This window comes from Rhinopithecus roxellana, chromosome 2 (assembly GCF_007565055.1).
Source record: "Rhinopithecus roxellana isolate Shanxi Qingling chromosome 2, ASM756505v1, whole genome shotgun sequence".
Taxonomy (NCBI): Eukaryota; Metazoa; Chordata; class Mammalia; order Primates; family Cercopithecidae; genus Rhinopithecus; species Rhinopithecus roxellana.
This window is the reverse complement of record NC_044550.1, coordinates 77,423,650-77,703,604: the sequence shown is the minus strand read 5'-3', so window position 1 is coordinate 77,703,604 and position 279,955 is coordinate 77,423,650. Positions and strand designations below refer to the sequence as shown.

The following is a 279,955-nucleotide window of genomic DNA, read 5'->3' as shown; positions in this document are numbered from 1 at the left end:
CACTTTGGCTGCTATGCAGAGAATAAGCTGAAGAAACCTAGAGCAGAAGCAGGGAGATCAGTGAGGAAATTATCACAATAATCTCGGTGAGAAGCAGTGATGGTGAGGAGGCCGTGGAGGCAGTGAGAAGTGTTTGGAGCTGGGATCTAAGTTGAGGGTAGAAAACAGGATTCCCTGACAGGTTGGGCAGGAGTGAGAAAAGGAGAGAAGTGAAAGGTGACCCTAAGCTTTTACTCTGAGAGATTGGAAGACTAGAGGTGCCATTCATTGAAATAAAGAAGACTGCAAGAATAACAGATTGAAGGAAGGTGGGAGGAAGATCAGGGCTCATTTTTGAAAGTTTTTGGCAAATTTGAGGAAGTTTATAGACAGCCAAGTGGATATGTCAAGTTGGAAATTGGTTATCACAGCTTGGAGTTCAGAAGAGAAGTCCATGGGCTAGGCATTAGGGCTCATGCCTATAATCCCAGCACTTTGGGAGGCTGAGGCAGAAAGACTGCTTGAGGCCAGGAGTTTAAGACAAGACTGGGCAGCATAGCGAGACCCCCATCTCTACAAAAAGTAAAATAATTAGCTGGGTGTAGTGGCACACAGGTGCAGTTTCAGGTACTTAGGAGGCTGAGGCAGGAGAATTGCTTGAGCCCAGGAATTCAAGGCTGCAGTGAGCCATGATTGAGCCATAGCCTAGGCAACAGAGCGAGACCTTATCTCTAAAAGAAGAAGAAAAAAAAAGAGGTCCAGGCCAAAATAAACAGCTGCTAAACTAAAAGGAAAAATGAGGCAGGCTGCTGGAGATAAAGATCAATAAGGGCTAAGGATGCCATTCTAGATAGGAGAGTTAAAGACCTCACTGAAAAAGGATATTTGAACAGAGACCTGTCTAAGGGTTGAAGGGAAGGAGAAACCCACACAGTAATCAGAGGGAAGGGGAGCCCAACAGAGGAAAGAGCGCACTCAGGACTAGCGGAGAGCATGCTTGGCTTTGAGAGGAAGAGCCAGAAGTTCAATGGGATCACCAAGAGATGGCCTGGTAAGGATATCAAACCAGAGAAGTAGCAAGGGATTACATCACGCATTCCAGTCGTCACTCTGCTACTTGCTAAGAGTACACCCTGGTTGGATGCAGTGGCTCATGCCTGTAATCCCAACACTTTGGGAGGCCGAGGCAGGCAGATGGCTTGAGGCTAGGTGTTTGAGATGAGACCAACGTAGTGAAACCCTGGCTCTACTAAAGATACAAAAATTAGCCAGGTGTGATGACATACACCTGTAGTCCCAACTACTCGGGAGGCTGAGACAGGAGAATCACTTCAACCCGGAAGGTGGAGTTTGTGCCACTGCACTCCAGCCGAAATCGTGCCACTGCACTCCAGCCTGGGTGACAGAGTGAGACCCTGTCTCAAAAAAAAAAAAAAAAAAGACTACACCCTTAGGTAAATTACGTACCTTCTCTCGGCTCCATTTTCTTTATAACTGGGTAGTAATGGAACTTACCCACTTAGGATATTGAGAGAATCAGATGAGATCATGTTCACAAAGCATTTAACACAGTGCCTACAGCATAGGTGAAATTTCCTGGGTATTCACTAAGGACTTTTAAAAGTGTCCTACAGTATCTCCTGTATGGTTTCTGGATGAAGAATTTCATCTTTCTGGGAAGTTTGGGTTTTGTGGTTGGTATTAGGCTCCTCAGCTCCTCAGTTTCCATTTTGCTGGTCCTACTGGCACAGTCACCCATCTGGTAGTTTGTCCTTGATAACCACAGCTCCTCATGGGTACTTTAGGATGGGCAGGGGAGTCTGGGAGATCCACAGTCACTGACTTGAATTGCAGATGGTATGACTCGGTGCTCACCCACACCCCCCAGCTCGTCGGTTCTAACACTGGGTTTCCCCTCCACAGGGGTTTCTCCAGGGTTGGCAAGACATCCAGTCAAATCATCCCACTTCCAGATAGGCTCTCACCAACCTCTTGGCAGGAAACCCAGTCACCTCTGGCCTTGACTAATGATATTAGTCTTCACCCTGAATCCCAAGGGAGCAATGACCCAGAGGCTTCTACCCTGGATGTTCCTTCTACTCTCCTAAACTGTCATGGAAAGGGGAGGGTTAGAACACAGAAGTTTGCCCAACTTAAGCATAGCTATGTTGGGAAAATGCATTTCATTTCATACATCAAATATAAGTTAAGACCCCCCACACAATATCCTGGGAACACCCTGATGCAAAGTTAAGGGGGAAAAACAGTAAAGATTGAGGGAAAGAGAGGAAAAAGGAAAGCAGATAAAATGGATTTTTATTAAGTCTTACCCAACATTGAGTCAACCATTCAGAAAAAAAAAAATCAGATAATATGTTAATGACTATAACCTAGCCAGATGCTAACTACACACCCTCTGTTGTGCTTCAGAGTGAACCAGGTTCATCCTTTCTCAGGAGAGTCTGACCATTACTCTTCCAATTTTCAGTATGCAAATGTGATAAGGAATGAGACCAAGTCAAGGGCTACGGAGATTAGGAAAAGCTGAATGCAAGCAGCAATCTGACTGTCAAAGACGAACTAAGTTGGACACTAGCTAAAGCCAGAAGGATAGATTTTATTCAGTAATGACTATCGCTATAGGGAAGGAGTCCAACAGGAACTGAACTTAGCTTCACCGAAACAGAAGGAAGAGACTTTTTTTTTTTTTTTTTTGACAGAGTATTATTGCTTTGTTGCCCAGGCTGGAGTGCAATGGCGCAACCTCGGCTCACTGCAACCTCTGCCTCCCAGGTTCAAGCGAGTCTCCTGCCTCAGCCTCCCGAGTAGCTGGGATTACAAGCATGCACCACCATGCCCAGCTAATTTTTATATTTTTAATAGAGATGGGGTTTCGCCATGTTGGCAAGGCTGGTCTTGAACTCCTGACCTCAGGTGATCTGCCCACCTCAGCCTCCCAAAGTGCTGGGATTACAGGCTTGAGCCACCATGCCTGGCCTTCAACCTGAAGAAATCTTGTCATATGTATCCATATATGATCTCATGTTCTCATCCTTTAATTCCTTTTCTTTCATTTGAAACAATGTCCTAATTTACTGCAGTGTAGAAAAATGGCCTCCTGAAAAAAAAGATTGTAAAACATGCTGAGAAACCTACTAAGAAAAAGATTGTAAAACATTTCATCAATAAATTGTCCCTTGTATATTAATTAGGATATGGGATAAGTTGCTGTAATTGGAGCTCAGCATAAACTAGGAGTTCATTTCCCTTCCATGTAACAGTCTGGGGCTGGCATGGCAGGCACCCAGGCTCCTTCTACCTGGTTACTCAGTTGTCTCTAGGATAGTGCATGCATATTGTCTAGGGTGGATCTTATGACCACGTTCCATAGAGCAGGTTGGAGGACGAAGGGGAAAAGAGATTTAAGAACATGTCTGGGAAGTAAGACACACCATTGCTCCTAATATCCCATCAGCCAGTACTTGGTCTCTTTGAAGAGAGACCAAGTATTGCTGTAGAAGAAGGGCATATTTCAGTTATTTATTTCTATGTAACAAACTATCCCAACACTTAGTGGCTTCAAATATATCAACTTTTTATTATCACTCATAACTATGTGAATTGAACGGGCAGTCCCTCTACTGACCTTGCTTAGCGTTTCCCAGGTAATTAAAGTCAGATGATGGTTGCAGCTATCATGGCCAACATGCTCACTTGCATCTACAATGCCTTGGTAGGGACGGCTAGAAGACTGACCTCAGCTGGCATGTGTGGAGTGTTGGGCCTTTCCATGTAGAAAGGTCTCTCCATAAAGACTCAGGTCTCTCCCTTTCCATAAGACCTTTCTGCATGATCTCTCTTGAAGGGTAGTCTGACTTCTTAAATGGCAGTTTAGGGTTCCCCAAAGTGCAAAACTTTAAGTGCCAGACCTTCCTAATGCTGAGGGCCAGAACTGGCACAGCCTCACTTCAGCCACATTTTATGAGTTAAAACAAGCCTCAGGCCCAGCACAGATTCAAGGGGAGGAGACTGATCAGGTGTAGGTCCTGGGGGGCATGGCACATTGGAGGCCACCGCTGGAGCTAATTATGATAAGATGTATGTATACTGAGTATATGTATTTGTTCACTAGGGCTGCCATACAAAATACCATAAACTGGGTGGCCGTAAACAAAAGAAACTTACTATCTCAAGCCAGGTGCAGTGGCTCATGTCTGTAATCCCAGCACTTTGGGAGGCCGAGGTGGATGGATCACGAGGCAAGGAGCTCGAGACCAGCCTGTCCAATATTCGTGAAACCACGCCTCTACTAAAAATAAATAAATAAATAAAACATAAAAATTAGCCAGGCGTGGTGGCGGGTGCCTGTAGTCCCAGCTACTCGGGAGACTGAGGCAGGAGAATTGCTTGAACCCAGGAGGCAGAGCTTGCAGTGAGCCAAGATCACGCCACTACACTACAGCCTGGGCGGCAAAAAAAAAAAAAAAAAAAAAAAAAAAAAAAAAAAAAGAAAAGAAATTTACTATCTCTGGAGACTAGAAATCCAAGATCAAGGTGTCTGCAGGCTTGATTCCTTGAAAGCTCTGAGAAAAAAAAATCTGTTCCAGGCCTCTCCCCTTGGTTTGTGGACTGCCATCTTCTCCCTTTGTCTCTTCATGTTGTCATCTCTCTGTGTGTATCTCTGACCAGATTTGCCCCTTCTTACAAGCACACCAGTTATACTGGATTAGGTTCTACCCTAACGGCCTCCTCACTTCAACTTGATTACCTCTGTAAACATCCCATCACCAAATAAAGTCACATTCTCAGGTATTGGGGGTTAGGACTTCAACACAGGAATTTTCAGGGTGCATGATTAGACCCATAACACTGAGGAACAACTAACAGTCTTTGATAAGCTTTGCAATACATTAAACTTTTACTTCCTTAGAAATCCGTTGATAATCATTTCCTCCTTGCATTGTACTTTTTACTATTTCTTGAAAAAAATTGGACATTTAAAATATCTTTTCTACTTTTTGCCTGCGTATGTTATCTTATAAATCAAGATTGCCATTGGCAACATAAAGTTAATGTCACGAAAAGGCAGAAATATTCAGTTCCAATGTTGTTCTGTTAAAGAGCCTCATATTCAGTTTAGAAAGAAATAACAGGAAACTTTAGCCTAAAAACAAGTGAGACAATTTAAAAGAAAACCTTAAGACCTCTAAATCAATATCAGGGCCCAAAGGAATTAAGCTTAATCATTCTAAGAAAACATGAAAAATAAAGCATCCTGTTGCTATAGAGTTACCTGATTATATCAGGTCCTCCTGAGTCTGTCACAGCAGATGATGTACCGCAAAACAACATAGGCCAGGCGCGGTGGCTCACGGCTGTAATCCCTGCACTCGGGGAGGCAAGGCAGGAGGATTACTTGAGCCCAGGAGTTCCAGACCAGCCTGGGCAACAAAGGGAGACCCCATCTCTACAAATAATGATTTTTAAAAAATTAGCCAGCATGGTGCACATGTCTGTAGTCCCTTGGACTACTTGGGAGGCTGAGGAAGGAAGATTGCCTGAGCCCAGGAGGTTGAGGCTGCAGTGAGCCATGATTGTGCCACTGTATTCCAGCCTGGGTGACAGAGTGAGACCCTGTCTCAGAAAACAAAAACAAAAGCAACATAAATCCAACTCTAAAAAGTGAAGATGCTACACTGTGGTGTTAGAGTCATTGGTGTGATGCTTTTGAAAGCAAATCAACAAAAGTCAGTTTATACATTTTTATAACATGAATTAGCTCTTACATGATTGATAAATAGGAGAATGAGGTCAGTAGAATGCATGAATTATGTTGGATCATACTTTTTGCTAGGCAAAGAAACCTGGAAGAGTGGAAGTAGCATTAATATTCTTCTATAAGAAAAATGCAAGTTCTCAGATCAGCTGTTGCACATAGATCAGAGTCCTCTCAGCTTTATTCAAATAAATAACATGAGCCCCTGTTCCTCCCTTCTTCCCTAGAGAGGTGCATCCCACCTTTGCATGACTCTGGGCTTGTGGCAGTTTGCATGCCCTCCTTGTTTACCCCAAAGACAGCCCCATTGGCTCAGAGCTTCATTTCCTTATGTACTGTCTCAGTGCTTAGAGTCCAGCATTTCTAGTGTTTTTGTGCATTTTTAATATCCCCTTTAGGCATCCTCTGGCTTGATGAGCTGCATTCCTGTGCTAAGTTACCTCTGTTTAGAGTTGGTTCTGAGTAGCCAGGCTAAACTTACATCATAACAGGCTGAAGGTCAGGCCTGGAGCAGGAATGGCTGAAGAAAGAAAATTGTTTTTGTTAGTGCTCTGATTACAAAGCAGCATAGATTTGTAAGGTGTTTGCCCCAGGTCATTTTTTCTCCATAAGTGGTATTACTTGGGGAGTATGATTTTTCAGAAGATAAGAAGTCTCAGCAATGTGTATGTCTACTATTGTGCACAAACTGGCAGCTCTACAAAAATTTTAAGTAAATACTGTATATGACCAAGCATGCTACTTCTTGTAGTCTATCCCTGTAATACTCATCTGCACACACAGGAGATGTGTACAAAGACAGTCACTGCTGCTGCATTGTTTGAAAGAGTATAAAATAGGGGGGAAAGCCCTACATGTTCCATTCTCACTAGGAATTTGCTTATATGAGACATAGTATCTCATATAAGACGTGCACCATGAAATAACATGCAACAATTTTTTTAAATGCAGCTGTATTATATGTAGACTAGGAAGATCTCCAAGACACATTGTTGAGTAATACAAAATAAAAAACTAAACACACAATATGTATTTTCTACAATTATATATGCTGCATATATATATACATGTGCACATATATGTATGTGGATATATATTTGTACTTATATATGTGTGTGTATATGTGTATGCATAGACACATGTGTATACATATGCATGAAAGTATGTAGGAGATAAAGGCTGTGCGAAAATATGATTCTCTCTAAAAGAAAAAGAGCCAGAATTGAGGATGGAGAACAGTCCAGAAATGACTTTGTTTATTTATAATGACTTAATTTTTTGCCAGGATATTATATTCATTTTTACATGTTTAATAAAGATCTAATATAAAAATGTAAGAGAAGCAACACAGTGCAGTGGCTAAAAGCATAGACTCAAAAGCCAGACTATGAATTTGAAGCCCAGATTTTTCACTTTCTACCCATGTGACCTTCAGCTATTTATCTTCTCTGCCTCAGTTTCCTCAATAATCAAGTAAGAATAATGTTTCTACTTCAGAGTGTTATTATGAGGGTTCAAGTATTTTTAAATAACCTAGAAAACCCCTGATGCACAGTAAGCATATTTGTTAGTTTTTAAGTGTTTAAAATTACAGATTAAAAATATTTTCTGAACTAGAAAGAACGATAATATGGGATTTGCTGAATAAGTGTGATTAGGATATGGCCATTGGGAGAAGGGATAGGAAATTGTAACACAATACACCACCAGATTATCTAAAAACCCTCTTCACATTTGACTTTTTTTGTTGTTGTTGTTCTCCCCAGCCCCCGTTTCCTTGCTGAATTTTTCTTCCTGTTCCTTTTCCTATGTAGAGGGATCTACCCCCACTGGGATTCCTTCAGTTTGGCATCTCCGTTCAGTATTGCAAGGGCCTGGCCACCTTGCAAGGAACAAAGGATTCCTTGCAGGGAACAAAGGATCTCAAGTAGAATCAAAGGGTAAGAGAAAAGGGAATGTTGCAGATATACTTTAATTTCTTTCTTTCACCTTGACATATTGATCATCTTTTTGCCTTTTCCAAGAACGGATGGCAGTTGCCTCAATGCCAAAGGTGACAGAGCAGGTACTGAAGCTTCTGTAAATGCTCAAGGCGGCTACAAAATTAAGCCCTGTCCAGGTCCTACCTACCTGCTAGTGGAGTCCCCTAGGACACACAGGGAAGGGTGTGGGAAGGGGCAGAGCTTTCACCTGAGCAGCATACACACATCACAGCCTGATTCTGGGAGGAACAAGGCCACTCTCTGCCCCTCTTCTACCTCTCAAGTCTCCAACAGCCTGGTGGGGAGACGGGGCACCATGGGGGCCTCCTCTGCATGTTGCTGATCTCACAGAACAGGACAATCCCTCTCCTGTCTTACTCTGCTTGGCAAGTCAGGCTGATGCTCCCCAAATCTCTCCTATCTGTTGCAGAGGGGGCTATAAGGAAGGCAGGACGGGGATAATGAGACTTGGGGAAGACCCAGTTCTAACCCCTTCCCTTACTCTTCATCTCTTTGCAGGGTACCCATACACTAAAGAGAAACTAGCCATTGACAGCAGTGGCCAGAAGTCATTTAGTTTAGTCTTCTATGTTTTAATCATATATATAACTTTTAAGGAATAACTTTTCCCTATTTTACAAATTTAATTTTATAATTTTATATTTATAGGATTTTAAAGCTAATTTCTTATATCAGAAAATACTATTAAGGTTATCTTAAGAATTATTTATGGTTTATCTTATTGGATAACAGTCATTCTTTAAGTATTGCATACACTATTTTGTTTTTTCGAGAACGGAGCCTTGCTCTGTCACCCAGGCCGGAGTGCAATGGCTCTATCTCAGCTCACTGCAACCTCCGCCTCCCGGGCTCAAGCGATTCTACTGCCTCAGCCTCCTGAGCAGCTGGGATTACAGGTGCCCACCACCACGCCCGGCTAATTTTTATATTTTTGGTAGAGATGGTGTGTCACCATGTTGGCCAGGATGGTCTCGAACTCCTGACCTTGTGATCTGCCCACCTCTGCCTCCCAAAGTGCTGGGACTGCAGGCATGAGCCACCGCGCTCAGCCTGCATACTCTATTTTATTATCCTTACAAGCTCATTCAAAATTTCTGTTTATCTCTTTTCACATTGGAAACAGAAGGTGGTGTCTTTAGAGAGAAGCAGATACCAGCGTGTGCCTCAAACCTGGAGATATACGTTCTCTCTGCTAGTTAGCCTTAAACAGGTCCTTTTTCATACTTTAAAACAGATTACCATGGTGATCTCAATTAAGACCTAACTGTGGTCAGACAGGAAAAACTGAAGGCTGCATTTTGAACCATTCAGGTTACTTAGGAGATGCTAAGATCAAATAACCCCAAATAAAATCCATGGAAACCATTCAAATGATGGTGCTATCTTGTTCTCAAGATCATTCTGTCTCTGTTTGGAGACTGTCTTATCTAGCCAGACCAAATGTCCATCATAATAGTCTGGAAATAAAACCTGGAGAAGGGATGAAATGAGGCAAAGAAAAGATAGCAAACAGAAACGGGAATTTCATCCTGGATAATGGACGGGTCTCTAGCCACTCACTGGCTTTGCGGCTGCCAAGCCAAGACCCTCACTCAGATTGTCAAAGTGGCAGGGAATCCAGGCTGGTCGTAGAAGAGGCCTCCAGCATCCATGGCCCATCTTGGCCAACAGAGCTCAGAGTGTTCCTTTAAAATTAAAGATGGCTGGGCGCGGTGGCTCACAGCTGTAATCCCAGCATTTTGGGAGGCTGAGGAGAGAGGACTGCTTGAGCCCAGGAGTCGGAGGCTGCAGTAAGCTGGGATAGCACCACTGCACTCCAGCCTTGGTGACAGAGGGAGGGAGACCCCATCTCTTAAAAAAAAAAAAAAAAAGAGCCTTAGAAAGAGTAGTGATTCATAAGGAGAAGCGTGAATGCATTTCTTCATGTTCCCTCTAAAAGAACAGACAACTGCCCTTATACTGGCTGCCTTCTGAGTCTTGGGGGGTTTGGCAATTAAAAGCAATTTTGCAAAGTCTGAGCACCCGTGTTGAAAATGAGCTTAAGCACAAACTAATCTATCACTTAGTGAGATAAATACATAACTCATGAATTTTTCATTACATGAGTGAGAGTTCCATGTTTTTAAACTAGCTTTTTGCCATGTTCACAAATCTTGATTAAAGAATCCTCTGAGTATTTTAACATAGAAACGTCTTTATTTTTTGAGTGGGCCTTACTACTGGCCTTCAAAGTTCTGGAGCACAAATAAAGAGTCCCCCAGATAGAATTCTGAGTTCATGAGGTTTATTTCTGTTGGGTGTGCTGCATGTCACAGATACTCCCCTTATCGGGAAGCTGGTGACCTTTTGGCTAGAGAATGTCTTGACACTTTAGGGTACTCATTACTGGCAGACTTGATTTGCTCTTGAAAGAAATCACAAAGGCATGACACCTCTTCCCTTTGCACTTCTCCCCACCCAGACCCCAAAGAGGAACTGAAAGAGGAACACGCGCTGTTGGAGTAGAGATGGACCAGTGAGCACGTGTGCAGGCCTCGATACCCGCCTACAACACCTGTGTGTACTCTACATTCTCTGGCCTCAAACCAGTGTCCTCAAGTCATGATATCTGTTCTCTGTCTTCATTACTCAAGACTAAGCAGTAAATGTACTTCACAAACAGGGATACCTGCCATTTCACTGAGTCACAATAGGAGTTGATATGACTGAGCTCTTCCTGTGTGCCAAACCCTATTCAAAGTATGCTCTAGCTGTCTCAAGAGAAGTTAATTTGCCAACAGTGACACAGCTAATAAGTGGTCTAGCTGTGACATGAAGACCAGCAGTATTACTCTAGAACCCAGATGCTTTTCATTTTTATGCCATTCCTTCTGCCTTAACTTTACCTCAATTTCTTCTACCTTATGTAAAAGGATGTTGTGAGGATTCAAAAAATAATAGGAGAATACTTGATACAGTGCCTTACACAGGGCAAACTCTCAATGCCCCGTTAGTTGCTATGGCTAGTTGAGAGTTTAGTTCAGTCACAGGGCTAAGTGGCTGAACTAGGACCCCTACCCTAGAGCCTGTTCCCAGAGTTCATTCTAATGCCAACCCCTCCTGCTGCTCTGTGTCAGTGACAGCACAGATAACACACCAGCACAGTTGCTGGCAATAATTGAGCACTCGGGAGATGTCAAGCTTGTTCCTCTCCCACATCTCCCTCCTTCTCACTGAAAGACAGAGGCACAGAAACATTCTTATATAAGGTAATGAGCAACTTCGAAAAGAGAAGCTTGATTCAATTGCATTTATACTTCCTTTCTCACTTTTCATGCAAGATGGAAAGTAAAGTCCATGAAATAGAAGACACGATTTTTAAAAATGTATTCATGTATTTGGGCAACAGAGTGAGACTCTGTCTCAAAATCTCTCTCTCTCTCTCTGTGTATTTGACTTCTTTTTCCTCCCCCATTGTTGTCATGCTTCATGCTATTGAAACTGCCAGGACAGAATGTATCCTTAGTCAGTCATGACGCCTCATGTGCCTCGTGTCAAACACAACGTATAGATTACTCACACACTGACAATTAAGCACACTGTGCGTTTAATTGTGCAATGACATTTGCTGTGAGCATGACCATTCAGGTTTCAGTTTTGAAGGAAGTTGGCAATTACTTGCTATGTCTTTAGCAATAGAATAGTGTACTTTTTGCTTTTTCTCCTTAAGAAATCTTGTACTGTACAAATTATGGAACACAGTCATCTGACTTTGTCCTCTGTTTTTCTCCTGTGTGAATGCTACGAAGTTATCTTTCTTTTCTTTCCTTTTTTTTTTTTTTTGAGACAGGGTCTCACTCCCATCACCCAGGCTGTAGTGCAGAGGTGCAATCATGGCTCACTGCAGCCTCAACTTCCCAGGCTCAGGTGATCCTCCCGCCTCAGCCTTCCACGTAGCTGGCACTACAGGTGCATGCCATTACACCCAGCTGATTTTTTATATTTTTAGTAGAGATGTGATTTTGCCATGTTTTCCAGGCTGATCTGCAACTCCTGATGCTTGAACTCAAGCAATCTGCCTGCCTTGGCCTCCCAAAGTGTTGGGGTTATAGGCATGAGCCACTGTGCCTGGCTCCCCAGAGTTATCTTTCAAATCATGAGGAGATCACGCTTCCCCTCTTGGCTTTTCTTGATTACAAATCAAACTTTCAATATTTCCAAAGAAAAATATAGGAGCTCAGTCTTTCCAGAAGGAAAACAGCACATGGTTCCATTCCTCACTACCCTTTGGTCTCTCTTCCCTCTTCCATTGCCACCTCCTGGGTCAGTCAGGAGCATCTCTGGAGTTGTGAGGATATTCCTGGTGTCCCCCATTCCCAGCAACTCTGAATATTCTTGCTTTTATGTTTTAAAAACATGCATCTGGTAGAAAACCTTTTATCTTGTACATCTCAGTACTTGAAACACTTCATTTAACTCATTACGTGTATATCTATCTCTACTGGAGATCATTTGACCTCTTGAGAGTGGAGGCCATCATGTTCGTCTTTGCCTACACAGATCCTCCACTGGCCTAGCATGTGGTAAAGAGATATGAAATGCTGTTGAATAATGAATTATATGCCCAGAACCCATGTGGCTCAGTACTGGTGGTATCATATTTAAGAAATACACTTCAACTGGCAGAAATAATTACAAATATTTTAAATTATTCTTTACTCAAATATCTTGTAGGACATTTTAAAAAATACAAACACGTGGTCCATAGCAGCTCTTGCTAAAACCCCCTTTCTTCTTTTATTTGTTTATTTTTTAAAAAGTTATTGTCATTATTTTTTAGAGACAGGGTCTTGCTACATGCCCAGGCTAGAGTGCAGTGGCTATTCACAGATGACCATGATAACGCACTACAGCCTCAAACTCCTGGGCTCAAGCAGTCTTCTTGCCTCTCAACCTCCTGAGTAGCTGGGACTATAAGCATGCGCTACAGCCCCTAGATCTTATTTCCTTTTTTCATACACACAACTGCTCCAGCTCAGCCTTCCTTACGACCTCCCTCCAGAAGAAAAATACTTTCCCCACCCTCAACGTACCAAACTTTTTTCCTTTTCCTGTCTTCCTCAATAATTTATGTAGATAGATTTTTTTCTTCTGGCTTAGCCAGAAGAAATTCTTCCTTTTCTTAAGGGTACAATGCTGAAACTGGGTTGAAAAGGATAAGATTTTTTCTAGGGCTTTGGAGAAGAGAGAAAACATGTCAACACTCTTACATTCATACTTTTATCCTATCGCAGCTATAATAAAAGGCCATCAATCCAATAGGAGGGGAAGCAGGGGTGAGTGGTTTGTCTCTAAAGCCAGTGAAGAAGATCTTGGCACGTGCTTGCCTGTGACTGTGTTCAATAGCTTCAAATACATGAGTTTGCCAAAACTTTTACCAATGCATATCTCTTTTACATGTCCTTGGAGGAAGAAGACATTTCTTAAATCTTCCTCATTGCAATGAGCCAAGATCATGCCACAGCACTCCAGTTGAGGTGACAGATTCATACCCTGTCTCAAGAAAAAAAAGCCCAGACTCTCCCGGAAGAGGACTTTTCTGAATGCAGGAAAGTTTACATTGGTTCTGATATGCTGTATTCTATATAAACATTATCAGCCAAAGGAAAATTCCTTTCACCAAGAAATTGGCCATTGTCTCCATTATCTCCCATTGCACACTCCACTTTCAGTATTTATTAAACTAGGTTAATTCCCACTGCATCATTGTCGGATATGTCTTTGACTAGAATAGAATAAGGAGCAGGGGATATCCTAAGAATTCAGAAGCAATTTCTTTGGCCCTGGTGGTAGATGAGGACAGGCAGTGTTAGGTCTCCATGTTTGAGAATTAATAGATAACAGTACATTGTGTTAGGTCATGTAGGTTCTAAAGACCGTGCAGGCTAAGTATGATCACTTTTATCCTTGTTCAAAATTTTTTTTTTGAGACAAGGTCTTGCTCTGTCACCCAATTACTTTTGGTGCAAAAGTAATTGCTGTTTGGCCATTAAAAGTAATGGCAAAAACCACAATTACTTTTGTATACATATATGTATACATGCAATGTATATGGATATTTGTATGATATCAATACATGTGGATGTAGTATATGATAGCAAGTTTTTATAAGTCTCTACTGCATACAAAGTTACTTCGTGTAGGCTTTTTTGTTGTTGTTGTTGAAACATTGTACAACATAAATTTAGCATTATTAGCCAGTTTTAGATATAAGGGAACAAAATCACAATTTAAGTTAACATGTCCAAAGTCATACCCTTAATTCAAATGTTTTTTCTTTTATACTGTGGACCTTGTGGTCTCCATTCTCCATTCACTAGTATGCTTGTCTTAACCCTCCCTGCTAAACTGAAACTAAGGGGGGTTACAGACTATCTTTGTTTTTATTTATTTGAAACAGGGTCTCACTGAGTCATCCAAGATGGAGTGCAGTGGCTCACTGCAGCCTCACTTCCTGGGCTCCATTGATCCTCCTGCCTCAGCCTCCCAAGTAGCTGGGACCACAGGGGTGTGCCACCACACCTGGCTAGTTTTTTTATTTTTATTTTTTGTCGAGATGAGGTTTTGCTATATTGTCCAGGCTGGGTTCGAACTCCTAGGCTCAAGTGATCCTCCCATCTCAGCTTCCCAAAGCGCTGGGATTACAGACTTGAGCCAACATGACCAGCAGGTTACAGACTCTTATCTTTTACACTATGAATGCTCAATAAATATTTCTCAGCTGGTCTGAAGGTAGGGAATTGTTACCATTGATTGTCCAAGATCAAGCTTCTTGTTCTACTCTTTCCCCCCATTCTTGCTACTACATTTGGCTAGTCTAAAAAATAAAAAATGAATCTTTAAAAAAATAAATATTTCTTGAATTCTTAGGTATATTTAGCCCTCCAGGATTTTGTGTGCTATTTTATGGTGTACCTGTCTATTTGAATACTGAATACACCCTTTTGCCCTTTAAAATAGACTAGCATCTCTTTAGAAACAGAATAATAGTGCCAGATATGAAAGAGATCATCTCAGTAAAGAGTTAGTTGTTCTCTCTTAACTAGTAGAAGAAAGTAGAAAAATCAGCCACAGTACACTAGATGAATAAACCTCCAAATGTGAAAATTTTAGTCAAATTAACCAACTTCCTGGTTGGTTAGAGGTGACTTCATCGTGCCTAGAAAGGTACTGATATTTAATAGACCCTTTAAAAATGTTGGCTTCATTAATTAATTAGTTGCAACTACTAAATACCAAAGAAAGAAGTCAATTTGGCCAAATGTTTTAAACAATAATTCAGTTAAATGAAAAGACATTTATATAAATTAATTTGTTGTTAGAGTGATAAGAATGAGTTTATCAGTCAAAACATCTGATCTACATGTAAACTCAAAAATGGTTTGAAAAAGATCATCTCATTCACAGCAAATACCCTTTCAAAAATTGTTGACATGGTTTCAAGGTAAATATGGGACTTGCTCACACGTACACTTCAAGCATCATTAAAAGGCATGAAGTTGACTTCACTAAGTTTTAGGAATACAATTTTACTTTATAAAGTATTAATTTTTAAAAAAACCAGATTTACCATTTGAATTATTTATGAAATCTGATTACCCAGACTACATTTCATTAGCTCACTCTGACCTTTAGATTCTGTTGAATGCAATGACTATTGACGGAGAAATTTTTTGAAGCCAGGGGAGCATGTTTGAGTGAACTTAGTACTTACTATTCAAGTTCACAGACTATTCTAGAAGGAAAACAGCTGTCTAAGTATAGGGCAGAATTGATCAAAGATGTTGCTGTCTTTTCTTAGTCTTTAACAAGGTGTGCAAGTGTGCCATTTCTCAAACACTTAAAATGTCACACGTTTTGAAAGTACACAAACTACATTTGTCAAAGGAAAGAAATCTAATTTCCATAATGTATGTAAGGTTTTCCAAATTTGCACAATGGAAACTCAATAGTCATTTTGCTATATGCTCACAAATTACCTAGTTGAAACTATTCAAAACAAAGTATTTTTACTATGCTCCTATGGCATAGTAGGTCAATGGCATTTATTATAGGGTAAAAAGGAATGTTCCTATCTGCACTTTATTTAAATGCTTATATTCTCATTTATGCTTTGCTTAAAGTGAGGCATGCCAATGAGGTAGGACTTGTCTGCCCTTGTGATGAAGAACCACGTTAAGCAGAGGAAAGACCTAGAGGCTTGGTGCAAGTATCTTTCCCCTAATCTCATCACCCTCAGGCAGGGATGCCAGCTGGCTTATATTCCCCTAGCTGCATCATGGAGCTTTCCAGAGATCAGAACCTGCTAGAATAGATAGGTGGGGTTACATTTTTTACTCTCTAGAATCAAGAATATATTTCTTGAAGAAGGTTTGGCCTATATTTTAGGGTTGGATGACTAGCCCTAAACTATACTTTGGGAGAAAAAGTCTCCTCTTTAGAAACAAATATTTGCATCTCTAAATCTGGTTAGGAGTCTGATCTTTTTCGACAGAACAGAAAATGCTTTCATGCTGAAAATGAAATCTTTGCTTTATTGCTGTTTTCCTCATAAAACCTCTCCTACATGTCTATCTCTTGCCCAGAAACAGCTTGATAATTTCTTTCATTTTAATTTTTATTTGTTAACATTTAATGTATTTATTAGAGATGAAGTCTTGCTCTGTTGCCCAGGCTGGAGTGTAGAAGTGCGATCATAGCCAGGAATAGCTTTAAGATATTAGAAATATACTTATCACAGCGTACAAAAATTACAGCGATATTGCAAATTTCCTTTGCATGTGTTCTCACAATTTACTGTGGAACATATTTTCCTTATAAAATATAGTACAGTAAAAATTTTAATTTACTACACTCAGGAATATATTAATATATTTCTCGATTATGAGAAAATAATAATAAAGGAAATTAAAGCCAAGATAGGCTTAGACATTGAGTTGTTGGTTAACCTCACTCACTAGCTCAGAGTTCATTCTCACACACAGGCCTCAGCACAAAAACAAACCACTGCCAATCCTGTGCCTTCTGGTCAAAACAGTAAACTTTAAATGCTTGAAGAGAAGGATCGGCTGTATTTGTTTACACGTCTATCAGCCAAACAAGATTGTGAGTTCCAGGAAATCAGGGTGTGTGTCTTGTTTCCTGCACCCAGCACAAGGCCTGCCTCAAAATGAGGCTGCAATTGAATGAATGAATGAATGAATGAATGAATGAATGAATGAATATTTACCTAGAGGCTAGAGTAAGCACTCTTGGCTCTTCCAACTGCCATTTCTTACTGCTGACATTGTGATGTGTTTCTCTAGTGTTACTTCCAGAAAGCAAGCAGACAGGCAAGCTGGCAGGCACCTTTGCGATCTCCTAGTGAGCAATAATGTCGTATGTAGAAAATCCACTGCAAGTCTCCGAACTAGTCTTTTCCAATCACAGGTTTAACTAGGAGAAAATTCTGAGTGCCGAGAACCAACACCAGACTCGTTAGGAGATGCACTGTTCAAGTTGCACTGTTCAATTCAACATGCATTTTGTTAATACCTGCTGTGTTCCAGGCAGTGTGCCAGCTGCTTGGGATACAAAGGTAAATTATACATGACAGAGAAAGAGAGGGAGAGGGAGAGAAAGAGAGAGACACAGACAGAGAAACAGAGAGAAGAAATGGATAAATAGCAAAGAGCTAGTACTTCACTGTGGATCTAAGGGAGGCCTCCCAGAGGTAAAGAGGCTTGCACTGAATATTTCAAGATAAGATAGATTTATCAGGACAAAGAAATGTGGAAATGAAATTGATTATTGATCACTGATCATTGAGTAGAGGCAAGGAACGGAGAGTCAGCATGAAGAGCAGGGGTTTTGGCAGGTAGAGCAGCTCCATATCATAAGATAATAGAGGATGAGGAGGGAATGTGGGAATGAGGCTTAGAGGAAGATGGGAGCCAGTTTGTGAGACCTTCATAGATGATGCTAAGACTTTACTGGGAAAGCTGTGGTTAAACACTAATGGATTACAAGTAGAGCCCATTGCACCTATCTCAATTTCCATGAGACCAATGACGACTCCTTTGACCTCTCTTTCCCTCTGTATGTTTCTTATGCATGCTGGGTGTCCTCTACCATGCTTTGGAAAGTACCATAAGCAAAATGATCGTCAGCTTAGACGATCTAGTCTTCTCCTGAAGAGACTTTGGAAATGATTATATGAGACAAGACCACTTCCAGCACATTATGGCAGAGTCTAGAATGCTTCAATAAAACCAAGGACATTCAGAGGGAGGATGCTGAAAGCATCCACAATGACATTCAAAATGTATGCCTAACAATTGACTTAATTCCACCAAGATCCAAAGTGGAGAAAAGAAAAGGAAGTTCACTGGAAAACCAAGACAATTAACTCTTTCAGGACACTGCTTTATTTCACGAATTATCTTATTTTAGATAATCTTGTACGGTCTGGAAGCTGTGAAATAAATGGGGATTTTTGATTAAGTGTCCTCAGGTGATTGTTTTGGGTCCTAGGATGGGAAGGGGCAAGGAGTGGTGATGATAAAAAAGGAAAGCCACAAGTAATATTAGTTCCGAGTTGATAGCAAACTTCTTCACCTCAACAGTCTCTTGTTCTAGTTCTTACTTCCTTACTTCCTTCTACGGGTGCTCCAAGGAGCACAACCTGAGAGCTGTCGGTGGATGAAAAGGCCAGGCTGATTCATGGTAGACTTGTGCTTTGAAGTTCACTTATGAGGTGTTATAAGCTCAACTGTGTTTCCCCCTAAATTCATATGCTGAAAGCTTAACACCCAATGTGACTGAATTTGAAGATAGGGCCTTTAAGGAGACAATTAAGGTTAAATGAGGCTGTAAGAGTGGGGCCTTAATCCAATAGGACTGGTACCCTCATAAGAAGAGAAAGAGACACCAGATCTCTCTGTGCCTCTGTTTTTCTCCTCTCTCTCTCTCTTTGCACATGCACAGAGGAAAGATCCTGTAAGGATACAGTAAGTAGTCACGATCTGTAAGCTAGGAAGAGAGGCCTCATCAGGAACCAACACTACTGGCACCTTGATGTTGGACTTCTAGCCTTCAAAACTGTGAGAAAATAAATTTCTGCTGTTCAAGCCACTTAGTTTGTTATATTTTGTTATGACAGCCCCAGCCGGCTAAGATACATGAGATTTGAGGAACTTTTAAATTCTTAATTAGCCGGGCAAAGTGGTGCATGCCTGTGGTCTCAGCTACATGGGAGGCTGAGGTGGGAGGATTGCTGGAGCCTGGGAAGTAGAGGCTGCAGTGAGTCATGATTGTGCCACTACATTCCAGCCTGAGTGACAGAATGAGACCGTGTCTCAATCAGTCAGTCAATCAATCAATCAATTCTTCTCACTCCAGATCATTGCTTCTGCAGTCTTCCTTTCCCAGTGGCAACCACTAGAAAATATTGCTATTAATATACTAGAATATAGACAGACAGATATAACTACCTTTTTATGTGAATGAGGATGTTCCACATATATTGTCCTGAACTTTGATTGTTTTTAACTTAACATTATTTCATATAAACTCATTTCATAGGAGATATATATAGGCCTCATGTTTTAAAAGTTGTGTCTAATACAATTGATAAGGATCAGCATGATTTATATAACTTGTGTTCTGTTGAAAGGACATTTAGATTTTTATTTTTATTTTTAGCTAACGTATGGGGTTTCTGTTGTTGTTGTTTGGTTTTTGTTTTGTTTTGTTTTTTTGAGACAGAGTTTTGCTCTTGTTGCCCAGGCTGGAGTGCAATGGCACGATCTCAGCTCACCACAACCTCCACCTCCTGGGTTCGAGTGATTCTCCTGCCTCAGCCTCCCGAGTAGCTGCAATTACAGGTGTGCACCACCACGCCTGACTGATTTTGTATTTTTAGTAGAGATGGGGTTTCTCCATGTTGGCAAGGCTGGTCTCAAACTCCTGACCTCAGGTGATCTGCCCACCTCAGTCTCCCAAAGTGCTGGGATTACAGGTGTGAGCCACCGTGCCTGGCCCCTGTATGGGTTTTTTTTTTTTTTTTTTTTTTTTTTTTTTTGAGCCAGAGTCTCACTCTGTCACCCAGGCTGGAATGCAGTGGTGTAATCTTGGCTCGCTGCAACCTCTTCCTCTGTAGTTCAAGAGATTCCCCTGCCTCAGCCTCCCAGGTAGCTGGGACTACAGGCACATGCCACCACACTTGGCTAATTTTTGTATTTTTAGTAGAGACAGAGTTTCACCATGTTGGTTAGCCTGGTCTTGAACTCCTGACCTTAAGTGATCTGCCTGCCTCAGCCTCCCAAAGTGATAGGATTACAGGTACGAGCCACTGCGCCCAGCTGAGGACATCTAGGTTTCTGCAATCTTTGTGCTTCAATACAAATGATTCCATAATAAAACATATGTGCAGTCATCTTTGGCACATACACAAGTATGTGTGTAAGATAAGTTCTTAGAAATGAGATTCTAACTCAAAAAATATTTTCATTTTTGAATGTTTTACTTTGTAGATATTACCAAATTCAGACACTCTTTCAATATTCATAAAGATCAGGAGGCATTTTGTTGGCTACATGGCTATACCTCTCCATAATGTCATTATCAAAGGTCTTTCCTAAATAACTCCATACATCTAATGCAATATAACAATACTCTTCCTAAATGTCCTTCTCACTTGACCTAGGGAATAATCCTAGAATGGTGGGTCACCAGCAAAGTCATCTAATATGCTGAACAAACAGGCCTTCCCTCTGTTACTACCCATGGCCCTGGGTCCTTTTCTTCTTCACTCTGCTGCCACGGATATTATTTTGACTCAACTTTTCAGATTCTTCTTGGTTTCTACTAGGAATAGAAAAGAAAGGAAACAGAAATAGAGGACTGTATTTTATTATCCCACACTAGAGAATATGTTTACATTTCTTGAATAAGCTTTGGAGAGAGGAGATTATTTTCTTGAGGAAATGTTCAGTGTCTCCATGGACACTTTGAATACGGCTAGACTGCGTCAGAGGATAACATCAGGTTTGCTCAAGTGAGTCGAAGGTATTTTAGCTCTTTCTTTATTCTCTTAGAGGAGGGATAGCATAAGAAACTTTTGCACTTGTAAACTCTACCAAAACACATTAAAGTGTAAGGATTTTCCCAACGTTAGCTGGATATTTTTCCTAACAGAAGTAGATCTGCTAGATAAGTGAGAAATAAACTCTAATCAATTCTCACTAGTGTCATATGATGTTTTAAACCACTAGAAATTTGGTATGGGGACCCAAAGTATAAAAATGTCAGAAGGCGGGCATGGTGGCTCATGCCTGTGATCCCAGCACTTTGGGAGGCCGAGGTAGGCGGATCACTTGAAGTCAAGTGTTCAAGATCAGCCTGGTTAACATAGGGAAACCCCATCTCTACTAAGAATACAAAAGTCAGCCTGGTGTGGTGATGAGTGCCTGCAATTCCAGCTACTTGGGAGGTTGAGGCAGGAGAATCGCTTGAACCCGGGAGACAGTGGTTGCTGTAAGCCGAGATCATGACACTGCACTTCAGCCTGGGCAACAGAGTGAGACTCTGTCTAAAAAAATAATAATAAAAATAAAATGAAAGTGTCAGGAGATTAGTTATTTATGAAAATACCATACTACACCATTTTTATTTCTATTTTTATATATTATTTTATTCCTAACCACTAGCCTACTGGGGACTACACCATTTTATATAAGGGACTTGAGCATCCACAAATTTGAGTATTCACAGGGTGTCCAGGGACCAGTACCTTACTGATATCAAGGGATGATTGTACCTACACACAAGTGTATACACACACACACACATACACACACCATCATGTTGAAGCAGCCATAACCCACAACTGGAGGTATGTTGTATCTGTCGTGAAAGAGCTAACCTCCTAACTGGGAGAGCAGAGAAAGATCTAGAAATTTATATTTTCCCTTCTACAGCACACCCATCACCAATAAAGAATAAAACTTGCTGGCAGGCTGGAAGCATTCTTTTGTCTTTGTTTTTTCATTTTTTAGAGATGAGATCTCACTGTGTTGCCCAGGTTATTCTCCAACTCCTGGCCTCAAAGCAATCCTCCTACCTCAGCCTCCCGAGTAGCTGAGATTACAGGCATGAACCACTATGCCCAGCTATGAAGAGGTTCTCTTGATTGGAAGAAGGGGAAGTCTCATCAGAAGGGTGTGGAGAGAGAACTCTAGGGCTATGTGGGGAGCTACCTGCATCTCAGTGGATCATCAGCTCCAAGAGCCAGGTAGGAGCTGAGATCATCCTGGCAGAGAAAGTCTGGCTGTCATTTGAGGGACAACCCTAAAGAGTAGAAGAATGTTCAGATGATGAGCAGCCAAAAAATCAAATATGCACTCTGAAAATCATGTACAGTACTCCCTTGGCAATGGAGGAAAATCAATTCCCCTAGCAGTACCACGGTTGACAAACCCATATTTGACAAGATAAAGCTATCACAGCAAGTAAATTAGGGGAAAAATATTTAAAATGACATTACATACCTATTTTTAACTGTACAAAGGAGTTCTAGAGGACCTCAGTTTTTCAAATATGTTGGATTCATGAAAACATTATGAAGCAGCTATTCTAGTAGGTGACCCTTCTGCTGTTTAGGAAACGTTGTTTGTGTTGGCAATTGCTGAATAGAGTTTACCACAGATTTTAGAAAGGAACCATGCACCTCTTTTGAAGGGGGAAATTTAGAATCATTTGCATTGTCCTCTACTTCAAGTTTGAGCAACATGCTGGGGTAATCACTGACCTTTCCACACACAGTTACGTTTCATCTCAGGGCCTGGTCTACAAATACATAAGCAAGTGGTACATAAACAGACCTCCCTCCGCCTGACCCCCTGGACCTGTCCATGTGCTCTAGGAGAAAGGCTGCATAATTGCAGTCCTGATCTTTAGTTTAACTCAGTATACATAAAGAGCATCAAAGATGTCCTTGGAATACAGATGGAAAGTCATGTTATCTCAGAATAGCACTTAGCCCAGGAATAAAGGATATCTCCTTGTCCATATATGTTAATATGCACAGATTGATATGTGGAAGGTCAGTTGTTAGTTCTAAGTGATGATATTTCGAGGAATTTTGCTTTCTCTTATGCTTTTCTCTTTTGCTCATTTTAATTATAAACATGATTTTTATAATCAGAAAACAGAACTATTTTAATCTTGGAAAATCGTATAACAATGTCACACATTGAAATTACTAAAATGCAATAAAAATACAGTCATATTATCATGTTCCACCCAAAAAAAAACAGTGACAGACATTTTCATGAAACATAGTATATGAGTCTGTAGAGAACCAGGTGCTGTCTTATTTCTTGGGGGAAATAATTGGTTACATTCCTTCTGGAGCAATGTATATCCTGTTTTATTTATTGGGGGAAATAATTGGTTTCATTCTTCCTGGAGCAATGTATGTCAATAACATTAAAAGGCATATTCTAGATGGCCCAGAAATTCCACTTTTAAAAGGAGTCTATACTAAGAAAATAATTCGGCCAGATGCAGTGACTCACCTCTGTAATCCCAGCCCTTTTGGAGGCCAAGGAAGGAGGATTGCTTGAGTTCAGGACTTCAAGACCAGCCTGGACAACAGTGCAAGACCCTGACAATATAAAAAAAAAATACAAAAAAATTAGCTGGGTGTGGTGGTATGTGCCTGTAGTCCCAGTTACTCAGAGGGCTGAGGTGGGAGAATCACTTGAGCCCAGGAGTTTGAGACTGCAGTGTGCTGTGTTCATATCACTGCATTCCAGCCTGGGGCAACAGAGACCCTGTCTCAAAAAAAAAAAAAAAAAAAAAAAAAAAAAAAAAAAGAAGAAGAAGAAAAAGAAAGAAAAGAAAAGAATTAGATAAATATACAAAGATACACAGTTAAATGTTCATCACAGATTTGTTTATAACATCTTAAAGATGAAAATAATTGTGGCAGATAAATGAAGGTATATCATGTAATTAAAAAATACGCAGCCAATGTAATGATATAAATGTATATTTTTTGAAAATCTGAAAATATGTTTACAATATTGTCATGTAATAAAAGCAGTTACAAAAGTTTTGTAGGTTTGTTTGTTTTATTCTGAGATAGGATCTTGTTCTGTCACCTGGGCTAAAGTGCACTGGTGCAATTATAGCTCACTGCAGTTTGAACTCCTGGGCTCAAGTGATCCTCCCACCTCAGCCCTCATAATTAGTATTACAGGTACATGAGACCACACCCAACTAATTTATTTTTATTTTTTGTAGAGACAGTGTCTTGCTATGTTGTCCAGGCTAAATTACAAAAGTTTAGGCGTAGCATGAACTCTTTTCCGTTTGAGAAGAAAAACACTACATACATATAGATTTGGTATCTTTCCTTTTTGTTTATCTGTATTTTCTAATTTTTCTACAGTGAACATTATTTAGTTGTATAATTAAAAATAAAACATCAGGAGGATTATTAATTGGAGATGTTTAAATTTGTAAAATAGTTCATGTGCTCCCCTTACAAAACACGCACATACACACACACACTTTTATATACAGGTGGTTACTTGTTCCTGGTTCTAAGAAAGCCTGTATATCATCTGGCACCAGCTTCAAGGGGTTCCACTGGAGACTTAAACATAGCTACATAGGGTTGATTTAATAAAATGTAGTCTTTTCGCCGGGCGCAGTGGCTCACGCCTGTAATCCCAGCGCTTTGGGAGGCCGAGTAGGGCGGATCACGAGGTCAGGAGATCGAGATCATCTTGGCTAACATGGTGAAACCCCATCTCTAATAAAAATACAAAAACTTAGCCAGGTGTGGTGGCGGGCACCTGTAGTCCCAGCTACTCGAGAGGCTGAGTCAGGAGAATGGCGTGAACCCGGGAGGCGGAGCTTGCAGTGAGCCGAGATTCGCGCCACTGCACTCCAGCCTGGGCGACAGAGCGAGACTCCGTCTGAAAAAAAAAAAAAAAAAAAAAAAAAAAAGTAGTCTTTTCATTTTTATCTTTCTGTTCTTATTCAAGTATGATTATTTTTCTCTTTTTACCCAAGTATGATTAAATTGTAATCTTTATTACAGCACTGTTTAACCACTAGTCAGCTATCTTTATCTAGAATTTTGTGATCTTCTATTGGCACATCTAAAAAGATTTTCTCATTTCTTTCAAAAGGCTTACTTGCAACTTGATATTAAAAATCTGAGGGCCACAGTTTGTAGAGAAGGATAAAGTCAGCAGGCATTTATTTTTGTTTTCATTATATGCCTTCCTCTTCAGTGTTCTTTAGGTGAATGATGGCTCCGTGTAAGAGAAGAAAGACGAAACTGTTTTAAAAAGTTTCATTCAGGCACAGAATGTCAAGCTTCCAATCTGATTGACTGAGTCATGCCCACTAAAAGCAAACTGTAATTTTCATTGGAATAGAAATCAGTGTGATTTAACACATTTCCTTTTTGTGGAAGATTACATTTCACAGCCTATAAGGGGATTGCAAGTGACAAAAAGAGCAAAATTCTCACCAGTACAATTTTATGATGAAAATGTTGATTTAGGTCTGTATTTTACAGAAGTAAACAACATCATTGAGGGCAAAGATTCTGCAAAAGAAAACTCAGCAGTAAATGCCTAGAGACAGGGTATTGAGAGCCTCAAGAACAAATGAAAACTGAGTCCTTTTTTTTTTTGCTGGTGTGGATGGGGGACGGAATCTCACTCTGTCACCCTGGCTGGAGTGCAGTGGCATGATCTTGGCTCACTGCAACCTACGCCTCCCAGGTTCAAGCAGTTCTCCTGCCTCAGCCTCCCAAGTAGCTGGGATTACAGGCATGCACCACCACACTCAGCTAATTTTTGTATTTTTAAAAGAGACAGGGTTGGCCGGGCGCGGTGGCTCAAGCCTGTAATCCCAGCACTTTGGGAGGCCAAGACAGGCGGATCACCAGGTCAGGAGATCAAGACCATCCTGGCTAACACGGTGAAACCCCGTCTCTACTAAAAAATACAAAAAAACTAGCCGGGCAAGGTGGCAGGCGCCTGTAGTCCCAGCTACTCGGGAGGCTGAGGCAGGAGAATGGCGTAAACTCGGGAGGCGGAGCTTGCAGTGAGCTGAGATCCGGCCACTGCACTCCAACCTGGGCCACTAAGCGAGACTCCGTCTCAAAAAAAAAAAAAAAAAAAAAAGAGACAGGGTTTCACCATGTTGGCCAGGCTGGTCTTGAACTCCTGACCTCAAGTGATCTGCCCACCTTGGCCTCCCAAAGTGCTGGAATTACAGGTGTGAGCCACCATGCCCGGCCTGAGTCCTTTTTGGGTTTTTTTTTTTTTTTTTGGACTTTTGATTAGTCCTGGTAAAGATAGCCTGAGAGCCAAGTCTCATGTTTAACCTTTGGGAGTTTCTCCTTTGGTGCAGTGAATACTTTTTTCTCCCCTTAATGTTTTACACTTAAGGTTTTTCAAATATTTGGGATCTTCAGATCAAATTCTGTTCTATGATTTGTAATCTTTTTTGGAAATCCTGAGGGGCTGGAAATCATGAGATAAGTGGTTTTATATATAGTTGATAAATTAGAAGGTTTGGGTGGTAAGGTGTTATTTTGTATTGGTATTGATGCCTAGATATTCTTCTTTCTTTTAAATCATTTAGTAAAACACACCATAAAAATGTTTTAAAGAGCCAGGAGTGGTAGCTTACGCCTGTAATGCCAGTACTTTGGTAAGCTGAGGTGGGTAGATAACCTGAGGTCAGCAGTTCAAGACCAGCCTGGCCAGCATGGTGAAACCCTGTCTCTACTAAAAATACAAAAATTAACTGGGTGTGGTGGTGCACACCTGTAATCCCAGCTACTTAGGAGGCTGAGGCAGGAGAAGCATTTGAACCTGGGAGGCGGAAGTTGCAGTGAGCCAAGATCATGCCACTGCGCTCCAGGCTGGGTGACAGAGCAAGACTCCAACTCAAAAGAAAAAAATGTTTTAAAGATCTGAGATTTATAAGATAAAATGTAGTATTTCTCTAATGAGAATGTTGTCAGTATAATAAAAATTATTATACTCTGTGATATTCTGTATATTATACTGCATACAGTATAACTAAAAATACACCACATTAAATAGCTGTTGTCTTTTTTTCCCCAGACTAGAATGCAGTGGCACAATCATGGCTTGCTGCAGCCTCAACCTTCTGGGCTCAAAGATCCTCCCACCTCAGCCCCACAGGTAGCTGGAATGACAGGTATGTGCCACCATGTCAGACTAATTTTTTCATTTTTTGTATAGACAGGATCTCACTATATTGCCCAGGGTGGTTTAAGAGCTTTAGTCTTTATTGGCATGGTTGACTGGCTTGTGTTAAACAAGAAATACTTCAGACATTTTTCAACTAGTATAGCATTTGAAGGCAAAGTGATGGGACACTTTTAGTGAGAATTTGTGAAGTACCAGTTGCACAAAATATGCATACTTACATAGATGCCATGTCTTGTTGATCTGACCAAATTGTTAGCAGATGGAAAGTCTTGACTGTGAGTTGTCCAGGTTTTTGGCAAGTTGAAAAAAAGAATTAAACAAAACTCACAAACAAAGCAACAAAAGAAGAAACTGGAGCAGATTTAGCAAAGCAAAAGTAGAGAGTGGGAGTGGACTCCAGCAACCAGCTCGAGAAACTGCATTACAATGGTTTTTAGGGTTTTTATTAGCTAAAACAATTTGGTAACACCCCCAGGTGCTCTTTAGAGGCCTCCAATTGGTTACACCCTATGAAGGATTGGCCCACAGCCAATCAGAGGCTGAAGTAGAGACTTGGCCCCCAACAAATCAGAGGCTGAAGTGGAGACTTGGTCCGGTGGTCAATCAGAGGCTGAAGTGGAAATGCCTGTGGCCTGTATGCTGTCGAATCTTGCCTAGAACTGTTTGCACCTGCTGTTCTTTTGCTTCTATCTTAACCCTTGGTTACCCTATTTCCCTATTCTTCTGCCTCAAAATGACAGCCAGTCATAAGCAATGCAACAGCCTTGACCTTGGACAAAACGATAAGCTGAACCAACTGATGTTCCTCATGAATTATAGCTAAGAAATACCTACCTAAAGTATTCAGAAAATAGCCAAGAAATGTTTCTTCTTTCCTTGAGAAAACTGAATGGTGGGAGTTATAGCTTGAAAGCAGTAACAGAGAGATGGAACTAGAGAGGCTATGATGGTTATTGTGTATGCTTAAATTACAAGGGATTAGATACCATTGTTAGCAAAGAGGCTGATCAGTGGAGAAAGACACTAGACCAAATGTACAGAGAGAAGCAGAGATTCAGAGAAGGGTTTAGGTAGGGAGAAAAGCACCGGGCCAGAACTTTTTTTTTTTTTTCCCCAGACAGGGCCTCCCTGTGTCATCCAGGCTGGAGTGCAGTGGCACAATCGTAGCTCACTGCACCCTCAGATTCCTGGGATCAAACGATCCTCCCATCTCAGCCTCCCAAGTAGCTGAAACTACAGGCATGTGCCACCATGCCTGGCTAACTTTAAATTTTTTTGTAGAGACAGGAGCTTGCTATGTTGCCCAGGCTGGTCTTGAACCCCTGGCCTCAAGCAATTCTCTCACCTTGGTCTTTCAAAGTGCTATGATTACAGATGTAAGCCACTGCACCTGTCCTGATCTGAGAGCTTGCTAAAGGTCTCTGGTACTAGTTTAGTCTATCTGAACCTTTGCAATCATTTCTTTGCTTTAAATATAAAAAAAAATTAAGTAACTCAAATGACTTCTGACCATAATTATCAAGAGTCAAACCACTAGGTTTGTTGGCAGAAAACAAAACATGTTATATTGTTTGATATTAACATGCAATATCAAATTATATTCAAGAAGATATAGTCACCAAAAAACAAGTTGTCAATAGTAGGTTGTGTAGTAGACCTCTGTCACATAGGCTTGCCCACGACCCTGTCTCCTTATTCTCATAGTTCTCTGATTTTTTCCTTGGGGACTATTCCTCACACACTGTCGCCTCTCCTCTGCCACCACCAACACCAGGGCAGGCATATGGTTTATATCTGGCCAAGCAGTGGATAGGTTTCAACATCCAGACCACACTGATAGGTAATGGCGTGAAAGCATTATATAAATATAAACTTAATTCTTGAGAGAAAAATGTGACAAATAATGTGTAACGAAAGAGGGAAAAGTTGCAATTTGTATTCAGGTTCTTCATAGTCTTCTAAATAAGACCAACTTCCAACTTTGCTATTAATTATCCAAGTGACCCTAGTCAAGTCTCTTCCTTATTCTGGGCTTTCATTCCTTGTATATAAAATGAAGAGTTCAATATAACTATGTTCAGGGTCTCCTAGGGCCTTTTTTCTTCTAAATCTGTAAACATAAGTTGAGAAATTCAGTCGTCATGTGAACACCAAAAGAACACCAACAAAGAGGGTCCTGGCCCTCAGGGAACTTGCAGTAGATAATTTTGAAGTAGGAAAAGTGTTTCACCACTTGCCCTTTGTTCTAAAGTCTCTTCCTTATTTATCATTCTTTCCCAACCATTAAAACTTGTCCTTAGGTTTGACTCTTTCATGAAAAGACAAAACAAAAACACAAAAACTTGCCCTGCTTGATGACAAATAGTCTGAAAATAAATCTCTGCTAATGTTTAGCTTTATTCTTCCCTCAGAGAGGCTAGGGTCTTCTTTCCTTCCTTCGTTCCAGGAATACAGATACATTTGACAGAGGTCATCGACCACAACGTCCCCAACATAGAAAGAAACGTTTTGGCTGAGTGCAGTGGCTCTTGCCTGTAATCTCAGCACTTTGAGAGGCTGAGGCAGGAAGATTGCTTGAGCCCAAGAGTTCAAGACCAGCCTGGACAACATAGGGAGACCCCATCTCTACAAAACAATTTAAAAATTAGCTGGATGTGGTGGCACACACCTGTATTCCCAATTACTCAGGAGGCTAAGGTGGGAGAATTGCTTGAACCCAGGAACTTAAGGCTACAGTGAGCCATGTTTGCACCATTGCACTCCAGCTTTGGTAACAGAGCAAGACCCCGTGGAAGGAAGGAAGGAAGGAAGGAAGGAAGGAAGGAAGGAAGGAAGGAAGGAAGGAAGGAAGGAAGGAAGGAAGGAAGGAAGGAAGGGAGTTTCATTTATTCTTTATTTCCAGAGCATCTCAGAATGTAATTGAAAGTGGAATGATTTAATGAATGGATGCAAGGTAGCACTGTTACAGTAAGAGCTATTTTGAGGAATCTTTTCCCTTCAATCATACTATAAGGATGGTCCTGGCTGTAGAATTGTTCATTCACTTAAAGCTAAAATAACCAAACTGTGGCTTCTGTATCAATTAGCTCTATTACTTGCAGAGTTGACAATGTGGTGACTGGTTGATCTAGTTTCTTCAGCTGGTTCAGCAACTCAGATCCACTGTGAAGGTCTCTATATTGTGATAGTTAATTTTAGGTAGCGACTTGACTGAATTAAGGAATACCAAGAGAGCTAGGAAAGCATTAATTTTAAGTGCATGTGTGACAGTGTTTCCAGAGGAGATTAGTGTGTGAGTCTAAGTGAACTAGGAGGAAGGATTCACTCTCATTTAGTTGGCTGAGGTCCTAGAGAGAACTAAAACGGAGAAAAGGTGAACGTGGATCTGATATACAGATCTTCTTTTCCTGTTCTTGGACATTTTGCTGACCACATACTCTTCTTCTCTATCCTTGGACATCAGAACTCCAGGCTGATTCTTCTAAAAATCCTCTCTCATAGTATATAGTGTATTGGTTCTGTCTCTTTAAAGAATCTTGACTAGCTGGGCGCGGTGGCTCAAGCCTGTAATCCCAGCACTTTGGGAGGCCGAGAAGGGCGGATCACGAGGTCAGCAGATCGAGACCATCCTGGCTAATACGATGAAACCCCGTCTCTACTAAAAAATACAAAAAACTAGCCGGGCGACTAGGCGGGCGCCTGTAGTCCCAGCTACTCGGGAGACTGAGACAGGAGAATGGCGTCAACCCGGGAGGCGGAGTTTGCAGTGAGCTGAGATCCGGCCACTGCACTCCAGCCTGGGCAGCAGAGCAAGACTCTGTCTCAAAAAAAAAAAAAAAAAAAAGAATCTTGACTAAAGCAGATTTCAAAGCAACTTCAAAGTATTGGATCTTCAAGCAATATTACTCTTTGCTATCCCAATTGGTCATCCTTCTTCTACCTCAGTGGGTATAAGAAATTCCCAATATCCTACTACAGCTACTGTCCCTCCAGGTTGAATATCAAAGATAGGTGAATTAATTATTTTTTTTAAAAAGCTCTTGTTAAAATGTTATCTTCAGATAGGAAGCCTAGGGGAGTTCTTCCAAGGAAGCATTAGCACTTTATTACTCTGCTGGGTGAATTCTCTGCTGAAACTGAAACTGAATTTTCTACTAGTTGACCACTCCTGGGACTGCTGGGCAGTGCAATGTTTTTTGTTGTTGTTGTTTGATTGTTTGTTTTGAGACAGAGTCTCTGTTGCCCAGGCTGGAGTGCAGTAGTGCAATCTTGGCTCACAGTAAACTTCGCCTCCTGAGTTCAAGCTATTCTCCTGCCTCAGCCTCCCAAGTAGCTGAGATTACAGGCATGTGCCACCATGCCTGGCTAATGTTTGTATTTTTAGTAGAGACAGGGTTTCACCATGTTGGCCAGGCTGGTCTTGAACTCCTGACCTCAAGTGATCCACTCACCTCGGCCTCCCAAAGTGCTGGGATTACAGGCGTGAGCCACCGCACCCGACCTGGAATGGTTGTTAACACCCATGTTCTGCAGCCTTTGTCCCGTTGCTTCTGGGAGAATTGAGCCATGAAGGAGCAGACACTGCAGTTGGGAGGCGAGATGTGTGGGCACAGTGCTTCTGAGACTCCATGCTATTTCCAAAGTGGGGCAAGTCCCAAGAAGACCAAGCAGAGGACTGAGTGGGAGAGGAGTGAGGATAAGGAGGAAAACACACCACTGTGAAGGTGAAAAAGCAGAAAAGGAGGGCATACTGCAGAAATGGGGGTGGAAATTGCCAAAGACTAACTAACTACACTTGGAATTTTGCATCAGTCAGATCTTCCCACTAAGCAATACACGGCTTAACTGCTCAAACGTCAAGCAGTCAGAACCCTATCAGGGTCAGCCGGGTGTGGTGGCTCATGCCTATAATCCCAGCATTTTGGGAGGCCAAGGCGGGCAGATCACCTGAGGTCAGGAGTTTGAGACCAGTCTAGTCAACATGGTAAAACACCATTTCTACTAAAAATACAAGAATTAGCTGGGCATGGTGGCTCACGCCTATAATCCCAGCTATTTGGGAGGCTGAGCTGGGAGAATCGCTTGAACCTGGGAGGCAGAGGTTGCAGTGAGCCGAGATGGCAGCACTGCACTCCAGGCTGGGTGACAGAGAGAGACTCCGTCTAAAAAAAAAAAAAAAAGAAAAGGGAAACCTATTAGGGTTGGAGGGGAGAGTGAGAGATCTGAGGGACAGAAAAACAAGGCTGGGCGCAGTGGCTCACGCCTGTAATCCCAGAACTTTGGGAGACCGAAGTGGGTGGATCATGAGGTCTGGAGTTCAAGACCAGCCTGGCAAAGATGATGAAACCCCATCTCTACTTAAAAAACACAAAAATTAGTCAGGCACAGTGGTGGGCACCTGTAATCCCAGCTGCTGGGAAGGCTGAGGCAGGAGAACTGCTTGAACCCGGGAGGCGGAGGTTGCAGTGAGCCAAGATCGTGCCACTGCACTGTAGATTGCATGACAGAGCAAGACTCTGCAAGAAGGAAAGAAGGAAGGAAGGAAGGAAGGAAGGAAGGAAGGAAGGAAGGAAGGAAGGAAGGAAGGAAGGAAGGAGGGAGGGAGGGAGGGAGGGAGGGAGGGAGAGAGGGAGGGAAAGACATCATCTACCTTTACCTTATCTAGCCATCTGTTGAATGCTTTTCCTCCTCAGGTGGTCTGAGACTATCCTAGGGCTTAAAACCTGTGAGAATAAATTGAAAGCTAAAAATAGTCATCTATTTCACAGAGGAACTAGTTAGATTAATTAGGTTCTCCTTGTGTCATTTCTTGTCTAGGTATATTTGATTGTCTTTCGTTTTTTCAAAGTCACATTTAATTGAGTAGGTAGCAGTATGGGACTGGAAAGCCACCATAAACTCCTTATAGTTTCTCTAGGTTTTTGCAATGTCCTTTTACTACAGGTTATCACAAGTCATGATAATAATGGCAGTCCTAATTTCCCGGAGAGAATGTGCTCTAAGTCTTCCAAGAAACTAGAAAATGGCTAAGGATTTTTTTTTTTTTTTTTTTTTTTTTTTTTTTTTTTTTGAGACGGAGTCTCGCTCTGTCGCCCAGGCTGGAGTGCAGTGGCCGGATCTCAGCTCAGTGCAAGCTCCGCCTCCCGGGTTCACGCTATTCTCCTGCCTCAGCCTCCAGAGTAGCTGGGACTACAGGCGCCCACCACCTCGCCCGGCTAGTTTTTTTTTTTTTTTTTGTATTTTTTAGTAGAGACGGGGTTTCACCGTGTTAGCCAGGATGGTCTCGATCTCCTGACCTCGTGATCCACCTGTCTCGGCCTCCCAAAGTGCTGGGATTACAGGCTTGAGCCACCGTGCCCGGCTCCGAAAATGGCTAAGGATTTTAAAATGTTTCTTCTTTCCTTTTGGTGTCCTATCTTGTTCTCAAAGCAAATTTTTATAGACTTGTTTTGGTTACACTTTAATCTTCACAAAAGCAGGGACTTGGTAGTTTTGTTCACTTTTTTTCATTCTGTCGTCCAGACTGGAGTGCAGTGGTGCGATCTCGGCTCACTGCAACCTCTGCCTCCCGGGTTCTAGCAATTCTCCTGCCTCAGCCTCCTGAGTAGCTGGGACTATACAGGTGCACAGTGCCATGCCGGCTAATTTTTTGTATTTTAGTAGAGATGGGGTTTAACTGTGTTGTCCAGGCTGGTCTCAAACTCCTGAGCTCAGGCAATCCACCCGCCTCGGCCTCCCAAAGTGCTAAGATTACAGGCATGAGCCACCACGCCTGGCCTTATTCACTTTTTATTCCAAGGCCTAGGGTATAGTAGGCATTCAATAATTATATGTTGAGTAAGTGAATGAATGAATGAATGCATAAATTGTATAAGTAAATAGCATTTGGTACCAGTATATAAAAAAGGTCAAAGTAACTTACATTTTGGGGCTAGGTTATAGGTTTTGGTGTGAAACCACAACTTTAAGCAGCATGCCAAGGACACGCCAAAAGATTGTTGTAGGCCAGGCATGGTGGCTTCCGGCACTTTGGGAGGCCCTGAGGCGGGCGGATCACTTGAGGTCAGGAGTTCAAGACCAGCCTGGCCAACATGGTAAAACCCCGTCTCTCCTAAAAATACAACAATCAGCTGGGCGTTGTGGCTCGCACTTGTAGTCCCAGCTACTCAGGAGGCTGAGGTGGGAGAATCGCTTGAACTGGGAGGTGAAGGTTGCAGTGAGTTGAGATCGTGCCACTGCACTCCAACCTAGGTGACAGAGTGAGACTTCGTCTCAAACAAAACAAAAAACAAAAGATTGTTGTAGGGGAAAAGGTGTGATATCTTTCCTTCCCATAAGGGTCATAGCCAACATACCTATAACAAAAGACAGGTTAATAGAAAAGCATAACACATTTGTTTAATCAAAGTTTTAGGTGACATGGGAACCTTCAGAAATGAAGACGGAAAGACCCAGGGAACCCTGTCTATTTTTAAAAATAGAGATGAGGTCTCTCTGGTTTAATAGAGATGGGGTTCTCCTGGCTCCGCCTACCAAAATGCTGGGGTTGCAGGCATGAGCCACTGTGCCCAGCCTGTTTATTTTTTCGAGACAGAGTCTCGCTCTGTCCATTTTTGTGCTTAGGTTCAACGAAGAGTGAGCAGCCATGTAGATATGGTTGGACAGAAGGGTAAGATCCAATGGTTCTGAGAACGGAGACCCAGCCTGTCTTTTCAGATTCTTCTTGGCCTCTCCATGTAACTTTCCCTCCTGCTGGGTTTAGAGCAGGACTCCTTTGGAAAGGAGACCTACTGTCAGACAAGGTAGGGTAGATAATTTCTTTATTTCTCTATTCTTTATGCCTATTCTTACACAGAAAAGTGAGGAATGTTAATATTTCTAGGTTTTGTAGCTTGCTTTGGGGAGAGGGATTTTAGTTTCTATGACTGGCCTTCAGTTTCCATGACTCACTTTGGGGGAGAAAGAGAGGTGGGAGACAGGAGGGCAGGAGAAGGTCAGAGAGAAACTGCTTCTGAGGCCTTTCAATCTCCTTCAGTTCAAAGTACTCAGCATGCCAAAGCACCATGCTTTGTGGTATCATTTTCCAAACCCTGACATGGTATAAAGGCACTTAGTTTTTTAAAATACCAATTATATCAAGTAAAAGAATACCTATGGAAACACTTCAAAAATATAAAAGTTACATGATATATTAATATAATTTTTACATATGTATGACTTGTAATCTTATTGTTTGCTTTTCATTTGCAGATTTTGTGACTGAAGGCACTGCACTGTGACCAAAAGTGCCAAATGACTTTTTTGAGTCTGTGTTAAATATATCAGGTTTCCACCGATGCCTGGAAGAGATGGATCAGTCTGTGTGGTAACATCAAGGGAAACTTCCATTCCTTGAGAGCCCAAGGGGTAGGAAGCGAACAGATGCAATGGCAGTCTCATTAGAATGGCTGGTGATTTGCTCATTCGACTATTTGAAGGAATTCAACAATTCAAGTCGGAGCTACAAAAGTCACAATTTTGAAGCCCACACAAGAAAGTCTCGTTTGAATCTTTACTCATTTGGAAAGGGAAAAGTCCCTAGGATCGCCCAGCATCCACAACAAAGCAGGGTCTGCTAAATTCCCATCATTTGGGAAGAGGAGTTTTTTTTTTTTTTTTTTTTTTTTTTTGCCTGAATTATCCTCCAGATCTCCTGGGCGGGATGGCAAAAAATAATAATAAAAAAAAAAGGTCATCAGATATGCAGGCAGATGGGCTGTGATCACCACAGGAAGCTCGAAGTATTGGGGGAAACTGAAACTGTCTAGGGATAAAGCTGGCCTGCTTTGTGTGTTTCGGGTTTCACTGATTAAAAAAAAAATCCATCTACCAAGCGTGGATAAATTTTAAAATTCTGCCATGCCCAGTTTTCGAAGCCCCAAACGCGATATAGGAACAGCTGTGGTGTGAATTAGTTGGTCTAAGCTTTTGGGCTGCTTCCAACTTCGCTATTGCTCATGCCCTACAGGTCAAGGAAAGAAGTGATGTAATGCACTTAGCTAGGCCACTTTAATTACAATGGAATGGAGAGGGGGAGGGGTCACAAGCGGTGACAAGTTTAGCGCATGACTTGCCCTGGGGATGCAGGAAACAAAAACATCGACGACCATTGGCTGCGTTGGCTTCCGACCCGGGTCTCTAACCGAGCTCCAGGTCTGGAACCTTGAAACACGTTTCCTGGGAAAAGGGGTGGCGCTATCCCATAGAGCGTCAACCTTAAACACAAACAGCACACACACACCCACGCAGGCTGGCGGCGTCCTCCCTGCTGGGATGGGCGTCGGGCCCAGTGCTTGGCACACGGTCCCCAGGAGCTCCCCCCGAAGGTTCCCCAGAAGCCAGCCACAGCTGCCCAGCTCGGCGCACAGAGCTCGCGGAGGTACCGAGTCCGCGGAAACCCGGACCCGCTCCAAGTGAGCCGCGTTGTCGTCATTCATTCGCAGTGTCCGGAGCGTCCTTCCAGCTGGTAGCTGGGTTTCGCTAGTGGCGCCAGCGGTCCCGACAGGGCGCATTAAGGCGCGGCCACTTCGCTAGCTCCAGCAGGTAGAGACGGCAGGGGCCCTGGAGCTCCGGTCGGCGCCGCGGGAGCAGCAGCGCCCCAGCCCAGCTTGGGCCTGACCGCGGGGCCGAATCCACTCGGGTGGCCCGGAGCCCTGCCCGCCGCCGAGCCGCATCCCGGGACTGAGCTATACCACTTCCTCCTCCTCCCGCTCCCTTCCTCCTCCTCTTCCTCCTCCTCCCGCTCCTCCCGCCGCTGTGGGCCGGAGCCGGGCTGCAGAGCGCCAGGCCCGGGCGTCTGCGGCCGCGGGCTCTTGCGGGGCGGCGGCGCTACGGGGAGGATGCTGCTCGCCGCGCCCGCGTCCTCGCCGTCCTCCCCGGCCTCCTCCTGGGGCTTTGTTGTGGCCCGGTCGCCGCAGGCCGCCCCCTGAAGTCGCCTGCGGCCGCCGCACCTAGCGGACGGGCGGGCGGTCGGGCGCGCGAGTGCCCAGGAGAGCGCGCCTGTCGCGGTGGTGGGTGCAGGACCCGACCCACGGGCCCATTGTGCGCCCGCCCGCGGCGGCCGGGACCATGTGGGTGAACCCCGAGGAGGTGTTGCTGGCCAACGCGCTGTGGATCACCGAGAGGGCCAACCCATACTTCATCCTACAGCGGAGGAAGGGCCACGCTGGCGATGGAGGCGGCGGCGGCGGACTGGCGGGTAAGGACCCTGGCAGATCCCTGCAGGAGGGGAGCCGGGAGCGCTGCGGCGCCGCCCGCGCCCTGGGCTGCAGGCTCCGGAGACGCCGCCCGGTCCCCTGGGGCTGGGCGACTCGCCCTGCCTCGTTGTGTGCGAGGCTTCGAAAGTCGTGCTGTTCAGGTTGGGCAGAGATGCTTCTTTTTTGACTCTGTCAGGCTTTGGGGCCCTTAGCGTACTGAGCGCTCTTTAAGTAGATGATGTTGAGGAGAATGGAAAAGAGTGAGTCTGGGGCGGAGGGAATGTATTATCCCCTATAAATTGAATGCAGCATTCCCTTCCCCTCCCCCCCTTAAAAATACTGTTTTCCAAATGGAGAAGAGGGAAGGAAGAAGGTTAATTTTTACTCCACTTTCTTTACTGGCAACAGCAGGATCAGGTGTAAAATGCTCTTTTGTTTCCAGGGAAGCGATCAGTAAGGAACTGATGTGGTCATTTCCTAGATGAGTTATGACCGAAGAGAATGAATAAGGAAACAGGAATTCTTTTGTTTCACCTGATTAGAAATAAAGCAAAGCAAGCTGTCTGGTTCTAGGTGTAAAAATAATTGGCTGTATAACTGCATTTTAACTATTTTGGCTCAATCACATCTTCCCTAAACCCCCTTCCTTCAAGGTATTATTGTAATTGTTGCTGAAGCCATATCATATCATTCAGGATAATAAGATCAGTCAGACCCATATCCAAAGTAATGCCATATTCGAAATAATCTTGAACTCATACCATACCAGAGAAATTGGATCTTCTCCCTCTCTGTGTTATTTAGAACGAACAGAACTGGAATACTTTGTACAGTGAAAAAGTTAGTAGAAGAAATAGTAGAAGTTTCACTAGGAAGGAGACTGCAAAAAAGATGAACTTTGACCTCCTCGGAGTTGAGCATTTATCAACCTCATATATCACCTGGGGTTTGCACACTAGGTAAATTGTTGCTTTCAAATGCTGTGCTATGAAATAAAGATTCTTGATATATGTATTTACTTATGATTATATTTATAACCTGATTTTCTCAAGATTAAAATTCAAGTGTCATGTGGTACAATATATACTGGTATGTTTGAAGGAACTTGCTTCTACCCGAGAAGATAAATATGCAGAGCTCCAGACCCCATTCTGGAAATACTGACTAGTGATCTGATACCAGGATTTTCCAGTTCACTTTGTAGAAGTTATCTAACTCTAAATGTTAATATGTAATTTACATGTCTAATATTGGAATCAGCCCACATTGTCCTTTTTTTTTTTTTTTTTTTTGAGACAGAGTCTTGCTCTGTTGCCCAGGCTGGAGTGCAGTGGTGCGATCTTGGCTCACTGCAACCTCCTCCTCCCGGGTTCAAGCGATTCTCCTGCCTCAGCCTCCTGAGTAGCTGGGACTACAGGCATGAACCACCATGCCCAGCTAATTTTTTTGTATTTTTAATAGAGATGAGGTTTCACCATGTTGGCCAGGCTGGTCTTGAACTCCTGATCTCAAATAATTTGCCCACCTTGGCCTCCTGAAGTGCTGGGATTACAGGCGTGAGCCACCTCGCCTGGCCCACATAGTCCTTTAAGCCTAGGACAACAACATAGAGTAGATAATTTACTGTAGTAAAAAAGAATATTTCCTTCTGCAGTTAACCCTCCTACACCTTGTAAACATTAAGTATTCATTTACCTGTATCATTTGCAATAGGATGTGAAAAATTCAGGGATTCAGAGCCTTCTTTTTTTGCTTAACATTTGTATTGTGTTCTTACTGGTTTTTAGAGCTATAACTGACTACAGTCCACTTGAAATCTCATCTTGTCATCAATGACTTATTTCACATAGGTAAAATTACATCTTGTGAATTGAGAAATCACAGCAATTACACTTATTGGAATCATTGAAATCATTGTCATGAGTAAAAATATTCACAACAAAGCCTATTTTCAAGCAACAGAGGTAAAATGTTTGGTCTAATACATTGGTGCCATGTTAAATGTAGCAGGAACATTTTAGAAATGTTATACATTGTGTAGTATATTCTGATTCTAATGTAAGTTCATTCATTCACTAACTTACTAAATCATTTAACAAATATTTGTTGGCAACTTCTAGAAGTGCTAATGTCATGAAGCTCAAGCCTAGTAGAAGACAGGTATTGATGAAATAATCACATAAATTAAAGTAAAATTGCCACTCTACAGAGTCCCAGCAGAAAACAGAATCCAAATGAAGAGAGATGAGTGAAAAGACAACTTCGAAAAATGGAGGTATGGTTATTTGAACTGGTGTAAGACAAACCAGAGGCAGGACTCTCAGGAGTCCATGAGAGCTGGAGCCAGGGAAGAGGAGCTTGAGCCTGGAGAGAAGCAGCCACTTGTAAAAATACAGACTATAGCAGAAAGGGAGTGGGAATACATGCCCTGACTTCTGTCTTCTCCCACCCTCCCAGCTTCTGCCACTGCCTCCCATCCTTGGAAGCCAACAGAAGCCAGCTAAGGAACAGGGCATGGGGGCGTATGCCTGTAGTCCCAGCTGCTAGAGAGGCTGGGGCTGGAGGATTGTTTTTGTCCAGGCATTCGAATCCAGACTGGGCAAAGTGGTGAGACCTTATCTCTAGAAAAGGGGAAAAAAAAAAAAAAAGAATCTAGCTGGAAAGAGAGTCCTGGTAATGTAGTCTGTTGGGATCAGCCTCCCAGGAATGGATAGGGGCAAACTGAGAATGATCAGAACAAATATCGTAAGAGGAGAACCATGATGTTGGTTAGTCCCGGTTAAGTGATGGGGTCTTGGAGGTGGAGGCAAAGGAAAGATCCCTTGAGGAAGTGACCCTTGAGCTTAGAACTGAAGAAAGAAAAAGATCCACCTGTGAGGAGAGGAGGGAAGAATAAGTGTTAGGTCTCAGTTGTTGGAGATTTTCTGGAAGATCTCAGTACTTTTACATAATATGCATTATCTGGATCAGTGCACATGTGTACACCCAGCAAATAGATGACAGATGAGTAGGGAAACTTGCTCAGTGTGAACTGGCCAGGAGTGCTCTCAAAGTGTGATCATCAGGGAGCTTGGAAAGATTAGCACAGAAAGCTGTAAAAGCAATGGGTCAAAGTTGAGGACACTTAACATTTTTTAAAAATTAAGATATTCTGGGTTCCTGATTCCAAGCAATATGTATAGGCATTGATGCAATGAAGTCCTTCTTCTATTGTGGATGCATTTGATTGATTTATTTAACTCCCTTTGACAGATTTCATACATATACATAAAATTACAGACATCAGATGCAAAGTGCAGTGATCTAGTACAAAGTGAACACTTGGCAACCAACACCAGGATTAAAAAAATACAATACTGCTATTGTGCCAAAAGCCCCTTTGTGATTCTCAGCCAATCATTGTCACCTCCCCCAAAGATAAAAACTGTCCTCATGTTTTTTTGTAAACACTTCCTTGATTTTCTTTATAGTTTTTCCAAAGAACATATCCCTAAACTCTATATTTTGGTTTTGCCTTTTTTTTTTTTTTTTTAGCAAGAAATGAAATGGAATTATAGAGTATGTATTCGTTTGTGTCTGGATTCTTTTGCTCAGCCTTGTGCATGTGATATTCATTTTGTTGCTGGTGGTTGTAATTCATTCATTTTTCTGTTCTGTGTAGAAAACTATGATATGAGTATACCACAATTTATTTATGTGTTTATCAACTATATTGTTGGTGGACCATTGGGTGGTCCATTTGGGGGCATTATGGATCATGTGGCTGTGGTCATTTTGGGACATGTTTCTTGGTGCCTGTGGGCATACATTTCTATTTGCTCTATAAACAGGAGAGGAATTGCTAGCTTATAATGTATTATCAACTTCAGTAGATGATACCAAACAGTTTTCCAGAGTAGTTGTACCAATATAATCCCACCAGCAGCTTATGGAAGTTTCCCTTGTTCCATCACGTATCCTTGTCAGCACTGTCGGTCTTTGTAATTTTAGCCATTGTTGTGGTTTTGGAGTAATGTCACATCGCAGGGTTAATTTGCTTTTTCCTGACTGATGAAGTTGAGCATTTTTCCGTATGTTTATTCACCATTTGGAATATTTTGAGATATGATTGTTCAAGTCTCTTGTCCATTTTTCAACTGGATTGTCTTTTTTGTTACTAACTTGTAGAAATTTAAAAAATATATTCTGGGTATGAACCCACTGTTACATGTGTGGCAAAATCTTCATTTGTTCCTTACCTATTTACTCTGTAAAGGATGAACAGAGATTCTTAATTTTTAAAATTTCTTAAGTCCTTTTTAGATACCATTTCCTTTTAGATACCATTTCCTTTATGGTTAATATTTTATTGTGTTCTGTTTAATAAGTCTTTTCCTGCTCTGTGGTTGTAAAGATATTCTTCTATATTCTAGAAATGTAACAGTTTTAACCCCCACCTTAACATGTATAGATCACTGGGAATTAATTTTTGCATATTGTGTGAAGTAGGGGTTAGGTATTGTATTTTAAATTTTTTGTGGACATTCATTTGCCCCAGCGTGATTTATTGGGAAGGCTATTCTGTCTTCACTGTTCTGTAGAGCTATCTTTATCATAAATCAGGTACCCATATGTGTGGGTCTGTTTTGGGTTTTCTAGTCTATTTCTTTTGTTTATTAGTATATTCTTGCACCAACACCACACTGTAGTTTTATTTTAATTTTCTTTTAGATTCAGGGGTTACATGCACAGTTACATGGGTAATTGTGTACTGTACTTTTATAGTAAGAGTTTATATGCAGTAGATAAAGTTCTATTATCTTGTTCTTTGTTCTCTACAGGTTTCTTGACTATTCCTTGAGTACAATACAGATGTTCCTCTACTTACAGTGGAGTTATGTTTCAATAAGTTGAAAATATTGATGCATTTTTTTAACTTAAAATATCCTCAATTTACAGTGAGTTTATCCAGATGTGACCTTATTGTATGTCAAGGAGCAAACCGAATTTGTATAGTTTCTGCATCATTATGATTAAAAAAAAATTTGTAAGTCGAACCATGTAAGTTGGGACCCATCTGTATTTTAGAATCAGCTTGCAAAGTCTCACCAAAACAAAACAGCAGCAGCAACAAAGATGTTAAAACTATTGAGATTTTGATTGACATTACATTGAGTCTGTAAATAAATTTGGGCAAAATTTTTACTTTTCTAGTATCAAGTCTTCTGGTCCATGAACATGGTATATTCCTTTATTTATTTAGATCTTTAAAATTTTTTCTCAGTGTTTTATAGTGTTCTTTGTAGAGGTTTTAAGCTTCATTTATTATATTTATTCATAGGTATTTCATTTTTTTTCGCTCTGTTGTATATTCTGTCTTTAAAATTTTATTTTCTGCTTCTTTTTTGCTGGGATGTAGAAATATAGTTGTTTTATATATTCACCTGTATCCAGAATGTCGCTAACTTAAGAAATGAATTCTAGTAATTTATCTGTAAATTCTTTTTTTTTATTTCGTACATGAACAACCATATCACCTGCTAATATTGACAGTTTATTTCTTTTTTAATTCCTATGGTTTTAAAAATTGTCTTTGCCTTTCTTGACAGGCCAGGACCTCATATACGATTATGAATTGATGTGGCAATTGTATGTACTCTTATCCCTTCCCAGGTCTTAAAAGAAAGACTTTCAACATTTGTTCATTGCTAAGTATGGTAATTTTTGTAAAATTTTTTGTTTCTTTTTTTTTATTTTTGTTCTCCCTGCCTGTTTTCATTTTATTTTATTTTGAGGAGTTCTTATTCCTAGTTTGCCAAGAGTTTTTGATTATATTTGGATGCTGAAGTTTTAAGAAATGCTTTTCCATTTTTATCAATGTAATCATGATTTTACCTTTATCCTGTTAGTGTGGTAACTTATAGTAACTGATTTTCAAGTGTTTACCTGAACTTGCATTTATAAAGCAATCCTAATAATATAGCATTATAGCATTATAATTGTAATATATTCCTGGTGAATTGAGCATTTTGTCATTATGAAATATTCACATATATTTCCAGAATTGCTTTTGTCTCATTCTTATGGTTAGAACAGATATATTTGGTTAGTATTTTTATGGTATCTCTTTTTCATACTTTTACTTTCAACTCTTCTCTATCCTTATGTTTTAGATGTGTCTTTTACAAATAGCGGATAGTTGATTTATTTCCTTTTTATAATGTTTAATAATTTAATTATTTTTTTATAAATAGAGATGGGGTCTCACTATATTGGCCAGGCTGGTCTCAAACTCCTGGCCTAAACCAATTCTCCTACCTTGACATCTCAAAGTGCTGGGAATTACAGGTATGAGCCCCAATACCCGGGCAGTTGACTTTTTCTTATTCAATTTTGAAATTTTTTGACCCTTAATTGTATTATTTAGTTAATGTCCATGTGACTTGGATTTAAATCTGCTCTTTTATTAAGTGCTTTATACTTTTTCTAGCTATCTTGTGTTCTTTTTATTTTGCCTTCCTTGCCTTTTGGTGGGATATGGGAATAATTTTTTTCAAGTTAAACTTTTTGAGACTCTATTAGCTAGAAGTTCTATATTCATTTTATTATTCTTTTAGTGGTTATTCTGGACATTACATATGCAGTTTTGACTCATCAAATTATATTGTCAACCAGTACTTTTTTTTTTTTACCTTTTTTTTTTTAAAGGAAAACCAGGGTCTCACTATGTTGCCCAGGCTGGTCTCAAACTCCTGGCTTCAAGTGATTCTCACACCTCAGCCTCCCAAATTGCTGGGATTAGAGGTGTCAGTCACTGCACCTGGCCATTATTTTTTATTTTTTAAATTGACATGTTAAATCTTTTCTCATATAATGCAAAGACCATGGAATACTTTAACTCCCCACCCGCAATTTACATACCATTTTTGTTGTAATAGTGTATTTTAATTCTTAACATATTTTCAACCCAAGGACGTGCAGTTATTACTGATTTTAAAGCCTATATTCAGTTGGATCTCCACATGTTTACCATTTTTGTTTTACTTTCTTCTTCCCTCTCTGATGGTTTTTCTGGAATCCGTTTTCCACTGCCAGGAAAAACATCCTTTACTCTTTCCATTAGTGAGGACCTGCTTGTGACAGCTTTTCTCAGTTTTTATATGTCTCCAAATGTCTTCATTATGCTTTCTTTCTTGAAGGATATTTTTATTTTGAATGGTTGGCACTTAATATGTTTTAAAAAAGCGTGGTTGAGACATCATTTCTTTTGAGTTAAACTGTCACTCTGAATTGTTGTTCTTTTGTGAGTAATATGTCTTTTTTCTCTAACTGCTTTTAGGGTTTTCTCTTTGACTTTGGTCGTCTGCAGTTTTAATATGATCTAGATAATTTGTGGATGTTTAAAAATCCTGCTTAGGGGTAGTAGGTGTTCTTTAATATGTCTTTCCTTGGGTTAGTAGACTTCTCATCCACTGTCTCTTCAAATATTGCCTTTCTTTCATTCCCTCATCTCTCTTTCTGGCACTCCAATTACATGTATGTTAGACATTCTCATCATGTCTTCTATGTCTGTTACCTTTTAAGTTTTACTTCATTTTGGCTACTTTTTTCTGATCTCTGTTCCAAGTTAATAACTATCTCCTTAACTGTATTTAATCTGTTCAGCCCAACCGCTTTTAATTATTTTTTAATCAAAAATTTCTATTTGATTCATTGTCTGATTTTCAGTTCTTAAATTCTCAATCTTATTTTTTTGTTATTTTTGAGCAAGTATGGTTCTTATAAGGCCTCAATTAACTTAAATATCTCCAGCTCTTATAAGCCTGTTCTATTGTCTGTTTTTTCTCCTGGTTTTCATTCATGCTCTGTTGTCATTTTTTATGTCTGGCTACTTTTGATTATGAACTGGACATTGTACTTCTACTTTGTGAAACTAATCTGAAGGAGAAGATAATGTTATTTTCTATGAGAAAATTTTTTTCTGTCAGTTGCAAACTAAAATCACTAATTTTTGGTACTGATATATTTTCGTTGTTGTTTTTTTTTAGACGGAGTCTCACTCTGTCGCCCAGGCTGGAGTGCAGTGGCGCGATCTCGGCTCACTGCAAGCTCCGCCTCCCGGGTTCATGCATTCTCCTGCCTCAGCCTCCCGAGTAGCTGGGACTACAGGCGCCTGCCACCACGCCTGGCTAATTTTTTTGTATTTTAATAGAGACGGGGTTTTACCATGTTAGCCAGGATGGTCTTGATCTCCGGACCTTGTGATCCGCCCTTCTCGGCCTCCCAAAGTGCTGGGATTACAGGCGTGAGCCACCGTGCCCGGCTGTACTGATATATTTTCAAGCTGAGCTCTAACTTGAGTGGATTTGCCTACTTAGGATTTACAGTTATGATTAGGTCATAGCCCTCCATTGTCCCAACCCAAAGAGGAGAAGGTGGCATCATTAGCTTCCCTACCTCTTTGGTGGTACTAACTCCTATCCTGGTCCCCCTAGTCCAGGATTCTGTTAAAAGCACATCCAGACTCTCAACTACTCAGCAGCCCCTTATGGAAGAGGCACATGCCTCCCAAAATAATTGTCACTCTAAAATACAGAGCTCTCCCCCTTGAGCCTGTCTTTTCTTCAGGTATGGTAATTTGTTGCTTTTTAATTTTTTGATATTTTAAAATATATTTTGTCCAGTTTGTATAGTTGTCCTGATTAGTTGATGTTGGTATAGATTATCTTATCTGACATTATAAGGTAGATGCTATTATTATCCTCAGTATGTAGAAAAGGAAACTAAGGCTTTAAAGAGATTGAGTGATTTACCCTAGGTCCCACACCTCATAAGTGCGAGCCTGTTTGATTTTGTGTTTATTTATTCTTTTTTTTTTTTTTTTTTTTTTTTTTTTTGACACAGAGTCTCTCTCTGTCATCCAGGCTGGAGTGCTGTGGCACACTCTTGGCTGACTGCACCCTCCACCTCCTGAGTTCAAGCAATTCTCCTACCTCAGCCTCCCAAGTAGCTAGGACTACAGGTGCATGCCACCATGCCCAGCTAATTTTTTTGTATTTTTTTAGTAGAGGAGGGGTTTCACCACATTGGCCAGGCTGGTCTCAAACTTCTAACCTCAGATGATCTGCCCACTTAGGCCTCACAAAGTGCTGGGATTACAGGCGTGAGCCACCACATCCAGCCTATTTAGTATTCTTCTTTATATGCATTTATTTATTTATTTATTTTTATTTAATAGAGATGGGGTTTCACTGTATTGCCCAGGCTGGTCTCAAAATCCTGAGCTTAGGTAGTTCTCCTGCCTCGGCCTCCCAAAGTGCTAGAATTATAGGCATGAGCCACTGCACCCGGCCTGTTTAGTATTCTTTACAAGACTGATATGGTTTGGCTGTGTCCCCACTCAAATCTCGTCTTGAGTTGTAGCTCCCATGGTTCCCACATGTTGTGGGATGGACCCAGTGGAAATAATTGAATCATGGGGGCAGTTTCCCCCATACTGTTCTCGTGGTAGTGAATAAGTCTCACGAGATCTGATGGCTTTATAGGGGGAAACCCCTTTTGCTTGACTCTTATTTCTCTCTTTGCTGGACGCCATGTGAGACGCCCCTTTGCTCTTCCTTCATCTTTCACCATAATTGTGAGGCCTCCTCAGCCATGTGGAACTGTGAGTCAATAAACCTCAGTCTTTTGTAAATTGTCCCCTCTCAGATATGTCTTTATCAGTAGTGTGAAAATGAACTAATAGATTAATTATAATGGTGTATGTTAATCTTATTTTCCTCTTATAACCACCCCCCATTTGAAAATCTAATAAAAGCTGTGGACTCTACCCTGAGAAAAATGAAAGCACTCCAAAAATTTGCCTGCAGTTTTAGGAGCTTAATGGATCCCAAGTGAATTAGAACATAAGGGCTTCAAGTTAAAAGATCTCAAGAGATGGAGACTGTTTCTCGTTACACAAAATAAAATGTGTGATTTGCTCAATAAACTGTTGTCTCAGAAATGTGTTTGTGTATCAACTATGTTTAGGGTGCTGAACTTTACAAAGATGTAAAAGAAAGAAAAAGCCAGTTTTTGCTGGGTTACATTATTAACCTTGAGATGAAACATGGGTGAACAAATTCAGGAGATTTAAGAAGATAGGCGTGGAGATGATAAGAGTGCAGATGAATTAAGTCCATATCAAATTGTTCCATCTGAGCTAGAGCATTGGACTGTCCAGGAATTCGACGTACTGCATTCAGTGGAGACCTCCACAACTAGGGAGACTTTCCATTTCGTAATCAAACAACCAGATAACTCCCAGAAATGTAGGAGAAATAACAAAGTGGTATTCATGAAGTTCTGACTGGTTAGGAGGTGTTTGTTTTTAGGATAAATGCTTTCATCTTGCCAGCTTGTAAGTACTGTATTAGTAAAGTTGCAACTAGTAGTGCTTGTGTATTTATTTATACAGTTGACCCTTGAACAGCTCAAGGGTTAGGGATGCCAATCCCCCATGCAGTCAAAAATCTGTGTATGATTTTTGACTCCCCCAAAACTTAACTACTAATAACCTACTGTTGACCGGAAGTCTTACTGATAACATTAACAGTAGATTACACATATTTTTTGTTATATGTATTATATACTGCATTCTTATTGTAAAGTAAGCTAGAAAAGCAAGTGTTATTAAGAAAATCCTAAGGAAAAGAAAGTATATTTACTGTTCATTAAATGGAAGTGGTTCATCTTTAAGGTTTTTGTCCTCATCGTCTTCACAAGGTTGAATAGACTGAGGAAGAGGAGGTGGAGGGGTTGGTATTGCTGTCTCAGGTGGCAGAGGCTGAATAGATCCAGGCAGTAGATCCAGGCAGTTCAAACCCATGTTGTTTAAAGGTCAACTGTAATATAAAAGCAGTTAAAATTTATGTTAGCTCCTAATGGAACTTAATGTTATAATTCGTATCAATGAAAAGAATCAAACTCTGTAAAACATTTAAAGAAGCTTATTCTGAACCAAATATGAGTGACTATGATCCAAGGCACATTCTCAAGAGGTCCTGAGAACATGTGTCCAAGGTGGCTGGGTTATAGCTTGGGTTTATACTTTTTAGGGGGATGGACATAAGACAACAGTATATGTAAGGTGTACATTGGTTTGGTCTGGGCAGGCAGGACTATTTGAAGAGGTGGGGCTTCCAGGTAACAGGTGGATTCAAAGATTTTCTGATGGGCAATTGGTTTTATTAAAGAATTATTATCTATAGACCTGGAATCAATAGAAGAGTGACTGGGTTAAGATAGGAGTTGTGAATAGAAAGGAGTGACTGGGTTAAGATAAGGGGTTGTGAAGACTGAGATTCTTTTTTTTCTTTTTTTTTTTAAAAAAAAAAAAACCAGTCTTGATCTGTCACCCAGGCTGGAGTACAGTGGTGAGATTTCGGCCTACTGCAATCTCCACCTCCCAGGTTCAAGCGACTCTCCTGTCTCAGCCTCCCAAGTACCTGGGACTACAGGCGTGTGCCACCACACCCAGCTAATTTTGTATTTTTAGTAGAGACGGGGTTTCACCATGTTGGTCAGGCTGGTCTCCTGACCTCAGGTGATCCACCCGCCTTGGTCTCCCAAAGTGCTGGGATTACAGGCGTGAACTATAGCTCCAGGGCCCCAAGGTTCTTAGGTAGTGAGGTCTCACAGGTGGATGCCATTAGTGGCAATAGATGGCAGATGTTTCCTACTCAAACCTTTAAAAGGTACTAGACACCTAACTAAACTCTTTAGGATCAGAAAAAAGACCTGATCTCTGTTTTAATGTTAATGCTGGTCAGTTGTGCCTGAATTCTAAAGGGAGAAGGGTATAATGAAGCATGTCTGAAAACCCCCCTTCCCATCATGGCCTGAACTAGTTTTTTGGTTTCTTTGAAGTCGCCTTGGCTCAGAGGAGGGGGTCCATTCAGTCAGTTGGGGGGTTAGAATTTTATTGTTGGTTTATATTGGTGATTTCTATGTGTTGGGGTGGGCAGTAGTCTGTAGCTGTGTGTGGAGCTGGCTCATAATACTTACATATTATTAATAGGAAAATGCTGCTGGCAGGAAGCATGACTAGACAAAAGCAGATTTGGCTTGCTTATTCCATGAACCCCCCCCCACCTCCACCGCATTATTATTATCAACTTTAAGATAATTGTGTTCACAGAATTCCATCATCCATACCAATTTGTCTTGAGACTGCCTTATTCTACAAAGAAACCGTGGGAATGAATGCATATAATTTGTGTGGGATTTGACATGACATTTGACAACTTCTGGGTGTTTATAAACTGGCCACAAAAACTAGGCAAGAAAATATTTACTCCAAGCTTCCCTCTAGAAATTTGAGGAATTTGAAAGGTTGAGGCAGACTTGCTGCTCTAGGGACACTGCATATCCTTTCTGCTTTGCCATCCTTATGCACAGAGAGGACCCACTTTATGAAGGGGTCAGATTGTGAATTGTGGTATGGTTCCCAGGCCTGACCACAAAAGCCTGTTTTGTAGTTACGTACAGACCAGGATTTGTAATTATTTGGATCTAGGCAGCTTATAATGCCAACAGCTGTGGTAGGTACCACCTTGAGTTCTGAGTCTTGGAGGTGGAAGCCCATGCCTGCTTCATGGCACAGCAGTGTGCAGGGAATGCCACAGACCAAAACTCTGAGGGTTGCTCTTTGCACAGAGTCTTTGTGTTCTCTACCTCTCTCACTGACTTCTACTCTTTAGTCCTTTACTTAGTAAGCCGACAACTGGATTCAAATCACAGCTCCACCTGTTGGACATGTGATTTGTAAAGTTTCTCTTCCTTTCTGAGCTTAATTTCCTTATTTAAAATGTGGCTTAATAACCTTTTAGCACCCGTTATGAAGAATCTGAGATAAGTTATGTAAAATATAGGAAACATAAAGAACCATTCATAGATGATTGTCCCATGATTGTCCTCCCTTGGTGATGATCTCATTTAGGTATTAGGAGGCAACTGGCTCTAATTCACAGCAAAGTGTGAGTAATGGAAGAGTTCTGCAGTTTACAGAGACATTACATTTTCTGAAGGATGCTGTTAAAGCAAATGGATATCTGTCTGATATTTAGGCAGCTTGACAACGTTGAGTCAAATACTCAGGCGTTTTGGAGAAGATAATTTTTGATCAGCAACCTTAAATTGTTTCTACATCATTCCTTCCATCTGTCCTTCCTTCTTTCTTTCTTCCTTCCTCCCTCCCTCCATCCCTTCCTTGCTTCCTCTCTCCTTCCTTCCCTTCCTTTTCCTCCCTTCCTGATACTGTGTGTACATTTTGAAAGCTCTACCAGTAAAAGGTAGTTTCTTTCTTTCTCTTTCTCCTCCTCCTCCTCTCTCCCCTGCCCCTGCACCTTCTTTCTTCTCTCTTTTCTCTTCTGTCTCCTTCTTGCACAAATGGTCCTCTCTGAGAATGGCAAACTGGAATCACCAGGGAGAGGACTGGAGTGGGAGAGAGAGGAGGAAGGGTTACCTTTTCTCTTTGCAGGTTTGTGGAGAGTGTGTGTATGTATAGTTATTATGAATTTGTAAGTTGAAAACATCCTCTACTAGTGAAACTAGAGAACTGTGAAGAAGTCAATAACCCACCTTCTGCTTTTTCTTTTTCTTTTCTTGTCAGATGTGCATTCTAAAAAGCCCAGTGGATGAGTCAGCTTTTTTTGTTTGTTTGTTTGTTTTTTTTTTGAGACAGAGACTCACTCTGTTACCCAGGCTGGAGTGCAGTGGTACAATCTCAGCTCACTGCAACCTCCACCTCCCATGTTCAAGCAAGTAGCCTGCCTCAGCCTCCTGAGTAGCTGGGACTACAGGTGCCTACCACCACGCCCGGCTAATTTTTGTATTTTTAGTAGAGATAGGGTTTCACCATATTGGCCAGGCTGGTCTCAAACTCCTGACCTCATGATCCACCTGCCTCAGCCTCCCAAAGTGCTGGGATTACAAGTGTGAGCCATTGTGCCCAGCGAGTCAGTAATTTTTTTAAGGTGTTCTACAATTGCCACTGGCTTGTAGTTGGTTTCAAATGGCATGTCACAGTTTTGCTGTTAGCTTTGTTGATGAAAAATCCAAACTCTGTAAAATATTTAAGGAGATTTATTGAGCCAAATGTGAGGACCATGACCCATGACACAGTCTCTGGAGGTCCTAAGAACATGTTCCCCAGGGTAATCGGGTTATAGCTTTATTTTGTACCTTTTAGAGGCACAAGTTATAGGCAGACATGAACCAGTACATGTAAGGTGTACATTGGTTTGGTCTGGAAAGATAGGACAACTCAAAAGGGAGGGGGCTTCCAGGTCATATGTGGATTCAAAGATTTTCTGATTGGCAATTGATTGGAAGAGTTAAGTTATTGTCTAAAGACTTGGAATCAATAGAAAGTTTCTGGGTTAAGATAAGGGGTTGCGGAGATCAAGGTTTTTATTATGTAGATGAAGCCTCCAGATGGCAGGCTTTAGAGAAAAAGAAGGTAAATGTCTCTGGTTTTTTCTTTTTTCTTTTTTCTTTTTTCCGGACAGGGACTGGCTCTGTAGCCTAGGCTAGAGTGCAGTGGCATGATCTCTGCTCACTGCAACCTCTGCCTCCTGGACTCAAGCCATACTCCCACCTCAGCCTCTCAAGTAGCTGGGGCTACAGGCTCATGCCACTACACCCAGCTAATTTTTGTATTTTTGTGTACAGATGGGGTTTTACCATGTTGCCCAGTCTGGTCTTGAATTCCTGAGCTCAAGCAATCCGCCTGTCTCAGCCTATCAAAGTGCTGGGATTAGAGGCGTGAGGCACCACCCTGGCCTGATAAATGCCTCTGATCAGACCTTAAAAGGTGCTAGATTCTTAATTAAATCTCTCCTGGATCCGGAGAACACTTGGAAAGGGAAAGGGATTCTCTACAAAACGTAAATTTTCCCCCAAAAGAGATAGCTTTGCAGGGCCGTTTTAAATAGGTCAAAGAAATGTATTTTGGGGTAAAATACTTCAATTTCTTTCTTTAGGGCCTGCTATTTGTCATGTGATGCTATGCTAGAGTCACATTGGAGTTTAGTATCTTCTTGCTACAAAGAATCTGTTTTGTAAGTCTTAAGATCTCTGTTTTAATGTTAATGCTGGTCAGTTTTTCTGGAATTCCAAAGGGAGGAGATTATAATGAGGTGTGACTGACAGCTCCCACCACCCCACCCCCACTACTCTTCCCACTATGGCCTGAACTAGTTTTTCAGTTTACTTTTGAAGTCCCTTGACTGAGAGGAGAGGTCCATTCAGTTGGTTGCAGGGCTTAGAATTTCATTTTTGGTTTATAGGTTATTTACATATTCTTTCAGGGAACATTGGATTGCTAGGTTTTCTAGCTGTGAGATCCACTCAGGAAATCCATTAAGATTTTCCTTCTAACTCTCCACTGGAGATCTAAGGAACTTTAATTTCGATGAAATTGACAACCAAAATGAGTGATTGAGGTGTAAGTCTCACTCCTCTATATATATTAAACCAGTTTTAGGGCATGTCTGGGAAAAACATTAGCGCAGACACATCTGTGGCTGTTTTTCCAAAGAGGTTTTTATATTTAATATTTATATTTAATATTTAATTATTTATATATTTATATAATATTTAATTATTAATATGGTTAATATTTATACATTTCCTTAAAGCAGGGGAAGGCATGTAGGAAGAGGGGAAGGTATGATGTAAGGCATTGGTTACATTCCTGGGACACTTTGGTTAGTGCCCAGTGAACCTACATTTTACATAAGATAAGGTGAATGTTTGAAGAGAAAAAGCAAGTAAAGGGGGAGTTCATTATGTAGACCCTTTCTAGGTAGGTGGAGGAAATGAACCTTGTCTTTCTCCTGCACCCAGGAAGATAAGATTGTAATTGAATATTATTGGTGTGGAAAACACTTTAGTTTTAGGAGCTAGACTCAGACTGTTGACCTCAAGTTAAAATTGTCTGTCCCTGTTTATGGAAGTCCAGAAAAGGATTTACTTATTGAAGATATTTTAGGGCAGTCCTTCAGCAGATGCCTGAGGCCTCTTACCTTTCCATGGGAACCTGGCTGATACATAGTGTTAGGAACAACTATTCATTTGGAAGAGGCCTGTTGTATGACTCAGCCTCTAGACTGAAGTTCAGGGATTATTTTTCCAAAGAGGTTTTCCAGAGGTTTAATCAGGGAAGATTATTATTCAGAGGCCTAAAATCAACTCTTCTACTTTATATCTGGGTCCAAGGAGCACAAAGCTAGATGAAGGTCCATGAGGTGATGTCAGAAATGCACACCCATGACTGTACCTCCACTCCTACCTTTTCAGCTCCATTATTCTAAGGCTTGCTGGGCAGATACTTGCTAGAGTGAAGATCAAGCAGAACATTAAGGATTTGATCTCCGTTTACACTGAACAAACAAAAGGGAACTCTTGTTTATCTAATTCTGTTTCTTGTAGATTACTTTTAATGCCTCTGTTAAAAAAAATTTCTTTTGGCCGGGCGCGGTGGCTCAAGCCTGTAATCCCAGCACTTTGGGAGGCCGAGACGGGCGGATCACGAGGTCAGGAGATCATAGACCACCCTGGCTAACACGGTGAAACCCCGTCTCTACTAAAAAAATACAAAAAACTAGCCGGGTGAGGTGGCGGTGCCTGTAGTCCCAGCTACTCGGGAGGCTGAGGCAGGAGAATGGCGTGAACCCGGGAGGCGGAGCTTGCAGTGAGCTGAGATCTGGCCACTGCACTCCAGCCTGGGTGACAGAGCGAGACTCCATCTCAAAAAAAAAAAAAAAAAAAAAAAAAAAAAAAAAAAAATTTCTTTTAATATGATAGGGTCTTGTTATTGCCTAGGCTGGTCTTGAACTCCTGGCCCCAAGTGATCCTCCTACCTCAGCTTCCCTAGTAGCTGGGACTATAAGCATGTACCGCTGTGCTCAGCTTTAATGCCTCTAAATAAGGACAATTCTACATTTTGGTAGTATGTACAAATGAATTTTTAAAAATTCATTTTATAATTAGCATAGACAATATATAGACAGAGGAGCTAAAATTTGCCAAAAATCTGTGATTCAGGCATCCTGCTGAGAACTTTTTCATTCTCTAATTTGATTGTCATAACAACCTTGTAGGTTAGCTATTATTCCCCTTTATATGTGAGGAAGCTGAGTTCTCATAGAAGTATTTACCTGAGGAAACCCTGGTAGCATAGGCAGAGCTTGGATTTGTACTCATTTTTGACTGAGTTTAGAAAGAGAAAAGGATTAAAAAGGGAGATTATTTTTACAAAAGGAGGGAGGAAGATGATCTTACAGTGCATCCTTTAGAAAGCTAAAGGAAACTGGGGCAAAGTCAGTTCCAGTCTTAAAAATTCAGTCTTGAGTCAGGTGCGGTGGCTGAGCCTGTAATCCCAGCACTTTGGGAGGCGGGCAAATCACCTGAGGTCGGGAGTTCGAGACCAGCCTGACCAACGTGGAGAAACTCTGTCTCTACTAATAATACAAAATTAGCTGGGCATGGTGGCACCTGCCTGTAATCCCAGTAGCTTGGGAGGCTGAGGTGGGAGATTCGCTTGAACCCAGAAGGCAGAGGTTGCGGTGAGCCAAGGTCATGCTGTTGCACTCCAGCCTGGGCAACAACAGCAAAACTCCGTCTCCAAAAAAAATTCAATCTTGAGTGTGGAAATGAGGAAGCTAGTAGAGTGAGGCTGTACCTTCTCCCGTGTTTTGATGTCATTGGCTATTGGTTGTCATGGATTATAGTTATATAACTTATGTCAGGGGGAAGTGTGAAAACCATGTGGATTTTCTCAAAAAAGTTTTCCAATCTTTCCCCATTTCAAGGCTTCTAAGTCCAGCTGTCTTTGGGACAACAATATAGAGCCATTCCGAGATATAAAATTAAGAGGGCATTGGGCATTTGACGGGAAGACTAGACAAGGGAAAGACTTGTTTGTATGAATGTTCAACAAAGACAAATATTCTTGTTTATTGTGAGGGTGGTCACTCTCAAAAAGTTTTGTAAACCAAAAAGTGTCTAAAGCAGGTCTCAATTTAGAGGTTTATTTTGCCAAGGTTGAGGATGTACCAGGGAAAAAGAAACGCAAGTCACAGTAGGATCTGTGTCTTGTGCTTTTTCCAAAGATGGTTTTGGGAATTCCAACATTTAAAGGGGAAAGAGCAAGAAGGAGGGGAGGAAAAAAGGAGTAAAAAGGGAGAGAGGGGTAGGCAATGAGGCCAGTGGTTACATTCTTATGAGGCTCTGATTAGTCCTTAGTGAATCTACATTTTACATGTGAAAAGAAAGTGGGAGGAGTGAATTATGCATTCATTTTATGCTTGGCAAATCTACATTTTACATAAGATAAAGTAAGCATGTGAAATTACGGCTATCTGCTTGAGAACAAAAGGAAGGCAGTTTTTGCATGACTCAGTTCCCAAGCCTAACTTCTTCCTTTCAGCGTAGTTTGCGGTCCCAAGATTTTCCTTTTATAGTTTCTAGAGAACAAGAGAGGAGAATTGCACATTTGACATACTGTATTGATTTTCATTAATGTAATTTGTGTTAAATGTCATAAAGATATTCTTTGTTTAATATTATTTGTTTAGTATTTATGTGGACGTAAAATTATTATTAAAGTTTTCATAGGATCGTTACAACCTTGGCTCACGAATCTATTTTTCCTTTTAGTAGTACTTGAAACTGGTAGCAATTTCAGGAGGTTCTTGAACAACATGAAATTATATACAAGATTGATGGAATTAAGTGTGAAGGTGTATTTTTCCGTAACTGAGGCTCCACTTTTTGTCAGCTTCTTAAATTAGATTGTGAATCAAAGAATTAAGAACCGGTTTCCTAATGTCTGACATTCCTCAACTCCAAATTTTCCACCAAAGCGATTTTCAGGGATTTAGTATTGTGCTTGCAGCAGGATTACTATAAATTGTAAGACATCTTATCTCATTTCCAGGAAATTCTTTTAGCCTTTCAATCAGTTGAAAATGTTCAGTTCACTATATATTGTTTAAGCAATAGGAATGTATCACTGTCTGTAACTACAAAATGGTAAACATGTTAGTGCTTATCTCTTACTCTTATCCTGGTACCCAGATGTGGAGCCCGTCAACCACAGCACTTAGTTTCTTATTGTGGGGAAGACCCTACGGATGTGAGTGTGAGTGTGTGTGTGTGTGTGTGTGGGAGAGAGAAAGAAGGGAGGGTGCAGGGAGAGAGAGAGATTCAGGCAGAGACAGACAGAGAGATAGAGAACAGAGGTAGAGAGGGAACAGGACATGGAATAAGAAAACGGAGGGTCTTTCCTTAATCTAGGAACTGATGTTGCCCTGGCTGTCCCTCTTCCTGCAGATGTTCTGCTCAGGGGCCCCTCACTAGGATTCTCTGTAATGTGGAGCAGGGGTCCCCAGACCCTAAGCCACAGTCCAGTACTCGGGAAGGCGAGCATTACTTCCTGAGCTCTGCCTCCTGTCAGATCAGTGGCAGCATTAGATTCGAATAGCTCCAGCCCTACTGTGCACTGCGCATGCAAGGGATCTAGGTTGTGGACTCCTTATGAGAATCTAATGCCTGATGATCAGAGGTGGAACAGTTTCATCCTGAAACCATCCCCACCCCTGCTGCCCCAACACCCCCGGCCATGGAAAAATTGCCTTCCACGAAACTGCTCCCTGGTGCCAAAAAGATTGGAGACTGCTGATGTGGAGCATGCAGTTCTGACAAGTGACTCCACTGGTTGCCTCTTGCTAATTCTGCTTCCCCACAGGGGAATGGAGAAAAGAGTGGGGTCCAGATACAGCACAGTGTGTTGGCATTTCCTTTCTGCACTCTGCAATTCAGCTCTCAGCGTAATCATTGTACAGTTCTGATTAAATAGTATGGCTAACCCTACAGATCATACTCTGCTCTACTTAACTGTCAGGAGGCTAATCTTAGTCATAAGAACTGCAAACCCTTCTTTCTTCCTGTTCTCTGTTTTGCAGTGGGGTCACCTCTAGTTTCCCAAATATGGCTCTGCTTGAGTGTAACCACTGATCTTCAGGAAGAGGGTGCCATTTACCCTTTGACTTTATTTATTTATTTATTTATTTTTTGAGACGTGGTCTCACTCTGTTGCCCAGGGTGGAGTGCAGTGGCATGATCTTGGCTCACTGCACCTCTGCCTCCCGGGTTCAAGCAATTCTCCTGTCTCAACCTCCCAAGTAGCTGTGATTACAGGCATGTACCAACATGCCCGGCTAATTTTTGTATTTTTAGTAGAGATGGGGTTTCGCCATGTTGACCAGGCTGGTCTCAAACTCCTGACCTCAAGTGATCCGCCCACCTTGGCCTCCCAAAGTGCTGGGATTACAGGTGTGAGCCATCGTGCCGGATGCCCTTTGATTTTAATCTGTTTATCTGCTCTCACCTGTTCCTCTGAACCTACTGTCTCCTTCCCCCTCACTCTCTCCCTAATAAAACCCAATTTTCCTTTCTGACAACCTCAGCTTCATGGCATATTCTAGGGAGGTATCAGGTAGCTTTCTTTTTGTAAATGATTTGTAAATTTGTGGGCCATTATTTTTCAGAAGCCTGCTAATCTTGTCAGTATCATTCCAGTTTCAGGGTGTGTTTACCCAGAAAAGCACTCAGTGTACAGTCGGATGTTATTGTACGCCACTGTAGGTCTTCCTATTTACTCTGTGTTAACTGTACTAAACTTTGACATGTGCACTTTTATTTTTATTTACTTATTTGTTTTAAGACAGGGTCTTGCTCTGTCATCTGGACTGGAGTGCAGTGGTGCAATTATAGCTCACTGCAGCCTTGAACTCCTGGGCTCGAGTGATTCTCCTGCCTCAGTCCCCAGGTAGCTGGGACTACAGACACATACATGATGCCTGGCTAATTTTTTGTGATATTTAGTAGAAATGGGTCTCACTATGTTGCCCAGGCTAATCTCCAACTCTTGGGCTCAAGTGATCCTCCTGCCTCGACGTCCCAAAGTATTGGAATTACAGGCGTGAGCTACCATGGCCAGCTGACATACGTGCTCTAAAAGTCACTTGCAGATTTTTATTTCCGATGTGCCTATAACCCATTTCATTAAAGTTTAGATGAGCACAGGATTTTATAAAGTCCTTAGATAAATACCTTTTTTTTTTCACTCTTATTCACCAGCCAGATCTTTGTCTTAGACCATAGTGGTTATACAGAATGGGCGATAGTATTTTCAAAAAGCTTAGCAAATGTAGGCAGTTTCTTTAGGGTTAATCATCTTTCAAAGGGCCTTAGGAATGTCCTTCAAACAGAATGTAAATGTCAAAGAGAATATCTCTTTCTGTTTGAAATCATTTAGGCAGGTTGAAAGAGTTTGATAAAAGGAAATTCTTTTTTTTTTTTTTTTTTTTTTTTGAGACAGAGTCTTGCTCTGTCGCCCAGGCTGGAGTGCAATGGCCAGATCTCAGCTCACTGCAAGCTCCGCCTCCCGGGTTTATGCCATTCTCCTGCCTCAGCCTCCCGAGTAGCTGGGACTACAGGCGCCCGCCACCTTGCCCGGCTAGTTTTTTGTATTTTTTAGTAGAGACGGGGTTTCACCGTGTTAGCCAGGATGGTCTCGATCTCCTGACCTCATGATCCGCCCGTCTCGGCCTCCCAAAGTGCCGGGATTACAGGCTTGAGCCACCGCGCCCGGCCGATAAAAGGAAATTCTATATTTAATCTTTCATTGTAAATTATGCGTGCAATGAAAGAGTTTAAACATTTTTGGAGTTTGCTATCTTAAAGGCCTTTCTGGAATATAAGGAAACCCAGCGGTGGTGTCTGCTAAATGTGTGACTGTAGTTCTTCTCTTCTTTGAGACTGCTTCTTATCTGAAATTGGGAATGGTTCCTCCTACCACCTCATGTGTTTATTGTGAGGGTCAAATGAGATACTGAAAGCAAAAAGCATTAATTAGGTTTTTCAAATTTGTATATATTATTTTTATTTTAGAGACAGGGTCTTGCTCTGTCACCTAGGCTGGAGTGCATTTGACTTGATCATAGCTCATTGCAGCCTCAAATTCCTTGACTCAAACGTTCCTCCCACCTCAGCCTCCAGAGTAACTGGGACTACAAGTACACCCCACCACATCCTGATAATTTAAAAAGCTTTTTTTTGTAGAGATGGGGGTCTCACTATGTTGCCCAGACTGGTCTTAAACTGCTGGCCTCAAACAATCTTCCGATCTCAGCCTTCCAAAGCGCTGGGATTACAGGAGTGAGCCACCGCACCTGGCCTGCGTTGTGTAGGGCCTAATGTGGTATTAGGATTCTGTGTTCCTCAGTGTAGTTTTCTCTTATCAAAGTATCCACCATCTGACTGGGTGTGGTGGCTCATGCCTGTAATCCCAGCACTTTGGGAGGCCAAGGTGGGTGAATAGCTGGAGCCCAGGAGTTCAAGACCAGCCTGGGATGCATGGCAAAACCCCATCTCTACAACAAATATGAAAAATTCGCTGAGTGTGGTGGCATGTGCCAGTGGTTCCAGCTACTAGGGAGACTGAGATGGGAGGATTGCTTGAGTCCTGGGAAGCACAGGTTGCAGTGAGCCATGATTTCAGTGAGGCAGAGGTTGCAGGGAAGTGCTACTGCACTCCAGCCTAGGTGACAGAGTGAGACTGTGTCTCAAAAAATTAAATACAAATCCAAAAGACAAAGTATCCTCCATCTACTCGACAAAATCAGGATCAGTGACAATGGCAGTATCAAAAATCTACAAAGTGGCCATCAGCTTGGTGACAGCATTTACCATGTAAGGATAGTATACTTAAAACAGCCTTGTCCACATGGAGCAGAGGTTCATTAGAAGGGAGGGAGGGAGGGAGAGAGGGAGGAAGGAAGGAAGGAAGGAAGGAAGGAAGGAAGGAAGGAAGGAAGGAAGGAAGGAAGGAAGGAAGGAAGGAGGGAGGGAGGAGGGAGGGAAGGAAGGAAGAAAGGAAGGAAGGAATGGGGAGGAAGAGTGAAGGAGGAAAGGGGGGAGGAAAGGAAGAAGAAGAAAATAAAAGAAAAATGTTGGTTACAGTAACTATTTGGAACGGTAAGTTGTCAGCCCATTTGTTTTTTTGAATCTAGGTGAAACGGAATGACTATTGCTTATTTATTTGGAAATGGTATAGTGCATTATTTTTATATCACATATAGAGTTAAACAGAAAGCACAGGCAGTTCCATGTACCTTGAGTTTTCATGAACCTTTAGATTCCATATACCCTATGAAGATTTTGTCAAGGACACTCAAACTAGAAACAGACAGAAAACCTACTTAATAGATATCTGGAGGCCATTTGTGCAGACTGCCCAGGTATAGTCAGTAAGATTATGATTTCATGGAAATAAGTATGTAAACACATATAATAAGAATATAATGTTTAGTTTAAAGTTGCAGGGGTGTTTGTTGAAATTAATAGGGAAAATGGAGGTCTAGGCATTAAAGAGAATCAAATTTTTGTCCCAGAAAAATCCTGAAGGGTGTAGAAAACATCTCTCAGATTTCTCTTCAAAGACTTTTTCTTTTCCTGGGCAAGTCTGGTCCTGACATCAGCTAAACAAAGGAGGGATTAATATCGGGACATTTAATAACTCTTGGCATTTTTTAAAAATCACATAATTATTTTCAAAGGGGAGTAAGGAAAGAGGTACATTGTCTGTATTGTAAAGGTCAAATTTTCAAGACTTTAAACAATTAGGAATATTCTTTATTGTGTAGATAGATACCTTTTCCTAAATATTTTAAAATATATAGTTCTCTTTATTTTTCCACGATGGAGGGAGATACAGCTTATGGTTATAGAGATGCATTTCTATGAACAATGCTTGTAGTTTTCATTTTAAGAGTACAAGGTGATAAATGGAAACTGACACTCAGCTCTAATGTCAAGGAGACGGTCTGGAGTGATGAGGACTGGGGAAATTGGAGAGTCCATGCTGTAACTGAAATCAGTAGTCAGAAGCTATTTTTATAGTGGCAATTGTATTGTACAGTGTCACCATTGATGTATATTATAATTTACATATATATGGTATCTGTTGGATTGTATCAATAGGAATTTTCATTTCATGATATTTATTAAGCATCCTTGACATTTGCCCCAAAGTGTTACTGATGCAAATAATCACCCTTTCCACCAAATAAAACCCTGGTTTCCTGTTAACAGTGAAGGAATTCTAGGACTTGGTGGGGTGTTGTGTTCCTTGGTACAGACAGCTGTGGAGGACTTGAGTTCTATGTTGAAACTGGTTTTAACTTGTAGTGCTGTGGCTGATGTTACCCGACCAACACCAGATTTCATTTCAGTTAATTAAATAAGTACTTAATGAGAGGAAGAAAGAACTGAGCAGTGTTTTATTTAGAACTTGGAGAACGTGGGCAAGTAAACAGTAACAATGTCCTAAATGGGAAAGGTGTTCTGATTTCCCAAAAGTCTTCTTGTAATTATATTTGAGACATCTTACAATAGTATATGGCTATTAAGGCAGAATGTATTTGCAGATTTAAATATTTTGCAACTGCACAAAGATATCTTTCTTTCTTTTTTTTTTTTTTGAGACGGAGTCTCGCTCTGCCACCCAGGCTGGAGTGCAGTGGCCAGATCTCAGCTCAATGCAAGCTCCGCCTCCCGGGTTTATGCCATTCTCCTGCCTCAGCCTCCGGAGTAGCTGGGACTACAGGCGCCCACCACCTCGCCCGGCTAGTTTTTTGTATTTTTTTAGTAGAGACGGGGTTTCACCGTGTTAGCCAGGATGGTCTCGATCTCCTGACCTCGTGATCCGCCCGCCTCGGCCTCCCAAAGTGCCGGGATTACAGGCTTGAGCCACCGCGCCCGGCCTAGGGTTTTCTTTCTAAACAAGACCTGTGACATGTCTCTGACAAAGACAAGCCACTGTCCATGGAGATTTGATGTGTTGGAGGTCAACTGGAGAAGATTAAGGTATAATATCTCCCATACCTCTAAGTCTCATTCCCATTTAATAAATTAAAACCACTGCATATTATATGTTATTCATGTGTTTATCAACACTCCTTTAAATTTGCATTTTCAACTGGTACTACTTCTAGAGACAGCAGACTGGTGAGCATAGACTTATGGTTAAGAGCCTGACTTTGGAGCCATTACCTGAGTAGGGTCTTTGTGGGCATTGTGCACTTAGAAAAAGGTATCCTTTCTGAGCTGTGTCACCAGAAAAGCACAGACTTCCAGGCAGGTCTGGGGCTAGATTTCAGCACCACCCATCCCTCTCATCCAGGTACCTTTATGCAATGTGCACATCACTCAGATGGAACACCAATATACCAGTTAAGGAACATTTTCTCTTATGGTATGGTGGAAAGAAGACAGGTTTTAGAATAAGAAGACTTCACTTTGAGACCAAATTCCACCAGCATGTTTTTTCATAGAGCTGTAAAGTAAGAAAAATTGTATCTGCTCCTCAGGATTTTTTGTGAAGATCAGATTTGTAGTGAGTGCACTGAAGTCCCTGCAAATGTTTGGTGTGTGTATATGTGTGTGTGTGTGCTTTAAACCTATGGTGCCATTGTGTAGAATTTTAGACTAGGTATTCATTCTATAAGACACGCAACAGCTTGGAAACCATTGACCCTTTTGTGAATCAATCATTTTGGTGGTTCTAGAAACCTTTATTTTTATAGAGACAGGTTTTCACTATGTTGGCCACGCTGGTCTCAAACTCCTGGCCTCAAGTAGTTCTACCACTTCAGCTTAACAAGTAGCTGGGATTATATGTGTGAGCCACCTCACCCAGCCCTTTTTCCTTCTTTAATGGGTAGTCAGGAGACAGTTTCTGGATTTGGGCAGTGAGACTCCACATAATAATTAGTGATCCTAATAATATGTAATATTAATTACTGAGAGCCTGGCACTGTGCTGAGTGCCTTATACATGCTCTCTTCTTGACCAACACAACAGCCAGTAAGTAGCACTTACCATCATCATTGTGCTGCAGAGGGTGGCACTGAGTGAGAAGCTCCTCAGCAATAAGCGCTTGAGCTGGTGGTATGTAAACCCAGGCAGTCTTCCTTGAGTCTACCTGCTTAAACACTCTGCAGCCTACCTGCCTTTCCCCCTTGCATTTCTAGAACCTTAAAAGCAAGTTTGAATGGTCCCATGGTCTGAGTAAGAATGTGGCTGACTGTCTTTGGGTAAAGGACGAGTATCATTTAACTTGAGTCCATTGATGACAAGCAATTACTGTCTGATTCTTCGGAATAGCAGCTCAAAGCATCTTCAGAATGGACAGTAGTAGTTCCAGTAGTAAGAAGGTGTATCTGCAGGATTCTCCATTTTAGAGTGCAAGTACTCACGCTTCACACTTGTTGCCTGTGGGCCTCAGCTCCATACCATTGTTGTGCATCAGGGGCTTCCAGGTGCAAGCAAATTCATGTCCTATTTCTTTTTTGTTGTTTGTTTTTGTTTTTGAGACAGACTCTTGCTTTGTTGCCCAGGCCGGAGTGCAGTGGTGAGATCTAGGCTCATTGCAACCCAGCTTCCCAGGTGCAAGCAATTCTCCTTGTCTCATCCTTTTGAGTAGCTGGGATTATAGGCACCTGCCACCACGCCTGGCTAATTTCTGTATTTTTCGTAGAGACGGGGTTTTGCCATGTTGGCCAGGCTGGTCTGGAACTCCTGACCTCAGGTGATCCGCCCACCCCGGCCTCCCAAAGTGCTGGGATTATTACAGGCATGAGTCACCATGCCTAGCCCTTGTCCTATTACTTGATGTCTCAGTTAGACAGTGCCATCAGATCCATTATTTGTCAGGGTATCTTTGAAAGTCTTAGACAACATCTGACGTCCCCTGGTACCAAGAATGTAAGGCAGAGGGATTTTTCCTGACCAGGGGCCCTTTGTTCTCAGAGTGGCCAGCTGACACACACCAGGCTATGGGATAGACATTAATGTCAGAGTGGCCTGATGAGGAAGAGCTACCCATGATGGTCCCATGCAGGCTTACTTATCATATCAAGGATTGAACTCTCAGAAAAAGCTTTTTAGTGCCTGGAATGAGAGTGGGACTCAAGGGTTTAAGCTTTATGAAGTTACACAAAGAGACACGTAAAGTGGATGAAGACTTTTTTCTGCCTGATTTTCGGGAGTCTATGTGGTGGAAGGCATAATCCCTGGCTATTGCTAAAATGGGGAATTTTGGCTCAGCAGAAACCACAACAAAATATCTGGAAAAGTAGGTGGTGATAATACATTCAAAACAGTGCTTTCTCAGTGCTGGGTACCCCCTGGGGGAAAAAAAGACAAAAAATAGTGCTTGCTCAGATGCAATGAAATAACCACTCAAGGGGATTTTTTCTTTTTATTTTTTTGAGACGGAGTCTTGCTCTGTCACCACGCTGGAGTGTAGTGGCGCAATCTTGGCTCCTTGCAACCTCCGCCTCCCGGATTCAAGCGATTCTCCTGTCTCAGCCTCCTGAGTAGCTGGAACTACAGGCACATGCCACCAGGCCTGGCCAATTTTTTTGTATTTTTATTAGAGATGGGGTTTCACCATGTTGACCAGAATGGTCTTGATCTCTTGACCTCATGCTCCTCCTGCCTTGGCCTCCCAAAAGGGGATTTTTACAAAGGAATATGGCAAGGGAGAAAACCCTGTCTTGTCATTATTTTTTATTCTATTTTGAAAACCAAAAGGAAGGGAAGTGCAGCCTATTATATGGAACTGAAATTATCATCTCCTTGGTGCCTCCATGGGGCCCTTTGCTGTTGTGATGGATAAGTTGCAGTTCGAGAATGTGTTTGAGTGCAATTTCATTTTCATATCATCAGAATCTTCTGGGATTAGTTAAATCTCGTTGAAACTGGGCATTTGTTTAAACTATGCCTATCTCTCATATCTTATGAAAAGTAAATTATCTAGTATACACATTATGTCTGTGTAATTTTACTTTTACATAGAGCTTCACATTCTGAGATCCAGTGAGGTGGTTTCACCCTGTTGTTACGGGAAACTTGAAATGTCAACCTTCAGCGAGGGTAACCAATTAATGGCTGTGGCAAATGAGGACTGCATGACAGAGAGAAAATCCAAAGAGGGGAAAGAGTAAGAAGTAAGAATAGAAAGATGTTAAAGCATTGCCAAGAGGATCTAGCATGGGCCCCAGAATTACACTGAGAATTTATTTACCTTCCATGTGTCTCAGTTTTCATCCAGAGAAGTAGATTTCAACCTGGTGCAGTGGCTCATGCCTGTAATCCCAGCACTTTGGGAGGCTGAGTCAGGTGGATCACTTGAGGCCAGGAGTTTGAGACCAGCCTGGCCAACATGGTGAAACCCCATCTCTGCTAAAAATACAAAAATTAGCCAGGTATGGGTGGCTCGCATCTGTAGTCCCAGCTACTTGGGAGGCTGAGGCAGGGGGATTGCTTGAACCTGAGAGGCAGAAGTCACTGTGAGCCGAGATCAAGCCACTGCACTCCAGCCTGGGCGATGGAGCCAGTCTCCTTCTCAAAAAAAAAAAAAAGAAAAAGAAAAAAAGCCGGGCGTGGTGGCATGCACCTATAATCCCAGCTTCCCAGCTACTCGGGAGGCTAAGGCACAAGAATCGCTTGAACCTGGGAGGTGAAGGTTTCAGTGAGCCGAGATTGCACCACTGCACTCTAGCCTGAGTGACAGAGTAAGACTGTCTCAAAAAAAAAAAAAAAAAAAAAAAAAAAAAAAGTAGATTTCTACTTTTCTAAGATGGCTAACTTAAATTAATTGAAAGCTTTGTTAAAATTGTTACTTTTTTTTTTTTTTTTTTTTTTTTTTTACCATTTAAAGTTAAAAATTTTTAAATATAACCCAGAAACACCTGACTTGGAGAGACAGAATTTTGTTTCTTTTCCCCTTACATTGGATTTTGGCCAGTATTCCTGACTGGTGAAGAATATGGTATCAAAAGAATGTCTGCAGTATGTAGCCAGTGACCTTTATAATGACTGTGTGCACTGCATTTGGTGGAACAGTGTTTACCATCTTACCTTCTTTATTAACTTTAGGCCGGTAGAACCTGCTCGTTTTAGCTTTAGCCATGGCAACAGGCCAGATATCAGAATGACTCCCTATACTACATCTGCAAATACTTTAAAAATAAATGTGTCCTTCCTGCTATAGAAGCTAGAGTTAAAAGTTAAAAAATAAAGTAAAATAAAATAAATGTGCATGGGAACTCTACTATATTTTTGTGGTAGACTATGATTCTTAAAGAGAATTTTGTCTGGAGAAAGAATTTAATTAGCAAAAGGTAATACTCCTTCTGTGCAATTAGAGAAATTATAGACAGCAAAGAAAGGCCAACTGACTGCTCAGGTGGAGTTGACCAGCGTGTAGTACTTTGATGGGTGCTTTGCCATTCCTTTTTTTTTTTCTTTTTTTAACTTCCTGGCTAATTCATCACTCATTCATTCATTCATTTATTCACTTATTCACTCATGGAACAGATATTAGGTGCTTATCACAGGTAGGCACCAAGGATGCAGAAATATATGACAAATTTCCATGCTTAAGAGACTGTATTCAGCAAGAATCTGCTGACTAGCACATTCTGAATCAGAAGAATAGATTTTTAATATGGAAATTCGTTTCTTGGTTTTTGATAAGACTTAATGAGGGGCTTTGAAATGCATACTGTAATATATGTGGCCTTTATGGAAAATAGTTATTTGTGCTAAATGGGGATTATAGCATCACAAAATATCCACCCTTCCATCCTAGGCCATAGGTGGTTTGGGACTCTGCCCCAGGCTGGGCTTTAAGAGCTTGAATGTGGGCACCAGAATGGGGCCTGGCCTGCCCCACTGCTGTGGGCAGTGATGCAAAGAGAGAATTAAAGGTGAAAGTAGATGCAGAAGCCAGGAGAGAGCCAGGTAGTCAGGAGTCTGACCCCTCAGAGGCTTGAGAATCAGATCCATGGCAGAGTCTTCCACTGGGGCAGTGAATAGAGGCAATCATTGCCTTTCAAACAAATTACAGATAATTAGATGGTAACTCATTACAGCTGTGTTTTGCACACTAGACTCTGTGAACTGCTGGGGATCTGTATACCACTCAGAGTCTAAGTTCTCTCTGTAATTTTTGCATTTGATATTTTCATTTTTGTTTTGATATTAAGAATGCTAACAAGATAACCTTGATACAAGTTTATTTGGGGTTATCGGAATGACCACCTTATGACTCACCACTGACACCCAACTTTAGTGTTTGAGTTGGCACTTGGATTTATGACTGGGTTGACCGCCTATCAGTTGTTATGAGATATTGAGTAAATGACAGTGGCAGCTTGACTATGTAACAGATGCTTTTGGGCAAAAGAAGGACAAATGATTTCGCAGCACACTAAGCAAAGAATAGAGAAAAGTTGTGGTAGAGTAACTGCTTTGCGTCACAAAAGATAATGTAGTATGCTGAATTCAGGAGAACTTGGGCCATGTTACTCTGTACAGCATTTCTGATCAAATCATGATTTAGTTTTAACAAAACAGTCTCATCTTGCACGTAAGTAAATGTGGTTATTTCAGACTTTCATTGGTTTTATAATTTTACCGTATTTACTTTGTAAATATTTTTTATTATTTTTTATAATTATATTATAAATGAGCTTTGAACATAAGAAGTTTATACTTGGTTTTATGTTTGTGTGTATTTAAGTAACACCATTTTAAGACAAGGTAGTACTGGGGTAGGGGTGTTGTGAGAATGTCTCTACCTTCAAGCCCCATAATTCACATTTAAGAAAAAATATAAGAGGAGAAAAGTTTGTGCATGTTGACCCTGAGCAGCTCTCCCTCAAGCATCCCCAAATTCTTGAGGTTAATAATTTATTAATGTTCTCAGCAAAAAATATATTTGACACAGGCACAAATATACTTTTTAAAATTTTTTTAATTTTTTTTTTTTCTGAGATAGAGTCTTACTCTGTCACCCAGGCTGGAGTGCAGTGACGCAGTCTTGGCTTACTGCAGCCTCCATCTCCAGGGTTTGATTGATTCTCCTGCCTCGGCTCCTGAATAGCTGGGATTACAGGTATGCACCACCACGCCCAGCTAATTTTTGTATTTTTAATTGAGATGGGGTTTCGCCATATTGGCCAGGCTGGTCTTGAACTCCTGACCTCAAGTGATCAGGAGTTTGAGGTGATCAGGACCTCAAGTGATCAAGAGACCTGCCTTGACTTCCCAAAGTGCTGGATTATAGGCATAAGCCACTGTGCCCAGCCAGTTTTTTAAAGTTTTGAGTAATAATATATTTATATGGTTCGAAGATCCAAAGATATTAAACAGCATACAGTGGAAAATTTCTCAGCCCTATTACTCAACTACCCCATTGTCACCCATTCTAGGTCGCCACTGTATTTATTTTTTCATGCTCTCCAGATTCTTTTTGCATGTACAAGCAAATTACAATATGTAATTTTATCCCACACTTCCCTGAAACCTTTGTACAAAAGGGTTTTTCCATACCGTGCTTTTTTCAGTGAACAATTTCCGTGCCTGACCCCTATTAACTCCAGGAGGGACAGCACCAGGCTTGAGAGGCCAAAGAAAAGATCTGCATCCAGCAAACGAGATATGGTGTTTTACTAGAGGGAACTTATTTCCAGAGTGGTCCAGTGTCAGTGGGCTGGACAGGAGAACTGCCACCAGTTGTAAAAAGCATGCACTTGATATAGCATTTTAACTTAGCACTCTCCCCATAACAACCTCCACCCGGCAACCTTCATTTAAACCAAAACAAAGGGCCCCCATCCTCTGAACAGCTCTTGTTCCACTGGACCTGACAGGGGTTCAGATGTTCCTCATAGATAAGAAATGAATCTCCAGGTTGGTTGCTCTTGGATTGCTTAGCTTGGAACTCTGAACACACAATCAGGTGCATAGGCCATACAGGGTCGTTCTCAGGGTATGCTTAAGTTATTGCTGTCAGGTTCATCTACCGTACAATGGTATATCTTTCTGTATCAAAACATAGCATGTCATCATTCTTTTGCTTTTTATTTTTATGGTTGCATATTCCATTATATGGCAATGCCATCATTTTATTTACTCCCCTGTTAAGGGACATTTATTCTATTTTCAGGCATATACTATAAAACTGATGCAATAAATAGCCTTGTACATACGTTATTGGGCTAAATGTGAAATATATTTGTGGAATAAATTTCAACAAGTGAAATTCTAGGGCCATTGGATATACGCATTTTCAGTTTTGATAGGTATTGCCAAATTGCCCTCCCTAGGGGTTTTACCAAGTTGCATGCTCACAAACCATTTGTGAGGAATGTCTGTTTTCCCAGTCTTGCAAAACAGAATGTGTTATCATATTATGGATTTTTGCCATTCTGACAAGTGAAAATGGTATTTCAGTGTACTTCTAATTTGCATTTTCTTTTAAGTGATGTTGAACATTTTCTCATGTTTATGAGCCATTTATAGATTTTTTTCCTATAAATTGTACTTGCTCTTTGCCCACTTTGTTTTTGGTTGCTCCTTTTCTTATTGACCAATTTAGGAACTTTGTATATTACATACATGAGCCTTTTGTGTGTGATCTGAGTGGCAAGTCTTCTTTTTTTTTTTTTTTTCCAATTTTTCTTAATTTAATGGTGTTTTTGACATGTAGAAGTTTGAATTTTTATGTAGAAGAATATATCAGGTTTTTCATGGCTTTGGGATTGTGAGTCACAGTTAGAAAGCCTTCACCACTCTAAAATTTAAAGATAATTTTGAAGAAAACTTTCAAAAATTTGTACGTATCGGTGTTGGTTAGGTTGCCATTGAGAAAATGGCCACTGTGTACCTGGGCCACATCACAGCTATGTGAGGCTGGAAATTTATGGCTCATTCTATATCATTCTAGTCTGTAGCATAGCTTCAGGGAGCTGGTGCTGGGCAAAGCTATTTCCAGTTGCCTATTGAACTATTAACAGACCAGCTCCATCCTTAGCTTGTATCCCATTTCTTTTTCTTGGTACTTTTGAGTGGATGGTAAGAAAGAAGAGGTAGAGTAGAAATGACCAGCTGGTCCGGGACACTGTGCCATGGCCTTGCATTAATCAGGCCTGTTTGGTCCAATTCACAAATATGCCATCATTTGTTATTCTTGTGACTTTTAGTATCTCAAATGTATTCAGAAAGTAATGCCACCTCAATAGTTGAGCTTTGATCTTTTAACTTGACATTTTTGGCTGGCTCACACCTGTAATCCCAGTGCTTTGCGAGGCTGAGGTGGGAGGATCACTTGAAGCAAGGAGTTTGAGACCAGCCTAGGCAAAATAGCCAGACCTTGTCTCTATAATATAAAAATAAATTAGCTAGGCATGGTGGCTCACACCCGTAGTCCTAGCTACTCAGGAGGCTAGGTAGAGTGTTTGAACCCAGGAGTTTGAGCTATGATCACACCATACACTCCAACCTGGGCAACAGAGCAGGACCTTGTTTCTAAAAATAAAATTGATAAATAAATACAAATTAAAAATAAATACGCGGCAGTTTGTGGGGCTTATATGTTAAAATTTTTCTCATTTCGGCAATTCTAAGAGCCTGTCCCAATTTGAAGGAATCTATGTTAAAGACTGGGAAGTAGGTCGGGCATGGTGGCTCACGTCTGGAATTTCAACACTTTGGGAGGCTGAGGCAGGTGGATCACTTGAGGTCAGAAGTTTGAGACCAGCCTGACCATTATGGTGAAACCCTGTCTCTACTAAAAATACAAAAATTAGCCGTGCGTGGTGGCGCACATCTGTAGTCCCAGCTACTTGGGAGGCTGAGACAGGAGACTCGCTTGAACCCAGGGGGCGGAGGTTTCAGTGAGCCCAGATCACGCCGTTGTACTCTAGTCTGGGCGACAGAGTGAGACCATGTCTCAAGAACAAAAAAAAATTCTGGGAATAAAGACCTGAAGCCAGATCTGTGACTGACACTTTCTTTTATTAAACCCTTCAAGGACACTGGTAACGCAAGTTGAAGCCATAATAATCGTAAGTTGTGAAACATGGACATCCTTTGTATTCATGCAGGCTACCCAGGGTCCTGAGAAGAGAAGCTGAGAGTACATAGCGTGTAACAGTAATTACTAAACATTATTAGAGTTTGTAATTCAAGAGGCCATAATCACTCAGCCACAGTAAGGCCTTTCTTATTTGGAAGAACTCTAATGAGTGGGTACTATGATTTCCATTATACAATGTAATTTGATAGCCTAAGAAAAGATTAAACATTTACTCCCTCACAAAGAGGTTGAATCAAATAAAGAGTGGGGAAGGGACAGAAAAGAAAAAGAGGGATTGAGAGATGAGAGAGAACCCCAAAGAGTAATAAGCTATAACTCAATGGGGAGGAGAACTCCTGGTGTAATCCATGTTCTGAGAAGGAAAGGACAGGGGAGAATCAGAGGTATGTCCAGGAGGGAGTGAGAGTGACATTTCAGACAAAGTAGTGATGAGAGTCTTTTCCGAGTAAAATTTAAAAAAGAAATAACACCAACCTGGAGCAGAAAATAATGTTTTAGTTGTTTTAATAATAATTGACGAGTAAAAAGATAGTTTACGAGGGTATCACTTTTAATAATTATCATTAGGTCAGAATTTTAGTGTTCTTTTTCATTATGTGATTTGCCAGCCTTGCTACTCCCTACCCATCCCAAGGTTCCTTAAGATTTAACATGGCATTACCAAGACTCAGCCCAGTGCCAGACACATGGTAAGTCAGTTAGCAAATGTTTCCCAGATGAACAAATGATTGAATGATAAATGAATTTGCTGTTAGAGTATATTTAGACCTCTGACCCAAGTGTAGGCTGAATAAAAATATTTATGGTGTTGGCTTTAAGACATTGATTTACCTATTTGTAGTACCAGATGGAAAGGTTAAGGGGAAGGATTTCAACAACCACCCTTGGATGCAGTTTACATTGCTGCTTCTTTTTATTTCTGAGCTTCCTCCCTGCCTTTCATTTATGGAAAATGAATGAGTGGAATTTAAAAGTGATCAGTGGAATTTCTCAGGCATGTTCCTTTCCTTGTTTTCATGCCATTTGAAGCTATTATGGTTGAAGCTTGGTCTGAGTAAACATTTTCTTACCCTCCACAGGCTCCCTGCACTTCAGTTGAATTGCACTTCAGTTACTACTTCTATTGATTAAAAAACAGACTCCTATAGGAGTCACAGGACAGGGGTGTAAAAATCCTGGTCTGGTGATGGGACAGGCCAGATCTGGGAGAATGGGCCAGGTATGTAAATTCACCGAGGCTAGGCATGGAATCTGGTAAGGGCTCAGCAGAAGGCAGTTGGTTGAGGTCTAGGCCGAGATGAGCAGATGTTAGCAGACAGAAGGACTACGTGCTCAGGAGATATGGGGTGTTGGGCAAGTTATCAAGATGGGCATTCAGTCGCAGGAGAACAATTCTAGACACTGGGTCAAAATGATCCTGTTATTAATAAAACCATCAGGAAGATGGGAGTTTGGAATCTATTAACATTCCAGAAGTTACACAAGTGGGGATTAAGGAGAATACTGAAATTGTTATAGATTATCAGCTAAAAATAATGAAAATGGGAAGGATGCTATGGAATCTGAAGTAGGTAGTGATTGAAATAAGGTTGAATTTTCTGGAAGCTAGAGAAAGTCCAATTATTCCTCTTTGTATTTGTGCAACTTCTCTCTGAGCATCCTCAACTCCCTTGAACTTATCCTAGAAGCTGATGCATCAACACTGCCACAGGTTCTGGGGTCCTGCCGCCCTGGCCCAATGACTGGAGCTGCCACTTAGCTGCCACCCGGTAACTGCATGCTCCAGTGTCCTCATCCATCAAATAGGGATAATAATTACATGTATGTTTTAGGATTGTGAGGATTAAATTAGAAAATGCATATAAAGTGGTTAGGAGCGTACCTGGCATAAGGTCACCACTGTTAGCTATTACTGGTGATATTTGGTTATTGTTTCAAGAGTTAATTGAAATAGTGTATGCGTAGCCTATCTAGTACATTTTTAGTTTCACTTCTGCCTTTTTGTAACAAAGCCAACCAGAATATAAATAAGATTTACAGTGCAAATGGGGACCATGTTCCCCAGACCCCGCTGCACCCTCAGAGAGGGGCCCCCAGGATCTCCAGTCTTCCCCACCCTTCTAGGTCCACTTATCTGCTGGCAGTCAGGTGCGGCACAAGTCTGGGAACCTTCAAAGGCTGGCTGAGCTGAGTGAGGGCTGTGACCTCAGAGAAAGAGCACTTTCCAGGAGCCAAGAAAGAAAGGAGCTGCATTTACTGATTGGGCCACAGTGGCTCCCGTCTGGGCGCACACACAAAGAGCTGGTCTGTGGTCTCACCTACAAGGGCCATGTTGTTCCCTTCCAGAGAACAAACAGAAAATATTAAACCTGCTGAGGCTGAAACTTGTCACCAAGGTTAGAAGCTTATGGGTCACCTTAGAAACCAGCTCTTCAAAGGTTAATCCTCCGGGAAGAGGGTAGATTGAGGAGCCTTTCCCCTAACAGAAATAATAACAGCAGAGAACTTGCCCCCTTCTCTGGGGTGGCCAATATTACCACCCAGGTAATATGCTGCTATCCTCACTCCTCTTGACGGGCCACAGCCCACATTTCCTGTGTGTGGGAAGCAGCAAAGTGGATTGACTTGGACAGTAGAGCAAATCATAGCTTTGCTCACTTAATGTCTCAGCTTCCATTTCCTCATCTGTGAAATGGAGATAATAATTAGCTGGGTTTTTGTGCAGATTAAAGAGATAATTCTGTATTAGGAAACCTCCTAGCCTAAAGGAAGGGGCCTAATCAATCTCCTCTTCCTCATAAGAAGTTTCCTAGCTGGTCTTCTGCTCCTGTTGTCTCTTTCCTAACTACCACACACTGTTGTTAGAGTGGTTTTTATACAACAACACATGTGACTCCTGAGCCCAGAAACTTTTTGTTTTATTGATAAAGTTTAAGCAGTTTAGCATGGGGCCGCCCGCCACAATCTGATGTCTACCCCAAGCCTTTGAAGCACTCCCTTGCTATTGAGCTGATGGACTTACTGCTCCCCACACATTCCCATGTGCCTTTCCACCTTGGGGGCTGCCTTGCCACACTTCAGCAACCGCAATCAGTGCTGTTTATTCAACACCTACCAAGTGCCAGGTGCTGTGCAAAATTGGTTTATGTGCAGTATCTCCTTTAATCCTCATTACAACCTCTCTGGAAGATACTATTATCTTCACTAAATGGGTGAAGAAATTGTGGTTTTTATCAATTATATATCTTGCCCCAAGGTCATGACCCTAGGAAGCAGTGGAACTGGGATTCCACCCAGGTTCTTAAATACAAAGCCTGTGGTTTTGAAAAGCTAACTTCTACCAAACCCAACTCCAGGAGCCAGTTCAAAACAGTCTCCTGCATGAGTACGCCAACCTTGGGTAAGTACCGTGTAACATCTTCTCTATTACTCTTGAGCTACGTACCCTAGAACTGACTGAGCAAATGACCACTTTAATGATTGCTATTTGTATGTGCTGCTTCTTTCTTTGCCGCCAGATTCTATTCTCAGAGACATCAGTGATAGATTATATTTCCAGTGCCCAGCAAAGCATCCTCTCCACAGGTGCTCAGTGTCTATTTCATGATGCTAAGGATGAAATCACATGCCTCCGGGACTAAGGCCATATTTTTCCTTCACCTCTTCTAGACATTAAAAATCATGGTGACTACTTCCTGGAATTCGGAACATAACTTTAGCAAGCACTTCCATCCAGTGACCAGCTTCCTTCTCTGTAGAAAAAGAAGATGCAAGTTTATGTCTTGAAGCTCCTTCCCTACTCCAAAATTAAGCATTAAAGAAAAATCCTAGTTAGATTACATGACCGAGAGACTCTACAGTTTTTGAAGCACTCCCATACACAGTATGTCATCTGTTTCTCAACAACCCTGGGAGACTGGCAGGGAAGATGAAATATCCCTGATACAGTTAGTGGCAGGAAACTGTGACTCAGAGAAGCTAAGTGACTTGTCTGAAGCCACACAGCTTGTGAGTGAGGAAATGAAGACTTGAATCCAATTTCTTTTTTTTTTTTTGAGATGGAGTATTGCTCTGTCACCCAGGCTGGAGTGCTGTGGCATGATTATTGTCACCTCCACCTCCTGGGTTCAAGTGATTCTCCTGCCTCAGCCTCCAAGCAGCTGGAATTACAGTCACCCACCACCACACCCAACTAATTTTTGTATTTTTAGTACAGACTAAAAATACAAATTTTTTTGTATTTTTACAAAAATAAAAACAGCCTCACCATGTTGGCCAGGCTGGTCTTGAACTCCTGACCTTAAGAGGTCCATCCACTTTGGCCTCCCAAAGTGCTGGGATTACAGGTGTGAGCCACCACGCCCAGACTGAATCCATTTTCTCTGATTACTTTACACAACACTAGGTAGGAATGTCAGGGACATTCTTATTGCTGTCATAGAAATAGGCCAGAACAAACATCTAAATGTTTTTCCTTAGACTGCGGGGTGCTCTTTTGGATTTAAGTTCCGTGAACTTAGTTTTTCTGGGGGTTTCCCTGGTCATCTTCTGGAAATTATTTGAAAATAGCCGTGTTGGTAATTTCCTAATCATGTGGCTTGTTCATTGTAAAGTGTTCAGTCATTGTTGTTGCTTATTCATTGGACTGTCTGGGAAGAGCTAAGGAGGTATGAGGCCCTGGATTTATGTGGGGTAATTATTACATGGAGGATTATATAGGGTAGCTCTGACTCTGTTTTCCTCAGGGTTCGTTCAGAGGAGAGAGGAATGAAGACCAGAGATGCTCACACTTTTGCAAAGAGGGGATTGTTCTGTCTAAATAAAAATGTTCCAAGAATTAGCATCAAGATCAGGCGAATGTCCTGTGAGTCACCTCCCAATGTGCATAGCTGAATGTACTTTTTTTTTCTTAAAAAAAGAACAGAAAAAAACTAGGTATATCACATTTAAATAAAGTAAAGCATATTTCAGTTAACTTTTTAAAAGCAAATTATGGGGAAACTATATACTATTAACTCAATTGAATCCCATCAGTATGCATTGAAATTAAATGTCTAGAAATATTGTAGTGTAAAGCAGTATTATCTAAAAGGCTTTTAATGCTTTATTTATTCTCATACAGAGCTTTCTACCTATTTTCATGTCATAGAATACTTAGAAAATGATAGTATTTTCAGGGCACAAAAGGTACCCTAAGAACCAATACAATAGGTATATTGCTAGCTTGTCATCATTTTCTGGGGTCCCACTGGGAAGTTGTGGCCTGTAGACTTAGAGAAATAAGTTGGGGGACTCCTGGGGATACCATGGCTTTCCAGTCTGTCTTTCATGACTGCACTGTGTTGTACCCAGTTGGGAACCTTGAGAACATGAAACACATACTTCTCCCAATCTCATAATCTTCACGCTGCAACTGAGCTGTAGAAAGAATCTGTTTCCCTGATCTGTGTCCTAGATTTCACAGATCACCCGGTCTTCGACCAGCAAAGGAAAAGTTTTGAAGCCAGCAAGTTCTGAGATGAGATGCCTAGTGCTGCCCTTGCTCATTTTCAGCTGAAAATGAAGGTTTATTGAACCCAGTATATGGTTATAGCTAACATGCTGTAGAGAAATTAATTTGATAGTCATAAATGAAATATTGTTCCAAGAGGAAAGCTGAGTCATGTCTAAAAGGATTATGGATGGTGAATTAGCCATCAACAAAGAATCATTGCCATTATTGAATCATTTATGTCATAGCTATTGAACAGGAAGCCCTGCACAGTTTGAAGAAGCAGCTTAAATATGGTTGTTTTTATAACTGGAAATTTTAAACAACAACAACTTGGGCTTTTTCCCTCTCCCTCTCTCTTTCCTGACCCCCCTCCCAACCCCGACTACAAAACAACACAGGAAAGTTGGGCAAAAGCTCCTGTCTGCATCTCCTGGTTCAGGGAACATATGTTGGTTCTCTACATAAGTCCTAATAAGGATTATGACTTATTTAGGGTGATATAACAGAATGTGAGGAAGAAACGGAAACCTTTGTTTATTCAAAGAGGATATTCTTTGAGAAACACTGGCATAAAGTACATTCTTGCAGGTGACTGTCTTTTTAAAAAGTTTAAAAATACTTATTTTGATATAACCCAAGTCTTTCATTGCATTATTGTTTTATTAAATGCAAAGCTAGATTGAGACCAAACCTGGAGGTGTTTTTTTTTTTTTTTGGTGGTGGTGTTGTTTGGTTTTTATTTTTAGAACCCCCATTACTCTAAACTCAGTTTAAATGAGCATGTTTTAAATCAGCATAGTGGATTGTAGAGGGTGTGGGTGTGGGTGTGATTTTTGCTTTGAGGAACTAGGTGTAGACAATATAATTAAGGGGGAAAGAAACGTAAGTTCTTCATTACTTTAAATTTCCCCATTAATCAATAATATAAAAAAATTTCTCCCACCTTGTGTTTTTGCTCATCAGTTTCTAACTGAGGATGTAAGGAGTGAGTGATATCGTTGGTATCGTACCCCTCTGTTGTGACAAGTTTATAGCATGAAAAGTGAATGGTTTCCTGGAAATGACTTTGTAATTACTTTGCAAAGAAGGGCCCCCCTACTCTAGTACACTACTTTTTTTTTTTTTTTTTTTTTTTTTTGAGTGCCAATGATGATTTCTTCTCATCCATTATTGATATACTTTTTTTCTTTTTTGAGACAGGGTCTTGCTTTGTCACCCAGGCTGGAGTACAGGGACACGATCATGGCTCTCTGCAACTTCCATCTCCAGGTTCGAGGGATTCTCTCACCTCAGCCTCCCAAGTAGCTGGGACTGTAGGCAAGCTCCACTACACCCAGCTGATTTTTTAAAAACTTTTCTAGGCATGGGAGTCTCACTGTGTTGCCCTTGCTGTTCTCCAACTCCTGGGCTGAAGCAATCCTCCTTCCTTAGCTTCCCTAAGTGTTGGGACTGTGGGCATGACCCACTGTGTCCAACCTGTTATCAATGTTTTTCAAAACAGGTTGCAAGGCTATCTTCAGGCCATGACTAAACTAATTCTCAGGAAATTTCAGTTGGGCCTAATGTATTCTGTAAGGGACTTATCTACATTTACAGCTTGTTTCATTTATTGAAAACACATCGTGTTACAATAGACATCTTGATAAAATAGGGGTGTTACTGGTTACTGTACCTATGGTTTTTACAGTCAAATCATCTGTGGTGAGCTTCTTCGTTTCATTTCTCTCCCTTGTTGGTGCCACAGTGTTTTCTTTATTTTCAGGTCCTCTAAGCTCAATTTTCTCTTTAAGGCTTTATCTAGACTTTAGCTGAAGATTGCTGTCACATTATCCATCACAAAATGAAATTTCTCTGTGAAGTCCCTCAGTCTTATCCAGGTGAATAAAGGCTAAGATAGAAGTGGAATGTGGCTGGGCATGGTGGCTCAAGCCTGTAATCCCAGCACTTTGGGAGGCCAAGACGGGCGGATCACAAGGTCAGGAGATCGAGACCATCCTGGCTAACGCGGTGAAACCCCGCGTTATTCTAAAAAAATACAAAAAACTAGCCGGGCGAGGTGGCGGGCGCCTGTAGTCCCAGCTACTCAGGAGGCTGAGGCAGGAGAATGGCATGGGCCCAGGAGGCGGAGCTTGCAGTGAGCTGAGATCCGGCCACTGCACTCCAGCCTGGGAAACAGAGCAAGACTCCGTCTCAAAAAAAAAAAAAAAAAAAAAAAAAAAGAAGTGGAATACAGGTGGAGTTGCGTGCCCTCAAAGTGGTGAGGTTCCATGAAACTCCCAGGAATCAAGCCAGGCTACTACTGTATCTCTCCCTTGCAAATAGCATGATTGTTTTAATTACAGTCTGTAGCCACTATTTTTATCTGTGTTAGAATATTTGAATGCAAGACTGGAAAACATTATTGCTATTAATGCCTGTGCACCTTCTTATGTAACTTGCTATAGTGTAGAAGGGAACATTTACTCAAAAAGTCTATCCAGATGGAGCCAAAGGAGTTAGTTAGGGTTTTAGTTGGGTACTTTGGGTTATAAGGAACAGGACTCATTCAAGGTACTGTGAATTCAACTTTCTGGGCTTTGTTACCAGATTGCATGCAAACTGCAGCCAGTCTGAAAGACCAGAAGCAAGATAACTGGAGGGTATAAACTGAAAATTCTAAGCCTCCCATCTGCCTGATTGGACCCCTCCTGCCAGCCAAGGGGATTCCAAAGTAAACCTGAAAAACTAGTTAAGGCCATGATGAGAAAGTGGGGTCGGATATGCCTCATTCAGAGAGAATTCAGGCACAACTGACCACTATTAATATTAAAACAGAGATCTTAAGACTGACAAAACAGACTTTTTGTTTGTTTGTTTGTTTGTTTGTTTTGAGACAGGGTCTCATTCTGTCACCCAGGTTGGAGTGCAGTGGTGGGGCTACTGCTTACTGCAGCCTCGATCTCTCCTGGGCTCAAAAAATCCTCCCACCTTAGCCTCCCTAGTAGCTAGGGCTGTAGGTGCACAACGCCACACCCGGCTAATTTTTAAATTTTTTTGAAGAGGCAGGATCTCACTATGTTGCCCGAGCTGGTCTTCTGGGCTCAAACGATCTTCCTGCTTCAGCCTCCCAAAATGCTGGGATTACAGGCATAGCCACTATGCCTGCTCCAAAACAGACTCTTTTTAGCAGTAAGATGCCAAATTCCAACTTGACTCTAGTATAGCATCACATGACAGCAGACTCTGAAAAAATTATTTTACCCCGAAATTTATTTCTTTAGCATGTTTTAAAATGGTCCTGGAAAGCTATCTCTTATGGGGGAAATGTACATTTTGTAGAAAGTCTTCCCTTTCCAGGTGTTTTTCTGATCCTGAAGAGATTAGCTGAGAGCCTAGCACCTTGTGAAGGTCGGAAGAGATAACATTTGCTATCTGTTGCCTCTCAGAGTGGCCACCTATGAGACATCATCTAAATAATAAGAATTTTGGTCTCCATAACCCCTTATCTTAACCCAACCACTTCTTTCTAATGATTAAAAGTCTTTAGATCATAACTTTCAATCAATTGCCATTAAGAAAATCCTTGAGGCCGGGCGCGGTGGCTCAAGCCTGTAATCCCAGCACTTTGGGAGGCCTAGACGGGCGAATCACGAGGTCAGGAGATCGAAACCGTCCTGGCTAACACGGTGAAACCCCGTCTCTACTAAAAATACAAAAAAATTAGCTGGGCGAGGTGGCGGGCGCCTGTAGTCCCAGATACTCGGGAGGCTGAGGCAGGAGAATGGCGTGAACCCGGGAGGCGGAGCTTGCAGTGAGCTGAGATCCGGCCACTGCACTCCAGCCTGGGGGCAGAGCGAGACTCTGTCTCAAAAAAAAAAAAAAAAAAAAAAAAAAAAAAGAAAATCCTTGAATCCACCTAGGACCCAGAAGTCCCCACTTTGAGTGGTTCCTCCTGTCCAGACCAAATTGAGGTACACCTTACGTGTGTTGATTGATGTCTTATGTCCCCGTAAAACATGTAAAACCAAGCTGTAACCCAGCCACCATGGGCATATGTTCTCAGGACCTCTTGAGATTGCCTCAGGCCTTGAACACTCATATTTGGCTCAGAATAAACCTCTTTAAATATTTTACAGAGCTTGACTCTTTTTTGCCAACAAGGGAAGTGGCTCATCTTTTCATCCTAGGCCATGTTTTAGCCTTGTGTGTTTGCACTAATCAAAGTCCCTGGTGAAAGGCTGCACAAGGCAGCTTTATTCTGTATCATGTTGCATTTGCCTCTTCAGCCCCCCAGGCATTATGCCAAGGGTTACCGATTCTGATTTTTGCCAGTGACCTTTACAGAAAGCAGTAGGAGCTGATTGGTTATGTGACTTCATCATTTATAAACTATTATAGTAGGAGCTTTAATGTTTCATTGTTCCTATAGTATTAAAAACTGCAATTACTTTTTTTTTTTTTTTGAGACGGAGTCTTGCTCTGTCGCCCAGGTCGCAGTGCAGGGGCGCAATCTCGGCTCACTGCAAGCTCCGCCTCCCGGGTTTACGCCGTTCTCCTGCCTCAGCCTCCCGAGTAGCTGGGACTACAGGCGCCCGCCACTACGCCCGGCTAGCTTTTTGTATTTTTAGTAGAGACAGTGTTTCACCGTGTTAGCCAGGATGGTCTCGATCTCCTGACCTCGTGATTCGCCCGCCTCGGCCTCCCAAAGTGCTGGGATTACAGGCGTGAGCCACCACGCCCGGCTGCAATTACTTTTACACCAACCTAGTGGTTCATTATTTGACTATAATACATGTGCATTGTAAAAATTATAAAGTACAATGTTTTATAGTGTATAGTTCTAATAGTATAAAAATTACTTCAAAAAATATAGTTCTTTTTTTTAAAAAATAATTCTTTTTCAGAGACAGGGTCTCGCTGTGTCTCCTAGGCTGAACTGCAGGGTGTGGTCTTAACTCACTGCAGCCTCTACCTTCTGGACTCAAGCGATCCTCCTGCCTCAGTCTCCCAAGTAGCTGGAACTACAGGCATGCACCACTATACCTTGCTTAATTTTTAATATTTTTTTGTAGAGACAAGGTCTTAATTATTGCCCAGGCTGTCTCAGAATCCTGGGCTCAAGCGGTCTTCCCACCTTGGCTTCCCAAAGTGCTGGGATTACAGTTCACTGTTCCTGGCCTAAAAATATAGTTCAAATAATAAAAAAAAGGTTTCTGATTTCTGCCATATCATTCTCATTCCCAAGAGGTAACCATTATTAAATTTAATATGCATCTTTCCTGGCATTTCCTTTGTTAGTATAAGCACAGATAGCATTTTTCTTTGTCTTGCTTATATATAGCTGAAGGCAACACCATGGGTACTTACAAATTTAATGGATACTCACTGGAAGGCCAATGAGGCGACTCACACCTGTAATCCCAGTGCTTTGGGAGGCCAAAGTGGGAGGGTCCCTTGAACCCAGGAGTTGTAGACCAGCCTGGGCAATATAGCAAGACCCCCATTTCTATAAAAAAAAGCTTAAAAATTAACCTCAAGACTCAGACCTTAGTTATAGATTTAAAGAAGTTAATCACTATGTCTTTAGATGAATGCACACTTACATGTAATCATATAGCTGAGAAGGTATATAAGCTCTGGAAAACTTTGTAATTTTGAGTCGGCCTGGTGATAATTTCCAGGCCTTCTCCCTGTAAACGGTTGCAGAAATAAAAACTCTCTTCCTCCCCAGTTCATCTGCATCTTGTTATTAGGGCATGAGAAATAGCAGCCCGACCCTCAATTTGGTCTGGAAACCATCATGCCACTGCATTCCAGCATGGGCAACAAAGCAAGGCCCCATGTATCTATCTATCTATCTATCTATCTATCTATCTATCTATCTATCTATCTATTTTTTGAGACGGAGTCTCACTCTGTTGCCCAGGCTGGAGTGCAATGGCACAATCTCGGCTCACTGCAACCTCCACCTCCCAGGTTCAAGTGATTCTCCTGCCTCAGCCTCCCGACAGCTGGGACAACAGGCGCCCACCACTACGAACAGCTAATTTTTTGTATTTTTAGTAGAGATGGAATTTCACCATGTTGGCTAGGCTGGTCTCAAACTCCTGACCTTGTGATTCGCCCACCTCGGCCTCCCAAAGTGCTGAGATTACAGGCGTGAGCCACCGCGCCCAGCGTGTATATATGTATATATATTTTAAAGAGCATACTCAGAGAATACTTGGTGATAAAAATGATGAAATCAATTGGATTCATTTTTGCACTGTAAACTTCCTGACTTGAGATAAACTAGTTATTAAACATCAGGTGTCTGCAACTGGAGTAAGGAATGTGGTTCAGTGTGTATGAATATGTACCAATTTGTAGCATTGATGAACTCTGTATACCAGAAGGAAAAAATGAACTTCAAAAAAAAATTTCTAAAATGTAAAAATCAGGTCCCTCTCCAAGGAAGTGTGTTTTTGAGGGAGCTTCTCATTTAGATATTGACTCTTAACTAGCATGTTGCAACCTAGCAACAAGATTTCTAACCTGTAGTTATCTGTTGTGAAGTAGCAGCTTTAGTATAACCATGGTAACTGTCTGTTTACTTGATGACATGAGCTCTCTTTGAATTAAAAAAAGCCCAAAATAAAAGGTTGGAGGTAATTATATATTTTTTGTTTTCTCATCATAAATGTATTGAATGCACATTTGAGAAATTTTTGAAAACACAGAAGACCATAAAATAGCAGAATTGTCATCTCACCTACTAATGTTAATATTCGTATTTAGTTTTGTATTCTTTAAAATTAATACATGTACTATAATTTGTAATATAGGTTATATTATACTTTTTTTGGACAAATTGGGATCATATAGAACAGTAAATAGTTTTGTGCTATTTTTCATATACTAGGTGCATTTCACCATGTCATTAAATAATTATTTGAGGATATGATTTTAAATGTCTAAATATTATATCAATGTACTATAATTTATTTAGACATTCTAGGTCATTACCTAAATGTAATTTTTAATTCAGAATTATTTCTATTTCATATTATTTCATTGTCAAGTTGTTCTTTAGCTTATAGATGCTCTCAATTATTTGCAGATGTACTACGTAAGAGGATACATGAATTAGAAAAAGGGTTGACAACTCAGGACAGTGAATGACTTCTGCAAATGTGGCCTTCCTGAGAGAAGGATCTGAGGGGCATTGCCCCCAGGTATCCAGGAGAGGACTGATATAGCTAATCTCTTAGAAACAGAGGTGGGCTTCATAGCGATCAGTTCTTCCTACTAGCACCAAAAAGGCCCCTGCTTCCTACCTCTCAAGGTTGACCTTGGTCAGCCTTGACCTTTGAGTTTTAGGTTTTTCAGACCCGCCTCTACAGCCAAGATTAGAATCAATATAACTTCCTGTTGCACATGGAAGCAGCTGTAAATCTAAGAAAATAGCATCCGCTTTCCTATTACGGGGCATGAGGGGAAATTAAATTAAGCCCCCTCCTGTTGAGGGGCTTCTTTGAGGAATTAGATCACACAAGGCTTGGGGTGATTTTTTAATAAGTTCAGCCCCATTGTCCTCATTGGTCTGTATCAGAGCAGACTTGGGTCCTGCACAAAAGTCTGAAAGCAGCAAGCTTGTTTGTGGGGAGAGAACGAGCCAACACACTGCTAGGGTCAAGGCCAGCTTCCTAGGTATGCTTGTACACAGGAACCTACACTTAGAAAAGCGCTGGGCTTGGCTTCATGTTCTACTGCTGCTGCCTTGAAATTCTGAAGAAGTTTTTAACAAGGGGACCTGAATATTCTTTTTGTACTGGGCCCCACAGATTATGTAGCTGGTCCTGATTAGGGTGTAGAGTAAGGTATTGCATTAATAAAGTATTTGAATCATTCCTTCCTCAGACCCCTGCCCCAAGGGGATGGAAAAATCCATTCCAGCTGTTCTGACTTTATGCAGGAGCAGGTGCTTGTGACTTTAAGAGATGGGCCTGCAGGGGAAATGGAACAGCTCCTGGAAGACATGGCCTTTTGAGGGTGCTTGGGAGATTTGAGCAGCACATACTAATTGGATACAGATAAAATGCTCTTCAGATTTCAGTTTTCTGCTCTGTTTGCTTAGTTATAACCCAGCGTGTGTTTTATCTTTTGAGGTGGAAAATATGAAAGTCACAGCTTCTCTCTCTCTCGTTGAGCATTTATTTCGTGAGTACTTACATAAGCATGTATATCAAAGACCCTGTGATCCAGAATTACTGTTTGAAATTCTACAGAGTGGGTGCTCCACCTCTCTTAGCTTTGTCATTCTTTCCCCTGTAGCTCACTCCCCTCTTGGTAAGAAATGAGGCAGGGGTCTCTCGGGGATCACCTAATACACTAGTTTATATTCCCAGCACTTTTTAACCAGTGCCCCTTGGGATAAACATACAACAAAACCCTCACGCCTCCTTCATTCACGTATGTTGAGTTTTATGTTAGTTTGCATTGTGAAAACAGTCACTTTTTCCCAAATGAAAGTTGTAGAATTGCATGTGCTCTGTAAAGCTATATAAATGATTCTAAGAAACAGTCTCAGGAACATGACTGCCCTAGAGCCTGCCCTTCCCTAATTTAATACTGTTTAAAGCAAGAGTTCCTAACTGTCAGGCTGCAGACAAGCACCTGTCAGTCTGTGGCCTTTTAGGAACTGGGCTGCACAGCACGGGGTGAGCGGCAGGTAAGGGAGAATTTGAGCTCCACCTCCTTTCAGATCAGCTGCAGCATTAGGTTCTCACAGGCACAAGAACCCTATTGCGAACTGCACATGCAAAGGATCTAGGTTGCATGCTCCTTAAGACAATCTGATGCCTGATGATCTGAGGTGGAACAGTTTCATCCTCAAACCATCCCCCGACCACCCCACCCCCCACCTCTGGTCCATGGAAAAATTATTTTCTATAAAACCAGTCCCTGGTGCCAAAAGGTTGGGGACTGCTGACTTAAAGTACCAAATTTTAAACTGTTACCAGTCTGCCTCCAGCTAAGAACAGATATTGAGATTAAGCATTTAGGAACCTAGAACAATTGTCTGTTAATTTTAATCAAAAAATTGGAAGCTTATATTTTTTATGTCATTTCTTTTTTTTTTAGTATTCCATATGCATCATATTTTTATGAAAGTGTCAGTCTGTAACAGATTGAAAACTAAAAAACAAAGAAAAACTGATTTTTTTCAGCCCTGTCCCCAAGTTGGCAAAACTGATTCTTAACCACAAATGTTTGAGAAGCACTCTCCTAATTAAGAGTCAACAGTATATTTCTTAGACTTCTTAATTCATCTTTCAACGAACAGTGATGAGTTGGGGTGTGTGTGCGTGTGTGTGTGTGTGTGTGTGTGTGAGAGAGAGAGAGAGAGAGAGAGAGAAAGACTGGAGAGAGAGAGAGAGAGAGAAAGACTGGTTCCTTCCCCCCAGGTAACGGTGTCATCCTTGAAGGCAGCATGATATAGGGGCAGCTAGAATGGGGTTATGAGAAGCAGCTATTGAAATTGAGAGGAAAGAGTTGTGGATGGCCTGTTTAAAACAACAACATTCCATAGTAGGCTTGTTGAGAACCATTTTTATCTAGAGATGCTGAACAGTGGAAGAATGTATGCTACTTATGAAAATAAAATTGCTCCCACCATTTGACACTGAAGGTAGCATCCAAGTATTGGGATTGGTTACATGTCTATCTATGCCCTTCTAATCTTTTCCCCTACTGCCAATAATACCTGTGCCTGAGAGTAACTATAATACTCTTTGAGGTTATGGAACAGAGAACAATGCGTTGTACCCATCTCCTGTCCCAGCCACCTTCCCTGACAAACCTCCCACATCCTCCCCCTCCTTACCCAGAGAACAGCCTCCGCCTGTATTCCCCTTTCATACATAATGTGACTGGCCAACATTAGCCCACGTGTACCTTCACATTGGTTATGGTACCTCTAGGAACTCTGGCGCATTTATAGTTATGGAGATGACCCTCACCTGGTCATTTCAGCATTCTTCACACTTGCACACGGAGCCATTTTCCTAATCCCTCCCTTGGTCCCCTGGCCAGTATGGTGTGCAAACCGTATTTACCAATCTGTGTGTTGGGCACAAGGGTTTCAATTGGTTAATTAAACCTTTGAATTTGCTTTGTTTTTTTTTTTTTTTGACAACTGCCAATCTCTGAACTTCTTTCCAAAAGTGGAATAGAGGCTTGTCTTTTCTCTGAATATCTCTGCTTTTGATCTAACTTAATTCCAGATAAATTTCAATACTGATTAAAAAGTGACAAATTACTTCTGAAACTGGAGAAATTGATTTCCCAAGGTAAGCAGTTCCAGATATGAGTTTGATTTGCATTATTACCTCACAGTCTTTGAAATGGGATTTTTTAGCTGCCTTCTCAAGTCTTGGTCTCCTTTGTAAGATTCATAGACAATTTTAATTATTTAAGGCAGATTTGCTAGAACTTGTAATGTTGGAAACTGTGGTACAAAGATGAATTGGTTCTTAAAATAATTCTTGGTTTCTCCCAATGTTCATCAAATTGAGAATTTTGTGGTCCACATTATAAATATTCAGCATAATGTGCTGAACATTATTGTAGGCTTTGAGACTCCCAAGATAAATAAGGCAGTGCTTGTCCTCAAATTGCCCAGGGTCTGGTGGGAAGAAACTGTACTTTTTTATTTTTGAAGTAGGAAACAATGTAGTAATTATCTTAGTGTAATATAAGTCAAGATGGTTGGCAAAACCCAAAAAAGCGAAGTTAATTGCCAGGAGATTTGGGGGCTTGAGTGTTGAGACCATTGGTTGGGAACATGCCGGAGAAAACAGGGACACATGCATTAGGTGACCTTGACTTGGATATTGAGGCAAATAGAAGTTTGCCAGAATGAGAAACACTTGTGCAAAGCCTTGGAGGCTTTAAAAAGTAACAAGCAGACAAACAAGGCTCATTAAAGAAGGGTAAAAGTTATGGTATTAGGGCTAGAGAGTTTATGGGCATGTCAGCAGCTGCTTCTGAATGTTTTCATTTAATTACTTTCTGCCCAGTATCATGTAAGTGTTAAGACTTCTAGAGAATGTATCACTTACATCTAAGGAGCAGCAGCCAGAAGAACAGGTGGCAGCAGGTGGCCTACAGAAACGTACCATCTTCCCAGATAGTAAGCCAGGCATGGAAGTGATGCACGGGAGAGCAAGTACTGAGCCAAAAGTCTTGCATGTGTATAGAAGATATATAAAGAAGTAAATCCAAGGATACTGCGTCTCTGGCTTTGGGGAGATCAGTGAATATTTGCTCAAATGAATGGAAATCCAGTATGTATATAGATGGAAGCTTCTAGATGGTGAATTCTGTCTAACTGTACCTCTTAGCAAATGTCACCACAATGGGAAAGGCACATAACTCACAGAAAAGGAAATTGGAATGGCCAACAAACAGGAAAATTAATCAATAATCAGAGGAATGCAAATTTAAATCACAAGTAGGTACCATTTCTCACTCTAGAAATTGGTGAAAATAAAAAAACCTGGTAATACTAAGTATTGCAGATATTATGGAGAAACAGGTATTCCCACACTTTCTTGAGCACTTTAGAGAGCAATTTTGTAATATCTAATGAGGTGTAGAAATGCACTGACCCTGGGACCTGACAATTCCGTTCTAAAGAAATATGCTCAGGTGCTTAAGGATTTATGCAAACAGAATATGATTACAGTTGCATAATAGAGCAAAAACTGTGGATAAATCCGATGTCCTTTACTAGGAAAACAGATAAGTTGTAATATAGTTACATAGTGGAATATTGCACAATATTTTAAAATGAATGCATCAGATTTACAAGTATATTCTGGATAAATTTTACAAACATATTAATTGAAAAAAATAAGCTGCAGTGTAACTTACAGCAAATTTGTAAAATACTCATCAGTTTTAAATGTTTTATATGAAAAACATATGGGTCAGTAAAAATATAAGGACCTGGATAGGAAGAATACAAAACCATTTAAGAATGGTTAATGGAGAGAGGGAAATGGGATTAAGGGAGTGCGAAGGGAACCTCACGGTGTCTGTTACCTTTTCTTTCTGTTAAAAAAAAAAAAAAAAAAAAAAAAAAAAGTAGATCTGAAGCAGGTAAGGCAAAATGTTAAAAACAAACAACAAACGAAACAGAGTAGTGGTACATGTATTTTGTAATTTCCTATACTTTTCTATTGTTTTGAATAATTCATCACACAATAGTGCTTAATGCATACTAGGCACTTTCTAGGGTAGATACTATTATTTCTTTATCAGGAAGCAGGGGCACAGAGAGATTAAGGGACTGACTGGTATGTAAGCTGAGGCTGAGCCCACTCCCCTGACCACTATGCCACGTACTTCCTGGATCTCTGCTTCATTTCAGACCGGCTTCAGGACTAATGGAGTAGGGGAAGCCAAGTGATCTTTAGGATCCTGTCCAGTTTACTTAGCCCTGATCATCAGTAGATGGATCGATCATTTCCATGAGCATATTTCTGCATGGCAACACTCTCCTGACACAGCCCTGCCTGCAGAGGGCTGATGGGGGTTTCTCTGCAGCACTGTGGACCTGCCACCTGTTCCAGCTTCCAGCCCGGCTGCAGCTGTGCAGTGGTGACTGTGCATCACACATCTTCCAGTGCCCACAACCAAATGGGAAGCGAATATGGAACAATTTTGCCAAGTGTTTTCTGAATCTCCTTGAAAACAGCACTTTTACATTATAAGATGCCACTGTACTAATGTAATAGGTAGATGCAGATAAGAGTTATTTTGAGGGCTGTAATTTGATTTCATTATCTTAGGCAATCAAGATTGTTTAACACCAGGAATAGCTGACTAGAACAGCTGCTAAAACAGCACTTTGTGTGGGAAATGAAGAAAAGGTTCAGTATTTTGACAGCCATTTCAAAGGTATGAGTAATAAGACTTTTAAGAAAATCCTAATTGTTGCTCCTTTTGTGGGGGGGTGGGGCAAGGGGATTCTCTAGACCAGATTTCCCATCTCCTAGTATTCTACATCGGTAGAGGACAAAGAAGGAGTATTTCCTTTTTCCCAGGGTCTTCACTTCATGCACCAATAGAGTTTAGATACCATGGTTATAATTTATTATTTGAGTTTTTTTTTTTTAAACATGCACACACACCTAACTTGTCCATTTATCATCAAACATGGGTTTAGTGCTTACTGGGCTCCAAAGTGCAGGGCCTGTGGATCCAAAATAATCAACTAGACCCTGCCCTCAAGGAACTCTCAGTCTGGAGAGAAGAGGAAAAAATGGGACAAGGCAAAATGTGCAAGTAAACTTAAACAAATGTAATAGGCATTATAGAGGCAGAACTGGGAGGAAGAGTACAGTAGGAAAAAGGTGGCATTCAAAGATTAGGAGCTTGCTGTTTGAGGTCGGTTGGGGGGACAAGAGCAGACAGACAAGCACAACATTTTGAGTGATCAGTGTTATCCAGGCGTGAAAGGACTCAGCACTTCTGGGTTAATATGGAAAGAGTCTATTTCTTGATTTAACTGGCCAACTGCATACCTCAGTTCACAATATTACTTTCTGTTTGGATATCCAGTGCCTTAAATGTCCAGGGAATTTGCACAGAAATTTTCTCATTTAAATGTACCTAATGTGAATATCCTGATATACTTTCTGTAATTTACTTGAAAATATTTCAGCATGTACCTGTGCTACGTACATGTATATCTGTTAGTTTTCATCCAAGTCTTAGTAGAAGTTGGTGGCGCCAGTCGTGAATGCAGAGGTAGGCTTGGTGAACTTGCATCTAATGAGAAACCCTCACTCCAGGGGGCCTTGCTTTAAGCAACTTGGTTTTCTTTATCTCTAATTGACACCAGAGGCTTTGTTAATTAGAATGGTTTATGATGAGGTTGGATTTTAATTGGGAAAATTGTGGTGATGGAGATACGTGGATTGGGTTGGACCTTTTCAGAAGTCTTCCTTCTTTTGTGTTACAGAGAACAAAAGTTCAGTGAGCCATTAAGGATGATAAAACTGAGGCTCCAGGAGGAAGTGGCAGAGCCAGGATTGAAGCATTCCAGAACCAGGACTGCCCCTGTCCACTGCTCTGCCTTGCCCAGTCAATTATGCTTGCCCTTGAAAGAGTCTTGGTCTATGATGACACTCAGAGGCTTATTAAACCACACAGGCTGATTCTTTTGTTTGTTTGTTTGTTTGTTTGAGACAGAGTCTTGCTCTGTTGCCCAGGCTGGAGTGTAGGGGCATGATCTCGGCTCACTGCAACCTCCGCCTCCCAGGTTCAAGCAATTCTCATGCCTCAGCCTCCCTAGAAGCTGGGATTACAGGTGCACACCATTGTGCCTGGCTAATTTTTTTTAGATTTTTAATAGAGAAGGGGTTTCACCATGTTGGCCAGGCTCTTCTTGAACTTCTGGCCTCCAGTGATCCACCCGCCCCGGCCTCCTGAAGTGCTGGGATTATAGGTGTGAGTCACCACGCCCAGCCCACAAGCTGATTCTTGATTGTAACCCTCTAAACCCAGACTAAAGTTTGTATGCCTTAGAACCAACATATATGACACTTGTAGTAGTTTCAGCATTTTATTTATTTTGATTCAAGATGTGAGAGGTATTACAAACACTCAATTATGAGTGATGCGTTTGTGTGTCTAGTTAACAGAGAAGGAAATTTAGTGTTCTCGGCTAGCACTATTTCACTCTTTTCTGCTTTTCCTATTATATTCTTCCATCTGTAGATAATTGAAGAGTCATTTAAGAAATTAGAGGTCTCTGTAGCAAATCCAAGTCACAGTAAAGCAAACAAAACTGCATATGTGTGTGATATAATGTAGAAATCTACCCCCTTGGAAGACTTTGCAGGCTGTAAAAATTTCATTTTTAATGTATTTCATACAGGCCAGAGCTAACAAGTTAATTTCTACTGAGCAAAAGTTTTTTTGTTTGTTTTCATCCTGGTATGTTGAGGTCAGCTAATGGTCACTGTGGTTTGGAGTGAATCTAAATGAATTTTTTGCCATTGGACAAAGACCAAGGACTTCTGCATGGTCTACCTCACTTAGGTTTCTTGATTAATAACCCTAGTTCAGGAAGGCAAGGGCGATTATGACCACTTTACAACTGAGGAAATCAAAGTAATGAGAAGTTAAATGGCCTGTCCCACTCCACAGAACTGGTTATAACAGAGTCAGAGACAGAATTGAGCTCTTCCGAACATGAGTTGACTAGATCATAGCTCCCTCCATGACACCAGGATGCCAGAGCAGAGGGAAGTGAATTTCAGTGGTATTGTGCATATCAGGGTCTTATTTGGTATGGCCAGAACCAAACCTCAAGACATTATTACAAAATAATACAACAAGAGGTACCGGTGGCAACCTTTTCAGAATTTGTGCCTCAGATTCAGCGAAACTTCAGGAAAAGCCTGCAGTCTGGCACTGAGCTTTGCTGCTTTCAGTATCAACTGTTGCAAAGCAAGGGAGGCTGGGGGCCTTCAGCCTCCATCTCCCAGCTTCAAATACCATTAGTTCTATCCCAGAGTCATCCTCTATAAACATGTGATCTAAATAGAGGTAAAATTAGATAAAAGTATCTTAGCAGGTTTTTTTCAGGTGGCTTAACCCCTCATTCCAAACAGCCTATTACCCCTAAGTCTTATTACCGTCAGTCTTCAAAAACAATCCTGGAGTAGTAATGGTGTCTCCATCTGGCAATTGAGAAAAGCGAGATTTTGGAAATAAAATGTCTTGGGCTAATATTGTCAACTGTTCTGGGTTCCTAATTGGTCCTTCTGAGTCCAAGCCCTGCTATATACTGGGTTCCATGTAGCTTTAGAATAACTATGGGCATTTACATTATGGGAATCTTTTGGATTCATCTTTCCAATTAAGGGATCTAGTTTATTATACCTTGGAGAATGTGTGTGTGTAATCCGTGTTATTTTAAAATACTGTAGAAAATGTTTGATGTCTAATCCCGCTTAAGTGTGGTTAAAAGGTGGTTAAAAGAGAAATTTGCACTGATGACAGGCTCCCTCCCAGTTTGAAGCTGTCAGAATCCTTGCACTGTCACCACCACACCTGACAAGTTGTCTGGGAACATTGGAAAAGGATTGCTGAGTGAGAAACAGGGTTGTGCATTCTCCGCATGGCTGGAGTGCCTCAGCCGGGTCATCTGGGCCGCCTTAACCTTCCACCTTTGCTCACTAAGCTGCCTTCTGCTCTTAATTTCCTTTTCCTTGTCAGTTTTCCTCCTAGAAAGAGAAGGTACAGCCTGTTCTTAAGTGAGCATTGGTATACTGGGCATTTGTATTCCTTACAAATAAATTGCTAAATTCATTTGCTGAACATTCAGGCTTGTCTGGACTTGACGATGTGAACAAGTTTTCACGTGGGCCTGGTAAACCCTGAATAAGCGGATCACTGGGGTTCTTGACTCAAAGAACTAAACTTTGTGCTAAAAATGCAGACCCTGATCCTCAACCTTATTCCTGCATCATTTCATAGCATAGACCAACTCTGGTTAGCCCTGGTTATCGTGACTGATGTCACAAATGGCAGAGGACTCTTCTGTTGAAATGGGAAGATCCCTCTGTTTCCCGGCGCTGGCTCACTCCTAAACACAGTGCCAAAGCACTGCCTGACCTTCTCCTCCACTCGATGATAAATGCCCTGGGGATGCTGTCTTATTCAGTTTTGTGCCCACAGGGTTTGTCTTGCACATAGTAGGAATTTAATTAGTGTTTGCTGAGCTGAATTGTACTAATTTTTTAAACATAAATGGAAAGTGGAGCAGATGAAAATAACATGTGGGGCAGCCTGGCAGACTGAATCGGATAAGCACGACTGGTTCTTGTGACCTTGTCAAGTTGTGCAACTTGTGCAGAGCCAGCATCATCTTAAATGAAATTTTTCAAGGCGTGGTGCAATGGGAGATGGGGTTGTTGGGAGAGCTCATGAAAGGGCATGTTCACGCTGCCCCTGGGAATTTGGGAAAGTACTAAGGCAATTCTTACCTGTTTCTCCCCATATTCCACCCTCAGGCCTGCTGGTGGGCACCCTTGATGTTGTGTTGGACTCCAGTGCCCGGGTCGCTCCTTACCGAATCTTGTACCAGACTCCAGACTCCCTGGTCTACTGGACCATCGCCTGTGGTAAGCAAATGCATCCTGAAATACGCAAGTTTTAAAAGAAATGTTAGGGTTAACAACTTTTTATCAGAAGGAAAGGAGTGTGTACTTGCTGAATGCAATCACTGGTATTTTAGGGTAATTAACCTTAGTCATTTCAACACATGAACCCAGAGGCTCAGTGGCTTAACACAACAAAAGTTTCTTTCTCACGGGTAGAGTCGTGTTGGGATTATGTGGCCTCCTCCATGTGTAGTGACTCTCTGGAACACAAGGCCTCCAAGGTCAGCATACAAGGGAAGAGTGTGAGGGTGGAGCACATCTGTGTTTAACTTCCTTGGCCCAGAAGTGGCACACTCCGCCTTCTGTTCCACTCATACTTAGTGGCCAAGACTAGTCATGTGGGTGCAACCTCACTGCAGAGGAAGCTGGGAAATGAAGAAGGATGTGTGGAATACTTGGGTGTACTAAGTAATATTTGGTATATCCTAGCATAGTACTTTCTACTGAGTAGGGATTCTTTAGTTCTCCTAATGATAATCAGTAATGCTGTGCTGTGCTTAAAATAGTAGTCAACAGTCTTGCTTTGGCTGGTCCGATGGTTGTGAGCTATTTCCATTCATCACAGTCAGTTGCAGATGGAACTCCTTTTCTACTCTGTCCCCACTTCTCACTACTGCACTTGACTAGTCTTAAATTTTTTTTTGTTGTGTTTCCAGATGAAATCTCACTCTGTCGCCCAGGCTGGAGTGCAGTGGCACGATCCCAGCTCACCACAATCTCTACCTCCCAGCTCACCACAATCTCTACCTCCCAGGTTCAAGCAATTCTCCTACCTCAGCCTCCCAAGTAGCTGAGATTACAGGCGCCTACCACCATGCCAGCTAATTTTTGTGTTTTTACTAGAGATGGGGTTTCACCATGTTGGCCAGGCTGGTCTCGAGCTCCTGACCTGAAACGATCTGCCCACCTCGGCCTCCCAAAGTGCTGGGATTACAGGTGTGAGCCAGTGTACCTAGCAAAAAAAAATTTTTAATCTTGCTTTTGTTGGATCTCTCATAAGAACTTCTAGTCCAAATCGGCCAAGTTTTTTGTTGTTGTTGTTTTTGAGACGGAGTCTTGCTCTGTTGCCCAGGCTAGAATGCAGTCGCGCAATCTTGGCTCACTGCAACCTTCACCTCCCAGGTTCAAGCGATTCTCCCGTCTCAGCCTCCCAAGTAGCTGGGATTACAGGCTCGTGCCACCACACCCAGCTAATTTTTGTATTTTTAGTAGAGATGAGGTTTCACCATGTTGGTCAGGCTGGTCTTGAACACCTGACCTCAGGTGATCCACCCCCCTCAACCTCCCAAAGGGCTGGGATTACAGGCATGAACCACTGTGCCCAGACTTTTTTTTTTTTTTTTTCTACAATTTCTTTTTTTGTAGAGATGGTGCCTCTCTGGGTTGCCCAGCCTGGTCTTGAACTCCTGCTTTGGCCTCCCAAAGTGCTGGGATTTCAAGCATGAGCCACTGCAATTGGCCCAAAATGGCCAAGTTTTTGTTTGCATGTGGCTTTTAAAACAGCCATAAGAAAAGTAAGGTCACTATATGAACACTTTTTTTAACTTTTATTTTTTCGCCTCTACTTGATTTACAGGAAAGTTGAGCAGATTGTTCAGAGAACTCTCATTTGTACCACCCCCCATACAGAGTTTCCACTATTGTTAACATCTTACCGTGGTGCGTTTGTTATAATTAATGAACCAGTGTTGATACATTATTTGTAAGTAAAGTCTGTTGTTCAGATTTCCCTTTTTCTTTTTCTGTTTCAGTATCCCATCTGGTATAACATTATAGTTAGTCGGTCATATCCCGTTAGGCTCCTCTTGGCTGTGGAAGTTTCTCCGATTTTCCTGGGCTTGGATGATCTTGACAGTTTTGAAAGATACTGATCCAGTATGTTTTGGCATGCTCCTCAATTGGAATTTGTTTGATATTTTTCTCATGATTAGACAGGGGCGTAGATTTAGATCACAGAGATAAAGGACCATTTTGTTTTACATTGCCAAGTGTACATTTTATCAACATGATTTATGACTGTGGGCCTCCTTGATCACCTCCCTGAAATAGTGTTTTTTTAGGTTTCTCCACTGTAAAGTTACTCTGTTCTTCCCCTTTTCAAACTATTCTCTTTGGAGGGAAATCACTATGTGCAGTCCATACTTAAGGAGCAGGGATTTTTCTCTCCTTTAGGGTAGACTGTCTACATAATTTGTGGAGAATTCTTTTGCACAGTAAATTTATCTCTTCTCCCTCATTTATTTATTTAATTATTTATGTCACTATAGACTCATGCCTATTTATTTCATCTTCTGGGTTATAATCCAACACTACTTTATTCTTGGCTCAAATTGTTCCGGCTTCAGCCATTGGGAGCTTTTTCAGTTGACTTCATTCATTTTTAAAATTGATGTTTACTTGGTAGGAAGTGCTGTGCTGGGATCTAAAAATATAAAGACAATTATATTTGGTCTCTGCTCTTGAGAAACGTACAGTCTAGTGAGGATACAAGTAAATAGTCAATTACAGCCCAGTGTGAACCAGTGCCTTATGGTTCCATTGAATTTCTGGGCATCCAACTAAACAGAGGAATATAGGCTGGCCTCCTACAGAATTAGAAGAGGTTATCTAGGTGTGATTTCAGGCTGCTGGCAAGCTCCATTGCCTGGGTAATTCTCCCTCAGGGATCTAGTAGTACCTGAAATTCTAACATTGTAATTATGTCTCTCCCGCTCCCCGCCAGAGACAGAGTCTTGCTCTGTTGCCCAGGCTGGAGTGCAGTGGCACAATCTCAGCTCACTGCAACATCTGCCTCCTGGGTTCAAGCGATTCTCTTGCCTCAGCCTCCTGAGTAGCTGGGATTACAGACACGCGCCACCATGCCCAGCCAATTTTTGTATTTTTAGTAGACACAGGGTTTTACTATGTTGGTCAGGCTGGTCTCAAACTCCTGACCTCATGATCCGCCCACCTTGGCCTCCCAAATGCTGGGATTACAGGCATGAGCCACCGTACCAGACCATAATTATGTCTTTTTAAATGTATTCTGAGATGCAAGCAGCCCAATGAGAGACAATTAACTGTAACCATTATTTACACATCCCATGAACGAAGGCATGGCTTCAAGGTTCAGAGCAGTGGGAAAACCTATCTAGAAGTGAAGAATGGGGATTGAGTGAGAGGAAGGTGATAAAGGATTAAGGAAGAGGAAGCTGGGACTCTGACCTGTACAGACTTACCAGTGTAACCCAGGGTCCTGGAAGACAGTGTTCCAGTCTTCTCTGCACGTTTACCCACCACAGACGGAGCCCGTAGAAGGGAAAGTACCATCTGGCCTGCCATAGTTGATTGGGTAAGCATCACATTTAGTTGGCAAACAATCTAGAATCATGTTTCGTAGCCAGCAGATGAAGAACTAAAAAGAAAGAAGTTAAAAGCCAGGGAAAGCCACCACCTCATGAGGGTGTGGAAAGGACGCCACCACCTCCTCGCTCAGTTTCCAGCAATCCTGCCGCAAGTGCCCAACTGCTTGCGAGATCCTTTGCAGGCAGGAGGTCTTCAGAGCCCTCAGATCTCTCCTTACAGTCCTCCAGCCTCCTGGTCTTCCCACCTCAATTTCTGGTGATGTAAGGAACTGGTTTGTGTCTCCTGTGACTTTTCCTCTGACCCTGAGCCATCACCTTTGTTGTCTCTGACATTTATAATGTCATTGCCTGACGTTACTACTCCTCAGTCTGATTCTGGGGCTTTGCCATGGTATTGCTATGACACAGATCTTCCTGTGAATACTCCTATGGGATAGAATTGGGTGTTACAAAGCTGAGTTATTCCTGAATTATTTGCTGAGCCAAGGCTAAGGAACACTAAGCTGTAAATACTGATGGCATAATTTATTGTCCAAAGTGATGTGTAGTTTTCTCTTCCCAGTGGTACCTGTCACAATGAAATCACTGCATGATTTCATAATAATAAACCCAGAATGATTTTAGTTTTTGTATATATTGATTATCCATAGAGATAGCTCCAGAATTTCTTTATGGAAGCCTGAGCAACAGAGAGAGACAAGTGTTGTGAAAGTGGTTTTGTGTTGTTGTTGTATTTTGTTGCATTTTGTATTGTTTTTTTGAGGCAGTGTCTTACTCTGTCCCCCAGGCTGGAGTTCAGTGGCGTGATCTCGGCTCACTGCAACCTCTGCCTCCCAGGCTCAAGTGATCCTCCCACCTCTGCCTCCCAAGTAGCTGGGACTACAGGCAGGCACCACCGTTCCCTGCTAATTTATTTATTTATTTATTTTTTGTAGAGACAGGGTTTTGCCATGTTGCCCAACCTGATCTTAAACTCCTGTGCTCAAGCCATCCACCTGCCTCAGCTTCCCAAAGTGCTAGGATTACAGGTGTGAGCCACCGTGACAGGCCACCATTAATTGTTCTTTCTTACTGATTTCCATTTCAAATCCAAGTTACTGGCTCCCTTTCATAAGATTTTAAGAGCAGAAGCTACTCCCTTAAGATTTTTAAAATGTATCTGTACCTTATTGTTTGTAAATTTAATGTTATTTTTCATAAACTACAAAGTTAGTATGGGGTAGGAAAATATATTAAAAACTTCTGATTTGCTAGGATTTTATGAAATATTGCTATAAAAGAAACATCTGCAGACAACTGGGTAAGTCTAACTCACTGCCTTGTGGAATCCATGGGATTATAAACCTTTTTCTATAAATCTTGATCTTGTCATGTGTTTTGTAAACCTTTAATAAGCATAAATTGAGTTAAAGGGAGCATCTGCCACCAATGTCTTGACATAGACCACATAGAGCAGTAGTAGTGTTATTGGTAAATCCTAGCTGTATGATTTGCCTTAGACTTGACCCACATGAAATCAGGCAGGAGGACTCTTTCGGACCATCTTACTGCCACTATAATAAGCACCTGGCCCTGGGCAATATGAATCATACAGAAAGCGGGGTGGAGGTACCTCGAATTATTTGATGAGACATTATTTTCATATGCCTCCTCTTTTTATTTTTTTTATTTTTTTGAGACGGACTCTTGCCCTGCCACCCAGGCTAGAGTACAGTGGCACAATCTCGGCTCATTGCAAACTCTGCCTCCTGGATTCAAGTGATTCTCCTGCCTCAGCCTCCCAAGTAGCTGGGATTACAGGTGCCTGCCACCACGCCTGGGTAATTTTTGTGTTTTTAACAGAGATGGAGTTTCACCATGTTGGCCAGGCTGATCTTGAACTTCTGACTCAGGTGATCCGCCCATCTCAGCCTCCCAAAGTGCTGGGATTACAGACGTAAGCCACCATGCCCAGCTCGCCTCATAATTACTAACAAATAATCTTCTGTTAGTTTATCCAGACTGGTCTGAAGAAGTTGATCATTTACATTTCCTTGACATGGAGAAATTTAATTGGGAAAGGGAGCCAAAAAACTTTCCTAAACAATGACCATTTCATTTCACTAGTACCCAAAATGCAGTTTTTGTTCTTTTTGGCTAATATGCCATTATGTCAACAATTCTAGCCTACAGAAGGGCATTTTGTTTAGTGGTTTGTACGGTAAATTCTACCTTTTATCCAGCCAGTTTTGTTGAGCTGGTTATACTGTACTCTGACAATTCTGTCTCTCATGGTTTACCAGTGAATTGACTATTTTGCACCTGGGGCTCACATGAGAATACTAAACAGGTACAGATATGCCCCCAGCAGCTCTTGTTTTGGATATGGTGTTCCAGAGGCCGGAGAGAGCCCAGTCCATTGTCTTCCTTGGCCTTTGGTTGGCAGAGGTAGAAAGCCATTTGGCTTTCTCCCCATTATAAGGACTAGAAGGTTCTAACAGTAAAAAGGGTTGGTTATGTGATCTCCATGGGAATATGGACACATAGGAATGTAGGTCATTCCAAGGATACAATCTAAAGAAAGGAGTTCTGGGACAGCTCAGGAGAATTAGAAACAAAGATACAGAAGAGCTGCTGGCAGTTCCTTCTGGATGCATCTGACCTTCAAAAAGGGCTAATAAAGTAAAGCGTGGAGGGGATGTGTTTGATGGACAGCTCACTGATAACAATACTGAACAGTGCCTTGATTTGGCTGTGTATTGATTTAGTATCCCTTCCATTCTAGAATGTCATCTGGGCCTAGATGGTCATTGTGTTTCAGAAATGAAAGATAGATCAGCCGCCGTCTTGCCTGCCCCTCTTATTGTAGTAGGATGCAGAGGCAAGGTGAACTGTCCAAGTTCACATTCCTGGTTGTAACTAGTTATGTGGTGCTCAGACCAAGTTCTCAGGTCTCCCCAGTCCCATCCCAGGACTTCTTAAGCGGCACCATGCTGGCTTTTATGATTAAATATTCTTTTAGTTAGCAAATGGTAAGACCCAGAGTTTAATTAAAGATTGCTAATTGGTTCTGCTCTTATTCTCTACTGTAAATAAAGAAAGTGTTGGGTAATTTAGTTGCCTTCTGCATGAGGCAGACGTAATGTGAAAGTTGATAGGTATTTTTGTAATTCTTTCTTGGTCTGTGTAACTCAAGGACTATTCTCATATCCTTAGAAACACAGTGAGTTAAGAAAGCAAACAAAAATAATTGCTTGTTTTTCTTCAAGCAATACATGTTTATTGCAAAAATTACAAAATAGAGATATATAAAATGAATAAAAAGAAAACAAAATACCATATCATAAATCATCACTTTCTAGAGTTTAAAAAATCTCCAATATACTTTATATACCTATATATACAAATACATAGCTGGGGCTACAGGTGCACGCCACCACTCCTGGCTAGTTTTTGTATTTTTAGTAAAGATGAGGTTTCATCATGCTGTCCAGGCTGATCTCAAACTCCTGACCTCAAGTGATACACCCACCTCGGCCTCCCCAAGTGCTAGGATTACAGGTGTGAGCCACTGTACCTGACCTATCAATTTTAATAAGTAGATATTTTATGTGAATATAACATAAATGATCTACTCAGTATGTTATTGGAAATCTAGGGTTTTTTCCCCGAATGTTACTGTATTTTGAACAATCTTAGTGAATATTCTCCTAACAAAATCTTTGCACATTCTCTTAATTATTACCTTAGGATAAATTTATGGAAGTAGATATGTTGAATCAAAGAATATACATATAATTAAAATAGCAAAAATTTAAAAGTTAAAAAGAGGATATGCATGTAATTAATATCTCTAGCCTGATTGCCCTCCAGAAAGATAGACATTTGTGTTCTCACTATCCAGTAAAATAAGGATGTTAATACTGATTCTTACTGCCAAGGCTGAATGAGTTACCTGGGACTCTCTGTTCTCAAAGTGATTATAAAGCTGTGAGCATATTATTATGCCCGTAAGAGATTATAAGCAGAGTTATGTCAGAATCTTATCATAGTTACACAAGGGCATCTAGGCATATAATATGTACCCTTTGCAGTCAAACATAAGAGTTCCAGGGCCTGAGAGGTTTGTGCTAAATGTATGTTAGTCGAGCAATAGTTAAGCAGCTAGTTTCTTTTCTTGACATCAGATGACAGAAATATTTTCTGAATCACATTTCAAGATGAGGTCTTTGTGTTCTGCTGCTTAAGATAATTCCAAAAGTAATTATTTGGTGTTTTCTGTGTTCTAGGCCTATGCTAAGGACTTGAAGTGTATTACCTGACTTAATCTGTAGCACAAACCAATGTATTAAATGTTGTTTTTTACATATTACAGACAAGAAATCTGAAGGACAAAGAGGTTAAAGTAACTTACCCATGGCCGCAGAGTTAGCATGTGGCATTGTAGAAGTTTGAAACCAGGTGTACTTTTTTGACGTGGTCTGAGGCATTAAGTAAAATTGCCTCACTCATAACCAGGCTTCTTCTTATTTCAGATAATTTAACCTTTATTCCTACTTGCTGCACTTGTGAAACATGTTAGAAGGCAGCAAAGTGTAGCAATTTAGAGTGTGGCCTTTGAACGTGCACAGTGGCTCATGCCTGTAATCCCCACACTTTGGGAAGCTGAGTTGGGAAGATCACTTGAGCCCAGGAGTTCAAGACCAGACTGGCTAACATAGTGAGACTCTGTCTCTATTAAAATAAATAAATAAATGAAAAAAATTTAAAAAAAAAAAAAAAAAAAAAAAAAGAATGTAGGCTTCAGAGCCAGAAAAATCTGGATATGTTTGACAGTTTTGTTGTTGTTTTTTTTGCAACAGGATCTCACTCTGTAATGGAGTGAGCAAGGCTGGAATGCAGTGGCACAGTCACAGCTCACTGCAGCCTTGATCTCCCGTTCTTAGGTGACCCCGTAACTCAGCCTCCTGAGTAGCTGGCACACACCATCACACCCTGGTAATTTTTGTAATTTTTGTAGAGATAGGGTTTCACCATGTTGCCCATGCTGGTCTCGAACTCCTAGGCTCAAGTGATCCACCTACCTTGGCCCCTCAAAGTGCTGGGATTACAGATGTGAGCCACCATGCCCGGCCTGTTTGACATTTCAGTAGTTAAGTGTGATGCCTATTCTTGGTAAGCACAATAATAGAGGGCATTATCATTATCATCTTACTTAACCTGATTATAATTATAACTTTAGTTAGATGTGGATTTTGAAAAAGTATATTTTCATTTGTTTCTAAAAATGTTTCAAATCACCATGTTATTTTTGGGTTTTGTCTTTTGCCCTCTCTGAATGTAAGTTTGCAATTTTTCTGGGTGTAGAAAGTACAAGGTGGCTTGGTAAATACAGGGACAAGTTAAATGTTGCTCCAGTGTGTGGAGTAATACTCTTGCCTTCATTTGGTATGGAAACTTCAAAATTATCATCTTTGTGGCTAAGATTATATTGGAAAAGGCCATAATACAGATGATTTCTTCATTTGGTTCCCTTTATTTAATTAGCTTCAAGTGCTATTCATGTGAGCTCAGTGATCCACATAGCCTGCTCTGAATCTGAAAATACTAGGTCAGTTGCTTTTTAATCCTTTGGAGGCTTATTGGGTTTTTTGTTTTGTTTTCTGCTATGTGATGAGTGGTTTTTATTTTTATATGCACATACAAGTGTACCTACACATGTGCGTACATACACTTATGATCAATGAGAATTTACCATTTTAGTTATTCTACAATACAGGTTTTTCTCAAGTTCTGCAGTCCCAGAAACAAAATGTATTATTCCTAGGAGATAGGAAGAAAAAAAATGTATTATGAATCATGCATCATGCAAGAAATGTCTGCCAAATATCTATCAATGGAGCCTTAAACCTTTGTTCTTAATCCTCAGAGGCCAGACATGATAGAATCATTTTGGAGGTTCATCTTCTATTTATTTCAAGTAGACTTCATGACTTTAAGATAGATTTCAAACTAGATGAATAATTAGACTATGATGATTTCATATTTTTCATCATTGCAGACAACATGAAAAAGTTTGTCCAGGTGTATATTTAGGGCCTCTGGCCATTACCCTAAAAAACTGCTCTAAATGATGAAGATTCTTATTTTTTAGAAATCAATGTCTAAACCTTAAGCCTATCAGGCGTTCTAGTTTTTAGCCACAGCAGAATGCTTTAACTTGCATTTCCTGAAGGATTCTCATACCCAGCCTCAGGGTTCTTTGTTATTCCAGCTGATTACACAGTCGGGTCAGCTTGTTTTTCCTGCTGCATCTCTGTAAATGGGGCCTGTCCAGAAAATCTACAGCCAAGCCATTCCTTTCTCTTCTGAGTGTCCTAACACAGTTTCTTCAAGCTGCTGGATAAACAGATTAGTTCCTTGTCAGGGTCATGACAAAGGAGCTTCATACTATCTCACTTTAACAACAAGTTCTTAGACTTGAATTATTGCAGCACTGTACTTACTTACTTGAGAAATGGAAGAGCCATTTATAAGCAACATTTGGGATTCAAACATATTTCCTTTGGAGTCTCACAGGTTGCTAAGGAGTGGTCCAGAAAAAGTGGCATTTGCTCTGATATGGCTGAGAGGTAACTTGGACCCTTTTCTCTGGGGTGAGAAGTGACAGAAGTGGCCATCTGCTTCCAGAAGTATTTTTACTGGATTGGCATCTTCAGACGATAGTGGTAAATTCAGTCCTGGCTTTAGGTATCCTCATAGTTTTAGTGACCAGAACCTGGAGCTGGAACACCTGTCCTCACTGCTTCTTTGTGCATTTAGGAAAGCATTCAGAGAATATGGTACATTTGTGCAGTAAATATAAATTTTAAAACATACTTTGACATTATTCTCCCCAGAAAGTATCTGTTAGGTCTAGACAGGAATCCACAGTTCAATTCCTAAAGCTGCTGTTTACTGATGGTGTTTGTCTTTTTTCATTTCTAAAATAGCATATGATGATAATGGGTTCATACTATGATACACAAAGTTCTTCTAACTCTTGAGTGGTGCTCTCACCATGCTCTGTCCTTTACCAAGTCATCACACCAGGACCTTTACTTTTAGAGTTCCTGCTACACTAGTCATAGAATCCAGTCTTCTGAAACTTCTTAGGCTTGGATGTAGCCAGAAGAAACCTCCAGAACCTCTTTTGGCTGTACTGAAACAGCCACAAAGCACTGAGCACGCCAAAAGGCTTGAAGATCCTGGGACTTACGGTCCCAGTACCTCTCCTGTACATGGGAGTAATGAGTGGCTGGTGATGACTCCAAAAGGCCAGGCTTTTCATGTGACACAAGTATGGGAGGAAGGACAGGAGACAGAGGACAGAACAAAAACAGTACAAGCAGAAGCAATAGGTTTGGGGCTAGTGCTGGTAAAGGAAGATAGACATGTAGGCATTACCTTCCTCATAGCGAGCAGTAGAGAAAAGAGCCAGTGGTGAGAACAATGTTGGAGGTGGATGGTGGGGATTATGGAAATGATGGACAGTGGGCAGTGCGGAACAGCAGATCCTGGGGCAGCAGAGGAGGCAACAGATGGGGAAACAATGATAGTAAACCTGAACTTCAGTGCAAGATTACTCAGATGACTATTTGAAGATGGGGTGGGAAAGATACATTAGCCATGTGGACCTTCATATAATGTCAGTGAAGATTAGAGGTACAAGCAGATGTTTAGTGAATGAGTGCATTCATATGGGCATATACCATTTCTGCTATGGAAGTGTGTGTGTGGTGGGGATGTACATATAGAAATGTGTGCATAAAGAAACCTTCATCCTTTCTTTATGCATAAAGCACACAGGCCAGGCATGGTGGCTCATGCCTGTAATCCCAGCACTTCAGGAGGCCAAGGCTGGCGGATTGCTTGAGGCCAGGTGTTTGAGACCTACTAAAAATATAAAAACGATTAGCGGGGTGTGGTGAGATGCACCAGTAGTCCCAGCTACTGGGGAGGCTGAGGTGATAGGATCTCCTGAGCCCCAGGAGGTTGAGGATGCAGTGAGTCAAGATCATGCCACTGTACTCTAGCCTGGGCAACAGAGCGTGACTCTGTCCCCCGCCAAAAAAAAAAGGGGGGGAGGAAGGGAAGGGGAGGGGAGGGGAGGGGAGGGAAGGGAAGGGAGGGAGAAGGGAGGGGGAAGGGGATGAGGATGTAAGGAGGGGGAGGAAGGGGGGCGGGAGGGGGAAGAGGAAGGGGGAGTAAGGGAAGAACAGGGAGGAAGGGGAGCGGGAGGGAAGGGGAGGGGGAGGGGGTAAGGGGAGGGTGGAAGAGAGGGTGGGAAGGAAAGGAAAGGGAGGGAAGGGAAAAGGGGGAAAGGGGGAAGGGAAGGGCAAAGGGGGAAAGGAGGAAGGGAAGGGCAAAGGGGGAAGGGAAAGGAAAAGGGAGAAGGGAAGGGAAAAGGGGGAAAGGGGGAAGGGAAGGGCAAAGGGGGAAGGGAAAGGAAAAGGGGGAAGGGAAGGAGGAAGGGAAGGGAGAAGGGAAGAGGGGAAGGAAGGAGGAAGGGAAGGGGGAAGGGAAGGGGGGAAGCAAGGAGGAAGGGAAGGGGGAAGGGAAGGGGGGAAGCAAGGAGGAAGGGAAGCTTTGAAAGCAGCGTGTGCAAAACTGATAGGTCTTGTGGCTGATGGGGGCTTTTCTATCCATGACAACCAAGGAATAGTGTTGGATTCCATGGGATTCTGAAAGTAAAGTACCTGGTGTGACAACTTGGTAAAGCACAGAGCATAGTGAGATACCAATCAAGAGCCAGATTATCCTGGCTGAGCCAAGGCTCAGACTCTACAAGGCACATCTGTGATCAATGCAGGCAGGGACAGATGAGAGGCAAAACAGAGACGAATTATGCCTCCTGGGTCTGCAGAAGTCAGTGCTGTGGTTCCCAGGAATACCTTTGTCCTAAGGTGCAGTCCATCTGACAGTGCCAACAAGCACAGATGGAAGAGCCGGGTGGAGGATTCATGGCTGGCCTTTATTCTGCACAGGGCTCTCTCTGTGTCTGTCGCATGTCACAGCTGGTGATGGTGATGACCTGGTTACAGACAAGGAAGCACTCTGTATGTCTGAAAAAATGTTCCAATTAGTATTTAAAATTTTTAAGTTTAAAATATTTTAAAGCTCTCAAACTCCAAAATGACTCATTCCCTAAATATTTCAAATAGGCATTGTACTTTGCATTTGAACAGTATTTTTACTGTCCACAATGTATCTACAGACATTAGCCCTTGTGATTTTCACAGTATTTCTCTAAGATGGGTAAAGGTGGTGGTGGTTGTTTTGTTGGAGTCTCTCTCTCTCCACAGGGTCTCACCCTGTTGCCCAGGCTGAAGTGCCGTGTCACCATCATGGCTCACTGCAGCCTCAAACTCTTGGGTTCAAACTATCCTCCCACATCAGCCTCTGGCGTAGCTAGGAGCTACGGGTGTGTGCCACCACTCCCGGCTAATTTTTTAATTTTTTGTAGAGATGAGGGTCTCACTATGTTCCCCAGGCTGGTCTCAAACTCCTGGCCCCAAGTGATCCCCTCACCTCCCAAAGCACTGGGATGAGAGGAGTGTGCCACTGCCCCCAGCCAGTTTTGTGTTTTTAACTGATCTCAATTTTACAGAATTGAGACAGAGATTAGGCACCTGTCTAAAGTCACCCAGCTGACTGTTGGCAAAGAAGGAGGGGGTACCCGGGTGTCCTGATTTCAGAGTCTTGCCATGACATTGTAGGACAGTTATCCCACTACTTTTACACGTGGTCATCTATGGCCCTGAAGGAGCAAGTGTGGAAAATACCCAGGAAGAGGAGCAATGTATTCTTCGGTGTTTTCACTGGGCTCTTCTCCACTAAGAGACCTGCTTTTTTTTTTTCTTTTAGACAGGGTCTCAATGTGTCACTGTCAAAGCTGGAGTACAGTGGTGTGATCATGGCTCACTGCAACCTCAACCTCCTAGGCTCATGTGGACCTCTCACCTCCGCCTCCCAAGTAGCTGGAATACAGGCACACGCCACCACATCTGACTAATTTTTCTTATTGTTATTTGTAGAGACTGGGTCTCCCCATATTACCCAGGCTGATCTTGAACTCCTGGCTCTAGTGATCCTCCTGCCTTAGACTCCCGAAGTGCCAGGATTACAGCCATGAGCCACTGCACTCAGCCAATATCTGCTTTTTATTCTTCACATAAGCATCCCTTGTAGGCAATTTTGATGTTTAGTCTCAAAGTAAAAGAAAGTAAATGTGGGTTTTGTTTTGCCTTTCCTCAGTGTATCTGAAATTTGTCATTCTCTCTCTCTCATGAATTTCTTTCTCTCATTCTCTCGGAGATTTTAGTTCTGCCACAGTTCTGAGTATAATTGCAGATACACTTGTGTCTCCTGTCTTTCTTTCTTTGTCAAGAATCAGGGATTCTGAGATCTCACTGATGACGAAGAACAGAGAGAAACGGCACTTTAAAGAAATCAAGTAAAATATAACTTGGAAATCGAAGGAGAATCCTGAGGGGTGAATCAATGGAATCACAAAATCCTTCTTCAGTTCTGGAATGAGCAGTGCATACTATATATATACACATACACATATATAGATACACACACATATATATACACACACACACATATATATATGACACACATACACACACATGTATGTGATATATGGACAAATTATAAAAAGCCATTTTTCTATAAGATCATTAACAATCACTAGGGGAATTTAGTCCAGTATCTTTATACCCCCACCCTGATGGCATACCTATTATGCCCTGCAGCTGTGAGCAGAAACAGAGTAGTGATTACATATGCTGCAAAGCTGATTGTTTAAGTTTGGAGGTTGCCAGAAGAGGTATCTTAAATGCTTCTTATTATTGACCAAAATGTGGTGACTTGGTTGAGGCTACAAGGATGACCTCATCCCATTACATTTCGAGGCAACCGTGCTAATGAGAGCCAGGCTGCTATTCCCTAGTGATAGTCCATTTTCACATCTCATTCATAATTGAAGTGAGTGAGAGTAATTTTTTGGCCATTATAGGAGGTGGTTACATCAGTTCTCCAGTGGCATACCAAAGATCTCATATTGTTGCAACTTAACAACTGTAACCTGGTATCATAAGATCTATGTTACTCTGTAAAGTGCAAATTCTAGAAGGGAGGAAAGGGGAGGGATGTGCTAAACTCTAATCTAGAAAAGTGAATTTGAGAAGTGTTGCTGCCTTCTGATCTGAAACAGTGTCCTCAAAGCCTCTGCACTCACCTAATCAAACTTGATTATAACACAACTTGATTATAATATTACTCTTGCGTTTCCACATCCTTAAATATCTTGTGTGTGTGTCTCCTCTGGAGGAGAGAAAACATTTGAAGGCAGAGCTCTTGGTCCGATAGTCTCCTTTGATGGTATAGACTATATTGACAAAGTGACCCTGGTTTTTAAAATATCTTTGGCATGAAATCTGACATGAATGATTATTTTCATTTGTACAGGTGGTTCCAGGAAAGAAATCACTGAACACTGGGAATGGCTTGAGCAAAATCTCTTGCAGACACTCTCCATTTTTGAAAATGAGAATGATATCACCACATTCGTGAGAGGAAAAATACAGGTAGTGAGATAAAAGAAAAACCTTTTTTGTTGGAAATAATTTCAAATTTATAGAAATGTTGTAAAAATAAGAATTGAATAAAACATACCTGTATCCCTTTACCCAAATTCACCTGATAACATTTTACACCATTTGCTTTGTTGGTGTGTGTTTGCCTCCTCTCCTGAATACTTCAGTGTGTATTTTCTAAGAATAGGGCTATTCTTTTTTTTTTTTTCTTTTATTGATACATGGTATTTTACATATTTATGGGGTACATGTAAGTGTTTTTTACATCATCGAATGTGGAATGATCAAGTCAAGGTATTTGGGGTATTCATCATTTGGAGTATTTATTATTTCTATGTGTTGGTAACATTTCAAGTCCTCTCTTCTAGCTACTTTGAAAGAGATAATATAGTGTTGCTAACTATAGTCACCTAGTCACTATGAAACATTAGAGCTTATTTCTTCTGTCTAACTGTAAGTTTGTACCATTCACCAGCCTCTTTGTTCCCCGTCCCACCTTCACGACTTTCCTAGCCTCTGGAATCTATCATTCTACTCTATCTCCATGTGACCAAGTTTTTAAGCTCCCACATGTGAATGAGAACATGCAGGATGTTCTGTTAAATAATAACACTACATTTATCACCTGCAGTATTTAACATTATATGTACGTTTAACATTAATACTAGAATATTTGACACACATTCTAATATCGTTAACTGGCCCACTTAATGCCCTTTATAGCCTTCCCTACTCCCACTCCAGTACAGGTTATTATCTAGGAAGACATTGCATTTAGTTTTCATTTTTTAGTCTCCTTCAGCCTGGAATATTTCCGTAGCCTTTCCTTGTCTTGTATGACATTGAGGTTTTTAAAGTATAAAATTCTGGTTTTTTTACTGGAATGTTTTCATTATGCATTTCGTCAGATATTATGAATCGATTCAGATGTTGCATTCCTGGATGGAATACTGTGTAGGTGATCCTGTGTCCTCCTCAAGGTATTATTTCTTGAGGCACATGACACTCATTTACCCCTCTTTGGCATTATGAGCCCAAGGTGTTATATCCAATTTCTCCACTGTAGAGTTACTAATTTTGGCTTTGCAGATAATAAACAGTTTTCTGTAAGAAAACATTTTCAGGCCACACAAATATATCACTCCTTGTCAAAATTTCCCTCTTGATTTAGGATCGATCCATTGATGATTTTTCATCTGAACCAGTCTTTACTGTGATAGTTGACAAGATGGTAATTTTATAAAATAATGCTTGTCCAATTCCAGGCCTCTCCCACATTTACCATTTGGCAACTATTGTTCTACTATAAGCAAGAGCCTTCCCTCCATTTATTTATTATTTATTGATGATTGATATGGACTCATGGATTCCTATATTTTCCAGCTGCATATGTTTCGTTACTGGACTTAATTATTTTGGTGCTCACACTATCCCAGATTTAGAGGGAGCCCCTACAAATTGCCTCCTTTGTCCTTGTCATAGTCCCCATTTATTTATTTATTTATTGAGACAGAGTTTCGCTCTTGTTGCCCAGGCTCGAGTGCAGTGGTGCGATCTCTGCTCACTGCAACCTCTGCCTCCTGGGTTCAAGCGATTCTCCTGCCTCAGGAGATCAAACCTGCAGTGAGCCATGATTGCACCACTGCACTCCAGCCTGGGCAACAGAGTGAGACTCTGTCTCAAAAAAAGAAAAAAAGAGCTGTAGGAAGAAACTAAAGCTTAGAAGTGACAATAGCCAGGAGAAATAAGTAAAACAAACAAGGACCAATTATGTCAAACAGGCATTTTCCTTTTTGTTTGTATTACACCAAAAATGTCAGATTTAATTCCCCTGAAACCAATTATGAGGAGTGATTTGCTATTAATGCAGTTATGTGTGAAAGAATGTCATTCATGTGCAAATGAATGGTTTAAGCTTTCACATATTGTCCAATAATCAAGGGAACCAACAAAGTTATTTAAGACCTAATTAACTTTTATAAATTATAAATGTAATAGTTAACTACAGATGCAACCTTAATGCAAACAACTTATGTAGCATTTTGTGTATTTCTAACCAGACCTCCTTTTTCTTAACTATTTGTTTTATTTTTTTTATTAGAGACAGAGTCTCACTACGTTGCCCAGGCTGGTCTTGAACTTCTAGGCTCAAGCAATCCACCCACCTCAGCTTCCCAAAGTGATGAAAGTACAGGCCTGAGTCACCATGCCCAGCCTCCCCACTTCTAATATGCATGTTGTCATAATAGTAGTCTCATGTACATATAATTTTGTTCTCTTCTTTTTTTCTTGATCGGTATCTACAATATTGTTATATAATTTTTAGTTATTATTCCCTAATTGACTTTACCATTTCTGTCTTTCTAGAAGTCACCTTAGCTTCTAGACTAGTGGATGGCAGGTACAAATAAAAATCCAGTTAATACTTTTGTTCAAATAGTATAACTTTACCCACAGGCTGTGTTTTTCCCCCTTTGGGATAGATTACAAAATTTGAATGAATGGGTTAAGTAGTTTAAGTATTTTTAATAGACCTTAGTAGATATTGTCAGTATATTAAAATCTCTGTGTGATTACACCGTTGCTTGCTTTCAGCATTTTGGTTGTTTAAATTGTTTTTCAAATATAATAGGTAGAAGTTAAGGCCTTAATGTTTTAGTTTTGTCTTTGGTTATTATGGGGTTGAATAGTTTTTCATGTTTGCTAAGTTAAATTTCACCTTTCTGTAAATTACCTGTCAATGTTCTTTTGCATATTTAAATTTATATTGAATATCTGCTATAATAGGATTTTCCAAAGTCATAAGAAGCTGTTGCCTAGAACTGGAATGACCTATTTTATATTATGTGAAACCTGTAGAAAGACCTGTAGAACCTGGGAAGGAGCTATTCTATCCTTTGTTCCATATTCTAGTCTACCTGGCTAAAAAATTATAGCCAACTAAGAAAAGGTTCTACATTCTGGATTATTTCCTTTCTTAGAGTTGAGAAAGTTGGGATATTAGCCTTATGGAGACTATTAGCCTCACTGTTGAAATGAGCTGGCAAGGCCTTGTCTGTTGATACTAGTATATTAGACCCTGGAGTGTTTCTGAGTGATGGTTCTTGGCTGTATTTACTCTCATATATAAAAGCATTTTCTCTTTAAAATGTCGATGAGCGGGCTGGGCGTGGTGGCTCTTGCCTGTAATCCTAGCATTTTTAGGAGGCCACGGTGGGCAGATCATCTGAGGTCAGGAGTTCGAGACCAGCCTGACCAACATGCAGAAACCCCATCTCTACTAAAAATACAAAAAAAATTAGCCAGGCGTGGTGATGCATGCCCGTAATCCTGTGTATTCGGGAGGCTGAGGCAGGAGAATCGCTTGAACCCAGGAGGCGAGGAGGTGGAGGTTGCAGTGAGCTGAGATCAAGCTATTGCCCTCTAGCCTAGGCAACAAGAGCAGAACTCCATCTCAAAAAAAAAAAAAAAAAAAAAAAAATTCAATGAGCATTCTAGAAATGTGGTATTTAATAGATCTTTAGATAGCATAGTTCTGCTCAAAATGTGTAGCTTTTATTTGGTTTGTTATGTGTCACTCATTCTCAAATTCTGCTCATTTTGACTTTAGATAAGAGTGCTACTGCAGTGACCCAGGAGAGTAGCATGTTAGCCCTCTTGAGGGTTTGCAGGCTTACCCTGAGTTGTTAGCCTTTGATGATTCCCTGGAGGCCCAGCTGCTGCTTTCTGTTAGCGGGTTCTCATTCAGTTATTTTTATGTGCTCATTCATTTATTTAATCTTTCATTCGTAGATGTTTTTTGATCCTTCTCTAAAGGCACTGACAACTTTGAAATGTCACATAGGCCATAGGTGTATTTGCCAACTGCGAAAGGCATTTTTCATCCCTCTTCCCTTCTGAATTGACTTCTCCTTCCCACCCACAGGTCCCATGCCCTCATGCTGCCTTCAGTTGTCTGAATTTCTTAAAGTAACACTACCAATGCCTGTTTGTCCCTAGAATAGTCTGGGTCCAAAATTGAGCTCCCTCCTGGCCTTCATTGAGCTTAATGTCTTTGTTCTCTTGGTGGAGTGATATCAATAGTAATTAGAGGAAAATATCCTTATTTTAGATATTTTTCCAGGGAAGCATGTTGCTACTTCTATTGCTATCCTTAATGCCCTCCAGTATGACCGAGGAACAGAAGTTAGCAACTTGGTACCTAATTACTCAGGCATTGCTAACTCCAAAACAATTTTAGATTTAGAAATCTACAATACTGGATTATACAATAAAGACTTAAGATATGGCCCCTTAAGATATCTTTTAATTTGGAAAAACAACATGGATTCATTTAATAATTTTGAACATCTTTTAGGTGCTAGATATTGATGATTAAAATGATCAAGACACTCTTTTTATCTTTGGAATTCATATTTAGTTGTAGAAGGACACATAAACATGCTATTTTCCGCCAGCATGTAAATTAAGACCACATAGACGTGAGAATGCTTAGAACCCATTTGGAGTGGGGCTGGTTTCACAGGGAGGGTGGTATTTATGCTGGACCTGGAAAGGTTGACTTGGGAAGGTTGAGAGCAGATTTTATGGGTTAAGATTCAGTGCAGACTTCTTTTCTCTTCTTTTCTCTTTCACTGATAGCCTTTTCTATTTCAGAAAAGTGACCATATAAAGTAAATTAGAGTGTGGAGAGTATTATCAGGATGCCATTTGAGAAGCTATTATATAGTAATTCCTGGACTGTGTAGAGGGACTTTGGGATGGTTTTGTTAGAACAGGATGAAGACTTGTCTTGGGGCTGTGCTTGCATAGTAAGCCCACCATTTGCTGTTACAGTTGTTGTTTACTAAGTAAACAACATGTTTGCTAAGTTAAATTTCTCCTTTCTATAAATTACCCATCAATGTTCGTTTGCGTATTTAAATTTATATTGAATATCTGATATGATAGGATTTTCCAAAGTCATAAGAAGCTGTTGCCTAGAACTGGAATGACCTATTTTATATTATGTGAAACCTGTAGAAAGACCTGTAGAACCTGGGAAGGAGCTATTCTATCCTTTGTCCTGTAGAACCTGGGAAGGAGCTATTCTATCCTTTTAACTAAAATTGAGCAGTGACAGAGATTACAGGAGACCGAAGCCCTTTCTCCTGCCATCCACTCAGCAGCATCACAACTACCAGCAACAGGGTAAAAGGTCTGCAGTGGAAATAAGACTCAGGAAATGATTTCAATACATAATGCAGAGAGAATCAACATCATGTGGGGGGAAAAGAATGATAGTTGAGAAAAGGCTCACAGGAGACTTAGGGACTTGGTAGGATTCACGAAACAGAACAGTCTGATTCCAGATTTTAGGCATGTAGAATGGGAGGACCACAGGCAAGAAGGTGGGAAAGTGCAGAAATGACATATTCAGGCCCCAAGGGTGCCTCAGGCTGGCTGCAGCACAGTTCCTGATGGGACATTTGGGTCAGACGTAGTACAATGAGAAAAAGTTGCAGCATTGGTTGGATCCAAAAATGTACATGGATTTAGGCTACTCTGGGCACATTGCCTGTGGGTTACTCTGCTTCACAAGGAGCAGCCAGTCTGCAATAAAAATTTAAATTAAAATGTTAAAACAAAGTGTACATGATCTAGATTTTCAGACTTTATACTGGTTGTGGTTGGAAACCGCTCGGGATTTTGGTAAGAATTTTGTGGTCAAATCCATTTTAGGAAGACAAATTTTCAGGGAGCATCAAGGATGCACTAGAAGCTTTAAGAGCCAGAAAGCAGGAATTCTAGGTATGAGGAGGCCATTGCAATTTTCTGTCCTTGGGCTACAGAGGGCTTAGTCATGTCAATGAGAATCTGAGAAGTTGGCCAAGGCTACACAGGTACAGAGTGATGCAGTGGGAACACAAACCCAAGACTTACATGCTCTAAAGGTCATGCATTTTCAGTTCTTCCTTGAGATCAGAGAAAGTGAAGATGAGGCGGGAGGGATTTGAGGATTACAAAGTCAAAGGTGGATTTCAAGGGAACATTTTCTGTCAAGATATATGTAGAAGCCAATTTTCAGGGAATTACAGAGGAACTGGGTAACAGTGAAATGGCTTCTCAAGTTATTATAACGATCGAATGGTAGATTAACCTGGTCACTTGCTATGCAGATGTTTCATTTCCTGTCTAACTATCCAAAAATCCTGTGTCTAATATAATTTTTGCTCTCATATCTACCCCCTTTTCTGCTCAAATGATTACTTATTTTTCCGTATAGGCTCCCCAGTGTTTTTCATGGCCCTGAGACAGTGAGTGTGGAGCTGAGTGTCAGTTAGTGACATGTGTTTGGTCTTTCTTTCCTCGCTTGCTCATACATGATGAATTTTTATCGATCTTGGAGAAAGGCGGAAGTTGACTTTTGAGACAACTCTACCATAATAAGCTCAGTAAAAACACTAGGACTAGCAAAATCTTTGTATCTCTTCATTTGTAAAGTAAAACTATAGGCTTCATTCCTAGTAAACTTAACAAAATTAGCACCAATGAAAGTATAATAAAATCTATATTATGTGAAAATATTTCAGTACACAAATACTACTTGTTAATTGGCTTAGAATTTGGGGGTTGCCATTGAAGAGCATTCCTCATTTTTTTTTTTTTTTTAATTCTAGCCTTAGAAATTTTTTCTTCTGGAATATGTACATCTCTAGTCGTATTAATACCAGTTGTGTGCTTTTGTGTTTTGTCCCTTATTAGGGCATCATTGCAGAATACAACAAAATCAATGATGTAAAGGAAGATGATGACACGGAGAAGTTTAAAGAAGCCATTGTGAAATTTCACAGGCTGTTTGGGATGCCGGAGGAAGAGAAACTTGTCAACTATTACTCTTGCAGCTACTGGAAGGGGAAGGTCCCCCGTCAGGGTTGGATGTACCTCAGCATTAACCACCTTTGCTTTTATTCTTTTCTTATGGGAAGGGAAGGTAAGTCATCTAAAATTTCAGTAGGAAACTTTGGAAAGTCTACTGAGGTTTGCCCTGAACTCATAAACTGCATCAAAATATCAGAAATAAATCTATAGTTATAACTAAGTCAATACTAATTTTTTTTTACTACTTAAGTGAATTTAATTATTTTTCAGTTCAAAATGGTCACTAAGTAATAAAGATTCACTAAAGGTGTAATTAATTAAGTAGACCTGGATTAAATCTATAATTCTGACCTCAGAATTCACATGGCTCAGAATTACCTCGTAAACAAGCAAAACAAATATGGTATTATAAATTCAAAGGAGTTCAGTGGGATGGGGGAGTGGGGTTGTAAGACTGCAGTATCTTGAAAGAATTTTCAGTAATCAGATGTTGACCCAGGTTTGTTCCTTGTGCTCAGCAAAACTGGTCATCCGGTGGGTAGACATCACTCAACTCGAGAAGAATGCCACCTTGCTTCTGCCTGATGTGATCAAAGTGAGCACACGGTCCAGTGAGCATTTCTTCTCTGTATTCCTCAACATCAACGAGACCTTCAAGTTAATGGAGCAGCTCGCCAACATAGCCATGAGGCAACTCTTAGACAACGAGGGATTTGAACAAGATAGATCCCTGCCCAAACTCAAAAGGAAATCTCCTAAAAAAGTGTCTGCTCTAAAACGGTGTGTGATGGAGACCTTGAGTCTTCCAGACTTTAGAAATGAGAAACTCACCCATTCATTTATTCAGTGTAACCTTTTCTGACCAACTTCAAGGGTTCTGAACACTTTTCTGTGTATAGGTACAAAACTAAAAAAGACTAGCTGAGGTGCTACCAGTTCAGAAAGTGAGACAGACATGACCTGCTGCAACACAAGGCAGCAGGCAGTCTTCTGGTCCTATGAACAGAGTGCTGTGGGTGTACACATGGGGAGTGTTAGCCTCAGCCCAGGTGGGGAAGAGTGTGTAAGAAAGGCCTGTCAGTGGAGGGTGCTTTGAGCTGGGCTCTGAAGAGGTGATAGAATTACCTGTGCAGGTACATATCCATACCTGGATATTTCAGCCAGAGGGAAGATGATGATGGGGGAAGCACAAGGGAAAACACAGAGAGAAGTAACTTTGTCACATGGCTAGGAGGTGGCAGGGCAGGGGATGAGGAGAGGCTGCAGAGAAGACTCAAAGTCTGAATGTGAGAGCAGAGCTAGAGAGAGAGTGATGGAAAGTTGATGCCCTATGTGCCTGGAATTATCCTTCGTCAACACAGTGAATGAGAGAAGGAAGAGCATGTCCAAGGGATACTGTAGGTCAGTTTTGATTATGTTGAATTGAGGTGCCTGTAGCTCATCTGATTGGAGATCAGTCCAGTAAGATATATGAAATTGGAAATCATTGATGTACATTTGGTAGTTGAAATCTGACCAGAGGTCTTTGTAATTAAGATGTCCTTGGTGATTTGAGACATGTTTCAAAAGAGCAGTGTAAGATAGATGCTGCTACTGCAGCGGATCAAATAAAAAAAGACAAGTAAAGGGAATTAGGCAAATACAGACTTCTTTTTCAAGAAATTCAGTGGTAAAGGAGGGGAGGATTGCTTTTTTTTTAGAATGAAAAAGATTGGACATAGAATCAAATGAAGGAGGCAGATGAGAAGAGTATTTTGGTGAGGGTAGGTGTAGGGACAGGAAGGGACATAGAGATAAAGCTGTAAGAAAATTGATAATTTAAAAAGTGATATTTTGTAGAGAAAGCATGGAAAGGATGCTTGTGTGTCCTGATATACTACCTCTTCCTTTGGAACAGAGAGGAAGTAACAGTAGGTGAGGATGGAGGTGACTTTGGGGACAGAAGGGAGGGAATTGGAGGGAGCTTCTGCATCATGGCCCTTTGCTCTGTGAAGTCAGAAACTAGACCATCAAGAGCCTGATGTCAGGTAGAAGCTTGAGGGGAGAGGTTTAAATAACTGACATGATAAGCAAGAACAAAGAACTCATTAGAGACAAGATACTAGTTAACAGAAGACCCAGCTAAGGTCAGAAGCCTTAGTTGCCCAAGGTAAGTTGTTTCTGTGTCTTTTCATGCAGTTTTGTTATTGATTTGGGGTGAACAGTGAGGCCCGGTGGATTCATATGGCTGGTTTGCATTCTCATTAGGTCTTAAAAGATAAGGTCCCCCCACAAAGTGCTTGGATAAGAGGAAATGTAGTGACCTCTTTAGAGTGTATTGCATTTCTTTAGAAAGAGGAGGAGTTTCCTGTTGAGGCTTATTTTTGGTATGATTCTTTAACATTTACAGACATTGATGGTAAGTGACTATGCAAGGGACTGAAATATGGTAAGATAATTTTATGATGCTTTTGGGTCATTAGGTTGGGGTTAACTCCAGTATAAAGAAAGCTGAGAAGGCGGGGATGAGTCTAGCAAGATTGAGGAGGGGAAAAATGGGCCGGGGGATCTTCCGCTGCTGCATAATTTAGAAGGTATGGAAACATTTTTCTTACGTGAATAATAATTATTGCTTTCCAGTGATCTTGATGCCAGGGCAAAGAGTGAGAGATACCGTGCGCTTTTCCGGCTGCCCAAAGATGAAAAATTAGATGGCCACACAGACTGTACCCTCTGGACTCCATTTAACAAAATGCACATTTTGGGGCAGATGTTTGTGTCCACAAATTACATCTGTTTTACCAGCAAGGAGGAGAACTTATGTAGCCTCATTATCCCTCTCCGTGAGGTAAGTGTCTGATAAAAATTGATATTTTAAGTTTCATTTGTAATACTTTCCAGGGTGAACCAGGAGTAATTTTTCACCAACAATTGATTGGCTTTTGAACACAGGAGAATATTTGTGTGTCTTTGGTGGCAGCTGCACTCTTTATCATTTGTTGTCACTGCTGTGACTCTGGGACCTATGAGATCTCTTCTTCTAGAAGCACCGTGGGGTTTTTTAATGTAGCTTTTGTTTTTATTTTATTTTATTAAAGACAGTCTCACTCTGTCACCCAGGCTGGAGAGCAGTGGCATGATCTCAGCTCCCTGCAACCTCCACCCCCCAGGTTCAAGTGATTCTCCTGCCTCAGCCTCCTGAGTAGCTGGAATTGCAGGCACCTGCCACCATGCCCAGCTAATTTTTGTATTTTTAGTAGAGACAGAGTTTCACCATGTTGGACAGGCTGGTCTCAAACCCCTGGCCTCAGGTGATCCACCTACCTTGGCCTCCCAAAGTGCTGGGGTTACAGACATGAGCCACTGTGCCTGGCCTAAATGTAGGTTTTATTACAATTCAGGCTTGATGAGGCCAGCAATCAGGGAGTGAGTGCTATAGAAATAGCTTGTTTTATACACAGATCCTGAGAGGCAAGGGCATGCCACACTATGTGCTGGGCCACACGTGGAAACACCATGGTCAGAGGAGGCAAGAGGGAAAGAAAATGTGGGCAAGATCCTTTATGGGATTTCAAGGGAAGAAATGGGCCACACAGAGTAAACAGGCTTAGGCTTGGATAGTTGGAACAGTTTTGGTGGGCTCTGGGGTATAGGGGATGTCCCTAATTGTCCCTGGGTTAGAAAGGGCAGGGAAATAGTAGTCTTGAGTGTGAGCATTCAGTAAAGGAAGTGGTTGAGGTGTGGTCTCCAGGTTGGTTGATTTGCTTTGAAAGCAATTTTCTAGAAACTGGCCAGCTCTGGGAAGGGTAATCCCTCCAGGGTCAGCAAGGCCCCCACGATGTCAAAGCATCAAATATAGAAACTAGGAAACGTGTTTACTGTACCTGGCTCACAGTCTGAGGGCACCCTGGTCTCAAGGAGACAGTCTAGGTTGTGAGTCAGAAAGCCATATGTTTGTTCGGCTCCGCTCCGCTGATTTCCTGTGTTAGAACTATCGTGCTGCTGCTCACAGTGGTAGCTCCCTGAGTCCATCCCAGGTCTTCTGAATCTGTATCTCTGCGAGCTTTAATAAATTTACAGGCCAATTCTTATGCACAGTAAAGTCTAAGAAACATTATTATCGTTCTGAGGTGGAGGTGGGTTCCATCCTAACTCCAGGATGATAGCTTACTCTGGTACTTGTCTGGAAGCTTTGCCATGAGGCTTGCAGTTGACAAAGACCCCAGGTTAGGATATCAGAGAAAGGGCAATGCAGGGGCCAGCAGCCCTGCAGTTTCTAACCTGACCTCTTCCAGCCTACCCTGGTCCTTTAGGGAAGCTAAGGTGGCCGGAAGCTTTGGATATTTGATCAGGATTGTCCCCTTGCTAACATCCCTTTAGCAAAGGATTCAGGTTTCTCTCTGCCTTCTTTTTCTTTTTCTTTTTCTTTTTTTTAATTAGGTGTAGTTTCTTCTTCTTTTCTTGTTTTAAGAGTAATATGTCTTTATCCCAGAATTTGTAAAAGTACAAATAAAAAGAAAAAAGTCCCCCCTAGTTCCACTATTCAGAGAGGACCACTGTTAACATTCTATTACACAGCTTTCTAGTTTTTTCTCTGCATTGCTGTGTATATGTCATTTATGTAATTTAGAGGTAAAACTTTATAGGGAATTTTTATTTTTATTTATTTCCTTTAACATTGAATATATCTTAAAGTGTCCTTCAAATCATTAAATAGTCTTCTATAGGCCAGATGTGGTGGCTCATACCTGTAATCCCAGAACTTTGAGAAGCCAAGGCAGGAGGACTGCTTGAGGCCAGGAGTTCAAAGACCAGCGTAGGCAACATAGCAAGGTCCCATCTCTACAAAAAATTAAAACTTTTAAAAAAGTAGCTGGGGATGGTGACGTGTGCCTATAGTCCTAGCTACTTGGGAGGCTTGAAGTGGGAGGAACACTTGAGCCCAGGAGTTTGAGATCACAGTGAGCTATGATCCAACCACTGCATTCTAGCCTGGGTGACAGAGCAAGACCTTATCTCTAAAAAATAAAAGATTAAATATATATATACATTTTTATATAAATATTTTTATGTATATATATTCTTCTACAATGTAATTTTTTTAAGAGTTAGGGGGCCTTGCTCTATTACACAGACTAGACAACTCCTGGGCTCAAATGAGCCTCCTGTCTTAGTCCTGTGAGTAGCTGAGATTACAGGCATACACCATCGCATCCATATCACAATTAAATTTTAAATCCTGCAGTTTATTCCATAAAGTATATACATAATTTATTCAGTTAGCTATGATTGGACCTTTTCGTTGTTCCTAGTTTTCTCCCAAACATAAGTATAATTTTCCTTAAGTTATAAATTGCAAACAGAAGTCAAACTGTGAATCAGAAAGAATGAAAAATGTTAGGCAACTGACAAATCTAGTTCTCCTTATCATAAGGTCAACTAACTGGAGTTATAACACATTTGAGGCCAAGATATGTTGTGGGTAAATTCTGACAGGAAAAATGTAACAGTTTTACATTTGACTATGAAATGTATTTTGTAAGTTTTTCTACCAAATTTACCTTCTTCTTTTGTTTGTTTGAGACAGAGTCTCGCTCTGTCGCCCAGGCTGGAGTGCAGGCACAGTCTCGGCTCACTGCAAGCTCTGCCTCCAGGGTTCACGCCATTCTCCTGCCACAGCCTCCCAAGTAGCTGAGACTACAGGTGCCCACCACCACGCCCGGCTAATTTTTTGTATTTTTAGTAGAGACGGGGTTTTTCACCGTGTTAGCCAGGATGGTCTCAATCTCCTGACCTTGTGATCCGCCCACCTCGGCCTCCCAAAGTGCTGGGATTACAGGCGTGAGCCACCGCGCCCGGCCCAAATTTACCTTCTTAGTAGTTTTTGCTATAGGAGGTTACTAAACATAATTTTCTTCACCTAATTCTGAATGTAATTTTCTTCATCAAGTGCTACCCAAATGTAGTAAAGCAGCATTACCTGTACCGGCTAAGGAAACCAATTCTGGGATTAAGAATACCATGAATGTGCTATTTATGACCTGAATGAGTCATCACTCTAAGTTTATCCAAAGGGAAATGAGGAGCAGAAAGGGTCTGGAAGCCGCTATGAAGACATCTGCTGTCCTGCTGGTCCTTCTGGTCACCACCTCCTGGGTGTTGGAGCTGGCTTGCTCTGTTTACGTTTTAGTGTGATTTAGAATGCACTGTTGAAATCTTGGAGGAATTGAGAGAATGGTGATTAATATTCTCACCCTTTCTTCTGCTTGCTTGTTCTCTGTAGTAGAGCAGAGATAATAATAAATATGACTATATTTCAGGGTTAATCAGAAGAGAGGCAATCTGCAGAGGTAGAATTTAGAAATCAAGCTTGTTGTGGTTGGAAGACGCAGCTTTAAAGAAGCGCTCAGTGAGACTGCAGTGCCTTTTCTTTGAACTGATGACTCTGAGATGTATTAATGGTAGAGCCCCACCCTAACTAATGAAAGAAGCAAAAGACTTAATGTAATTTCTATTACCTTTAGGTAACAATAGTGTCAGAAGAGCAATGGGGGCATCTCCACCATCCACGTGGGGTCTGAGTGGAGAGTGCCCTCCACGTGAGCTGGGTACCTTTCAGAACCAAGTCAGGCTGCTTGACATCCCTGGGAACATTACATCCTACACGGAATGTCCACTTTTAGGATTGTGTAGACCGAGAATTGTTTCACTTAATTTTTTTAAATAAATAAGCTGAAATATTAACTGAAGGTTTTTGTTTTGTTTTGTTTTGTTTTGTTTTTTTGAGACAGAGTCTCGCTCTGTTGCCCAGGCTGGAGTGCAGTGGCGCAATCTCGGCTCACTGCAAGCTCCGCCATTCTCCTGCCTCAGCCTCCTAAGTGGCTGGGACTACAGGCGTACACTGCCACACTCGGCTAATTTTTTTGCATTTTTAGTAGAGACGGGGTTTCACCATGTTAGCCAGGATGGTCTCGATCTTCTGACCTCGTGATCCACCCGCCTCGGCCTCCCAAAGTGCTCGGATTACAGGCGTGAGCCACCGCGCCCAGCCAGCTGGAGGTTTTTAACATACATTCTACATATTGATTTTAGGTAGACCCAGTCAACAGATGCTAAGCATTTATCCAGGATCATGTTGCTATAGATTTTGAAGAAATTACTGAGCCAGCAAGAGAAGGAATTTTTTTTTATACAGGGTCTCACACAGTCATCCAAGCTGGAGTGCAGTGGCACAATCTTAGCTCACTGCAGCCTCCTCTTCCACCTCCTGGGATCAAGCAATTCTCCTGCCTCAGCCACCTGAGTAGCTGGAATTACGGGCATGTGCCACCACTCATGGCTAATTTTTGTATTTTTAGTATGGTAGAGACGGGATTTTGTCGTGTTGGCCAGGCTGGTCTTGAACTCCTGAGCTCAAGTGATCTGACCGCTCAGGCCTCCCAAAGCGCTGGGATTACAGGCATGAGCCACGTGTCCGGCCTTTGTTTTCATTCAAAAATTACTTTCCGGTATTCCATATTAAACATCAAGACTTGATTAAGTTGCAGTCTCTTTTATGACTCAGATTGGTCATGAAAATATGTCGCGTTATATTGTAGAACACTCTGATGTAACTGTTCTCCTTTCCTGGTGGCGGGAAGCTTTTGTGATAGAGTTCTGCCAGAACTCATTTATCAGTGAGAAACATTTTATAAGCCGTGTGAGCATTTATGTGTTTTATGTGGGAGCTTTGTTGTTGCTGTATACATGCTCCAGCTAGACAAAGGAATTTTTCGCTTTGACTTTATCAAGATCCTCATAGCTATCTGTGTTTTAGACACATAATTTAACCTTTCATCTCCTTGGTATTTTCCATTTATCCCAGACAGCTCATGACCAAAAGAGCTAGTAAAAATTTGATGTGAGAAGAGGGGCTTTTGTGGATTTTTAAAAAATGAGTATTCTTTAATACATGCCTTAAGTGTTATGGGAAAATTCTTTTCATGAAAAGGAGGTATTTCCCTCTGTTATCTAGCATTTATTTCATTAGAAAGAAAATCCTTATGTACAACTTCAGGTGTCTCAGAAGATTCCTTTAATATTTATTTTAATATTCTATAATGTATGTTTAATATATAGTGTATATTATATATGTCATATATTAATACATATATTTAATATAGATATTAAGTGAATCATGTATATACTCTAACACATATATTCTGAAAACAGAAGTCAGACGCTACACTTTTTCCCTCGATGGACCCCAAGCAGACTTGTTTTTTTAGGCATGCAAGAGTTTTTAGACAACTTCAATAGGTTACTTAGTCTTCAGTAGGGAAAACGTTTCTAAAGTTGTGCTTTGGAGGAAGTATATTTCACATGAAAATGCTAATGAACAGCTTAAAGTTTAACCTGTCTAGACTGCTTGCAGGCAGAAATGAAGAAGGGGAAAAATTCTTAGCTTTAAGTATATTGTCAGAGCTGCTGCAAGTAAACCATTTTTCTAGTGCTTGCCTTGAGATTTGTTTTCTAATGTGCTAAAAAGTCTTAATGTATTTATCCCAGTTTCCAGTTGATGAAAATCCTATTATAAATCACCCATATATGTCTTCAGTTGAGAGCTAAAACAGATGTCTTCCTTTCCTTTCATTTGCCCAATGGGGTAGGCACACACATGTGCACATGCACACACACACGGTCTGGTAGTTCAGATAGGGTTGCAATTAAGCTGTTTACATTCTTTACATGTCTGTTAAGAAAAGAACCTTTAAAACTTTGCAGTGGTCAAAGGTGAAGGATGAAAAGCCGTGGAGTCTAAATGAAACATTTGAAGGATTGGTGGTATTTTGAAAACCATTCCAACATTAAGCTTGGTAAAAGGAACTAGTATCCTGGGTTGTTTTCTGTCTCTTATGGCTGATGAAGCAGCTAGGAGCCTTCTCTCTTATAGCTCCATGAAATTTTAATGAAAATCAAATAATTCCTTTTTAGCAAGGTTTCTCAACCTGGGAGCTATTGACATTTTGGGACGGGCTTTCGCTGGGGGTGGAGTGGGATGGCAGGGGCTGTCCTGCGTACCATAGGATGCGAGTGGAGTGGGATGGCAGGGGCTGCCCTGCGTTCCGTAGGATGGGAGTGGAGTGGGATGGCAGGGGCTGTCCTGCGTACCGTAGGATGGGGGTGGAGTGGGATGGCAGGGGCTGTCCTGTGTACTGTAGGATGGGGGTGGAGTGGGATGGCAGCGGCTGTCCTGTGTACTGTAGGATGTTTAGCAGCATCCCTGGGACTCTACTACCAGATGCCAGTAGTTTCCCTCCACTTGTGACAACCCAGAATGCCTCCAGATGTTACCAGATGTCTCCTGAGAGGAAAAAAGTCCCAGTTTTGAACCACTGATTTGGAAAAACCAGCAAGACGATTCCAGTTTCTACTATAAGCTCCAATTTGATTGTTTTGAACTGTTTTATTTTACTGGAACAGAGTCAAAGAGTCTCAGTTTTGGCTCAATAAAATATAGGTGGTTCCTACAGAACAATGAAAGTGCCACCTTCCTCCTTTAGTGCTGCTCATAGGCTACTGTTGGGTAATTCTTGGAAAATAATGCTCTTTGTTTCCCACTTCTTTTCAGGTGACAATTGTAGAAAAGGCAGACAGCTCCAGTGTGCTCCCCAGTCCCTTATCCATCAGCACCCGAAACAGGATGACCTTCCTATTTGCCAACTTGAAAGATAGAGACTTTCTAGTGCAAAGGATCTCAGATTTCCTACAACAGACTACTTCCAAAATATATTCTGACAAGGAGTTTGCAGGAAGCTACAACAGTTCAGATGATGAGGTCTGTGGAAGACACCTGAAAGCATTTTTGGTTTATCCTCTTCCTGTGCCCAAGTGTGTTCACTTCCTTGCCCATTTTGTTTGATCTTCCAGCTTTGCATCTGATGCCCAGAGTGATATCTCAGCAATATCTCATTTAAATCTCAAGGACTTTGTATTTGGGGTGATAGATTTGGAAGGAACCTTACAGATCACCTGGAATAACACTTTTATTTTATACTTGAAGAAATTCTTAAGTAATCTGTTCTAGTTACATAGCAAGTGACTTGGGTCCATATAGTGACATTATTGAGAATGGTACAGAGGTCACTAAATAAAGTCTCAAACCTGAAATACAAATCATTATGTTGATTTTATTATGATAAAATATATATTGGGTCCCTGTGGAATTCTTCCCTGGACCAACATTCAGGAAAATTGGAGGCCTGAAAAGACAGGCAACTAGCTGAATGGTTAGAGGAAGTTACTGGCAGATAAAACATGTTTTGAAGGTGGTAAGCTCACACATAACATCCCTGTCTCCATTCACCTGCTCCAAGCTTATATGGGCATTTTTGAGGCACCAGAAACTCAATGGGGTGATGAGGCAGCCATAGCTGCTGATTCAACCATGACATGCTTTGCATACATGCAAATCAGATAAACAAATGGGCAAGCACTTTGTTGCGAATATACATCTAAAACATGAAGATTCAGAAACCTGTTGTGAGCATTGAAGTGCTGCAACCCGGGACCCAGCCACCTGTCTAATCCCTGCCAGAATGATGGCTGGCTGCTTTTCTCCTGTTTCTTCACATAACAAGAAACATCCTGGGAAAAAATGATGGAGCTTTTGATAACCATACAGAAGACACTGAAGAAGTAGGTTATATTGCCCGTGTCCTCCCAATGTCTTGTTCCTCTCTGTATTGACAGGTGTACTCTCGACCCAGCAGCCTCGTCTCCTCCAGCCCCCAGAGAAGCACGAGCTCTGATGCTGATGGAGAGCGCCAGTTTAACCTAAATGGCAACAGCGTCCCCACAGCCACACAGACCCTGATGACCATGTATCGGCGGCGGTCTCCTGAGGAGTTCAACCCGAAATTGGTGGGTGCCTCTCACTTTTCCATGAAACTCTGTAGATTTGAACAATGCCACTAACAATATTTTTTACTATAAGTAAATTCACACATGCCTGTGTCAATGGAGATTTTCCTATTAAGCAGATTTTGGTCTAAATATATTATAACTTTCACAGTGGCTTCATGGAAGGAGGTGAGCTACAGAGGGTACAGGTGACTTCTTTTGGTCTTGTTTGGTTTTTCGCTCTTGCTTAAGTTAAACCAACAAATAAATACCTGATTTCTCAGCCCATATTTAAACATCATTAACTTACCTTCACTTGGGGGTGTAGACATAAAACCGTAAATACAATATCAGGTAAGTAGGATTCTGACTCTGGGCCCAAAAGCTTTGTGGCAGAGCTGCAGGCCATGATAGATGTGTAAAATTAGAGAACTCCAGAAAATCTGACTTCCTTTTTCTCATGAGTTCTTTCTGGAACTTGTCACTCCATTCAGCAGGGAACATGTTCTGACCTTCCATCACTCTTCTCTTACCATCCTCAGGGTACTTTGGATGTCGTAATGTTTCATTATCCCTTTCAGGCCAAAGAGTTTCTGAAAGAGCAAGCCTGGAAGATTCACTTTGCTGAGTACGGGCAAGGGATCTGCATGTACCGCACAGAGAAAACGCGGGAGCTGGTGTTGAAGGGCATCCCGGAGAGCATGCGTGGGGAGCTCTGGCTGCTGCTGTCAGGTACGGCCGCTGGGCTGGGAGTGCTGGCGTCAGAGTCTGTGGGACTCCACGCCAGGGCCTCTCTGTGCCTTCAGTCATGCCTCAGGGGTTCTTTCAAATATGCATCCCCCAGTTGAAAGCTACATCATGTTTCCTCACCAGAGTATTGAAGTCCCTCAATTATTGTTCCCTTTATAAAATTATAGGACCCATAGGAAGCAGACCAAATGTTGAAGCCACCATCCTTCGAGTCTTTATAAGTACTTCCATTTCTTCAGTCAGGCTATTTAGGAATAAAGGAGAACCTGAAGTAAAAGAGCAGAATACTTTGTGACTTGGGTAGTTCTTTTTTCCTTTCCCAGCTACGTCAAGTTCATTGAGAATGTTTAAGTGTGACACATCCTCAGAGCAGTCATCGGGTAGGGACGTGGGAGGAAAGAAATGAGAGGAATGAAAAGGCCAGGTGTTTGATTTTTGCCACCTCCTGAAGTCTTTGGTCATCACTGGAACCATAAAGGTGAGGCCAGAGTCTGCACTGGAAATAAAAGCCTACTCAGATCATACCTTGTACTTCAAGCCAGAGATGCCAGGAAGGACAGAAGGGGACATGTCCATGGACCAGTGGTGAAGAGGTATCCATCTTTATTGGTCCACAGAACTGGCTCTTGTGCCTGTCTATCATTCTGTCACATCAGATCTTTGAGCCCTGCTACAGAAACCAGAGATCCTTCAGGCTAAGCCCACATTGCTGCCTCCCATCTGAAGCACTGAGTGTGTCTCAGGGATCTTTAGTATCTCAGATATCAGAGCACTCCTTAGTTTCACTAACTTTACTTTCACATGTAAATCAGTTGCTCTATCTAGATTGAAGCCTGAAATATAATCATATCAAGCCTATTGGCTTATGTGAATATTTTTATTTGAACCTAAGATGGTCTGACACAAATGCTATTATTAAAAGCTTTTATTCTTAGAAAGTGATATTAAAATTAATAATTACCAGACTCACAGGAAAGCCTTTAAAAAAACCTATAGCTCTTTGTAAAAGTAGATGTAAATGCCCATAATGAGATGTATAAATGTCTCAGAAATAGGGACATATAATCCTGAAAAATAATTGATTTTGTCTATTTCATGTGAAACTAGTTTGTTCTATATTTATTTAATACATGTCTTATTTTTCATTTTTCTTTCCTTCTTTCTTTTTGTAGAAATAGGCATCTTGCTGTGTTGCCCAGGCTGGTCTCAAACTTGTAGGCTCAATCAATCCCCTACCTCAGCCTCCCAAAGTGCTGTGATGACAGTCATGAGCCACTGTGCCTGGCCTCATTTTCCCTAAGTAGACCAGCCATAGCTCCTCATTTAGAAACCTAAATTTGAGTCAACTCATCTCTAATTATAATTCAAACCCAAGAAGATCATTACCATCCAGTCTTCTCTTGTCTTCCCTGTGTTTGGTGAACTAGTCACCTTGACAACCAGATTCACATCACTGACAGAGTAAACAGAGTTCCATTTTCATCTTCCTTGTTCAAATTAGAAGTTATTTATAGCTGTGTTTTAAGTGAAAATGAAACTCAAGACGAGTACCGGGAAACTAGTATATACATCAATAGTACACAGCCGTATCTCAGAGATAATGTTGAGAGTTAGACCCAGCGTTTCCTTTAACGGCAGCGTTTCCTTTAACGGCAGCATTTCCTTTAATGGCAGCCCTCTTTTGGGGCGATAACTGAGCCCGTATTTCCACATCCAGGAATGGGGTTCGCCTGAGGGCCAGCCTGTCATGAAGAGAGCACAGCTCCAGGCCAGAGCCCAACTTGCGTCTCACCTGCTCCCTGTGACCCTTAGGGCGACAGCCTCATGACCTGAATTCTGTACCCACTGACATGAAATGCAGGTGAGATGACAAAAAATCACAGTATCTCTCCCACAACAGCAGAGCAAAAGCCAGCGTTACGTCCCTGTCAGCCGGGTTGGCTTTTCCAGGGCAAGCGTGAGTGGTGAGGCCAGCTCTCTTAGTGACCGTCAGAGACAAGGCCTGGGCCAGTCCAGGAGTCTTGGGACTCCAATTTTCTGAATTATGAAATGTGAGTGTATACCCTGTCAATATATATATCATTTATATATAAAAATATATAAAAATTATATATTTTTATGATATCTTTATTGAGATACAATTCACAACTTACCAGTTAAGGTGTACAATTCAGTGGCTTTTTTTTTTTTTTTTAGTATATTCACAGAATTGTACAATGATCACAATTATAGAACATTTGTCATCTCCCCAAAATACCCCATACCTTTTATCCACTTAGAAAATAGATATAAAGTGTTTGGAAATACAGACTGGTAGTTCCATTCCCCTCAAGCCGCCTCCCAGCCCCAGGCAACCACCAGACTACTTTCTGTTGCTAGACATTTTGTATAAATGGAATCATATAATATGTAGTTTTTTGTGACTGGTTTCTTTCACATAGCATACTGTGTTCAAGGTTCCATCATGCTGTAGCATGTATCAGCATTTCATTCCTTGTTATGGCCAAATATTATATCATTGTATGGATATACTACACTATGTTCATTCGTTTTTCAGTTGATAAACATTTAGGTTGTTTCTACTTTTTGGTTCCTATGAATAATGCTGCTATGAATGTTCATCTACATGTTTTTGTGTGGGCTGGGCACAGTGGCCCATGCCTGTAATCCCAGCACTTTGCGAAGCCAAGGCGGGAGGATCACTTGAGCCCAGGAGTTTGAGACCAACCCAGGCAACATAGTGAGACCCCATCTCTACAAAACAGATTTTTTTAAAACTAACTGGGTGTGGTGGCATGCACATGGAGTCCCAGCTACTCAAGAATCTGAGATGGGAGGATCGTCTGAGCCTGGGAGGTTGAGGCTGCAGTGAGCCATGATCAGACCTCTGCACCCCAGCTTGGGTGACTCAGCAAGACCCTCGCTCAAAAAATAAAATACAGACTTAAAATTTAGAAAAGTAGAAAGTTTAAAATTTTTTAAATACAGGTTTTTATATGGACACCTGCTTCTATTTCTCTTGAATGTATGAATGAAGTGGAATTTCTCGTTCGTGTGGTAACTCTGTTTAACCTTTTAAAGGTTAAACATTATTTTGATTTACATTCTCCTGAAGGATAATGATGTTGAGCATTTTTTCATGCACTTACTGACCACTTCTATATCTTCTTTGTAGAAATATGTACTCAGATCCTTTGCCTGCTCTTAATTGGGTTATCTTTTAATTATTGAGTTGTAAAAGTTTTAAACATATTTGAGATACAAATTGATTATCAGATTTTTTCTAAAAATTCTCCCATTCTGTGCATTGTCTTTTCACTGTCTTGATGGTATCCTTCGAAGCACAAAAAAATTTAATTTTAATGAAATAACAATTTATCTATTTTTTCTTTTGTCACTCTGCTCTCATGACATGAAGATTTATACCCATACTTTCTTCTAAGAGTTCATGGTTTTAGCTCTTATAGTTAGGTCATTTTGAGGTTCTTTTTTTTTTTTTTTTTTTTTTTTTTTTTTCCTGGAGACTGAGTCTCACTCTGTCGCCCAGGCTGGAGTGCAATGGCATGATCTCGGCTCACTGAATCCTCCTTCTCCCGGTTCAAGTGATTCTCCTGCTTCAGCCTCCTGAGTAGCTGGGATTACAGGCATGCACCACCATGCCTGGCTAATTTTTGTATTTTTAGTAGAGACAGGGTTTCACCATGTTCATCAGGCTGGTCTCAAACTCCTGACCTCGTCGTGATACACCCGCCTAGGCCTCCCAAAGTGCTGAGATTACAGGCGTAAGCCACTGCACCCGGCCTTGAGTTAATTTTTTATGTGGTGTGAGATGAAGGTGACAGTCTAATTCATTCTTTTCCGTATGAATATCCAGTTGTCCTAGCACCGTTTGTTGAAAATACTATTCTTTCCCCCATTGAATTATCTTAGCACCCTTGTTAAACATTAATAGACCTTAAATGTTAGGATTTATTTCTGGACTCTTAAATCTAGTCCATTGATCTGTATGTCTGTCTTTATGCCAGTACTGCACTGTCTTGCTTACTGTAGCTTTGCAGTGAGTTGAACTTGGGAAGTGTGAGTCCTCCAATTTTCTTGTTCTTTTTTGAGTCTCTTGAAGTTGCATATGAATTTTAGGACCAGCTAGCCAATTTTTGCAAAAAGGACAGCTGGGATTTTGATAGGTATTGTGTTGAATCTGTAGATCAATTTGGGAGTTTTTCTATCTTAACAACATTAAGTCTTCCAACCCATAAACACAGAACATCTTTTATTTAAGTCTGTCCATTTCTTTTAGCAATATTTTATAGTTTGCAGTGTGCAACTCTTTTTTTTTTTTTTTTTTTTTTTGAGACGGAGTCTCGCTCTGTCGCCCAGGATGGAGTGCAGTGGCCGGATCTCAGCTCACTGCAAGCTCCGCCTCCCGGGTTTACGCCATTCTCCTGCCTCAGCCTCTGGAGTAGCTGGGACTACAGGCACCCGCCACCTCACCCGGCTAGTTTTTTTTTTTTGTATTTTTTAGTAGAGACGGGGTTTCACCATGTTAGCCAGGATGGTCTCGATCTCCTGACCTCGTGATCCGCCCGTCTCGGCCTCCCAAAGTGCTGGGATTACAGCCTTGAGCCACGGCGCCCGGCCGCAGTGTGCAACTCTTACATGTGTTTTGTTATAGTTATTCCGAAATATTTTATTCTTTTTGATGCTATAGTAAAGGGAATTCTTTTCTTACTTTCATTTTCAGATTATTCATTGCTAGCCTATAGGTTTTGTGTATTGATCTTGTATCCTGCAGCCTTCATGAACTCATTCATTTTTTCCAGCATTGTTGAGGTATAATTGACAAATACAAATTATATATATTTAAGGTGTATTGATTTGATATACATTGTGAAATGATTACTGTAATCAAGCTAATTTAACATACCTATTACCTCACATTGTTACTATGTTTTTTCTTTTTGTCTTTTTTTCTTGTTTTTTTTTTGGTGGGGAGAGTTTGGTGAGAGAATACTTAAGATCTACCCTCTTAGCAAATTTCAAGTGTAGAATACAGTATTACATGAGATCTTCAGAAAATTTTCATTTCTTATAACTGAAGCTCTATACCCTTTAACCAGCATCTCTCCATTTTCCCCCTTCCTTAGCTCCTGGTAATCACCATTCTATTCTCTGTTTCTATGAGTTTGACTGTATTAGATTCCATATATAACTGAGAACATGTATTACTTGTCTTTCTGTGCCTGGCTTATTTCACTTAGCATAATGTCCTCCGGGTTCAACCACGTTATCAAAAATGACAGAACTTCCCCTCTTATAGGCTGAATATAGTATCCCATTTTGTATATATGCCCCATTTTCTTTATCCATTCATCTCTTAATGGGCATTTAGATTGTTTCTGTATCTTGCCTGTTGTGAAAATGCTGCAATAAACATGGGAGTGCAGATATTTCTTCAGGATGCTGATTTCACTTCTTTTGGATATATGCTTAGAGTGGGATTACTGGATCATAAGGTAGCTCTATTTTTAGTTTAGGGAATGTCTATACCGTTTTCTATAATGGCTGTAGCAATTTACATTCCCACCAGAGCGTACAAGGGTTCCCTTTCTCTCCACATCCTTGCCAACACTTGTTATCTTTTGTCTTTTTGATCATAGCCATTCTGACAGGTATGAGGTGGTGTTTCATTGTAGTTTTGATTTGCATGTCCCTGATGATTAGTGATGTTGAGCACTTTTAAATCACCTGTTGGGTGATTTGTATACCTTCTTTTGAGAACTGTCTGTTCATTTCCTTTGCCCATTTTAAAATCAGGTTGTTTGGTTTAGACTATTGAGTTCTGTGAATTCCTTATATATTTTGTATATTGACCCCTTATCAGACATATGGTTTGCAGATATTTTCTGCCATTAAGTTGCTTTTTGATTGCTTCCTTTGCTGTGCAGAGCTTTTTAGTTTGATGCCATCCCACTTGTCTGATTTTTGCTTTTGCTGCCTGTGCTATTGGTGTCACATCCAAAAAATAATTGCCATATCAGTGTCAAGAAGCATTTTCTCTCTATATTTTCTTCTACCAGTTTTATGGTTTCAGGAACTGTGTTAAAACTTTAATCCATTTTGCATTAATTTTGGTACACGGTATAAAAAAAAAGGGTTCATTTTCATTCTTCTGCATGTGAATATTCAGTCTTCCCAACAGTAATGTAATTAAAATTTAGATTGAGAAGTAGATATTTGCATATAGGGTTTTTCTGTCTTAAAGAATCCTAAAGTGTAAGTATCTCAAATGGATGAGGCTCAGTATAACTCTCCATCCTCATCCCCACCACCCAAGGAACTTCCATCACTAATGATGACTCACCACTGCTAGGAATACTCTTACCACTCTCTGCAATTTGAAAAACCCCACCAAGTATCTCCACCTTCTCCTCAATATGGCTGTTAAACCCTTCAGAACTAACAGGTTAGCAGGCAGTTTTCAAACTTATTTTGAGAGTCAGACCCTCCTTTTTCAAGTGAAATCTTAATGAAAACCACAATAAAATAAAAGCAAAGCTGCTGGGGTTGAAGAGAGCAATGAGAAGGTGAAGCGTCAGCCTGGCTTGTTATGGTGACCTCCCCACCTGTGCTCCTAAGCGGCCCGTTGGGACTGTGTGGTCATTCCTCGGTGCATGGTTTTGTAGCTTGGGAACCTCTACCTTAGGAAAGTTTTTAAGTAGCCAGCCTACTGTGGAACTGAAAGAGGGAAGGAGGCCACAGGAAAATTCACCAGTCTAGCCACGATTGCAACATACCACATCTGTGATTTCACCTTCTCTTGCAAGTTTCCTTTGAGAGGTAGGGAAGTAAAGTGGTTCAATCGTAAGCTGTAGTTGCAAACCAAAGGGCAGAGCGCTCACATTTTTGATATTGTATCTGTTGGATATATCTCAGGTGCCATCAATGAAAAGGCCACACATCCTGGGTACTATGAAGACTTAGTGGAGAAGTCCATGGGGAAGTATAATCTCGCCACGGAGGAGATTGAGAGGGATTTACACCGCTCCCTTCCAGAACACCCAGCTTTTCAGAATGAAATGGGCATTGCTGCACTAAGGAGAGTCTTAACAGCTTATGCTTTTCGAAATCCCAACATAGGGTATTGCCAGGTAAATGTCACAGGTGGTTTATGCTAAAAAATAAAATAAAAGTTCTATTTATTTGCCAACACATAGTGGGAAGGAAGGTTTACGGTTAACAGAACTATGACTTCCCCAGGCCCTCTCAACCTTGGCACTGTTGACACTCTGGACTGGTTAATTCTTTGTTGTATGGGCTGTTCTGTTCTTTGTAGAATGTTTAGTAACATCGCTGGCCCCTACCCACTAGATGCTGGTAGAAAATCCCCAGTTGTAACAACCAGAAATGTCTCTAGATATTGCTAAGTGTCTGAGAGGCAGAATCATCCTGGGTTGAGAACCACTGCACTGAGCGGAGGAACCCTTTCTGGATTCACCACTGCCTAGCTAGTGACCTGGAGAAGATCCTTCTGATCACTCCCTGCCTCAACCCTCATCCCACCCTGGAGGAAGAGAGAGCATCCTGAGCACCAGGCCTGTCACTGTGGCTCGCCACAGTGTTCCTACTTTGCATCCTCTTAAGTAATCATGTCCTTAAATAGAGCTTTTATATGCTAGGGTTATGTCTTAATACACACTAAAATAAATGCTTAACTTAGTATTAAGAAAGGTGCCTACATACCAACAAAAGTCATCTCTTGTACTGGTATAGATGCCAAAATTTGGGAAGCTCCAAAATAACATGACCTTAGAATCAAAGGCTATATCGTCATAGAGGCCTTCCCTGACCATCCAGCAAAAGCTAAAAGAGGCTGAACTCCTACTTCAACACGCAAGTGCACGTGCATGCACATGTTAGTCTCCCTTTACTGCATTAGTTTACCTTTTTATAACTTTCAATTTAAATAACCCCCCACACAGACTAGTTAACCTTTTCATCTTTGTTTTATCTAACACTAGCATTTAGGACCTGCAAGATATCACCACTGTGTCCCTCATCTTCCAATACCTAGTCCAGAGCCTGTTACAAGGTAGACCCCTAAAAAACCTATCTCCACTGAACTGGCAGGGACCATCATCATGTACTAGGATCAGCAGGTTAATTCTCAAGTGGAATTTCCATGATGATGTCACTTGGGAACAAAATGAGTAAGACTTACAAGAAAGAGCCTATTCAACCAAAATACCTTTTTTGAAATTATATTGTAGAAGCCTGATGAACAGTTACTGGTTTCTAGGAGATCAAAAGCATAGGAGATAATTGGCCTCTAATATAATAAAGTTCATATTTATCTTTTAATCTTCATCTTTTTAATTAAGAAGACTATTAAAGTAGTTGGGTCTAGAGTGGTTATGAGGTATCTGATAATATCTTTTAATAAAGTACAGTTACTTTAGAATTTAAATCACTCTCAGTTATCACTACCATCTCTCTCCAGATGGAAATGTTGGGTGAGGACTCCAAGTCTGAAAGGTTTCATTGTTCTGTGAGGAAAGCCTGGAGCCATGTGTACCTGATTATAGAAACCATTATGGAAAGTTACAAAGGAAATGTTTACCTCACTGAATTAAGAACATTGAGAGATTTTAGCAGGTTAAAAGCTTTGTGAAATAGCCTTTGGGCAAATTTTTGGAATAGGGGTTTGCCAGTAGGAGTTCAGGGCTCTGTCTGGTGAATATTGGTGCTGAGGAAGACTCTGCAAACTTACTGGTTCAAGGCTCAAGATTTTACATTTTTAAAGGGTCATAAAACAAAACTCAGAAGAATATGTGACAGAGACTATGTATAGCCTCCAAAGCCTAAACATGTTTATCTAACCTTTCATAGAAAAGGTTTGCCAGCCCCTGTGAGAATAACTGAGTAATTTTAATATGCTAACAGAATTTCTTATATTTTAAACTGTATTTGTTGACATCCTCTTTCACTTTTTTAGGCCATGAATATTGTCACTTCAGTGCTGCTGCTTTATGCCAAAGAGGAGGAAGCTTTCTGGCTGCTCGTGGCTTTGTGTGAGCGCATGCTCCCAGATTACTACAACACCAGAGTTGTGGGTAGGTGGAGATGCATTTAACATTTCAACCTATGTCTTGTCAACAAGATGTTTTTAGAGAGGTACCAGCTGGAACACTATTTCTGGTCACCATAAGCCAGAAGAGTTTCAGACTACTCCAGTTTTTCAAAATGGAAATGAGAGAGGTTGAATTAATATGGTTGTATACAAAGGAGCCCCATGGAGTTTAAGGGACTACACACATACCACTGCTCCAGAAATTATTTTAGAAAATATTTGATGTGTGTGTCACTCTGACATGTGAGAGCTACACCAGGTATACGTACCATCAACACAAAGAGATTTGATAAGAAAATTAATAAAGAGGATGGGAACCTATGAAATACAGAGGTATTCCCAGCCCCCCCCCAAAAAAAGGCTATCTGGGGTAGAAAAAATAGAATATAGAGGTTTATTGAAAACTAGGTTTCTAAGGTATTTTTCAGGACTGTTTTTATTGCAAAGCAAACACCTGTTTTGAGGATTTAATTTATTGCTGTAACTCCTTGTAATTCTCTCAAATGTCAGTGATTCATTTTAGCAGGACAAGCTTTTCATTGCTAGGGTCATACAGTATATTGTTTATGCTTCTCGCTTGCTTTCTTTCTATATTTCTAAACATTTGCACATGAATTTGATTACTGAAAATATTATCAAAAATGTCCTTAAGTTGATCATGAATGTGTACAACAGGAATGCTTTTAAGTTTTAAAAAAAGTAATTGTTTTAAAAAATGATTAATACATGGGCACCACGCATCCGGAAGTGTGATTTTTTTTTTTTTTTTTTTTTTTTTTTGAGACCATCTAGCTCTGTTGCCCAGGCTGGAGTGCAGTGGCGTGAACTTGGCTCACTGCAACCTCCGCCTCCCAGGTTCAAGCGATTCTCCTGCCTCAGTCCCTGAGTAGCTGAGACTATACAGACTCCCGCCACCATGCCTGGCTAATTTTTGTATTTTCAGTAGAGACAGGGTTTCACCATGTTAGCCAGGCTGGTCTTGAACTCCTGACCTCAGGTGATCCACCTGCCTCAGCCTCCCAAAGTGCTGGAATTATTATTATTAATATTATTTTAATAAATAAAAGTTTGCCAGCTAAGCTGCTTAGATGTACATTTGGAACTGTAGTCATGTGTTGATGTTCTGGCTGATGATGGACTGCATATACAACAGATGTCCCATTAGATTATAATACTGTATATTTACTGTTTCATTTCTATGTTTTGATACACAAGTATTTACCATTATGTTATAGTTGCCTGCAGTATTTAGTACAGTAATGTGCTATACAGGTTTGGAGCCTAGGAGCAATAGGCTATGCCATACAGCCTAGGTGTGTAGTAAGGCTCTACCGCCTAGGTTTGTGTGAGTACTTTCTAAGATGCTGACATGACAAATTCGCCTGACAACCCATTTCTCAGAACATGTCTCCATTGTTAAGTGATGCATGACTATACATGGATGTATATTTCATGCCAAACCAAACATTATGTTGCCAACACAATAACTAATTGTATGTCATGAAAACTTTATAAACTGGCTTTCTTAACAACCCTTATAATTGTCATGTGATTGTTCTTTTTTGGAAGGGAAAACGGGACAGGAAGAGCCCCGAAAAAGAAGATGCAGCCAGAACTAATCTGGTGACTGAGCTGTGTTGACACCTTGGTCTAGTAACAGTCACAGCAGAACAGTTAGCAGAAAGGAACAGAGTCCTGTGCTAGCAGTCATTGTGAACTGGATTATTAGTCAAGTTGTTTGAATGGATTCTTTAGTTACACTGTGTAGTTGGCTAAGCTGTGCCTTTTTGTGTACCTCGCTGCTACAGGTGCACTGGTGGACCAAGGTGTCTTTGAGGAGCTAGCACGAGACTACGTCCCACAGCTGTATGACTGCATGCAAGACCTGGGCGTGATTTCCACCATCTCCCTGTCTTGGTTCCTCACACTATTTCTCAGTGTGATGCCTTTTGAGAGTGCAGTTGTGGTTGTTGACTGTTTCTTCTATGAAGGAATTAAAGTGATATTCCAGTTGGCCCTAGCTGTGCTGGATGCAAATGTGGACAAACTGTTGAACTGCAAGGATGATGGGGAGGCCATGACCGTTTTGGGAAGGTATCGTACTAAGCCTCACTTTGAAAACCACCTCCGGTTTTCTTCCTCATGCTTTCTCTTCATTTCGTGAGTCTTAACTGATTTGATGGTGATCATAATGCTCGCTTCTTCCTGTGGCTGACGATTTATTTTCATATGCTTTTTCTTTAGAAATTAACAGAATTTCTTTCTCTCTTTCCATCTTTAAAGAAACTCTAGTCCTTTGTTTTAAAATGTAGAACTTGCAGAAAGTGATTGGAGAATTATAATGGGAGGATTCCAGTTTCTTCTCCCTGTGACTTCTGATGCATTCTTCTTCCAGGTATTTAGACAGTGTGACCAATAAAGACAGCACATTGCCTCCCATTCCTCACCTCCACTCCTTGCTCAGCGACGATGTGGAACCTTACCCTGAGGTAGACATCTTCAGACTCATCAGAACTTCCTACGAGGTAGGTCTTGTTTCCTAGCTGAGCAGAGCTTGACCATGCATTCCACACTTCCATTGCTGCCTGTTTTGTGCTGATATAACAGAATACCACAGACTGGGCAAAGAACAAATATTTATTTCTCAATTCTAGACTTTGGGACACCCCAAATCAAGGCATTGGCAGGTTAGGGCCTGGACTTTCTGCTTCCAAGATGGCACCTTGCATGCGGCATCCTCCAGAGGGGAGGAATACCACGACTTCACTAGCAGAAGAGAGAGAACCCATGCTCATAAGACCTTTTTATAGTGACGTTAATCCATTTGTGAGGGCAGAGTCTTCATGACCTCAGTGTTGCAGGTGATTGGCAACTATCTGAGGCTGCTATCATGTGGATAGTAGGAAGAATTTACCAAGGCAGTTGTAAGTAAAGAAAAGCAGATTTATTAAGGAAAGCATGAAAATACATTTCAAGGATGCAATGGGCAAGTTAGCAAGAGAGGAGTTAACTGCAAAGAGACAAAGGCTTGTTGGGGATTTTATAGGATGGTTCTCGTGCTGTGTGCTGGAGAGGGCTTTGTGCAGTACTGAGAGCACCGCAGTTGTAGTGAGCTAACTTGCATTTTTCTGTCAGCCGAGGGTCTGGTGATAGCTGGGCACAGGAAGATTATGAGTTATTTGTGCAGGAGAGCTATGTGCCCTTGATCATGAAGAAGGGTAGACTTATAGCTTATTTGTTTTGATTATTTATTTATAAATTTATTTATTTTGCTTTCCCTGGGTCCTGCTAGCCCAATTCCCTTTCCCTAATTAGGACTCCACACTAAATACCTCCTATGAGACCCCACTTTCCAACACTGCTGCGATGGGGATTAATTTTCAACAGGCGTTTTAGAGGGAATACACTGAGACCATAGGTTTACCTGCTTCCTTCTACATTGTGAGAACTACTGGTCAGAAGTAAGTAGTTCTGTGCTAGCTGACAGCTTTGACCTCCAGAGATGGACACTGAATGGAGCCTGGATGTCTTGATGAGTCTAATACCATAGTAGCACATGGCAAGACAAGCTGTGGCTCTCCAGCGCTTTACCATTCCCATCCTGAAGCCTGATCTAGTAGCAGCTCAGTTTCAACTCTTTATAGATTAAGGAGGGGCTGTTGAGAGTGGGCATGGGGAGGCTGACCTTCACAAATCAATTTGCTTTCTGTTCCCATGCTAAGTACTTAGGGCTTCTTTGAAGTAGACAGTCTGAGACACTTAGAATAGCCTGTATAGCCCAGAGTAGACAGAGTCCCAGGATTCCTCTAAAATTGCTTGGCCTTGGTGGGGGAGGATGCTTTCTTGTCCATGATGACCCTGGAATCAGCCTGATCTGCTGCTCAATCTCACAACAGAACTAATATGCTTCTTGGGGTAAAGGAACCACAGTGCCACTTGCCCCCTTAAGCACCTGGTGGTTTGTGAGGCCCCAAGTGTTCATAACACTTGATGGTTTCTTCATTTCCTGATCCTTGATTCTCTAAACTTTTATAGAAATGGTCACTAAGAAGGAGAAAGCATGAGTATTCTGCTGAGCACACTGTGCTCTCTGCAGATGTTTTGTGATTTTGATTGGTGATTGTCAGTATTCCAGCTAGCAACAAAGTGGATAAGAGAGAAATAGTAAGGAATGGAGTGAGATCAGAAAGTCTGTCTTAAAGTAAAAAATTTAGTGCTTTAAAAAAATTGCTATGGATATAGAAATCTTTTCAGAAATGTTTGTCCTAACTCATAATGAGACAGACTGGTAATTATTTTTTTTAATCTTCATTGAAACTCCATATGTATTGAAAGCAAAATATTTTGTTTTAGAATCATAAAAGCAATACATGTTTATTTTGGAAATTGTAGGGAAATAGGAGGAAAAAAATAAACTGTATCCTATAAGCATTTTACATTTCCCTTAAGTATGTTTTTATACTTACAACATACACTTTTAAAAAAAAGGTCCTTCTAAATACTGCTTTGTCATTTTCTATGTATACCATGAGCATTCCCTAATATATTAAATATTATTTGAAGGCATGATTTTACTAAATTGTATTCTGCTTTAATGAGGTAACAAAATTCATTTACCTAGTTCCCTTTTGTTAGACACTTACTTCGATTTCTTCCAAATTTTCCGTATTATATAGCATTCTAAGATAAACTTGTACCCAAATATCACATCTCTGATTATTGTCTTAGAATCCTAGAAATGAATTTAAATTAAAAGTTTGGGTTAAAAAGAATAGATTTAAAAAAAAGAAGGATCAAGCTATTGGCACACACTGTCAAATTTCCATAAAGTATGTTTCAATTTATGTTTCCACTATTAGATATAAAGAATGAATATTTCATCTTACTGTCTCCAAAACTATTTCCATATGCATTTAAAAAAATCATTGTCCCAGGACTTTGGAATAGTACTGTATGACGTAAGCAAGAGCTTTTCTATCTGTGGGTTGCTTTTCTAAAGGAATCCTCAGACCTTGATTGTTAAAAGAATTCTGGACCAAGGTATTGTGGGATATAATGGGGTTTCTCTTCCAATTATCTGATCAATCTTTTATTCTTTAATTCATAGTACGCCCCACCTTTTTCTTCTTTTTCTCCTTTTTCCTTTTTGCCTTTGTTAGATGCCTAGTGCCACCTCAGTACCAAGCGTTACCAGTACCAGCTCACATTCCTTTCCTTATTTGGAAAGAGGACTCACTTTCTTGTTCATTACCGACACCCGCTTCCCCTTTCTCTCCACTTTCTTTTACGTTCCCACCCTATCTAAAAAAATCAAATGTTTGGCCAACCGGGATTAGTTTAGATTGTATGACCCGACCCCAGCCAATGGGGAAAGGGTACAGGGGCAGGTCCTGCATCAGGAATAAAGGCTCTCCTGCCCTTTGTTCAGATGTGCTCTCATGGCAACTGGCCAAGGAGGCACCCCTCTGCGCAGAAGTGAAATTGTTTTGCTAAGAATCTTTTGTTCAAGTGTTCAATTTCCTTAGGATTTTGAGCATTATTCCTAAAGTATTAAAGGTTAGTATGTGGCAACTCAGCTTTATTCTCAACAGCAGATAAGCCAGCTTCATGCTGAAGTCAGCACTTTGCCCATTTTTAAAGGGAAAGCAAAGAATTGAGACAAGGCCAAGGGCTGATTTCCATTTACATCCTCTTGGGCTGATCCCTAATGGTGGCCCTCAGGCTGCCAAACATCCTATCATAACAGGACAAAGCTGCAGTTCCCTTGCGCTGCCTGGAAAGACAATCCTTTTAATTTATATCAGTGCCTGTATTACCAGGTCTTTCGGTGCATGGTAACTGGGTTTTTGTTTTCTCTTCTCTGCTTAAGTGTCACTACTCTGCTCATGTTTCCATGGCTCTCTAACGCCTTGTAGACCAACTTTAAGAGAACACCACGAACTCTTGCTGACCATTTTTTTCCCTCCTAACCAGTAAATTGGTGATTTTCAATCCTGCCTGTGCATTAAATCACTTAATTTTATTTTTTAAGCTAAGCTTTTAAAAATAAACTCCTAGGCTCCATCCCAGGCCAATTAAATCTGAATCTAGGCATGAAGCCCAGGAGTATGTATTTTTTTAAAAATTTCCCAGGTGATTCCAAATGTCCGGTGAGGGTTGAGATTGACTGCACTGGCAGAATGGGGCTAATCACTGATGTGGATAAGAATCTGGTTTGGGCTCAGGCATGACACCTGAATGTTCTCATGTACACAATGCATTTCTTTCTGTTCCTCAGGATAATTAGCTGTGACAATTGAAACATAGGAAAGAAATCCTGAAAGCACATTCGTCTTTTGAGATTTAGTTAAGGGCTCCCGAGGTTGCTAGAAATCAGTCTGATATTGATAAGTTCACTTCATAAATACCTCGTGGGGAAAATCTCACTCATTATAAGTTCCCCTAAGCCTCTGTTGAAGGGAATTGTGCAGGTGGTATGAGACTCCAGTTTTCTTCTGCGTGGACCCTTGTGTGAAGCCCTGCACTTTGGGCAGTGTAATATAGAAGTAAAAGACAAAGTCCCAATCTTTAAGTTTGATTCATAGACTGAGATGCCCCTCCTGGAAGGCACAAGAGGATGTTAATAGGCCTTAAAGTGGGTACACAGCTGTCACAGAGCCTCTTCATGTCCGAGATGACCCAGCCCAGTGTGTTTAGTCTGAAAAGTGTTAACCAGGGAAAGGATGTGGCTAATAAAACAGAAGGCACAATCTGTGAAGATGGATAGGCATTTGTGAAAGCTTAGAGCAATGTGTCTCTGGCTTATTAATGATTACTATAATAGCTATTACTCATCGAGAGCCTGCCATGTGTGGGGCAAGGTGCTGGGTGCCTTGTAGGCAGCCCTGCCATGTAAATGTTAACGCATTTCAAGGTGAAAATGTAAGTTAAGAGAGGTTGAGCTAGTTTTTCCAAGCTGCACAGCTAGAAAGCAGCAGCCAGTATCCAAGTAAGAGCTCCCTTGCATTAAAGTCAGGACTAAGGGAGTTTATCTGGATTAGAAGAGAGATGGAATTACGGATGTACCGATGGTCATGAGGTCAACTGGTCCAGTGGAGCTGGTTAGTAGGGAGTCTTGAAATCACTAATTGACTTGGAAGGCATCCAACAGCCACTGGAGACTGAAGAGCATTCTTCTTGAAGTACGTTATCTCTGCTTTCTGTGCAACACATTGGAGGAGGGGGAGAGCTGAAGGAACAGACAAGCAAAAAAGATAGTGTGGTTATAGATGGGAAGGACCCAAGAGTTGCAAGAAACAGCATTTGTCTATTCATGTATTAACAAAATCTTTTTTTTTTTTTTTTTTTTTTTAATTTGAGACAGAGTCTCCCTCTGTCACCCAGGCTGGAGTGCAGTGGCTTGATCTTGGCTCACCGCAACCTCCACCTCCCGTGTTCATGTGATTCTCATGCCTCAGCCTCCCAAGTAGCTGAAATTACAGGCATGCACCACCACATCTGGCTAATTTTTTGATATTTTTAGAAGAGATGGAGCTTCACCAAGTTGGCTAGGTTGTTCTCAAACTCCTGACCTTAAGTGATCCATCCACCTCAGCCTCCCAGTGTACTAAGATTACGGGCATAAGCCACTGTGCCCAACCAAGGAAATTTTTACTTAAGATTGTATAGGCACCTTTCTTATACCAGGTATCATGCTCAGCCCTGGGGATACATTATCAGCACTAGATATTTTCTTTTTTTTTTTCTTTTTTTTGAGATGGAGTCTCACTCTGTCGCCCAGGCTGGAGTGCAGTGGCACGAACTCGGCTCACTGCAAGCTTTGCCTCCCGGGTTCAGGCCATTCTCCTGCCTCCGCCTCCGGAGTAGCTGGGACTACAGGCGCCTGCCACCAAGCCCGGCTAAATTTTTTATATTTTTTAGTAGAGACAGGGTTTCACTGTGTTAGCCAGGATAGTCTCGATCTCCTGACCTCATGATCCGGCTGCCTTGGCCTCCCAAAGTGCTAGGATTACAGGCGTGAGCCACTGCGCCCAGCGAGCACTAGATATTTTCAAGCACAGTACGAGTCAAAAGGATAACATAATACATTTCCTTTAACCCATCATCCAATCCCAACAACTATCAACATTTTTCTGATCTTTGTTTTATTACTCCTCCCCACCTTTTTTTCTTTTTTTCCTGGAGTAACTTAAGGTAAACTCCAGACAGTATATTATTTCACCTGTTAAAGAATGTATCTCTAACAGATAAATTCTTCATTATGTGTCTCTAATGATAAGGTGAGTTTGGGCGTGGCATTTTTTGCTAATCCATGACTTTGAATTTTAAGTTTAATTTTTAAAAGTTTGTTTATACCTCAAAAGAAAATGTGGACCTATAAGTTAGTTCTCACCAGTTGTTGATGGAACCTCACTTATAACATTAGCAAGTTTTGCAATTTTTTTGTTGTTATTGAGACAAAGTCTGGCCTATCACCAAGGCTGGAGTGCAGTGGTGCCATCTTGGCTCACTCCAACCTCTACCTCCCAGGCTCTCAAGCCATCCTCCCAGCTCAGCCTCCTGAGTAGCTGGGACTGCAGGTGTGCACCACTACACCTCGCTAATCTTTGTCTTTCTTGAGAAGGTGGAGTTTCACCATGTTGGCCAGGCTCGTCGGATGAGCTCAAGTGACCTGCCTGCCTTGGCCTCCCAAAGTGCTGGGATTACAGGCGTGAGCCACTGTGCCCGGCCAGGTTTTGCTGATTTTAAAACGTGTTTTTTCTCTCCTCTTCATCTTTCTCTTTCTCTTATCAACAATGCTAGGAATAATAAAAGCTACCATACTAATTGCTTTACCTATGTGTGTATAAAATTCTTACACCATTCCAAAGAGGTAGGAATTCTTTTCCCTATATTGCTGATGAAGAACATGAGGGCCATCAGTTTTTATAAAATTTCTGTGAAATCTGGGACTTGCTATGTGTCCTACTTGCTACATGTGACTGTGAAACTGTGCCCTTTCTACAATGCCCAGGTGTCAAAAGCATGTCTCCTTTACAGAGGCCGAACTTTACATTATTGGTGTATATGTAAAGAAAATAGAGGCCAGGCGTGGTGGCTCACTCCTGTAATCCCAGCACTTTGGGAGGCCAAGGTGGGTGGATCACCTGAGGTCAGGAGTTTGAGGCCAACCTGGCCAACATAGCAAAACCACGACTCTACTAAAAATACAAAAAATCAGCCAGGCATGGCGGCGGGTGCCTGTAATCCCAGCTACTTGGGAGGCTGAAGCAGGAGAATCCATTGAACCCAGGAGGCAGAGATTGCAGTGAGCCAAGATCTTGCCATTGCACTCCAGCTTGGGCAACAAGAGCGAAACTCCATCTCAAGAAAAAGAAAAAGTAAAAGAAAATACTCTAGAGCAGAATTACAAATTCACGTGACTGTGGCATCACTCAGTAAGGCACTTAACAATGGGGCAGGGAGTGGAGGTGGTAGGAAAGGGTGGGCTTATGGAACTAAACAGCTGGGACCTGCTAAAGTTGACAGTCTCTTTAGCGCCTGAGGCAAGGAACCATTACTGCCAAAACTTTTTATTTTTCAAGAGAAATTGGAACTCTTTATTTTACTTGAACGTTCCTGTTTTTTATAATACTCCCTGGGCCAAACAATATTCATCATGGACTTTCTAGCCTACTGGCTGCCTGTTCATGACTTCTGCTTTACAGCAACCTTCAAAATAAATTCTAGGTAAAAATATAGTGATACTGGACACTATGCTTAGAGTTAGTTTTTGTAATTTAATCAGCAGCATGTTCACACTACAGCTAATAGTTCACATGGAATATTGAAACTAAATGTTTTTTGTAATTTCCATATTTATGTGACAACTGTTTCTCTAGCCCTTTCTGATAGACAAAAGATCTCAAAAGATATGGCACCTAAAGAAGCATAAAATATTAAATGATATATTTTTACATAAAATATAAATACTGTATTCAAATATAAAATATGTGCCCACTTCTGGCAGAGTTATGAGGGTGTTCCTGGATGAGAATATAGTCATGGGTGGAGACTCTTCAGAGATCAGAGTACCCTAGAAAGGGCTGCCCATTCAATGAACATGGGACTCTACCAGAGTTTTGTTCACCTGAATTCATATCCCTGTTTCTTCTTATCATCTCCTGTCTCCTCTGCCCCCCTCACCCTCCTCTTCTGCCCTCCTTAACATCTACTCCCCACCAAACACATAAGTACACAGGTGCAGACAGACGCCACCCCCTTAGAAGTCAAGGTAGAGAGTGTGGGGCTGTTTCTTTGCAGCCCCCTGTGTGTGAGAACCCCTCTCTTGTCTCTTGGGCTCTGCCTCCTGTAATGTTAGGCTTTTCTATACCCTAAAGCCTCACATTCCATCGATTTCTCCTCTCTCTCACCCAGTCATCCAAGGCAGAGCCTCATTTACTATCTTAAGTATTTGGAGTTTTTTTCTGATCAAGGAATGTCTCTCAGGTGTCACTGGTGCTCAGCCTTCTGTTAACAGTAGTGAACCCCATTCTGCATACTGGGAAAATAAGAACCCCACAAATTCAGAAACACCGAAGAGGCATTTTGAGCATGATTTGATGACCTAGTTTTATTTTAAAACAGAAATAAACCATAGACTTTGCATATTAGAAACAATGCCTTCTTTTTATTTCAGTGAATTTCGCTGTGCCGGGCAGACTCATTCACATCATTCCATGGCCCTCTGGCCTACATGGAGCTTTGTTGTTGTTTTGTTTTGCTGGGTGTTTTTTAAGCTGTAGCACTTAAATATTTCAAGTTCTCTTTGGAGGATTTAGATAGGAAGGGCTGATTGAACTTGATTGAGCTTGACCATGTGGTCAGTCTCTTTTAAAAATCTGTATCTGTTCTTCATCCATCTTGTCTTCCCAGTAACACAGGGTAAGCTTTGAAGGATAAAGTAAATCACAGAAACACTGCCCAGCGTGGGCAGGGGAACGCTTGTTCCACTCAGGAATGATGGTGGGGTGGGAGGAGCCAGAGAACATAAACTTGAGACAGACTCATCTCCACCTCATTCCTTTATCTGAGCTACTTGCTCCTTGTTCTAAGTCTGGGGGAGAGAAAGGGAACATCTGCAGGCAGGATGGAGGAAAGTGGTGTGAAATGAAGGGCCACACACCTATTTGTTGGTTGGTATCAGGACCCACAGGGGCAAAGCAACAAAAAGAAGTACTGTCTGCTTTGAAAATTACCTTTCTGGCCAGGTGCCATGGCTCACATCTATAATCTCAGCACTTTGGGAGGCCGAGGCAGGCAGACCACTTAAGCTCAGGAGTTTGAGACATGCCTGGGCGACATAGGGAGACTCCATCTCTACAAAAAAATACAACAATTAGCCAGGCGTAGTGGCACATGCCTATAGTCCCAGCTACTCGGGAGGCTGAGGTGGGAGGATCATCTGAGCCTAGGAGGTTGAGGCTGCAGTGAGTCATGATCATGCCACTGCACTCCATCTTGGACACTAGAGTAAGACCCTGTCTCAAAAAAAATAATAAATTGCCTTTCTGCCAATAAAGATGTTAGAAATTAAACTGAAAAAATTAGAAACAGGCCACAGAAACATTCAGATAAGAATTGAGTTGGATTACATCAAAACAAAATTTTCAAAATAGTTGAGTTGGAGAAGAGACATAAACAAAGATGGATAATTTTGTTTATTGTTCAAGGAAGGGAAATTTTAGAAAATTAAAATAATTGTGTCAGGCGTGGTGGCTCACACCTGTAATCCCAGCACTTTGGGAGGCTGAGGCGGACAGATCACGAGGTCAGGAGATCGAGACCATCCTGGCTAACACGGTGAAACCCCGTCTCTATTAAAAAACAATAGAAAAAATTAGCCAGGCGTGGTGGCGGGCACCTGTAGTCCCAGCTACTCGGGAGGCTGAGGCAGGAGAATGGCGTGAACCCGGGATGCGGAGCTTGCAGTGAGCCAAAATCACACCACTGCCCTACAGCTTGGGCGACAGAGCAAGAAAACAACAACAACAAAAAATAATAATAATTGTAGGCTCCCTTACCTCCAGCACAAATTCTATTTGGAACAAGTATTACTGTTACATTAGTGAACTAGCACTTCTCAAGGAACTGGAATATGCGATGCCTGGAAGAAGGTATTATATCCACACCTGTGTCTTTGTTTTGGGTAATGGGAAGTGTTGGCTGCCGCATTTACTGAGCCAAGTTTTGTTTGTCCTGTTTTTAGCATTTAATTCTGGCAGAGCCCCTCCCAAAGTCAGGGGAGGGAGAGAGATCCCCATGTCATTCTAATTGCTCACATTCCTTTACAAATCCTCCAAAAATAGCCAAGCAGAAACTTGGAGTCCATGGTTTCCTTTTAGGTTGGGACCATTTGCTCCAGAGGGAAGGGCCATTGTGTTTGGTCTCTGGTAAGTGCAGAGTCCTGGCTGAGGAAAGGGCCCTACCTAACAAATAGCAGAATCCATTTCTAGTTGATATTAATTAGATATGAGACACACGGGGCTGTTTGAATGTCAGGCTTGTGAGGAAGTAGCTCTTTTGCTTAGCAACCTGCAAAAGATTACAAAGCCAATGTTTAATATTAGTTACTATTATTGGGACTTTATATTAATGTATCTTTATCTCCAACACAGTTTTACAAGGACAACTTTGGGGTCTCATTTAGGAAGAAACAGGGTCAGAAGACTCAACTGAGTTGCTCATTCACGTAGCTAATTAGTCAAAGAACAATAATTTGAATCAAATTTTGTCTAGCTCCACAATTTATGTTCTTTTTAACCCAGAGACAAGGAAGAACTTACTGCCTATGATAGAATGGTAGTTGGTGGAGTTACAAAGCTATTTGTCTGGGTCTCAGAGCACTTACAGCTCAACCACTGTGGAACTCTGGGGGCCTAACCTCTCCAAACCTTGGTTTGCCCATTCATAAAACAGAGGTCTAGACTCACTAAAGTTATTGTAAGATGCAAATGAGATGGCATGTTAATGTCCCTAACAGTTGTAGGTACAATAAAGCTATCTTTCCTTCTGTCTCACAGGTAGTGTTTTTTATTGATCACAGGCATCCTACGGCCCAGTTTGAAGTAATAAATTCTCAGTTCTTCATCATTAGGCATGTAATTTGCAATGGATGCTCACTGCTTTTCTATTTGGATCAAAAGACTTACCTTTCTTGAAAGTTTTTCTTTCCTAGCCAAAGATAAAACCCCATAGTGAATTAAATATAATTGCTTTTCATCATTAATGGCAGCCCCTACTAACTCTTGAATTCTGGCTTTTCAGTGCAAATACATATTGCATCTTCATCGTTGAGAAGAATCTGATTCCACCTTTGGAAGGCACTTCTTTGGAGATAAGAAGTTTCTTCCATAAATCCTGCTTTCATAAGGTTGAGACCCATTCACCACATTGCTGGTGGAAGATGGACTGGGCAGATTCAGAGATGTCAGTGTACTCTTCTGCTCTGATCATCTGAAAGGAATGCCTGGGTCAAAACCGAATTCCCTGGATTAGTCGTTTCAAAACAGAAAGTAAAAGATACTAGAAAGGCATAGTCTTTTTTGCTGTAAACTCCAACTTAGGAAATATAATAGTTTAGAGTCCACTACATGGACTGATCTATAGAGAGGTGCTATTTATAGGGAAGTCAGAAAAAATACAGGATTAATTAATATTGATTGGGATATACTTATAGTAAAAAAGTATTCATTGTTTTCCTGAAATTCAAATTTAACTGGGCATCCTGTATTTTCTGTATTTTTATTCATTGAATCTGGCATCCCTAGCCAGTTATTGGGTGCCTGCTGTGCTGTGCAGCAACTCAGAAAGGTAAGGCGCTAGGAAGTTTCCCCGGGTTGGAGCTAAGAGCACGAGTTCTCGAATCTGACGACCTGAGTTCAAACTTAGCTTTGCTGCTTACCAGCTGTGTAGACTTGGGCAAGTTAGTGATTTTTGCTAAACTTCGATTTCTTTGTCTCTGAAATGGGGATAGGAAGAGCACTTAATTCCTGGGATGATCATGAGGACCCCCTAAGTTCAGCAAATATTTGTTGAGCACTTACATGTGAATCAGCACTGTCCTCAGCTCATGTCCTGGTCACACAGTCTCTGCCATAGAGTAAGTGGTGATAGATTTACTAAGCAAAAACAAACAAACAAAAACAAATGCAAGGTGGTGCTAAAGGCAAGTAAGAAGGAACACAGCACAGTGAAGGGTGGGGACATACTGTTTCTCTGAGCGTTTATTGTTCTGGTGAGATGACAATTAGCAGAGACCACACTGCCATGGAGGACCGAACACAGTGCTATCTGAGAGAAGCACAGAGTGGGCAGCCAGCAGCCGGTGCTCAGGCTGTGGCTGGCAGGGAGTCTGCATGATGCACTTGGGGAACAAGAATAGGCCACTAGAACTGATGAGTAAGAAGAGGTTGGTGGTGGCTGGCCAGAGACAACATTGTGAAAGGTGGAAAGAGCATGAAGGGCTTAGAGGCCTTGGAATTTTATCCTGAGAGAGGATGAAAAATCACTGGAATTTTAAACAAAGGAAGAGCGTTGTCTGATATTCTTACTACTGGGGGAAGATAATGATGCATTGCCTAGAGGAAGTGCAGAGATGTATTTAGAGGCTCTTGCAAGACAGGATAGTGGCTTAGGGGTAGTTAAAAGTGGAGGCCGGCAGCTGAAGCGGGCCGGGAAAGGCCGGAGAGCGCCAAGGCTTTCGGGTGCGAGGGCTCTGGTGCCCAGGGTGAGGCAGAAGTGTGACACTCGCCCGTGGGCATTGCAGTGGCTGTGGCCTGGCAGAAGGATAGTGGTGGCAGTGGCCAGCTGGGGCCTGGGCTGGCAGACCAGGAGTGCCCTCTGTCACTGAGTAATGTGAAAGGGCATAACTTAGCAGATGAAGACTGTGTGGACCCTGGGCCAGACACCAGGAATAACGGCTGCTGGGGGCCTGGCTGGACTGAGATCAGGAGAAGCTGCTCAGAGAGAGTAGGGAGCTGGTTGACCTGGCCCACCTGCACCCTACCAGCTGTGCTCCTAACGGCCTGAACTCCAACCTCGTGGTGACCTGAGGCCGGTGCTGGCAGGCTTGGGTTGCTAGTCTATGGACCTCGCAGCCCATCTGGCCACGCACCCCTGGTTGTCCCGCTGGGCAGCACGTCCATGTGGCTTGCCGGACACCTCTAGGGCTTGGGCCCCCCATCTCTGCACTAGGGCATGGCCCCTGCGTTCCCACCCACCCTGGGGGCTCCCTGCCGTCGGCCTACCAGTTTGTCAGGGACTCCCAGTAGGGCCAGCTGTTGGTCATTCCCAGCGATCACCTGCCTCACATTGCGGAGCTGATGGAGCGGGCCATCTTGCCGCCCCTTTGCCCCGTCCTGTACTCTCCGGGCGGCAGCCCCCTGCACCAAGCCCAGCAGTTGCAGCTCTTTTCGCTGCAGCACTTCCTGCAGCCACAGGAGTTCCTGTACCTGCAGCAGTGGGTGGCCCAGGCCCTGGAACTGCAAAGGAGCGCCCAGCTGGAGTGGCTGAAGGCGCAGGAGTACCGGGCAGAGATGGAGGAGAAGGCGAGCAACCGGGGCCTGGAGGCCGCGGGCAAGGCTGGCCTGGCCACCGCTGGCCCCGGGATGCTGCTGCGGAAGCCCCCGGCCTGGCCGCCGGCCCTGCGAGCATCTATGGCAAGGCGGTGAGCCTGCCGCCATCGCCCCGCGCGTCCCCCGTGGCCTCCCTGAAGACTAAGGTCATCCAGCAGCTGGAGGACGTGTCCAAGCCGCCTGCCTACGCCTACCCTGCTACCCCCAGCTCCCACCCCACCAGCCCGCCACCGCCCTCCCCGCTGCCCACCCCGGGTATCACCCGCAAGGAAGAGGCCCCCGAGAATGTGCTCAAGAAGGAAGACTTGGAGATGTAGAAGGAAGCCGCATTACTTTCCAGGCCTTGTTCTCAGATATGCCGCCCAGGTACCCGTTCCAAACCTTGCCACCGCACTACGCGAGGCCCTACCCTTTCCTGGGGCAGCCCACAGCAGCCGCCAATGCGGATAGCCTGGCCCTTGCTGTGCTGTTCCCAGCTGATGGGCCCAGGTGCCTGATACTCTCGTCTGAAGACAAGCCCATCCGCCTATCCCCCTCCAAGATCCCAGAGCCGCTGCGGCAGGGCCCGGAGGAAGAGCCTCTGGCCGAGCGGGAGGCAAAGGTGGAGCTGGAGGACATGGACGAGCACCCCGCAGAGCTGCCACCTCTGGAGTTGCCGCTGCCACTGCCCGCCACGGAAACCATGGCTACCCCGAGCCCTGCAGGCGGTTGCGGAGGTGGCCTGTCGGAGGCCCATGCGCTGAGTGCCACTGGGCAGGGCTGCACCGAGCCCTCCAAGTGCCCAGACTGCAGAGGGGCCTGAAGCACGCCTGGATTCCCCGGGCCGGACAGAACCCTGCATGGCCGCCCTGGACCTGGGATGGCAGCTGACACCGAGACGCTGGTGGAGGCCAAAGAGGAACCGGTGGAGGTGCCCGTGGCGGTGCCCGCGGCGGAGGCACCGACGGAGGAAGGCCTGGCCCAGGTGGCCCGGAGCGAGCCTCAGTCCAGCCTGGAAATGTCAGACTGTGATGTGCCCGCCGGGGAGGGACAGTGCCTGAGACTGGAGCCCCAGGAGGCCGTGCCTGTGCCCAGTAGCACCTGATTACCTGGAAGAGGTAAGCTCTGAGCAGTTCCTGCCCAGACTGGAAGACTCACTGGCTGGCATGAACGCCCTGGAGGCAGCCGTGGAGCTGCCCCAGGCCAGGCCTCTGCCCTCTCCAGGTGCTGCTGGAGTCCAGGCCTTGGAGAAGCTGGAAGCTGCAGAGAGCCTTGTCTTGGAGAAGAGCTTTCTGCACGGCATCACCCTGCTGAGCGAGATCGCGGAGCTGGAACTGGAGAGGAGGAGCCAGAAGATGGGAGGTGCGGAGTGGGCCCTGGTGGCGCGGCCCTGGCCCTGGTGGCGCGACCTTCACTGGAGAGCCTGCTGGCAGCCTGCAGCCACATGCTGAGGGAGGTGCTGGATGGGCCCGTGGTGGGAACCGCTCAAGAACCTGCAGCTCCCACGGGAGCTGAAGCCCACAAGAAGTACAGCTGGATGCTCAAGAAGGAGGAGCGGATGTACCCCAAAAAGTCCTCCCTGGAGGACATGGACGCCCTGGAGCTGGACTTCCAGATGCGGCTGGCCGAGGTCCAGCGCCAGTACAAGGAGAAGCAGCGCGAGCTGGTGAAGCTGCGGCGGCGCCGGGACTCCGAAGACAGGCATGAGGAGTCCCATGGAAGCTTGGCACGCAGGCCACGGAAACAGACCCATGCCCCCGAGCGCCCTGTCGCCCCCTGCAAGAGGTGGAAGAGCTGCAACAGTAGCGGAAAGCTGAGCAGCAAGTCTCTGCTGACATCAGATGACTATGAGCTCGGAGCAGGAATAAGGAAGAGACACAAAGGGCCCGAGGAGGAACACAGTGCCCTCACTGGAATGGGGAAAGCCAGGGGGAGGAACCAGACTTGGTATGAATGCAAGGCCTCGTCTGACTTCATAAGTCAAATAAAGATTAAGAAGAAGAAGATGGCCAGCGACCAGGAACAGTTGGCAGGCAAGCTCGACAAAGGCCCTGTCCTTCACCAAGCAGGACAAGTTGAAGTCACCCTTCAAGTTTTCGGACAGTGCTGGGGGGAAATCGAAAACTGGCCGGGGCTGCAGCAGGTACTTAACTCCTTATGACAGCCTGCTGGGCAAGGACAGGAAGGTGCTGGCCAAGGGCCTCGACCTGTCTCTGAAATCTTCCAGAGAAGGTAAACACAAAAGGGCCGCCAAACCCAGGAGGATAGGGGTGGGGTTCAAGGCCAGAGGCCAGCCCAAGTCGGCCCATTCCGCGTTTGCCTCCGAAGTGAGCAGCTACTCTTACAATACGCACTCAGAGGAAGAGGAAGAATTCCTGAAGGAGAGTGGCCCGCCCAAGGCCCCTCCAGCTAGATCCACACTGACGCCTTCCCTCTTGTGTGGCATGGTGGCAAAGAACAGCAAGGCAGCTGGCAGCCCCTAGCTGACCAGGAGGGCCTGGTGCCCATCTCTGAAACCCAAAACGGCCACCAGCAGGAAGCGGCCATTTTGTCTGCTGCTTCGAGAGGCTGAGGTGCATTCCTCCTTCAGCGACTCTTCAGAGGACTCATTTGACTAAGGTTACTAGCTCCAGACACAAAATACTTTCCGTGTTTCCTAGCGAGAGAGTGCCTGCAAGTGAGCGAGAGGGAAGCGAGTGGGCACACGGGAGAGATGGTGGGTGAGGAGGCCCGTGCGAATGGCCGCAGGAAGGCCGCCATCTGGGTTTTTGGCAGTGTAGCCTGCTGTATCAGCTAAATTATTTTTATTTTTTCTTTGATATATACTGTATCATTGTGATACTACTGCTGGCTAGCTCTTTTTGAGCTGTTATATGGACTGCTTCTGAGTCTGCATTTTTCTCCACTTTCCCTCCTCTCTGTCCTCCTCCCCCTACCCCGAGTTCCCTCCCGACCCCCATACTCACCTTTTCTGCCCACCCAGAGACCCCAGGCTTGGGTCGGGCTCTCTTTGGGCATGGGCCCAGTGGGGGCTTCCCGAGAAACATTTTATAAATTGAATTCTGTCGTGTGGGCATGTGACTTGATGTTTGTACTGCGATTTTGGTAATACCAAGCTTTAAAACATATTGAGTTCATTTTTACCAACAACAACGAAAAAGTGGAGGTGATAGAAATGGTTGCAAATTCCTGGGGAGTAGGTATTGATAAAGAGGTCAAAGGCTCACAAAGGCACTCTTTTTAAAGCCTGTTTTTAATATACTCATGTAACTGTTTACCCAGATCAAAAATAGAACATACTAGCAACACGGAAGTGCCCCTTGTGCCCCTTTCATGTCACTGTCCATCCAACCATGGTTAATACGTCTCCAGACTTCTAAAAGCATAGATTATCTTTGATTTCTTTTGAACTTGATACAAATGGAATCTCATGGAATATGCTCTTTTCTGTTTTTTTTTTTTTTGCTTTGTATTATGATTGTAAGATTTAAATACATTGTTCTTTTTATTGCTGCAAAATAGTTGAATATGTGATGATATTGCCATTTATCCATTCTGTGCATGAGCATTTGAGTGGTTACTGACTTTTGGTTAATAGTGTCACTTAATATTCTAGCACATGTCTTTTGATAAAAAAATTATATATATATAGCATATATGTATACACACACACATATATATATGCTCTTTTGGGGGGGTATATACTTAGTAGCGGAATATGAGAATCATAAGAATGTTCAGTCGGTAGATACTGCCAGACAGATTTCCAGAACAGTTGTACCAATTGATACTGCAACCAGCAGTATATAAGAGTTTTGGTTGCACCGTATCTTTACCAACACTCGATGCTGTTTGTCAGCTTTTTCTTTATCCTTTATGCAAAAGGAAAACAAAATCTCAGGACCCCAAACTCACATTGCCAAAGGGAAAAATTATGCTTGGAAACTGAGTCTTGTAAAAAGCTGCCCTTCCTTTTGTTACTAGACATATAGCTGCAAGAAAGAAGGCCTCATGTCTCCCAAGGGGGCCTCCCTCACCCTGACAATGTAAATTAACAGCTCTTCACAGGTACAAGACCACGGAAGACTAGAAATCACCCCCACCTACTCCCCCCCCACCCTAAGATAAGGTCATATTTATCATCTTCCCCTACTATATGTTTACTTTATCTTATGTAAAGTGCAGATTTACTGAGCGCCAGACAAATACATAGTTGACTGTTCCCTCTACCCCACCTTTTTGCGCAACATGTGATACCCATCCTCTTTTTTTTCCTTTCCCCTTTCTTCCCCCTCTTGCCCCTTTTCTCCTTTAAATATTGAAGCCCTAAAAACCCTCCCTGGAAAAAGTGCAAGCCACATAGCCTACTGTGACTTGCATCTCTTTCCCAGGCATTTCCTCAACCTTGGCAAAATAAACCTCTAAACTGATTGAGACCTGTCTCAGATACTTTTTTGATTTCCAAATATATTTAACTATGGCAGTCACTGCTTCCATGGGTTAAGCTTCAGATTTTAAGCGGGGTTTCTTTGTCTTTATTTTGCATCCCTAAGAGATATGAAGTCTTACATATTCTTTCTCTGCCTTCAGATAGACTGGTTTGGCTTTTGACAACAAACATTTAGGGGGTACTAAGGAGCTTGAAGAGATGGCTAGCTCACAGTGCCTGCCATCAGGAGACACATAGCATGCATTTCTGGGCCAGATGGACAAATGCTCTTGAACCTACTGGTCAGGAGCAGGGAGCCTCACACAGGGTTGGAGGTTTCTTCCAATCTTCTAGTCTAATGGTTAGCCTTAGACCTTTCTGCTAGTTGAGAAGATTCTTTCTTTGAAGCATTTGTTCATACACAAGTAGCCTTATTTAGCGCTTCTTGACAAAATCGATGACTTAAGGAAAATACATTTGACTCTGAAATTTAATTCAACTGCTGAGCTGCCTGAGAATTTCCAGGTGTTTATTTCTAATTGCTCAGTGGCTTTAAAACAGTAACTAAAGGTGTGCTATAGGATGCCTGTCATATGAAAGGTCATTTCTTTCATGTGTCAAGAGTGCGTTGCAGGCATTCTGCAGACAGGATATTATGTGCTGTAAGAGATTTTTTCAGAGACACCAATATTGCTCCTTTCCAGAAATTTGGAACTATCCGGGCAGATTTGATTGAACAGATGAGATTCAAACAGAGACTGAAAGTGATCCAGACACTGGAGGATACTACGAAACGCAATGTGGTAAGTCTGAGAAGTAGCAGGCAGCCTTTGTTGTATTCCTTCTTCACACTCCTGCTGGCTGTGAATTCTGCCTGACAGAACTGAAAACAATTTGAAAGGGGAAAATTAGGGATGTTTCCAGCATGACACTTTTTGAGTTTGTGAAATTCATTGTGCTTAATATTTTTATAGGTACGAACCATTGTGACAGAAACTTCCTTTACCATTGATGAGCTGGAAGAACTTTATGCTCTTTTCAAGGTGAGTTTCAAAGTAAATTTATGCCCATTCAGAGGAGTAAAGCAGTTCACCTTAATAATTCAGTTAGTTCTTGATTTTTCTGTTAAATTAAGGGATAATATAAATAGGAAGCTAGAGCTGAGAGTGCAAAACTCGAGTACTTAATATGAAAATAAACATTCTTATAACCAATTTAAGTTGATGTTTTAGTTCCCTTGCACTCCATATAATATTCTAGTTGTTTACTTGAACCTAAAAAAAAGGTTATTGCTTCATAATACATATTAAAAACAATGGTGATCAAGTTTAAATTCTGCTTGAATTCTTGCAAATGGTGATTTCCTGTGTTAAGCTGTAAAAACACCCTTATATAGTTAGAATAAAGTTGTTTAAATGCCCAAGGAAAAGCATAATTGGTTAAATTTCTGTGATTTTCCTTTTATAATTCCACCTCTACCAATCTTGATTTTTTTTTTTTTTTTTGAGGTGGAGTCTATCTCTCACTCTGTTGCCCAGGGACAGCTGGGATTACAGGCACACACCACCACACCCAACTAACTTTTGTATTTTTCTTTTTTCTTTCTTTCTTTTTTTTTTTTTTTTTTTTTAGTAGAGACAGGGTTTCACCATGTTGGTCAAGCTGGTCTTGAACTCCTGACCTCCGCCTCAACCTCCCAAAGTGCTGAGATTACAGGTGTGAGCCACCACACTTGGCCCCAATCTTGATTCTTAATAAGAAAGTAAAGTATTATGGTCATAAATAAAGCAAAGTACAATTTTTTTCTTTTGGAAAAAAATATTTTTATCATAGGTATCATCAGCATCAGAGGTTAAAATGTGATAATCAACAGGAAAAAAAATTTAAAATATGCCTTTTATACAGGTGCCAATTTCATCACAGTTTCTAATTACCGTCAGAACTAAAATTTGACTGTTTTGAGAATTGCAAAGATAGTACAGGAGGAAATAGAAACGAGCATAAAAACCAGAGTTGAACACTGGTATTCTACTTCTTACAGTCAGAAAATGTGGTTGCTTAGGATTGCTCTTGCTGGTGTCGCCCACTGCCTGTTCGCCACTGGAGGGCACCGCCGTTTTATTTATGTTGGTGTCACCAGTGCCTGGTAAAGTGCACTAGTACTAATACTAGAGTCTCTGCCTTCATAGGTGTTCCAAACGTGTGTGTTGAATTAATAGATAAATTAGTGATCAGTTATCAATATAACACAGTCCCTGCATTCTTCTGATGAGGAAACCGAAGCCCAGAAAGATGGAGGCACTCTGGGTGTCCAGGCTGCTTGGTGGTGCGCTTGGTGCAGCATCAGCATTATCAACAGAGTGGACAGCGGCGCCCTGCCAGCCTGCCTCCAGCACTTGAGGGTGCAGTCTCTGTGGTGTGCCAGCTAATGAATATTTTATTCGTACATGTTAAGCACCTGTAGCTAATTGTTCCATGTAGTGTAAGTTGGAGATCCGTAAGGCAGGAGAAAACAATGATGCAACCGAGATCAGGTTTTTAAGGGATGCTGAGGGCCAGAAGTCTTCACAGGGCATGGGGGCAGGGCCAGGATTCTTGTGGGGATCTAAATGGAAGTGGAAGTAGCAGCTGGAGGCAGCAAGAGCCTGGACAGGTAAGAGAAAGGACTGTGACAGTGTACAGAGGAGGCTGACTCGGGGAAAGCAAAAGGAGGAGGACCAGGGATGGCTGTACAGAAGTCCTGGATCTGGAAGTCATTGAAATCACATCTTTTTTTTTCTTCTTCTTCTTCTTTGAGACAGAGTCTCATTCTGTCACCCAGGCTGGAGTGCAGTGGCGCGATCTCGACTCACTGCAGCCTCTGCCTCCTGGTTTCAAGCGATTCTCCTGCCTTGGGCTCCTGAGTAGCTGGCAGTACAGGTGCCTGCCACCACATCGGGCTAATTTTTGTATTTTTAGTAGAGATGGGATTTCACCATATTGGCCAGACTGGTCTCGAACTCCTGACCTTGTGATCTGCCTGCCTTGGCCTCCCAAAGTGCTGGGATTACAGGCATAAGCCACCAAACTCGGCCGAAGCCACATCTTAACCTGGGCACTGCTGCGCTCTCTGGTCTGTGTACCTTCAGATAACAACTGTGTCATTTGAACCCTGAGAATATGCTGAGGAAAGCACTTTTCTTATACTCAAAACCCTCTCCTAACAGTGTGTTGATAACACAAGTTCCCCAGCTCTATTGAGGACCCAGAAGAACCTGAGGCTCGGTTGGTGTCAGGGATGGGACAGAGTCTCTTCTACTAAAGAATCCAATGTAAAACTTCAGTTATGGACACTTTATGGAATCGTTGTAACACTTTAATTGGCTTTCATTCATTTTCTCAAACATTTATTAAGTCATCACGATATGTTAGTCACCCTGCCAGACTTTTTAGTACTTTAAAAAGCCAATTTCTAGAGCCAGGTACAGTAGCTCATGTCTGTAATCCCAGGTACTTGGGAGGCTGAGGTGGGAGGGAGGAGTGCTAGAGCCCAGGAGTTCTAGACCAGCCTGGGCAACATAACAAGACCCATCACTAAAAAAAAATATATTTTTTACATTAGCCAGGCATGGTGGCACACATTTGTAGCACAGAGGCTGACTGACTTGGGAGGATCGCTTGAGCCCAGGAGGTTGAGACTGCAGTGAGCCAGGATCACACCACTGCACTCCAGCCTGGGCAACAGAGTGAGACCCTCTTAGATTTTTTTTAAGAAAGCCCATTTCTGAGTATTTTTCTGGAGATACAAAGGATTGATGCAGTCCTCCTCCCAAGGAGCTGACTGCACAGGCTTTTGGGTAGAACTTGAGGAGAAAAGGTTAAAGAATGCACCCTAAGGCAGATATCATGGAAAATGTAGTTCAGGGGCCCTTTGCCCTTGTTTCTCTTGAACTCTTTCCAAATTAGCCCTTCTGTTTCAGTCTCTGGGCCCGTAGTCCCCCAGTGATGGTCTGTGGGCTCTCAGCAAGGAACAAGGGAGATGATCTGAAAGGCATGTTTTATCCTAATGGATGTGAGCACCATGAAAGTGCCTGCACCCACGTTCAGGCCAGGTTCAGAGCAACTTGGGATGCTTAGTTAGGAGGAAATGCTTTGGGTAACCTTTGTCAACCGATGTAGCTCAGGTTAAGGGGTTCCTTCCTGGAGTATATCACCAACACCATGCTGCCCACAGAGAGGCTGCTGGGCTCCACTAATGCTCATTCAGAATACAGCTTAACCCAGCAGTCCACTCTGACCTCAGCATCTGCCTTCCTGCCTCTGACACACACTGCCTCCACCCTGCAGCCAGGAATGCAGTCCCAGAAATGCAGTCCCAAAGCCCTGCGGAACTTTGACACCGTTTCCTTTATTCTCTCAAGGTCGCCTTGCAAAAACCCTGACTGGTTCTGCTCACCACCTCTCCTTCCTCCTCTCTTCCCTACTCCCACTCCTCTTTTTAGTTTTTTCACTACAATTCCCAATAAACAATTGTGAAAAGACATTGATCTTCTCTGCTCCTTTTCTAAGGGAGAGCAAAATAGAAAGACAACATACTCACAATTGACTCTTCTCTTTTTCAGAACCCCTATGGAAAAGAGAAAGATTTTCAAAAGTGCTTTTTTTTCCTTCTTTTTTATTATTATTTTTTTAAGACAAGGTCTCTGTTGTCCAGGCTACAGTGCAGTGGCACCATCCTGGGTCACTGCAGACTTGACCTCATGGGCTCAAGCTATCCTCCCACCTCAGCCTCCCAAGTAGCTGGGACTACAGGCATGTGCCACCATGCCCAGCTACTTTTTAAACTTTTTTTTTTTTTTGTGGAGACAGGGTCACAGAATGTTGCCCAGGCTGTTCTCAAATTCCTGGGCTCAAGTGTTCCTCCTCCTGGCCTGCCAAAGTGCTGGGATTATAGGAATGAGCCACTGCACCTGGCCAAAGGTGTTTTTTTTTTCTATTACCAAATTTATTCATGCTTATAGTGAAATATTCAGACAATACAATATGGAAAAAGTAAAAACGAAGTCCTCCTTTTTGTGCTCCTCCTTTCTCCCCCACCTGCCACCCAGAGTTAACTATAAATGCTGTGTGGGGTTGAGGGCGTTCTTTCAGAACTTTCTAGTGCATGCTTTTTTGTGTGGTCTTCCTAAAAGGAGTGGATATTTCTACCAGAGTCACCATGACCTCATGAATAAAGAGGCTGCCTTTTTTCCAAGGGCAGCAACAGGAAGCCCTTTGCTGGGTCCGATCTCTATTCTGCTTGCCGGATGGTTCCTATGCTGACAGTTTTTCTGGAGCTATTTACAGATGTGTGAAATTGGATGACCATGCACTTGTAGGTTGAATACTGTGTGACTGTGATCTTATTTATGTGATTTTGGTGAGCAGGGAAGCAGGGGATTATGTATGATACATGGGACATTACAGCGGGCATTAAGAAACCCAAAATCTCATCATGATTCTGCTTTAACTAACTGGTTGGTTGACCTCATGTGAGCCACATAAAGTCTGGACTTTACTATTGTCACCTAGAAAACAAGGTGGTCACATTACCTAAATTCCTGTCTTTTTCAAGTAGCATTCTATTTAAGCTAAAAAATTTCTTTCTCTTTATAGGAGTTAGTTCTAAAATGTATGCGAGTGTGTAGGTAAGAGGGAAGAGAATGTGGTGGGGTAGAGTTCCCTTTCTTTCTTCACCTACACCCAGTAATTGCAGACCTTCCGGGTGTAAATTGCAGAAATGGTTGGTGTGGAGGCGGTGAAGGGCTGGTCAAGTGGAGGTGTGTGTAGAACTAAGAGACCGAGGGGGCCCTGAGGCTATAGCCCTGCCTCAGGGGATGCACACAGATTGACTTAAAGCGCTTTCCAAACTGGAGGACGGCCATTTCTGTCTGGTATTTGCTGCAAAAGAAGATCCCCAGTGATCATCCATTCTTTTTCAGGCAGAACATCTCACCAGCTGCTACTGGGGCGGGAGCAGCAACGCGCTGGACCGGCATGACCCCAGCCTGCCCTACCTCGAACAGTATCGCATTGACTTTGAGCAGTTCAAGGGGATGTTTGCTCTTCTCTTTCCTTGGGCATGTGGAACTCACTCTGACGTTCTGGCCTCCCGCTTGTTCCAGTTATTAGATGAAAATGGAGACTCTTTGATTAACTTCCGGGAGTTTGTCTCTGGGCTAAGTAAGGACGTGGTACTATTGCATGAGTTGGGATGGGATGACGGAGCTGTGCCCAGTGTCGCCCATGCTGCCCTCAGGGCTACAGAAGCACAAGGGGAAGTTTGCAAACTGATTATAAAATGTGTTTTTCACGAACATCGTATATGGATAAATTGTTGCCTCTACATCAGACAGCCCTCAACACTAGTTAAAAATACATTATTAGAGAAGTCACAAGACAATGAAATGTCAACATAATCACTGAAACCACAGACTGAGATAATTTTACAAGAGACAGATGTTTGGGTTGGTGGATTACTTTTATTTGACCAAAAAAACCCAGAATATTTTATTGAATATATTATATGTAATTGCATAAAACATCTATTTCATCATAAAGTTTATATGTAATTTCATAGTTTCATAAAACATTATGAAATGTTTTTAATAAAGTAGCACCACAGCAGCCCCGCAGCCTAAATGGAAGTCTTTTCTCTCCCTTTTGCTGGGAGGAGGGACTTCCCAGCAGGAGCAGGCCCAGCCTCACCCCACACCTCACCACAGCATGAGGGCAGCTACCCATCAGCTCCCTGTCTGGCTTGCTCACTGCCCTACATATGACTGCCTTTTTGGACTCTTGTTCCTTTTATAACTGGGCACAAAAGCTGCATGGTAGTGGAGCCTGGCCCACCTGACGTAAGGTTGAGAGTATAGCAGGCATTATGCCAGAATGAGGTAAGAACAATTTTTTTTAAATTCTAATTGTGCTACTCTATGACCTTGGGCCATATGCTTTAAAAAGAAGTACCCAAGGAAGGAGAAAATGTCAGGCATAGAGCCAGCATTTCTAAAGAACATCTTTAATCTCTAAGAGTTATATCTAGAAGACATAAAGGCCAGAGGAAGCTGATGGTTTTTTATTAAAAAGGGAAGGGATGTAGGTAAGGTTCTTTGAGGTTAAAACAAAAATTGTGTAAAGCGCTAATCTATACGCTTAAAAGAGGAGACATGGGAGAACTCAACGTTTATTTAGAGTGCAGATACTGTTGTGATACTTTAGAACTTTTACTATATTAATCCAAACAGCAGCTCTTAGGTGTAATAATGACAGTAATAGCTGACATTTATACAGCATTTATTCCATGCCTGACACTACCCTAATGCTTTTTATGTGCACAATTCATGTGCATTTAATTTGTCTAAGGGCATGCAACTATAAAGTTTGTGTTTGATACCAAGTACCCAAGAGGCACAGTTTGTGCTGTTACTCTTATGCTTCATTACCTACCTGCTTGCTACTATTATCTCCATATTTAGCTAAACAAATAGAAGCTCAGAAAAGTTAAAGTAACTTGTTGGAACATTAATTTTTAGCAAACCAGTAAATATCTGTTATTGAACTGAATTGAGAGGCACAGCTAATACATGCTGGACCCAGGATTCAGCCAAGGGCTATCTGTCCTGAAAGCTTATCCTTTTCTCACTACTCTCTACTCAGGATAATAAAAGGGCGTTTTTTAGGAAGAAGGAGGCAGTATTAATTTTTAATTACACAAGTGATATATAAGTACAGTGTGCTTTTTAAAAACATGGCACAAATCAGATAATGCTAAAGACCTCTTCGACCCTATGCTAATCTTTTTTACTTCCAAGGTAATTACTGATTGTCATATAGGTATCCATCAAAAGAGATATTAAAAAAAATACCTTTGGGCAAAAATAAAGAGGAGACAAAAGAGACAGTTTCTACATGTAGAAAGTGACAGAAATAAACAAAAATATTTAATTTACTTAAATTTAGTCAACTCCAGTAAAGAGAATACTTTTTAAAATCTTCAAGAAGGAAAAAGCAGCTTGAAGTCCAGCATAGAGAAAACACTGGAAAAGAATATTTAGACTTCAAAATGCAGTTGAGTTCCTGGGCAAAGTAAACTATACCCCAGATTAGTGGGAGAACTCTCAGATGTGATTGCAGAGCTGTTGTCAGTTACTTTGGTCAGTTATAGTTATGGAGATGGGCAAGTCAAGCAGAAATTAGAAATTCTGTCTGTGTTTAAAGGAACTAAAGAATGGGCCGGACCCTGTGGCTCATGCCTGTAATCCCAGCACTTTGGGACGCCGAGGTGGGCGGATCACTTGAGGTCTGGAGTTCAAGACCATCCTGGCCATCATGGTGAAACCCTGTCTCTACTGAAAATACAAAAATTAGTCAGGCGTAATGGCAGGTCCCTATAATCCCAGCTACTCAGGAGGCTGAGGTGCGAGAATCACTTGAACCTGGGAGGCAGAGTTTGCAGTGAGCAGATATCGTGCCACAGCACTCCAGCCTAGATGACAGAGTAAGACTCCATTTCAAAAAAAAAAAAAAAAGAAAAACTAAAAAATGAATTCCGAAAAACATGTATCAGTAATTTTATATCAATCCCCGGAGAGATCCCTCTAGAAATTACTGAACAGATAGATGGTGTTTGTGGAATTAGAAATGAGGGGTTTCAGGCCAAGGCAAGTGGATCACGATGTCAGGAGATCGAGACCATCCTGGCTAACATAGTGAAACCTGTGTCTACTAAAAATACAAAAAATTAGCTGGGCATATTGGCAGGCACCTGTAGTCCCAACTGATTGGGAGGCTGAGGCAGGAGAATTGCTTGAACCCGGAAGGCGGAGGTTGCAGTGAGCTGAGATTGCGCCACTGCACTCCAGCCTGGGCAACAGAGCAAGACTCCCATCTCAAACAAAGAAATGAGGAGTTTCTGTCAGAAGCCATAAATTAGCTGTATCTCTTTTTTCCAACAGTGTGGCTGAAACTTATTGTCTATAAACATAGCATAATGAGTTGTGATGCAGCGGGTCATTGGATAAATAATTCATTATCAATGGAAAAGGCAAAAGTATATGGAAATTGGTGATTGTGTAACTGGCTGAACACTGCACCCAAAAGTGGGATGGGTAATAAATTCATTTCAACTGAGAGAGCATTCACTAGTACCGTTGGGCCCAGTATTTGGATTCTTTGTGCTTGCATCCTTATTTGCACGATAGAGTTAACCATTAAAACTAAATGAAACAATTCAAGTAAAGTTCCTAGAAGAGTGTCTGGCTAAAAAAATGTCAGTTATGATTGTCACTATGATTATTACTCATTCTCCTCTACCACACTCAGCAGGCACCTTGAACCATGAAGGCAAAGAACACTTACTTACTGAATGGGTGGGGCCACATGAAGGCAGAATAGAGAGCCAATATGTTAGGTGACCAAAGTAGGTTTTTAAAAATTGTGATAGCGAGAAATTGTAACTGAACCCAGGTTTGGCTGCTCACCGCTTGAAAAACAAACTCAGGAGATGAGAGTTTTTTGGGTGGGAGGAAAAGCAGGTTTATTCTGAGAGCCAGCAAATTGCGCAGATGGCAGACTAGCATCCTAAACTACCATCTTAAGTCAGTACAGATTTTAGGCTCTTTTTGTGTTAAGGGCAGGGGAATGAGAAGCAATTGGGATCAAGAGGTGACAGACAGCACAGACATCTGGGCATCTGCAGGGGTCCGAGAAGGTTGGGAACTTCTTTGTCTTCAGTCAGATTATAATGCTACTATGAATCTTTAACAAAACAGTTTTTTGCACACTTCTCCTTCAATTTCAGAGTTAATTTTTTAAAACTACATGATTGCTGTTTTTGCATATTATCTTAGTGCTCTAAAATTATCCTAGCCTACATGAAGGTAAAGGTCCCTTAAACAAAACTTGAATTAGTTATGTTCTTTTGCTGTTTCACTGTTGCAAAATGATTGGTGGAAAAACAGATTTTGGTAAGGATAAATATAAGTTCTACATTTAAAGAAATAATTGTTAAAAGAACTAGCTAGGATGTCTGCATGTAGTATAATAATAGTTTCCTGCATGGAATCTAGAGTCAGACAAATCCAGGTTCAAATCCTGGACCTGTCACTTACTTATGAACCTTGAACAAATTACTTAACCTGAATAAGCCCAATTTTTCTTATCTGTAAAATAGGAGTAATAATTGTGCCCATTTTATAGAATTGTTATGAGATATAAGTGGGATTATACATATGAAGTAATTGGCACAGGGCTTAACACAGAGTGGATGGTTAATGTCTGTCATTATTTTCATGATTAGTTTTATTAATCATGCAAACATCTGGGGTTTTAGTTAACCATGTGATCATTAAGAGTGTGAACAGTTGAATTCACACTTAGGCTATACTAATGGAAGAGTCAGGAACAGTTCCACTATTTCCTGGAGTGGCCAAGAGGCTTCTGAACTCATTCCAGAGGGATATTGATTGAGAAATTAACACATAAGGTAGATGTGGATCATAATAGGGAAGGATATACATATCACATCAGATGAGAAAATTAAAAAAATGGGAGAGATCTAATCTGAGAAGATAAAGTTGCCCCAAAAGCATAAGCTTAAAGAAGACAGGACAGCTGTTCTTAAAATCTGAAGGATTGTTGTGTGGAAGAGATGAGACACCCATTTTGTTTGGCTTTAAAGAGTGGGATAAGAGAAAGAGAAGTAGTTCCAAACCATTTTTGAGTCATGGGCTCTTTGAGATCTGATAAAGACTATGGACATTTTCCTTCCCCAAAGTAACATATGCACATAAATAAAATTTTGCATTTTGAGGGGTTCATGGACTTCATAAAGTTGAGACTACAGGTTTTAAGGGTCATTAGACTAAAAATTACAGAAGAACTTTCAGTATTTAAAGAATATAGCTTGGAACTGAATGCCTCTGGTTGTACTGAGTTCCCCATCTTTGAGAGTGTTTCAGCAGATGCTGGAGTCCTGTCTCATAGGGGTGTGTGAGAGGAGATCCTACATTAAGTGGAAGGTCAGACAAGATAACCCCTAAGGTCCCTTCCAACCCAGATTCTATGATTCCTATTTTTCTTCTTTTTCCAAATCTCATTTATCTTTAGGCACTCTGAGAATATGTATTTACAAAGGATTTTCTGGTTCTAACAATAAATATGGACTTTGAGGGGCAAAGCAACAGGATTCTTCTGATTGAAGCTATGGTGATATAATGACAGATAGGTTCAGACAAATTAAGGAAATACTTAGGAGCTCAAAAACAATTAAAAAGGATTTCTGGAATGAGTAATTTGGAATGATATCAAACACATCTTGAAATTATTTCTGAACTCTTAATAGTTATTTAAGATGTTGTGACCCAATCACATGACCTTTCTCATTACTAAAGCTAGTTTGTTAGGTGCCAGGCACTCTTCTAGGTGCTTTATATGTTTTAACACTTTTAGTTCTGACATTTCATGGAGTCCTGACATCAAGATCACTGGTAGAATCTTCTAGTACCATCTCACCTTACAGAGGGGAAATCGAGGTACAGAGAGTTTAACTCTCCCAAGAGTACATAGTACATGCAGAGGATTTGAAACCAACCATCCTGGTTCCTGAGCTCTTAACCCAAATAGGTCCTGGCCAGGCCTTTCACCATGCAGTGTCTTGGTTGCAATGTGTATGAAGTAGACTTTTTAGGGGAATACTAGGCCTGGAGATTACTAGCACATGTGATACATTTCACATTGGTACTTATGTGACTTCTAGGTGCTGCATGCCATGGGGATCTCACAGAGAAGCTCAAACTCCTGTACAAAATGCACGTCTTGCCTGGTGAGTGAGCTACATGGAGCACTACATGTGTCTGTAACCATGACCTGGCTTGAAGTCTCTTTTTTAGGTGTAACCTGATTGTCCTCTTTTTGATATACACAGTCATTCATGAGTCACTAAGAACTAACGGAACCATGACAATTTCCATAAGTTCTTGAATCAGCATGCACTTGATTATATGGTCATTTACCTGTGTGAAGAGTGAGTTGTGGTAACAGAAAAGAGCAGGCAGGCATCTGCAAGAGAAAGAATAAATAGCACTTGGTAACACCTGGGATACAAGGATTGTGAGAGAGAAAAGGAACGTAGGAACATTGACAGGAACAAGTGGGGAAAACGGTGAGGTTTTGAGTTCAATTTTAAACAAGGTTGGTACCAGCTGGGATCTATCTAGCAAATACTTTTAAAAATGAGATGAAATTGACACTAACAGTAGAGGTAGGATAAAACTAGATTTGGGAATTCTCTTTATAGCATACGGTTTCCTAAAATTTTGTTGATAAAGCGTTATTCCATACAACTTGGAAAATTGTTCATACCACAGAAAATATGAAGGAACACTTTGGTGTGGGGTTGTTAAAAGGGAAGATGGAGTTAGAAAGGGAGTGACCCCTTCCACTAAGGTTTAGAGACAGTAGGCACTCAACGCCCCCCAGTGATGTGACCACTAAGGTTTAGAGGCAGTAGCCACTCAAGGCCCCCCAGTGATGTGACCACTAAGGTTTAGAGGCAGTAGCCACTCAAGGCCCCCCAGTGATGTGACCACTAAGGTTTAGAGACAGTAGGCACTCAAGGCCCCCCAGTGATGTGACCACTAAGGTTTAGAGGCAGTAGGCACTCAACGCCCCATCCCACCTTTGTAACTTTAGCCTTTCATCCCCACTTATGTCATTTCATTTAATGATTAAGCATACTTTCACTGGTTCATGGCCCTACCAATATGAGAATTATGTTTCCTCCCCTCCCTAGAGCCATCCTCTGATCAAGATGAGCCAGATTCTGCTTTTGAAGCAACTCAGTACTTCTTTGAAGATATCACCCCAGAGTGTACACATGGTAAGTGACTTTTCTCACCAAAGATACTATATTTGTTTTCTACGGAGCCCTCCGTTATTGGAAAAAGACTTTCCTCCAAAGCTAGTCAATCAAAGATGTATGTAAATAAGGTTGCCTAATTGGTTACTTTCCTTTCCAATTTTTGAGATTAAGCAACTATTGGGCAGCAGGTACCTCGGCCCACTGAAGGAACTATGTACATTATTTCCCAGTAGATTAGGACACTTGTGTCCTGTAGAGTTATATGCTTTGCTGCCCTCTCTCTGCTAGGATCAGCCTCATTAATAATAATATCCTGTTAGGCAGCCATCCAGAATTGGAACTAGCATTTCTGTCAGAAAGCATTCTCTTATATCTGTGTTTGCTCTGTAGCAGAAATTAGCAAACTATGGGCCAGGGGCCAAATCCAGCCCACCACCTAGGTTTTATAGCCTGTGAACTAAGAATGGTTTTTTACAGTTTTAAATGGTTTTTAAAAATCAAAAGTAAAATATTTTTGCCACATGAAAAGTATATGAAATAGAAACTTCAGTGCCTATAAATAGGTTTGTTGGAAGACAGCCAAGCTCATTTATATATGTATTGCCTATGGCTGTTTTCATGCTGCGGAATTGAGTGGCTAAAACAGAGACAGTATGACCTACAAAGCCTAAAGTATTCACTGTGTGGTCCTTTACAGAAGATGTATGCTGAACCCTGCTCTCCATGGACGATAGGTCTACAAAGATGTGATTCAACTCATATATGTCTCCAAATTTATATATTAAGTCATATACTGTTTTGTCTTACATTAATCTAGCATTGTCTTTTGGCTTGCTACTGTAGTAAGTTACCCACCTTCTAATTCATCATTAGGTCAACTTTATCAACTCACCTAAGTCCAAAAGTAAATGTAGGCTTCTCCTGGGTTCTTTTGCCTCTTAAGTTTTGCCATCCCCAGATAAGCACAATATAGAGCTGCTTTTAGACTGTAAGCACCAAAGTGATTTTTGTAGAGGGAGTAAGCCAGGCTCAGTCTTATGACTGGCAATACAAGTTGAGGGTAGGAGCTTTGGACAGAACACTAGCTATGTATATTGTTATCTAGGTGAGTGCAGGGGGGTTCCCATGTGAGCCTCAGTTTCCTTGTGTAGAGAATGGAGATGACACTATCATATTGGGTGTAATTAGGACCTAATAAGATAATGTAATAAGACTTTTTGCATAGTGCCTTAGTGCATCATATGTAGTCTTAATATTATATATTGAAAGTAATGACAAAAACTGCAATTACTTTTCACCAACCTAATATCATTAGCAGTCACATTCTAGCTACAAAATGTTCACACATTTCTTAGTAGACATTCATCTCAGAAAGGGAGTCTCTTGTTTTAGAAATGCTTCAGGAATGGTCACATGCCAATAGCGTGTAATATCATTGAAAGATGCTTTTTGAAGAAGGTTTTCCAATGCCAAAAGTACTATTGCTTTGCGTGAAAATGTTTAAGATACAGGTAAAATAAGTAAGCCAAAGCTGTCTTAAAATCTTACTGTAGAAAGATAACTAATAACTAACCTTGAAATATTTCAATTTTGTTTTCAAATTATACACAAATTGTATATATCTATAACTGGAGTCAAACTACCTATACAGTTTTGTAACCTGCTTTTTTTTTTACTTAAAATCCAGTGAGAATATTACTTTGTCATTAAAATTTCTTTGAAAACGTGGTTTTTAGATGGCTATATAGTATCCACTGCATGGACTTACCATACATTAAATATTTTTTAAATATCTACTTGTTTCCTACATCATTTGCAACATTCAGAGGGGAGGAATTTCCCAACGATATATAGTACACTTTCCTCACTGTGTCTTCAAAGCTGCTGAGATTACCTTGACCCATAGTATAGTGAAGGCCACATATCTGGCTGACCAGCCAGCTTTGGGTGGTTGAGGAAGTGCTGGAATGCACCCTAACAGCCAACAAAGTGCATGGGAAACTGAGGGCATTGTACACCTCTCTGTTTTGAAGTCCCTGTGTGCCCTGTAATGTCTTGTTTTAAGAAGACGAAACAGTTACAAGTGGGTTCCTTAAAAGTCTTATTTTTGAAGTACCAAATTATAAATCTGAAGTAGTTTTATAGCATATAACATTTTAGCAAAAATAATTTTTTTCTCTCTTCTACCAACATAGATTTTAATTTCCTTGAAAGAGTGAATTACTGATCTTTTGCAGGGTCTGGCAAAAAAATCAGTCTCATATATGCAAAGTTAAATGATAATATAGAAAAGACAGGAGAGAAATCAACATTCATGGGGGCAAGCACTACCATTTTTTAAGTGCTGAAGTCTATGTGGCATTATCCCATTAATTTTTTTTTTTTGAGATGGAGTTTTGCTCTAGTTGCCCAGGCTGGAGTGCAATGGCACCATCTCTGCCCACTGCAACCTCTGCCTCCTGGGTTTAAGTAATTCTCCTGCCTCAGTCTCCCGAGTTGCTGGGATTACGGGCACATGCCACCACATCCGGCTGATTTTTGTATTTTTAGTAGAAACAGGGTTTTACCATGTTGGTCAGGATGGTCTCGAACCCCTAACCTCAAGTGATCTGCCCACCTCAGCCTTCCAAAGTGTTGGGATTACAGGTATGAGCCACAGTGGTTGGCCCTCCATTAATTTTTTATTGTACACTGAACCCAAGCTGTGAGAAAGAATTCTGCAGAGGTCCTTTATCTGGAGATAGTGTTGTCAAATAAAATAATGGGACATGTAGTAAAATTTGAATCTCAGATATAAAATAATTTTCTTAATACAAGTATGTCCCCTCTAATGACAGGGTTACACTTATCCCCCCAAAAAATTTGTTGTTTGTCTGAAATTGAAATTTAACTGAATGTTTTATTTTGTTTTGGGGAGTTTTTTGTTTGTTTGCTAAATCAGGCAACCCTACCTAGAGAGTCTTCTATTTTCCACTACAAATGCTAATTCCATGGTCATATTATATAACATTCTACTTTTTTCTTCTGAACTATTTCTTGGTAGTTGTTGGATTGGATAGCAGAAGCAAACAGGGCGCAGATGATGGCTTCGTTACAGTGAGCCTAAAGCCGGACAAAGGTACGGATATTCTCTTCTATATGTTTACCTTCTTGCTGGTTGTACACTTGCTTTTTGGCCTGTAAGCACTTACTTCTTGACATTTGGGTTGTAGGGAAGAGAGCAAATTCCCAAGAAAATCGTAATTATTTGAGACTGTGGACTCCAGAAAATAAATCTAAGTCAAAGAATGCAAAGGATTTACCCAAATTAAATCAGGTAAGTGCTTAAAGTTCAAATCATTCACTTCAAACCTGGTCGCTCTTTTTTCTATGACTGAAAAGTCATCCATAAATGTGGACTCAGTGCCCCTCAAAAATAATAACTTTGGGACAGTTAATTAGTATCTGTTTGGACATATTTTGTGCATATGTATTTATGCATCAAAAATATGCTCCATTGTGAGAGAATGACTTCCTCAGAGGAAATGTGAACCACAACGTATTCCATTTCGAGAGGAAATGTATCTTATTCCAATCATTAAAAATACCCTCAGATACTCGAAAGACAAGCACATGCTGTTTTCAGATCACTGTGCTTAGCTATAAAGGCGTCTGCACATTTTCCTTAAAAACCTGGTGAAATGAGGAAGAAAAAAACAATATAAAGAATTATAGGCTGAAAATGCTAAGTTTTGTAATCAGAGAACAGAAATCATCTGGGTGGAGACTGAAAGCATTAACGCATTACTTCTGTCCGGGGAGATGGGGCATGCGTCGTGGGAGGAGGGATTGGAGCTTACCTTGGAAAAATTGAGGTGCATGCTAAAGTGTGTAGACATGAGAAGAGATGAGTCTCAGATTTCCTTAAGATGTTTCAAAAGGAAAAAGAGAACAAGAAAAAAGTTACTGAGACAAATGTATGACATAGTCCTTCTTGACTCTAGGTGAGCTGTACATGGATATTTACTTTTTCATTCCGACTTTCATAGATGTTTGAAATTTTTCAAATTAAAAAAATGGGAAAATAAGCTGGGTGTAGTGGCTCACGCCTGTAATTCCAGCACTTTGGGAGGCCAAGGCAGGAGGATCACTTAGCCCAGGAGTACAAGACCAGCCTGGGTAAAATGGCGAAACCCTATCTCTACAAAAAATGCAAAGATTAGCGGAGCATAGGCTGAGGTGGGAGTATCACGTGAGCCCAGGAGGTTGAAGCTGCAGTGAACCGTGATTGCACCACTGTACTCCAGCCTGGGCGACAAAGAGAAACCCTGTCTCAAAAAGAAATAAAAATTAAAAATTAAAAATGGAAACATCAATAAGAGACTTTAAACATGTCCATCCTGCCTAGGCGGAGGACTTTCCAGGGATCTTTAGGCATTCCCATTTAAATGGCTTTTCAATCCACTTCAGTCCTGCCTCTCTGCTCCCTGAAGATTTCACATTGTGTTTTTCCAAATCTTTTTTCAGGGGCAGTTCATTGAACTGTGTAAGACAATGTATAACATGTTCAGCGAAGACCCCAATGAGCAGGAGCTGTACCATGCCACGGCAGCAGTGACCAGCCTCCTGCTGGAGATTGGCGAGGTCGGCAAGCTGTTTGTGGCCCAGCCTGCAAAGGAGGGCGGGAGCGGAGGCAGTGGGCCGTCCTGCCACCAGGGCATCCCAGGCGTGCTCTTCCCCAAGAAGGGGCCAGGCCAGCCTTACGTGGTGGAGTCTGTTGAGCCCCTGCCAGCCAGCCTGGCCCCCGACAGCGAGGAACACTCCCTGGGAGGACAAATGGAGGACATCAAGCTGGAGGACTCCTCGCCCCGGGACAACGGGGCCTGCTCCTCCATGCTGATCTCTGACGATGACACCAAGGACGACAGCTCCATGTCCTCATACTCGGTGCTGAGTGCCGGCTCCCACGAGGAAGACAAGCTGCACTGCGAGGACATCGGAGAGGACACGGTCCTGGTGCGGAGTGGCCAGGGCACAGCGGCACTGCCCCGGAGCACCAGCCTGGACCGGGACTGGGCCATCACCTTCGAGCAGTTCCTGGCCTCCCTCTTAACTGAGCCTGCCCTGGTCAAGTACTTTGACAAGCCCGTGTGCATGATGGCCAGGATTACCAGTGCAAAAAACATCCGGATGATGGGCAAGCCCCTCACCTCAGCCAGTGACTATGAAATCTCTGCCATGTCCGGCTGACACGGACACCTTCCCGGGGGAGTGGGAGGACAGGGAGGGGAGGGACTTTTTTATGTTCTTCTGTGTTGAGTTTTTTTTTTCTTTCTTTCTTTTAAATTAAATATTTATTAGTACCTGGCTTGAAGCCTAGTGTTTTCATAATGTAATACAATGAAAACTGTTGGAGAAATATTTAAACACCTCAATGTAGGTACAGTACACTCTTGTTTCGGGGAGGGGATTTACCAGAATACAGTTTATTTAGTGAATTCTAAAAAACAGATGACTCTGTCAGTGATATGTGTGTATTATAACTTATTAATCTTGCTGTTGAGCTGTATACATGGTTTAAAAAATAGTACCGTTTAATGCTAAGTAAGGAAGCAGTCATTTGTGTATTCAGGCTTTTAAAATAAAATTAGAGCTATAAGGAAAATGAAAAGCCACAAATACAAGACTGTTCTTAAATGGAAGGCATCGTCAGCGAGGGTAAATCCTATACCACTTTAGGAAGTATTAAAAATATTTTTAAGATTTGAAATATATTTCATAAAAGTCCTCTATTCAAAATCATATTCCACAGATGTTCCCCTTCAAAGGGAAAACATTTGGGGTTCTAAACAGTTATGAAAGTAAGTGATTTTTACATGATTCCAAAATAACACTTGTATTTGATCAATTTAGACAGATACCAGACCAATTTTGCATTTAAGAAATTGTTCTGATTATTTACATCAACTCATTGGAATTCAGTGAAAAGTAACAGTCTTTTGTCACAGAGAATCTGAAAGTAGCAGCAAAGACAGAGGGCTCATGACAGGTTTTTGTTTTTGCTTTGCTTTTGTTTTTGAAAGAGTAAAAGTACTGATGTTTCTGATACTGGATGTTTAGCTTCTTACTGCAAAAAGAAAGCATAAGTAAAACAGTCAACTTTACCATTTCCGTATTCTCCATAGATTGAAAAAATTTATACCACATATCGCATATGACCATCTTTCCATTAAATCAATGTAGAGATAACGTAAACTGAAAAAAAAATCTGCAAGATAATGTAACTGAATGTTTTAAAAACAGAACTTGTCACTTTATATAAAAGAATAGTATGCTCTATTTCCTGAATGGATGTGGAAATGAAAACTAGCGCACCTGCACTTTGAATTCTTGCTTCTTTTTTATTACTGTTATGATTTTGCTTTTTACAGATGTTGGACGATTTTTTCTTTCGATTGTTGAATTCATAATCATGGTCTCATTTCCTTTGCTTCTTTGGAATATTCCTTTCAACACATTCCTTTATTTTATTATACATTGTGTCCCTGTTTTAGCTATTGCTGCTGTTTTTTATTCTGTTTACAGGATGATTTTTAAACTGTCAAATGAAGTAGTGCTAACCTCAAGTAGGCTAAATGTGAACAAATAAAATACATCAAATACTCAGATATAGCTTTTTATCTTTGTGTTTGAGTTCCTGCCTAAGGCAATAACATTATTCTTTTCACAACTTTTGCAGGGGAAATTGTATTCGGCAACCATTTTGATTAAATAAATTTTGTAGGCAAACATATAGAGACAAATACAATTTGTAGTATATCAATGACTATATTTAAAATAAGGAATATAATTGTTATCAGTTATCTAACTTAAAATGCTTATCCCTAATGATCAATGATATTGAACTTTTTAAAATATACTTGTTGGTTCCATGTCTGTCTTCAAAACCACAATGAGATACCATCTCACACCAGTCAAAATGGCTATCATTAAAAAGTCAAAAAAGAACAGATGTTGACAAGGTTGCAAAGAAAACAACACAAATACACTGTTGGTGGGAGTGTACATTAGTTCAACCATTGTAAAAAGCAATGTGGCAATTTCTGAAAGAGCTAAAAACAACTAGCACTCGACCCAGCAATGCCATTACTGGGAATACACCCAGAGGAATATAAATCATTCTGCTCTAAGGACACGTGCACATGAATGTTCATTACAGCAGTGTTCACAATGGCAAAGACATGGAATCAGTCTAAATGCCCATCAATGACATTGAATAAAGAAAATGTGGTACATATACACCATGGAATACTATGCAGCCATAAAAAACAAGATCATGTATTTTATGGGAACATGGATGGAGCTGGAGGCCATTATCCTTAGCAAACTAATGCAGGAACAGAAAACCAAATACCGCATGTTCTCACTTGTAAGTGGGAGCTAAGTGATGAGAACACATGGACACAGAGAAGGGAACAACACACACTGAGGCCTCCTTGAGGGTGGAGGGTGGAGGGTGGGTGGAGGGAGAGGAGCAGAAAGAGATAACTATTGGTTAATAGGCTTAGTACCTGGGTGACAAAATAATCTGTACAACAAACCCCCATGACACTAGTTTACCTATATAACAAACCTTCACATGTACCCTTGAACCTAAAATAAAAGTTAACAAAAAAAAAAATACTCATTCCACGTAAGTAGTAACAGTGAAAATTCCTCTGTTTAATCCTTATTAGCATGCTATAATGCCATTTGGTTTAATCAAGTAGCTAGTCATTTATTGGACTCATTGTTACACATGACTCGATGTGTTTTTACCTTTGAGGTCTTAAATATGCCTCAAGAAATAACTGCAAAATCTAATACTCTCGCCCATCTGTACTTTGCCAAAATCAAAGATAGGATTGAGTGGGAAGTAAGAGTGTGTTTAAATGTGTAGCCCTGGATAAAGAAGAGGAGCCAGCATTTTCCATTATCATTAAGAAAGAGACAGTAAATGAGCAGCAAGTCCCTCTGAAAGCCTATGTCTCTATTAATGTGCTGAGATTTCTGTTGCAGTCTTGTCCTTATTCGTTCAAACACATCATAGTGCTTTTCATCACAGCAGCAATATACTACATAATGGCAGGTTTTAGTCTGTGTTTACTTCTAAAGGATGCACAGGGAGGAGCCTGAACCCTTGAGTTGAAATTTCCAGCTTAGTCTATGAGACAAATAGGCTCATCAGCTCATTCACTACATCAGAAGAACACCCTGGGGGAATCATTTTGCCCTCAGATTCCAGAAGGCAGGTGATACATTTCTAGTTGTTCATGGTTGTGTTACATACTTTTCGTGTCTCCATGGATTATTCTCTTTGATTTCAACTTGTGATTTACCATCTTATCTGTTTTTTTTTTGGGGGGGGGGCGTAGGGGGGTGTTTGTTTTGTGGGGTTTTTGGTTTTGTTTTGTTTTTTGTTTTTGTTTTTGAGACGGAGTTTTGCTTTTGTCACCCAGGCTGGGGTGTGATGGCACAGTCTCTGCTCACTGCAACTTCTGCCTCCAGGTTCAAGCAATTCTCCTGCCTCAGCCTCTGAGTAGCTGGGATTACAGGTGCCTGCCACCATGCCCAGCTAATTTTTGTATTTTCAGTAGAGACGAGTATCTCACCATGTTGGCCAGGCTGGTCTCAAACTCCTGACCTCAAGTGATCTACCCACGTTGGCCTCTCAAAGTGCTGGGATTACAGACATGAGCCACCGCACCCAGGCTTTATCATCTTCTCTGGCCACTTTACCCCCAGCTCTGTCAGTCCTTCCCATGCTAATATGATAATGATGACACCAGTGCAGATGAAGGGTTCAGTGTCTATATCCCAGTGACGTTCCTGCTCCAGAGCACTGGGTCCTGGCCTCAATGGAGCTTTCATATAAGAACAAGCAAAAGAGAAAGCTACTGCTACAGAAAAGGAACAAAGCAAACCATGCAGAGTGTGGATGCAGGGAAGGGATGATGCTAGAGAAACCACAGATCTAAGGATATCACTGCTTCAGCACCACTTCGAAGCTGATTCTAGGGAGGAGCAGGATAAGCCATGTAGTAGTACCACAAAGAGAGCCACGGGCAATAAGGAGGCTCATGTTCCAACAGCGTCCTCACCCCCACCAAGGGAGTGCAGGCCGAGTACCCTGGCTTCTGGGCACAGGGCAAATCCTGCAGCCTGCCCTCTTCAGGGCAAACCTCTTTAGGAAGGGTGGTGAGGCTTCTCCTCCTCACTTTCCTGGCCACAGAGACTCTATAGGAACCTCCCAATCTCGGTAGAGTAACCTTGGTCTGGTCTCCAGCTGAAGCTTTGTCTAGGAACCTGAACTTAAAGAGATTCTGCTTCTTGAGCCTAGCAGGGAAACTGAAGTGGAGGTGTTGGCAGCTGCTTTATTTCCACTTCCGGTTAAGGGCTCCTCTGGTTGTGTATTTATCATTACCCATCCTGTAAAAAGGCTCTTTTGTTACAGATTCAACTTCTAACCTGAAAAGAATAACAATTGATGTGTGGAGTAGAAAGTATTTCATACTATTTTCTGCTTTAAAATGACTCCTTTACGTAATATTTAGAGCCCTGTGCCTTTTGTTTAACGTGCTCTTGACAGTCTAATTCTTTAAAAGGAAAGCACAGGAGTCAGACAAGGGAGTTTATCGTTAGACACAAGTGAGTAGAGTAGACTAAGACTAGGATTCTCTTTATGTGGGGCAGACGGCAGAGGGCCAAGCTGTAGATTATTAGGGCTTCCTGGATTCATAACTACTTCCTCCTCTCACCCTTCACAGAGAAACCAGAAGAACTCTGCAAAGCTAAATCCTGTAGCTCTTAGAATACCTAAAGGAGAAAGTATCAGCTAGATTCATGCCACCTCCTACGATTGGCCTGGAAATAATCTTTTGAGTCCTAGAATAGGTCTGGTGAATTAATTCATTTCATGACTATTGACCACCTACTATGTGAGATACTGTTTTAGGCACTGAGAGTACAGCAGCAAATGACAATGACCAAAAACAATCATTGTCCTTAAGGGAAATTCTATTTTAATAAGGGAGACAGACTATAAGCAAGATAAGTACCATATCTGTTATGTTAGTGGCATATGCAATAGAACAAACAGTGGGGAACCAAGGTTAGAAATGCTGGGCTTGGGAAGGTGGTGAAATTTTAGATGGGGTGATTCGTGAAGACCTTTCACAGAAGGTGACTGTTTAGTAAAAGCCGAAGGAGCGAGCCATGCAGATGAGATGACTGGAGGAAGAGCTTTGCAGACAGAAGAAACTGCAAGCACAAAGGCCCGGAGGTGTGAGTGCGCCTGGTAAGTTTGAGGGACATCAAGGATGCTGTGGATGGAGCAGAGTGAGTGAGGTGAGATGGCGGGCAATGACAGTAGAGAGGTAATAAGGAACCAATGACAAGATGGCCCTTAACTCTGAGGGAGATGGCAGCCACTGAAGGGTTCTGAGCAGAGGAGAGACCTGACCCAACCAAGGCTTTAACAGTAATTCTGGCCACTCTCATGACAATAAGTAGAAGCACAAGGATAGAAGCAGGTAGACCACTTAGGAGGTCACTGCAGGAACCCAAGTAAGAGTTGATGATGACTTTTTCATCTATCCTCACTTCTGAGGCCTGAAAGGAGCAGAGGGGCACATCCATCATATCCTAACAGTCAAAGCAGGCACAGGCCAGGTAAGACTCAGAAAGGGGGATGGATCCTACTTCTCAATGAGAGACATGTCAAAGAATTGTTGTCCTCCCCTATTCTGCCACATCGACCATCCTTCTGGGTTTTCCTGGGCCTTCTTGGATGTTCACTAAATATTTTAGCATCTAGCTCATAAATTTCCTTTCTGCCCCAGTTTTTTCTATCATTCAGGGAACTTCTACATCTAAACCAAGAACCCAGAAAACACTTTAACCTTGATTTCCTGGATTCCTGTGATTTTTCCATCCCCTGCTGTGTCTTAGAAATATGAACTCATACCGAGACGTTCTTCGCTGAGAGTCTTAGAAATACGAACTCTTACGGAGACGTTCTTCGCCAAGAGTCGTCGGGGTTTCCTGCTTCAACAGTGCTTGGACGGAACCCGGCGCTCGTCCTCCATCCTGGCCGGCCGCCCATAGCCAGCCCTCCGTCACCTCTTCACCGCGTCCTCGGACCGCCCCAAGGACCCCGCCGCCGCTCCAGCCCCGCGCAGCCACCGCCGCCGCCGCCTGTCCTTAGCCTCGGTCATGACGACCGCGTCCACCTCGCAGGTGCGCCAGAACTACCACCAGGACTCAGAGGCCGCCATCAACCGCTAGATCAACCTGGAGCTCTACCTTCCTACGTTTTCCATGTCTTACTACTTTGACCGCGATGATGTGGCTTTGAAGAATTTTGCCAAATACTTTCTTCACCAATCTCATGAAGAAAGGGAACATGCCGAGAAACTGATGAAGCTGCAGAACCAACGAGGTGGCCGAATCTTCCTTCAGGAGATTAAGAAACCAGACTACGACGACTGGGAGAGCGGGCTGAATGCAATGAAGTATGCTTTACATTTGGAAAAAAATGTGAATCAGTCACTACTGGAACTGCACAAACTGGCCACTGACAAAAATGACCCCCATTTGTGAGACACATTACCTGAATGAGCAGGTGAAAGCCATCAAAGAATTGGGTGACCACGTGACCAACTTGCGCAAGATGGGAGCACCCGAATCTGGCTTGGCAGAGTATCTCTTTGACAAGCACACCCTGGGAGACAGTGATAATGAAAGCTAAGCCTCAGGCTAATTTCCCCATAGCCATGGGGTGACTTCCCTGGTCACCAAGGCAGTGCATGCATGTTGGGGTTTCCTTTGCCTTTTCTATAAGTTGTACCAAAACATCCACTTAAGTTCTTTGATTTGTACCATTCCTTCAAATAAAGAAATTTGGTACCCCCCCAAAAAAAAGAAAATAAATATGAATTCATACCTTTTCAGCTCTGTCATTCCCGGGACACTTGTCTACAGCACTTCTAGTCCTTCAACTCCTCTATTAATCCATGAGGTCTCACACTGATTTTCCTATTGAGATATGATCCTGTGGTCATCTCTTCCACCAGTATCTTTTCAGCTCTCTCAACTCAATTTGCCCGGATCCCCTGTATCTGCCATCTGTCCTCTGTGATGGTTACTCTGTAAACCCCAAATCAGGAATTGTTATAAGCATCTGCCTTCTGCACTCACATCTGGGCTACTGAGTAGCAGACGCTGCTAGAGGTGAAAAAATTTACATGATATAGATTTATACTACTCCAGTTTTATTTTTATCTTCAGATCGGTCCTGAATGCCAATTAGCAATCCATGATTGTTCTATGTCTCTGATCCAATCTTCCTAATCCCCCAAATAACTATTTTAATTCTTTACTAGTCTCATCGAACCCCCTAATCCCACACCTGCTTCCTCTTAGATGAAAATTTGATTCTCGGTTAACAGAAATAATTGGAGCTATCAGTTGCAACTCTCAACTCTGAGCCCATCAAGTGCAAATGTGTCTGCACCTGCAATCTACTTTTCTCCTTCCTCCGTGTTGGAGGAAAATTCAGCACTCTTAACCTATTCTATCTTCAACATCTTCTTCACAATAGCCTCAGGTTTTAAGAATATTTGCTCAATCCCTTAACTTTGCAACATACTAATTATTGACTTATCTAACTGCATCACAGCCAAACATGAAAGAGTGGTCTTATCTTACTACCTCTATTTCTTCCAGTCTAACTTCAATGCACTTCAGCATGGATTTACCATTGCACTGAAACTACTCTTGCTGAGGACAACAATGATTTCCTAATTGCTAACCCCAATAGATCCTGATTCTTAACTTACTTCCTCTTTCTGTGGTGTTTAGATCTTTTGACACTCCCTCATTAAAATTATCTCCTCCTTTTCAAGGTGTCTGTGACACCAGTATCTTTGCAATTCCCCCTTTGTTTCTCTAATAAATTCACCGTGAACTTTCCTGGGCTGCTTTCCTTTGCCTACCTCTTACATGATGGGCACCACAAGGATCTTCCCAAGGTGCTCCTTTCTCATTGCTTGCCCTGAAAGAATGCACCCACTTCAATAACTTCAGCCCCTATCTGTCTACTACTGACTCGCAAGTACTAAGTCAGCTCAGGCTTCTCTCCGAAACTGTTTCATTTAGTCTACATGTATTGAGTGCCTTAGGTGTTCCAGGCTTTGTGTCATGGGCTAATAACAGCATTGACAATGAACAAGTGGCACAACAATGCTCTCACTTCCTGAACTTATATGCACTTCAAAAACTGGACTCTTCTCTCCCCATAACGTTTCCCTTTATTATACCTTTATTATTCCTTCGTTAATTAATAACAGCAATATCCCTGTAGAACTGAAGCCAGAAATGTATGTCATTCTTGATTCCTCCCAATTGCTTGTGACCCCTATTCTTTTTTTTTTTTTTTGAAATGGAGTCTCATTCTGTCACCCTGGCTGGAGTGCATTGGCATGAGCTCAGCTGACTGCAGCCTCCACCTCTGGGATTCAAGTGATTCTCCTGCCTCAGCCTCCCAAGTAGCTGGGACTACAGGTGCACACCACCACACCTGGCTAAGTTTTGTATTTTTAGTAGAGACAGGGTTTTGCCATGTTGACCAGGCTAGACTCAAACTCCTGACCTCAGATGATCTGCCCACCTCAGCCTCCCAAAATGCTGGGATTGCAGGCATGAGCCACTGTGCCCAGCCCTTATCAATTATTTTTTATTATTTTTTTGTTTTTATTTTATTTTATTTATTTTTATTTATTTATTTATTTTGAGATGGAGTCTTGCTCTGTCACCCGGGCTGGAGTGGAGTGGTGCAATCTTGGCTCACTGAAAACTCTGCTTCCCGGATTCATGCCATTCTCCTGCCTCAGCCTCCCTAGTAGCAGGGACTACAGGTGGCCACCACCACGCCCAGCTAAGTTTTTGTATTTTTAGTAGAGATGGGGTTTCACCATGTTAGCCAGGATGGTCTTGATCTCCTGACCTTGTGATCTGCCTGCCTCGGCCTCCCAAAGTGCTGAGAGTACAGGTGTAAGCCACTGCACCCGGCCCCATTATTTTTTATAAACACCATTCAATCTCTGCCCCTCAGTCTATTCTCAGTTATACTGACAGTCCAGCTTTGTATGTGGTGATAGGTTCAGGAGGGTTTTATTAGGTTTATAAATTAATGTTTGATCTATCTCTTCAGTCCAGACTGTATTTGTATAGGTTATCCTTAAGCAAAAGTATCAATCCTATTACCTTCACAAAGCAAAAGGAGATTGATTGCTTTTTACTTAAAACAAAACAAAACATTCCTTGGCTTGTTGTGGATTGAGCAGGCTCTCAGCATCTTGCTTCTTCTTGACACCTTTGCCCGATATCTGATGATCCAACTGCCCCAAAGTGTGACCCAAAGGGAGAACTCAGAGGTTGGTGCTCTGATGGAAGCTCACATATGCACTTATAGTCCCTGACCTCGGCAACTTAAGTTTCCTTAATTATGTCTGCTTTCAGTAATCGGAAGGCAGTCATTCATTTTTTCTTTCTTTTTTTTAACTTTTATTTTTATTTTAAGTTCAGTGGTACATGTGCAGGTTTGTTACGTAGGTAAATGTATGTCATGGAGGTTTGTTGTACAGGTTATTTCGTCACCCAGATATTAACCCTGTTACCCATTAGTTATTTTTCCTGATCCTCTCCTTCTTCCCCACCTCCACCCTCCAATAGGCCTCAGTGTGTGTTGTTCCCTTCTATGTGTCCATGTGTTCTCATCATTTAGCTCCCACTTATAAGTGAAAACATGCAGTATTTGGTTTTCTGGTCCTGTGTGAGTTTGCTAAGGATTATGGGCTCAAGCTCCATCCATGTCCCTGCAAAGACATGATCTCATTCTGTTTATGGTTGCATAATATTCCATGATGCGTATGTGTCATATTTTCTTCATCCAGCCTATTCACAATAGCAAAGGCATGGAATCAACCTAACTGCATCAATGAGAGACTGAAAAGCAGTCATTGAAAATGGCCCTTTGGCTATTTGTCAGTCTGTGTGTGACATAATTACTCTTCTAATCATTGGCAAGCAAGATAGAAATGGGCAAGTCTGTAAATTCATCATGTCACACTTTCCTATGTGTACATGAATATTTGCAGCAAGTGTCTGAAACAAACTTTTTGGATCACAACAAAGATTGCTGGATTGTTGCCATTTTATTGTTTGCCCGTAGTCCTCCCTCTCATACTCCTCAGTTATTCTTTTAAACTACTGCTTACGTGATCTTTTGAAAACTTTAATGTAATCATGTTTTCCTCTGTTTCAAGCCTCTCAACATCCCATCTTCCTACAGGATAATAGACAAGCATATTCAAAGTTTATGATCAGTCACTACCTTTACTCTATATACTATTTCTCAACACTGGTTGGTATTCTAACAGGTAAAGGACCAAAAATACCCAAGGTATTACAGTATATTCATTTTCCCCTTTTGGTTCATATTTTACAGCATCCTTTGTCATGCTGTCAAATTCTATGAGTCAGGTGCAATATTTCAATCCCTCCTTCAATTCCTGCTGCAAATTTATACCTTAGAGTGGGAAATGGGGAAGAGTATTTACTTTTGAAGTTTGAAAAGTGAAAGAAAGTTTGGTATAAACCAATAAGTGATCAGTATGACATTTCAAAAGCCAAAAATGAAAACTTAGCATCAGATTTTGGATAATACACCTCTATAATTTGTATTGAATTGTCCAGTATTTTCAGTGTAATGCAACACCATGTCTCTTCCCACTGTGAAAAATAAAGAACTGTGCTGAATAATGAGGAAATAAATAAGGAAGTAATACCTGAACTTGCCAGATCCTTCTTAAATGCTCATATAAACTGAGAAGATATTTGGAAGAGTCTATGAAAAGATAAAAGCACAAAATCTTTTGAGATAGGACACTGGCTTATTTCAACAGTTTGTCTCATAAAGAGAATTTGTAAATACCTGCTGCTGTGGAGTTAACCTGGGTATATTGATTTTCTAAAATACTTAAGCAACCTATGAAATTATAAACATTTTTGAAAATGAATAAGAGGAAATAGCTTTAATAGTATACACAAGTTGGCATGAATATTTCAGAATCTTCTTTGGAATTTGATCTTTGCTCCAAATGGGAAGGGGCAAAAAACACCATTTTAGAGCAAAACTGTCTCTTGGGTGGCTTGCCCATATCCAGGTGTTTGCTGTGAAGAGACATAGCAGCTGGAGTCCTCAGGCTACGCCATCACTCCCTGCAACTCTAACCACCTGGTTCACCATGGCTCACTCTAGGGGCCCTGAGTACACAATGCTGACTCAGGCAATGATGAAGCCACGAGGCCAGAAGAAGATTCTGACTATCTGGGAAATTACAGAACCACTCATTTCTCCAGCACAATGTTTACCCATGTGTTGAGATTTCTTGGGAAAAAAAAAAAAAAAAAAAAAAGACAATTGATGAAGGACTTGTCACTGGGCTTAGCCTTGCTGCTATGCTAAATTTAAACTCTCTTTATCTTATAGTAGAGAAGTTTCCATTGAAACATCATGCATCTGTATGAATATCACATAATAGTGTTTATTTTTGCTTACTTTTTTCCGTATGAGTAATGCACAGACACAGCAAAATGAATTCCCATATTGACCAATAAGAAGTTATGTAGAAAGAAAGTCTTCCTTTATTAACTTCTGTACTCCTACTTCTCTCCTTGGAGGGAAGTATTATTAATAGATTGAATTTCATTTGTTCTAGAAATTTCTATACATGTCTACATACACATATGCGTTTTTGGTTTTTGTTTGTTTGAGATGGAGTCTCGCTCTGTCGCCCAGGCTGGAGTGCAGTGGCGCGATCTTGACTCACTGCAAGCTCTGCCTCTCCTGGGTTCATGCCATTCTCCTGCCTCAGCCTCCTGAGTAGCTGAGACTACAGGCGCCCGCCAGCACGGCCGGCTAATTTTTTGTATTTTTTAGTAGAGATGGGGTTTCACCATCTTAATCAGGATGGTCTCGATCTCCTGACCTTGTGATCCACCTGCTTCAGCCTCCCAAAGTGCTGGGATTACAGGAGTGAGTCACCGCACCCGGCCACATACACGTTTTTAAAACATACACACAAAAATTGAATCAAACTAAAAGTTATTCTGTGATTTTGTTTTTCACGTAAGGGTCATGGAGATTTTTTCCATAGATGTATATGGAGTTCTGTCTCATTTATGTTAATGTCAGCACAGTATTGTGTGAAAAGGAAATGTTCCATAATTTATTTAATTACACCTCTGCTGCCCCACCCTCTGTCTCAGTTGATGGACTTTTACTTATATGTAGGATTTTCTTACCATAAACATTGTGGCAAGGAATATTATTGTAAAGAGATCTTTGACATATATAAGAATATCTTTGGGGGATAGAACTGAAATGATAAACTTTCTGGATCAAAGCATATGTCCATTTAAAGTCATAACAGATCCTGACAAATGGCCTTCCAAAGTCCTTCACTTGTTTACGTTCCCATCAACAGCTAGTGCTCCCTTCTTACAAACCTTTGGCAACATTTGAAATTAACACTTTCTATTTTTGCTAATCTGATGGATAAAAGATGATATTTCATTTTAATTCAAATTCCTTTCACAGTGAAGAAGTTGAATTTTTAAAACTGATACATAATATTTTACATATTTATGGGCTACTTTAAACAATGTTTATTGCTCCTTTAGGTGTCTTTTGAATTTGCCTTCTAACTTTTGGTGTCTTGCATTACACAATAGTGTGCATGTTTTATGAAATCAAATCTGTTACACTTTTTACATATGACTTCTGTGTTTTGTTTCTCCAGCTCTTAAATGCCACTCACTATGAAAACAATGAGAGAATAAAATGAAAGAGAAAGAGGTTATTAAGCAGAATGAATTGCTCCATGCTCACTGAAGGCCAGTGGCTTTCCAAAGAACTGGGGAGATGCATTTTTCCATGGGGCCTTAACAGCCACTTGTATCTGTCACAGAGCAGGCCCAAGCCAGAACGTCTAGTTACACCCATTCAAAGGCATCCCACATAACCTCATTAATATCTATTCTATTTTATCCCACTAGGGGGGAATGTTGGGCTAAAGACCATTCCTGGTGACTAAATTTGAAGCCAGCATTCAACACGTTCTGATTAAAGTTTTATTTCTGCGGTCAAAACTAAAAGGATCCATTCCTCCCTTAATGCTGGAGACATTAAGGGGGTAAAAAAAGAGGGCAGAGCTTTGAATTCAAGTGTAACTGAAATGATATTATCAAGAAGAGCCTGACAAAAGCCTCTGCTCCAGATAGCACTCAGTGGAGACAATGCATTTCATTCTGTTACAGACACAGGAAGCCATGGACAAAAAGAGGAAAAGATTAAATGGAAGAGAGATGATGTCCTTCATGATGCAAACATTACCTAACATTAAATAGTTCCGCAGGATTTTATTTCTGCTTAAAATCTAATTTCCTCTTGGCTTCATGGCCTTAAGCTGGCAAAATCCCCCCCTAAAACCCTGCCAACGTCATATTCCTGCAGTGTCAGTGTCTCCTGGGTCACAGAGCCTTCCTCCATGGCCTGCCTAACTGGCACTCTTCCATCAGAGCGCCAACCTGTGGGAACAGGTGACTCCCCGGTGGCCTCACTCACAGTCATGGCCCATGGAGAAACACAATGGGTGAAGGCCATTTTTTTTCCTTGCCCCCTCTACAATCACGTACAAAAGCACCTTCTAGGTAAGATCACCCTTCAACCTTCCAAAGATTTCCCCCTCTCTAAGGGCACTCAGTGTCATGGCACACTTTCAGTTTTCTCTGTAAAGGAGGCAAACTCAATTCCTCTTCTAACAGCTCCTGTAAAACCATCAAAGGTCTGAATAAATAAACTTAAAGGTCAAAATGATCCAAATTAAATGACACAACCATTTAAGGATTCAAGGGCGTTACTTTTTTTTCTTTTTTCTTTTTCTTTTCTTTTTTTTTTTTTTTTGGGACAGTGTCTTGCTTTGCTGCCAGGCTGGAGTGCAGTGGCGTGATCTTGGCTCACTGCAAACTCCACCTCCCTGGTTCAAGTAATTCTCCTGCCTCAACCTCCCAATGCCTGGTTCAGGTAGCTTGGCCCTGTTGTTCTTCTCAATACGTTGGAGTCAGTCATAGCCAAAGGTGACAATCAGAAATAGAATGTGTAGGCTGGGTGCGGTCAGCAGGTAATGCAATCACTAGAGATTACAGTCCCAAGTAGCTGTGACTGTAGCGTGTGCCACCATGCCTGGCTAATTTTTTTTTTTTTTTTTGTATTTTTAGTAGAGATGGGTTTCACCGTGTTAGCCATGATAGTCTCGATCTCCTGACCTCAGCCTCCCAAAGTGTTGGGATTACAGGCGTGAGCCACCGCCCCTGGACAAGGGCGTTACTTTTAAAACAATGCAGCCTGGACCTTGTCAGAGAGATAGAAGCAGGTTGGGCCTTCCAGTATTTCACTAAGAAGCTCACAGACAACACCACCAGCACACAAAGTGGGGTAATTTTCTCTTCTAGATTTGGTGAGACAAAGAGAAAGAGAGAGGAGAGAGAGAGAACTGTATGCATGTGGGAGAAAGACCTAATGAGCTCACTAAGTAAAAGAGCTAGGCCGAATTTCAAGAACATCAAGAGTAAAGGAGGCCAACCCCCTTAGAGACTTTTACATTCTGTTTCTTTTCTTTCCTTTTTTTAAGAGATGGGGTTGTGCTATGTTGTCCAGAATGGCCTTGAACTCTCAGTCTCCCAAGTAGCTGGGATTATAGGTGTGAGCCACAGCACCTAGCTACACATTCTATATCTTTTTTTTTTTTTTTTTTTTAGACAGAGTTCCACTCTTGTTGCTCAGGCTGGAGTGCAGTGGCGCGATTTTGGCTCACTGTGACCTCTGCCTCCCAGGTTCAAGCAATTCTCCTGCCTCAGTTCCCGTGTATCTGAGTTTACAGGTGCCCCCCACCATGCGTTTTAGTAGAGATGGGGTTTCACCGTGTTAGCCAGGCTGGTCTTGAACTCCTGACCTCAAGTGATCCACCTGCCGTGACCTCTCAAAGTGCTGGGATTACAGGAGTGACCCACCGCGCCCAGCCTACACATTCTATTTCTGATTGTCACCTTTGGTTCTGACTGACCCCAAGGTATTGAGAAGAGCAACAGGGCCAAGCTACCTGAAGCAGGCGTCAGCAGGTAACACAGTCACTTGTTTACACTTCCACGGATATTTTCTATGGTTTCCCTTCCCCATCTATGACGGATAGTTTGGAAATGGGAAGACATGCTATGCCCAGTTTAAAGTCTGTAATTCGAGAGCCTGGGAAGGGGGTAGAAAGGGAAGAGTGGTGAAGAGTCAGTAAAGCGGAGCGCAGATCACGGGAGCCCTCTCCTGGGAATAAATGTTCTCTCCCCACACAAATCTCTGCCCTCCTAAATGGACTCCCATCTCTGTCTTCTTTCCCTCTCTCCTCACTAACTGCAGCTGCCAATCTGAAAGTCTTGTGAGTCAAAAAAACAAGCCTGGAGATTTCTGTGAGCTCTCTGATTCCCAAGAAGAGAAAAGGAAGAAAATTAGTAAAATGGCTTAGTGAAGCTAAGCCTGTGGGCAGACTACCCTGAGTTACCTGTTCTTCACTCTGCCTGTATTTTTCAATATCTATTTATTATACAGACTGAAATGCCACTAGCCAGAGCCATTTGGGTTTAGTACTGTCCTCAGACATGGGCAGTTGGTGTCCTGCCTTGGGCCTCAGGCTTTAGTGGGCCTTGCCTGGTCCACCCACTCTGACTATGCTGCCCCTCGATGCACTGCTCTGGAAGGACCAAGGAGACTGTTGTCAGGGGGACTGTGCCACTCGCCTTGTCTAGACCACACTCGGGTAACCCTACCCAAATGGCTCTGAGCCCCTCCTAGGACCTGCCCAGTCTTCTTCTCATGCTGGAGAGAGCAGAGCCATGTATCCAGGCATGGCACCCTGGGCAGAAGGGTGCTTAGGAGTTGCCTGTTGGGAGGATCATTTACAGACCCTCCATATATAAGCTGGGGTGTCACATCCACATGCACAACGCCATCCACAACGAGATACAGAATGCTGGGGGGTGGGCCTAGGGCTTCCATGTGTACTCTTCCCCGACCCAAACATGCTTTGGGTAGGCCAGCTTGGGTTAGCGATATTTCTTCAAAAAAGGACTACAATACTAATTCATTAGTATGAAATCAGTTTACAGACTCACCACTGGACTCTACCACTATACGTAATGTCAGCAAAAAGGGTCAAACTCTGTACAATATTTGAAGAGATTTATTCTGAGCCAAATATGAGTGAGCAACAGCCAGTGACACAGCCCTCAGGAGTCCTGAGAACATGCACCCAAGAGGGTCAGGCTACAGGTTGGTTTTACATAATTTAGGAAGACATAAGCTATCAGTCAATACATGTTAAGATGTGTATTGGTTCAGTCTGGAAAGGTGGAACAACTGGAAGTGGCGGGTAGGGGAGTGCTTTCAGGTCATAGGTGGGTTCAAAGATTTTCTGATTGGCATTTGATTGAGTTATTATCTAAAGACTTGGAATCAATAGAAAGGAATGTCCAGGTTGAGATAAGGGATCGTAGAGACCAAAGTTCTATCATGCAGGTGAAGTCTCCAGGTAGCAAGGCTTCAGGGAGAAAAGAAGGTAAATGTTTCTTAACAGACTTAATGAATCTGTTCCATCAGTAATTCTGAAAGGGAGGAGGTTTAATGAGGCATGTCCAATACCTACCCTTCCCATCAAGGCCCGAGCTAGTTTTTCAGGTTAACTTTGGAATGCCCTTGGTTGAGAGAAGGGATCCATTCAGATGATTGGGGGACCTGGAATTTTATTTTTCATTTACAATAAGCAGGATCAAGAAGAGGTGGAGAAGACACTGAGTTATATGACTGGGTCCTGTAGCAATGCTGTGCACAACTAGACATCTAATCAATGACTCTAGCCTTGGCCTGGCACCCTGAATGACATTACTCTTCACCTCATGACAAGTACCCCAATTGCAAGCCTAATGCCGAAGACAGGCACGTCTGACAAGTTTCACTGTGTAAGCCAAGTCCTGGCTTGTGTGTTTTGTTGGTAAGGATTCTAACACATTTTCTGGAGTCACAGAAAAAGTGTGCCATGATCACTTAGCCAGAACCACCATTGGAGCCGGATAGAAAAATAGCCACACATGTGCCAGATGTTTGCCACCCTTCGTCAAACAGAAGTACTTGAAAATTTCCTATGGGTATTACTCTTTAGACTCAATCCTATCTTAGACTGGAAACATCCTACAGAGGCTAGAATAAGACTGGAATCCTAACAAAATATCTGGGTTTTTATTTTCTGAAAACCAGAGTTACCTCCTTTCTGCTAAATCTAAGTCAAGCAGATGGTTGTGGGTCATGTATTCATTGTCTTATCCTGAACCCCCTACCTTATACTAGGAGAAGTTTGACTCTCTGTCCTCATCACCCTTCTTTCACATGGCATCCCTTGCTGCCACAATTCCTCCTCCTTTAGGCTGTATGAGCAACTTCAGGCACTTGAGACATATTGGTGAACAACAAAGGAATCCCCAAATTCCAGACCATCCTGCTTCAGCCCAAATGGATAGAGTAACACACAAAGTGACCAGGATCACTGAGGGACACCAGAATGGCTGTCAGGTGGCAATGGTGGCAGTAATGTTCTTTGACCCTCATATGGCACAACCCATATTCACAGAATAACATTTTGGTATTTAAAAAGATCTTGAAGATTATCAGTCCAAATACCCTAATTGTAAAGAGAAATAAATTGAGACTCTAAATGTTTAAACTATAATCAATTTAATGGAATAAAAGTGAATATGGATTTGGCAATCTTCAGTTTCAAACCTGTCTGATTGCCAGTATTTCACAGTGCTTTTCTAGACAGTCCTGATAGGAGGCACACACGCAGCCTTTCTCCAGGGGTGTTTATGTCCTGGGGGCTTTTTCCCTAGCACGCTCTAGAAGATGAGGGGAGAAAGTGGATCATCCTTCACCCCCACCAAAAATCAGAATTAACTTAATAATGGAAATACAAACTTGTCTGCTGCTTCTCACTATTTACAGTAAAAATAACACCCTTTGTTTTTAATTGGCAGTAAAAATTGCTCAATTTGCACAAATGCCATTAAAATGTGAGCTTATGGCTGCAGAGTACAGTATGGCCTGATTGTTTTCACATAGATTTTGATTTAGCATGCCTCATATATGCAAACAAAAATATTAAGAGGACGTGTATCTCTCAATTTTTCAGATCATTTTATATTCTTAGGGATCTTCAGTACCAATTGATTTTTTAAATCAAAGTAAGCTAATTTATGTTTAAATGTAATAGTCTATTTTATTATGGTTTTATTATAAGAATTTATAATACTTTAAAGATCAAGCATCAGCTCACCCCTCTTTACTCTTCTTAAAAAATATGTTATCAAGTACTTCTGCTTCTAAGTATGATAAACTGTCTTGTATCAGACTAACAGTATCGCAAGAAGAACTTAAACGCTGGATAAAATAACAAAACAAACAAACTCTAGCATGAGAAAGCTACCAAGGAAGCTAGGACTTCAAGGACCAAGGTCTTAGAACAAAGGAATATGCATAAAGGTGATTGCCACATTCTTCTCAACTTTTCCTCTTAAGGAATTCGTCAACTATTCATCAGTGCAGGAGCAAGAGGCTCAGAAACCCAGCAAAAAGGGTCTCAAAGAGGCGAAGATGCTGAAGAGATTTTGGTAGTCTCTTGAAGTTAGAGAAATAAAAGTTGTAGTTTGAGAATGAAAAGGGAGCAAGGATGCGAGAAGCCAAAATCCTGGAGAGAATGTAAATACAGAGAGAAGTTAACTCTGTATGGGTACCCCTTTCCCTTCAAGGCATTTTCTGACTCTTGGGCAACATGCAAAGCAACAGGTTAGGAAGCTGAGTCGAACTTCAGGTATTCTCATGGAACAGGGAGATAAAAATATTTCAGAGTCTGCCAAGGAGTTGAGATCCTAGAAGGCACCCCAAACTATTAGTTGGGACTCCTGAAAATCTGTATCTTAAAAGTACATGTGGGTCAGGTGTGGTGGCTCATTCCTGTAATCCCAGCACTTTGAGAGGCCAAGGCGGGCAGATCACGAGGTCAAGAGCTCGAGACCATCCTGGCCAACATGGTGAAACCTCATCTCCACTAAAAATACAAAAATTAGCTGGGCTTGGTGGCAGGTGCCTGAGTCCCAGCTACTCAGAAGGCTGAGGCAGGAGAATTACTTGAACCTGGGAGGCAGATGTTGCAGTGAGCCAAGATGGCACCACTGCACTCCAGCCTGGTGACTGAGCGAGACTCCGTCTCAAAAAAAAAAAAAAAAAAAAAAAAATAGCACATGTGAATAAAAAATAGTCTTTATCAAAACTGAAACCCAGAAGCCAGTTTAATCACAAAGATAAAGAGAGCTGTGCCTATTTTCACTGCATGGCAAAAAGAAGCTCCATCCTCTCTGGATGAATATAATATTATCCAGATCCTACATAATTTTTCATATATATGTATGACATTTAATTTTAAAAGTATCAAGTGTACTATGGGACATGACTAGAGAAAAAATCAGAAATAAAATCAAACCCAGAGATGATCCAGATATTGGCATTATCAGATACACACAGGCTTTTAAAAGATTGCATTTAATTTAAGAATATAAATTACATGGAGAATTTCATGAGAGGAACGGAATAAAAATTGAATGCAAATTTCATAACAGATAAAAATAATAACTGAAGTTAAAAACTCAATGGATGAGCTGTGTAGAAAACTAGACACAGCTAAAAATAAAAAAAAAAAAAGAAAATTAGACATAGCCAAAAAGATATTGATGAGTTGAAAAAAAATAGGTCAACAAAAAATGTCCACACAGAAGCATGGAGAGAAAAAATAATGGAATAGAAAACAGTATAGGATAAATATGGGACTTAGGGGAATGGTCTAAAATACATTTTTGGAATCCTAGAAGAGGAGAGGAAAGACAATGGACAGAGCGATGTTTGAAGATATAATGGCTAATAATTTTATAAATTTACAAAAGGCATTAAGCTACAGATTGCAGAAGTGCAAGCTATCCCAAGCAGGACAGATACAAGGAAAACTACATTTAGAGATTGTAAAATTGTTTAAAACTCATGATATAGACAAACCTCAAAAGTATTGGGGAAATCACTTTTCAAAGGAACAACAAAGAGACTGACAGTTACTTCTTCAGTAATGATGGAAGCCAGAAAAAAGCAGAATAAACATTTTAAAGTTCTAAAAGAAAAATAACTGACAGACTATAGCTCTATACTCAATGAAAATATCTTTCAAAAATAAAAGTGAAGTATTGAAATTATGATTTTTTCAGACAAATAAAAAGTTAGGATATTTAATTACCAACAGACATGCACTAAAGGAAATATCAAAGAGAATTCTTTAAACAGAAGAAAAATGATCCTAAATGGAAATGTAAAAATGCCGGGAGGTAAGATGAGCACCAGGAAGGGTAAATATTTGACCAAATTGAAATAAATATTGACTGTAGAGAACAATTACAATAATGCCATGTAGGGTTCATAGAATTGAAATGTGTGGCAACAATATACAAAAGATAAGAGAGGGGAAACGAAGTGAACATGTTCTAAGGGAGTTGCATATTTTGGAGAGTAGGAAAAGTACTGTTATTATCATTAAGCTTTAAATACTCGATGCACGCTATAAGCTCTATAAAAGAATAAACTAAATTTAAAAATACATAAATAATATATAATATATAAAATAACTATATAATTATGTAATATATAATAAAGCTAATAAAAAGAGCAAAATAATGTATAACAAGCTAACAGAAAATGAAAGATGAGTTATAATAATAGTAATACCTTGATTAATTAAAAAGAAGGTAAGAAAAAAGGCATCGAAGAATAGATGAGGCAAAACATCATAAAATGATGAATGTGATTCTAAATCTATTCCTAATTACATTGATTGTAAATGGACTAAACACCAAAATATGAAAATTTTCAAACTACATAACAAGCAAATCTTGATCGGGCGCGATGGCTCAAAGCCTGTAATCCCAGCACTTTGGGAGGCCAAGGTGGGCAGATCATGAGGTCAGGAGATCGAGACCAGCCTGGCCAACATGGTGAAACCCTCTCTCTACTAAAAATACAAAAAATTAGCTGGGCATAGTGGCGGGCCCCTGTAGTTCCAGCTACTCAGGAGGCTGAGGCAGGAGAATTGCTTGAACCTGGGAGGTGGAAGTTGCAGTGAGCCGAGATCACACCACTGCACTCCAGCCCAGGTGACAGAGTGAGACTCCGTCTAAAAACGAAACAAAGCAAAAAAACACTATATGCTGCTTATAGTAGATACATTTTAAATAGATAGGCCCAGAAATATTGAAATAAGAAAATGGAGGAAAAATAAGCCATGCAAATAATAACCCAAAAAATGTTGGTGTGGCTGTAAAAATAAATTCTACTTCAAGTAAAACAAAAGCATTGCTATTGATAAAGAAGCATATTTCACAATAAAAAGATGGTCAACCCCTCAGGATTTAGAACAATTTTAAACATACATGTGGCTAATAAAGATAGTTTCATATATGAAGCAAAAGTTGTCAGAAGTAAAAGGAAACCCACAATTATAGGAGGATATTTTCGGAACTTCTCTCAATTACCAATAGAACAAGCAGAAAACAACAGCCGTAAGCATCTAGAAAATTTGGAAATTGTGATTTAAAAGCTTGACTGGGGAAGATTGTAGAAAGCTGACTAGAAGGAGATGGTGCCTACCCTCTCTCACAGACAGGAATCAAAGTAGCAAGTAAATACTAGCTCTTCAAGTGGATCATCTAAGAGATCATGGCGGGATTCACCAAGGAAGTGACAAGATCCACAGAGAACAGAGAGAAGCAAAGCCGGGCAGCCACCCACCCAGGACCAGAGTGGAGCCAGGGGAGGCTCCCTAATGTGAGGAGAGGGTGAATAGTGAGAGTCCCTGGGGACATACACTTCTGCCACAGACCTTTGCAATCCTGGGCACAGGAGAGCCTCCCTGACCCCCACCTGGCCTCCAGACTGACAGAGAAGTGCCTGGAGTCTTTGCAGAGGCGCCACTCAAGTCCACATGGAGCCCCACAGGCCTTGGCTCTACCCAGTGCCAGCTGCCATAGCCCCAATAAAGGTCACATCCACAGTGCTGAGGAGTGGCCAGACTGCCCTCCTGCTCCTCGCCAGGCAGGGCTCAGCTTGGGCTTCCAGAGCAGCAACCCTACCTGAATACTGCAGGTGGTCCCTATACTTCTCTGGGAAGTGCCCAGACTGTAGACCATGGAAAATCTTATTCCCATCGCTCCTTGCCGGGCACGGCTTGCTGGCCTGGGCTCCCAGTGCAGCTGCTCTGTTCCAGCTTGAATACTGTGGTTGTTCATGGCTCTGTGTTCTTCTGGGGTGAAACTCCCAGAGATAACAGACAAAGCTTGACACCTTTGCATGCCCCAACAGCAAAGCCCAGCTATGCTTGGTTGGGAGGGAAGCGTGAATGTGTCACATACCACACAGCCACCAGTCTCTGTTGCCACAACTCAGAGGTCCAGCCCTTCCCAGTGAAAGGTGAAAGGCCCACCACAGCACAGCTGCCCTGCCCCCACCTGAACATTTTACTTGCGACCCAGAGCGCTTCTCATAACCCAGCCCCAACAGGCCTTTGATATTTCCTCAGGCTCCCACCACCTAAGTGTTCCACCTTCGAGTTTGGCTGGTGACTCAGGGACCAGCCCACCCATCCCTATCACAGCCAGTACCCGAACTCTGGGCTAGCCCAACCCTCATCCAGTCCCTTCAAGACTCTTATACGCTGTCCACCAGGTCATCTAGGAGCCTGGGAACTGGGGAACTGCCTATCCCATTCCGACCCTGCTGGCACCTGACCACTTCCTCCAGGGCCTGAGCTCAGACCAACCCACCCACCCACCACCACCACAATGAACACCCACTCACAAGGGCCCAAAGGTGGGGTCCTCACTTTGCAAGAAGCAGAAATACTGCCACATCAGAGAACAGGCGAGTCACAAAGCTATCTGTATCAGTTTGAGTGATGGGGTTATGTCTGAAACCACGTCCTTTGAGAGTCACAAAACAGGCATTTCCCATGGCTCTCAACCACATTGTGGTCTGGAGATAGACTACAATGTGCATTTAAACTAGGAGTCAGGAGAAAAGTTTCAGAAGATGGCAGATAGGAGGCAGGGTTAACATGCATCTCCCACTTGGATGGACAGAAGAACAGTGTGTGGAGATTCACACTGTGAACTTCTATTCCAAGAACCACACATGAATTTACTAGGAAAACTGAAAGAATTCAGAGATCTTTGAAAGAAATGACACACTGCTGCAAACTCAGGGAGACAGGTCGATATGGTTGGCTGTGTCCACACCCAAATCTCATCTTGAATTGTAGTTCCCATAATCCCTACATGTCATGGGAGGAAGCCGCTGGGAGATAATGTAATCATGGGGGCAGTTACCTTCATGTTGTTCTCATGATAGTGAGTTCTCATGTGATCTGATGGTTTCATAAGGGGCTTTTCCCCCTTTTTGCTGGGCACTTCTTTTTGATCCCACCATGTGAAGAAGGATGTGTTTGCTTCCTCTCTACCATAATTGTAAGTTTCTTGAGGTGTCCCCAGCCATGGTGAACTGTGAGTCAATTAAACCTCTTTCCTTTATAAATTACCCAGTCTCAGGTATGTCTTTATTAGCAATTTGAGAACAGACAGAATACACAGGTGAAAAGCTGTGAGTTCCCAAAGTGTGAGCAGGGGAAACCTGCCTCTGAACACACATCCCCACTTGGGAATCTGGAAACCCAGATCATGGGAGAAGGACTTCACCTTACCTACAGCTTGAATGGATTTAGAGAGTTGCATAAAATATAAAAGCAGACACAGCAGTGGGAAGAGACTTGCAGGCACTCCTAGTCTCCAGATCAAGCTAGGGGAAACCATCGCTGATTCACAGGGGCCCTTAGGGAAGGCAGCCAGCAGATTTAGGGAGGGGTCACAGGGTGAGAAGCTTCCAACTGAATTTTGTGATAATCTCGACTGGGCATGGACTTCCTTGAGTAGAATCCGGGTTGGAGACTGCTGGGGGAGTGAACGGGAACCGCTGCAGATACAAGTGGAGAAGCTGCCACCATTGTGAGTGGATGGGGAGGAGCAAGGCCTGAAAGCCCTGCTTGCTTTCTCAACAGGAAAGCTTATGGCCTGGGGCAAGTCTGAGTTCTCTGTGCAGGTTGCCTGGATATAAACTCAGTGCCACTAGCGGGGCACCGTGGGAGTGAGATTGGCCTTGCCAACTGCATAGGAGCTGGGTAAGGCCTTTCACTACCAGCTATCCCCCACTTCCCTAGTGAACAATACTGCTAAGGAGAGGCCGCCAAACTTTCCCCTGGAACATAACTCCATTGGCTTGAGAACCACCCCTCCTTCCCCCATGGTGGCCATGGCAAACCTGGTCCAAAAAGAGTGAGCTCAGACCTGCCTAACCCTCGCCCCACTTGATGGTATTTCTCTACCCACTCTGGTAGCCAAACACAAAAGACAAATTTAAAGGGGGAATTGTAGGATACGATGAAATTCTCTGAGTTTCTCTTCAAAAGTTTAGCCTGCTAACTTCCTTGTCCTTTGTTCTCAAACCTAACTTTCTTAGTCTACATGCCTCCTTGCCCCTAGTTACTGTGAACAGCCTACTCCTTTCCCATCAGCTCTAATCAATAACTCACATCTTTTCTCTTAGTTACCTGCACCCGTTGTTCCCCCAAAACTGTACGTCTTGCATGCTGCACCACTGTACCTCACATCCCCCTTCCCTTCCATATTTAGAAGAATATTTACAAGTAGCCAATCGGGTCAGTTTAGATTGTGCGGTCCAACCCCAGCCCATGGGGCAGTGATACAGAGGTAAGAATTGTGTTAAGAATAAAAAACCCCTGCTTTCCTTTGCTCCCCGTGCTCTTGCAATCCTGAATGACACGAGCAGCATCCTTCTGCAGAAGTAGATTGCCTTACAGAGAAAACTTTTGCCTGAGTGCTGGTTTCACTTTGCAGCACTGAGCATTTCGTTCTAGAGCACTTTTATCTCCAACTGTCTGCACCTCTATCCCAAAAGGCAGACAGCCTTTGTGTTTACAAAGGGCCTTGGAGAAGGGGTCCTTGTTCCACTGGGCACTTCACCACAAACACAGCTGGGGCTTCCCCCACAGGACGCAGTGTGAAGGCACCTATAGACATCCTTCCTGGGATAATTCAGGGTGGTTACAGCTCCACAGGAGGAGCACCTCCCAGATTCAGGCCTGCCTAAGAGGCAGACTCACAATTCTTCTCTACTTGGAACATCAACATTTCTAGAGATGAAAAGATGTGCCTGTCTGATCTGAATGGCTGAAACACTAGGATAGGAGTGAAGCTGTGAGGTGAATAACTTTCCTGCTAATCTAGCAGGGAAGCTGAGGTAGCTCCTACTCTTCACCCGGATAAAACCCTAGCACATGAAATTGAGACCTTCCCCAGCCACCCTCATAAAGGTTTGGACCTCAGCCCCTCATTGGTATTACACCTACTCACCTGCCTTAACCACAACCAGTGCCTACCTGGGGATACCTCCCCTATTGCCCTGAAACTGAACCGTCAACTCAGTAAATAAAACTCTGGGAAAAATATTAAATAAATAAATAAAGTGTACACCATGAGAGACTGAGATAAGCTTCAAGACATCCATGTCATTCCAACCCCATAGTATAAAGATAGGTACATAGAACGATGGAAAAGAATAGAGAGCCCAGAAATAAACCTGAATACTTATAGCCAACTCTTCAACAAAGCATACAAAAACATAAAGCAGAAAAAGGACCCCTATTCAACAAATGTGCTGGGATCATTGGCAAGCCACTTGTAGAATAATGAAGTTGAATCCTCATCTCTCATCTTACACAAAACTCAACTCAAGAAGTATCAAAGACTTAAATCCAAGACATGAAACTATAAAAATTCTAGAAGATAGTGTCAGAAAAACTCTTCTAGACATCAGCTTATGCAAAGAATTCATGACCAAGAACCCAAAAGCAAATTCAACAAAAACAAAAATAAATAAATGGGACCTAATTAAACTAAAAAGCTTCTGCACAGCAAAAGAAATAATCAGCAGAGTAAATAGAAAATTCACAGAGTGGAAGAAAATATTCACAAACAATGCATTCGACAAAGACTAAAACCCAGAATCTATAAAGAACTCAAACAAATCAGCAAAAAAAACAAATAATTCCATCAAAAAGTGGAAAAAGGACATAGACAATTCTCAAAAGAAGATATACAAGTGGCCAAAAACATATGAAAAAATGCTTGACATCACTAACTATCAGAGAAATGCAAATTAAAATCACAATGAGATACCACCTTACTCCTACAAGAATGACCATAACTTAAAAATCAAAAAATAATAGATGCTGGTGTAAATATGCACATGCATATTTACAGCAGCACAATTTGTAATTGCAAAAATATGGAACCAACCTAAATGTCCATCAATCAATGAGTGGATAAATAAAATGTGGTATATATACACTATAAAATACTACTCAGCCATAAAAAGAAATGAAATAATGGCAAATGCAGCAACTTCAGTGGATTTGGAGACCATTATTCTAAGTAGAGTAACTAAAAAATGGAAAATCAAATATCATGTGTTCTCATTTATAAGTAGGAACTAAACTACAAGGATGCAAAGACATAAGAATGATATAATGGACCTTGGAGACTCAAGGAGAAGGGTGGGGGAGGATGAGGCATAAAAGACTAAACATTGGCACAATGTACACTGTTCGGGTGACAAGTGCCCCCAAATCTCAGAAATCACCACTTAAGAACTTCTCCATTTAATAAAATATCACTTATTCCCCAACAACTATTAAAATAACACAATTTTAATATAAATAAATAAACTATGAATCAGAAGCCCTGGAATATAAATAAATAAACTATGAATCAGAGCCCTGAAAGGGAAATGAATCAAGTTTCTGTCTATCTAAGATGGGGAGCAGGTGCACCACCCTTACCCCCTCTCAGAGGCTCCAGGCACTTCACCAGGAGCTCCTCCCAGTCACCCTCATCGGGGCTGGTGCCTGCACTTGCCACTGGGGTATTCATGGGCAAATCAGGGCCTCTATCTCTGCCTGGCTGTGTTTCCCCACTCCCACAGAACAGGAAGCTCAGAGCATCAGGCACTCCACTGTCTAACCCTTCACCTGAAACAACAGAGAGCACCTCACAGTAAACAAAGAACAGGTACACACCTACCTGCTTGTGCTGCAGCTGGCTTTTAGCCACAAGCACCATCTACTGGCCTGTAGGTTGAACCACACAGCCCAATATAAAATCTGCCAACAGAAGGGCTATAGAAACAAAGCCAAAAGACTCTACCCAATCCACTCCTCTCCAAATGAGAAGGAACCAGTATAAGAATTCTGGCATCATGAAAAACCTGAATGTTGCAGTACCACTTAAATATCACTAGCTCTCCAGCAATGGCCCCTAACCAAAATGAAAACTCAGAAGTGACAGATAAAGAGTTCAAAGTGTGGATTGCAAGGAAGCTCAACAAGATCCAAGATGAGACTGAAAATCAACACAAAGAAATTTCAAAAGCAATGCAGGAAATGAAAGAACAGATAAACATCTTAAAAAGAAATTGATCAGAGCTACTGGAATCAAAAAACTCATTTAAAGAAGTTCAAAATGTAATGGAAAGCGTTAATAATAGGCTACACGAAACAGAAGAAAGAACTTCAGAGTGTAAAGACTGGTCTTTCAAACTAACCCAAAAATGGACAAAATGAAGAAAAAAGAACATTAAAAAATTAACCAGATCTCCAAGAAAGGTGGGAGTAGGTAAAGCAAAAAACCCGCGAATTATTGGCATTCCTACGAGAGAAGGAGAAAAAGTAACCCAGAAAATATATTTGAGGAAATAATTCAAGAAAATTTCCCTAATCTTGTTAGAGATGTAGACATCCAGATACAAGAAATCCAGAGGACACCTGCCAGATAATATACAAAATGAGCATCACCAAGGCACATAGACAGAGACTGTCTAAGGTCAACCCTAAAGAAAAAATCTTTAAGGCAGCTAGAGCAAAAGGTCAGATCACGTGCAATGGGAACCTCATCAGGCTAAAAGAGGATTTCTCAGAAGAAACCTTACAAGCCAGAAGAGATTGGAGGCCTTATTTTCAGCATTCTCAAAGAAAAGAAATTCCAGTCAAGAATTTCATATTCCACCAAACTCAGCTTAATAAGCGAAGGAGAAATACAATCCTTTCCAGACAAGTTAACTCTAAGGGAATTTTTTAACACTAAACTAGCCTTATGAGAGGTCCTTAAGAAAGTTCTAAACATGGTAATGAAAGAATAATATCTGCTACCACAAAAACACACATAAGTATATAACCACAGAACCTATGAAGCAGCTACACAATCGAGTCTACAAAACAACCAGCTAACAACACGATGACAGGATTAAAACTACACTTATTGGCTGGGTACAGTGGCTCATGACCATAATTCCAGCACTTTGTGAGGCTGAGGTGGGTGGATCATTTGAGGTCAGGAGTTTGAGACCAGCCTGGCCAACATGGTGAAACCCCGTCTCTACTAAAAATACAAAAATTAGCCACGTATGGTGATGGGCGCCTATAATTCCAACTACTTGGGGGGACTGAGGCAAGAGAATTGCTTGAGCCTGGGAGGTACAGGTTGTAGTGAGCCGAGATCACGCCACTACACTCCAGCCTGGGTGACAGAGTGAGACTCCGTCTCAAGAAACAAACAAATAAACAAACAAAAAACTCTCACTTATCAATATTACCCTTAAATGTAAATAGTCTTAACACCCCACTTAAAAGGCACAGAGTGGCAAGTTAGATAAACAAGGCTCATGTGTCTTCAAGAAATCATGTAATAACACCCAGGGCTCAAAGTAAAGGGTTGAAGAAAGATCTATCACACACACACACACACACACACACACACACACAAAACCACAAACAAAAAAGAGCAGAGGGTGCCATTCTTATATTGATAAAACAGACTTTAAACAAACAATGATCAAAAAGGACAACAGAGGGCATTAAATACTGATAAAGAGTCCAATTCTACAAGAAGACATACAAACCATCCTAAACATATAGGCACCCAACATTGGAGCACCCAGATTCATAAAACAAGTACTTTTAGACTTATGGAAAGGCACAGCCACACTACAATAGTGGGGGACTTCAACACACCACTGACAGTGTTAGACAGATCATTGAGGCAGAAAACTACAGAAATTCTGGACTTAATTTTGACATTTGAACAACAGGACTTAATAGACATCTACAGAATGCACCACTCATCAATCACAGAATATACATTCTTCTCATCTGCACACAGAACATACTCTAAGATCAACCACACGATCAGCCATAAAGCAAGTCTCAATAGATTCAAAAAAGCTGAAACTATACCAATCATACTTTCAGATCACAGTGGAATAATAATACTAATCAATACCAAGAAGGTCTCTCAAAACTACACAGTTACATGGAAATTAAATGGCTTACTCATGAATGACTTTTGGGTAAACAATGAAATTAAGGCAGAAATCAAAAAATGCTTTCAAATAAATGGAAACAGAAGCATAACATACCAACATCTCTAAGACACAGCAAAAGCAGTGTTAGAAGGAAAATTTGTAGCTATAAAGGCCTGCATCAAGGAGTTAGAAAGATCTCAAATTAACAATGTAACATTGAACCTAGAGGAACTGAAATAATAAGAAGTAACCCCAAAGCTAGTAGAAGAAAATAAATAACTAAAATCAGAGCAGAACTGAGTACAGCTGAGACCCCAAAATCTATACAAAGGATCAACAAAACTAAAAGCTTGTTATTTGAAAGGATAAACAAGATCAATAGACCACTAGCTAGATAATCAAATAAAAAGGAAGATCCAAATATGCACAATCAGAAATGTCAAAGGTGTCATTATGACTGATCCCACAGAAATACAAGATACTCAGAGACTCTTATGACCACCTTTCTGCACACAAATTAGAAAATTTAGGGGAAGTGGATAAATTCCTGGAAACACACAACCTCCCAAAGCTGAATCAGGAAAAAATCAAAACCCTGAACATATCAACACTGAGTTCTGAAATTGAATCAAATAAAAAACCCAGCAACTAAAAAGAGCCTTGGACCAGATGAATTCACAGCTGAATTCTACCAGACCTACAAAGAAGAGCTGGGACTAATCCTACTAATACTATACCAAATACTTGAGAAGAGACTCCTCCTCAACTCATTATACAAAGCCACCACGACTCTGATACTAAAATATGCCAAAGACACAGCTAAAAAAGAAAAACACAGGCCAATATCTCTGCTGAACACAGATGCAAAAATCCTCAACCAAATCCAGAAACACATCAAAACATTAATTCACCATAATCAAGTGGGCTTTATTCCTAGGATGTGGGGTTAGTTCAACACATATGCAAATCAATAACTGTGTTTCACCACATAAACAGAATTAAAAACAAAAACCATATGATCATCTCAATAGATGCAGAAAATCTTTTGATAACATCTGACATCCATTCATGATAAAAACCCTCAACAAACTAGGCTTCCAGAGAACTTACCTCAAACTAATGAGCCATCTATGACAAACACAGCCAACATTATACTGAATAAGCAAAAACTGGAAGCATTCTCCTTGAGAACTGGAACAAGACGAGGATACCCACTATCTCTACTTCTACTTAACATGGTACTGGAAGTCCTAGCCAGAGCAATCAGGCAGGAGAAAGAAAGAAGAGGCATCCAAATAGGAAAAGAAGAAGCCAATTTTCTCCCTGCTAATGGTATGATTGTATACATATGAAACCCTAAAGATACTGACAAAAGTGTCCTAAAATTGATAAATGACTTCAGTAAAGTTTTAGGATACAAAATCAATGCACAAAAATCACTTGTATACATCAATGACATTCAAGTTGAGAACCAAATCAAAATGCAATCCCATTTACAGTAGATACACACACAAACACACAAAATACCTAGGAATACAGATAACTAAGGAGGTGTACAGATAACCAAGGCATATGTACCCTCTGAACCTAAAAGTTGGAAATAAAAAAAATTTTCATTAAAATAAAAGCTTGACCTAATTGGCCTATGTAGAACCTCACCTCCATCACCTGGTGAAATATTAAACACCTTTCTCCTAAGATCAGGACATAGACATGGATGACCTCTATCGCCACTTCTCTTTAATATTATTAGGTTGGTGCAAAAGTAATTGCGGCTCTGGACTGTGAATTTTAAATCTTTATAACTAGGCTGAAACACATCTTTATTAATCAGAATAGAAACTATTACAAACAACACATTTTTGCCAGCGAGAAATTTGGTTATTCCTGTAGCATAAAAAGTCTGTGCTTCAGGATTCGGCAAACTCTTGGAAAGCATTTCCTGCATCATGCTGGTTGTGGAAGCATTTTCCCTGCAAAAAGTTGTTGAGATGCTTGAAGAAGTGGTAGTCCGTTGGTGAGAAATCAGGTGAATAAGGCAGATCTGGCAAAACTTCATAGCCCAATTCGTTCAACTTTTGAAGTGTTGGTTGTGTGATGTGTGGTCAGACTTTGTCCTGGGGAAGAATTGGGCCCTTTCTGTTGACCAATGCTGGTTGCAATTGTTGCAGTTTTCAGTGCATCTCACTGAGGCACCCACTTGCCGAGCTTTTTAACCTTTCCAATTTGCTTCAAATGCTGAACCACCATAGAATGGTCAACATTGCATTCTTTGGCAACTTCTGGTGTACTTGTAAGAGGATCAGCTTCAATGATTGCTCTCAATTGGTTATTGTCAACTTTCGATGGCTGGCCGCTATGCTCCCTATCTTCAAGTCTCTCATCTCCTTTGCAAAACTTCTTGAGCCACCACTGTACTGTACGTTCGTTAGCAGTTCCAAATGCATTGTTGATGTTGCGAGTTGTCTCTGCTGTTTTATGACCATTTTGAGCTCAAATAAGAAAATCACTTGAATTTGCTTTTTGTATAGCATCATTTCCATAGTTTAAAATAAACATAAAATAAACAGCAAGTAATAAGTCATTCGCAAAGCAACATAAAGTGAGAAATGCACATTAAAATGACATATAACATAACCCCATTTATTTAAGAATTATTCCAATATCAAATGGCAAATTTCAACAATGCAAAAACTGCAATTATGTTTGCACAAACTTACTAAAGGTCCTAGCAGGAGCAAGAATTCAAGAGAAACCAATAACATTGTAAGGATTAAAAAAGAAGAAGGAGAAACAAAACCGTCACTCTTTGTAGATGATATGATGGTGTAGCCAAATAATCCAAAAACTATTGAAATTAACAAGTGGATTCAGATGGTGGCTGAATATAGTCAATACACAAAAATGTATTTTAGTTATTTACACCAGAAACTAACTAACTAGCAAAGAAACTTTGAAAGCCATACCATCTACAGCAGCATCCACAAACATCATAAATCTCAAAATAAATTTAACAAAATATGTGTTAAGACAATCCCAGACAAGTTGGGAGGATTGCTTGAACCCAGCAGTTCAAGACTAGCCTGGGAAACATGGCGTCTCTACAAAAAATGCAAAATTAGCTGGGGTTGGTGGTGCACACCTGTAGTCCCAGCTACTTTGTAGACTGGGAGGATCACCTGAGCCTAGCAGGTAGAGGTTGCAGTGAGCTGTGATCACCACCTCTGCACTGCAACCTGGGCAACAGAGTGAGACCTTGTCTCAGAAAAACCCCGAAAAACCAAAACCTCTACACTGATAATTACAAAATGTCTTTGAAGGTAAAGAAAACTTAAACAAATGGGAGAATACATGTAAGGAACATGGCTGTGCTTTAGTCAAGGAATAGGCTGACACGGACACCTGGGCCAGAGTTACTCAGAGAGTTTAGAGCACAGGCGTGTAACTCCACTTGTTATCACAGCCATGTAGCTATAACATGGGAAGGCCATCTCTCGACCCTATACCACTATTGTCTGTAAGAGGTATAATTGCCCTGCCAACACTGTACACGCACTGGTGCCAAGAGAAAGAGAAAGCCAAAGCTGTTGGTCTTTGCCGATGCACATAGGGAAGTCAGAACACAGCTCTGCTCACTCATGCCCAAAGAGAGAAAGAGTTAAGCTGCTGACCCTGAAGGCAAGGGAGAGCTGGCCACGCACACAGCTGTGTGTGGGAGCTGCTGGACTAAGCAGCTGAGACAGGGCAGACAGTGTGAGAAAGCTGTTGATGAGAGCTACTGCTGAATAAACTCATCTTTCACCTGCCCACAGCCTCTTGAGTGTTCTTTCTGCTCATCCACCCACTCTCTTCGGACCTCAACATGACATTTGGCATATTCGTGAACCTAACAATATATTCTAACATTCATGGATTGGAAGGCTTGATATTATAAAGATGTCCATTTTCTCCAAATGAATCTATAGACAAAACTCCAGTCAAATTTCTGGGTTTTGTTTTGTTTTGTTTTAGTGGAAATAAACCTGGTTCTAAAATTAATAGGGCAATAGCCTAGAATAGCCGAGGCAGTGTTAAAGAGCAGAGTTCTAGAACTACTGAGTACTAAACCTTATATTAAAGCTGTAATGATTAAGACAATGTGGAATTGGCACAGGGGAAACAAACAGACCAATAGAATAGATTGAAGAGCTCAGAAACAGACCTATACATAAAACATTTGATTTAGTACAAAGGTTGCAATGAAGAGCACTGGAGAAAGTGCAGCTTTCCCAACAAATGGTGATGGTCAATCCATATGAAAACAGACTTTTCCTCATTCTCTCAAGGTCAATATTGGTTGTGCTTATTTAGCAAGTTCAAGTAGAAATCCCAAAAGGATTTTTTTAAACTTTGCCATAGTTGCCACACCATTTGGAGCCTATCAGGGCCTCTCACGTACCATCCTCCCTGATGAGATTCAGAAACAGCTGGACAGCCCTTGACCTCGAGGAGACAGACTTCTAGAGCTAGCACTCATGAAGGTCAGGCAGTTCCACTGGCAAGAGTCCTCATCCAGTAAGGTCAGGTGTCCCAAGAGGCAGTAGGATCACTGCTAGGAAGCCTCTGAGAAAGCCTTTTGTAGGTTTCCAGGAAGATAAGAAGAGTAAGGGGCCAATAATCCCCTAAATCATGTTAGTATTTGAGTTTTCCTGGGCTTTAGTTTGTCCCGATGTTTCACTACTAGAGTTTTCACTGATCATTCATATCGATCTTGTCTACCTCTTTGTTCATTTCCCTTCATAGTTCTAGCAGAAAGCTTTGTATTTGATAATAGCCCTTACTTCCTGTCTATAGTAATAATAATACCTTCCATTTAGTGTGTATACAATGTGCATCAAGAATATTATGTTCAATATATTATTTCTTATTCTGGTAACAATCCTCCTAGGCTAGTATTTATTATTTCCATTTGGCAAAGGGGGAAAAGTAAGGAACTTGCCCAATTTCATCTAGCAAGCAGGCAGTAAAGCCAAGGTTCAAGGTTCAAATTAAAACCTTTTTGACTCCAAAGGCCAAGACTTTCCACTGTAACATACCGCCTCCCATGTCATTGATATGCCAGAGCTGAGACCCTAGGGATTTCCCTGTCCTGGGGTGAAGGTGGTACTTGCTGGCTGCAGAACCCTTCACTGCATACTTCTGAGCTCAGCGGGGCAGTCCTCACCCATAGGAGGAGGGACCCTTGCAGGTGGGTGAGCTGACACGCTAGAAAGGCAAAGGTCCCAGGGTATGCAGCAACACACACAGGATATCTGTTTGGTTACTTTATTCTCTTAACTAGTTTCTTTGGATCAGGTCTACACTTCTGATCGCCTCCTGAATTTACAGGCACCTACTCAAAACTTTATGAACAGCTGTTTGAAACAAACCCCTTGGCAACAGAGACATCGTTCTCTGTTTCTCCACCTAGTACCTTGCTGGTCACCCCTGTTCAAGTCTCTTTTGCTGATTACTCATCATCATCTTGATTTCCAGTGTTGAAGTGCCCAGGTCTAGGTCCTTGGTCCTCTTTTTTTCTCCATTTGCGCTCACTAGATGATCTCATTCAGTCCCATGCATTAAATACCATCTGTATGTTGTTGACTTTCCCCTGATCCCAGAATCACACACCCACTTGCTTGATTGAAATTATGACTTGGACATCTAATAGACATAGTAAATCTAATGTTCCAAAGTTGAATTCTTTATTTCACCCACTCCGTTAAACCTGCTCCTCTCATGCTACCTCCATTCTTCCCTTTGTTCAGGCCAAATTACCTTGGAATCATTCTTGACTGTTCTTTCTCCTACCTCCATTTCAAATATGTCAGAGAATCCTATCAGGCCTGATCTATTCTAACCACCTCCACTGCTACTCCCCTAGTCCCAACCACCATCACATCTTACTTGTATTTGGCAAATACCTCCTAATTGGTCTATCTGCTAGGATCGTATCCCCCTACAGTTATTCTTTTTATTTTTTATTATATATGTATACATATATATGTACACACACACACACACACATATATATATATATATATATATACACACATTTTTTTTAGACAGAATCTTGCTCTGTTGCCCAGGCTGGAGTGCAGTGGCACAATCTTGGCTCACTGCAACTTGCGTCTTCTGGGTTCAAAAGATTCTCCTGCCTCAGCCTCCTGAGGAGCTGGGATTATAGGCACCTGCCACCATGCCTGGCTAATTTTTGTATTTTTCATAGAGCGGGGTTTCACCATGTTGGCCAGGCAGGTCTCGAACTCCTGACCTCAAGTGATCTGCCCGCATCAGCCTCCCATAATGCTAGGATTACAGGTGTGAGCCACTGAACCCAGCTTACAGTTATTCTTTTTAAAAATGTAAGCCAGATCATATACTTCTCTGCCCAAATGTCCAGTAACTTCCTATCACACTAATAATCAAATCCAAAGTCTTCGTCATGGCCCAGATGATCTAGCTCTGGCTTCTGCTCTAACTGGTCACTTACTACTCTGACACATCCCCCTTGTCCCTCTGGTCTCTTTGTTGTTACTTGGACATTCAAGCACATTCTTGCCACAGAGCCTTGGTGATTGTAGTTCCCTATGCATGGACTACACTTCTCTAAGCCACAAGCATGGCTTGTTCTGTCACTTCATTCTGGTCTCTGTTCAAATGCCACCATATTAGTGAGGCCTTCCCGAGTAATGCATCAAAAACAACAGCCCCCAATTGCTGTATGTCTCCTTTATTTTTTTATAACACTTATTTATTGCCTGAAATATTACCAGTGTATTTATTATCTTTTTTACCCTTTCCCTTACCCCTAGTGTAATGCCATGAAAGCAAATATTCTGCCATGTCCTGAAGGCCTAGAACAGTGCTTAAAGCATAGAGAGTACCAAATAATATTTGTTCAGTAAGTGAAACTTATATTGAGCTCCTACATGTATAAAGCACTATGCTAATGGGTGAAATAAACATGAAGTAAACACAGTTAACAAAAATCCTGTTAAAATGAGGAAAGGATTATATACTCAATCATAAATTAGATTAACCCTAATCATAACTAAACAGAGGGATGGAGGAGATCCCCCTTTTAAAAGCTATACAGGGGATTGAAAACAGTAAGTGATTCTAAGTCATTATATTTGTTTATATTATGTAAAGTTTTAGAATCCAGCCTCAGAGGATGACCAAAATCTAGAGGTGCCTTAACTGGCTCTGGGAACTCAGGATAGCAGGCTGGGTGAGGGGCTAGCCTAAATTTTCATCCCAGGGCATGGTGGAGGGAAGAGAGTATCTTCAGGCCCAACAGAGATATGCAACATTTCAATCATCTTCTCCCACCCTTCTTTCAGCTTCTGTGAGACACTGTTCTCATGGACAGTGACAATGCCTCATGTTGAAAATTCACTGTTTGATTTTCTTTTAGTTGAATTTTCACTTGAAGAAGCAAGCTTAAATTCTCAAAGAGAACAGCTATGTATAACTCTTGTGAAACTCAGAACATAAAATGTAGAGAGCAGAGGATTCCTTTGGAGAAACTTGGAGCTTGATAATCTGGAGTTTAAAAAAGGTACTAGCAAAGGAATGTTTTCTCCTACTTTCCTTAGCCTAGAGTTTTCTGTTCCTTTTCATTATAGCCATATTCGTAGACACTTCTATAGGTAATAAATGTCTATATAGTAGCAACTCTAAATATTCATTTCCAGGCCAGCACTCCCAAACCATGAAAAATTATATACTGGTAAAAGTTTTGGTCAGTACTTAAAGGACTGGTTCAAATTTAAGGGCCTGAATTATTTAGCTGATTAAAATTAAGACCATATATGACAAAGTATACAAGTCACAATATGGATTCCAAAGCAGCTTATGAAGTAAAATGAATCTAATGTGCTGAAGAGGATTGGAGCCAAGAATCTCTGAAACAGTGGCTGCCAGTTGTTAAGGACATGCCTGGAACACTTGATCTAAGGGAGAAAGGGCACTTAGTTGTCCTGCTAGCTGGCCCCAATCAAGTTAGTTATGCACAGAAATTAGTTCATTTAAAGTACACATTGTGCTTATGTGTGTCAGACAAGTGGAAGGCCCAGGAAATATGATGATGTAGCATTCTGATCCTCCAAGATCTCCCAATCTATCAGAGGACATAAATGCAAAAATAAACAATTACAAAACAGTGGGGGAGTGCAATAGTAGGGACTTGTGCAGGAAATTTGGAATCACTGAAAAAGTGTCTAACCACCCTGGGGGCAGGGTAAGGAGGAATGGTTAGGGAGGAAGAATGGGGAAGGCAACACCTCCTCTGAGTCTCAGGGGTGAATAGGAGCTGGCCAAACACAGAGGAGAGAAGGGCATTCCGCGCAGAGAGAACAGCATAAGAAGTGAGGCAGACAAGAGAGAACATTTAGGAGGAACAGAAATCACTTTAGTTTTGCTAGGATGTAAAAAAAGTTTCTGCTTTTGCTCCCTGACTGTCTCTTTTAACTTTATCTATCTATCTATCTATCTATCTATCTATCTATCTATCTATCTATCTATCTGTCTGTCTGTCTGTCTGTCTGTCTGTCTGTCTATCTATCTATCTATCTATCTATCTATCTATCTATCTATCTATCTATCATCTACCTATCTATATTTATCTATCATGACTTTTCATTCAGAAGTTTTAAATTTTGATCCAATAGAATTTCTCAATAGTTTCCTTTATTTCTTTCACCAACTTTGTCTGATTCAAGTATGCTTTTCCTATTCCAAATTAATAAAAATAATCTTGCATATTTTTGTAGTGTTTTTATTGTAGTTTTTTTTTCTTTAATAGTTAGGACTTTAATTCATGTATTTTTGTGAATGAGATTTAAAAGAGATTCCCCCCCCCAACGTTGGAAGTGCCATTGTTTTTAATATATAAAATTAAGAGTAGACAGTAGCCAAATTATACAGTGTCCTAGAGGATATAATAAAGATCTTTAATTTTGTTCTAAGTCTGATGACAATAGATTTGAGGGGATTTTTTTATTATTTTAAATTGATTTTGTATCCAGATATAGTAAAACACAGTCTTTTTGGTGTATAGTTCTATGAGTTTTGACAAATTCATAGAGTCCCATAACTACCATTGCCATGATTATGATACAGGAGAGTTTCATCACTCTCCAAAAACTCAGCCCCTTTGTAGTCAAACCTTTCCCCACCCCTGAGAACCACTGGTCTGTTCTCCTTCTCTAAGCATGGCCTTTCCCAAAATGTTATACAGATGGAGTCATACAGTGTGTAGCCTTTTGAGTCTGGCTTCTTCCACTTAGCATAATTTATTTGAGATTCCTCCATGTTGCAAGTGTCAGTATATAATTCCTTTTCATTGCTGAGTAGTATTTCACTGTTCTACAAACATACTACAGCTTGTTTATCCATTCACCAGTTGACCAATTTCCGAGGCCCTCCCAATTTCCAGTCTCTGAAAATTGGGGTTTAGGGACTAAGGCTATTGTTCAAATATTATATTTTTTGCATTTCATGTTTTCTCTTTTAAAAATTATGTTTATGCTGTTTTATAAACATGTTGATAACAACATGTAATTTGTTTAACTAGTTTCAATGCTCACTGCCAGTCCTTTTGTATTCCAACTTCTTCATTTTTTTATTTGGCTAAGATGTTTAAGTTTTTATAATTTCAAAGTCATTAGTAAATCTCAGGTTAACATAAAAAATGGGTATTCAATAAAATTTTGATTAACATAAACCTTAATATGGCTAAATATTCTCAACTTTATTCTGTGTTTTGTCTTAAGAACAAATTTTGGTGAATAACTTTCCTGGACAAGTGTAAAACTTTTCTTGGAATTATTTTGTTTTGCTTTGTACTATTTTACAAACAAAATCACAATCCCAAATGGTATTTTTTGAATAGATGGAAGTTGCAAAGGGAACTTAAGTTCAAATTTCAGTTCTTAAAATTCAAGTGTAAGAACTCCAATCCCCACTGTACCATGAATATTGACTAATTCATCTAAGTAAGCCTTTTTTTTTTTTTTTTTTTTTTTACTATACTTTAAGTTCTGGGATATATATGCAGAACATGCAGGTTTGTTACATAGGTATACACGTGCCATGGTGGTTTGCTGCACCCATCAACCCATCGTCTGCATTAGGTATTTCTCCTAATACTATCCCTCCCCAGCCCCTCACCCCTTGACAGGCTCCAGTGTGTGATGTTCCCCTCCCGTGTCCATGTGTTCTCATTGTTCACCTCCCACTTACAAGTGAGAACATGCAGTGTTTGGTTTTCTAAGCATTTTTATATGCTTTGAACCATCATTCTCAGGAAAGTATAGATTTTTACAAAATCTTTGAGTGCAAAATATTTAAGGTTATTCTCCAACTATTTAGATACAACAAACCCTTTTACTTCATTTTAACATGGCAATTTATTAACAGATTATTTTTTATCTAAGTTTTTCCAATTATTCATGATCATGGAATTTAAATAAAATAAGGCTGCATTTTTGAGCTGATAAGTGGATTCACAGGTGATACTTTGCCTGTTAAAAGTAGCTTGTAGGCCAGGCATGGTGGCTCACTCCTGTAATCCCAGCACTTTGAGAGGCCAAGGCAGGCAGATCACTTGAAGTCAGGAATTCAAGACCAGCCTGGCCAACATGGTGAAACCCCGCCTCTCCTAAAAATACAAAAATTAGCCAGACATAGTGGCGCACCCCTGTAATCCCAGCTACTCGGAAGGCTGAGGCAGGAGAATCTCTTGAACCTGGGAGGTGGAGGTTGCAGTGAGCTGAGATAGCACCATTACACTCCAGCCTGAGCATCAGAGTGAGACTCTGTCTCAAAAATAATAATAAATAAAATTTAAAAAATAAACGAGCTTGTAGCACCTTAACTAGTCAACTGTAAAAAGAAGAAAACTATTGATTGAGATGTTTATCTCAATAAAGGCTACAATCTATACTACTAGAAAAATGGTTATTATTGAAACAGTAAATACAGTGTCCGGTTTCAAAAAGACACAAATAATAAACTAGGGTCTGATCACATCCAAAATGAATCACATCCAAAATGAAAAGATGACTAGACTCATTCACATTGAAAACTATCTTGTTAAGCAGAGCACTGGGCACCAGTCATCAGTCCCAGGGAAGCCAAACATCATTCTCTAGTTACCAGTTCCAGGGAAGGACTCTAAACACTTCTTTCCTTTGCATATTGACATCAGAGTAGGCAAGGGAAACAACACAGTCAAGTGCTGGATGGAGCAACGGGTTAGCTTTAAGAGAAGAGACAGAGCTTTAGTATGTATGGTGATCTCCCACGGCCAGAGGGTCTCTTCTGGCAGCTGAAGTAGGGCAGTAGGCTACATGTGCCCCTCTCCTGGGGTAGATGGACCCCAACCTCTCTCCAGTGGAGCTGGGAATACTGAAAGCTGGGAGCATGCCTAAGGCCCACTGACACATATGCTTACACAGAACAAAGGAGTACACATTGAGTCTCAAACAGGGAAAGATATTCCTGTGCAAGGTAATAAGCCCAGCACAGGCTATGTGGGCTCTTGGTAAGCAAGTGTGCCAGGCCCAAGGCTCATTCTTCTGTGGCTAAGCAGGAATGGAGAGGGGGCATGCACAATGGCTTTCCTAACACTATCTTTTTTTTTTTTTTTTTTTTTTTTTTTGGAGACAGAATCTCACTCTGTCACCCAGGCTGAAGTGCAGTGGTGGGATCTCAGCTCACTGCAGCCTCCGCCTCCTGGGTTCAAGCGATTCTCCTGTCTCAGTCTCCTGAGTAGCTGGAATGACAGGCATGTGCCACCACACCCGGCTAATTCTGTATTTTTAGTAGAGACGGGGTTTCATCATGTTGGCCAGGCTTGTCTTGAACTCCTGACCTCAGGTGATCCACCTGCCTCAGTCTCCCAAAGTGTTGGGATTACAGGCGTGAGTCACCGCACCTGGCCACCCAACGCTATCCTAACCAGCTGTGCCTGGGTGACAACTTCTGCTCAACAAGACCAAAACTCTGGGTACCTCTATGGTTTAACCCTTGACCCTTTTTCTTTTAAAAGCCAGACACGTGACAGTCATCGCATAATTGTAAAGAAGATATGTGCAAAAATAAAACTTCTGTGAATTCAGACTGTGATAGGTAGCTGCATCTCCCAGAACAAATATGGAGATCATAAAACAAATTGAAGCTACTGTAGGAAAATGAAATATCTATCAGTCATATATAGAAACTTGATGGGTTTAGGTAAATTTAGGTAATAAGTCAAACAATTTACTAATGTAAAAATCCACAAATAAAGGACATAATTTGAACAGACAGCTATTTAATAACTCACTGAAGAAATATGCAAAATCTTGAAACGTTTACCAAAAGTTAAAGGTTGATGAATGCTATTGAAATGCAGAATATTCCATAATATTCTGACACGCTTTTTTGTACATTCGTATCACGAAGTTTTCCGTTATGTGTTCCCAAGTATAATCTTGAGAACACCGGGCAGCTCTCACCCAGAGGCTGATTGGGTTGACGGCTTTGGTGCGGAAAAGAACACTTCTCTCAGGAAACGGTAGTCACACTCCTCTGGTTAAATTTCAGACGTTCTGCTGAAATACATAGAGCTATAATCTTGCATTGCTTTATTCTATTTGTTCTGACTTTTCCAGCAGGTATTTCGAACGCAGATGACATTTCTAGGTTAATTATGATGTTATTTCTGTTCTTCCGCTTATTCTCTTGTCTCCATACATTTCAACTTTACCACGCCTAGTGTAGATGGTAAGGCGCCTAACCTAGTGGGCTCCTCTCCTCGAACAACTTGGGGAGGGTCTCCCTGAGCAGAGATCGCGTGGGGGTCCCCGGCGCGGCCGGCAGCGGCGCAGCCCGGAGCTGGGGCGCAAGGGGGTGTTTGCTCTCCCACCTGCCCCGCAGGTGTTGAGGCAGGAAGGGAGCGCCGCCCACCTGGTCTTGCACCGCGCGGGGATAGGATGCTTGGCAGGAGCTGACGCCGACGCTGAAGGACTCGGCGCGGTACCACGAAGCCCGCGCGCTTGCCCTGGATCCCTTCAAGCCGAAGCCCCTCTGCGGCAGCCAGCCCAGGTCCGGGGAGCCCCCTGCCGGCTGGAGCGGCCCCTCCAAGCCTGCAGCAGTGCGCCGCCTCCAGCCTCTTGGGCTCTTGCTTCTGATCATGAACTAGCCTGCTCCATGAACTAGCCTGCATGTTCAGGTGATTTTTACCAAGTTCTGAGCTTTGCGATATCTTAAAATTGGATCACTATTCTCTTTTTCATATTTATCATTTCTCTAATCAGTTTTCTTGTCCAATGTCCTCCACATTTGGGAAGTTTTCTGGTCTGTTCTCCAATCACTGATTCAAATTCCATTAGCCCCTCTAAGACAATGGCAAGTTCAGGAATGCAACTTCATTTCTGATTCAGAGTGCCTTTCTGCAGGTTTGGCATAAATTCATTCTTAGTTATTCCTATGCTTGCTGCATCCTGGGGTCGTGCCATTCATCTTGCACAATGCCAAGGGTGGGAAGAGGCTCTTCAAGAAGCCTGTCTCTGCTGCTTTCATGCCACATGTAGGGTGCGAGAAACTACTCTGTAGCTGCCTTTCTTTCCCCGGGACCTAGAGGGCAGGGAGGAGGAAGAAGACAGGGCATGTCTGTTGTGGGTTAAACTGTACTTGGAAGTCATTTTACCCCTACCTGGGAACGCTCTCCCTTTCTGGACTTAGGTTTTGGGAAATAAAACATAGAAAGAAAGAGTTTTCGGGACAATATACCTTTCCATCCTATCTCATATCTCCTAAAACAATAGGTATAAACCCAACTACCTGCGTGAATGAGACAAATGGAAAGGGGGAAAATAGGGAGGAAAAAACCCTCACTGTATTACTTTTGAATAAAGTAATATTTCAAAATGCTAAGTAGCCCTCTGCAAATTGTATATGTCTTCCACCAAAGCCCAAGTCAGATTTCCATTTGGCTATTTAAATTTTGATTTACCTGCATTTCTTTCTTATCTCTCTAAATCCATTTTCTTCTCAACTTGTCTGCATCTTATCTTCTCTTAATTTTCATTGAAGCATGATTTCTCTTCGGGCTTTCTGCTCCATTTTTCAAAAATTGTGTCTTCGTTACATCACTTTTAATACACTATGCAATTTTTCTGAAATTTTCCTCTGGCTCCTGAAAAAAGAAGTTGTATTTGTTACCATGCTTCTTTTTTTGTTTATTCATTCTTTCATTGTTGTGTTTCAGAGATGGGGTGTTGCTATGCTGCCCAAGCTGGCATGCAGTGACTATGCACAGGTGCGATCCCTCTACTGATTAGTGGGGCAGTTTTTACCTGCTCCATGTCTGATCTGAGCCAATTCACCCCTCCTTAGGCAACCTGGTAGTCCCATGCTCCCAGGAGGTCACCATTTGGTGCCTAACTTACTGCAGACACCCGATCGGCATAGCACACTGTAGTCCAGAACTCCTGGGCTCAAGTGATCCTCCTGCCTCAGCCTCCCAAGTAACTGGGACAATAGGCATGCACCACCACACCTGGCTTATTCATTCTTAACCCAAGGGTGACAGACTCAAGTCTTGCCAAAAGAGGCCTATGCAGCTTGTCACTGGCACTTGCTATGGGTTGAATTGTGTCTCCCCCACCCCCAAATTCATATGTTGGAGTAATAACAACCAGTACCCTAGAATGTGACCTCATTTGGGAACAGGGTTGTTGCAGGTATAAAGATGAGGTCATTAGAGTGAGCACTATTCCAGTACAGCTGGTGTCCTCACAAAAAGGGGAAATTTAGACACAGCAGACACCCAGGGAGAACATCACGGAAAGATGAAGAAGATGGACACAGAGACTGGGGTGATGCTTCTACAAGCCAAGGAACTCAAAGCTTGCCAGCAAACCACCAGAAGCCTAGGGAGAGACATGCAACAGGGTCTTCTCAAAGCCCTCAGGACTTCAATCCCAAAGGCACCGGGATCTATCTAAAACATAAAATTACCTTTGTCACTTCCGGATTTAAAATCTCCTCATTATTTATGAGATAGGAGGATCAAAGCCTCTGGATTTGCTCTGCCTCCTCAGGCTCAAGTCCAATCTCTTGCTTTCCCCTGCTTTGACTTTTATGGTCCAGAAATACCAATGAGTTTTTGTTTATCCAAACTTACCATGGTGTTCCTTGACTCCCTGTCTTGGCTGTGCCATCTCATCTGTCTTGCATGACCTCACTCCCACTTCCCATGCCCTTCTCTTGTCTGGGTGACTCCTACTCACTCTTCAAGATTTGGATCCATTCGCACCTTCTTTGGGAAGCCCCCCAAATGCTCACAGCCAGGGCCAGGAGCTCTTCTTGTCTGATCCCAATTCTCCTGGAGACATTTTTAACATTGTATTTGCCATGTTATATCATAATCATCTACCAATGTGTCAGTCTCTCCAGACTTTAGCACAGGGTATGCAGGGGGTGCTTAATAAATGTGTGTGGCATTAGACATTCGTTGAATAAACAGTTGCTCCAAGAATGTTAGAACAGCTCTGCCCAATGAACAGATACCGCAAAGACTGATCCCCTTCATACCCTACCAAGAAATGTTCAATAAGAATGTTTCTAGCAAAGGATCTAAACACAAAGGATGCACCTCAAAAGGACAAAGACCCAAAAACATGAGGTGGAGATCATGCCAAAGGATGGCTTCTAAGGTGAACTAAACTCCAAGCACTATACTTCATTATGAAATTCAGCTGGGCAAAGAAACCCTCCTGGAGACTGATCATAAGGTCATTCGACAGATCATAGGAAAACAATAGAAAGGAACGTTTACTCTTTTGTCTGTGAGACTGAGACATTCTAAAACCAGTCACATATGTGTTTGCAAGTAAGAATTTTAACCACATGAGTAAATGTAAAAGAGTGAGCTTTTGCCCAGGCAGGTGTCTCATGCCTGTAACCCCAGCACTTTGGGAGGCTGAGGCGGGCAAATCACTTGAGGCCAAAAGTTCAAGACCAGCCTGGGCAACATGGCAAAACCCTGTCTCTACTAAAAATACAAAAATCTGGGCGTGGTGGTGCGTGCCTGTAATCCCAGCTACTGGGGGATTGAGGCGGGAGGATCACTTGAATACATGAGCCCTGATTGTGCCACTGTACTCACCTGGGCAACAGAGTGAGATCCTGTATCAAAAAAAAAAAAAAAAAAAAAAAGTGAGCTTTTTTGGACTTTTAGGCACACAAGTATATTTGTACACCTAGATGTTTTCTCCCTCTGCTTTTCCTTCAGACAAAGCACCCTGGGCAGCTCAGATGTGTGAATTCCCTGCGGGAGGTTCCCCATTACCTGCTCACTATATAATGCATTTCACGTACTGTATAATAGCTCAAACAACAAAGTGAAAACTGTTGAGGGTAGTGATTTCTTTTCTGTATTTTGCCCTGTTCCATCATGCTGTAGATGAAATAAAATCCTTCTTTGTCCTGGTGTGGGAGCTTCATCTTTCCCAGACACTCAGGATCAATAGACGGCCACAGGAGGGCCTACAGGGGTTTGTTCATAGAGGCCGGGCACTGGCTGAGAAGGCCTCCTGGCTTGTCCCCTGGCTTCCACATAGTGCTGGAAATAAGCAGACGACCACAGACATCACAAAGAATGCTTCCAATGTAACCTCAGTTCGTCTTTGCTCCTTCCCCCACTGGCTGCCTCACATTCACTCTAGGGCTGCAATTCTTCACCTTTAACCAAGTCCTTTCTGCCAGGCAGGACGCACCACTCTGCAGCACTCTGCAATTTCCATTTGTCTGGGAGATTAGAAAGAGGAAGGACGATGGAAGGAGAGGGCCCTGTCACTGGGCTGTGACCTCTCACCTGGCAGCCATGTCCTCATCTGTACAGAGGCCCTGTAGTCTCTGCATACCAGGAGTCTTGAGGCTTATTCTTAGCTGGAACGTCCCCATTTCACCCTCAGACCGTTTCTAAAGGGATCTGGGAGCCAGTCCTGCCTCACCTCCCTGCATAGGAACTGTGTCCCAGTGTGGGCCACAGAATCATGGACTTGTAGGATCTCAGGATGTACAAGGCCTTTTCATGATTTTTAGTAAAACCCTTAGTTCAATCTTTTGGTTCCCTGTAACAGCCTACAAAGTGGTCATCCAAACTGTATCAGTAGAAAATGGAATTATAACTATCACTTATTATGCCCTTTCCAGGTGCCACTCCAGTTACCATACTAAGATCTTTACCAGTATTCTTTAATTATATTTTCACAATATCTCCATAACTATAAGTACTGCCCCCATTTTATAGACAGGAAAACAGGAACTTTAAAAGATTAAAGAAGTTGCCTGAGGTCACATAGCAAATGGCATACTCAAACCTATATCTTTCTGACAATAAATCTAATGCCCTGAATGAATACTATACCAAACTGCCTGAAATTTAATGCCTGTATTGATAGAGAACTCATTACCCCAAATAGCATCACATTCTATCTCTGGATCACCATTTTTACACTTATCTAGAATTTGCCCACCTGTAGCTTCCACTCTTTGGCACTAATTTTTTTGCTTAATTGCATACAGAACAAATCTACCCCTGTCCACTGGCTATGCCTTCAAGTATCTGAGAACAGTAATGTCCTGTTCTGTAAGACATTTTCTCCTTTTCACTCTCTGGTCCTTCCACGGGGCTTCAATCCCCATACACCTCATTTTTCTGAATCTCAGGGGTCACTTTTCCTATCTCTTCTACCAGGTTCTACAGAAGATGAAAAAAAGTGCTTTTTGTTTATTTTTGTCTTTGTAAGTTCCTTAGTAATATATACAAATCAAGTAAGGGATACATATTACATGTGATATTTTAACTTTTGATATGATTTATTGAAAAATATATAAGGATACGTAGCCATTATGTGTCTTCAAATCATAGGAAAGTATCATGTCACAAATGTATTGGGAAGACAGTTGGGGTATCACATAGTAGTTGAGAGTTAGGGGGTCAGGCAGATCCTCAGGGTACCATCTACCGGTTCCGTGACCTAGGAGAAGTTATTTTACTTCTCTGAGCCTCTGAGTTTCCTCATCCATGAAGTGGGAATAATAATAATATATGCCTCCAAAGGCCACAATGAGGACTAACTGTGTTAAGTTTTGTAAAATGCTTAAAATATTATAGTGTCTGGCACTAGTTCAATGCTACATATTTGTTAAATACATGACATGAATAAATCTTTCATTGAGTTATGAGGATTAGGTACATCAGGTGCTTAGCATAAAGAGTGACTTATTAATAAGAATAGGCTCATGATGCAGGAATATTCATCACATACGTAAAGAATCTGAAGTTTAGAAAAGTTAAGTAATTTGGCCATGCTTACCCAGTCAGTCAGTATCTTAGCGAGAATTTGAACATGGGCCTCCTGGTCTCTTAATCACCATGCTATACCACCTGAATCAGCATAGAAATGGAGTATTTTCTCCTTAACATGGAGTTTGATAGTCTTTGCCTCTTTGTGTTGGGCTGGACCAAGAAAACCCAATCCTGTCCTCTTTCTACTTTTTCTCTATTTCTAAGAGCGCTCTCCTTTCTCACGTGTGTATCAGTTCCTAACGGTAGACACTTGAGCACCACTATTCTGGACAGCTCTTCAGACAATCCCACATCTAGATGCCAAGCTGAGATTGGCACTCTCACTAATTTGCTGTTATAAATATTAAGCTATCATAAACATTAGCCTACATATGACTCTTTCATATTTTAGTTAATTATTTTAGGGTAGAAATCCAGAAGTGGAATTACCAGAAGTGGATATAGACATTCTGGTGTGATGGCTCATGCCTGTAATCCCAGCACTTTGGGAGGCAGAGGCAGGCAGATCACTTGAGGCCAGGAGTTCGAGATCAGCCTGGGTCAACACAGCGAAATCCCATCTCTACTAAAAATACCAAAACTAGCCAGGCAGAGTGGCACATGCCTGTACTCCCAGTTACTTGGGAGGCTAAGGTACAGGAATCTCTTGAACCCAGGAGGCGGAGGTTGCAGTGAACTGCGATTGTGCCACTGTACTACAGCCTGGGTGACACAGCTAGACTCTGTTTCAAAAAAAAAAATAGACATTCTCTTGGCTCAGTGTATACCGCCAAATTGTTTTCCAAAAGAATTGTGTGAATGTATAATGCTATCATTAATATAGTATTGATATTATGGTTATTACATTTTAACATTCATAATTTATAATTATAACATTCATAATTTATTAATATTTATAATATTAAATTTAATGTATAGTATATATAAAGTTATAGTAATTATAATTTTGGTAGTGACAGTATTAATTTATTAGGTAAAGTATATACATTTCTTTATTAGTGATAATAAATATATCCTCTCTCCCATTTTAAAAGTTTGTATTTCTTCTTTTATAAATTGATTTTTCTGTCATTTGCACATTTATCTGTATAACTATAACAGGATATTTCCCAATGATGACTAATGAGAGAATTATGGGAAAGTATAGAACACTATTCAAGTGCAAAGCACTGTATGATTTTTTTTAAATAGGAAGACATGTTGTGCAGCGATTTCTGATTGACCACAGTTTGATCAAGTGCATTTGTTACTGTGTTCTAAATTTTTAAAAAGGAGAGGAGAATTTGGTACATTCAGAGCTTGCTTCCACTCCTTTGCTACATCATAAAGGGTCAGTTGCCCTTGCTCACACTGACCTATTCTTTACCTCTCTGCTTCTTCTTTATGCCAGAAGAGCAGAAATCTGACCTTTTGGGGATACCACCCTTTCCCCTACTGCTCTCTCCAACCTGAGGCAAACTTTCTCCTACTTCCCAGAGCCTCTCAGAAGTGGTGACGCCACCTGCTGGTTGGAATCCAGAACCATTTTCAGAATCTTGAACTTCTGTCACCTCTCAGGGTCTCCTTGTGTGAAGTTTTTGACGTCAGCTTCTCCTGTGACTCTTAGAAGTCACTATTGTGCCTCGCACATCCCAGGTGCTTAGTCACCATTGAACTACAGTCATACTATCTCCTGGCAAAGGCTCTTAACTCTCCATCTTAGCCTGATATTAATATCCCAGAAGCTTATATTGTCATTCTTCCTTCCAGGCTCAAATAAAGCAGCCCCTTTATCCTGTCACAGGTCTCCCTACCTGTCCTTACCTGTTTTGGATAACAACCTTTCTTATTTTCTAATATATTTATTTCTCACATTTCCTTCCCTTTTCATAGTTTTCCTCTCACTTTCTCCTCCAGTTTGTCATACTCTGGTTTTAAACATGCAAACATGTGCCTTATGGGGAAAAAAAGACAATTTTAATTTACCTTGCTTCTTCTTTACAAATGTATTGTGGCTTCTTCTTATAGTCCAAATCCAAAACTCTATACACACCCACTGCCTTGAACTCCTCATTGTGAAAGTAGGATGGGGCACAGAGAGAATGCATGCCCCTCCCAACTGCTCAAACAAGTAAAGGTGTTGTTACAGTTATCTTTTACTACCTTAATACAATGATTATTTTATTATATCTCATAATTTTATGGACCAGGAATTTAGACAAGGTTCAGTTAGGCGATTCTTCTGTTTTACTGACATCATTGGAGATCACTTGGTGGTATTCAACTGGCAGGTATGCTTATCTGGAGGGTCCAAGATAGCTGTACTCTGGTACCTGGTGCCTTGGTAAAGAGGGATGACAATGTGGGGCCTCTCCAGCATGACAGCTCAGAGAAGTTTGCTTTCTTACATGCTGCCCCAGGGCTCCAAGAGCAAATGTTGCAGTGAGTAAAGTAGAAGATACAAGGACTTTCATAATCTGGACTCAGAAGCCACATGGCATCAGTTCTGTATTATTCTATTGATCAAAGCATTCATAAGCCTGCCAGATGCAAGCGGAAGGCACATGAACCCTCATCTTTTGATGGGAGGAATGTGATGGATTTGAAATTATGTTTTAAAACTACTACAGATAGAACCACTAAGAAAGATTCATGGGTAGCTTTGGGGTGAGGATTGAGAATGAACCTGTTGATAGCAGAGGTTCACTAGAGTCAGCAAGGAATAAAGTCTCCTCTTCTACATTTTAGTCATACTATACCAACATTCTTAACCACTGCTTAGCCATCAGCCTCACAACCTAACAACTCCATCATAGTTGTACTCCTAAGATCACCAACGATCTTAGAGTCAAATCCAGTAGGTTTTCCTTTGTTTTTGTCCTCTTGACATTTTTTCTAAACTTGACACTGGTCAAGACCCAATCTTTATTTAATCATATCCTTAAATACCAGTTGTATCACTGGATATGTTACAGTTTCTTGTTCTCACTCTACCTTTGACAAGGCCATTCTTTCCAGACTATAACTCTGGCTCTGGGTCCCCCTATCATTTGGCCCTTGAACTCTTTTCCTAGTCCTATTGGACTAGTCCCATTTTCCTATGTAAAGCATGCCCCTTTCATTGCATCCATATCATGACCACCAAATACCTCCCAGCTCTATTTCTTGCTCTTTTAGCATGTTAGATGCAGCTTCCTAGGCTCTCTATCTAGATATCAACAGTATTCTCTCCAAATAATTCTAAGACTTTAAAAACTGGTTTAATCTTCTTACCCCTAAAATCCACCCCCTTACCAACTGTCTCATGACAATCTGTTGGTACCATCACTAAGTTTGCAACCCATGTTCTTAAACAGAGTCATCTTTGACTCCACATCTAATCATTCATAAAGCTGTATTGTCTATCATATTAAATGTGACATGTGAGAACACTTCATAGTCCATAAAGCACTACACAGGTGATAACATGAATCTACACTCATAATGGATTTATAGGCTTTGCTTCTCATTTGGCTTCTACAGCCTCATCCCTCACCAACTTCTTGCCCTACCTCTCTCTTTCTTCCTCGTCACCCAATTTCCCAGTCAGTCAGGCCAACACAATGCACTCTATATATGCGACGTGCTTTCCTCAACATCTTTGCCTGCATGCATGCCACTTATTTGCCTCAGTTGATCTTTATTTCAACAAGTGTTTGCAGAGGGGCAACCTCGCTCACTCCTTCTTCTTTCTAATTTTTTCAGAGGCTACCAGGTCAGGTCAACATTGCCTTTTTCAGGGAAGCTCTGTAAGCCTGACCTCCCTTGGAAGTGCCTTAGGACTGGCTTCTTGCCCAGTACACAACCTTTACTTAGAGAGGGATTGGAGACTATTCTTTATTCATGTCTTATTTCCCCTGCTCCTGGAGGAGATGACTCTCACTTCCACTGAGTCTTTTGGGGGGCTTAAGTCAGGGTTGAGTACCTGAGCCCTAGATAGCTGGATGTGGATTCTGGTAATATCAAATGGATCTTTGGTTCATCTGAGAGATTCTGGAAGGTGGGACCTGACCTTGCCCATTTCCCTCTTTCTCCTGTTTCCTATTATTTCCCACTGTTTTTTAAAAGATTTTTTTTTTTAAGTTTTCACAAGAATAAACATTGAAAATAAAATTTGCACAACAATTGAACTAGGAAAGGCCACACAACCAACACACATTACATCATTATAGGTAAGTTAGCAGGAAGATTTCAGACCTGGGCTAGCTCTGGAACCACATTTCACACTGCTGAAAATAAAAGCTGGAGTGCAGATGACTTTCCCAAGTTCACAGAGTTGGTAAGCTGGAGAGCTGCACCAGGAGCCAAGCAACCTGCCCTGTCTTTTCCACTGCACCCTCTAAGAAATGTAATTAGAAGGAACAAGTGGTATCTCATTTTGTATATGCTTTAGCAATGTACTATTTGCTTTCTAGTGTGTCTATTGCCTCTTTTGACATCTTCTCTCAAAAAGTGATGAAACGAAACGCTTTCTTTGACAAGTTCAGAGTGTTCTTGGTTCCTGTGTGGGATTCTTCCAAGTCTGAAATTGGTAGTGGGAAGAGAAGGAATCCGGAGGCAGGAGGATGAGAAGTTTAAACGAGAGGAAGAGGAAGCAGAGAAGGCTGCAAGGTGCCTGCAAGATGTCTGAGGAGTCGGAGGAATGGGAGAGTGCCTAGTTCTTTCTCCTGGGAGAGCTCCAGCTTGGCAGGACCTTTTACTAAGGTCTCTGGTATCCTGCTGGTTTCCGAAAGCCCCAGCCAAAGGTGCGCAGCAAAGGGTGACAGAAGGTGAGGCGCGTGTGGAGGTGCTGACCGCCGCGGTGCGCCCTCCCTCCGACGCGCGGAGTGCCGGGCGCAGACAACCAGGGACCCGCCTAGGGCTTTTGGGGAGAGAAGCCGGGCTCCCGAGGCGCCGGGCGAGGATGGGAATGGGAGGGAGCCGGTGCTCCCGGACACGCCCCCGCCAGGTCCCACGCCTCGCGCGGCCCAGCCCTGGAGCGGCCCAGCTATATAAGTCCCAGAGGAAGACCGGGGCGCAGAGGGTCCTGCTGGCCCTAGGCTGGGGAGGAGGGGACCCGGGGACTCGGCCCCCAACGCCGCGCTTCGTCTGGAGCAGCAGCCTCTGCACCTCAGCTGCCCGGTGGGGAGTTCAAAAAACAGAAGGCGGGTTTCGCTGCCCGGGAGACAGGCGTTAAGAGCAAGGGAAAGAAACTTCCCACACCTTCGGGGCTGGAACCCTTTTCCTCTGCATCTCCAGTCTCTGAGTGAAGATGGGGGGCCTGACAGCCTCGGACGTGCACCCGACCCTGGGGATCCAGCTCTTCTCAGCTGGAATAGCGGCGTGCTTAGCGGACGTGATCACCTTCCCGCTGGACACGGCCAAAGTCCGGCTCCAGGTAGCCAGCCAGAGGGGTATGACGAGGGCTCTCAGGGCAGAGGGGATGCTGTTGAGTGCATTCCATTTATTCTCTGCTTTGGTGTAACCACTGTTTCTAGGTAGGGTAAGTGCCCTTCCAAAGCAGTCTGGCCTTGTCCCAGGGCTGGTGCTTTAGGATGGGAAACTGGAACTTTTTCTGGGATTCACTGAAGAACCACGAGGGCCACAGAGGATGGGTTGACCATGACTACTACCAAATTCTCCCAAAATTTAGGGTGCACTTAGTATTCTAAGAGCTGAAAATATTGGCCTCTCCCGAGTTTACTAGTCAAGTGCTTTTTCCTTTCTTTGATTCTTCGGGGGTTCTGTCCTATCCTACTGCCCTAGGGGTTCTGGAGAGTTCATGGGGAGGGGGAGGTTCAAAATGTGCATTGTAGCCAGCCTCCCCCAATCTGTGCGCTCGCGAACACACACACACACGTGCACACACACACACACACACACACACACACGGGGTAGAGGGAGGTGGATGGGGGATGTTGCTGAGAAAAGAAACGGAAAATAGGAACACGGTGGGGGAAATCTTGGCTTAAGAGTGAACTCAGTGTTCGCTCCCTTCTGATCTCCACCTTTCTTATTTCCAGGTCCAAGGCGAACGCCCGACGTCCAGTGCTATTAGGTATAAAGGTGTCCTGGGAACAATCACCACTCTGGTCAAAACAGAAGGGCGGCTGAAACTCTACAGCGGGCTGCCTGCCGGGCTTCAGAGACAAATCAGCTCCACCTCTCTCAGGATCGGCCTCTATGACATGGTCCAGGAGTTCCTCACCGCAGGCAAAGAAAGTAAGCCGTGAACATTCCTGGGAGGGGCAGAAAAACCTTGGGCTCTGCTCTGTTCCAAAAAATGTAACACATCGAGGAGTGGTTTTCATAACAAATTGGCGAGAAAACATTCATATTTGAACTCTCTCCCTTCCCCAAATATTAGCTCATTGTTCATAGAAAGAAAAAAGTATGCAAAATTGACATTTTAGATGCAGGTTTATACTTTTAAAAAGTCACCCAGTCATGGAAGTTTTGTACCTAATTTGGATCTCCATCTGGAGAATATGAATGAGCTACAGAATAATGTTTAACTTAAAGTTCTCCAAACAGGGAAATATATCAGAAACATCTATGGAGCTTGTCAGAAATCCAGACAAGGACTACCATGGTCCTCTGAGTCTGAATCCTCAGGCTAGAAACCAGAGTATCTGTGTTTCCGCAAGCTTCCCTCATCATTTGAGTATGCAACAAAGTTCAAAACCTTCTGTTTGAAGCAAAGAAAGCCAGACTCGGTGAGGAGAGTTGAAAGGACAGGAAAAGACATATTTCCTTTTAAGAGGTTCCTCATAAGGTCCAGGGAAGACCAGACCAGAAAAAATGGACGAATGCTGTAGGGAGTTTGTTTATGGGAAAAGGAAAAAGAAACATATTTCCTGAGTGCAAGTGCACTTTAAGAATTCCTGTCACTTTAGTATTTATTTGAGGGCTTACTATGAATGAGACACTGTTCTAAGTGCTTCAGATACATTACAACTGGAAGGGTACTAGTATCATTATCCGTTGGCAGATGGGAAAACTGAACACAGAGCAATTCATCACTTGCCCAAGGTCACACAGCTGGGAGGGGACAGAGCCGGGGTTCAAACCCAGGCAGTCTGGCCTCGGACTCCAGGCTCTTAACCCTGTTCTCTACTGCCTTCTACACTTCACATATGATTCTGTCCATCATTCAAACCGCACAACAATGCTGTGAGTAAAAACTGTTAGCTGAGTATCAGGGCAGTTAAGTAACATGCACAAAATCACACAGCTAATCAACATGAGAGGCACTTTCATGTGGAGCAGACAAGCCAGAGAGAAGATGTGCTGATGACAAAATGAATATATTAAGTGAAATCCATCTTGTAGATTTCATCAATTCTGCTGTGAGTAACCTTCAATACTGTACCTTTATGGGATAATTTGTAAATATTGTCTATACAAATATGTAAATTATACTTATCCACACAAGTACTTTCAAAGTGAAGATAAAGTCTGTATGTTACTAGATCAAAACTGCATTTTGATATTTATAGATGTACAAGAGAGGAAACACAAAGGAGCTCAAGTGCTCGTTCTGGTGGTTTTCTTCACAGATTGACTGTTCTATCAATTGTTGCGGACTTTGGGCACCAAATTAATAGGATATATGTTGGCAGTGTTCTATGTTACATAGATTCAGTTTATTTAGTAGGCTTTATTGAACTGCCATGTGCCAGTAACTATGTTAGATGTTTAGATGGCAGATGTGTCTCTGGACAGAGTTTACAGTTGACAGTAAGGGGGGTGTGGGGAGAAGTGAATAGATGACTATATTCCATGATATTGGAGGAACCCACCCCCAGTATTTCAACATAGGTTCTTTCTATTTTCCCTAAGTGTCGGCTGGTCTGAGAAATAAAGAGAAAGAGTAGAAAGAGAGGAATTTTACAGCTAGGGAACCAGGGGTGACATATATCAGTAGGTCCATGATGCCCACCTGAGCCGCAAAACCAGAGGTTTTTATTCAGGACTTCAAAAGGGGAGGGGGTGTACAAACAGAGAGTAGGTCACAAAGATCACATGCTTCTGAGGCCAATAAAGAGCACAAGGCAAAGGGCAAAATTAGAATTACTGATGAGGGTCTATGTTCAGCTGTGCACGTATTGTCTTGATAAACATCTTAAACAACAGAAAACAGAGTTCGAGAGCAGAGAACCAGTCTGACCTCAAATTCACCAGGGTGGGGTTTTTCCCCACCCTAGTGAGCCTGAGGGTACTGCAGGAGACCAGGGTGTATTTCAGTCCTTATCTCAACTGCACAGGACAGACACTCCCAGAGCGGCTGTTTATAGACCTCCCCCAAATAATGCAATTCTTTTCCTAGGGTCTTAATAGTATATTCCTTGCTATGAAAAGAATTTAGTGATATCTATCCTACTTGCACGTCCATTTATAGGCTCTCTGTAAGAAGAAAAATATACCTCTTTTTGCCCGACCCCACAGGCAGTCAGACCTTATGGTTGTCTTGCCTTGTTCCCTAAAATTGCTGTTATTCTGTTCTTTTTCAAGGTGCACTGATTTCATATTGTTCAAACACACATTTTACAATCAGATTTCATATTGTTCAAACATACATGTCTCACAATCAGATTGTGTGGTTAACACAATCATCACAGGGTCCTGAGGTGACGTACATCCTCAGCTTATGAAGATAACAGGATTAAGAGATTAAAGTAAGACAGGCATAAGAAATTATAAGAGTATTATTTGGGAACTGATAAATGTCCATGAAATCTTCACAATTTATGTTCCTCTGCTGTGGCTCCAGCCGGTCCCTCCGTTTGGGGTCCCTGACTTCCAGCAACACCATGACACATGCTGTATTACAATACAGTCCTACTTCACTTAATGATGGGGATATATTCTCAGAAATGAGTTAAGAGGCAAATTGGTTGTTGTATGAACATCACAGAGAGCACTTACACAAACTTAGATGGCATAGCCACACCTAGTGTATATGGTATAATTTATTGCTCCTAGGCTACAAACCTATGCAGACTGTTGGTATGGAATACTACAGGCAATTGTTGTATAACAGTTAAGTGTTTGTGTACCTAAAAATAGAAAAGGTAACGCATTACATGACAACCTTATGGTGCCTGGGATGTCACTAGATGATAGGAATTTTCCAACTCTGTTCTAGTCTTATGGGACCACCATCACATATGCAGCACATGACTAACTGTAATTACAAGATGGTGGCCATATTAAACAGAACTATTTAACCTAGCCATGGAGGCATGGTCCTGTGAGATTTTCTTGAAGAGTTAATATCTGGATCAATTCTGAAAGGCCAGCAGGAGTGATCCAGGCAAAGGGGTGAGAAAGACCTTCCAAGTAGAGTGAAGGTCATGCACAAAGACTCAGTGAGGAGTAGAGTGAACATAGCACAGGGAGGACATGTTGGTGAGAAAGGAGGGGTGAAGCCACAGAGGCAGGAAGGAGCCAGATCACAGAAGGCCTTGCAGGCGATGCTAAGGAGTTTGGATTTTATCCTTACCCTGGTGGGAAGTCACTGTAAAAATGTTAAGCAGGGGAGTGGCATAAACAATTTACATTTTCAAAAGATCACTTTGGCAGCAGATAGAGTATATATGTAAAAGGAGTAAGAAAGAGAGGTAAGTTAGAAAGCAAGAACTGATCAGGGTATGCCCTAAAGCACTGGCAATAGGGAAAAAGAGAAGTCAATCAGAAAGACCAAGAAAGTATAATTGAATTGAATTGGTGAACAAATAGAAGTAAGGCATAAGGGACAGGTAGAAATACAAGATGACTTCCAAGTTTCTGGTTAAAGATACCCTTTATTGAGGGAGGATGTATAGAAGCTGTCTTAGGGGGAACACAAGAAATTTGGTTTAGCCCATGTCAACAGGTAATGTCCAGTAGGCACATGAGTTTAGGAGAAAAGTCTGGGCTAGATTCCAGGAAGTCACAGCAGGGACTATCAATAGGGTCAAACAGCAGAGAGTGTGGAAAGGACTGAAAAGTGATCATTGTACATAACAAATAGAAGCTCACTGATTTTCTAGTAAAAACATCTTCAGCAGAGTAGTGGGGTATAAGCTATATTGTAGGGGACTGAGGAAGAAATGGGTCTGAGAAGTAAAGACAAACAATATATTTTGTAAATAAATTTTAGTTCTTGAAAAAAAAAATACATAGCCTCTTTTCCAGGAAGCTTGACTGAGAAGTGAAGAGAGGGATTTGAAAGTTGGAGATTGGAGGATAGGATGAGTACATTAAGATACACTACATTGTAGTGCAATGCATTACAAATGTGAGCTAAAAGTGAAGGCATTTGTAATCATATGATATTGCCAATTAAAAGACAGCTGTCAATCATATGCCCAGATCCTGCTAAAGCATGATGAGAAGAGTACAATCACGATAGTGATTTAAAAATTGCTGCCAGTTTTGTGGATTTTCTTTGTGCTAGACAGTGTAAGCTCTTTATCAGTATTATTTAACTCACACAACTCGAGGAGGTAGATATTATTATCCCTGTTTGACAGATTAGGAAACTGAATTAGAATGACTGAGAAAGTCTTTGCTGAGTAAATGTTGCTGAACCATAATTTTATATTTACTTAATGATAGAAATGAATATTGGGCTTCAAGACTATTTGTATTTAATGATATCTGTCTTGAGCAACATAAGCTAATTTTTTCAAAATTTTAAGACAAAAATCACTTTCTTCTCGCCTTCTTATTTTTGTTCCCTTCCCATGTTGTAGCCTAACACTAGTTGATGGCCCATATTGGTGCAGCTTGTCCACTGGGTTTCTTCTAAGGCCACCAAGTCCCATAATTAACATTTTCCTTCATGGGAGAAAGATCAAGCCTCATTGGTGACGGGTGCCTCCTCATAGGCGGATAATACTGAAAAGAGAGCTAAATATAAGAAAGAACCAAGCTGAACACAGGAAAACATCAGACCACTGTGAAAATAAGCATTGTGTTTTCTTGTTCCTTGAAAGTCTTCATTTTTAAAAAAATTTCAGACACCTGACATTTTCTAGCCTTACTCTGAGTTGGTACGCATTTAGTACATGATCAACACATGAACATGCATTAGAGGAGTAGAAAAGCTGTAAGAATACAAAAACATGGGCCAGGTGTGGTGGCTCATACCTGTAATCCTAGCACTTTGGGAGGCCGAGGCAGGCGGATCACCTGAGGTTCCAGGAGTTCAAGACCAGCCTGGCCAATACAGTGAAACCCTGTCTCTACTAAAAATACACAAATTAGCAGGGTGTGGTGGCATATGCCTATAATCCCAGCTACTTGGGAGGCTGAGGCAGGAGAATTGCTTGGACCCAGGAGGTGGAGGTTGCAGTGAGCCAAGATTGCACTACTACACCCTAGCCTAGATAACAGAGCAGGACTTCATATCAAAAAAAAAAAAAAAAAAAAAAACAAAAATATGAACCACTGAAAATTAAAAAGACATGCATGCATTCTAGGTCTTTAATTTTTTTTTCTTACTAATTTTTTTTTCTCTCTGGATAGCAACACCTAGCTTAGGAAGCAAGATCTTAGCTGGTCTAATGACTGGAGGAGTGGCAGTATTCATCGGACAACCCACAGAGGTTGTAAAAGTCAGACTTCAAGCGCAGAGCCATCTCCACGGTATCAAACCTCGCTACACGGGGACTTATAACGCGTACAGAATAATAGCAACAACGGAAGGCTTGATGGGTCTTTGGAAAGGTAACTAACTTCAAAGTGGGTTTTAGAACCACCAAAGCACATACATACAATTAGCAACTTACTACAAAGTAGAGTTAGTAAACATTTTCTTTTTTTTTTTTCCCCCAGGGACTACCCCCAATCTGATGAGAAGTGTCATCATCAATTGTACAGAGCTAGTAACATATGATCTAATGAAGGAGGCCTTTGTGAAAAACAACATATTAGCAGGTAACTTCCCATTTCATATAACAAACAGGTCTGCACCTTTAGAATTTCCTCTTGGAGCTTCTGCAGCCACCTTATACTCAATCCCTTAACTCTAATAGTTTTCTCTTTTTAAAAATAAGTAATTTTAAACTATATATAACTTTGTGAGCAGCAGGAAAAGACCAAAATATTAAGTTTAAGAAGTTGTGCCACAACAGAAATGTTTTGCAACAAAAATAACAGGCAGTTTCATCTTAGGTCAGCATTATTCTCATTTAACACTAATATATGGGACTTTTGTTAGAATCTTTTTCTTTATACAGCAGAATTCAGGAGGTAAGTCCATCCCGCACTATATCCAAAAGATCTAGTTATACAAGGAGTTTATCAGTGGTCTCATCCAAAAAGTAATTCCACAAGATAGGTTCTTAAAAATAATATTCTAACAACTTCTAGAGACATTAAAATTTCCCTTGCACTTTATTTCAGTAAAACAGTATTAGATGCTCATATATTAGGCATTATTGCAGGCCTTAAAGGCACAAGGGAAACTAACAGGTTATTTTCCTAAAGTGTTAACAATCTATTAAGCCATTTACTCTTTACCTTCTTTTTCTAGTACAATACCTTTCTTATTTTATTTATTTATAAGACATCTTTACTGAGCTACTGTTATCAACAGGTTTATAAAGATATGACAGATAACTAAATTGCAAGCCCCCAAAAGTCTGATGTTGACCTGTTTCACCGATCCATTTTAGATGACGTCCCCTGCCACTTGGTGTCGGCTCTTATTGCTGGATTTTGCGCAACAGCTATGTCCTCCCCGGTGGATGTAGTAAAAACCAGATTTATTAATTCTCCACCAGGACAGTATAGAAGTGTGCCCAACTGTGCAATGAAAATGTTCACTAATGAAGGACCAACGGCTTTTTTCAAGGGGTAAGATGTGGTCTTGTGTATCTGTAATGTGTTCTGTCTATGTGCTTTGGGACACTCTCATGTCAAACAACTGACATTTAGCTTACAAGCCTTAGTATTCATATACTTAGTATTGACTTTTCCTTACCACAGATTTCTTGAATCCACCAATTCCACTGTGCCAGAAAGTAAAAAGCTGTTATATTAAAATTTTCTCAACTTTGATCAAAGGCTCATTCAAGATCAGTGCCTTTTCCATTGGTCCCAATCTATTGGAAAAGTAGACAGTATTTTGCCTTCTCTGGGCAAGAGAGCTATAAAGTAGAGGCAAATCATAATAGAGAGCTATGAGAGAACAAGATTTGATTTGATTTAATTTGATGGACTCAAGTTTTAAAATTGTAAAACTAGAGATAAGACATCATCACCAATCTAGAAAAGTGATGCAGAAAATTGTGATTTGGGTAATTATTACACTCACCTAGAAACAAATGTTGTGTAATAGATTACGTATTTCCATAATGCAATGTTGTATTGGAAACTACCTTCCTAAGAAAATATTGTATGGGCTCGGTGTGGTGGCTCACATCTGTAATTCCAGCACTTTGGGAGATGGAGGCAGGAGGATCACTTGAGCCCAGACTGGGCAACAAAGCAAGACCCTGTCTCAACAAAAAATTGAAAAATTAGCTGAGTGTGGTGGCACGCACTGATAGATCCCTCTACTTGGGGAGCTGAGGCAAGAGGATCTCCTGAGCCTAGGAGTTCAAGGTTTCAGTGAGCTATGATTGTGCCATTGCACTCCAGCCTGGGAGACAGAGCAAGGCCCTGTCTCAAAAAAGAAGAAAGAAAGAGGAAGAAGGAGAAGGAGAAGGAGGAGAAGGAGAAGGAGAAGGAAGAAGAAGAAGAAAGGAGAAGGAGAAGGAGAAGGAGAAGGAGAAGGAGAGAGAAGAGAGAAGGAGAGAAGAAGAGGAAGAGAAAGGAAAGAAGAGAGGAAGAAAGAAGAAGAAAGGAGAGACGAGAGGGACTGCAGAGGATAACAGGGGATGACTAGGAGAGGAGGAACGCGGGCAGAAGGAGTAGGCGAGGATTTCTATTCAGGTGGAGAGGCGGATTCTCTCGTCTTCTTCGGTTCGTCTTCTAACCTCCTCCCCTCCCTCCGCCCCTCCTCCTCCTTCCTCCTCCTCCCCTCCTCCTCCTCCTCCTCCGCCTCCTCCTCCTCCTCCTCCTCAGTCCCTCCTCCTCCTCCGCCGAATCCCTCGGCCGATCATGAAAGGGGAAGAGGAAGAGGAAGATACAGTATTAAGTAATCTGTCAATATATTCCACAAGGATTACACTAGTGGTTAAATGAAAAAATTCTATTACCTTTTTAAACTGTAAGGCCATTCCTCAAGCCTTATAAATTAAGCATGAATGTATCATATACATTTTATAAAAAGTTCCAACTCATCATAATCCGTACTTACGATACATTAATACAAATGAAGTTCTTTATAAAATTAACTTAAAATGGATATACCAGTTATTAAACCATTCACCATTTAATAATTTTATTTTTTTCAAATTTAAAAACCTTTTGGGGGAGAAATACTACAACATAGATGAACCTTGAAAACATTATGCTAAGTGAAATAAGCCAGACACAAAAGGACAAATACTGTATGATTACACTTAAATGAGGTACCTAGAGTAGTCAAATTCATAGAGACAGAAAGAATAGAAGTTACGAGGGGCTGGAGGTAGGAAAAAATGGGGAGCTGTTTAATGGATAGTTTCTTTTTGGGGTGACAAAAAGTTTCTAGAGATGGATAGTGGTGATGGTTACACACAATGTGTATGTACTTAATGCTACTGAAATGTAATGTTGTGGGTTTTTTTGGGCAATAAAATACCCCACATTGAGAAGTGAAGAGAAACATGTTAAGAGACTTGAAGGAAAAAAATTGGGGCAGAGGGGTGTTTTTTATAGGTTAAACAATAAAAGCCATTTAAACATTTAACAATTTCTTGACATTTAAGAATTGTCAAGATTGAGACAGCATTGATTTCTTGACTCTACTCAATACTTCTTTGGTTTCTCTTCCTCCTTCCCCCTTCTAAGTTTCCTACCTCCCATTCAGAAAGCAAAGCAAAACAAGCAAAAATTCCCCCTTCCCTCAAACAAGGAAAGAGTTTTTGAAAAAGTTCATGTCAGAGAAGAGAAGACATGTTTTGGGAGTGAAGGATATTTGTGGATTTGTATAGATGTGATCATTAGGGCTGTGTTGTTTTGAAGTAATATAGGACATCTAAAGGAAAATTTATTTTCAGCAGAGGAGAGAAAGATGAAGAATATGTACTTTTAAGCATCTTCACTTGAGGAGTGGCAAAATGAGAAGCATAACCTGCTATAATCACTTTAAGAATTTCAGGCTGAGTGTGGTGGTGCAGTCTCTAGTCCCAGTTACTCCGGAAGGCTGAGGTGGGAGGATCACTTAAGCCCAGGAGTTTTAGGTTGCAGTGAGCTATGATTGTGCTACTGCATTCCAGCCTGGGTGACAGGGTGAAGCCTCATCTCAAAAAATAAAAATAAAAATAAAAGAATCTCAAACAAACTAATCGAACGATGACATGCACTTTTCTAGGTTGGTACCTTCCTTCTTGCGACTTGGATCCTGGAACGTCATTATGTTTGTGTGCTTTGAACAACTGAAACGAGAACTGTCAAAGTCAAGGCAGACTATGGACTGTGCCACATAATCAGCTTCAAGAAAATGATGTAACATACCAGTGGGAATCTTGCTGACTGGATCATAAAAACAAACGAAACTTATTCACTTATTTTAACCTAAAAAGATAAAGGAATTTTGGTAGAGAATTTTGGACTTTATAAAAAAGAGGAAAACTAATGCCTATTTCATACAACTTTTTTTTCTCAGTGTCTTAAGAAGGGGAAAGCAAAACATTCAGCATATACCCTGGCAAATGTAATGCAGATAAGCTACTGCATTTGACCATTTCTGGAGTGCAATTGTGTGAATGAATGTGAAGAACTTTAACATATTTTAATTACAATTCCAACTGGTAGAAAAGAAACTGAGTGAAATACACTTTATATTTATAAACACTTAAAAATGAAGTTATTAAAAATATTAGTTTTTATTAACCACAGTTGTCAGTTAATATATTCAATAAACTATTGCTAATACCTTTTAAAGTTTGTCTTCTGAGATCTATACCTGGGTGTAGGAGTCAAGTTCACCTAGAAAACAATACTGCCCAATAGGAAGTGCAGGTCTGTAGAATCATAGGCATGAACATACTCTGAATGTTATTAGTATAAATTTTTAATGTTTAGAGTCCAGATTTGATGACATTTTTAACAACTTCTAATCTAAGACACTATATTCATTTAGCAGAATTGTTACTAGAGTCCTGGCATCTGTGATAGCATCACGTAATTTTAGAGCTGGAGGGTACTTCTGGGAAGACAGAGGAACAGTTTGAGATTCCTACTGAGATGAAAATGAATCTTCATGGAATCTTTCAGCAAAGTCAAATTCAAATTCATCATTAGCACCCGTAGTAACCTTTTTAATGCCTACGAACTGCATGCAGAAGAGATAGGGAAACAGTAAAACATATTAAAAAGAAGTTTTTAAGACAAAGCCCAGTCTGATTTTAAGCCAAATACAAGGATTGGCAGCTTGGACGAGCAGGAAGGTTACAGGTTGCCAAACATCATTCTAGTTCTGTTTTAATCAACTCCACATTACATTTACTACTTAGGATCCTCACCTTGCCCTCATGCATATCTTCCCCATTCATTACCCGCAAAAGTGTCTTGTAGCAGATATCTTCTATGTCCCACACATATCATTTTGCTCTTTAGTGCTTGCTGGCCTGACTTCCTATTGTCATGTCAGCACCTGCCCTTTTTAGGGTCTTCTGGCCACCAGAGCCAGCTTTACTCACCTGTGCATGGCATTCTAGAAGAGCAGGGAAAATAACACAGCCCCAGTGCAGCCCATAACCAATAACTGGTAGTAGTTGGTGTACAAATATCTCAGTTCCCTCAACTGTCAGGTGGAGTACTGCAGAGGGATCAAACTCTAGTAACACACAGTAGTGTTTTGCTTATTATGGCTAACTAAAAAATCACAGGGTCTTCATGCATTTGGAAAGGAGACTATTTCTTACAAAGGGTTACAGCCTTCAAGGTGGTCATTCTGCAGGTTAGAAAGCGTATCCTCCAGCAAAGACCAGAGGCAGGCACTTCTAGGGAAGGAAGAGTAAGACAGGAATTTAAGTTGAATGGGTTGGTCAAGTATACATATTCAACAGGCTACAGATGGATCCATGAATATTCATGAAGGCAGTCCTGATGCATGCATGTTAAACATGCGTGTTACACCTTGGGGTGAGGACTTAACATTTAAATGCATTACAGTTAGGCCCTATACATGACAAGGTGAAGCAGGCACACAAAGGCACACAATGCACCATCTCTGTAAATGGGCCAGAGCCAGTCCACAGTGGTTGGTCTCTTACCAGGAGAAAGCTACTAGAATCCTCTTGTCCAGTTAAAACTGTAGTTATGGCTGGTGGAAAATGGGCTGGAGTCAGTCAACACTTGGTGAAGCTGCAATTGCTTCAGACACTCAAGGCCAGTGTTTGTTTAGCTGCTCAAGAAAAAGAAAAATCTTGCGGCAGTTAGAACATAGTTTATTCTTTAAGTGTAGGAGTGCGTAACTTAATCCTGCCTGGCATGGCCTTAGGTCCTGTTTATAATTTGGCATCTTACAGCTCACAAGTGATATGAATGTATACACAGAAAATCCAAAAGAATTGGCATGCATAATAGAAGTTTGGCAAAGTGGCTAATAAAATCAATATTTAAAAGACTAGATACCTACATTTCTATATACCAGCAAAAGGGAGTAAGAAAATAAAGCTGTAAAAATGTATAACAGCATTTAAAAATAGTACCTGGGAATAAATATAACAAAAGATTGTCATATCACTATGGAGAAGACTACAATGCTACAAAGAATATTGCCACAAAGCGTCTGTTCCCTCAGTCTGTGATCTCTATTTTAACATTCGTGCTGGTCAGTTGTGTCTAAACCATCCAGCGGAGGGGGTATAACAAAGCATATCTGACCTTCCATTCTATCATGGCTGGGAATTCAGTTTTGAGGGTTTCTCTGGGGTCCCCTTGGCCAAGAGGGGGTCCTTTAGTCAGTGGGAAGCTTTAGATTTTATTTTTAGCTTACAACATTCGTGGGCTGACTTCTATTCCCTATCTCGGTTTCCTACTCCGTTACCAGTGTTTCCTGGGATCACCTCCGAAATGAACTGCAAATCCTTTCCTCAAGGTCTGATTCACAGGGAATTCTAACTAGGACAAATCATAACCTTAAAATAGCATGTTTCTTTCAAGAATAAGGAATAAAACATGTAACTTTGTTTCTGTGCCTGGGACCCTGGTCAGGCAATGGGAAGTTGCAAATGGAGGGAAGCAAGTTGGCCAATTCCTGGTACAGAGAAATGCCAGTCATCGGAAGGTATTTGAGGATCTGCTACACTCTAGACACTGTGTATACTACACAGTGGTACATAAAACAAGCATAGGCCCTGCCCCCATACAGAAGGAAATATAAGGGAATCCATCTGTTATCAGAAGGTACCTGGGGATTTACCAAGTGCTTTGATAACAGCCTCAGTGATCTCATCTGATAGGGAACACAACTGCGGGGGGGGGGGGGGGGGGGGGAAGCCCCTACAGGCCTGAGAATCACTACAAAGTTTTTCTTTTTCATGCAAAGTAAGTGGCAATAATCACACTCTGTTCCTTGTTTAACAAGACAAGCCATTACTTGAAACAAGGTAAGATATAAAGTCTGCAAATCATTCTTGCATCTTGTCTTCATTTGTTAAAATGGGAAAATTTTCATTGTGGAATATAACACATATACATAAAAGTGCATAAAGCAAATGAATATTTTAATGTATTATTACAAAGTGAACTAACAGGTAACCAGAGTGAAGCTCAAGAAACAGAAAATTGCAAGCACCGCAGAACCACCTCCACCCACGGGATCACAACTTGAGACCATCTTAACTTTGCTTTCATTGTAAATGGTTTTCCGTGTGTTTTTATACAGATTCACTATTTAAGTATACATCCCTAAATTATATGGCTCATTTGTCTATTTTTAAACTTCATATAAATGGAATCATCCAGTATGTTTTATGTGTGCATCTTTTGACCAATATTACAAATTTAGAATTCACACAACAGTAGGCTAGCTAGGCAACTCTGCTAATCTTAGCTGAATTCAGTTGGCCTTTAAATTCAGGCCATGGGTTTATGACCAGTTCTGATCAACTCCATGTGGCTCTGATTCATCTGGTACCCATGGATAAACCAAGGCATGTTCTTTATCATGGTGATGGCAGAGGCGCAAGAATAAGCCCAATTGCTCAAACCTATTTCAAGCCTTTGCTTATGTCCACTAACATTCCACTGATCTTGGCAAGTCACATGGTCAAGCCTAACATCAAGGAGCAGGGAAATGCACTCCTTATTGGGAAACAGAGAGGACTGAATATTTGCTGAATAAATCCAAACTGGCACAGCACATCTGTTCAACATGGTACTAGAAGTCCTAGCTAGTGCAGTAAGACAAATAAATGGATGGAAAGAAATAAGTTACTGCTCACGAGTGATATGAATGTGTACACAGAAAATCCAAAAGAATTGGCATACATAAGAGTTTGGCAAAGTGGCTAATAAAATCAATATTAAAAATGTATTATATAAAAGCATTTTAGGCTGGGCGTGGTGGCTCATGCCTGTAATCCCAGCACTTTGGGAGACCAAGGTAAGTGGATCACCTGAGGTCGGGAGTTTGAGACCAGCCTGGCCAACATGATGAAACCCTGTCTCTACTAAAAATACAAAAAAATTAGCTGCTCATGGTGGCGGGCACCTGTAATCCCAGTTACTCGGGAGGCTGAGGCAGGAGAATCACTTGAACCCGGGAGGCAGAGGTTACAGTGAGCCGATATGGCACCATTGCACTCCAGCCTGGGTGACGGAGCAAGACTCTGTCTCAAAAAAATAAAAAAGCATTTTAAAATAGTACCTGGGAATAAATACAACAAAAGATGTGTGGTATCACTATAAAGGCTACAATTCTATTGAAATATGTTTTTTTAAAACTATATAGGTATATAACATACTCTTGGATTGGGAAAAACTGTTTTTACATTTATCTTACAGATTTAATGCAATCTATAGAGTTAAAGCATTTATTTTTATCATTAATAGTCTGTCCCTAGAGGGAAATGATCTGCATCAAACTGCTCCATAGTTCTCCAGTCTTTCTAAATTTGATTCCAATATTTTACTGTTTAAAGTGTATTTGTTGTAGTTTATAAGGATACACTTTATAAAATTAATCATTTTATTTTTCATTTATTATTTTTTAAACATAAATGAATTTTTATCAAATGTTTTTTCTGCATGTAAGACTATCATATGATTTTCAAATGTTAATATGGAAAGTTATATTAGTTTTATTCTGGTGATCAACTGAGCCATAACTGATCACATATTAAAGCAATATATCTATAAATGCAGGTCATTAATATATTAAAATTAGTAAGCTTCCAGATTCAGTATGCTAACATTTTGTTTATAATTATTGCATCTAAAGTGACATTGGCATACAGTTTTTTTTCATACTGTTCTTGTGGAGTTTTAGTCATCAAGGTTATCATAGTCTCATGAATTGCAGAGTCTACACTCTTATCATTTGCAAGAGTTTGTGAAAAGCGATTTTACTCTTAAATGTGTCATTCAGCTCACCGATGCAAGCCATATAGAACTGCAGTTTTTAGCGGAAAGGGTTTTAATTGCTAATTCAGTTTAACAGGGCTAAGATTTTCCCCCTTTCTTGTATAGTTTGGGTAAGCTGTATTTTTCTAGAAATTTTTGTATTTCATTAAAATTTTCAAATTTTTGAAAAAATTAATTTTTTTCACCATCTGTATAATTTGTAGGGATGTCCCGTATTTCATTGACATTATTTGCTTTCTTTTATTCTTAACTAGTATCATCAAGTTTATCAATATTAGCCTTTTCAAGCAAAAACTTATTTCTGTTGATCCTATATGCTTGTTTTCTATTCTATGCATTTTAAGCACTTATCTTTAATATTTCCTTGTCTATTTTCTTTACATTTATTGTGTTCATCAAACTCCTTAAGATGGATGTTTTGTCTTTAATTTCCAGCCTTTCTTATTTTCAAATATATACATATATTTAAAATTATAATTAGCACTAACTTTAATAAAGTTAGTACTAATATACTAACTTAACCTTATCCAACCAGATCCACTGTAATATTTTTATTTCAAAGTAAGATATACACACATACACATACATACACACAGAAATGCTATGCAGCTGTAAAAAATGATGTATTTATGTGAAAATAGATCCATTTTATGATGGATAATAGAACTTTTATGTAAAGTTAAGAATAAAACAGTGCAGTTTAGCATGAATTATTCCTACTGTTTGTAAGAACAGGCAGGTGGAGGTGGTGGCTTCTTTTTAAATAACGGACATTTTCAGTCTCATAACCACTTGTTTCTCATTCAACATTGTAAACAGGTAATTAGCAGTTAAAAAGTCAAGAAAATCAAAACTTTTTTCTGTATATTCTGATTTACCTACAGCAACATAAGAAAAATAAGAAAAATGTTTAATGAGCACGAATGATAAATGAGGGAATATGGAAAAAAAGTATCAACAGAAAGGCTTATAACAATTTCAACATTTTTTTATTTGCTCACTTAACATTCCAAACAAAATGACATTTTACACTATTGCTTTTATTTAAGAAGTCAACTGCCTTATCCAAAGTAGACAAAAATCCCAATTCCTTTAAGTGTACAAGTGGTACTTTTCCCCCCGAGAAAGCTACTTGAATACTTTAACAGAAACACAGAATCATCCTGTAATAATAAGGTGGTAGTTGGGTCTTACCTGTACTACATTTAAAACTTTTCTCATTAAAAACTGAATACAGAAAAAAACCCAAAACACCTCCAGTCATGATTCCTCTCAGATTGTTAACAATTCCACTAATCTTCGTTAAAAATTGCTTTTATAGAGAGGTGTATAAATATGAAAATGGAAAGTAAGCCTCCCCACACCTGTTCATGGAGAAGTGGGGTAGACCATTTATCCTGAGAAAACAGCTACTGGTCCCCATTATTTCAAGAAAGATAATAAACATTATGGCCCTCCAAGTCAAACCTCCTATCTATCATGATCATGTGTAACCTTTTCTGTTCTGGCTGCAAGCATCTATTTTTCATACTCATGTGATGCTTCTCCTTTGAGCAAATCTTTGATGAACTTATATTTCACTGAATGTTCTCAAAGGGGAGAAAGAGTACATGAGCAATTATAATACTGGAACAAAAGTGAAGAGTACATATATTTTCACGTAGAAAAAATACATACAAATCCAAGTAGCTCCTAAAAATATGAATCAGATGGGAATTTTCAAGAAAAAGATTGTTTTCTAAACTGTAAATGGTGCCAGTAAGACACTGATTTTTATATCTAGCTACATCACCATATTTATGTACAAAGAGAGGTTGGTATAGGTTCACTGATACCCCCTGATTTCTCCCATTTCTTAAAGATTGTCTTTCAGACCCTATTAAAACCATAACTGTTAATTTTTTAGACTACTTCCTGTCACTGGCACACTCTCTTCAATCTGGCACATACAAAAATTCATTTCAACATTTATTTACTTTTTTGATGCTGAAACTAACATAATTTTTTGGCTATTTCAATGCCACAATATTCTATCACTACTTTGGCAATTTACTAATCATTATAGAAATAGGTAAGATTCTAAATATGGATTTTAAGACTACATAAAATTCCAACTACATATGTCAAAAGGGAAAGTAGGAAGGTAGACGCAATTATATTTCTGTTTTCATGTATATCACTATCAAGAGTCTGAAGGCCCATGTTGCATTCTAATTTACAACTGACATTGGTGACATTTTGCTTGGCTTCTAGACTCAAACCTAGAATTTAGTGGCTTTTAGATCAATTTGCTGTAAAACTATCTGAAATGGATGCAGATTATTTTAAGCAAAAATAGAATGATACTTATAACGTACATATGGAGGTGGATTTAAAGAACATATTATTGAGCAAACTTTATATCGACATTTTCTTAACATCATCATAGTTTTTCTTCCTAGAAGGAAAAAAACTTAATTCCTTAAAATTTTCCCCTTCCATACTTAAAGCATTCTTAAGCACACTGACAAAGGTTTAAATCAGTTCAAGCTCTCTGCTGTTGGAGGATCAAAATACAAAGATAAGCATTTTCAGCACAAACATCAAAAGATGAACAGAATTGCTTTCCATGTAATAGTTAGTGCCTTAATACAATGAACTTGTCAGGATTTTGCGATATATCATATAGCTGGACAATAAAGCATGAAAATATTTTTTAAAAATTAAGTGAAGACATTCCCAAAGTTGAGATGTCCCCTACAAGAAACCAATTTTTAAATTCCTGTAATACTGAAAAGCTAAATTGCCACTACGGTAAAAGGAACCAAAATTTTAAAATAATTTTATCTTATTGAGAAACTAATTTTAACGCATGCACTTTAAATGTATGTGCTATATAACACTGTGTCTTATTTTCCAATTGGATATGTCTTACCACTCTTCTCTTTAACAAGTTTGAAAGAGAAAGGTCAACAGACATGAGCAAATACTTAAAAAGTCTGAGGTCTTGCTCTATTATATACGAGCCAGTCCTTAAACACTTGATATACACCCACATTAAAAGGTGTGCTAAATATCATCATGTTTTAGATGAAATTATGTCTTCAAAAGGTTGGTTTCTGTAGGATTTAAGGAGAACTTAAACCTTCCTGCTTTAAACTTTAGTTTTGCTATCAGTACAAATGTGTAAAACACACCAAGAAGAAATCATTTCCATAAGAATCTCATCACTATATAATCCTTGAAAGCACTTGCTGCCTTCCTGAGATTTTAGGAGAATAAAACTATATAAAATGCACAGTCATCATGTCATCTTCAAGCTATTTTAGTATCCCACAAACCGTTAACATAAAGTTCATACATCGTTATCTAAAAACACCATGGAGTCAAAGAGAAGCAAGAGTTAACAGTAAGTCAAATAAACCAATGATGTTTAACTGAGATTTTTTTTAAAACTTAAACTTTCTTAAGTTTCAAAGACAGTTTTATTTAAATAAAAACTGTCTTTTATAATCTTTTTGTCTTTTATATAATCAAGATTTTCTTGGCAAATACATCTCTTTTCATAAACATACATAGGTAGAGAAGTTTCATACACAAGTAAAGCAGTTTCATAAACATACATAGCTAGAGAAGAAAACATTAAGGTTCTTTTCTACAACTGATAAAAAGCAAATACTGAAGATGAGAAAATGCCTTTAAGCTTTCAAATAACACTGTGGCATTTTAAAGTGTGTTATTTAAAAACAAAAAAGCTAGTCACCAATACTGTCATTCTCTCATCAGTTATGCTCAATAATCACAGAAACCCAAAAGGAGGCCATAATTCTTTATTCTCTCTGCCGTATCTCTGCTCTGTTTGCTACTAATGAAGCAACATTATGACATGTAATTAAGATGCAAACAAAGAAAATCATAAACACTCTTCCTGTTAATTACTCTAGAAATAAAAATCAAAGAAAATTAAAAACAGCCATTCCCAAACTAAAAACCAAAAAAAATCTTAAAAGAGCTTTGAAAAAAGATACCAACTTGATCCCACAACACATAAAAATGAAAATTGATTTTACACATTTTAACCAACAATTTAATACAAACACCTGATTTATACTTTTACACCAACGGGCTAAGTCCCAAGTTCCAAACTGTAGTTCGCATGACTCTACAGAGGGGATCTTTGGAAGGATAAGGTACCTTTGGAGAACAGTGTATAAACAATTGTAAACATACACTGATTGTCCACTAGCTTTCTTAAATAGAATTTCTGAAATATTTTTGTAGGAAATTATATATAAGAGTGTAACTGATCAGATAATTCCATTACAACATATAAATTCTGTTGAATGTGCAAAATGTGGTAGAAATAGAAGATACAGTGGATGATTTATACTTTTAAAGTAAGTGCTACATTACAATCCAGTAAAAGTCCTTTAATCTTTTCATGAAACTTCTCTCTATACAAGTTGAAATACATAATGCTTTCTGGTTCTTCTTCAAACCAAAACTTGTCAAATTCATAGACAAGATAACCTACAGTTAAAGAAAAACAAAACATTTAGTCCTCAATGTTGGAATCACATTCAACCCATCTCATTTTACAAAGTATATATAACCATCCTTTAAATTCCGTATTAGAATACAATAATCAAAAGTAATCTCAAAACTATTAGAAGCCTGAGGGACTAAATAAGAAATGTTTCTGTATGTTCAAAATGAACAGAAATTTCAATAAACGATTTAGTGTGCATTTACTATTGGTCTCAAAAATCAACAACGTCCCTCAAGCTTAAAAGATGCAGGACTTTCAGCCGGGAGCAGTGACTCATGCCTGAACTCTCAGCACTTTCAGAGGCTGAGGTGGGCAGATCGCTTGAGGCCAGGACTTAAGAGACCAGCCTGGACAATATGGCGAAACCCCGTATCTGCAAAAAGTACAAAAATTAGCCAGGCATGGTGGGATGCGCCTGTTGTCCCAGCTACTTGGGAGGCTGAGGTGAAGGGATCACTTGAGCCCAGGAGGTCAGGGCTTCAGTGAGCCATGACTGCACCACTGCACTCCAGCTTGGGTGACAGAGTGAGACCCTATCTCAAAAAAAAAAGAAAAAAAAAAAGATGTAGTACTTTCAAAAGATACCTTGAGAAGTTTCCCGAGAAACCTCTGAAGCACAAAAATGCAAGTAATGAGAAAATGTTGGATAAGGCTAACATGTAGGAAAGCTGTTTCCTACTTTTTTTTTTCCAAAAAGATAATTTTAATGATTTTATTGTACATGAATCACCCTGTGAACATTTTATTTATATTGGTCACAATGAATCTGTTGGTATGCTGTGGAAAATCAGCTCAAATTTATTTCTGATGATAAATGGCCTATGACCCCAATTAGTCAATAAGCCATTTTAGTCTATTTTCATAGTTATTAACATTTAATGAGAGCCTACAATGTTCCAGGCTTTATGCTAGGTGTTTAACACATTATTAAATTTAAACCTTATAGTGTAAGATGAGTATTATGCCCAATTACACATGAAAAAGGAATTGGAGGTTAGAAAAGGGAAGCAAGCTGTCTAAGGTCATGCATGTGGTAAAAAGCTATTTCCTACTTAATTCTTGATTTCTAAATCTAAGAGTTATTTCTACTTTTTTTTCAATGAGCTATCAGCATCTTTTCTTTAAAAAAAAAAAAAAAATCCACTCTAAATCGGCTTCGTATTTTTGGCTTTCAATATCATCATTATGGTAGCCAAATTAACCCCCAAAATGTTAAAGGTATTTCATGAAACTGAACTTGTTTATATACACACACACACACACACACACACACACGTAAACTTAAACGTGAATTTAAAACCACCCAACATCAAAATATCTACCAACAAGTACATAAACAATGTGTAGCATATAATGGAATATTGCTCAGCAATAAAAATAAATGAGCTAATTTGTCAATTTAAAAAAGTAACAAGTAAAAAAAGCTATTAATACACATAACAAATTATGCAGAAAGAAACCAGACCAAAGCGAGTAAAAACTGCATGATTTCACTTAAATACAATTCTAGAAAATAAATGCAACCTCCTCTATAGTGACAAAAAAAAAGTGGTACCTAGGATGGCGGCGGGGAGGGGCAAGAGGCATGGATTACCAAGGAGCACATAAAAACTTTCAGAGGTGGTGATTATATTCACCATTTGGATCATGGAGATGGTTTCACAGGTGTATACATATGTTAAAACTTATCAAATCATACACATTTAAATATGTGCAGTTTATCATGTATGTGTAGTTTATCATATACTTGAATAAAGCTGTTAAAAGTAAAACAAAAAATAAAACCACCCCAGTCCTACTTTGTATGTAATCAAATGTATTTATTGAATTATTTTTTCAAATATTTCTACAGTGCTCACTAAATGCTCATATACTGTCAGAGCAGCGCTAGGATGCAAGTACTATGCCGTTATTCCCATTCTACGGAAGAGGAAACAGAGGTGCAGAGAAGTTAAATGATGTGCCCCAAACCACACAGTTTGTAAGTGGTCTCTGTTGTAAAAGCCAATGACTTTACACAAAAGGGTGGCTAGACTATCATGACTGCCTACTATGAAAAAAATGGAAATCCTATTTTAATAATATTGGTCATAAAGCAAACATTAATGGTTAAAATCATCATATTCCAACACTGAAATCTCATTTCATAAGAAGGCCAGTTTAAGAAAGATTTTTGGATTATTCTCAATATATGATAAAACAGATTTCTGTCAACCATGATATACAAGTAGTATCAAGAAATGAAGCCTCTGAAGAAATACCATCTGCTATCTCTATCCCCCATACACTGTCAGGGATGTACAATAAATACATTTAGAGATTAATGTTCTGCATAGTATGATAAGGGAGATAGCCATCCAAATTTCATGGCCATACCATTCGTTTCGGTATATCTGGTTATTATGTTTTAGATATTTACCATTCTTATGTCCTTTAAATTGCTTTTTCATTACTGTCAGTAATGTGGCCCATTCAAATGACTACATGGGCCTGGAACAAAATGCTGAAGTTAAAGCACTAGGAACTTCATGCTTCAGAGTGAGGCTATTGACCTATAATATAAATCAGTGTCAGAGAAAGACTAACTTGAAGAACGGAGACAGACTATAATAGCTAAAGTGATTTAATGTGACATCAGGAAACCACAGGAAAAAATACTGAAATTCTAGGAAACTGGCAGGGCCATCCTTGGTATAAGACCCCCAAAGCTTTGCAAAAAGTGATGGAACAGAGCTGTTTTCCATGATGCACATATTTTGTCCTTTTGAGTCCTGATGTTTGGAACACTTAGACTCTGTAGAAATTGTCATATGAAATATCTAAACCTGAAATTCCCTGCATGTATTTACTGCAGAGGTTAAGGATAAGAAAACCATAGGAAGGGGGATTAACTGTAAACCTGCACCTCACTGGGGTGATGAAAATGTTCTAAAAGTGGATGATGATGATGGCTACCCAATTTAGCTCATTAAAATCCATTTAAGTGTATTTTTAAAATGGGTAAATTCTATGGTATATAAATTATACCTCAATAAAGTTGTTATTGAGGCATAACTTTCTTGTTACACAAACTTGAGGGGTTACTATTTTTTTTTTTTTTTTGGAACCACCAAACCAGAAGTCCAGCTAAAATTGTGGCCCTACAAAACTAGAATGGAGACATCCTAGACAGGAATATAAAGAAGACAGAGGTCCCCAAATCCTAAGCCCTCCTGCTGGACTAGTGGTCAGTAACTTTCCACAATCATGGCAGATACCTGCTCACAGTTTGGACGTACAAGATGACAATGGAGCTAAAAAGCTAACCTACCAATGTTTCCAGCCCTTCCTACACAGGACGCATTAAAACAAAGGCAGAGAGATCAAAGGAAAAGGGGGAGATGAAGGCAGATTGTAGGGAAACAAAAAATGTGGAAACTAATCTCTTAACCGTTCTTCCTTCTGGAGAGAAACTATGACCTTGGAACTAATTTGTGCAAACCAATTGACCTTACTCCTCTAACAAAAAAAGTATGCACATTCAAAAGACAAGGTTTCAAGTTATTATTCTAGTTAGAGTATGTTCCTCCTAAGAAGAAAAGCAGAACCTTACTTAAGATGTGAAACTTGCAATGGTAATGGGTATGGAAATCAAGTTTTTGGAAACTTCTGCTTAAAAGGTACATAGGTATATGTGCATGTGCATTTTAATATCTCAAAATAATTGAAAACCATAAGCTTCACGGTTTCCAGGATGATCTATAGCTCTATAGATTGAGCTGACAGGAGGTAACTGAAAGGGTTCTACAATGACTTTTCTACCTCAGATATTACACTTTAATGTCCTTCCTATAGAGGAGCCAGCCGAGATGGTGTGAGGGTGCTGGAGAGCAACAGTTCCCACAGATCCTCAAGTTCCCTGGTCTTTAAGGGAAAAACACTACACAGAGGTCATTTTGCACTGCTTTCTAACCTACCACCTTCCTGTATATATTGAGATATGGGAAACTGCTTAATTGTTTGGGGAATTTTTAAATTGTTTTTATATTTATGTTCAATAGGTAGCTAATGAACAAGAGATATATTTCATTTAAAAAAAAAAAAATTAGAGGCAAGTTAGCAAAGTCCCAGCGACGACACTTTGGAATGGTAAAGGAAAGCATCTCATGCCTGCCAGAAATCTTCAGTACACTTGGGTAGAATCATCAATGCTGTCCTTAGGGACCTGAAACCTGTCCCTCCATCTAAAGACATGCTGCATTGGCTCCTACTTTGTGTAAGCATGCCCATGTGATTCTTTATCCTTATCCATTAAGGGAGAAAAAGGATCTGGACATACAGTGCTGGGGTTAAAGTAGAGGTTGGGCTGAAGATATATATTTTGGCATTTAATGCACATTTGGCATTTCAAGCAAGGGACCAGATGGTATCACTCAGGAAAAGTATGTGGGCTAAAGAGAGGAGTGGGCACAGGGCTGGGCCCCGAGGTGCTCCTACATACAGTAAGGTAGTGGATGTCTACAGGAATTCCTGTGGGGCAGGAAAAAAGCAAGGAGAATGTGGCATCAGAAAAGTCACGATAATGTTTCCAGAAGAAACGTGTGGTCATTTATGCCCAGTGCCACTAAAAGGATCAAATAACATGAAGAAAAAACATGGCAATGGTATTGGGCAGCAAAAAAACTTGGTGTTTGAGAAAAATCAGTGTGAGCAGAGTCATGGAGAGAGAAACTAAATTGGAATTAGATAAAAATTGGAGATGAAGAAATGAAAAACAGCAATTATTGAAAAAATTTCATGAAGAAAGGGAGCAGAGAAAAGAAGTAGTGTCTGGAGGTGGACACTGCATTAGGGGGAAATTTTTATTCTGAAGATGACAGCTCCTCACTGAATGCAGTGACTTTGTCTTCTTCTCTGCTATATCCCCAGGGCCTAGAACAACACCTAACACACAGTAAATGAATAAACTTCCCCGAGAAGAGCATGTCTAAACTGAGATTTGGAAGATGAGAAGGCATCACCTGGAAAGAACAGAGGGAGCTGGAAGAGTGTTTGGGCCAAGTGAATGTCACTTGCAAAGGCACAGAGTCAAGAGAGAGCATAATATATCTGAGCAACTAAAAAGAAGACTGGGATGCCTCCACTATAGAGTTTGTAGGGGTGAGAGGGGGGCTGGTATATGGCAAAAGATGAGTCTGGAGAGGTTACCAAGGTTCAGATTATGCAGGGCCTTATAATGGGAATCCTTTGAAGAATTTTTGGCAGTGGAGTAAAATGATGAGATTTTCATTTTAAACAACTATACTTTCAACATGGAGAAGAAATAGAAGAGTGTTACCATAAACAGACTGCTAAAGGCTATTACAGTAACCTAGTAACAAAGGCCTGATTTTTTTTTTTTTTTTTTTTTTTGAGACGGAGTCTCGCTCTGTCGCCTGGGCTGGAGTGCAGTGGGCGGATCTCAGCTCACTGCAAGCTCCGCCTCCCAGGTTTACGCCATTCTCCTGCCTCAGCCTCCCGAGTAGCTGGGACTACAGGCGCCCGCCACCTCGCCCAGCTAGTTTTTCTGTATTTTTAGAGACGGGGTTTCACCGTGTTAGCCAGGATGGTCTCGATCTCCTGACCTCATGATCCACCCGTCTCGGCCTCCCAAAGTGCTGGGATTACAGGCTTGAGCGACCGCGCCCGGCCAGAGGCCTGATATTGTACAGTTACAATGGGGACGGAAAGAAACAGACACATGCAAGAGAAAGTTAAGATGCAGACAAAACTGGAATTAGGGTGTAAGCAAAGGCAGGAAAGGTTCTGCGAAAAAGAGACATGGATGATATTTTCAACAATGGAGATGAAGAAATTATGATTTGGCCACCGATTATCTAAGTAGTTTCTTATATGCTACCAACATGCAAATGACGTGCTAAAGACAGAAAAAGATCAAGAAAAGTAGTATGTGAAGAAAAACTAGATTTGAGTTCTTTGCTTCTGAACACTAGCTTCAGAAGATGGATTCATTCAATTAAACCTTCAGTATTCAAATATTATCACTAAAAGTGAATAGAACAGAGAAAGTAAAGACAGCTTTAGGAACAGTTACTTAGTACCTCTAACCTACCACAAGAAAATTTGGCCTTGAAATTCAAGGCAGGGGGAGGTGAAAAGTTCCTCTAAATTAAATTTCCTTCCAAAAATAATAAAATAATCTGCAAATGGTCTGTCCTTAACAGCATTCATTAACCAGCATCCAAGAAGGAAAATATATTTTGTAGTTAGCTGGAAAATGAATGCCTAAAGAAAAATTACATGAATCTTAGATGTGTCTACATGTGAAATACTGCCTTTTGTAATCAGCAAATATAAACACTGAAGTACAGAATACTCTTGGGGACTCATCTTCCACTATTTTCTTGTTTTTCAAAGACCCTAAGTAATAAAATGATAAACATAAGTTATATACTTCATAGAGGCAACAGATTAAAATATATATTATACATTCCTAGTGGTTTAAGAATTATCTCAGATCTAGTTTTAACTCATTTTAATACTCACAATAAAACTGATGAAAGTGTTCCATTGTTGGTATACCAGGAACAAAGTTATAGAGATGAAACTTCAAAGCTTCACTCTTCAGTAAGCTATAAGCCATCTCTGTAAGATTGATTCCAACTATTGCATAAGAATACCTATGTCAGAAACATTACCAGTTATACCAGCTAGCCAAATAACTCATAAAATAAATTAAAATTATGTTAGGAATTAGTAGAAAATGACTTCAGGTTTAACACAGTACTGATTTTATGATAATCTCTACACGGTAAGAAAAATATACTAGAAAGAATTTAACATTTTTGCTTTTTAAAGCCTGTATATTTTTCTGGATATAATCTAAGGAATAAAAATAAAGCTCTGTTCACATGATATCTAAAACTAAAATTCTTAAATAAAAAAGGGGTCAGGGGACTACAGACACCAAATCTCACTGATTTCTAAAATACACTGGATAATCTGACATTTTCTTCTCCATTATCAGGGTACTTATTTTTATGATCTAACATTGTTACTATGCTTTTTCAAACATTAGATACCATCAGAATATTTTAAAAAATAATGGTAGGGCTAATAAAACCACCTTAGTTTGCATTTCACTTTATAATTTTCAAAGCTATTTCCCATTTTCCTATTATTTTTCCAAACTATTTCCTATTCCTATCTTCAAATCTATTTCTCAAAAAGATTTTATAAGGGCCCTTATCTCCATTGTATAGATAAACTATATCTTGTGATAAAAATATACTGAAATACATACAAAATTGGTTTACAATCACATTTATCCTTAAAAATAATGTATCATGTAATATTCTTTATAAAGTTCTTATTAAATACTTCATTTTAAGAAATACTTTGATATACCTTCAAATTCATTAATCATCTAAGCATTATAAATGTGAGAGATTACAGCTTCTTTAATATACCCAGCTTACCCTAGTTTTGGATGATTTGAACGGGAAAGAATCTGATGAGCTTCACTAGTGTAATTTTCACTGAAATACCTAAAAAGTTTAAGAAAAACAATCAAACGAATGTATGCCATTCAAATATAAGATATCCAGAACCAATTTAAAAAGCTACTGTCAAAATGATAGTCCTAGTATGGCCATGAGTATCCTGATATCTGTCTCAAATCACTTCAGTGATTCACAAATGCTTCTCAGTCAAAATTTCCTAAGCTATCAGGCCTATGTAGTACAGAATATAGGCCGTTGACAAGACTGTAATGTACTTTAGTAAATAGATAATATAAAAAGAGACTACCTCAAAAAAAAAAAAAACTGAGTTCTTTTTGTTTCTTTGCTGGTTCTAGTTCTATAGAAGAGTCAATATGTACCTGTTAGGACACTCTTCCTTTCACCTAGGTTCATTCCTTCCACTACAATTTAAGTCTGTGTTGTTTAGTGCCATTTTCAGTGCAATCAGAAGGGAATCAACAATCTTTTGCTTCATCAATCATCTAACTAAAATACTAGCTATAAAACAGAAGTATTAGTAGCACAAGAGAGATGGATATGGAACTATCTATTTGTAGGCACATACATCCTTTTGGCCTATACCAAATCTATTTAACCTTAGGATCACCTCTAAATGATAGACACACACACACAATGCTCATATGAAGATAAAAATAAAAAATAAATGTCCATGGTTTTACATTTTAGAGGACAAAATCATTGACATTTTCATAAAGCATAGAAATTTCTAATTAACTCTTCCCTCTTTATTCTTCTACAGAGTATTAATATAAACTTCCTTATTTCTTCACGGGCTCTAATTTTCAACCCATTATACCAGGGGCTGTTAACTTAGAAGTCCATGAATTAATGATAATTTATGAATGAAGGGGAATCCAGGAACCATCTTACATTACGGACAACTTTTTCTGTGTATACGTTTCCCAGGGAAAGAGTATACAAAGCTTTCATCAGATTCCCTAAGGGATCTGTAAACACCAAAATAGTTTCAAAAGTCTTGCTTAATGCAATGCTTTCCTAAGTACTCTAATTTTTCTACTTTATCCCTAGATTGACTCTAAAATGCCTTCACTTGACTATATTTCATTTTTGTAATAATTCAGCATTGCATTAATAGTCAAACTACTCTTAAACTATTCAATCTGTAATAATGAACAACTTTTAATTTCCTTCCTGAATTTAGTTAACCTGTCTTAACAGTATCAAATGGTGAAAAATAAACATCTATACACAATAAAAAAAACCATCAAAATTAACCTAATTTAGCCAATTTCAGGATTTTTTCACAGTAAGAATTATCCAAACTTTAATAGCCTAGACATTTCATAGTCTATAAATCACCTTCCCATTCTAGACATTTCATAGTCTATAAATCACAATTTCATGGACAGACCCAAACACTACAATTTGTACATTTGCATATCCTTATGGGAGGAAATTAATCTTCCAGGCCATCTTCTAGAATAGTTTTGGCTATCAATTGTGACTTGAGTTACATATTTGGCGTTTCACACATGTAGCTAATCATAAGTATTAAAGAAGATAAAGGAGAGAAAGTTCATATGGTAGTCTATACAAAGTCAGGAATGCAGGTAGGTAAGTTGTCACAGGTGGTGAAGAACATATGTAAAGAGTAAAGAGACTTTATTATCACCTTACCTGGTTATATTTGCCAAAATAGAATCAGGGAGCCCAGAGAGAAAAAGCAAGTGAATAAAGGCAGTAGGAGGATACATAATTCTTTAAGAGGTATCAGAATGAAGATCAGAAAGAAAAAGGACAGGAAAGCATTGGTAAGTAAAGAAATCACAAACACAAGTATATTTCCACCAATGTCTTTTTTTTTTTTTTTTTTTTTTTTTTTTAAAGATAGGGTCTTGCTCTGTCACTCCGGTTGGAGGCGGCACAATCATGACTCACTGTAAACTTGAATTCCTGGGCTCAGGCAGTCCTTCTGCCTCAGCCTTCCAAGTGGCTGGACTACAGGCAAATGCCACCATGCCTGGCTAATTATTTTTGTAGAGACAGGGTCTCACTATATTGCTCAGATTGGTCTCAAACTTCCGGCCTCAAGTGATCCTCTGGCCTCAGCCTCCCAAAGTGCTGGGATTACAGGCATGAGCCATGTGCCTGGCCTCCAATATTTTCATATTGTTGCCAACACATTAGCAAATACTTCTAGCACTGCAGTTATTAAAATTCAGAGGTAGTATGAATCAACTAGATCACTTCTTATTAGAAGTGACTAGATCAGAGATTACATGTAATTTCATTTAGGGAAGAAAAGAAAGTTCACTTTCACTTACACAAGATTGATTAATCCAAGTATGCCCATGCCTCGGAAGTCTGTCTTGGGATCATCACCCTGGAAACCAATTTCAGCCCACTGCTTGGAGATTCTAGCATTTAACTTCTTCGTGGGCATTAGAAGATTCCAAAGCTGTACAAACATATTTCCATTATTAAGACATTTTCTTTCTCATAGCTTATAACTAGTAATTTAATGCTACCAAATAACTTTTGTAGAAAAATCATAGGTTAAGCAAAGACTTTAGAACATTTTTCAAATTATCCTAAAACATACAGCACATTTATTCCCATTAAAAAGACTGGTATAAAGAACAGATTTTGAAAACAAATAATACACAAAAATATTAAACAATGAGATGTCTTTATTTACTAATTAATACAGATATGCCCAGAACTGGTAAGCTGCTTGCTTGAGAAGAACACAGTATTTTAGGAACTTAGCCCTTGCTTCAGATACTGTATAGTTAAATAGGCTCTATTATAATGGTGGGTTAATAGTGCTTAATCAGAATGAAAATAGGTCTAAGAGGATGAAAAAATGATACTGATAGCATTCCAACTTGTTTTACAGATTTTCAGTTTAAAAAAATATAATTTGGTTTTAAATAAATATCTTTAAGGATGAGGATTTAAGAACAACTATCAAGCTGGGTGTGGTGGCTCACGCCTGTAATCCCAGTACTTTGGGAGGCCAAAGTAGGCGGATCACGAGGTCAGGAGATCAAGACCATTCTGGCTAACATGGTGAAATCCTGTCTCTACTAAAAACACAAAAAATTAGCCAGGCGTGGTGGCGGGCACCTGTAGTCCCAGCTACTCGGGAGGCTGAGGCAGGAGAATTGCCTGAACCTGGGAGGCAGAGCTTGCAGTGAGCCGAGATCGTACCACTGCACTCCAGCCTGGGTGACAGAGTGAGACTCCATCTCAAAAACAACAACAACAACAACAACAACAGCTATCAAATATTACATACCAACAAACTAATCAATGCAAAATAAAGAAAATTTATTGTTTAAATTCAATACAAGCCATCAAATGAAAGACACAGAAGTTGACTAAAAAAGGTTTGTGAAAATTTGCAAAACAGAAATACTTGCATTTTTTCCCATTTCATTACCATTTCAGGCATTGTTGAAATAAGGACCCCTAATGAAAGGAGTATTCTGTTACCTAAAATAAAATGTGAAGACTTGTGACCGTGTTTTAAAACAGGGTCAAGACTGGCTCTGAAGCTAAATCCAAGCATTAGATTAGGTTTACCTGGTCACTACTTTTATTACCAACACCTGTGACTTGCTTACATTAGCCTCTCTCCATGAATTCTGCAAGGAGTTTGATTATGCCAATGATAAGGTCTCAGTGATGTGGTGAGAGCCACAGTGTAGAACCACTAGTATTAAAAATTTAATATGTATGAATATTGAATTTCTGGGTTCCATTCCTGGAGATTGTAATTTTTGTAAGTCTAAGGTGGAACTTCAGAATCTACATACTGAACACTAGTTAACTCTAGTAAATGTGGTCCTTGAACTACACTTAAAGCAAGACGGATTACACAGCTCTTTACCCTGCTGAGTATGTGTAATGTAGAACTGCTGAGTATGTGTAGTGTAGACTGGTGAGTATGTGTAGTGTAGACTGCTGAGTATGTGTAGTGTAGAACTGAATTCCACCATGAAGCACCAAGGTAAAATTCCCTGGACTAGAGGGCTAGGAGTTGTACTTTTTTCCCTCAAAAGGAACGGTATTGTGTAGCAAGGGCCTAACATGAAGGGAATAACGATGACAATGGGGACAGAAATAGCAGTTAATCCTCAGTAAGTGCCAGGTACTATTTTAAACACTTTAAAAACTCATCCATACAATAACCCTTTGAGATACATATTTATATTATCCTCATTTAACAAAATACACTTTTCCTGAAAAGCAAAAAAAAATCCTTCATTGTTTTTAAACTTGTATTGCTTAGTGTTACTTAGATAGTATCAATGTTTGTTTCCACAGAACTCCTAATTCCAAGTGCAATGTGCTACTTTCTTTAACCATTTTCAAATAAAATTGGAACAGGTGTAGAGGATGGGCAGGAGATTCAGCTGTGTTCCAGTCCCTATCATTCTAGGACTAAAGCAAATCGCTTCATCTCCCTGGTCCTTAGAATCTTCATCCCTCAAACAAAGGGACTAGTCTAGATGATCTGTAAAGCTTACTCTAGGTCTATTACTCTGTAATTTTGGCACCTCATTGGCTTTATGCATTTAGACTTTAGAAATAAGAAATAGAAAAATTCTAAGTAAATAATTTTTACTTTCATAAAGTTTAAATCTTTTGTGGCATTACTTGGCAATTAACATTCTGTAAGTCCCAAAAGATTGGACATAATAATCTGAAAAGGGATACGCATGTTTTCAATTTGTAAGTAGCTAAAAAAAAGTGTAACTTATATGAGCAGTTTGTATAAAAAGTAGGAGAAAAATCTGAAACTTGTAGACATGTACTTTTTGGTTGAAAAGATCTCTATAGGTTTTTATTTCAGAATTAAAAACATTAAAGTAAAATTTATTTGCATATATTTATTCATAAAAACATATTACATATTTATAATAATGCTTATCAGAAAATTATAAAAATAGCTAACTAAAAATCTTTCCATATCAATGAAATCCAGCATAATAAAATTCTCTAAGGGCAAAGAAACCATATAAACCTAGCCATATAAGCCTCTAGAATTTGCACATACTTTACTTAGCTGAAGCCTGATTTATTTTTCTAGTGTTCAACAACTCCACATAAAGAAAACAGAAATTTACCTTCATGAGTAGCTCTTCATGTTGTAGGTTATCAGAATCATATGGCCTTTTCCTCACACTTTCTACATCCAAATAGAGCTGTTTATAACCAGTTATCTGAAGTAAGCACATCTTCATGCAGATTTTAAAACTAAAAATAATAAAATTATTTTTAAAAAGCATACCTTCTTATCACAATAAAGTCTTTCATAGCTTGGGGTTCGTATATCTATTTAGAAAGCATTTCCTGGCTTTCAGTTTAACATAAGACCCACCAAAGGCCTCCTTAAACACAAAACATTATGCAAAGTATTATATAGGATACAAGGCCTAGAAAGAGGGCAAGATATGGTAGGAATGGCAAACTTCACAACTGTAAGGATTTGTGAAGGATCTTCTCTTCATGTTTTCTCTGGGCAATCCTATACATTCCTAAATCCTTATTGCCAGATATCACCAGTAGACTTAATTTTCCAAGTATATATAAAACAAATAGCTCCACAACAGTTGATCTCAGCTCTAAATACAACTGCTTCTCTTCCCTAAAGAAACATGCTCCTTCTTTAGTCTCTATATCTATTAACGACATCGCTACCCATTAGTTCCCCAAGCTACAACACTCCAAGTTCTGACCTGCCTCTCTCCATCACAATGTGTCCAAAGATCTCCATACCCTAATCCTTTCTAGCTCTGAAATGTCCTTCAAAGCAATCCTCATAGCACTCTTTCTTCTACTGTATTTATGCCTTTGTCATTTCTTGCCTGAATGACTCAAGTTTCCTCATTTACTCCTTCTGCCAGCCTCCCCCATCATCAAATCTACTCTCCATCTTCCTAAAATACATATCTAAAAATGTAGCTTGTCTGCTTAAAAACCAGAGGACAACATCTACATCCTTCAGTATGGCATACAAGACTCTGTGATGTATCAATCTAGCATTTCACCCATTTCTCCAGCCACTACTCTGATCATATTCAATGATCCAGCTACAAATAACTCCCTATCATTCCAGATACAAAAGTATTAATATTTCTATGTCTCTGTGCCTTGCTGGCACTGCTCCCCTACCCACTCTTGAAGGTCCAGTGTAAATGCCATCTCTTGGGTGGAACTATCCTCACAGTTCCCTCCTAGACCCTTCCTCGTCTCAGCTGAAATAAATTGTTCCTTCCTCTATATTCACATAGAAAATGCTGAATGAAGGAAAAAATATGAAATACTATGTCAACATACCAGTGCTGGGAACACAGAAATGGGATAAGTACACTTCTTATGGAACTTAGAATTTACAGAGGGAAGGATAAGAGTTAATCAATGACTACAGTACAATGGGTTACATGGTATGATAGAACTATGAGATGCCACAGCAATGCATCTAACTCAGAATGGAGGAGACTGGGAGGATTTTACTAGAGGAGGATATAGGAACTGTATTTCAAAAGACCTAGTAGCCAAAGTTATTAACCTTGGGAAAGTCATGGTAAGACACCTTGAAGAAGGCAGATGATATACTGGCATTAGTTCTGGATTGGAAACCAAGAGATACAGGTTCTAGTACTGATTCTATCACTGCCCTCTCTGGATCTCGACTGCTCCTCTTGTGAAGTGAGAGCGCTGAATCAGATGATCTCCACAAACCCTTCAGCTCTAAAGTGTTACAACAGTGTGTGATCTCGATACTTCACAGGCTATAACTGCATAATAAAAAAAAAAAAATGTAAAAAAAAGCACACCTGGCATCCTTCTCAGGGTTAATATTCTTTTCCTTCATAATATCATCCACACATTTGTCCACTTCACTCTGAACAACACGTGTCGCCTTCTGTAAAACCTATTTATGTGAAAGAAAGCCAAATGAGAAAAATTCTTTGTAGCTGAAAAAGACATAGTTTTGAGGCATTTAATCAACCTTACAAAGTAGATATTGAAAATGCAAAATAAACTCAGTTTGTTGCAACCAGTTTATTTCAAAATTTCTCTAGGGCTAACCTCATATATATAGTTTTATTATAAAAGAACAGCAACATGATGTATCAGAGGAACGCTTCCTCAACCGAGTCAACAGGTTCTCAGCTGACGAGTTCTTAGCAAATGAGCTGCCACCATAGTGTTTATGAAGTAGATATTTTAATTACATAATAAAAATGTTAAAAAATCTTGAATGCATAAGTTTAAAAAATTAAATGCAGAAAAGAGTTGAATCTCATAATCTTGTCTCCAGAGATCACCACTGGCAACAAATTGGCATTGACGAAAACAAAATCAGATCAAATTTGAACTGTAGGAATTTACTGTGCATACTGAAGAACAGTTCACAAACTAAGACTTCAAATCAAAACTGGTAAGAAAAATAAAAATAGAGTCCATAGTTTAGATATACCCCAAGGCGAGAGAGAGAGAGAGAAAGAAACAGATTTCCCCAGATAAAAGTAAAAGGTGAGAAGAAAATGGTCAAAGATCTATTAATAACAATCAGTAAAGATACAGATGTGGTCAACAAAGTCTAGTTTGTCCAATCCTGAGATAATATGGGTACAGGAAAAGTGTTGAAGCTTAAATACCAGCAACGGTAAAAGGACTACCTTCGCCATGTGTAGTCAAGGCAAAAGCCATACCTTTTGCATGTATTACAAACTCCTAAAATATTAAAAATCCAGTTCAATGTCACCTCCTCTGCGAAGTCTTCCCCAGCCCTAGAGTTACCTACTTCTTTTCACAGTCATACTTCAGTTAGAGAGCACTGACCACACCATATTTTGTTTCTCCATGTTCTCTATCAGCTTTTGTCTCTCTTATTTACTCTTATATCTTGAGCATCTAGCATAGCACATTACTGATTATATGCTCAAAACTTCGTTACATATATTATGAACAAATGACTGACTGAATGAACTCGCCCAAGGCATACATAAATGCAGGGCAGAGTTAAGAAGAGAAACCACATCTAGTTTCTAAGCAAATACTCTTTCCTGTATATACTATTCTATTACTTTTTTAAAAATTGATTTATAATTTAAACACAGTGAAAGGCACAGATGTTATTTGATCCGTTTTGACGAATACATACATCCAGATAATCCACATCCCTACTATGATACAGAACATTTCTATCATCCCAAAAAGTTCCTTTATGCCCCTTTTCAATCCATTCTTCCTTCAAGAAGCAACCACTGTTCTGATTTCTACCACCATAGCTTAGCTGTGTGCACATAAATGGAATCAAAGTATGTACTCTTTTGTGTCTGGCTTTTGTTCAACTAACGTTTCTAGGATTCATCCACATTCTTACTCAAATCCACATTCTTTCTCATATCTGTAATTTGTCCCTTTTAATTGTTGAGTTGTATTGCATGAATATACCTCAATTTGCTTATTCATTCTCCTGGTACTGGAAATTTGCATTGTTCCCAGTTTGGGATCACACTTTATTATACTTTTGATAAATATATATTTTCATTTCTTAGACACCTAAGAGTGAAATTATTAAGATATAGGGCAGTATGTGTTTAACTTTCAATGAAATTGTCAAAACCACTTTCCAAAGTGATAATATCATCTTATACTCCAACTGGTGTTTGCAACATCTGTGCTGTTAGTCTATGTCATTTAGGTAACTTTTAGCGTCCTCTCATTGTGACTTTAATTTGCATTTCCCTGACGACTAATAATGCTGAGCACTTTTCCAAGTGTGTATACACACACACACACATATGTATATATACACCTTTGTCAAGTGACTGTTCAAGGCTCTTGTCCACTAAAACTTCTGCTATCTTTTTATTACTGACTTATAAAAGTTCTTTACTAGAGGCAAGTCCCTTATCAGAAAAATATCCTGCAAATACATTGTTGGTCTGTGGCCTGCCTACTCCTTTCCTTAAAGATAGCTTTGATAAGCAGTTTTATTTTGATGAAGTTTAACTTTTCAATTTTTTTAAGTGGTAGCATAACCCAAGGTGGAAGATATTCTCCTATGCTTGCTTTCAGAAACTTAAAGTTTTAGCTTAAACACAGGTCTAATGTCCATATTAAATTAGTTTTCATGTATGGTAAGAGATTGAAGCTGAGGTTTGTTTTTTCCCCTATATATATACCCAGTTGTTCCAGCACTATTTATTGAAAAGACTTTCTCCTCCTCATTGAATTGCTTTGATACCCTAGTTAAAAATTATATGACATATTAGGTGTGGCCAATTTCTGGTCTCCCATCTGTTATATTCAACTTTTGACTAGAAAGTCTTAAAGTCAGGTAGTGGGGGTCCTTTTAGAAGATTATGAGGGCTATTCTAGGTCCCTTCCATTTCTTTATAAACTTTAGAATGAGCTTGTCACAATCTTCAAAAGTGGTCTGCAGGAGTTTTTACTGGAACTGCATTGAATCCATAAATCAATTCGGGAATTAACATCTTAATAATACTGAGACCTCCAATGGATGAATACAGTGTATGGTTCCATTTTCATCTTTCTCAGCAATCTTCTCTGGGAGTTTTAGTGCAGAAGTCTTATGTATCTTCCATTAAATTTAGCCCTGAATATTTTATGTTTTCTGGATGCTTTTGTAAGTGGTACTGTTCTTTATTTTCCAAAAGTTTGTTGCTAACATACAGTAGTATACCATGTCCTATAATACTATTAAATTCATTTACTAATAATGCTAGTAGTTTTTGTAGATTTCTTAAGATTTTCTACATTCACAATGTCATCTGTTAATATTTCTTTCCAATCATTATGTCTTATATTGCTTCTTCTTGCCTTACTGCACTACTTAGGATCTCTAGTACGATGCTGAATAAAAGCAGAGAGAGTACATCTATTTGTCTTCTTCTCAGTTGAATGTGGAGAGCATTCAATAATTCAGTGTTATGTATCATGTTAGCTGCATGTTTTTCACAGCCTTTCATAGGTTGAGAAAGTTCCTTCTTTATCTAGTTGAGATTTTTTAATCATGAATTGGTACTGAATTCTGTCAAGACAGGTTTTCAGTATCTGCTGAAATGTTCTTATTTTTCTGATTTACTCTGTTAATGTAGTAAATTACATACATTGATTCTGAAAACTCAACATGACGGGCCGGGTGCGATGGCTCATGCCTATAATCCCAGCACTTTGAGAGGCATTAAAATATATTAAAATTATAATTATAAATTTAAATATAATTATAAAATTATAAATTATATAATTATAAAATTAAAAATAGAAAAAATTTAAATATAAAAAATTCCTAAAATATATTTAACCATATTATGACCAATGGTTTCTAAATATTTTCTATTCTATTCCTATTATTGTTTAATACTGGTTGTGTTCTATTATGGGATTTCCAACAATGGTCTAGATCACCCATATTCTATCCTTGCCACACCAAATAATCTACGTGTAGACAAAACTGTGAACTACAATAGGGAAGTAACAGCACATGGTAGACTGAATTACTGGTCCCAATTCTTCATTACCCTGTAATTGATTTATACAACCTACTCCCTACCACAGCCTTATGGTGGGCATATCATATTTCTCCACCCCTTGACTTGCGCTTGGCCATGTAACTTGTTTTAATAACGGGCTGCTAACAGACTTGACACAAAGAAACTTAAAACATGTTTGTGTGGTTGGGCCTTCAGTTACCCATGGTGAAAACATTCACCAGGTACCTGTTAACCCCCAACCTGAGTCCCAGATGAGACGAATGGAATAAACAGGAACTTGGCCTCAGCTTGAAGTAAGGATTCTCCAGCTGACCCATAGACAAGTGAGCAAGAAACAACTATCATTTTATGCCTCTGAGATTTTATAATAGTTTGTTACACAGCAAAAGCTGACTAATACATAGCATGAATTATGACTTATTTTAGCTCAGAAGGTACACAACCCAGGGTTTTCTCTAATTATCCTAAGTTGCTTTTCTCTCACATAACCTATCCTGAGGACACTGTCTAAAAGACAACTTTCCTCCTAAGGCCCTGCTTTCCCAAAAGCTATCAACTCTTAAAGCAAAATAAACACGTAAAACCTCAGAACAGGACAAATTATTCAAGTATTTTCTTTGAAATACACATGAAAAACACACATACATAGAGAAATGTTTGAAAACAGAATATTACCTCTAAAGGGGGAAAATTTCACTCAATGCTCCTTATAGAAAACACTCTTCTAGCAGGGCACTTTTTATTTTTTTAAGGAAAAATATGTCCAAGTTAAGGTTTCTAGAGTTACCACCTTTATGTTATCCTACCTTATTCTTGGAGTATGTCAAGGAATTTTCTGAAATGACAAAAAAAAAAAAAAAAAAGATGTTACCATTGAATGCTGTTTGTGAATTACCCTATAATAAACAACTAGTAAAAATATCAAACCAGTAATAAACTAATAGTTCCAGGAGATATAATTTCTACATAACAGCAAGCATTTTAAAATTTAATCTTACAGTATAAATATATGATTTCAAAAAACTCAACCAAACACAACATAGCTATCCAAAGAGGGGACACCAACCTCATTACCTGGGGTCATCTGTTTCTCTTTAGGCCCCGTAAAGTGTCTACCAACCACTGCAAACTCACCCATGATTGCGTCACAGTAGCTCAGGTCCCAGAAACTCATCTTAAGACTACAATGAGAGTACTCTCTACTGCATTTTCATTTGTTAGCCTGAGCGTTTATATCTGAGGTGACAGCAACCAAATCGTACAACAAAGAAGCAAGGACTTCAGATTATCTGGTCAACCCTTCTGTCACCAGACAAATAGCTTCTCCATTCCTGGTTTCTATATCAAGAATGACAGGAACATTTTTATTGGTCTATTTAAAAAAATTTCTGGCACATTTACAAATAATCTTCTTTTCTCAGCAATTTGAAAAATATAAGAAAAATGCTTTTGCCACAAACAAATGCCTTTATATATATTCTTCCCCCACACTCTAAAACACCAACCCATACTGCCTGAAGAGATTTCTTATCAAGATGTACTTTGTTCTTTTGAGTAGTCAAAGGGCAAATTAAAAGAGCAGCAATAATTTAAGTCAGCCATGAAGTTGTAAGAAAACTAGGAAAGTAAACTTCATCAACCAGTTGCGCTGAGGCAGCTTCTGTCTGTCATTCTTCTGATGTTGTTTTGGATACAGATTCCAATTGCCAATACTCCACTCTCTCAACCTGACAGAGGTTGATTTCTCGGTCGAAGCACACTTGATTAACACAAAAGGAAATCTAGCTATTTCACAATTTTCTGTTTAACACAGAGAGCATGAGCTAGAGCATTTCCCTGCACTTCCTTACCCTGGCTGAAAAGAAGCGACTTCAAACCACAGTTCTTACTCATCTATGTTCAAATTTTAGAGTAAAATTTTCAGTGAAGCACTGAAAACTGATGTATTTTACAAAGTACCAGAGCAACACTGTTCAACAGAAATATAACGCAACCCAAATTGTGACCCATTTGTGTACTTTAAAATTCTCCATAGCCACATTAAAGTAAAAAGAAACAAAGTTTTAATATATTTTTAACCCAACATACCCAAAATATTACCATTCAACATATAGAGAATATAAACAATCACTGAAATTTTTTTACATTTTCTTGTAAGTCTTTGGCATATAGTTTATATTTTACACTCACAGCACATCTCAATTTAGACTAGCCATATTTGAAATGCTCAATATAATGTGGCTATTGGCTACAGTATTGGACAGTGAGAATGAGTCTAATAGTCTTTCCTAGAGACCACTGGATACCTAATTACTGGCCTTTCATAAGTAACAGTAAGAAAGTAAAAGGCTGATGAAGGATGCTAAGTATAAAAATGGATCTACACTGAGGCACTCATCCCATCATGTGAATGGAAATTTCAAAGGGATTATATAAGTACAGAAATTTTTCACCAGAAAATAGGTTGCAACTATAATCTAAGGAATAACTGATAAACTTCAGGAGCCAAAGGAGATAATTCTTTCCACAGATAAGCAACTCAATAATCACTTTTTCTATAAATTCATACAATTTTAGAGCTGAAGGAGTCAAAGCAGGATTTCAAAGCTTATGAAATTCAGTTTAAGTGACTTGTCAGGATACACAAGAAATACATCTGTCACTGTGAGTACTGAGAAATATATTCAGTTAAACTTTTATTAGCACTTTTTCTTTTTCGAATAACATTACCTATCCTGTGTGTCCTCTGTGCACCTACATAGGTATCAAATATTCGCTGCAATTCACACTTCCCAGTCATCTGTCGTAATAGCCATTTCATCCAAAATCGAAAAAAGTGCCCATAGAAGAACTCCCACAAAGAAATAAACATTTTTTTTTTCCTGGAGGAGGGAAATATACAAGACAAGCTCAATGACCTTAAACTGAATTTAAAAATTTTAAGAATTAGTTTATACAACTGATCAAATCTCAAATTATGTATCTATTATTTCATTGTACCTGTTTTGGGATAGTGTTTAATTAGGCACCTAAAAACAATGGCAGGTGTAATATATACCGCTTACATTAATTAAATGATGGATGATTCAATGGACAATTTATCTCTTTTTCAAAACGAAAATTCACACAACGTAGTCAAACCACTCAATGACTTGAAAGAATAACAGAATGGTTTGCTAAATAATTGTATTTCATATCTTAGTTTCCAAATTTCCCATTCTTTGAGAATTGGGGTTCAACAGTTCAAGATCAAGAGGACCCCAACTAATCAACAATGAAAATATATACCAAAACATCAGAATTGTTTTTATAGAATACGCTCTTCTTATCCCATGTGGATAATTCGTTACAACTGTACCAGTCAGGTGATGCCAGCAAATAAAAACACTACATATGGCTTATAAACTTAGGTATACAAGTTGAACATGGAGTATATAACACCTTAGCTCATTATTGACTTTCCATTCAATAGGTCAAGGGCAGAAATACTAACAAGTTTCTTTTGCTTTTTTTTTTTTAAGTATACACTCGATACAACTGTATCTTATGTCTTAAGAAAATTCTTCAGCTTCTAAATGAAAAAGTCAGGGAGATACTAGTGAGAGGGAGATACTTAAAAACAAATTGCTCGTCTCCTTCCTGCCTTAAACATTCCCACAGACACGTCATCTCTGGACTGGGGCCTGAGGAGGGGCTGTCAAATTCGAAGTCGCCGCAGGTCAGTGCAGAAACAGCACATAGCACAGCTGGGTTGATCATTATCTTGGAAACCAAGCCATCCAGTCCGCGCTCATTAGGACAAAAGCGCAGAACTGCCGAGCAGAAGGGATGCACGACTAGCGGCGCCTGAGCACCCCAAGGCTCGGGGCGTCGCTGCGCCGACCCCCCTCGCGCGCCGCCCGCGAATGGGAGGGCAGGGCTCGCACAAAGACCCGCCGGCCCAGGCGCCCCAGGGTTCCCGCAGAACCCCGCGGGGCTCGCGAGCCGCGCACTCTCAGCGCAGCCGCACCGATGCAGCGCGGGGCAAGAGGAAAAGAAACAGCAGCCACCTCACAGGAGCGGAAGAACTAGGGGGAGCAGGAGCTGCCTCGGTTTCCCCACTGCAAACAGCCGGCAACGGAAACGACGGAACTCTCCCTACTAGCACCGCGACCCGGAAGTCAGGGAGCGAGGCCGCGGACCCGCCTTCCCAGGGCCACTGCCCGCCCCGCCCCTCCGGCCTCTTCCGATTGGCCGGCGCTCCACCTATTGCTAGCGCAGGAGAGAGGTCGAGCTGAGTGTCCCCCGCGCGCGGGCTCAGTTTCTAAGGACCCCCGGACAGTTTCCCTGGCAACGGTGGCAAGGAGCCCCGCCCCGCGGCAGAGTAGTGTCTGCTAGCAACTGCGCTGGAGATTTTCCTGTCCTTAAACCTCAGGTCATTAGCGCAGGTTGACACCACATACTATTCCTAGGCTCCAAGCGCGGAAGAAACCCTGTGCTTATGGTAACTTATAGTGCGTTGATTATAAAAGCGCTTTCATCTGCATTGAATCTTAATTATGTGAAGTAATTATGAATAGCCCCACTTTATGCAGGAGGAAAGGGAACGGGTTACTTGACTGTGGTCAATACGTGGCAAATGAGGAAAGTCCGTGTGTTGAGAAAAGAAGTTTAGACTTTATCCTATAATACTATATAGATCTAAAAGTTAATTTGTCAAGTGTTTATTCCCTAACTGGTTGTTTTTGTTGAAAAAGTAATTTCGTGATTACTTTTTTAAAATCTCAAACAGTAAGTTTCTTTTTCTTTTTTTTCTTTTTTTTTTTTATTATACTTTAAGTTCTAGGGTACATGTGCATAACGTGCAGGTTTGTTACATATGTATACTTATGCCATGTTGGTGTGCTGCACCCATCAACTCGTCAGCACCCATCAATTCATCATTTATATCATGTATAACTCCCCAAGGCAATTCCTCCCTCCTCCCTCCTCCCCCCTCCCCATGATAGGCCCCAGTGTGTGATGTTCCACTTCCCGAGTCCAAGTGATCTCATTGTTCAGTTCCCACCTATGAGTGAGAACATGCGGTGTTTGGTTTTCTCTTCTTGTGATAGTTTGCTAAGAATGATGGTTTCCAGCTGCATCCATGTCCCTACAAAGGACGCAAACTCATCCTTTTTTATGGCTGCATAGTATTCCATGGTGTATATGTGCCACATTTTCTTAATCCAGTCTGTCACAGATGGACATTTGGGTTGATTCCAAGTCTTTGCTATTGTGAATAGTGCCGCAATAAACATACATGTGCATGTGTCTTTGTAGTAGAATAATTTATAATCCTTTGGGTATATACCCAGTAGTGGGATGGCTGGGTCATATGGTACATCTAGTTCTAGATCCTTGAGGAATTGCCATACTGTTTTCCATAATGGTTGAACTAGTTTACAATCCCACCAACAGTGTAAAAGTGTTCCTGTTTCTCCACATCCTCTCCAACAACTGTTGTTTCCTGACTTCTTAATGATTGCCATTCTAACTGGTGTGAGATGGTATCTCATTGTGGTTTTGATTTGCATTTCTCTGATGGCCAGTGATGATGAGCATTTTTTCATGTGTCTGTTGGCTGTATGAATGTCTTCTTTTGAGAAATGTCTGTTCATATCCTTTGCCCACTTTTTGATGGGGTTGTTTGTTTTTTTCTTGTAAATTTGTTTGAGTTCTTTGTAGATTCTGGATATTAGCCCTTTGTCAGATGAGTAGGTTGCAAACATTTTCTCCCATTCTGTAGGTTGCCTGTTCACTCTGATGGTAGTTTCTTTTGCTGTGCAGAAGCTCTTTAGTTTAATTAGATCCCATTTGTCAATTTTGGCTTTTGCTGCCGTTGCTTTTGGTGTTTTAGACATGAAGTCCTTGCCCATGCCTATGTCCTGAATGGTACTACCTAGATTTTCTTCTAGGGTTTTTATGGTATTAGGTCTAACATTTAAGTCTCTAATCCATCTTGAATTAATCTTCGTATAAGGGGTAAGGAAAGGATCCAGTTTCAGCTTTCTACTTATGGCTAGCCAATTTTCCCAGCACCATTTATTAAATAGGGAATCCTTTCCCCATTTCTTGTTTCTCTCAGGTTTGTCAAAGATCAGATGGCTGTAGATGTGCGGTATTATTTCTGAGGACTCTGTTCTGTTCCATTGGTCTATATCTCTGTTTTGGTACCAGTACCATGCTGTTTTGGTTACTGTAGCCTTGTAGTATAGTTTGAAGTCAGGTAGCGTGACGCCTCCAGCTTTGTCCTTTTGACTTAGGATTGTCTTGGTAATGCGGGCTCTTTTTTGGTTCCATATGAACTTTAAAGCAGTTTTTTCCAATTCTGTGAAGGAACTCATTGGTAGCTTGATGGGGATGGCATTGAATCTATAAATAACCTTGGGCAGTATGGCCATTTTCATGATATTGATTCTTCCTATCCATGAGCATGGTATGTTCTTCCATTTGTTTGTGTCCTCTTTTATTTCACTGAGCAGTGGATTGTAGTTCTCCTTGAAGAGGTCCTTTACATCCCTTGTAAGCTGGATTCCTAGGTATTTTATTCTCTTTGAAGCAATTGTGAATGGAAGTTCATTCCTGATTTGGCTCTCTGCTTGTCTGTTACTGGTGTATAAGAATGCTTGTGATTTTTGCACATTAATTTTGTATCCTGAGACTTTGCTGAAGTTGGTTATCAGCTTAAGGAGACTTTGGGCTGAAACGATGGGGTTTTCTTTTTTTTTTTTTTTTTTTTTTTTTTTTTTTTTTTTTTTTTTTTTTTTTTTTTTGAGGCGGAGTCTCGCTCTGTCGCCCGGACTGGAGTGCAGTGGCCCGATCTCAGCTCACTGCAAGCTCCGCCTCCCGGGTTTGCGCCATTCTCCCGCCTCAGCCTCCCGAGTAGCTGGGACTACAGGCGCCCGCCACCTCGCCCGGCTAGTTTTTGTATTTTTTTTAGTAGAGACGGGGTTTCACTGTGTTAGCCAGGATGGTCTCGATCTCCTGACCTCGTGATCCGCCCGTCTCGGCCTCCCAAAGTGCTGGGATTACAGGCTTGAGCCACCGCGCCCGGCCGGGGTTTTCTAAATATACAATCATGTCATCTGCAAACAGGGACAATTTGACTTCTTCTTTTCCTAACTGGATACCCTTGATTTCTTTCTCTTGCCTGATTCCCCTAGCCAGAACTTCCAACACTATGTTGAATAGGAGTGGTGAGAGAGGGCATCCCTGTCTTGTGCCAGTTTTCAAAGGGAATTTTTCCAGTTTTTGCCCATTCAGTATGATATTAGCTGTGGGTTTGTCATAAATAGCTCTTATTATTTTGAGGTACGTTCCATCAATACCGAATTTATTGAGCGTTTTTAGCATGAAGGGCTGTTGAATTTTGTCAAAAGCCTTTTCTGCATCTATTGAGACAATCATGTGGTTCTTGTCTTTGGTTCTGTTTATATGCTGGATTACGTTTATTGATTTGCGAATGTTGAACCAGCCTTGCATCCCAGGGATGAAGCCCACTTGATCATGGTGGATAAGCTTTTGGATGTGCTGCTGAATCCGGTTTGCCAGTATTTTATTGAGAATTTTTGCATCAATGTTCATCAGGGATATTGGTCTAAAATTCTCTTTTTTTGTTGTGTCTCTGCCAGGCTTTGGTATCAGGATGATGTTGGCCTCATAAAATGAGTTAGGGAGGATTCCCTCTTTTTCTATTGATTGGAATAGTTTCAGAAGGAATGGTACCAGCTCCTCCTTGTACCTCTGGTAGAATTCAGCTGTGAATCCATCTGGTCCTGGACTTTTTTTGGTGGGTAGGCTATTAATTGTTGCCTCAATTTCAGAGCCTGCTATTGGTCTATTCAGGGATTCAACTTCTTCCTGGTTTAGCCTTGGGAGAGTGTAAGTGTCCAGGAAATTATCCATTTCTTCTAGATTTTCTAGTTGATTTGCGTAGAGGCGTTTATAGTATTCTCTGATGGTTGTTTGTATTTCTGTGGGGTCAGTGGTGATATCCCCTTTATCATTTTTTATTGCGTCTATTTGATTCCTCTCTCTTTTCTTCTTTATTAGTCTTGCTAGCGGTCTGTCAATTTTGTTGATCTTTTCAAAAAACCAACTCCTGGATTGATTTTTTGGAGGGTTTTTTGTGTCTCTATCTCCTTCAGTTCGGCTCTGATCTTAGTTATTTCTTGCCTTCTGCTAGCTTTTGAATGTGTTTGCTCTTGCCTCTCTAGTTCTTTTAATTGTGATGTTAGAGTGTCAATTTTAGATCTTTCCTGCTTTCTCTTATGGGCATTTAGTGCTATAAATTTCCCTCTACACACTGCTTTAAATGTGTCCCAGAGATTCTGGTATGTTGTATCTTTGTTCTCATTGGTTTCAAAGAACATCTTTATTTCCGCTTTCATTTCGTTATGTACCCAGTAGTCATTCAGGAGCAGGTTGTTCAGTTTCCATGTAGTTGAGCGGTTTTGATTGAGTTTCTTAGTCCTGAGTTCTAGTTTGATTGCACTGTGGTCTGAGAGACAGTTTGTTATAATTTCTGTTCTTTTACATTTGCTGAGGAGTGCTTTACTTCCAATTATGTGGTCAATTTTGGAATAAGTGTGATGTGGTGCTGAGAAGAATGTATATTCTGTTGATTTGGGGTGGAGAGTTCTATAGATGTCTATTAGGTCCGCTTGGTGCAGAGATGAGTTCAATTCCTGGATATCCTTGTTAACTTTCTGTCTCGTTGATCTGTCTAATGTTGACAGTGGAGTGTTGAGTCTCCCATTATTATTGTATGGGAGTCTAAGTCTCTTTGTATGTCTCTAAGGACTTGCTTGATGAATCTGGGTGCTCCTGTATTGGGTGCATATATATTTAGGACAGTTAGCTCTTCCTGTTGAATTGATCCCTTTACCATTATGTAATGGCCTTCTTTGTCTCTTTTGATCTTTGATGGTTTAAAGTCTGTTTTATCAGAGACTAGGATTGCAACCCCTGCTATTTTTTGTTCTCCATTTGCTTGGTAGATCTTCCTCCATCCCTTTATTTTGAGCCTATGTATGTCTCTGCATGTGAGATGGGTCTCCTGAATACAGCAGACTGATGGGTCTTGACTCTTTATCCAGTTTGCCAGTCTGTGTCTTTTAATTGGACCATTTAGTCCATTTACATTTAAGGTTAATATTGTTATGTGTGAACTTGACCCTGCCATTATGATATTAACTGGTTATTTTGCTCGTTAGTTGATGCAGTTTCTTCCTAGCCTCGATGGTCTTTACATTTTGGCATGTTTTTGCAATGGCTGGTACCGGTTGTTCCTTTCCATGTTTAGGGCTTCCTTCAGGGTCTCTTGTAAGGCAGGCCTGGTGGTGACAAAATCTCTAAGCATTTGCTTATCTGTAAAGGATTTTATTTCTCCTTCACTGATGAAACTTAGTTTGGCTGGATATGAAATTCTGGGTTTAAAATTCTTTTCTTTAAGAACGTTGAATATCGGCCCCCACTCTCTTCTGGCTTGTAGAGTTTCTGCCGAGAGATCTGCTGTTAGTCTGATAGGCTTCCCTTTGTGGGTAACCCGACCTTTCTCTCTGGCTGCCCTTAAGATTTTTTCCTTCATTTCAACTGTGGTGAATCTGGCAATTATGTGTCTCGGAGTTGCTCTTCTGGAGGAGTATCTTTGTGGCATTCTCTGTATTTCCTGAATTTGAATGTTGGCCTGCCCTACTAGGTTGGGGAAGTTCTCCTGGATGATATCCTGAAGAGTGTTTTCCAACTTGGTTCCATTTTCCCCCTCACTTTCAGGCACCCCAATCAGACGTAGATTTGGTCTTTTTACATAATCCCATACTTCTTGCAGGCTTTGTTCATTTCTTTTTCTTCTTTTTTCTTTTGGTTTCTCTTCTCGCTTCATTTCATTCATTTGATCCTCAATCGCTGTTACTCTTTCTTCCAGTTGATCGAGTCGGTTACTGAAGCTTGTGCATTTGTCACGTATTTCTCGTGTCATGGTTTTCATCTCTGTCATTTCGTTTATGATCTTCTCTGCATTAATTAGTCTAGCTGTCAATTCTTCCACTCTTTTTTCAAGATTTTTAGTTTCTTTGCGCTGGGTACGTAATTCCTCCTTTAGCTCTGAGAAGTTTGATGGACTGAAGCCTTCTTCTCTCATCTCGTCAAAGTCATTCTCTGACCAGCTTTGATCCGTTGCTGGCGATGGGCTGCGCTCCTTTGCAGGGGGAGATGCGCTCTTATTTTTTGATTTTCCAGCTTTTCTGCCCTGCTTCTTCCCCATCTTTGTGGTTTTATCTGTCTCTGGTCTTTGATGATGGTGACGTACTGATGGGGTTTTGGTATAGGTGTCCTTCCTGTTTGATAGTTTTCCTTCTGACAGTCAGAAGGACTGTCTGTTGGTCTGTTGGAGATTGCTTGAGGTCCACTCCAGACCCTGTTTGCCTGGGTATCAGCAGCAGAGGTTGCCGAAGATAGAATATTGCTGAACAGCGAGTGTACCTGTCTGATTCTTCCTTTGGAAGTTTCCTCTCAGGGGTGTACTCCACCCTGTGAGGTGTGGGGTGTCAGACTGCCCCTAGTGGGGGATGTCTCCCAGCTAGGCTACTCAGGGGTCAGGGACCCACCTGAGCAGGCAGTCTGTCCGTTCTCAGATCTCAACCTCCGCATTGGGAGATCCACGGCTCTCCCCAAAGCTGTCAGACAGAGTCGTTCGCATCTGCACCGGCCCCCGCTGCTTCCCCTGTTGGTCTTCAGCTGTGCGCTGTCCCCAGAGGTGGAGTCTACAGAGACAGGCAGAGCTTCCTTGAGCTGCTGTGAGCTCCACCCAGTTCGAGCTTCCCAGCGGCTTTGTTTACCTACTTAAGCCTCAGCAATGGCGGGCACCCCTCCCCCAGCCTCGCTGCTGCCTTGCGGATAGATCGCCGCAGACTGCTGTGTTAGCAGTGAGGGAGGCTCCGTGGGCATGGGACCCTCCCGGCCAGGTGTGGGATATATTCTCCTGGTGTGCCTGTTTGCTTAAAGCGAGGTATTGGGGTGGGAGTTACCCGATTTTCCAGGTGTTGTGTGTCTCAGTTCCCCTGGCTAGGAAAACGGATTCCCTTCCCCCTTGCGCTTCCAGATGAGGCGATGCCTCGCCCTGCTTCAGCTCTCGCTGGTCGGGCTGCAGCAGCTGACCAGCACCGATTGTCCGGCACTCCCTAGTGAGATGACCCCAGTACCTCAGTTGAAAATGCAGAAATCACCGGTCTTCTGTGTCGCTCGCGCTGGGAGTTGGAGACTGGAGCTGTTCCTATTCGGCCATCTTGCTCTGCCCCCCAACAGTAAGTTTCTGAATTCAACAAGTATTTGTTGATTGTTAGCACAGGCAGTGTTCCAAAAGGCAGTCAAACACTAAACAAACAGGCAAATATTCAGTATGTCAGATGCTACTAAATGTTAAGGGTTGTTAGCTAAGGGGTCATGGGGAGTCTGTGGGGGAAGTCATTACATACGGTGTGGTCAGGGAAGTCTCAGTATTAACGTGGCATTTCGGCCTCATTGAATGAAGTAAAGGAGTTCACTGTGGGAGTATCTGGAGGGAGAGTGCATCAGGCACCAGAATGGCAAGTGCAAAGACCTTGAGTTGGGAGCGTTTTTGAAATGGAGGAACAGCAAGAAGGTCAGGGTGGCTGGAGGAGAAAGAGCAAGGGGGAGTCGAATATAAATACAAAGGACAACTGATATTGAAAACAAATTTTCCCATCCACCCAAAACTCCTGATACCTCAGTCACCTTGCTCAGAAACAACCAGTATTACTTGCTTATTTCTAATTCCAAAAATATTATATGCAAGTGTACATATGTATATTCCTTCCAGCTCCTTGAATTGAAGCAAGTGATACACACTTTCCCACATCTCAACTGGCATTTAAACAATGGACGAATTGCAGAACACTAGCCATGTGCAAGGTGCATAAGCCATTGTCCCTGTCCCGTACCAACAATGAACTTGTAATGAAGTCTGGATAGACACTATATTAGTAAAATCATGGAATCTTAAATCTTAAAGAGAACTTATAACTATCATCTAATGTAATTTTTTAAAATTGTAGATTAAAAGATTTAGAAAGGCAAAGTGCACAGCCAATTTGGCAAATTGAGATGTAAACTAACTTCTATTTCAGGAGGCTCTCCATTGTTACACAAACTTTTACATAGTAGGTGAGATAATTCTATACGTAATCCTTTTGCCTTTTCAAAGTGCTATATTGAGTGTAGGCAGTGCTGTAGAGGAACTCTCTCCTCCTTGTTTCCCTGTTGCCTGTTGTCCCACTTCCATTTATGTCTTTCCCCAAGAGAAGAGAATGCTAATATGTTTTGTCAGAACCTGAGAAATTGATTAAGCTGCATTTATTGTAAGCAGGGTCACTGTACATTAAAATTTCTTATGCATACCTTTTGCCTCTTCCCTTTTCCACTAATTCCCTTGCATGTAACTGGCAGATACATTAAACCAATCCTGTTTCTCAGGAAAGATTGTCCATCTCTATTTCTTATTCTCTTTGGTTTTCTTCTTTCTTGTGGCTAGCTAAAGGCTAATCATATCCTAAGATTAAGATTCTGGTTTCATGGAGAAAGTGGGGCCTTCTCACAGGTTAGGTCCCTAGGTCTGTCAACCTGTGTGCATCTACCTGGCCTTATCAGATACACCTACATACAAACCAAAGGCAATAGTGGAATGAAGTTTGGTTATATTTTTTAGTAGTACTGAGGAATCTCTGCTTTCTTGGATTCCCAGGCTAAACAGCCATGGAACTGTTGAATTTAGAAACTACTTAATGGAAAGAGTTCTCTGGTATGACTACTAATCATCAACTTGTCACAGTGTTCAGTATTTGATCCACAGAAGACCCAAATTAAATATCAGCGCCCCTTTGGGAGTGTGTGATGTCTAAAATACCTTGAATTTATACGGAAAAGGAAAACTTTATATCCATTTTGTTAACAGTGAAACTGTTGCTTCTGTGGAAGCATTAAAAATATAAAGGGCAGTGGCAACCCTGCTTGGTTTTATGATGATTAGTGTTGAGCTTCCCTATGCCTCTGCCCTGCACTATTATAGACATTGTGATTGGGGGAATCCCTCATGCATATGTTCCCGGTAGGATACTTTTAGTGAGAAAACAAGGATTCGAATATGCAGAATGCCAAGGCAGATTTGTTCTCACAGCTACTGATAATGGGCTTTATCAATAAAAAGAAAGTTTAAGCTGTTCAGAAGAAAGCTAATGGGCTGGGGTGAAGATACTGACCAGAATAAGAGAAATAAACATTGAATCAGGTAGAATGATCTTTAAAAATTTTTTGAAGGGCAAGTGAGGGGAGGGAATAGTGAAGGAAGAAATTGACAGGATCCCTACAAAGGGTTTGACAGCACATTAACAATAGCTTAGAGAAGGGAAACCTACTAGCTCCTGCATCCACCTCACCTAAGCTACCCTATCAGATCTGTTCCAATTATCCCAGCCTGGAGGAGTTTAAAGGTAGCAATGATGAAAAAATAGGAAAATAAAGTGTGTTTAGCACAGGGTAATGATTTTAACTTGTCTATTACGGTTGTGGGTAAAAGGATAAATAACGAGGGAAGGATGGGCACAGTGGCACATGTCTATAATCCCAGCACTTTGAGAGGCTGAGGCAGGAAGATTACTAGAGCTCAGGAGTTCACTACCAGCCTAGTGAGAACTCTTCTCTACAAAAAATAGAAAAAAGCTGTCAGGTGTGATGGTGCGCATCTGTAGCCCCAGCTACTCGAGAGGCTAAGGTGGGATCACTTGAGCCTGAGAAGTCAAGGCTACAGTGATCCATGATGGCACCACTGCACTCTAGCCTGGGCAGCAGAATGAAACCCTGTCTAAAAACAATAAATAAATAAAAAGAAAAACTTGAGAGAGAAGATATCCTCATATGACCCCTGGTTGGAAGGGTCCAAGGTTGTATGATATAAGTTAATGTTGAGTGGCAGAGGATAGTGGAAACCTTTTTTGGAGTTATCGGATGTACCATAATGTTGGTGTAAAGTGTACCATAATAGCAGGGGAATAAAAAGACAATACTAAGGTATGAAAAG

The 279,955-nt window shown here is 40.9% G+C and overlaps 4 protein-coding genes and 2 pseudogenes across 8 annotated transcripts; 5 read left to right on the top strand and 1 right to left on the bottom strand.

Annotated features, from left to right (window-relative positions):
- Positions 1-36,819: 36,819 nt before the first annotated feature.
- On the top strand, positions 36,820-176,131 carry TBC1D9 (TBC1 domain family member 9). The gene is made up of 21 exons (XM_010355931.2): positions 36,820-37,287; positions 93,870-93,980; positions 108,857-108,975; positions 115,729-115,957; positions 116,364-116,625; positions 118,465-118,672; positions 125,435-125,641; positions 126,556-126,726; positions 127,287-127,437; positions 134,389-134,603; positions 136,448-136,565; positions 138,391-138,676; positions 138,978-139,107; positions 157,309-157,407; positions 157,579-157,647; positions 162,565-162,805; positions 168,381-168,446; positions 169,416-169,502; positions 172,528-172,602; positions 172,697-172,800; positions 173,991-176,131. Exons 1-21 carry the CDS (start codon positions 37,158-37,160, stop codon positions 174,711-174,713), a joined length of 3,801 nt encoding a protein of 1,266 aa, XP_010354233.1. The 5' UTR covers positions 36,820-37,157; the 3' UTR covers positions 174,714-176,131.
- On the top strand, positions 150,375-152,431 carry LOC115893467 (trinucleotide repeat-containing gene 18 protein-like). The gene has a single exon (XM_030917239.1). The coding sequence runs from the start codon at positions 151,945-151,947 to the stop codon at positions 152,290-152,292; it is 348 nt and encodes a 115-aa protein (XP_030773099.1). The 5' UTR covers positions 150,375-151,944; the 3' UTR covers positions 152,293-152,431.
- Positions 152,433-155,547, top strand: LOC104656337 (annotated as a pseudogene). Its single transcript, XR_004053454.1, has one exon. The product of XR_004053454.1 is annotated as a trinucleotide repeat-containing gene 18 protein pseudogene (transcript).
- A 1,130-nt stretch (positions 176,132-177,261) lies between the features above and the next one.
- LOC104656338 lies at positions 177,262-181,412 on the top strand (annotated as a pseudogene). Its single transcript, XR_004052531.1, has 2 exons — positions 177,262-177,378; positions 180,496-181,412. The product of XR_004052531.1 is annotated as a ferritin heavy chain pseudogene (transcript).
- A 46,243-nt stretch (positions 181,413-227,655) lies between these two features.
- UCP1 (uncoupling protein 1) lies at positions 227,656-238,639 on the top strand. The gene is made up of 6 exons (XM_010355932.2): positions 227,656-228,014; positions 228,640-228,838; positions 234,131-234,331; positions 234,440-234,541; positions 235,282-235,462; positions 238,068-238,639. The coding sequence occupies exons 1-6, from the start codon at positions 227,889-227,891 to the stop codon at positions 238,180-238,182; spliced, it is 924 nt and encodes a 307-aa protein (XP_010354234.2). The 5' UTR covers positions 227,656-227,888; the 3' UTR covers positions 238,183-238,639.
- A 5,622-nt stretch (positions 238,640-244,261) lies between these two features.
- Positions 244,262-270,003, bottom strand: ELMOD2 (ELMO domain containing 2). 3 transcript variants are annotated; one of them, XM_030924035.1, is made up of 9 exons: positions 269,456-269,877; positions 268,573-268,724; positions 266,649-266,677; positions 262,150-262,247; positions 260,437-260,566; positions 257,626-257,759; positions 255,275-255,343; positions 254,343-254,476; positions 244,262-247,798 (listed from the first exon to the last, which is right to left on the bottom strand). In XM_030924035.1, exons 1-9 carry the CDS (start codon positions 269,599-269,601, stop codon positions 247,653-247,655), a joined length of 1,038 nt encoding a protein of 345 aa, XP_030779895.1. In that variant the 5' UTR covers positions 269,602-269,877; the 3' UTR covers positions 244,262-247,652. The 3 variants fall into 3 exon arrangements, with proteins under 3 accessions (XP_030779895.1, XP_010354235.1, XP_030779908.1); XM_010355933.2 differs by lacking the exon at positions 269,456-269,877 and adding an exon at positions 269,892-270,003 and having other exon boundaries at positions 247,653-247,798; XM_030924048.1 differs by lacking the exon at positions 269,456-269,877 and adding an exon at positions 269,897-269,977 and having other exon boundaries at positions 247,653-247,798.
- Between the last annotated feature and the right edge of the window lie 9,952 nt (positions 270,004-279,955).

Bases quoted from the DNA above. Each gene is read 5' to 3' on its own strand.
- LOC115893467 (XM_030917239.1), top strand. From the start codon at position 151,945: ATGGAGCGGGCCATCTTGCCGCCCCTTTGCCCCGTCCTGTACTCTCCG.
- UCP1 (XM_010355932.2), top strand. From the start codon at position 227,889: ATGGGGGGCCTGACAGCCTCGGACGTGCACCCGACCCTGGGGATCCAG. The intron at 228,839-234,130 runs GTAAGCCGTGAA...CTCTCTGGATAG, and splicing joins CCTCACCGCAGGCAAAGAAA to CAACACCTAGCTTAGGAAGC. The intron at 234,332-234,439 runs GTAACTAACTTC...TTTTTCCCCCAG, and splicing joins CTTGATGGGTCTTTGGAAAG to GGACTACCCCCAATCTGATG.
- ELMOD2 (XM_030924035.1), bottom strand. From the start codon at position 269,601: ATGATCAACCCAGCTGTGCTATGTGCTGTTTCTGCACTGACCTGCGGC. The intron at 260,567-262,149 runs GTGTGCTTTTTT...TATTATTTTTAG, and splicing joins AACCCTGAGAAGGATGCCAG to TTTTAAAATCTGCATGAAGA. The intron at 257,760-260,436 runs GTAAATTTCTGT...ATGTTTGTACAG, and splicing joins ATGAAGAGCTACTCATGAAG to CTTTGGAATCTTCTAATGCC.
- TBC1D9 (XM_010355931.2), top strand. From the start codon at position 37,158: ATGTGGGTGAACCCCGAGGAGGTGTTGCTGGCCAACGCGCTGTGGATC. The intron at 125,642-126,555 runs GTCTGTGGAAGA...CTGTATTGACAG, and splicing joins ACAACAGTTCAGATGATGAG to GTGTACTCTCGACCCAGCAG. The intron at 126,727-127,286 runs GTGGGTGCCTCT...TATCCCTTTCAG, and splicing joins AGGAGTTCAACCCGAAATTG to GCCAAAGAGTTTCTGAAAGA.